The 226561-nt window shown below is 46.5% G+C and overlaps 4 protein-coding genes, 1 long non-coding RNA gene and 1 pseudogene across 8 annotated transcripts; 2 read left to right on the top strand and 4 right to left on the bottom strand.

Annotated features, from left to right (window-relative positions):
* Window positions 1–15884: 15884 nt before the first annotated feature.
* On the bottom strand, window positions 15885–57837 carry LOC148474923 (uncharacterized). Its single transcript, XM_088457979.1, has 7 exons — window positions 57816–57837; window positions 56099–56193; window positions 40285–40476; window positions 39818–39896; window positions 39488–39585; window positions 30785–31133; window positions 15885–17505 (listed from the first exon to the last, which is right to left on the bottom strand). Exons 1-7 carry the CDS (start codon window positions 57835–57837, stop codon window positions 16175–16177), a joined length of 2166 nt encoding a protein of 721 aa, XP_088314105.1. The 3' UTR covers window positions 15885–16174.
* Window positions 57838–61175: 3338 nt separating this feature from the next.
* LOC148474922 (uncharacterized) lies at window positions 61176–88178 on the bottom strand. 2 transcript variants are annotated; one of them, XM_088457994.1, is made up of 6 exons: window positions 88131–88178; window positions 83771–83962; window positions 82842–82965; window positions 82625–82722; window positions 73242–73872; window positions 61176–65927 (listed from the first exon to the last, which is right to left on the bottom strand). In XM_088457994.1, exons 3-6 carry the CDS (start codon window positions 82924–82926, stop codon window positions 64282–64284), a joined length of 2460 nt encoding a protein of 819 aa, XP_088314120.1. In that variant the 5' UTR covers window positions 82927–82965; window positions 83771–83962; window positions 88131–88178; the 3' UTR covers window positions 61176–64281. The 2 variants fall into 2 exon arrangements, with proteins under 2 accessions (XP_088314120.1, XP_088314121.1); XM_088457995.1 differs by lacking the exon at window positions 88131–88178 and having other exon boundaries at window positions 61176–65924.
* An 8252-nt stretch (window positions 88179–96430) lies between these two features.
* On the top strand, window positions 96431–166961 carry LOC148474919 (uncharacterized; annotated as a pseudogene). Its single transcript, XR_015872816.1, has 7 exons — window positions 96431–96514; window positions 101665–101855; window positions 101979–102057; window positions 102177–102274; window positions 113592–113703; window positions 118438–119939; window positions 165790–166961. The product of XR_015872816.1 is annotated as an uncharacterized LOC148474919 (transcript).
* On the bottom strand, window positions 132064–151754 carry LOC148474921 (uncharacterized). Of its 2 annotated transcripts, none has more exons than XM_088457990.1 (4): window positions 151653–151754; window positions 142476–142624; window positions 140532–140608; window positions 132064–137321 (listed from the first exon to the last, which is right to left on the bottom strand). In XM_088457990.1, exons 3-4 carry the CDS (start codon window positions 140560–140562, stop codon window positions 134812–134814), a joined length of 2541 nt encoding a protein of 846 aa, XP_088314116.1. In that variant the 5' UTR covers window positions 140563–140608; window positions 142476–142624; window positions 151653–151754; the 3' UTR covers window positions 132064–134811. The 2 variants fall into 2 exon arrangements, with proteins under 2 accessions (XP_088314116.1, XP_088314117.1); XM_088457991.1 differs by having other exon boundaries at window positions 140532–140594.
* On the top strand, window positions 152388–165427 carry LOC148474920 (uncharacterized). Its single transcript, XR_015872817.1, has 3 exons — window positions 152388–152529; window positions 155311–155372; window positions 165079–165427. It is a non-coding gene; the product is annotated as an uncharacterized LOC148474920 (long non-coding RNA).
* A 16032-nt stretch (window positions 166962–182993) lies between the features above and the next one.
* On the bottom strand, window positions 182994–208624 carry LOC148474918 (uncharacterized). Its single transcript, XM_088457989.1, is given in 5 exon segments — window positions 182994–183129; window positions 183131–185658; window positions 201600–201701; window positions 206463–206609; window positions 208553–208624. Coding segments are annotated over 3 exon segments (2601 nt in total). The 5' UTR covers window positions 201631–201701; window positions 206463–206609; window positions 208553–208624; the 3' UTR covers window positions 182994–183087.
* Window positions 208625–226561: the final 17937 nt, after the last annotated feature.

Raw genomic sequence — 226561 nt, 5'->3', positions numbered from 1 at the left:
GTGTTTACGCGCGGGAGTCCCGATTTAATGTCGCGGGGAAAAAGCTATTTAATTGAATTGCTATTCCCCGTGCCGCGGGACTTTTGTCCGTCAATTAGTCGTGGGTGAACTCCGCGGCTGATTGAATATGCCCCATAGATGGCGATTTCCCCACCTTTTCCCTGAGAGTGCTGCTCCTGTACAAGGTTCGAGGGCGCCACATTTATAAGAGGTACAATGTGGAACTTGCACTACATTTATCTCAATGCATAAAATGAATGCTAGAACCACACACATGTTGTAGAAAGAAATATTTACTCACAGTTCCACAATACAATGAGGTGAGACTGTGAGGGGAGAACATTTATCACAAAAAACATGTACAAATAAATACTGTTCCAATGAGAAGTAAAACTTTATTGAGTCATTGTGCTCTAGAGTGAATTACTAGCACCCCTAGGCCAAAGTCTCTCACAGCACAGTCGAACCTAGTGCCCACTTACTGGGTCCAGCAGTGCTGGGGTCCTGGTCGGCATAAGACAGTGTCCCTGGTGTCCGCTGCTAGTGTTCTGGTCTTATCCTGTCCTCCCCCGTCGGCTGCAAATGCAGGTGGTCACAGCTCCCCTTAGGAGTGCGCGCACCAACCTGCATGAAGATTTAAAAGGACAGAGGTGCCAAACTTGACTTCACATTTGGTGCAAAGAACATTTGGCAGAGTATAGGCTCCCAAACCATACTCCAGCATTTCCAGTGATTGTTGCTTCCCATTCCTGACCTTGGCTTTGTAACTTGATTCTGTCTTCTCCCTGGTACTGCGCTTGTATTCCAGTTTTGATCTTGGCTATCTGTGACCTGTTTTCGTCAGCTTTATAGTACTATCTTGTCCATTTGGTTCTGACCCACAGGGCCAATGCTACCATTAGGCGGCTGCCTAGGGGCGCCAGCATCAGAGGGCGCAGCTGAGTTAACAAATGAAGGATGTCTCTTTCAGTCCTGGCCAGGACTACTGATGACCAAGGCTAATGCAGGTGTGTGTAGGTAGAGGGGGGCGTGTGTGTGTGTGTGTGTGTGTGTGTGTGTGTGTGTGTGTGTGTGTGTGTGTGTGTTAATGAGTGCAGACAGACTTAGTATGTGGGAGTGGTGGTGGTGGTTTTATTGAGTGCTGACAGGGTTATTGTATGTGTGTGTGTTTAATGAGTGCTGACAGGGTGAGTTGTATATGTGTGTACGTAGGGGGGATAATGTTTCCTGATATTTATTGGGGCATGGATGTGCCATTAATATATGCCAGGGCATGGATGTGTGGCATAATGCAGAGGTTCTCAAACTCTGTCCTCGGGACCCCACACAGGTCACGTTTTGCAGGTCACCCAGCAGGAGCACATGTGTATTCATTACTCACTGACACATATTAAAAGATCCACAGGTGAAGCTAATTATTTCACTTGTGATTCTGTGAGGAGACCTGGAAAATATGCACTGTTTGGGGTCCTGAGGACCGAGTTTGAGAACCTGTGGCATAATGTATTGGGGCACTGCTGTATGGCAAAAATAATTTGGGGCACATGTGTGGCATATATATTAAGGGCATTGTGTAGCATATTTCATGGCTATGTGGCATATAATACATTTGGTGCACAGCTTTGTGGCATATGTATTGGCACCAATCTATGGCATATTATTTATTAGAGCAGGGGTGGGCAATAAGTGCCCCCCGGCTGTTGTAGACCTACACATCTCAGCATGCCTTGCCACACTTTTGCTATTTGGCCATGCTAAAACTGTTGCAAGGCATGCTGGGATTTGTAGTTCAGCAACAGGTGGAGGGCCACTAATTGCCCACTCCTGTATTAGTGTGGCATAATTATGAATTGGGGATACAGCTGTGTGGCATATAATGAATGTGTGGCACAGATGTATGACATTATGAATTGGGAGCAGTGTTATGAGGCACAGTATGATTTTGTGGCTCAGCTGTGTGGCATATTAGTTGGGCATATATTATGAATTTGGGACACTGCTGTGTGGCATATTATAAAGTGGTGACACTAATGTGTGACATAGTCTGAATTGGAGGGAGTATGGGTGGTGGATGAAATGTTGCCTAGGGTTCCCAGACACCTTGCACCTGCCCTGCTGACCCAGCTTGTTGACTTTGTGATACGCCTGTATTGTATTCCACTTGACCCAAAGAACACCAGCCCCTGTACAAGGGACCTGTGTGTTAGATGCAGCTAAGTCCAAACCTCCTTGTGGGGGGCCTTGGTGAATACTGCCACGCAACCTATAGATATATGATGTATGCACGCAGGTTATAGATATAATGATAAGATACAGGCAGCTTTGCAATTGCAATTCTTGCAGATATGGTAATGCAGCAGGAGACATTATTTATCTGAGCGGTGTTGTCCAACGTAGCATTGGATAATCTGCATAATATCAGCCGGCTAAGGTGACCTATGGGGTCCTGCAGATGGCCACTGCAGTTTAGAGGAGGAGGCCAGGAAATCTCTGTCAGCTGACAGAGATCCTGGCTTCTTCGCTCCCCCGGAATGGTGATACAGGCATACACTGACCACAAGAACCTTACTTATCTTAAGACTGCTCACTGACTAAACTAACTGTCAATCCAGATGGTCATTGTTCTTTGACTGCTTCAATTTGGTGATCACTTACCGGTCAGGTAGCAAAAACATCAAAGCTGACGCTTTGTCCCGGGCATTCAGTTCCGCCGAGGAGGGCGAAGTTCAAGAGGACAAGCCCATCCGGAATCCGGCCTGCGTTGTAGCAGCAACTACCAAGGTCAATGTTCCCCCAGGAAAGACACTCATAGAGCCTGAACTCTGTGCAAAACTTCTACAATGGGCACATGGTTTGCATTTTACCAGTCATGCGAGTGTGAAAAGAACCCTGGAGCTAATCCTTAAGGCCTATTGGTGGCCAATGGTCCGTCAAGATGTTAAGGATTTCAAGGCAGTCTGTTCTGCCTGTGATCAACATAAGGCTCCAACCTCACTCACCTTTAGGTCCTCTGCATCCGTTAGCAATGACTGATCAGCCTTAGACCCATATTCATGGAAGCTAATGTATTCACACGGTAAACACATTTGCACATTGTCCATGGTGGAACGAGATAAGATTCTTGGATCCAAAGACGTTAATAAGGCCACACAAGCAAATATCAGTTAAAAATACATTTATTACAAAGTAAAAGTAAATTATGAACACGTAACTTGCTTGTCAAATCATCTACTCAGAATATAAATGGTTTCATTCCCAACACCTTATAGCTGGATCTCGTACATCGAGCAATAGGTCGATTGTATACTGACAAATGACATCTTATATAGGCTGCTCTCTAAGAGAAAAACTCCTACATAAGCATTTTAACAAGTATAAAGGTCATGTTTGGAAATATACATAAATATTAAGACAGTATGGGGCACTGTTGCTCAATTGGCAATCTCAACAACGACTTATGGTGTGTACTCAGATAAGCTGAAGGTAAGACACTGTTGACTCAGGATAAAGTATGTCTGGTCACATAACTAAACAGTGACCTTAGGCCCTCATTCAGAGCCGTACGCTCTGAGCAGAGCGCACGCTCTGAATGAGGGCCGCCCTCCATGAAAATGGAGCGTCCTCCTAGACACTCGTATAGCTGTGGGTCACCACCCACAGGCTATACGAGCGTGCAGTTTGATGGCCGCGATGGTCTTGACCATCGCGACCATCGAAACTGCGAGCCGGAGCCTGCGGTTGAGGTTTTCAACCGCAAGCTCCGGAGTGATTTTGGCTCTATCAGAGCCAAAATCACTCCCACTGACATCACTAGTGATGTCAGTGGGCCGGCTTCTGACGGGAGGCGTTCCCGTGGGAACGCCCCCGTCAGGGAGGCACGCCCCCGGCACGCCCACCAAAGGGGGCGTGCTGTCAATCAACATCGACAGCACGCCCCCTTTGATCAGACACAACGAGCGAAGGACTTTCCTTCGCTCGTCGCGTCTGGCGCATGCGCACGATGGAGCTCCCTCCGTCGTGCGCATGCTCAGTGCAGAACATCGACCCACTTGCGAGCGGACAGCCGCTCGCGAGTGGGTCTGAATCAGGGCCTTTGTCCTTTTCTTAGGTTGTTTCTGTAAAAGACACATTATGCAATGTCTGACCATTATTTAATGCCTGGTACATTTATAAAATCATTGCACACAATATGGCTTTCAGCAACCATTTTTGCACTCACATTACACACATACACAATTCTTATTTTTTTCTTAACTAAATGTTTAGTTACTAGCACCGAGGTCATTAATTCATTTCACTATATGTTGTTGACAATTCATAATACAGACATGATCCTAATGTCAACATGAATATCGACACTGATGAAATGCCATTAAAAAGTGGGTCCCAGTGTGTTCTGGTCCAGTAGTGTTGGCTGAGTTCCTGGGGAGACATCTAAATCAGTGGTTTCCAGAGGTTAGTACCCTAACCCTTATACCTAATCCTCCCCTCTCAGTTTGAACCTAACCCTTATGTTGAGACTTTGCATAATGTTTCCAATAATATGGACCATTTCACATGTCAGCAATGTTCACATTATGGTGTTGACATAATAAATGTCAATATTTTGAATGTTGACATTGGCCCAGGTGCTGTGCTTTATAAAAAAGGGACTGCTGCGATGCCATTGGTTGGTGCTGCTCAAATATGGGTCCTGGTGTTTCTGGGACCAAAAGACCTAATACTACCCACTGACACCTCACAACCCACCAAATAAATCATTAAGCTTATTGCTGTTGTTTACATATACGAGCAGTGTTCTCCCCAGAAAATGTTTCCAGCCGGGTGGGGCCCTTTGCAATAATAAAATGTTTTAAACTTGAAATAACATTTTATATATTAAGGGGTCAAGTTACTAAGCAGTGTTAGGAGACAGAGTGAAAAGTGATAAGGTGCCAGCCAATCAGCTCCCAACTGCCATCTCACAGGTTGTGTTTGAAATATGACAGTTGGGAGCTGATTGGCTGGTACCTTATCACAGACATCACTTTTCACTCTGGGCCTACTTCAGAGCCGGACGCAATCAGCCGTTCGCCCGCAGTAGGTACGACCGTCCAAATGTCAAACCAAGCACTCGCACGTGTGGTCGCTCGTAGCGAGTCTTCTGCCCCATATTTCCACAACCCCTCCTCTAGCTAACGAGCGTCCGAAATAGCGAGCGCACTACTCGTTTTTGGATGAAGTGTTCGCTCGCACAAGTACGACCGGAAGTAGGCCTGTCATTTGTCGATTGCCTTGTGTCTCCTTCGTCAAACATCCGTGAATCGATTGGTGTCAAACATTGCCTTAATTTACTTAATTGTTGGTTGAAAGTTTTCAATCTTGTTTCTTTTTTGAATGTCAATAAACTTTATTGTTTGTTTTGTGCTCATTTTGGTCCATAGAATCCGTCCGCTTTTAATGGCAAACTTGTTTTTTTTCAATCCAAAGGCTGTTTGTTTGATTTTTTAGTAGCTTTTATTTTGGTTTATAATTTAGAAATTGTTTTATTTCCGGCTTGTTGCTAACGCATCCAAATGCAGCAAGCCAATCATAAGTCACAATATATTTTTAGGGGTTGTTCACATGACTCACACATTAACCAATAGAATTCTTCATGTTATTTATGAAAGTACATTAGCCAATCAAAATTTAGGGGTCCCTGTAATAAAACTGGTTTGTGTAAAAAAAAAAAAACATTGCCATCATGAGAACCAGTGCTTTTACACAGCGTGAGCTGCTGGTGCTCACTGAAGTGCTGGATCGCCGAATTACTGATATGCCACCCCCCGTCACCAACCAACGCAAGCGCCGGGCATACGCGGAGGTGCGGCGCAGGCTGCGGACCATCTGCCAATTAGAGCGCCAGTGGTCGGATTTACGCCGCCGGGCCCCACACCTGCTTGCGCATCTTCGGATGAGGATCCGTCGGCGTAAGTGGATATTTGAATGTTTATATATCTATGACAATCTGTTGTTACTTTTTGTCTTTGCTAATGTAAATTTGCATTAATGCATGTGCATGTGTGCAGTATACGTTTTTTTCGGGCTAAATGAGACCTTGTTAATGTTGTTGTTTTTTAATTAATATTTTCTTTTGGGTTAATGTTTTACATTTTAAATGTCTTTTGGTATACGTATTTGCTAGTATTACAAACTATACATCATTTAGGTCAGGAGCGGATCCATGGACGGAGACGGAGGCCTGCCCGACCCCTCTCCCCAAATTCCACCATCTCCTCCCCTGCCCACTCCTCCCAAATTTTTCCACCCTCCCGACCTAGACATCCCTATTTCCCCTCCCTCTCCTGCTCCTCAAATCCAAATAACCCCTCCCTCCCCTGTCCTACCCATCCACATTCCCACACCCTCCCCTGATGCACCCACTCCTGAGTCCAACCCCTCCCCTTTATCCACCCCGGACATTTTCCCACCTTCTTCGCCCATCCACTGGGCCCACTTCTTCGGAGGAAGAGGATCTGGCCCTGAACCTGCAGGTATTTTGTCTTTCATGTTTGCAATTATTGTATTAAAATGTGCCCTATATGCATACACTGTGGTATCCCTACTTACAATCTAAGGGCAGTCCATTGTTTTGTTTTATTTTGGGTTTAATTTTAATTTTTTTTTTGGGTGCTAATATTTGAAAAATTTTGGCCAAAATCTAAACTTTATTTTTTTTTAAATCGGTTATTTTATTTTTTTTTTAAAGTTTTTTTGGAGTTTGTTTTCCTAAATTTGGGCCAAATTTATTCATGTTTCATAACAAAATAAACTTTACAATAACCACATATGCCAGAGCCAAATACAAGTTTCATTGTGCTTTTGTACATTTCTACACTAAAATCAATATACAAATTGTGTAAGGATTATTTAAGATCCCAAAGTGATTGTTGAAACCACTATTCTCATGTTCATGTTTTGTTATTTTTTTTTTGTGCCAATTGGTAATTTAGGCAAATTCATGTTACCACTATATTTTAGCACAAAAATTACCATGGTATGTAAACTTTTTTTAACTGTAAATCATACTGTTTTTCTTTTGTTTTATTTTAAAAATTCACATTTAATTAAAACACATATTTGTCTTTAAACAGACCCAAGGAGGCGGGATCAGGTTATTTTGGTTCATATAATGGCGATGAGGGGCCATTTGGTCCAGCTGCTGGTCTCAATGGACCATTTAATTGTTTTTTTGTGCAATTAATTTTTTGTTATTTTATTTTGTTAGTAAAAGCTGTTTATTTAAACAAATCTCATTTATTGTCTCAAACATTAGCTCACAAGATCAATCAATGTGTTTTATTATTTTTTTTAAACATTTGGGTTTATGGAATTTGCATATGAAAATGCAAACAATATGGCAGACTTAATTTTTTGAGTAAGTATTCTTTAAAAATTTAATTTTAAAAAACAAAGAGTGGTTTCCAAGACTTTAAAGACATATTTTGACATTCAACTAATTGGGACAATTGTCACTAGCTCTATAATGTTTTGCTAAAATACCCTTATGTAATTATTTAATTTATTCAAAATTATCCATGCAACTCCCAAAATAGGAAAATAAAGACGAAAAAAGGTAGGGCAAACTAAGCAAACATGTTGTTATTTTGTTTAAAAAAAAAAAAATACAACAAAAACACTTGGAAATTAAGTTAAAAGGTACTGTCCATTTGCTGGTTTTTCATGTAAAAAAAAAAAATGAATAAAAATAAAATTTGTTTATTACACATTCTCACAATACAAAAAAAATACACACAAATATTTGAATAAAAAAATCAAGAACTGGTTGAAGATGGTGCAACATGTTGTCCCAAATCTGGTAAGAAACACATTTGTCCAGGTGTAAAGGTCATTTGCGAGTCATTAATGTCACAGGCATTCATTTTCAGGATGTAAGAAGGTTGTTAGGATTTTGCAAAAAAAAAAAAAAAAAAAAAGGTTAAAATCCAAAACAGGATAGTAAACACATAATTTTCAGTAGTCACAATGTCAACAAATGTAAAAAAAGGAAATTCAAATACCTGAAAAATCGTGTAACTACTTCATCACGTATGGCCCCCCCTGACACTCTCCTCCGACCAACCTCGGGGGGCCATCCTCAGGCAAGGCATCCTCTGGCTGCATTGGGACACCACTCCTTATGGTGATGTTGTGAAATATCCCACACAGGACCACAATTTTGGAAACCATGGCCGGCAAATACATGAGGTCGCCACCAGAGCGGTGGAGGCATTGAAATCGGCCTTTTAAAAGGCCAATACAATGCTCCACCACCTGCCTGGTGGCAGTAAGTGCGGAATTATATTGCTTTGTGGCCCTGGTGTAGAAACCAAATAAGGAGTGAGCAGCCAGGGCGTGCAAGGGTAACCACTGTCTCCTGTGAAAATAAAAAAACACATTCAGTACCATTTCTAATTCAACAGTGTTTGCTGTAAAAATTAGGGGTACCACTTACCCAGAAGCCACGCATCACCAGCTTGTAGGTTGTTTAATTTGTGCCAAAGCCCTGATTGCCAGATGACAAATGAATCATGTGCACTTCCTAGAAATTTGGCATTCAGGGACAGGATCTGGAGGGAGGCATCACATACCACCATTACATTAATTGAATGGAAATGTTTGTGGTTCCTAAATATTGCCTCCAGCGCTGCTGGAGGCTGAAGTGGTATGTGAGTGCCGTCCACAACCCCTATGATGTGTGGGAAGCCTGCAATTTCGAAAAATTTCTGCTTCACCACATTAAGGGACCCCATATCCAATGGCATATTAATAAAATGATGGAGGTGCTTAAAGAGTGCATCCATTACCGCCCTCAGGATCCTTGAAAAGGAGGATTAGAAATTGCCAGCAACGATCCCAACTGTGGTCTGGAAGGATCCTGAGGTGCAAAAATAACACCGACATTAACTGCGTAAGTGGTGGTATTGCTGTTGGATTGTTAATTTGCCAAGATCACTCTCTATTAATGAAAGAGTGTCTAGGATGATTTGGGGTGGTAGGCGATAACGCCGTAAAACCACATCATCAGGCATTCCAAAAAGGGTAACACATGTTCTAAATATCTGGGGCCTTGCACGCCTACAATGCCTACGCCTAGAAGGATGTTCAGGTTGGTCGGGATTCGTGGACCATCCCCACTATAATTCGCCCAACATCAATCTGAAATGTTAGACAATGTAGTTATTTAAACAACATTTAAAAGTGTGAAAATATACTTATATTTTTGACACATTAAGAAGAATCTTACAGGGTCAGGCAGTGACATCTTGAATTAAACCTACAAATTAGATTTACCATAAAAATAATGTTAAAATTAACACAAAATAAAGACAGGCTAAGGCAAAAATATAAAGAATGCATGCACTACACAGATGATGTTGTTATTCTAGGATTTTCATCGAAAATGTAAATGTACGCTAACGCCACAGACAGGAGATGTGCAAAATATACGCAATAGAGGTTACAAAATAACGCTAAATGGTATGCTAACGCCACAGACAGGAGATGTGCAAAATATACGCAATAGAGGTTACAAAATAATGCTAAATGGTATGCTAACGCCACAGACAGGAGATGTGCAAAATATACGCAATACATTTCGCATTTTTGATTGCCAAATAATCAATTGGCCCCCCCAAAAAAAAGTATAGTGTGACCCCTTAAAAAAACATTATAAATTTTGAAAATAAACAGGGTCTAATGTATGTCAACAAACACTTACCGCACAAATACGATCCCCAAAATATAAACGCAGTCCACAAGACGAAAGGAGAGAAAAAAAAAAACTAAAATATAAAAAAAAATATATATTAACATTAAAAAAAAAACAAACAAAAAAAAAAAAAACAAAGTTTAAATCGACCCAAAAAGCGACCCACCAAACTTACCTCAACACAAAAAAAAAAGGCTTAGGAAAAAAACGCAAAAATGCTAACAAAAAAAAATAAAAAATTGACAACTCGCACCAAATCCAAACAACTACTTCACAAACCACTACTCCACACCTATCACAACCTCCAACCACTTCAATCAACCCACCCCAAAACAAGGCCACAAAAAAGCCTTAAATAAACCGAACTTTCCCGCTCAAAACAATGACGCACAATAGATGCGCCGGTATAATGCACACGCATCTATAAAAACGTCACGAGAGCACACAATGGGTCTGCTGAATTCAAGGCTTGAATCATGTCCACTGAACAGCAGCAAAGCCTAAATCCTGGACCACAAAGTAAGTAGCTCCAAAATGAAAGTTAGCACCCAAAAAAAAAAAAAATTATTTCTTTATTTTTTGTAAGGTGTTGAGACTGACAATGAGGAGGCTGCGGGGCCTAGTACCCAGGCCAGGGCCAAAAGAAAAAGGCAGCCACAATTCACAAGAAAGGAGATGGAGGCTTTGGTGCAAAAGTGCATTGACAACCTGGCACAGGTGCCACGAAATATGGGTGCAAGCCAGAGATGGAAACTGTGGGAGAAAATAGCCAGTGCTGTCAATGGGGTTGGTGACTTTGTCCGTTCAACCAAAGAGGTCAAACGCCGGTACGTAAATGCTCTCATCTGATTCCCAAAATGTGGATGAACATTTAAAATCTGAAATTACTTTTTTTTACCAACAGATGGAGTGACTTCAAATATCGGCTAAAACAAAAGTTAGCTGATAGGGCTAGGCATGCAGGGGGGACAGGTGGCGGGCCAACCCCTGTGTCACTGGAGCTGACCGATTTGGAGGAGCTGGCACAGGAGGTGTTTGGCGTGTCCAACATGGACACAGACATGCCAGACTTTGCGGCTCCACATGTTCCCGCAGGTAATTGAGATACAACTGTTTAAATTTGTTTTTTGTGAAAACTAAAAAATGTACTAATATTTGTATGATCTATCTTTTTCACACAGGCACAGAAGAGGACGAGTGTGCTCCAGAACTGAGGTTTGGCCGCAGTAGATCTGCTGGCTCCGCAGGGGAGAAAGCAGTATTTCCGTCTGGGGACCCTGTGGCGGACAGTCCAGGACCTTCCCCCTCGCAGGCAGTGGCCCTTCTCTCAGATCTCAATGAGAAAATGGATAAAAACACAGAGATTCTGATGAGGATGGACGCCAATCTGCTACGGGTGGCGGACACCCTGGAGGAAAACGCTGCCGCCAATGTCAGAATAGCTAATGCCCTGGAGCAGGTCGTCCGCCTGCGCATGTTGGAGCCGGCCTCCCTTCCTGCCGGAACATCAGGGCCCTCCACCTCTGGCGCAACATCGGCCATCTCTCCAAATGTGCCTAGCCCTATGCCTAGGCCAGAGGAAACACCAGCTACCTCTGGCCAGGCAAGGCGTACGACCAGACGGACAAAGTCATGCTCCCTCCAACATGAAGCCAAGCGGGGGAGAAGGCGTTGACAGCACTGGCAAATTTCCCCAAATTCCATCTCTGTTTGCCCCATATTTTTGCACCTCAAAACCTCACTCTCCTTTCTTGTGAATTGTTTTTTTACATTACTTTATATTTTTGAAGCCAAAAAAAATAAAAATTGGACAGAAAAAAAAACAAATTGAATACAAAATGTGATCATTTATTTTTTTTTTAAAAAAAGAAACAAAAAATTGTCATTCATTTTCAAATGGCTAAAAGGGACTGTAACAAACATACTTAAATACATAGCAAAGGTCATATACTTTAAAAAATGTTTAAGTAAAAAAACAGAAGGTAACAGGTAAGTAAACAATAAGACAAGCAAAGCAATTAGTAGCTGATTGTATTTCTGTATTGTAACCAAAATGTTTAAAAAAAAAAAAAAAAGTGTGTTGGGCTTTTTAAAAATCAAAAAAATCCGACAACAACATGCGTACGGAATATAGCAAAAACATCAAGCATTTTTACCTTTATTTAAACATTTATTTTGTGATTACTGTGATTTCAAAAAACAAACAAATAGGAACACAACATGCGTTCCAAATTTAGCTAATAAATCATGGCCATTGCAAATCACCTCGCAAGTGATCCAATTATTAGGTGATTGGTGTTGTGCCTTGTAAAGGAGAATAGCAAAACATCGATTCGCTAAGGGAGCTACTAAGAGACCATCGTCTTTGCGAGATCCAATACCCTACCACAAGCTGAACGAGCAGTCATAATGGAAACTGGATCACACAGTGACGTATCCAAAAAACTGTCCAAATTGGACGTTCGCATAATACATGTACGCCCACAAAACGGCTTGACACGCCTGCGCTTTCTCATCTCCACCTCCGTTACCACCCATAAACTGAACATTCTGTCAATCAAATTACATAGGTCACTTCCTGTTCGCTGTGTATGCGAGCGAACGAAAAATGACCGTAATCCGGCCGCACATGAGCAATGAGAACCGGACGCACGCGTGGTTTAATACAATCGAATGCGTACGAGCGAACGGCTGATTGCGTCCGGCTCTGAATCAGGCCCACTGTCTCCTAACACTGCTTAGTGAATAGACCCCTATTTCTCCTCTTCCTGTTAGGGGACCAGTCGTCTGATTATGAAAAAGCTGCAAAGTCGGTAGGATCTGGTCCTTTTTATACAGCTCCCAGATACTGTCCCCACTTGCAGGCTTCCAAAGTACCAGGTGGTGCACCCGCAAAAAACAGCCTGGGGAGAACACTGACAAGGTCCGTCAAAAAAGTTTGGTGAATGGTCTGATATATCTGTGCGTAATGCTTGCAACAAGGTTGTTAATGCGCGCTGACATGCATGGACATGTCTGGACCTGTCCCAGTCTGGAGTTTGCCCATGGCCGCCACCGCACTGCCATTGCATTCATTTCAACAGAGTGTCCCGAGCAGTGTGCGTCGAACAGCAATGGAGCAACGACACATTAAGTTCTGCTTCAAATTGGGTAAATCGGCGACGCACAAAATGTTGGTGAAAGTGTACGGGCAGGATGTGGTGAGTAGAAAATGTGTACAATTGTGTATGATGTGTGTACAGTTTCTACTCACAGCATCCTGCCCGTACACTTTCACCAACATTTTGTGCGTCATCCGTCGCCAATTTATCCAATTTGAAGCAGAACTTAATGTTGTGTTGTTGCTTCATTGCTGTACAAGGTGATTCCATCCCCTATTATTGGGATGAGACCCTATGTGAAATTTCTAAGGAATTTATCTATGCATTACCACGTGTGAGATAACCATTATCTTTCTTGTGTAATACTACCTGAATGTTTGATTATATACTGCAATACTAAGGTAAAATAGGTGATTCATCTCTCCTTATGCTCATGCACCCACCAAAATGCACACATTACATTATACACTGCACTATAGCTACACGTGTCATTGTGCAATAGTCCTCCAGTCTCTGTGCTTGGGTGCTGTGTACTGTTGCACTTTATGCTCTGACTTGTCTCTGTATCCTGCTTTACCCTTATGCTTTGTAACACTTTATGCTGTTACCCATATTTTCTAATTTGCTGCTCAGTCCTGCTGCTCTCCTTCGCTTGCAGTGTTCATCAAAGCTTCAGCCTACATTAGCGGAACTCTGGCCGTAGGGCAATGCTGGGGACGAGCAGAGGCTATCCCACTGTTTTATTTTTGCTGTGTGCCCACTTGGGAGAACTTCATGTAGTGTAGTTCCAGGCTAGGACAGTTTTCATTTAGCCTACATCTACACAAGGCCCCAATGTGTGTATGTGTGAGGAATGTGCTTGGATGGGCAGTGACAATGGCTAATGTCTTTCTATGTTGGAAAATGTTACTCACCAATGTCTGGAAATTGGATGGGGTAATGGGGGGTTACAATTTGCTGGTCACTGTGGCTGGGTCTGTGCAGTGTGTTTGTGCTATATGTTATCTGTACAAGAGTTCCTGCCCTCAGCTGTTCCGACTCGATTTTGTGTCATCCTTAGCACTGAGGTTAGTGATTTCTATCCTGAGACCTGTTATTGTCTGTTCCCTGGAACTGTATCTGTTTGGCAAGTAATGACCCACTTGGCTGACTATGCTTCTGCACACCTTTTGAGCGCCTCTAGTTTACCAGCTGCGTGCTTGTGAACCCAGAGGGCAGAGACCTGCATTATGGGTGCGGGGGTCCCTGGTTGCACTGGCACGTTAAGACTCTGTACCTCTGTTCTGAGTATCAGCCAAATCCCATAGAATGGGTCAGCATCTTTATGAACTGTGAACAAACCGTGTGCTATGGATTGTTATTTATGGTATGCGGTCAGCAAGTCGGCAATGATTTTACAGTCATTATGTCGACACCAGAATGACAAATTTTACCATACTGACACTGTCAAAATGTCTACATATGACATGTCTAGTCATAAAACAAGGCTTAGGTGCCGACATTAACAGGTCTACTTGACGGCAGTGTCCTGAGTGGTACAACAGTATCACAATCAAATCAGCATCCAACACAGTCACCATTCCATATAGCCTTTATATGAATAACCTCCAGTCATAGACGTGAATGTGCTTCCGTCCTGCTAGGGCTAGTAGTGTTCGCTATTTCAGCAGTAACCATATTCCCCAATCAAAAGCAAAACAATAGCCGGTCAGATAATCTAGATCCCATCATCGACAGTCTCAATCCCATGCAGTAATTTAGGTCTCTAATGGAAAGGGCTGTTTCATATTACATAATTATAATACCGCATGTCAGTGGCTATTAGCCTCCAATGTATCATTTATGAATTGCCCTTTCGCTACTGAGATACTTTGAATAGGATACATGATTTCCACCAAGGCCCTATCAATGTGGAGTCTGTATGTTCTCTCTAAAGGGTTTCCTTCCACAAAGTTCAAAACAGACGTGTAGAAATATGGCACCTGGAGTGTGTTATGGAATTTAGGGCTCGATTCAGACCTGCTCACTAGATGAGTACACTCACACCCAGCGTATGCAAATTTTGGCAGGCAATCACACGGCAAGGAATAAGCACACCCACTATATCTTGGTGTGTGATCGTTCAGTGTATGCAGATGCCCACTTGCGCATGTCATCTCCAAGAAGTGTATGCAACCATCGAATGCGATCGCAGTGCTTGAGGCTGACCATACCCTATTATTATTATTGTTTATTTATATGGCGCCACAAGTGTTCCGCAGCGCCTTACAAAGTACATAAACAAATAGGTTGATTTACAGTGACTTACAGTACAATACAGGACATGGACAATATACATTGCTACATTCGCGACCATAACACCCAGATTAGCAACAATGCAGAGCAACCAAGTGTTAGGTGCCCTGGTAGAGAGTAAGAAGTAGAGCAAGGAGAAGCACAAGAGGGTAGAGGGCCCTGCTCATAGGAGCTACCGCAAGCACTGCGAACACTTCAGTGTAAAAATCAGCCAGGTGACGTGTACTATGATGCTGCTTATAATTTATGCACGCCTCTGGAACAGCGTTGAGACGCTCAGGCACGCCTGCGTTCGCATCTCCACCCCCCCGTTTATAGTGGCCGGCCCCCGTCACCACCCACAAACGGCTTCTCCTGTCACTCTGCTGGGCTGTCTATGCGAATGCGAGCGCTTCCCAATTTTTTGCTGCGGTTTGCGCATGCGCACAGGGTATGCATGCGCACAATGTGAACATCGGCCAGCTACGAGTGAACGCATCCTAGCAAGCAGGTCTGAATCAGGACCTTTGACTGTAAACTCAATGGGGTATGGACTGATGATTATTACTTAGAAAGCGCACCCAAGATGACAGCATCACCTATTTAAAGTGTTCTGAATCCTATTTGGAGAAACGTGCTAGCCAGTGGTTCTCAACTCCAGTCCCCAAGTATCATCAACAGGTCATGTTTTGTGGACTTTTTTTTAATCATACCCACCTGCTTCCACAGACAGATATCTACAAAACATGACCTGTTGTGAAAACTTGAGGGTTGACACTAAGAAAGACAGTGCTATATACACAAATATTATTATTACATTTTACTTATTTATAGAATATTACTGCAACTGTTCCACATCTACTAATGCAATGACATTTAGAGAATTTTCTGATGCCTTATAAATATCAGGTTTTTCACCTTTGTGACAGCTCTGATGTCTAACAAGAGCTGAATTTTGTGTAAAACATTTCCCACACTTAGAACATTGAAATGTTTTCTCCCCTGTGTGACTTCGCTGATGTGTAACAAGATTTGATTTTCGTGCATAATATTTCCCACATACAGGTCATGGAAATCGTTGCTCACCGGTGTGAAGTCTCTGATGTTCAACAAAAATTGATTTAACTTTAAAACATTGCCCACACTCTGAGCATACAAATGATTTTTCACCTATGTGACTTCTCTGATGTATAACAAGACATGATTTTTGTGAATAACATTTCCCACACTCAGAGCATGAAAATAGTTTCTCCCCTGTGTGACTTCCCTCATGTTTGACAAGATACGATTTTAGTATAAAACGTTTTCCACACTCACAACATGCAAATGGTTTCTCACCTGTGTGACTTATCTGATGTGTAACAAGACTTGATTTTCGTGCAAAACATTTCCCACACTCCGGACATGGAAATGGTTTCTCCCCTGTGTGAATTCTTTGATGTGCAACAAGAACTGATTTATGTGCAAAACATTTCCCACACTCAGAACATGGAAATGGTTTCTCACCTGTGTGAGTTCTCTCATGTGTAACAAGATCTGATTTGTGTGTAAAACATTTCCCACACTCAGGACATGGAAATTGTTTCTCCCCTGTGTGAATTCTTTGATGTGCAACAAGAACTGATTTATGTGCAAAACATTTCCCACACTCAGAACACTGAAATGGTTTCTCCCCTGTGTGACTTCTCTGATGTCTGACAATACTTGCTTTTCGTGCAAAACATTTCCCACACTCAGGACATGGAAATGGTTTCTCTCCTTTGTGACTTCTCTGATGTCTGAGAAGACTTGATTTTCGTGCAAAACAATTCCCACACTCAGAGCATGGAAATGGTTTCTCACCTGTGTGAGTTCTCTGATGTCTGAGAAGACTTGATTTTCGTACAAAACATTTCCCACACAAAGGACATGAAAATGTTTTCTCCCTTCTGTGACTACTCCAATGTGTAACAAGATCTGATTTCTCTGAAAAACAGTTCCCACACTGAGAGCATGTCAATGATCTCTCACCTGTGTGACTTCTCTGATGTATAACAAGATCTGATTTCCGTGTAAACCATTTCCTACACTTAGAACATGAAAATGGCTTCACACCTGTGTGAATTCTCTGATGTGTCACAAGAAGCGATTTATATGTAAAACATTTCCCACACTTAGAACAGGGAAATAATTTATCAGGTGTATGAGCTGCACTACGTGTAACAAAAGCCGAGGTGTCAGGAGAACAGTCCTGATGATTATAAGAATCAGATGATATATCTGCACTGTGAGACACTGGATGTATATTTAGAGTATCGGGGTTGATTCCTGGAGATTCCTGTGTGATATCTTCTATTTTAATATCTGCAGACAAGATGAGATCTCCCTCCAAGGAATTCCTGCTTGTGCGTCCATCTGCTGGAAAAAAAGAAACTATTATTATTCACAGTACTTTACATAGCGCAGACATACTTCATAGCACTTTACTGAGAATATTAGACCATTAACATCAGTCCATGCCATAGTGGAGCTTACAATGTATATTTATTACCACTATGACACGCACACATTAGTGTTAATATGTGCTATAAGCCAATTAAACTACCAGTATGATTTTTGGAGGATTGGTGGAAACACATACAAACCCCACACAGATATTCAGGAATTAAACTCATGACTTTAGAGCTGTGGGACAGCAATGCTAACCACCACACCACTGTGTTATTACTAAGATGTTTATTTTGCACTTGCAAACTATGACCATATTATTACATTTACAAATGTACCAACAACAAATAAGACTCTATGGGCCTGATTCAGACCCACTCGCGAGCGGCTGTCCGCTCGCAAGTGGGTCGATGTTCTGGACTGAGCATGCGCATGACGGAGGGAGATTGACAGCACGCCCCCTTTGGTAGGCGTGCCGGGGGCGTGCCTCCCTGACGGGGGCGTTCCCACGGGAACGCCTCCCGTCAGAAGCCGGCCCACTGACATCACTAGTGATGTCAGTGGGAGTGATTTTGGCTCTGATAGAGCCAAATTCACTCCGGAGCTTGCGGTTGAAAACCTCAACCGCAGGCTCCGGCTCGCAAATTCGATGGTCGCGATGGTCTCGACCATCGCGGCCATCAAACTGCACGCTCGTATAGCCTGTGGGTGGTGACCCACAGCTATACGAGTGTCCAGAAGGACGCTCCATTTTCATGGAGGCCGGCCCTCATTCAGAGCGTGCGCTCTGCTCAGAGCGTACGGCTCTGAATGAGGGCCTATGAACAGATAAAATATTGCCATAAAATGCCCCAAGCACATTATCAGCACATGTCATAGACCCAGCCCCAGGGACAGGCAGATGAAACATCAGCATTGGATATCTCCCCCCAAATGCAGACCTTGTTTTTGAAATCGTACGATTTTCGCAAAAAAAAAAAAACGTTGAAAACAGCAAACAGGCTTAGATGGGGTAAAAAAAAAAATATGCTAAATCCTTATTTTGGGCTAAAATGTGGGGATTTCTTTCAGAACCCTTTGGCCCCCCCCCCCCCCCCCACATAATCCCCCAAAAAATTTGAATGATGCGTGCTTTGGTGAAAAACGACTGCGCAAATTTTGGGTGAAAAAAAAATTGTTAAATGGTTTTATTGGGCCTGGTTATTCGGTGGCCGTTATGGATGCGTCTCACAAGTGCTTTAAACATCGCATGTGGTCGCAGCAGGCGGTTTTTTAATGGTTTTTAAAAATGCGTTTTTACAATACAAAAATATACTTGCACTCATTTTAACGTACTCCCAATTTATGTGGAACAGTAATATACTGGAAAAAATGCTATCAGTTTCAACTAGTTTTTTTTTTAAATATGCGCGGTTGTTTTTCGCCAAAGTACGCAACTTACAAATTTTGGGGGGTAATTTATCATTAGAGGGGGTCTCCAAAGGGTTCTGAAAGAAATTCCCACATTTTTAGCCAAAAATAGGGATTTTGTTTTTTTTCCTGGTCTGGGATGGAGAAAACGTTTTTCCAGTTTTTTTTCTCCATCTTCGCCTGTTTGCTGTTTTCGCCATTTTTTTGGGCGAAAATCGGTAGATTTTACTGATGGCGAAAAAAATTTCAGTTTTCACCGCTAATTGAATACGGCCTTTTGCGTGGTAACGTTCTCTAGACATCATCACAGAGCAGGAAGCCTCATTAGCCAGTGATGTTGGTGAACCTCAATATCCATCTAGACCCCCCTCACACATAAACAGGGCGAATGGGTTAATTACCAACAACTGCGTCCACACTACACAAAGTTCTCCAGGTGGATATATATGTAGCAAAAGCAGCCTCTATATGGTCCTCTGGTCATCCTCAGGGAGAGTAGCCCCACCAGAGTCATGTTACTAAATTAGGGTAATAAGTCACTGTATATAACCGCTGAGAGGGAAGGAGAGCGATAGGACAGAGCAACACAGAATGATGGCGGCACAGAGCGGGGGAGGCAGTAGGACAGGGTAGGGGAATGGTGCAGGGACAAGAGCGGGGGAAGCAGCAGGACAGGGTTGGGGAATGGCGCAGGGAGCAAAGCAGGGGAGGCAGCAGGACAGGGTAGGGGAATGGTGCAGGGAACAGAGTGGGGGAGGCAGCAGGACAGGGTAGGGGAATGACGCAGGGAGCAAAGCAGGGGAGGCAGCAGGACAGGGTAGGGGAATGGTGCAGGGCACAGAGTGGGAGAGGCAGCAGGACAGGGTAAGGGAATGGTGCAGGGAACAGAGTGGGGGAGGCAGCAAGACAGGGTAGGGGAATGGCGCAGGGAGCAAAGCAGGGGAGGCAGCAGGACAGGGTAGGGGAATGGTGCAGGGCACAGAGTGGGAGAGGCAGCAGGACACGGTAGGGGAATGGTACAGGGCACAGAGTGGGAGAGGCAGCAGGACAGGGTAGGGGAATGGTACAGGGCACGGAGAGGGGGAGTCAGCAGGACAGCATAGGAGAATGGTGCAGTGCACAGAGCGGGGAAGCAGCAGGACAGGGTAGAGGAATGGTGCAGGGCACAGAGCAGGGAAGGCAGCAGGACAGCATAGGGGAATGGTGCAGTGCACAGAGCAGGGGAAGCAGCAGGACAGGGTAGGGGAATGGTGCAGTGCACAGAGCAGGGGAGGCAGCAGGACAGGGTGGGGCAATGGTGCAGTGCACAGAGCAGGGGAGGCAGCAGGACAGGATAGGGGAATGGCGCAGGGCACAGAGCGGGGGAAGCAGCAGGACAGGGTAGGGGAATGGTGCAGGGCAGAGTGGGGGAGGCAGCAGGACAGGGTAGGGGAATGGTGCAAGGCACAGAGCAGGGGAAGCAGCAGGGTAGGGGAATGGCGCAGGTAACAGAGCGGGGGAGGCAGCTGGACAGGGTAGGGGAATGGCGCAGGGCACAGAGCGGGGGAGGCAGCAGGACAGGGTAGGGGAATGGTGCAGGGCACAGAGCAGGGGAGACAGCAGGACAGGGTAGGGGAATGGCACAGGGCACAGAGCGGGGGATGCAGTAGGACAGGGCAGGGGAATGGCGCAGGGCACAGATTGGTAACAGCAGAAAGAGGAAGACACCAGAAGGGCAGAGCAGGATACAGAGACAGGTCAGCAGATATAACGCAACCATATAGAGCATCCAAGCCACAGAGAGCCAATGTGCAAAGACAGCTGTGTGGTTATAGCCCTGTGTGTGGCGAAGTGCAGTTTGTGTAACGTGTTCATTGTGATGGGTAGTATATAGGTATACAGTATATCAAAAATCTGTCACATAAAATTACTCAAGAAAGACAGTGGATATTGTCACATGTGGTAGTGCAATGGCATTTTAGCACATTTACCAGTGACTTCATTATAAAACTGATGTACACTGACATACGATATTCCAGAGTCTGGAGAGGAGACTGTTCGGATAACTTGGCCACTAGCATGCAAAGATATGTGAGGAGGAGAGCAGGAGTATAATAGGGACTGATGGCTCCTGATATATGAGATACACCAGAGAGTGTGGGGAGGAGACTGGTCAGATCTCTGGGCTGTAACACACAGTGACATGATGTGAGGGGGAGAGCAGGAGTATAATAGGGGCTGATGGCTCCTGATGTATGAGATACACCAGAGAGTGTGGGTAGGAGACTGGTCAGATCTCTGGGCTGGTAACACACAGTGATATGATGCGAGGGGGAGAGCAGGAGTATAATAGGGGCTGATGGCTCCTGATGTAAGAGATACACCAGAGAGTGTGGGGAGGAGACTGGTCAGATCTCTGGGCTGTAACACACAGTGACATGATGTGAGGGGGAGAGCAGGAGTATAATAGGGGCTGATGGCTCCTGATGTATGAGATACACCAGAGAGTGTGGGTAGGAGACTGGTCAGATCTCTGGGCTGGTAACACACATTGATATGATGCGAGGGAGAGAGCAGGAGTATAATAGGGGCTGATGGCTCCTGATGTAAGAGATACACCAGAGAGTGTGGGGAGGAGACTGGTCAGATCTCTGGGCTGGTAACACACAGTGACATGATGTGAGGGAGAGAGCAGGAGTATAATAGGGGCTGATGGCTCCTGATGTATGAGATACACCAGAGAGTGTGGGGAGCAGACTGGTCAGATCTCTGGGCTGGTAACACACAGTGACATGATGTGAGGGGCAGAGCAGGAGTATAATAGGGACTGATGGCTCCTGATGTATGAGATACACCAGAGAGTGCGAGCAGGAGACTTGTCAGATCTCTGGGCTGGTAACACACAGTGACATGATGTAAGAGGGAGAGAGCAGGAGTATAATAGGGGCTGATGGCTCCTGATGTATGAGATACACCAGAGAGTGTGGGGAGGAGACTGGTCAGATCTCTGGGCTGGTAACACACAGTGACATGATGTGAGGGGCAGAGCAGGAGTATAATAGGGGCTGATGGCTCCTGATGTATGAGATACACCAGAGAGTGTAGGGAGGAGACTGGTCAGATCTCTGGGCTGGTAACACACAGTGACATGATGTGAGGGGGAGAGCAGGAGTATAATAGGGGCTGATGGCTCCTGATGTATGAGATACACCAGAGAGTGTGGGGAGGAGACTGGTCAGATCTCTGGGCTGGTAACACACAGTGACATGATGTGAGGGGGAGAGCAGGAGTCTAATAGCGGCTGATGGCTCCTGATGTATGAGATACACCAGAGAGTGTGGGGAGGAGACTGGTCAGATCTCTGGGCTGGTAACACACAGTGACATGATGTAAGAGGGAGAGCTGGATTATAATAGGGGCTGATGGCTCCTGATGTATGAGATACACCAGAGAGTGCAAGCAGGAGACTTGTCAGATCTCTGGGCTGGTAACACACAGTGACATGATGTAAGAGGGAGAGAGCAGGAGTATAATAGGGACAGATGGCTCCTGATTAATGAGATATACCAGAGAGTGCGAGCAGGAGACTTGTCAGATCTCTGGGCTGGTAACACACAGTGACATGATGTGAGGGGGAGAGCAGGAGTCTAATAGCGGCTGATGGCTCCTGATGTATGAGATACACCAGAGAGTGTGGGGAGGAGACTGGTCAGATCTCTGGGCTGGTAACACAGTGACATGATGTGCGGGGGAGAGCAGGAGTATAATAGGGGCTGAAGGCTCCTGATGTATGAGATACACCAGAGAGTGTGAGGAGGAGACTGGTCAGATCTCTGGGCTGGTAACACAGTGACATGATGTGAGGAGGAGAGCAGGAGTATAATAGGGGCTGATGGCTCCTGATGTATGAGATACACCAGAGAGTGTGGGGAGGAGACTGGTCAGATCTCTGGGCTGGGAACACACAGTGACATGATGTGAGGGAGACAGCAGGAGTATAATAGGGGCTGATGGCTCCTGTGTATGAGATACACCAGAGAGTGTGGGGAGGAGACTGGTCAGATCTCTGGGCTGGTGACACATAGTGACATGATGTGAGGAGGAGAGCAGGAGTATAATAGGGGCTGATGTTTCCTGATGTATGAGATACACCAGAGAGTGTGGGGAGGAGACTGGTCAGATCTCTGGGCTGGTAACATAGTGACATTATGTGAGGGCGAGAGCAGGAGTATAATAGGGCCTGATGGCTCCTGATGTATGAGAAACACCAGAGAGTGCAATCAGGAGACTTGTCAGATCTCTGGGCTGGTAACACACAGTGACATGATGTGAGGGGAGGAGGAGTATAATAGGGACTTATGGCTCCTGATGTATGAGATACACCAGAGAGTGCGAGCAGGAGACTTGTCAGATCTCTGGGCTGGTAACACACAGTGACATGATGTGAGGAGGAGAGCAGGAGTCTAATAGCGGCTGATGGCTCCTGATGTATGAGATACACCAGAGAGAGTGGGGAGGAGACTGGTCAGATCTCTGGGCTGGTACCACACAGTCACATGATGGGAGGGGGAGAGCAGGAGTATAATAGGGGCTGATGGCTCCTGATGTATGAGATACACCAGAGAGTGTGGGGAGGAGACTGGTCAGATCTCTGGGCTGGTACCACACAGTGACATGATGTGAGGGGGAGAGCAGGAGTATAATAGTGGCTGATGGTTCCTGATGTATGAGATACACCAGAGAGTGTGGGGAGGAGACTGGTCAGATCTCTGGGCTGGTAACACAGTGACATGATGTGAGGGGGAGAGCAGGAGTATAATAGGGGCTGATGGCTCCTGATGTATGAGATATACCAGAGAGTGTGGGGATGAAACTAGTCAGATCTCTGGGCTGGTAACACACAGTGACATGATGTGAGGGGGAGAGCAGGAGTATAATAGGGGCTGATGGCTCCTGATGTATGAGATACACCAGAGAGTGTGGGGAGGAGACCGGTCAGATCTCTGGGCTGGTAACACACAGTAACATGATGTGAGGGGGAGAGCAGGAGTATAATAGGGGCTGATGGCTCCTGATGTATGAGATACAACAGAAAGTTTGGATAGGAGACTGGTCAGACCACTGGCTGGTAACACACAGTGACATGATGTGAGGGGGGAGAGCAGGAGTATAATAGGGCCTGATGGCTCCTGAAGTATGAGAAACACCAGAGAGTGCAAGCAGGAGACTTGTCAGATCTCTGGGCTGGTAACACACAGTGACATGATGTGAGGGGAGGAGGAGTATAATAGGGACTTATGGCTCCTGATGTATGAGATACACCAGAGAGTGCGAGCAGGAGACTTGTCAGATCTCTGGGCTGGTAACACACAGTGACATGATTTGAGGAGGAGAGCAGGAGTCTAATAGCGGCTGATGGCTCCTGATGTATGAGATACACCAGAGAGTGTGGGGAGGAGACTGGTCAGATCTCTGGGCTGGTAACACACAGTGACATGATGTGAGGGGGAGAGCAGGATTATAATAGGAGCTGATGGCTCCTGATGTATGAGATACACCAGAGAGTGTGGGGAGGAGACTGGTCAGATCTCTGGGCTGGTAACACAGTGACATGATGTGAGGGGGAGAGCAGGAGTATAATAGAGGCTGATGGCTCCTGATGTATGAGATACACCAGAGAGTGTGGGGAGGAGACAGGTCAGATCTCTGGGTTGGTAACACACAATGATATGATGTGAGGGGGAGAGCAGTAGTATAATAGGGACTGATGGCTCCTGATGTATGAGATACACCAGAGAGTGTGGGGAGGAGACTGGTCAGATCTCTGGGCTGGTAACACACAGTGACATGATGTGAGGGGGACAGCAGGAGTATAATAGGGGCTGATGGCTCCTGATATATGAGATACACCAGAGAGTGAGGGGAGGAGACTGGTCAGATCTCTGGGCTGGTAACACAGTGACATGATGTGCGGGGGAGAGCAGGAGTATAATAGGGGCTGATGGCTCCTGATGTATGAGATACACCAGAGAGTGTGAGGAGGAGACTGGTCAGATCTCTGGGCTGGTAACACAGTGACATGATGTGAGGAGGAGAGCAGGAGTATAATAGGGGCTGATGGCTCCTGATGTATGAGATACACCAGAGAGTGTGGGGAGGAGACTGGTCAGATCTCTGGGCTGGGAACACACAGTGACATGATGTGAGGGGGACAGCAGGAGTATAATAGGGGCTGATGGCTCCTGTGTATGAGATACACCAGAGAGTGTGGGGAGGAGACTGGTCAGATCTCTGGGCTGGTGACACAAAGTGACATGATGTGAGGAGGAGAGCAGGAGTACAATAGGGGCTGATGTTTCCTGATGTATGAGATACACCAGAGAGTGTGGGGAGGAGACTGGTCAGATTTCTGGGCTGGTAACACACAGTGACATGATGTGAGGGCGAGAGCAGGAGTATAATAGGGCCTGATGGCTCCTGATGTATGAGAAACACCAGAGAGTGCAATCAGGAGACTTGTCAGATCTCTGGGCTGGTAACACACAGTGACATGATGTGAGGGGAGGAGGAGTATAATAGGGACTTATGGCTCCTGATGTATGAGATACACCAGAGAGTGTGGGGAGGAGACTGGTCAGATTTCTGGGCTGGTAACACAGTGACATGATGTGAGGGCGAGAGCAGGAGTATAATAGGGCCTGATGGCTCCTGATGTATGAGATGCACCAGAGAGTGCGAGCAGGAGACTGGTCAGATCTCTGGGCTGGTAACACACAGTGACATGATGTGAGGAGGAGAGCAGGAGTCTAATAGCGGCTGATGGCTCCTGATGTATGAGATACACCAGAGAGTGTGGGGAGGAGACTGGTCAGATCTCTGGGCTGGTACCACACAGTCACATGATGGGAGGGGGAGAGCAGGAGTATAATAGGGGCTGATGGCTCCTGATGTATGAGATACACCAGAGAGTGTGGGGAGGAGACTGGTCAGATCTCTGGGCTGGTACCACACAGTGACATGATGTGAGGGGGAGAGCAGGAGTATAATAGTGGCTGATGGTTCCTGATGTATGAGATACACCAGAGAGTGTGGGGAGGAGACTGGTCAGATCTCTGGGCTGGTAACACAGTGACATGATGTGAGGGGGAGAGCAGGAGTATAATAGGGGCTGATGGCTCCTGATGTATGAGATATACCAGAGAGTGTGGGGATGAAACTGGTCAGATCTCTGGGCTGGTAACACACAGTGACATGATGTGAGGGGGAGAGCAGGAGTATAATAGGGGCTGATGGCTCCTGATGTATGAGATATACCAGAGAGTGTGGGGATGAAACTGGTCAGATCTCTGGGCTGGTAACACACAGTGACATGATGTGAGGGGGAGAGCAGGAGTATAATAGGGGCTGATGGCTCCTGATGTATGAGATATACCAGAGAGTGTGGGGATGAAACTGGTCAGATCTCTGGGCTGGTAACACACAGTAACATGATGTGAGGAGGAGAGCAGGAGTATAATAGGGGCTGATGGCTCCTGATGTATGAGAAACACCAGAGATTGTGGGGAGGAGACTGGTCAGATCTCAGGGCTGTTAGCACAATGATATGATGGGAGTGGGAGAGCAGGAATTTAATGGGGGCTGAGTAGATTTTTGTATTGACTTAATTACTATTATTGTTTACTTATAAGCCAATAATAGGGCTTATTATGTAGTCAGTTACACATCTATCTAGATACTCTAACACACACACACAGGCAGGGTTCAAATCCCGACAGCGGAAGGCCGACAAGGCTGAAAATCCCAATCGTCCCCAGGTAAGTACTAACTAACCTATTTTACCCCCTAACCCTCCTTTAGGGGTGCCTAACCATAACCTCCCCCCCAAGTGCCTAAACCTAACCCCCCCTTCCCTGCTGCCTAAACCTAAGTCCCCCGGGGGGGGTGCCTAACCCTAACCCCCCCTTCCCCTGGGATAAACCAAAAACCTAACCTCCCAGGGGGGTGCCTAACAATAATTCCCCCCCGGGAACCCTAAACATAACCCCCCCCCACGGCTATCTGCCCTCGGCGCCCTGCGTCCCTTCGATCAGGATGTGGGCGTCGGTCTCCCGCCGTATGTCTAATGACAGACGTCGGGATTTCGACGCCTGTCTTTAGACCCTAGCCGGGATTAGATAGTCGGGAAGCCGGCGGTCGGGATTACGCCCGTCGGCTTCCCAACTGCCACCCCACAGGCACACTGTGTAAGAAGTCAATCAACATACCAGTATATTTTTGGACAGGGGAAGGAAATCCATGGAAAAACTGGGAGAACAAACAAATTCCACATGTATAAGACACCAGTTAAAATCAAACCGGAGTTTCCATCACAACTCCTAATACTTACCCGTTGATTTGCTTCTGTCACCCGGCCACCGCTCCTTATGCTCCGATCCCTCTGCCGCCGGCTGCTTGCACCGGTCTCCACTCCCCACTGCCTTGCTCCGGTGTGCTGAAGACAGCGGCAGCCATTTTGGGACCGTTCCTTACCTGAAGCAGCGACGCCGATGGTCTTGCGGACATGTTGATCCTGCCACTGCTGATGATTACTCTGCGGGTCTCTTCCTGTTGTTGGTGCCTGTGATCTCCTGCTACTCCCTAAGGTATCCTATCCCTGGTTCCTGTCTCCAGTAAACAGATTGGAGAGTTGGCGGCCATTTTATGCATAAGGTGGTGGGATTCAGCTCCCCATAACAACAGGTCCTGCCACTGGCTGCAGTATATGGCGATTGCAGCCATTGCTAGCCTCCACCATTTTGTCTGTACCTGTGGATACTCGTGGCTGATTGCCTTACAGATGGCCATATCCCTGCAGCTGATCCTTCAAGCTATTGCTACCTCCACACAGAGGCTTCTCACTAAACTTGGAGAAGTGATGGCTGTGTCCCCAAGTGATGAGGTTACCTTCTGCATGTATTTTAAGAGATAACAATTTTGGGGCTTATCCTCACCTAGAGAAGTGTCTACTCCCATGTTGAATAACCTTTTAACCTTAGGCGTTCGGAGTCCACTGTGTATGTTCTACATTTTTAGTGGAGGGATCGAGGCTCCAGGCTTTGCCATTCAAGTTTTTCATATTTTTCTCTGTGTGCCCTTGGGAGGATGGTTGTCTTCAGGATACATTATTAAAGCATTCCAAGTACTTTTCTATATGTCTTTGGGCGAATGGGGATGGAACTATGGACCTGATTCAGACCCGGTCGCTAGTTGCGGACGCTCGTTCCTAGCATATTCAAATTCGGGTCAGTAACGGCATGGCAGGCGATCGCTCACCAAGGCATAAGCACGCCCACTATGTCTTGGCGAGCAATCACTTTGTGTAAGTAGACACCCATTAGCGTGTCTTGACAAGCCCACTAGCGCACGTCATCTCCTGGAAGTGTCTAAAAATATTGGTACATCGAGGACCATCGGAAGCACTCGCAGCGCATGTGGTTGACTACCCTACCGCAAGCACTGCAAGCTCTTCAGTGTAAAAAACAACCAAGTGACGTGTACAATGATGCATCTTTGCTAATTATGTACACCCACAAAACTCAGTTTGGACACACAGACACGCCTCTGTTCACACATCCACTCCCCCATTCACAAGCACCTTCACCTGTTACCACCCTCAAACGGCACATTCTGTAGTGTCCAGTCTGTTTACTACGAGCGCACGATTCCCCATCGCCGAGACTGGCTTGCGCACGCGCACTGCGAATTAAACGCATGCGCAGATGGGCGACTATCAATCAGTGCGAGCGGCTGCAGCTTAGTAAGCTTGATGACCCTAATTTTGCTTTTATGTTTCAATATTTTCTATGTTTCATTGTTTACAATATCCTAGTATATACATTAGTATGTTGCCAAGCTTTATGTATGTGAAGAATGTTTTATCCTTATAGTATGTCTGTGGAAAATGTTTTATGCTTATAATGTGGGACAGCTTGGTTTAGTCTGGCCTAGCTAAGGTCAACAATATATTGCCCCTGTCAGTTATGTGTTTTACTATCCTTTGTCTGTGTGGGTGGGGGGAGGGTGTTTATAGAGTAGGATACTGTAGGTTGGTAAGGGGAAACTGGGATCCAAGTATGCCTGGGTTGGGGTTAGGCCATACAGGGTTAGGGGTTATAGGGCGGTTTGTTTTGGAGGGTTTTGTTTTGATTTTTGGCAGATTATTAGGGGTAAATTTACTAAAATGGGAGTTCTATTAAGAAGTGATGTTGTCCATAGCAACCAATCAGATTCCAGGTATTATCTTCTAGACGGTGCTAGATAAATGAGAAGTAGAATCTGATTGGTTGCTATGGGCAACTTCACTTCTTAAATTGAACTCCCATCTTAGTAAATTTACCCCTGAAGGTGCATACACACACAACTATTTAGTAAATGAAAGATTTTAGTAAACGATTTTCGTTCATTTTTTCAAGGGAAAAATTAACGAAAATCGTTTACTAAAATCGTTCATTTACTAAATGTAATGAACGATTTTTTTTCAACTACAAACGATTTTTACATATTCCCTTACTGAAAATCGTTGAGTTGGTCAGTCTGACTGAACTACAAACGTGAACGAGCATGAACGATAATCGTTCATCGTTTGAACTCAGAAAGTAAACGATTTTTTTCAACGATTGAACGATAAACGATATCGTTAACGATAATCGTTCAAAAAAATCGTTGTGTGTGTATGCACCTTTAGAATTTGTTAATTTTATTTAGTACTATTTTGCAATTATTCTATATCAGGCTTAAGTTTCTAGGTACTCTTGTACTTTTATATGCCTGTAGTACTGGTCATTTATATTTTACATTTGGTATACAAGCTCATATGGTGCCTGTGGGCTCTTATTGTTATTGATATACTGTGAAGTGTTCTCTATATCCTGCTATATTAGTTATTTGTCTTTACCTATATTTATCGCCTGATTAGATTTATCTTTGCATATTGTATGTTTTACTATGTCTGCCTTTATTATTTATTGTTGGGTGTTTATTTTAAGTTCAATATTGAGAATTATGTAATTTAAGATAAAATCGAATATTATTCTGTGTCAATGACTATGGGCCTGATTCAGACCCACTCGCGAGCGGCTGTCCGCTCGCAAGTGGGTCGATGTTATGGACTGAGCATGCGCACGACGGAGGGAGCTCCGTCGTGCGCATGCGCCAGACGCGACGAGCGAAGGAAAGTCCTTCGCTCGTTGTGTCCGATCAAAGGGGGCGTGCTGTCAATGTTGATTGACAGCACGCCCCCTTTGGTGGGCGTGCCAGGGGCGTGCCTCCCTGACGGGGGCGTTCCCACGGGAACGCCTCCCGTCAAAAGCCGGCCCACTGACATCACTAGTGATGTCAGTGGGAGTGATTTTGGCTCTGATAGAGCCAAAATCACTCCGGAGCTTGCGGTTGAAAACCTCAACCGCAGGCTCCGGCTCGCAAATTCGATGGTCGCGATGGTCTCGACCATCGCGACCATCACAATGCACGCTCGTATAGCCTGTGGGTGGTGACCCACAGCTATACGAGCGTCTAGGAGGACGCTCCATGAAAATGGAGCCCGGCCCTCATTCAGAGCGTGCGCTCTGCTCAGAGCGTACGGCTCTGAATGAGGGCCTATGTCATTTGTCCTGTACCTGAACAACATTATGCTTAATCTGTTTCGTGCTTTTGATCTCTACGGATTCTGTATCAAGCATAATTTGTAATGGAGTCAATATATGTGTAATTGTTTTAGGTTATTAGAAAAACAATAAAAAAAATCAATAAAAAAAAAAATCAAACCGAACATGGTGCACAGAGAGAATATGTGACTCTGCTGTAATTAGTGTTTATTACTCACCTGTGCTGATATATGTAAGGATTTCCTCCTCTTTACACTGCTGGTCACCCCTCACATACGTTTCTTCTTCTTTCTCGTTATCTTCTGCCTTCATATCAGTTACATACGTCTCTTCTTCTTCCTCTATATCTTCTGCCTTCATATCAGTCACATACGTCTCTTCTTCTCCTACTATATCTTCTACCTTCATATCAGTCACATATGTCTCTTTTTCTTCCTCTGTATCTTCTGCCTTACAATCAGTCACATACATCTCTTCTTCTCCTTCTGTATCTTCTACTTTCATATCAGTCACATACATCTCTTCTTCTCTCTCTATATCTTTTGCCTTATCAGTCAAATCTTCACTCTAAATAACCAACAAAATAAGATAAATGTAATCATTTCTGTTCTAGTAATTGAGATTAACCAGAAGAATATTAGAGGCACACTAGTCATATAATGAAAGATAATTTGCGTTACAAAGCCTTCTAACTCAGGCGGTCATTCAGACCCGCTCGCGAGCGCAGGACGCTCGCAAGCGGGTCGATGTTCCCCCACTGCGCATGCGCACGACGGAGGGAGCTCCATCGTGTGCATGCGCGAGACCCGGCGAGCGACGAGCTCTCCATCGCTCTGGGTCTTGCACCAAAGGGGGCGTGCTGTCGATGTTGATTGACAGCACGCCCCCTTTGTTGGACGGGCCAGGGGCGTGCCTGCCAGATGGAGGTGTTACCATGGGAACGCCTACCGCCTGAAGCAGGCCCCACTGACATCACTAGTGATGTCAGTGGGAGTGATTTTGGCTCTGATAGAGCCAAAATCACTCCAGGGCTTGCGGCAGCGAGACCCTACCGCAGGGTCTCCGTCGCAAGCCAGATGGTCGCGATGGTCAAGACCATCACGACCATCATCATGGACGCTCGCATATGCTGTGGTTGGTCACCCACAGCTATGCGAGCGGCCAGGAGGCCGCTCCATTTTCATGGAGGGCACTGATTCAGAGCGAGCGCTCTGGTCAGAGCGTTCGGCTCTGAATCAGGCCCTCAGTGCTTGAGGGGATACTGGTAACAATGAGGAATAGTCTAAATAAATAAAGCTGTGATATATTTAGGCGCTATACTCCATTTTGGAAAAGTACAGCCATACATTAATATACTTCACATGTAAGTTTTAAATCTGAGATAAGGTGAAGCAGACGTTCTTCTGATATGTTCAAATGTCCCAGATCCTTTCTCCTCCACGTAGTATATATATGAAAGACAAGAAGTTACAAAAAAAAAAAAAAAGTGTAGTAGGTCTCTAATAGCCAACAAATATAGCATAGAGTGCCTAAATATATCACAACTTTATTTATTTAGATTACTTTGTTTAAATCCTGGATTCTTTGGGCAGGATCAGTTGGACTGCTGATAGATATTCGTTGCATGCGCCAGTCGTGTACTTTTCTTTTACATTTGACTATGAGGTATAGTGTGTGGTGACAGGAGCACGGTCACTTTATATTAACCAGACACGACTATACTCCTGCTGGTGTTTCTGCACCATAATCTCTACCCCATAGTGTCCAGTGTCCCCAAACTGGATGTTAGAGAAAACAGCAGATTATGTACCTGTACATTACTTTTGATGTACTCCATGGCAGACCTTACAATGGGTTAAGTTCCTATTAACTTACCTAGAGACAGGTTAATAAAAAGACATCCAATAGGATGGTATATAATGTGGCTCATCCTCTTCCCCTGTCAGGATGTGTTACCTATTGTCCACGTAAACTATATTAAATGGGCAGTATGAGAAGCTGGTAAGAAAGTATGCAGGCTGAGAGGAAGAGTGTCTCCAGCATTGCGAAAGTTTGTCATTGCTTGTGCGAGTTGTCAGCAAGTCTTAATGCCCTTGGATCCACACCCTCATACACTAAAACTGGGGCAGACCTAGCAATTGCTGCTAGGTGATAGCTAGTGCTAACCAAGCTATTCCTGCACACAATGCTAGGTGATACAGTATAACTTCCCAAGCTATCTCTGAAAAATATACACTATGAACCAAGATGGGTGGGAACATTGGGCCGCCATGGAGTGCTCAGAACAAAAGGAATTATCCGATACATAATTTACGGTTTTCGCCTTCAGTCCTCCTTGGCAGCCCTTACTATGGGATGTACACAGGCAATACAATAGCGAGGGCCACAAAGAAACATTTAAAATAACATATGTTGCATAATAATACATTTATTACATGGCTGTGAGGAGAATGTGTCACACACTGAGAACCAGCAGAGGATAATATATCGAAGTGGTAATGACTAGTGAGGTCATCCAGCTGCCTCTGCTAAGTTCTGTCACTGAGGGCTGAGCTTCCTTTGCCCAAAAAGTTACCACCTGTATAGGGCCCTTTAATACCCCTGGTACTGTATGTCCTAATTTCTCATATCCTTGTAGGATTACTTCTGTGAAATGTTTGGAGGGGCCACAAACTTTCTGAGGGAATCACCAATATTCTGCATTCCTAATACACAGTATTCGCTCACACTGAGGGCCTGATTCAGAGCAGGACACTATTTGCGGACGCTCGTTCAGAAAAAGGGGCTGGCTATTTAAATTGAGCGCTCGCTCTTTGCGGTCTGTTGACGCCTCTATGTCTGAGCGAACGTCCGAAACATGCGCTCGCTATTTTGTAAAGATGCCCCTTGGCCGCTCGCATCATACGTCATCTCCGCTATTTATTAGATTAATCGAGTACATCGAAAGGCGTATGAACTGCTCGCTATTCTTGTGGTAGCATTTTCCTACCGCAATCATGCGAGCAGTTCAGGGTAAAAGACAACCAACTAACGTGGTCGATGACGCTGCTTTGTTAATTATGCACACCCTTAAAACGCCCGTTTTGACCGTTTGGCACGCCTGCGTTCGGATCTCCACTCCCCGTTTTCAAGCACCTTCCCCTGTTACCACCCACAAACGCCTCATCCTGTCACTCAAATTAGCAGGCATTCGCTATTTTGCGAGCACACGATTTCCGACCGCACTGACTGGTTGGCGCATGCGCATTACAACCCATACGCATGCGCAGATGTGCGAACCTCGCTCGGAGCGAACGAGCGGCCGCTTATGAGCGGCTCTGAATCAGGCCCTGAGTCCACTTTGCTCCCCACTGGTTGTGGGTAAGACGGTAGAATACTCTCCTGGGTAATGTGATATATAGACAGCACCTCGGGACAGAAGCTGGGATGGCGATTAGAGACACTTTATAATTGTAAGTATTTAAAAAAGGTTCATTTTTTCCCATAGTGCCTGTAACTCTCCAGTTAGTTCCGCTAAGTGTTGTTGTGTGAGACACCTTTCCTCGGACACACTTACTTTGTACTGTATGGTATGTGTGCTACCAGGCATTGTATTTGCTGTGATGGAACAAGCTGACGTTTTGTCCTGTTCACAATCCAGCCATGTTTCTGCAATAAGGTCATCACTTGTATTTTCTTGGTGTCTGTCACACGTTCTGATTCTCCCACAACCAGGATGATTTATAAATGTGGCCACATCTAGGCCCCCAGGTCTCTTAGCTCTGCCCCAGCATTTCTGTAAAGGTTCATAGTGAAGTCACCAGGCCAAAAGGAAGGCCGGTGAACTGGTAATGGTGTCCCTGATCCTGCACATGAGACACTTCCTGTGCTAAACTACAACATAAGAGGAAGCGTCCTGCAGGTCTATGGACGTGAGAAAGTCCACTTGGCCAATAGTGGAGAGGATCAAATTCACTCTTCTCATGCTAAATAGTCTGACACGGACCTAGCTGTTTAGTCTCCTCAGGTTGAGATGGTGCAAAAGGATCCTGAGGACTTTTAGACATGGAAAAGTCTGGAATTAAAGCCTTTGCTCTTCTGTCCTGAAGGAACACAGGACAACTGTGGCTGTTTGTAGTAAAGCTGGTAGCGGTTCTGTAGTTCGTCTAGTACCATTACTTCTGAAGGATTCTTAGTTTGCATGAAAACAGAATTCTAGATACTGAGGAAACTATCTAGTCTCCATACTTAATGACTCCAGAACCCAATGGTCTTTTATACAATGTTTCCATACCATATGTGTGTATAGTGCAAAGTTCTACAGGTGTTAAACAAGATTGGTCCTGACAATAGTCATTGCGGGTTCCAATGCTTTGGCCAATTAGTCTTAATCTTGAAGGCCCAAACTGGCTGTCTAGAGGTAGAAGGAACATCCTGGCTGTGGTATTGCCGTCCATTTGTATAACTTCTGAAGTTTTTGAATTGTAAACATGAGATTTTCCATCACTACCCAGTAATTTGGTTTGTCTCTGAATAAGAGTTTCTTTCACAAGGCAGATTAGCCAGAACGGTGTCTAATTAGGTAACAGCTGCAAAAGGACGGAACCAGGCGGTTCATCTGGCCAACAATGTTGATGCCGTGGACCTTGCTGATGAAAAGGAATTGCACACTCAGCAAGTATTGCCTGTTTACCCTGTCATCAATGTCCATATGGAGTGCATCTCCCCACAGTCTTTCACACCTAGCCCTGAGACCATGGCGATACTTTATTTCAATGTGGTTTTTGGAGAAAATAGGACGTTTCTTGAAAGCACTCACCAGTGGAATAGTAGATGTAGCAGACATGGTCGAACTTCTTACTTCCAGTCACTTTAGGAACCCAGCTCCACTTCCATAGATCTTCATCATCACTGGATACATTCATGTAAGTCTTATAGCATTATACTGGTGTTCTCCACGTGATCCCATTCCCCAAGGACTAAATTCTCCACCTCCTGATGTTCCCGGAAACCTCTGTTCTTGTGGCTGCAATCCTCAGAGATCTTCCTGCTAATGTGGATGTTATTAGTGCCGTCCTTATGTTACTCAGCAAAGACTGCTCATTATCTAAGCTAAATATCGTGTTTCCTCACTGTCATCAGATCCGGCTGCAGATGAATCTTCTACTAATCAGAGGAATCCCTATCTGAGTCCAGGCTTTTAGGAGATCTTGAGGAAGATGTATGAAAGCAACCAATGAGTATCAGCCTTTCCTTTTATAGAATGTACGAGCTTGTAAGCTGATTAGTTGCTATAGGCAACTTTTGTACTTCACTCTTTAGGAGGTGTGATACCAGGGCTGTGGAGCCAGGAGGCAAACTTTTGACTATAACTCATCTAGTAGTAAAATCAAGTACTTGGAGTCTAAGGATTGGCTTACTGACTCCACAGACCTATGTTACAGCCAGAAACTATGAGAGGGGTAAGCCTATGTAAGCCTCTTTCTCTTTCATCCACTAGGGGACACTGGAGGTTGCTTATGCTGTGGGTACAGAGGCATGGATAACTGGAGCTGGCACTTTAAATAATATTAGGTACCCATCGCCACCTCTCTACAGGTGGGGTCCGGGTACCTGGCGCCCTGTTCTTAGTAGAACAGGAAGAAGTGCGCAGTGCTTATTACAAAAGCACTGACAGCTCCTTATAGCCACAGCACAACTCTAACAAGAAGAAGAGTGTGCTGCAGCTGTGAAGATCATCAGTGAGGTTGTTTCTTACCTGTTCCGCCGCACAGCGCTGCTGCGCTGCTTCAGGCGGGGGGCAGTCAAGAGAAGCAGCCGGAGAAGCTGTTCTCACTCCCTGGTCGGCGCTAAAGGCTGCAGGGGACGGCGGGGGCGCGCATAGCGAGGCTGACTATGCATGAGCTCCTCCGTTAGACGGGGCAGCCATTTTGGAGACTGGATAAGGACGGGGGGCGGAGCCTACACAGCGCGAACAGGCACAGATCTATTACAAGGAGCGTGCCTGCCATATTTTGTCTTAATGCCTGCATTCTCTCCCTCCTGAAGGCAGAGTGCAGCTGCAAGGTTACAGATGGTGTAAGTGCAGGGAGTCTAATCTGTTGGAAGGTAGTGCTCTCGCGAGCGGGTCTGAATCAGGCCCTCAGGTCCTTCCAGAGCAGAATTACGTCTACTAGCAGAACACATCTGTGAGTCTGCAGTTTACCTGGGAGAAGCTTCTAAAAATTGCATATCCAAGCGTGCGAAGGGATTCACCATTCATTGGTGACTTACTTTTTAACCCGGAATTGGACGAATGGATATCTCAGGCCACGGGGGGGGTAAGTCTTTTTTTTCTTCCCGTCTACTGCTCCGGCTCCCAGAAGATCTTACACTGAGCCTTCGTTTCATTCCTTTCGGGGTAGAGCCTGAGGTGATTCCATGCTAGCAAGAACCGACAGAGGTAGACCACACACTGTTGTCCGTTGACAGGAGCCTAAACCAGCTGAAAAACAGGTGGCATGACTGTCTTCCGTCCCACCTGGGGTCCCCTGTGGTGGGAGCCCGCTTGCAGAAATTTCAACAAGTTTGGAACCAGACCTCTTCAGAACCATGGAGACTAATTTCCCTAGGGTACCGAATAGACTTCGAAGTCCCCCCTCCACCTCGGTCCTTCACTACAAGTCTGCCTATACCTGCAGACAAGGCCAGGGTTCTACAGGAGGTTATCCAGTCTCTAATAGTATCCGGAGCGTCAACGAGGTATGGGGTTTTACTCAACCCTGTTTGTAGTGCCCAAACTGGATGGTTCGGTCCTTAAACCTATATCTGAAGAAGTATAGTTTCAAAATGGAATCATTGCAGTCTGTCATTGCGAGCTTGGAATCAGGAGAGTTCCTATTATCTCTGGATATCAAGGATGCCTATCTCCAGTTTCCAATTTGAAAACCGCATCAAGCCTTCCTGCGGTTTGCTATACTGCAGGATCACTACCAATTTCGAGCGTGGCCGGTCGGGTTATCCTCGGCTAACTACATATTCACCAAACTCATGTCAGTCATGTCTGCTCTTCTTCGGTCATTGGGAGTGAACATAGGGCCTGATTCAGACCCGGTCGCAAACGCTGTGCGCTCGCAACCGGCTCGATGGTGGGCCAGTGCGCATGCGCACGACGGAGCCGGCTCCATTGTGCGCATGCGCGAGACCCGGATAGCGACGGGCAATCCGTCGCTCCGGGTCTCGCAACAAAGGGGGCGTGCTGTCGATGTTGAGTGACAGCACGCCCCCTTTGGTGGGCGGGCCGGGGGAGTGGCTGCCCAAACGTAGAGGCGTTCCCATGTGAACGCCTCCGTCTGGGGCCGGCCCCACTGACATCAAGGTTGATCTTAAGTACTTGGCTTGGAAGACGGTCAACCTTCTGGCTCTAGCTTTGGCTCGTAGAGTCTCGGTATTGGGTGCTCTATCCTATAAGCCACCTTACCTTGTGTTTCATGTTGATGGGAAGGAACTCTGGATGGTATCCGCCTTCCTTCCCTAGGTTGTGTGGGCTTTCCATATCAACCAGCCTATTGTGGTTCTGTCATTGGTGGCGGACTCGGTGATTCTTCTACCGTGGCTGTGGGTAGAGCTCGCCGCATTTATGTTGCCAGGATAGCTTCCATCCGTAAGTCGGAGTCGCTTTTTGTCCTCTATGATGCTATTCAGAGAGGTTGGCCAGCATCTAGGCAGATGATGGCATGTTGGATTAGGCTGACTATTCATTAGGCTTATGTTAGTGCTGCCGTCGGCCTCCTTCATCCATTTCAGCTCATTCCACAGGTTCTGCGGGTGCGTCATTGGTGGTCGGTAGGGGTGCCTCCTCGTCACAATTGTGCCGGGCGGCCACTTGGTCTTCTGTTCACGCGTTTGTAAAATTTTCCAGATTTTACATGTTTGCTGCTTCAGCATCACATTTTGGGCCGCCTTGTTCTGCAGGTGCCTCAGAGCGCTCCCGCCCGTGGCGAAAACTTTGGGACGTCCCCAGCGTAAGCACCTCCAGTGTCCCCTACTGGATGAAAGAGAAAATGGGATTTTAGTACCTACCGGTAAATCCTTTTCTCTGATTCCACAGGGGACACTGGGCGCCCACCTCAGCGCTCTTAGCCTGCCTGTTCGGTTTGTTCCGTATGTTGTATGTTTTGATTATTGTGTGTGTTCTTCTCTCCCTTTTCTCCGTTTGTTCTCCAACTCCTCTCGGTCTTCATTTTCTAAACTGAGGGCAGATGGGGCATAGAGGGGGAGGAGCTTCACACTTCTGAATTATTTTAAGTGCTAGCTCCAGTTATCCATGCCTCTATACCCCCAGCGTAAGCAACCTCCAGTGTCCCCTGTGGAATCAGAGAAAAGGATTTACCGGTAGGTACCAAAATCCCATTGTTACAGCCGGGAACAATGAGAGAGGTAAGCCTCTGTTACAGCCGGGAACGAAGAGAGAGGTAAGCCTATGTTACAGCTGGGAACGAAGAGAGAGGTAAGCCTATGTTACAGACAGAAACGATGAGAGAGGTAAGCCTATGTTACAGCCGGAAAGGATGAGAGAGGTAAGCCTATCATACAGCCAGGAACTATGAGAGAGGTAAGCGTCTGTTACAGCCAGGAACTATGAGAGAAGTAAGCCTCCATTACTGTCAGAAACTATGTGAGAGGTAAGCCTCTGTTATAGCCGGGAACAATGAGAGAGGTAATCTTCTGTTACAGCCAGGAACGATGAGAGAGGTAAGCTTCTGTTACAGCAGGGAACGATGAGAGAGGTAAGCCTCTGTTACAGAAACCACACACACTACTAACTGACCTAGACAGGAAAAGATACAGGTGATGTGGAGAAGCCTCATTATAGGGAAACCTTTGTGGGGGCTGCCATAGAGAACGGAAATAGTAAGTCACTTCTTAAATTGCTATTTGGTGATACCCTAAATCCCATCTACCTGATACTCCTGTGGGGTCCTGTGTTTCTCCTCTGTACAGTCCTGGAAATAAAGAGGACGGGGACATCTCTCTGGGGTATTTCCGTTACTGGGTCCATCTGTATGAGACACACAGTGACTGAGTACAGTGTATATATGTGATTATCAGGTGATGTGTGAATAGTAACAGAAGTAGCCCATGGCGTGCTAAAGCAGGAATGACTTCGTAGGAATAGAAGGAGGATTCAATTATATGTTCTTAAATTAAAGTCACTGTAACAGGTGATGTGTGTATATAAGAGGCCCCCATACCTGCTCTCCCCTGTACAATAAATGACAGTCTCCTCTTACCCAGTGATGCGAGGGGCTGGTGATTCTCCATCATCACGTCCTTGTACAGACCCCTGTGTTCCTCTATATACTCCCCCTCCTGCATGGAGACATAGACAGTGACATCCTGACACCTTATAGGAACCTGACACACACAATGATACAGTCATCACCCAGACACATCCCCTGGTGTTACTGTATAATGTCCCATTCCCAGCAGTCACCTCTCCAGTCATCACCCAGACACATCCCCTGGTGTTACTGTATAATGTCCCATTCCCAGCAGTCACCTCTCCAGTCATCACCCAGACACATCCCCTGGTGTTACTGTATAATGTCCCATTCCCAGCAGTCACCTCTCCAGTCATCACCCAGACACATCCCCTGGTGTTACTGTATAATGTCCCATTCCCAGTAGTCACCTCTCCAGTCATCACCCAGACACATCCCCTGGTGTTACTGTATAATGTCCCATTCCCAGCAGTCACCTCTCCAGTCAGCAGCTGAATGATCTTGTTGGTGAGTTCCAGGATCTTCTGGTCATTGTGTCTCTCATGTATCAGTGAGTGAGGTGGAGGCACCGGGATGGGGCTCTGGGTCCTGCTACGTCCGCCTGACACATGGGGACGGCTGCTGGGTGTCTCACACTCACCGGATGTCTTCTTCACTAGTATGTAATCCTGTGTATTGGGGGAAGACATCAATGAGAAGGTGAATTAAACTCTACCTAAATATAGCTGTGTATTCAGATACTGCTATAAGATTCAGGCGCAATCAAATAATTAAATAATTAATCTCTTAGAGAATGACACAGCTCCTACTGAGTACCTCTCAAATACTCTAGAACGAAATAATTTAATGAAATATCTTTAAAAAGAGCGCAATCTATTAATTTAGTAGACAATTAGACTTTAATTTAATTCTCAGATTAACAAAATACATATAAAATCACATATCAATAGATATAGAATCTCACACATCATAATAAAATTCAAGTGATCCCAAAGCTCTCAGGAGCAAGTGTATAACTGGCCAGCACCAAAACATTTATTTCGTGACTTAAATGCTTTGTGATTCCGGATGTGTTAATGGGAATCGGTATTACATGTCGGCTGTCGGGATGCCTCCTGTAAGAATACCGACAGCGGCAACCCGATGGATGGTATCCTGACGGGGGACTGGTAAGTATACTTACCCTACCCCCTAACCCTCCCTTCTGGTAGCCTAGCCCTCCCCACCCCGTACCCTAACCCTCCCCGTGAATTCCTGAACCTAGGTCCCCCTCCTTCGTGCCTAAACCTAACCCTCCCCCTTAGTGCCTAAACCTAACCACCCCTTGTGGTGCCTCACAGTAACCCTCCCCCCTAGGGGTGCCTAGCCCTAACCTCCCCCCCAAAAGCTAATGCTAACCGCCCTAACTCTCCCCCCCCAAAAGCTAATGCTAACCCCGCTAAGTGCCCTAACCCTAACCCTCCCACCCAAAACCTAATGCTAAACCCGCTAAGTGCCCTAACCCTAACCTTCCTCCCCGCGGCTAAGAGGACGGGCGCCCCGTAATTACCTTGTTCGGGCATCCGCCGCCTGCTTTCCGGAATCAGGATTAAGACAGGAGTCTGCATTTAGACCAGCGGCGGAAGCAGCTGACTACATCCCGTGTTAACGTACCTATGCTGGTTACTGAAGAAAAGATCTGTAAACTAACGAATATCACGGATTCTGCGGCTACTACGAAGGAACACAAATTAGGCAGTGTGCTACCAAAAAGGTACTTACAGAAACCCCAGCAATTGGAATCACAAAGCATTTAAGGCACTAATACAACGTTTTTGGTGCTATATTTGTGGCCTGTTATTGACTTGATCTTGACGTGATTAACTCCACCATTAAAAACATATATATATTTTAATTACCATACGCCAGAGATTCTATTTCTATTGATATGTACTTTCATTCTTAAAATATCAATTGCCTACTAAGCGGATACATTACACTGTTTTTAGATATGTTTTGTATCTTTTTTATAATTGTTTATTCAGGTGTTCTTTTTGCATGTCCCTGCCTTATATATATATATATATATATGTGATGTCACAGTGACACTCCCAGATCCCCTCACCTCCCCAGTCATGTCCCTGTATTATTACTATAGATAGAAGTGATGTCACTGTGACACTCCCAGATCCCCTCACCTCCCCAGTCATGTCCCTGTATTATTACTATAGATATAAGTGATGTCACTGTGACACTCCCAGACCCTCTCACCTCCCCAGTCATGTCCCTGTATTATTACTATAGATATAAGTGATGTCACTGTGACACTCCCAGATCCCCCCACCTCCCCCAGTCATGTCCCTGTATTATTACTATAGATATAAGTGATGTCACTGTGACACTCCCAGATCCCCTCACCTCCCCAGTCATGTCCCTGTATTATTACTATAGATATAAATGATATAACAGTGACACTCCCAGATCCCCTCACCTCCCCAGTCATGTCCCTGTATTATTACTATAGATAGAAGTGATGTCACTGTGACACTCCCAGATCCCCTCACCTCCCCAGTCATGTCCCTGTATTATTACTATAGATATAAGTGATGTCACTGTGACACTCCCAGACCCTCTCACCTCCCCAGTCATGTCCCTGTATTATTACTATAGATATAAGTGATGTCACTGTGACACTCCCAGATCCCCCCACCTCCCCCAGTCATGTCCCTGTATTATTACTATAGATATAAGTGATGTCACTGTGACACTCCCAGATCCCCTCACCTCCCCAGTCATGTCCCTGTATTATTACTATAGATATAAATGATATAACAGTGACACTCCCAGATCCCCTCACCTCCCCAGTCATGTCCCTGTATTATTACTATAGATATGTGATGTCACTGTGACACTCCCAGATCCCCTCACCTCCCCAGTCATGTCCCTGTATTATTACTATAGATATAAGTGATGTCACTGTGACACTCCCAGATCCTCTCACCTCCCCAGTCATGTCCCTGTATTATTACTATAGCTATAAGTGATGTCACTGTGACACTCCCAGATCCCCTCACCTCCCCAGTCATGTCCCTGTATTATTACTATAGATATAAGTGATGTCACTGTGACACTCCCAGATCCTCTCACCTCCCCAGTCATGTCCCTGTATTATTACTATAGCTATAAGTGATGTCACTGTGACACTCCCAGATCCCCTCACCTCCCCAGTCATGTCCCTGTATTATTACTATAGATATAAGTGATGTCACTGTGACACTCCCAGATCCCCTCACCTCCCAGTCATGTCCCTGTATTATTACTATAGATATGTGATGTCACTGTGACACTCCCAGATCCCCTCACCTCCCCAGTCATGTCCCTGTATTATTACTATAGATATAAGTGATGTCACTGTGACACTCCCAGATCCTCTCACCTCCCCAGTCATGTCCCTGTATTATTACTATAGATATAAGTGATGTCACTGTGACACTCCCAGATCCACTCACCTCCCCAGTCATGTCCCTGTATTATTACTATAGATATAAGTGATGTCACTGTGACACTCCCAGATCCCCTCACCTCCCCAGTCATGTCCCTGTATTATTACTATAGATATAAGTGATGTCACTGTGACACTCCCAGATCCCCTCACCTCCCAGTCATGTCCCTGTATTATTACTATAGATATGTGATGTCACTGTGACACTCCCAGATCCCCTCACCTCCCCAGTCATGTCCCTGTATTATTACTATAGATATAAGTGATGTCACTGTGACACTCCCAGATCCCCTCACCTCCCCAGTCATGTCCCTGTATTATTACTATAGATATAAGTGATGTCACTGTGACACTCCCAGATCCCCTCACCTCCCAGTCATGTCCCTGTATTATTACTATAGATATGTGATGTCACTGTGACACTCCCAGATCCCCTCACCTCCCCAGTCATGTCCCTGTATTATTACTATAGATATAAGTGATGTCACTGTGACACTCCCAGATCCCCTCACCTCCCCAGTCATGTCTCTGTATTATTACTATAGATATAAGTGATGTCACTGTGACACTCCCAGATCCCCTCATCTCCCCAGTCATGTCCCTGTATTATTACTATAGATATAAGTGATGTCACTGTGACACTCCCATATCGCCTCACCTCCCCAGTCATGTCTCTGTATTATTACTATAGATATAAGTGATGTCACTGTGACACTCCCAGATCCCCTCATCTCCCCAGTCATGTCCCTGTATTATTACTATAGATATAAGTGATGTCACTGTGACACTCCCAGATCCCCTCACCTCCCCAGTCATGTCCCTGTATACATCCTCATGTCACACCTTATACATCCTCATGTCCAGCACATATACCCCCCATACCCAAAGTCACTGCCCAGCATTACACCTCATACATATAGTCCTGGGTACACCGTATACAGCCTCATGCCCAGCACATATACCCCCATACCCACAGTCACTGCCCAGCATTACACCTCATACATACAGTCCTGGGCACATCTTATATATCCTCATGTCCAGCACATAGACCCCCATACCCACAGTCACTGCCCAGCATTACACCTCATACATACAATCCTGGGCACACCTTATACAGCCTCATGCCCGGCACATATACCCCCCCATACCCGCAGTCACTGCCCAGCATTACACCTCATACATACAGTCCTGGGCACACCTTATACAGCCTCATGCCCAGCACATATACCCCCCATACACACAGTCACTGCCCAGCATTACACCTCATACATACAGTTCTGGGCACACCATATACAGCCTCATGCCCAGCACATATACCCCCCATACCCGCAGTCACTGCCCAGCATTACACCTCATACATACAGTCCTGGGCACATCTTATATATCCTCATGTCCAGCACATAGACCCCCATACCCACAGTCACTGCCCAGCATTACACCTCATACATACAATCCTGGGCACACCTTATACAGCCTCATGCCCGGCACATATACCCCCCCATACCCACAGTCACTGCCCAGCATTACACCTCATACATACAATCCTGGGCACACCTTATACAGCCTCATGCCCAGCACATATACCCCCCCATACCCACAGTCACTGCCCAGCATTACACCTCATACATACAGTTCTGGGCACACCATATACAGCCTCATGCCTGGCACATATACCCCCCATACTCACAGTCACTGCCCAGCATTACACCTCATACATACAGTCCTGGGCACATCTTATATATCCTCATGCCCAGCACATATACCCCCCCATACACACAGTCACTGCCCAGCATTACACCTCATACATACAGTTCTGGGCACACCATATACAGCCTCATGCCCAGCTCATATACCCCCATACCCACAGTCACTGCCCAGCATTACACCTCATACATACAATCCTGGGCACACCTTATACAGCCTCATGCCCAGCACATATACCCCCCCATACCCACAGTCACTGCCCAGCATTACACCTCATACATACAGTTCTGGGCACACCATATACAGCCTCATGCCTGGCACATAGACCCCCATACCCACAGTCACTGCCCAGCATTACACCTCATACATACAATCCTGGGCACACCTTATACAGCCTCATGCCCGGCACATATACCCCCCATACCCACAGTCACTGCCCAGCATTACACCCCATACATACAGTTCTGGGCACACCATATACAGCCTCATGCCTGGCACATATACCCCCCATACTCACAGTCACTGCCCAGCATTACACCTCATACATACAGTCCTGGGCACATCTTATATATCCTCATGCCCAGCACATATACCCCCCCATACACACAGTCACTGCCCAGCATTACACCTCATACATACAGTTCTGGGCACACCATATACAGCCTCATGCCCAGCTCATATACCCCCCATACCCGCAGTCACTGCCCAGCATTACACCTCATACATACAGTCCTGGGCACATCTTATATATCCTCATGTCCAGCACATAGACCCCCATACCCACAGTCACTGCCCAGCATTACACCTCATACATACAATCCTGGGCACACCTTATACAGCCTCATGCCCGGCACATATACCCCCCCATAGCCACAGTCACTGCCTAGCATTACACCTCATACATACAGTCCTGGGCACACCTTATACAGCCTCATGCCCAGCACATATACCTCCCCATACCCACACTCACTGCCCAGCATTACACCTCATACATACAGTTCTGGGCACACCATATACAGCCTCATGCCCAGCACATATACCCCCCATACCCGCAGTCACTGCCCAGCATTACACCTCATACATACAGTCCTGGGCACATCTTATATATCCTCATGTCCAGCACATAGACCCCCATACCCACAGTCACTGCCCAGCATTACACCTCATACATACAATCCTGGGCACACCTTATACAGCCTCATGCCCGGCACATATACCCCCCCATACCCACAGTCACTGCCCAGCATTACACCTCATACATACAATCCTGGGCACACCTTATACAGCCTCATGCCCAGCACATATACCCCCCCATACCCACAGTCACTGCCCAGCATTACACCTCATACATACAGTTCTGGGCACACCATATACAGCCTCATGCCTGGCACATATACCCCCCATACTCACAGTCACTGCCCAGCATTACACCTCATACATACAGTCCTGGGCACATCTTATATATCCTCATGCCCAGCACATATACCCCCCCATACACACAGTCACTGCCCAGCATTACACCTCATACATACAGTTCTGGGCACACCATATACAGCCTCATGCCCAGCTCATATACCCCCATACCCACAGTCACTGCCCAGCATTACACCTCATACATACAATCCTGGGCACACCTTATACAGCCTCATGCCCAGCACATATACCCCCCCATACCCACAGTCACTGCCCAGCATTACACCTCATACATACAGTTCTGGGCACACCATATACAGCCTCATGCCTGGCACATAGACCCCCATACCCACAGTCACTGCCCAGCATTACACCTCATACATACAATCCTGGGCACACCTTATACAGCCTCATGCCCAGCACATATACCCCCCCATACCCACAGTCACTGCCCAGCATTACACCTCATACATACAGTTCTGGGCACACCATATACAGCCTCATGCCTGGCACATATACCCCCCATACTCACAGTCACTGCCCAGCATTACACCTCATACATACAGTCCTGGGCACATCTTATATATCCTCATGCCCAGCACATATACCCCCCCATACACACAGTCACTGCCCAGCATTACACCTCATACATACAGTTCTGGGCACACCATATACAGCCTCATGCCCAGCTCATATACCCCCATACCCACAGTCACTGCCCAGCATTACACCTCATACATACAATCCTGGGCACACCTTATACAGCCTCATGCCCAGCACATATACCCCCCCATACCCACAGTCACTGCCCAGCATTACACCTCATACATACAGTTCTGGGCACACCATATACAGCCTCATGCCTGGCACATAGACCCCCATACCCACAGTCACTGCCCAGCATTACACCTCATACATACAATCCTGGGCACACCTTATACAGCCTCATGCCCGGCACATATACCCCCCATACCCACAGTCACTGCCCAGCATTACACCCCATACATACAGTTCTGGGCACACCATATACAGCCTCATGCCTGGCACATATACCCCCCATACTCACAGTCACTGCCCAGCATTACACCTCATACATACAGTCCTGGGCACATCTTATATATCCTCATGCCCAGCACATATACCCCCCCATACACACAGTCACTGCCCAGCATTACACCTCATACATACAGTTCTGGGCACACCATATACAGCCTCATGCCCAGCTCATATACCCCCATACCCACAGTCACTGCCCAGCATTACACCTCATACATACAATCCTGGGAACACCTTATACAGCCTCATGCCCAGCACATATACCCCCCCATACCCACAGTCACTGCCCAGCATTACACCTCATACATACAGTTCTGGGCACACCATATACAGCCTCATGCCTGGCACATAGACCCCCATACCCACAGTCACTGGCCAGCATTACACCTCATACATACAATCCTGGGCACACCTTATACAGCCTCATGCCCGGCACATATACCCCCCATACCCACAGTCACTGCCCAGCATTACACCTCATACATACAGTTCTGGGCACACCATATACAGCCTCATGCCTGGCACATATACCCCCCATACTCACAGTCACTGCCCAGCATTACACCTCATACATACAGTCCTGGGCACATCTTATATATCCTCATGCCCAGCACATATACCCCCCCATACACACAGTCACTGCCCAGCATTACACCTCATACATACAGTTCTGGGCACACCATATACAGCCTCATGCCCAGCTCATATACCCCCATACCCACAGTCACTGCCCAGCATTACACCTCATACATACAATCCTGGGCACACCTTATACAGCCTCATGCCCAGCACATATACCCCCCCATACCCACAGTCACTGCCCAGCATTACACCTCATACATACAGTTCTGGGCACACCATATACAGCCTCATGCCTGGCACATAGACCCCCATACCCACAGTCACTGCCCAGCATTACACCTCATACATACAATCCTGGGCACACCTTATACAGCCTCATGCCCGGCACATATACCCCCCATACCCACAGTCACTGCCCAGCATTACACCCCATACATACAGTTCTGGGCACACCATATACAGCCTCATGCCTGGCACATATACCCCCCATACTCACAGTCACTGCCCAGCATTACACCTCATACATACAGTCCTGGGCACATCTTATATATCCTCATGCCCAGCACATATACCCCCCCATACACACAGTCACTGCCCAGCATTACACCTCATACATACAGTTCTGGGCACACCATATACAGCCTCATGCCCAGCTCATATACCCCCATACCCACAGTCACTGCCCAGCATTACACCTCATACATACAATCCTGGGCACACCTTATACAGCCTCATGCCCAGCACATATACCCCCCCATACCCACAGTCACTGCCCAGCATTACACCTCATACATACAGTTCTGGGCACACCATATACAGCCTCATGCCTGGCACATAGACCCCATACCCACAGTCACTGCCCAGCATTACACCTCATACATACAATCCTGGGCACACCTTATACAGCCTCATGCCCGGCACATATACCCCCCATACCCACAGTCACTGCCCAGCATTACACCTCATACATACAGTTCTGGGCACACCATATACAGCCTCATGCCTGGCACATATACCCCCCATACTCACAGTCACTGCCCAGCATTACACCTCATACATACAATCCTGGGCACACCTTATACAGCCTCATGCCCAGCACATATACCCCCCCATACCCACAGTCACTGCCCAGCATTACACCTCATACATACAGTTCTGGGCACACCATATACAGCCTCATGCCTGGCACATATACCCCCCATACTCACAGTCACTGCCCAGCATTACACCTCATACATACAGTCCTGGGCACATCTTATATATCCTCATGCCCAGCACATATACCCCCCCATACACACAGTCACTGCCCAGCATTACACCTCATACATACAGTTCTGGGCACACCATATACAGCCTCATGCCCAGCTCATATACCCCCATACCCACAGTCACTGCCCAGCATTACACCTCATACATACAATCCTGGGCACACCTTATACAGCCTCATGCCCAGCACATATACCCCCCCATACCCACAGTCACTGCCCAGCATTACACCTCATACATACAGTTCTGGGCACACCATATACAGCCTCATGCCTGGCACATAGACCCCCATACCCACAGTCACTGCCCAGCATTACACCTCATACATACAATCCTGGGCACACCTTATACAGCCTCATGCCCGGCACATATACCCCCCATACCCACAGTCACTGCCCAGCATTACACCCCATACATACAGTTCTGGGCACACCATATACAGCCTCATGCCTGGCACATATACCCCCCATACTCACAGTCACTGCCCAGCATTACACCTCATACATACAGTCCTGGGCACATCTTATATATCCTCATGCCCAGCACATATACCCCCCCATACACACAGTCACTGCCCAGCATTACACCTCATACATACAGTTCTGGGCACACCATATACAGCCTCATGCCCAGCTCATATACCCCCATACCCACACACTGCCCAGCATTACACCTCATACATACAATCCTGGGCACACCTTATACAGCCTCATGCCCAGCACATATACCCCCCCATACCCACAGTCACTGCCCAGCATTACACCTCATACATACAGTTCTGGGCACACCATATACAGCCTCATGCCTGGCACATAGACCCCCATACCCACAGTCACTGCCCAGCATTACACCTCATACATACAATCCTGGGCACACCTTATACAGCCTCATGCCCGGCACATATACCCCCCATACCCACAGTCACTGCCCAGCATTACACCTCATACATACAGTTCTGGGCACACCATATACAGCCTCATGCCTGGCACATATACCCCCCATACTCACAGTCACTGCCCAGCATTACACCTCATACATACAGTCCTGGGCACATCTTATATATCCTCATGCCCAGCACATATACCCCCCCATACACACAGTCACTGCCCAGCATTACACCTCATACATACAGTTCTGGGCACACCATATACAGCCTCATGCCCAGCTCATATACCCCCATACCCACAGTCACTGCCCAGCATTACACCTCATACATACAATCCTGGGCACACCTTATACAGCCTCATGCCCAGCACATATACCCCCCCATACCCACAGTCACTGCCCAGCATTACACCTCATACATACAGTTCTGGGCACACCATATACAGCCTCATGCCTGGCACATAGACCCCCATACCCACAGTCACTGCCCAGCATTACACCTCATACATACAATCCTGGGCACACCTTATACAGCCTCATGCCCGGCACATATACCCCCCATACCCACAGTCACTGCCCAGCATTACACCCCATACATACAGTTCTGGGCACACCATATACAGCCTCATGCCTGGCACATATACCCCCCATACTCACAGTCACTGCCCAGCATTACACCTCATACATACAGTCCTGGGCACATCTTATATATCCTCATGCCCAGCACATATACCCCCCCATACACACAGTCACTGCCCAGCATTACACCTCATACATACAGTTCTGGGCACACCATATACAGCCTCATGCCCAGCTCATATACCCCCATACCCACAGTCACTGCCCAGCATTACACCTCATACATACAATCCTGGGCACACCTTATACAGCCTCATGCCCAGCACATATACCCCCCCATACCCACAGTCACTGCCCAGCATTACACCTCATACATACAGTTCTGGGCACACCATATACAGCCTCATGCCTGGCACATAGACCCCCATACCCACAGTCACTGCCCAGCATTACACCTCATACATACAATCCTGGGCACACCTTATACAGCCTCATGCCCGGCACATATACCCCCCATACCCACAGTCACTGCCCAGCATTACACCTCATACATACAGTTCTGGGCACACCATATACAGCCTCATGCCTGGCACATATACCCCCCATACTCACAGTCACTGCCCAGCATTACACCTCATACATACAATCCTGGGCACACCTTATACAGCCTCATGCCCAGCACATATACCCCCCCATACCCACAGTCACTGCCCAGCATTACACCTCATACATACAGTTCTGGGCACACCATATACAGCCTCATGCCTGGCACATATACCCCCCATACTCACAGTCACTGCCCAGCATTACACCTCATACATACAGTCCTGGGCACATCTTATATATCCTCATGCCCAGCACATATACCCCCCCATACACACAGTCACTGCCCAGCATTACACCTCATACATACAGTTCTGGGCACACCATATACAGCCTCATGCCCAGCTCATATACCCCCATACCCACAGTCACTGCCCAGCATTACACCTCATACATACAATCCTGGGCACACCTTATACAGCCTCATGCCCAGCACATATACCCCCCCATACCCACAGTCACTGCCCAGCATTACACCTCATACATACAGTTCTGGGCACACCATATACAGCCTCATGCCTGGCACATAGACCCCCATACCCACAGTCACTGCCCAGCATTACACCTCATACATACAATCCTGGGCACACCTTATACAGCCTCATGCCCGGCACATATACCCCCCATACCCACAGTCACTGCCCAGCATTACACCCCATACATACAGTTCTGGGCACACCATATACAGCCTCATGCCTGGCACATATACCCCCCATACTCACAGTCACTGCCCAGCATTACACCTCATACATACAGTCCTGGGCACATCTTATATATCCTCATGCCCAGCACATATACCCCCCCATACACACAGTCACTGCCCAGCATTACACCTCATACATACAGTTCTGGGCACACCATATACAGCCTCATGCCCAGCTCATATACCCCCATACCCACACACTGCCCAGCATTACACCTCATACATACAATCCTGGGCACACCTTATACAGCCTCATGCCCAGCACATATACCCCCCCATACCCACAGTCACTGCCCAGCATTACACCTCATACATACAGTTCTGGGCACACCATATACAGCCTCATGCCTGGCACATAGACCCCCATACCCACAGTCACTGCCCAGCATTACACCTCATACATACAATCCTGGGCACACCTTATACAGCCTCATGCCCGGCACATATACCCCCCATACCCACAGTCACTGCCCAGCATTACACCTCATACATACAGTTCTGGGCACACCATATACAGCCTCATGCCCGGCACATATACCCCCCATACTCACAGTCACTGCCCAGCATTACACCTCATACATACAGTCCTGGGCACATCTTATATATCCTCATGCCCAGCACATATACCCCCCCATACACACAGTCACTGCCCAGCATTACACCTCATACATACAGTTCTGGGCACACCATATACAGCCTCATGCCCAGCTCATATACCCCCATACCCACAGTCACTGCCCAGCATTACACCTCATACATACAATCCTGGGCACACCTTATACAGCCTCATGCCCAGCACATATACCCCCCCATACCCACAGTCACTGCCCAGCATTACACCTCATACATACAGTTCTGGGCACACCATATACAGCCTCATGCCTGGCACATATACCCCCCCATACCCACAGTCACTGCCCAGCATTACACCTCATACATACAGTCCTGGGCACATCTTATATATCCTCATGCCCAGCACATATACCCCCCCATACACACAGTCACTGCCCAGCATTACACCTCATACATACAGTCCTGGGCACATCTTATATATCCTCATGCCCAGCACATATACCCCCCATACCCACAGTCACTGCCCAGCATTACACCTCATACATACAGTTCTGGGCACACCATATACAGCCTCATGCCCGGCACATATACCCCCCATACTCACAGTCACTGCCCAGCATTACACCTCATACATACAATCCTGGGCACACCTTATACAGCCTCATGCCCAGCACATATACCCCCCCATACCCACAGTCACTGCCCAGCATTACACCTCATACATACAGTTCTGGGCACACCATATACAGCCTCATGCCTGGCACATAGACCCCCATACCCACAGTCACTGCCCAGCATTACACCTCATACATACAATCCTGGGCACACCTTATACAGCCTCATGCCCGGCACATATACCCCCCATACCCACAGTCACTGCCCAGCATTACACCTCATACATACAGTTCTGGGCACACCATATACAGCCTCATGCCTGGCACATATACCCCCCATACTCACAGTCACTGCCCAGCATTACACCTCATACATACAATCCTGGGCACACCTTATACAGCCTCATGCCCAGCACATATACCCCCCCATACCCACAGTCACTGCCCAGCATTACACCTCATACATACAGTTCTGGGCACACCATATACAGCCTCATGCCTGGCACATATACCCCCCATACTCACAGTCACTGCCCAGCATTACACCTCATACATACAGTCCTGGGCACATCTTATATATCCTCATGCCCAGCACATATACCCCCCCATACACACAGTCACTGCCCAGCATTACACCTCATACATACAGTTCTGGGCACACCATATACAGCCTCATGCCCAGCTCATATACCCCCATACCCACAGTCACTGCCCAGCATTACACCTCATACATACAATCCTGGGCACACCTTATACAGCCTCATGCCCAGCACATATACCCCCCCATACCCACAGTCACTGCCCAGCATTACACCTCATACATACAGTTCTGGGCACACCATATACAGCCTCATGCCTGGCACATAGACCCCCATACCCACAGTCACTGCCCAGCATTACACCTCATACATACAATCCTGGGCACACCTTATACAGCCTCATGCCCGGCACATATACCCCCCATACCCACAGTCACTGCCCAGCATTACACCCCATACATACAGTTCTGGGCACACCATATACAGCCTCATGCCTGGCACATATACCCCCCATACTCACAGTCACTGCCCAGCATTACACCTCATACATACAGTCCTGGGCACATCTTATATATCCTCATGCCCAGCACATATACCCCCCCATACACACAGTCACTGCCCAGCATTACACCTCATACATACAGTTCTGGGCACACCATATACAGCCTCATGCCCAGCTCATATACCCCCATACCCACACACTGCCCAGCATTACACCTCATACATACAATCCTGGGCACACCTTATACAGCCTCATGCCCAGCACATATACCCCCCCATACCCACAGTCACTGCCCAGCATTACACCTCATACATACAGTTCTGGGCACACCATATACAGCCTCATGCCTGGCACATAGACCCCCATACCCACAGTCACTGCCCAGCATTACACCTCATACATACAATCCTGGGCACACCTTATACAGCCTCATGCCCGGCACATATACCCCCCATACCCACAGTCACTGCCCAGCATTACACCTCATACATACAGTTCTGGGCACACCATATACAGCCTCATGCCCGGCACATATACCCCCCATACTCACAGTCACTGCCCAGCATTACACCTCATACATACAGTCCTGGGCACATCTTATATATCCTCATGCCCAGCACATATACCCCCCCATACACACAGTCACTGCCCAGCATTACACCTCATACATACAGTTCTGGGCACACCATATACAGCCTCATGCCCAGCTCATATACCCCCATACCCACAGTCACTGCCCAGCATTACACCTCATACATACAATCCTGGGCACACCTTATACAGCCTCATGCCCAGCACATATACCCCCCCATACCCACAGTCACTGCCCAGCATTACACCTCATACATACAGTTCTGGGCACACCATATACAGCCTCATGCCTGGCACATATACCCCCCCATACCCACAGTCACTGCCCAGCATTACACCTCATACATACAGTCCTGGGCACATCTTATATATCCTCATGCCCAGCACATATACCCCCCCATACACACAGTCACTGCCCAGCATTACACCTCATACATACAGTCCTGGGCACATCTTATATATCCTCATGCCCAGCACATATACCCCCCATACCCACAGTCACTGCCCAGCATTACACCTCATACATACAGTTCTGGGCACACCATATACAGCCTCATGCCCGGCACATATACCCCCCATACTCACAGTCACTGCCCAGCATTACACCTCATACATACAGTCCTGGGCACATCTTATATATCCTCATGCCCAGCACATATACCCCCCATACCCACAGTCACTGCCCAGCATTACACCTCATACATACAGTTCTGGGCACACCATATACAGCCTCATGCCCAGCTCATATACCCCCATACCCACAGTCACTGCCCAGCATTACACCTCATACATACAGTCCTGGGCACACCTTATACAGCCTCATGCCCGGCACATATACCCCCCCATACCCACAGTCACTGCCCAGCATTACACCTCATACATACAGTCCTGGGCACACCTTATACAGCCTCATGCCCAGCACATATACCCCCATACCCACAGTCACTGCCCAGCATTACACCTCATACATACAGTCCTGGGCACACCTTATACAGCCTCATGTCCAGCACATATACCCCCCATACCCACAGTCACTGCCCAGCATTACACCTCATACATACAGTCCTGGGCACACCTTATACAGCCTCATGTCCAGCACATATACCCCCCATACCCACAGTCACTGCCCAGCATTACACCTCATACATAATAATAATACTATTAGTGACAGCAGTAATAATAAAGTACAGGCCTGGTACCTGTAACACAGCTCCTGCTCCTCCTCCTCCTCCTCCTCCTCCTGATCTGCCGCAGACAGATCTCCCCTGTGTATAATAATAGTAAATACCATTACCTGCTGCCAGACAAAGCAAAGGGTAGTGGATCATAGATCCCGTTCAATAGATGTAGCCTGACGTCACACAATGTATATAGCCGGGGAGTCTGGAATAGATGTCCTGAGCGCAGGGTACAGACCACAAAAAAATGTCCGCGGGTCCCGTTTTCACCACATAGCGCTACTGGACCAGTGTACAGGAAAATGGCTTCCGTCACCCCTACAGACATGTCTGATAGTAAATATTTACCTTGTTAAAGTTATTTTACTCAAATATAGGGCGCCTGCAATTTCCTTGTCTTCGGTCATGTAGCCACTGGGAGAGCGTCGGCCATTTTGTTGTGGTCCTTTGGTTGTATGCATACTGATATGTGATTGATAGTTGATACCCCCCTGACAGATGAGGGGGAGGGGAGGTGGCTGGGGGGAGGTCAGGGTGTTTCTGGGGGGTGTCTGGGGAGGGGGACAGGACAGGTGTGTGCTGGTGCTGTACAGTTACTGTCTGTATGAGGCAGTATTTAGAAACAACAAACTTTCATTTCTACACCCGTATTGTTCTGCAATATAAATGGGTTATATACAACTCGGTGTAGTATCTAAGTGGTAACTCATTTACTATCATTAGTCTACCATTTTGTACGCGGAGTTACTCTACTTATTAATCAAGAAGTATAGTGTGTCAGTTCATAGATGTTACAATGGTGATACTTTATAGATACATTGTTTGCTTGGCTTTAGGAAATACTGGTTGATGTTTTAAATATTTCTTTTAAAGTGTATATGAAATACACATTTTATTGCTAATAAACAACATTTTGCGACTTCCGGTTGCGGCGCGGACATGGCTGGACGCTAAAGTCAGGAGCTCCATTACTGACCGCCTCATACCTCATTTCACGGCCGCTCCCTGGCCTCTATTTCCTAATGGGCAACCCTTGAAGACCCCACTGTCTTTCCCCTCACTTTATGAAGCGGTACCCCATCGCCGGCCGCCGCAGTTTAGAGGAAGAGGCCAGGAAATCTCCATCAGCCGATGTATATCCTGGCTTGTTCCCTCCCCTGCAAATGGTGGTGACACCTTTCCGTTTTGGGAAACGGAGGGCATCGCCACCCCCTCCCCGCCCACAACTGCAGCAGACTGTCAATCACTGACAGTCTGTGAGCGAGTTAGCCAGACCTTTCTGCACACTCGCAGAATGGGCCTTGCGCCTGCTCAGATTCCCTAACATCGTGAATTTGCGTTCTGCCGTGCACTAGCAAGCACGGCTGAATCGGGCCCGTAGTGAGTCATCATAAGCATGAATTGGCTCTTCTGTAAGTTATAGAAGTGTTCCTTCGAGCAAAAAGAGCTGGCGTTCCTGGGTTACATTATTTCAGGCTCTAGTCACCAAATACACCCTGAGAAGCTTTCCACCATAGTCAACTGGCTCTGTCCAGTGGGGTTAAAAGGCAATACATTTCCTGGGCTTCTGTAACTTTTACCGGCAGTTCCTCAAGAACAATTTGTCTTTTACAGCACCCATCACCGCCCCCACCAAGGGCCAAGACACCCGGGTTTGGCCTCCTGAGGCAGAGGAAGCGTTTGATCGCTTAAAGCAGTGCTTCATCTCTGCTCCCATCCTAGCCCGATTGTGACCTACCTTTCTTTCTGGAGGTGGACATCTCCAAGGTCGGAGCAATGCTTTCACAGAAGGATGAGGAGGGGAAGTGATACTCTTGTGATTTTTTTTCCCACAAGTTGCTCCAGAGAAAAACTATGCTATCAGGGTTACAGGCATACACCAACCACAAGAACCTTACTTATCTTAAGACCACTCACTGTCTAAACTATTGTCAATCCAGATGGTCACTGTTCTTTGACTGCTTCAACCTGGTGATCAGTTACCGGTCATGTAGCAAAAACATCAAAGCTGATGCATTGTCCTGGGAATTCAGTTCCACTGAGGACAAAGTTCAAGAGGACAAGCCCATCCTGAATCCGGTCTGCTTTGTAGCAGTAACTACCAAGGTCAAAATTCCCCCAGGAAAGACACTCATAGCGCCTGTACTCCGTACAAATTTGTTACAATGGACACATGATTTGCGTTTCACCAGTCATGCAAGTGTGAAAAGAACCCTGGAGCTAATCCCTAGGGCATATTGGTGGGCAACGGTCTGTCAAGATGTTAAGGGCCTCGTGGCAGCCTGTTCTGTTTGTGCTCAACATAAGGCTATGCCTCACTCGCCTTTAGGTCCCCTGCATCCATTACCAATGCCTGATCATCCTTAGACCCATATATCACGGAAGCGATTGTACTCACATGGTATACACATTTGCACATTCACAATTCTTGTTTGTTCAGTTACTAGCGCCGAGGTCATTAATTGATTGATATAGATTCCTTTTTGTCACGTTTTTAAAAATTTCACTATACAGTATGTTGGTAATTCATAATACAGACATGATCTTAATGTCAGTATGAATATCGACACTGATGAAATGCTGTTAAACAGAGGGTCCCAGTGGTGCGGCATGGACTTACATTTGGTCCAGCTCCACGGGGCAGCGGTGTCTTCTGGTCCAGCAGTGTCAGCTGATGAGTTCCTGGGGAGTCATCTAAATCAGTGGTTCCGGAGGTTAGTACCCTAACCCCTATACCTAAACCTCCTCTCGCAGTCTGAACCTAGCCCTTATGTTGGGACTTTGCATAATGCTTCCAATAATGTGGACCATTTCACATGTCAGCAATGTCGATATTACGGTGTTGACATGTCAATTATTTTGAACGTCGACATGGTGACACTGGCCCAGGTGCTGTGTTTTAAGTAAAGAGACTGCAGCAATACCACTATTGGTTTGTGATGCTCAACTATGGGTCTTGGTGATTCTGGGACCAAAAGACCTAACACCACCCGCTGACACCTTACCACCCACCAAATAAATCATTAAGCTTATTGATGCTGTTTATATTATATATATATACACACACACACACACACACAGATATATATATATATATATATATATATATTCCAAGGGTGAACCGGCACTCAAAAAATAATAGAGATATGTGCCAGGGTGCCTTCTGTAAGTGTCCAATATTCATGCAAAGAATCAGCGGCACTCCTGGACTGGTATCATAAGCAAAAAAGGGTTTAATACCTGCCAAACTGCCAGTTTGGCATGTATTAAACCCTTTTTTGCTTATGATACCAGTCCAGGAGTGCCGCTGATTCTTTGCATGTATATATATATATATATATATATATATATATAGATGTGTGTAATATATTTGTACTTTACATATAAGTGTGACCTGAGCTTGGTTGTGAATATATCCTTTATTTAGATACAAATGACAGTAATGAATAGATATCAAACTTGTAGGATGATCAATGTAATTATAGCATTCCAATTGTACTACATAGATTTATATTGGTGCAACAAAACGATCATCGTTGTCAAATATCACATAATCCCATGAAGTTTTGCAATAGCTCAGAATACAGAATAGCCATTAAGGTAACATATAGTGATTTATTATACACAACAGTAAAGACATATATATATATATGATGTCTAATAGTACAATGCACCAATTAAGAATTGTTTGTCGCTGTTCAAGCCTTATGATAATCTTGTATTCATAAGCATAAGGGACTCATGTGAATTACTACATATCTTCTATATAAAGCACTGCATACTAAGATTTGTGTATATTATCATAAGTAATATACACAAGATTGTAGCTAGATTGTAAGCTCCTAGGAGCAGGGTCCTCCTCCCTACTGTCTTCCAGCCCTCTTCTCAAGCACTTCAGTGACAGCCTTCACCTTCCCAGGTGTATTGTGTATGGACAATTGTGTTGCTAATTGATACTTGTGTCCTGTTTATATTTTTGTTACTGTATTGTAATGTAAGTTTCTGTGCACCCTGTACTGTATGTATGGCGCTGCGGACCACTTGTGGTGCCCTATAAATAAAATGTAAATATAATAAGTAAACAATGATAATAGCCAGTATAATAGTCTTATTCTAAACCTTCCTCAGCCCCCATTAGATTCCTGGGGTCTCACGGACATGTCACTGTGTGTTACCAGCCCAGAGATCTGACCAGTCTCCTCCCCACATTCTCTGGTGTATCTCATACATCAGGAGCCATCAGCCCCTATTATACTCCTGCTCTCCCCCCTCACATCATGTCACTGTGTTACCAGCCCAGAGATCTGACCAGTCTCCTCCCCACACTCTCTGGTGTATCTCATACATCAGGAGCCATCAGCCCCTATTATACTCCTGCTCTCCCCCCTCACATCATGTCACTGTGTTACCAGCCCAGAGATCTGACCAGTCTCCTCCCCACACTCTCTGGTGTATCTCATACATCAGGAGCCATCAGCCCCTATTATACTCCTGCTCTCCCTCTCACATCATGTCACTGTGTGTTACCAGCCCAGAGATCTGACCAGTCTCCTCCCCACACTCTCTGGTGTATCTCATACATCAGGATCCATCACCCCCTATTATACTCCTGTACTCCCCCTCACATCATGTCACTGTGTGTTACCAGCCCAGAGATCTGACCAGTCTCCTCCCCACATTCTCTGGTGTATCTCATACATCAGGAGCCATCAGCCCCTATTATACTCCTGCTCTCCCCCCTCACATCATGTCACTGTGTTACCAGCCCAGAGATCTGACCAGTCTCCTCCCCACACTCTCTGGTGTATCTCATACATCAGGAGCCATCAGCCCCTATTATACTCCTGCTCTCCCTCTCACATCATGAAACTGTGTGTTACCAGCCCAGAGATCTGACCAGTCTCCTCCCCGCACTCTCTGGTGTATCTCATACATCAGGAGCCATCAGCCCCTATTATACTCCTGCTCTCCCCCCTCACATCATGTCACTGTGTGTTACCAGCCCAGAGATCTGACCAGTCTCCTCCCCACACTCTCTGGTGTATGTCATACATCAGGAGCCATCAGCCCCTATTATACTCCTGCTCTCCCCCCTCACATCATGTCACTGTGTGTTACCAGCCCAGAGATCTGACCAGTCTCCTCCCCACACTCTCTGGTGTATCTCATACATCAGGAGTCATTGGCCCCTATTAGACTCCTGCTCTCCCCCTCACATATATTTGCATGCTAGTGGCCAAGTTATCTGAACAGTCTTCTCCCCACACCCTGGTGATTCTTTTATATCAGTACAAGGTGATGCTATCAACTATTATTGGGAGGAGACCCTATGTGAAATGTCTAAGGAATTTACATATGCATTACCACCGGTGTCATTACCCTTATCTTCCTTGTGTAATATTACCTGAATGTTTGATTATATACTGCAATACTAAAGTAAAATTGGTGATTACTTTGACCCTAAGCTCACACACCCACCAAAATGTACACATTACCTTACACACTGCACTATAGTCACACGTGTCATTGTGCAATAGTCCCTAGTCTATGTGCTTGGGTGCTGTGTACTGTTGCACTTTATGCTGACTTGTCTCTGTATCCTGCTTTACCCTTATGCTTTATAACACTTTATGCTGTTTCCCATATTTTCTAATTTTTGTTCCATCCTGCTGCTCTCCTTCCCTCACAGTGCTCGTCAAAAGCTTCAGCCTACATTAGCAGGACTCTGGGCGAGCAGAGGCTATCCCACTGGTTTATTTTTTGCTCTGTGCCCACTTGGGAGAACTTCATGTAGTGTAGCTCCAGGCTAGGACACAGTTCTCATTTAGCCCACGTCCAAACTGCTTCCAAGGCCCCAATGTGTGTATGTTTGAGGACTGTGCTAAGAAGGGCATCGCGGATGGGCAGTGTCAATGGCTAAGGTCTGTGTTGGAGAATGTTACTCACCAAAGTCTGGGCATTGGGTGCTGTAATGGGGGCGTATAGCCTGCTGCTCACTGTGGCTGGGTCTGTGCAGTGTGTTTGTGCTATATGTTATCTGTACAAGAGTTCCTGACCTCAGCTGTTCCGACTCGATTTTGTGTCATCCTTAGCACTGAGGTTAGTGATTTCTATCCTGAGACCTGTTATTGCCTGTTCTCTGAAACTGTATCTGTCTGGCAAGTAATGACCCACTTGGCTGACTATGCTTCTGCACGCCTTTGAGCGCCTATAGTTTACCAGCTGCGTGCTTGTGAAACCAGAGGGCAGCGACCTGCATTTTGGGTGCAGCCCAAGCTTACTTGCGGGGGTCCCTGGTGAACACCACTGTCACGCTAGACTCTGCACCTCAGTATCAGCCAAATCCCATAACATGGGCAGCATCCACATTATTCCTCCATGAATGGGCCAGCATCTTTATGAACTGCGAACACACCGTATGCTATGGATCGTTATCTACGGTATGCGGTCAGCATGTCGGCAATGACTGAATAGACAGTCACTAAGTCAACACCAGAATTACTAATTTTACCATATTGACACTGTTAAAATGTCGACATATCACATGTCTACATAGTCATAAAACAGTACAATGTTAGGCTTAAGTGCCGACATTAACAGGTCTACTTGATGGAAGTGTCAACAGGTTCCAAGACTCCATTGTACATGTCAATATGCACTGTATTTACATGCTGTAGTCTAAATTATGATTGACGTTATAAACGTATACAAATCATACCAAACCCGTTTACAGTCCAATAATGCAAATTATTTTTCCATACAGATATGTATGTACCTAACCACATGGCCAATCTAAATGATCCCACTAATATGGATATACAGTATATGCAGAGGAGGAATTACTGCCAGGGGAAGAGGTATGTAAGTTATAATGTTGCTTATACAGGATCCTGGGTGGTACAATAGTATCACTATCCAATCAGCGCCCGACAGTGTCTCCCTTCATTCCCTATAGCCTTTATATGAATAACCTCCAGTCATAGACGTGGATGTGCTTCCACACTCTTAGGGCTAGTAGTGTGCGCTATTTCAACGGTTACAAATTTCCCAATCAAAACAATGGCCGGTCAGATAATCTAGATCCCATCATAGACAGAGTCTCAATCCCATGCAGTAATTTAGGTCTCTAACAGAAAAAGAGCCATTTCATATTATATAATTATAATACCACGTCATACGCTATTAGCCTCCAATGTATCATTTATGAATTGTCATTCCGCTACTGAGATACTTTGAATAGGATACATGATTTCTACCGAAGCCCTATCAATGTGGAGTCTATATGCTCTTTCTAGAGGGTTTCCTTCCACAAAGTTCAAAACAAACGTGTAGAAATATGGAACCTGGAGTGTGTTATGGGATTTAGGGCTCGATTCAGACCTGCTCGCTAGATGCGTATGCTTGCACCCAGCGTATGCAAATTTTGGCAGGCAGGCAATCGCACGGCAAGGAAAATGTCTTGGCTTGCTCAGTGTATGCAGACACCCACTTGAGCACGTCATCTCCAGGAAGTGTATGCAACCATCGGTACATCGGGTGCCATCGGATGCGATCGCAGCGCTTGATGCTGACCATACCCTACCGCAAGCACTTCAGTGTAAAAATAAGCCAGGTGACATGTACTATGATGCTGCTTATAATTTATGCACGCCTCTGGAACGGCGTTGAGACGCTAAGGCACGCCTGCGTTCGCATCTCCACTCCCCCCGTTTATAGTGGCCGGCCCCCGTCACCACCCACAAACGGCTTCTCCTGTCACTCACTCTGCTGGGCTGTCTATGCGCAGCGAGCAAACTCTTCCTGATCTCTCACTGCGGTTTGCACATGCGCACAATGCGAACATCGGCCAGCTATGAGCGAACACATCCTAGCAAGCAGGTCTGAATCAGGACCTTTGACTGTAAACTCAATGGGGTATGGACTGATGATTATTACTTAGAAAGCGCACCCAAGATGACAGCATCACCTATATAAAGTGTTCTGAATCCTATTTGGAGAAACGTGCTAGCCAGTGGTTCTCAACTCCAGTATCCAAGTATCATCAACAGGTCATGTTTTGTGGATTTTTTTCAATCATACCCACCTGCTTCCACAGACAGATACCTACAAAACATGACCTGTTGTGAAAACTTGAGGGTTGACACTGAGAAAGACTGTGCTATATACACAAATATTATTATAAAATTTTACTTATATAAAGAATATCACTGCAATTGTTCCACATCTACTAATGCAATGACATTTAGAGAATTTTCTGATGCCTTATAAATATCAGGTTTTTCACCTGTGTGACTTGTGTGATGTCTAACAAGAACGGATTTTCGTGCAAAACATTTTCCACACTCAGGACATGGAAATGGTTTCTCACCTGTGTGACTTGTGTGATGTCTAACAAGAACGGATTTTCGTGCAAAACATTTTCCACACTCAGGACATGGAAATGGTTTCTCACCTGTGTGACTTGTGTGATGTCTAACAAGAGCTGAATTTCGTGTAAAACATTTCCCACACTTGGAACATTGAAATGTTTTCTCCCCTGTGTGACTTCGCTGATGTGTAACAAGATTTGATTTTCGTGCATAATATTTTCCGCACTCAGGACATGGAAATCGTTGCTCACCGGTGTGAAGTCTCTGATGTTCAACAAAAATTGATTTAACTTTAAAACATTGCCCACACTCAGAGCATACGAATGATTTTTCACCTATGTGACTTCTCTGATGTATAACAAGACATGATTTTTGTGTATAACATTTCCCACACTCAGAGCATGAAAATGGTTTCTCCCCTGTGTGACTTCTCTCATGTTTGACAAGATATGATTTTAGTATAAAACGTTTCCCACACTCACAACATGCAAATGGTTTCTCACCTGTATGACTTCTCTGATGTGTAATAAGACTTGATTTTCGTGCAAAACGTTTCCCACACTCAGGACATGGAAATGGTTTCTCCCCTGTGTGAATTCTTTGATGTGCAACAAGAACTGATTTATGTGCAAAACATTTCCCACACTCAGAACATGGATACGGCGTCTCACCAGTGTGACTTCTCTGATGTATAACAAGACCTGATTTGTGTGTAAAACATTTCCCACACTCAGAACATGGAAATGGTTTCTCCCCTGTGTGACTTCTCTGATGTCTGACAATACTTGCTTTTCGTGCAAAACATTTCCCACACTCAGGACATGGAAATGGTTTCTCACCTTTGTGACTTCTCTGATGTCTGAGAAGACTTGATTTTCGTGCAAAACATTTCCCACACTCAGGACATGGAAATGGTTTCTCTCCTGTGTGAGTTCTCTGATGTGTAACAAGAACAGATTTTCGTACAAAACACTTTCCACACACAGGACAAGAAAATGTTTTCTCCCTTCTGTGACTACTCCAATGTGTAACAAGATCTGATTTCTCTAAAAAACATTTCCCACACTGAGAGCATGTAAATGATCTCTCACCTATGTGACTTCTCTGATGTATAACAAGATCTGATTTCCGTGTAAAACATTTCCTACACTTAGAACAAGAAAATGGCCTCACACCTGTATGACTTCTCTGATGTGTAACAAGAACTGATTTATATGTAAAACATTTCCCACACTTAGAACAGGGAAATATTTTATCAGGTGTATGAGCTGCACTATGTGTAACAAAAGCCGAGGTGTCAGGAGAATAGTCCTCATGATTATAAGAATCAGATGATATATCTGCACTGTGAGACACTGGATGTATATTTAGAGTATCAGGGTTGATTCCTGGAGATTCCTGTGTGATGTTATCTTCTGTTTTAATATCTGCAGACAAGATGAGATCTCCAACCAAGGAATTACTGCTTGTGCGTCCATCTGCTGGAAAAATATATTATTATTCACAGTTCTTTACATAACGCAGACATACTTCATAGCACTTTACTGAGAATATTAGACCATTAACATCAGTCCATGCCATAGTGGAGCTTACAATGTATATTTATTACCACTATGACACGCACACATTAGTGTTAATATGTGTTAGAAGCCAATTAAACTACCAGTATGATTTTTGGAGGGTTGGTGGAAACGCATACAAACTCCACACAGATATTCAGGATTTGAACTCATGACTGTAGAGCTGTGAGACAGCAATGCTAACCACTACACCACTGTGTTATTACTATGAATAAAGATGTTTATTTTGCACTTGCAAACTGTGACTACATTATTACATTTACAAATATACCAACAACAAATAAGACTCTCTATGAACAGATAAAATATTGGCATAAAATGGCACAAGCACATTATCAGCACATGTCATAGACCCAGCCCCAGGGATAGGCAGATGGCACATCAGCATTGGATATCTCCCCCCAAATGCAGACCTTGAGCAGTATTTGAAATCGTCCGATTTTCACCCCAAAAAAAACAGAGAAAACAGCAAACAGGTTTTTCTAACAGGAAAAATTTTCTCCATCCCAGACCAGAAAAAAAAAAAGCTAAATCCCTATTTTTGGCTAAAATTTCGGGATTTCTTTCAGAACCTTTAGGACCCCCCCCCCCCACAAATGATAAATGAGGCCAAGAAAATGTCGTAAGGTACGTGCTTTGACAAAAAATTACTGCGCAAATTTTGGGCGAAAAAAAAAAAAATAGTTTAATGGTTTTAACGTATTAGGTCTGATTATTCGGTGGGCAGTATGGATGCGTCAAGTGTTTTAAATATCGCACGTGGTGGCAGCAGGTGTTTTTTTTTATGGTTTTTAAATATTGCATTTTTACAACACAAAAATATACTCGCATTCATTTTAACATACTCCCAATTTATGTGGAACAATAATATACTGGAAAAAATTGCTATCAGTTTCAACGATTTTTTTTTTAAACTTGCGCTGTTGTTTTTCACCAAAGTACGCAACTTACCATTAGAGGGGGTCTCCAAAGGGTTCTGAAAGAAATTCCCACATTTTTAGGAAAAAAATAGGGATTTTGCTTTTTTTTTTTTTTCCTGGTCTGGGATGAAGAGAACTTTTCTCCAGTTTTTTTTTCTCCATTTTCACCTGTTTGCTGTTTTTTTTTGGCGAAAATCGGAAGATTTTGCTGATGGCGAAAAAAACTGCAGTTTCACCGCTAATTGAATACGGCCCTTTGCTGGGTAACGTTCCCTAGCCATCATCACAGAGCAGGAACCCTCATTAGCCAGTGATGTTGGTGAACCACAATATCCATCTAGACGCCCTCACACATAAACATGGCAAATGGGTTAATTACCAACAACTGCGTCCACATTACACAAAGTTCTCCAGGTGGATATATATGTAGCAAAAGCAGCTTCTATATGGTCCTCTGGTCATCCTCAGGGAGAGTAGTCCCACCAGAGTCATGCTACTAACAGGGTAATAAGTCACTGTATATAACCGCTGAGAGGGAAGGAGAGCGATAGGACAGAGCAACACAGAATGATGGCGGCACAGAGTGGGGGAGGCAGCAGGACAGGGTAGGAGAATGGTGCAGGGCACAGAGCGGGGGAGGCAGCAGGACAGGGTGGGGGAATGGCACAGGGCACAGAGCGGGGGAGGCAGCAGGACAGGGTAGGGGAATGGTGCAGGGCATAGCGGAGAAGGCAGCAGGACAGGGTAGGGGAATGGCACAGAGCGGGGGAGGCAGCAGGACAGGGTAGGGGTATGGTGCCGGGCACAGAGTGGGGGAGGCAGCAGGACAGGGTAGGGGAATGGCGCAGGGCACAGAGCGGGGGAGGCAGCAGGACAGGGTGGGGGAATGGCACAGGGCACAGGGCGGGGGAGGCAGCAGGACAGGGTAGGGGAATGGTGCAGGGCATAGCGGAGAAGGCAGCAGGACAGGGTAGGGGAATGGCACAGAGCGGGGGAGGCAGCAGGACAGGGTAGGGGTATGGTGCCGGGCACAGAGTGGGGGAGGCAGCAGGACAGGGTAGGGGAATGGTACAGGGCACAGAGCGGGGGAGGCAGCAGGACAGGGTAGGGGAATGGTGCAGGGCATAGCCGAGAAGGCAGCAGGACAGGGTAGGGGAATGGCACAGAGCGGGGGAGGCAGCAGGACAGGGTAGGGGTATGGTGCCGGGCACAGAGTGGGGGAGGCAGCAGGACAGGGTAGGGGAATGGTGCAGGGCACAGAGCGGGGGAGGCAGCAGGACAGGGTGGGGGAATGGCACAGGCACAGAGCGGGGGAGGCAGCAGGACAAGGTAGGGGAATGGTGCAGGGCATAGCGGAGAAGGCAGCAGGACAGGGTAGGGGAATGGCACAGAGCGGGGGAGGCAGCAGGACAGGGTAGGGGAATGGTGCAGGGCACAGAGTAAGGGAGGCAGCAGGACAGGGTAGGGGAATGGTGCAGGGCACAGAGCGGGGGAGGCAGCAGGACAGGGTGGGGGAATGGTACAGGGCACAGAGTGGGGGAGGCAGTAGGACAGGGTAGGGGAATGGTGCAGGGCATAGTGGAGAAGGCAGCAGGACAGGGTAGGGGAATGGCACAGAGCGGGGGAGGCAGCAGGACAGGGTAGGGGAATGGTGCAGGGCACAGAGTAAGGGAGGCAGCAGGACAGGGTAGGGGAATGGTACAGGGGACAGAGCGGGGGGAGGCAGCAGGACAGGGTAGGGGAATGGCACAGGGCACAGACTGGTAACAGCAGAAAGAGGAAGACACCAGAAGGGCAGAGCAGGATACAGAGACAGGTCAGCAGATATAATGCAACAGTATAGAGCATCCAAGAGACTGAAAGGAGCCAATGTGCAAAGACAGCTGTGTGGTTATAGCCCTGTGTGTGACAAAGTGCAGTTTGTGTAACGTGTTCATTGTGATGGGTAGTATATAGGTATACAGTATATCAAAAAATCTGTCACATAAAATGACTCAAGAAAGACAGTGGATATTGTCACATGTGGTAGTGCAATGGCATTTTAGCACATTTACCAGTGACTTCATTATTAAAGTGATGTACACTGACATACAATATTCCAGAGAGTGTGGGGAGGAGACTGGTCAGATCTCTGGGCTGGTAACACACAGTGACATGATGTGAGGAGGAGAGCAGGAGTATAATAGGGGCTGATGGCTCCTGATGTATGAGATACACCAGAGAGTGTGGGGAGGAGACTGGTCAGATCTCTGGGCTGGTAACACACAGTGCCATGATGGGAGGGGGAGAGCAGGAGTATAATAGGGGCTGAGTAGATTTTTGTATTGACTTAATTACTATTATTGTTTACTTATAAGCCAATAATAGGGCTTATTATGTAGTCGTCATTTACACATTTATCTAAACACTGTAACACCCACAGGCACACTGTGTAAGAAGTCAATCAACATCCCAGTATATTTTTGGACAGGGGAAGGAAATCCATGGAAAAACTGGGAGAACATACAAATTCCACATGTATAAGACACCAGTTAAAATCAAACCGGAGTTTCCATCACAACTCCTAATACTTACCCGTTGATTTGCTTCTGTCACCCGGCCACCGCTCCTTATGCTCCGATCCCTCTGCCGCCGGCTGCTTGCACCGGTCTCCACTCCCCGCTGCCTTGTTCCGGCATGCTGAAGACAGCGGCAGCCATTTTGGGACCGTTCCTTACCTGAAGCAGCGACGCCGATGGTCTTGCTGACACATTGATGCTGCCGCTGCTGATCATTGCTCTGCGGGTCTCTTCCTGTTGTTGGTGCCTGTGATCTCCTGCTACTCCCTAAGGGATCCTATCCCTGGTTCCTGTCTCACCTAAACAAATTGGAGAGTTGGCGGCCATTTTATTTTAAGTGCATATGGTGGTGGGATTCAGCTCCCCACAACAACGGGACCTGTCATTGGCTGCAGTATATGGCTGTTACTGGTGAACACTGGTGGTGTGCTAGCCACCATTTTGTCTTTATCTGCGGATACTCATGGCTGATTGCCTTACAGATGGCCATTTCCCTGCAGCTGATCCTTCAAGCTATTGCTGCCTCCACACAGAGGCTTCTCACTAAACTTGGAGAAGTGATGACTGTGTCCCCCAAGTGATGAGGTTACCTCTTGCATGTCTTATAAGAGAGAACAACTTTGGGGCTTATCCTCACGTAGGGAAGGCCCGTATTCAATTTGAAGCGAAAAGTCCGAATCAGCGATACATTTTCGCCGATGACGTCAGTTTCGCCTGTTTTGACGTATTCAATTTGGAAGACTTTTCGCCTAGGCGGAAACTCAATGCAATGTAATAAGCGGAAAAGTTTCGCCTATGAATAGCCGGCGGAAAAAAGTGCAGAATTGGGGTTTTGGAGTGCAACGTTTTGGGAACCCCCGTGCAGCCTTCAGACAGTCCCCCAAAGGTAAACTGCATCAAGAATGTTTTAAAAAACACTTAAGAACACCCCAAAAAATTAGTTTGAATTTGGGGGTGTAAACAAAATAAAATATGTTGGGGTACAAAGTTAAACACTAGCGAACTTGACTCTGGGGGGGTCCCCAAATATGCCCCAGGTGTTTTTTTGATTGCAGGTGTTTGCGGCAGGTGTATTTTTCACAATTTTTTCAACTTTACTTTAGCAACTTTTAAATATGCTGACCCCCATTTTCAAATACCCCAAATTTATTTTGAACAAAAAAACCTCCTAAATACTATTCTGCACCACTTATTAAAAAACGCTATTTAGCAGCTATTGAGGCCGTTAAAAAACACCAAATACCTTCAGCAAGCCAAATCGGGGGGTACCATAGCTAACCCCCATGTCAGAGCATCATTTGGGGGGTGTCAGGCTGATTTCCCCAAATCTGACAGAACTTTCCGCCTGTTCAAGTTTCGCCGGGTCCGGTTTTTGCCTACTTTCAAATTGAATAACGGCGATACGCTGGCACACGCTCTATACTTTTCCGCCTGCAAAACAGGTGAAGTAGGCGAAAAGTCCGGGGAGGCAAAAAAGTATCGCGGGTCTGCTCTAATAGAATACGGCTCTATGTTGGATATTGTTTCAAACCCAAGGCGTTCGGAGTCCACTGTGTATTTTCCAAAGAGTTGTTCTACATTTTTAGTGGAGGGATGGAGGCTCCAGGCTTTGCCATTCAAGTTTTTCATATTTTTCTCTGCGTGCCCTTGGGAGGATGGATGTCTTCAGGATACATCATTAAAGCATTCCAAGTACTTATGTATTTGGGCGAATGAGGATGGAACTTTACTTTACTTTCACTGCCTTTACTTTCACTGCCTGCTGAGGCCTGATCGGATTAATAATTTGATGCCGCTCATTGTGCTTTCATGTTTCAATATTTTCTATGTTTCGTTGTTTACAATATCCTAGTATATACATGTTATGTTCTGGGTTGTTTGTGGACCCGGGGTGGTACCAGGAGCAATCACAGAAGCGGGTTTGAATAAAAAACTAGGTTTTTTAATATGTGCTTGAGTAGACATAAACTATGGCAGTAAATAAAAGTCCAGGAATATATAAATGTGCACTAAAGTTCTTTGGTGGGAGCAATGGGTTAATGTCCAGGCAGAAACAATTAGAGCTGTCCAGGTGTGCAGGTAGTGAGACTGAAAATGATCAAGCAGGTATACAGGTAGTGATGCAGGAAATAGAAAGCCAGGTATGCAGGTAGTGAACTAAGGCAAATGAGCAGGATGTCAGCAGGCTCAGGCACTCAGGTATGGGCAAGGGTGGTGGAGGAAGCGGGGTAGTCCAGCGGAAGCTAGGAGCTGACAGGCAGACTTGCAGACAGCGAATTCACAGGAACAGGATAAGCACAGAGAACTCCCTCTCAGCTAGGCTGAGATACACGTTGCACTGGCAATGCAAGGGAGCTCTGAACTCCCTTAAATCCCCAGTGCTCAGCCGTGACTGGTCAGAGAGGAGCATGTGACACAACAGGATAGGGCAACTAGGTCACCTGAGCGGAGACAAGATGGCGGCGCCCATGCCAGAACGGAACGGAAGCACCCCCAGGCCTAACCAGACCAGAGTGACAGTATGCCCCCACAGAACCACGCACAGCTAATGCTCTTCGCCAGGCACCACTGCCACCGCCAGACGCCCCTCGCCATAGCGTCCTCACAGGTATTACCCGTCGACTACCATGCCGAGACACCCTGGTCGTGACAATACATTAGTATGTTGCCAAGCTTTAGGTCTTTGAAGAATGTTTTATCCTTATAGTATGTCTGTGGAAAATGTTTTATCCTTAGAATGCGGTAGAGCTGGGTTTAGTCTGGCCTAGCTAAGGTCAACAATATATTGCCCCTGTCAGTTATGTGTTTTACTATCCTTTGTCTGTTTGGGTTGTGGGAAGGGGGTTTATAGGTTAGGATACTGTAGGTTGGTAAGGGGAAACTGGGATCCAAGTATGCCTGGGTTGGGGTTAGGCCATACAGGGTGGGGGGTTATAGAGTCGTTTGTTTTGGAGGGTTTTGCTTTGATTTTTGGCAGATTATTAGGGGTAAATTTACTAAATGGGCGTTCTATTAAGAAGTGATGTTGTCAATAGCAACCAATCAGATTCCAGGTATTATCTTCTAGAAGTTGCTAGATAGATGAGTAGAATCTGATTGGTTGCTATGGTCAACATCACTTCTTAAATAGAACGCCCATCTTAGTAAATTTACCCCTTAGAATTTGTTAATTTTATTTAGTACTATTAATAGTACTAGCAATTATTCTATATCAGGTTTAAGATGCGAGTTACTTTTGTACTTTTATATGCCTATAGTACTGGTCATTTATATTTTACATTTGGTATTCAAGCTCATATGGCGCCTGTGGGCTCTTATTGTTATTGATATACTGTGAAGTGTTCTCTATATCCTGCTATATTGGTTATTTGTCTTTACCTATATTTATCTTTGAATATCGTATGTTTTACTGTCTGCCTTTATTATTTGTTGTTGGGTGTTTATTTTAAGTTCTCTATTGGGAATGTCATTTAAGATAATCGAATATTATTCTGTGAGTCAATGACTATGTAATTTGTCCTGTACCTGAACAACATTATGCTTAATCTGTTTCGTGCTTTTGATCTCTACTGATTCTGTATCAAGCATACTTTGTAATGTAGTCAATATATGTGTATTTGTTTTATGTTATTATAAAAACAATAAAACTTATTGAATTAAAAAAAAAAAAAAATCAATCCGAACATGGTGTACAGAGAGAATATGTGACCCTGCTGTAATAAGTGTTTAGTACTCACCTGTGCTGATATCTGTAGGGATTTCCTCCTTCTTACACTGCTGATTACCCCTCACATACGTCTCTTCTTCTCCCTCTGTATCTTCTGCCTTCATATCAGTCACATATGTCTCTTGTTCTCCCTCTACATCTTCTGCCTTCATATCAGTCACATACGTCTCTTCTTCTTCCTCTATATCTTCTGCCTTTATATCAGTCACATACGTCTCTTCTTCTTCCTCTATATCTTCTGCCTTCATATCAGTCACATACGTCTCTTCTTCTTCCTCTATATCTTCTGCCTTTATATCAGTCACATACGTCTCTTCTTCTTCCTCTATATCTTCTGCCTTCATATCAGTCACATACGTCTCTTCTTCTCCCTCTATATCTTCTGCCTTCATATCAGTCACACACGTCTCTTGTTCTCCCTCTATATCTTCTGCCTTCATATCAGTCACATACGTCTCTTCTTCCTCTTTATTTTCTACCTTCATATCAGTCAAAAACATCTCTACTTCTCCCTCTGTATCTTCTGCCTTCATATCAGTCACATACGTCTCTTCCTCTATATCTTTTGCCTTTATATAAGTCACATATGTCTCTTTTTCTCCCTCTATATCTTCTGCCTTATTATCAGTCAAATCTTCACTCTAAATAACCAACAAAATAAGATAAGTTTAATCATTTCTGTTCTAGTAAGTGAGATTGACCAGAAGAATATTAGTGTATTAGAGGCACACAAGTCATATAATGAAAAATAATTTGCGTTACAAAAGCCTTCTAACTCAGTGCTTGAGGGGACACTGGATACTGAGGAATAGTCTATATAAATATAACTTTGAAATATTTTGGCTCTTTACTCTATAGATTTTTGAAAAGTACAGCAATACATTAATATACTTCACATGTAAATTTTAAATCTGAGATAAGGTGAAGCAGACGTTTCTTCTGATATGTTCAAATGTCCCAGATCCTTTCTCCTCCACATAGTTTTTAACATTATACATAAATAAAAATAAAAACATTTTTCCAGCGTTTTTTGTACCTCACTGAGAAGAAGTACTGTTTGGACTATAAAGTGGACTTGGAGTTATTGATTTTATTTATTTGATTAAAGTTTTTTCTTGTTTATTAAAATAATAAATTAATTACTTGTTCGTGTCACTTGGAAGTGGATGATTTTTCCTCATGTTTGACCAATAAGAAACCATTATAGGAAAGGATCGTCCTGCCTTTATGTGAATGGGGTACGTCCTGAAGGACTATTTATAAAGAAACCATTATATGCTTATGTAAAGCTGCTCATAAGTCAGTAGGGTACGTTCTACCTGTATCTACCTTGGTGGATTGCATATTCTGCACGTTCGGGTATTATAAAGAAACCTTTACTTGCATGGAGTTGCACTTCTATGAAGTGAGTGTGGTACGTGAGGTTCTACATACTTACACCTGAGGAGACAGTTTCACCATCTATGCTATATTTGTTGGCTATTGGAGACCTACTACACATTGTTGGTTTTTTTTATAACTTCTTGTCTTTCATATATATACTACGTGGATGAGAAAGGATCTGGGACATTTGAACATATCAGAAGAACGTCTGCTTCACCTTATCTCAGATTTAAAACTTACATGTGAAGTATATTAATGTATGGCTGTACTTTTCCAAAATGGAGTATAGCGCCTAAATATATCACAACTTTATTTATATAGATTACTTTGTTTAAATCCTGGATTCTTTGGGCAGGATCAGTTGGACTGCTGATAGATACTCATTACATATGCCAGTAGTGTACTTTTCTTTTACATTTGACTATGAGGTATAGTGTGTGGTGACAGGAGCACGGTCACTTTATATTAACCAGACACGACTATACTCCTGCTGGTGTTTCTGCACCATAATCTCTACCCCATAGTGTCCAGTGTCCCCAAACTGGATATTAGAGAAAACAGCAGATTATGTACCTGTACATTACTTTTGATGTACTCCATGGCAGACCTTACAATGGGTTAAGTTCCTACTAACTTACCTAGAGACAGGTTAATAAAAAGACATCCAATAGGATGGTATATAATGTGGCTCATCCTCTTTTCGTGTCAGGATGCGTTACCTATTGTCCACGTAAACTATATTAAATGGGCAGTATGAGAAGCTGGTAAGAAAGTATGCAGGCTGAGAGGAAGAGTGACTATAGTAGTGCGAGCCTCCAGCATTGCGGAGGTTCGTCATTGCATGTGCGAGTTGTCAGCAAGTCTTAATGCCCTTGGATCCACACCCTCACACACTAAAACTGGGGCAGACCTAGCAATTGCTGCTAGGTGATAGCTAGTTTTAACCAAGCTATTCCTGCACACAATGCTAGGTGATACAGTATAACTTCCGAAGCTATCTCTAAAAAATATACATTTTGAACCAAGATGGGTGGGAACATTGGGCCACCATGGAGTGGTCAGAAGAAAAGGAATTATCCAATACATAATTTACGGTTTTCGCCTTCAGTCCTCCTTGGCAGCCCTTACTATGGGATGTACACAGGCAATACAATAGCGAGGGCCAACAATAAACATTTAAAATAACATATGCTGCATAATAATACATTTATTTACATGGCTGTGTGTAGAACGTGTCGCAGAAAAGAAGCAGCAGAGGAGAATATATCCCAGTGGTAATGACTAGTGAGGTCATCCAGTTGCCTCTGCTAAGTTCTGTCACTGATGGCTGAGCTTCCTTTGCCCAAGAAGTTACCACCTGTATAGGGGCCTTTAAATACCCCTGGTACTGTATTTCCTCATTTCTTTTATCCTTGTAGGATTACTTCCGTGAAATGTTTGGAAAGTGCACAAACTCTCTGAGGGGATCACCAATAAATATTCTGCATTCCTAATACACAGTAATCACTCACACTGAGGGCCTGATTCAGACCCGGTCGCAAGCGATGAGCGCTCGCAACTGGGTCGATGGTGGCATGCGCGAGACCCGGCTAGCGATGGGTACTCCGTCGCTCCGGGTCTCACACCAAAGGGGGCGAGCTGTCGATGTTGAGTGACAGCTCGCCCCGTTTGGTGGGGGGCGGGCCGTGGGAGTGGCTGCCCAAACGGAGGCGTTCCCATGGGAACGCCTACCGTTTGGGGGCGGCCCCACTGACATCACAAGTGATGTCAGTGGAGATCTTCCGGCTCTGTTAGAGCCGAAAGCTCTCTTGGGCTTGCGATGGGTAAAACCCTACCACATGGTCACGTCGCAAGTCCGATGGTCGCGATAGTCTTGACCATCGTGACCATCATCCTGGCCGCTCGCAATGGCTGTGGGTGGTCACCCATAGCTATGCGAGCGACCAAGAGGCCGCTCCAAAAAAAAAAAAAAAAAAGCCCGGCCCTGATTCAGAGCAAGCGCTCTGTCAGAGCGAGCGGCTCTGAATCAGGCCCTGAGTCCAGTGATGATGTCTCCTCACTTTGCTCTCCACTGGCTGTGGTAAGACGGTACAATACTCTCCTGGTTAATGTGATATATAGAAACTGGGATGGTGATTAGAGACACTTTATAATTGTAAGTATTTAGAAAAGGTTCCTTTATTCCCATAGTGCCTGTAACTCTCCAGTTAGTTCCGCTAAGTGCTGTTGTGATTGAGACACCTTTCCTCGCACAGAGATACTGTGTATTGTATGGATTTTGTGCTCCTAGACATTGTATTTGCTGTGATCGAACAAGCTGACTTTCTGTCCTGACCACAATCCGGCCATGTTTCTGCAATAAGGTCATCACCTGTATTTTCTTGGTGTCTGTCACATGTTCTGATTCTCCTACAACCAGGATGATGTATAGATGTGGCCACATCTAGGCCCCCAGATCTCTTCGCTATGCACCAGCATTTCTGTAAAGGTTCATAGAGAAGTTGCCAGGCCAAAAGGAAGACCGGTGAGCTGGTAATGTTGTCCCTGATCCAGCACCTGAGACACTTCCTGTGCTACACTACAACATAAGAGGAAGCGTCCTGTAGGTCTATGGGTGTAAGGAAATCCTCCTGGCTGATAGCAGAGAGGATCAAATTCACTGTTCCCATGCAAAATGGTCTGACACTGACATAGCTGTTTAGTCTCCTCAGGTTGAGGATGGTGCAAAAGGATCCTGAGGTCTTTTAGATATGGAAAAGTCTGGAATTAAAGCCTTTGCTCTTCTGTCCTGAAGGAACCCAGGACATCTATGGCTGTTTGTAGTAAAGCTGGTAGCGGTTCTGTAGTTCGTCTAGTACCGTTACTTCTTAGTTTACATGAAAACATGGAATTCTAGATACTGAGGAAACTATCTAGTCTCTATACTTATTGATGTCCAGGACCCAATTGTCTTTTATACAATGTTTCCATACCATATGTGTGTATAGTACGAAGTTCTACAGGTGTTAAACAAGATTGGTCCTGACAATAGTCATTGCGGGTTCCAACGCTTTGGCCTATTAGTCTTAATCTTGAAGGCCCAAACAGGCTGTCTAGAGGTAGGAGGAACATTCTGGCTGTGGTATTGCCTTCCAGTTGTATAACTTCTAAGTTTTTGAATTGTAAATATGAAGAGGGAGGCTGGAAAAGCCGGTATTTTCTTTCCATTAGATTTTCCATCACTATCCAGTAATCCAGTTTGTCTCTGAATAAGAGTTTTCTTTCACAAGCAGATTAGCCAAAACGGTGTCTAATTAGGCTGCAATACGGCAGAACAAGGCGGTTCATCCGGCCACCAATGTTGATGCCGTGGACACTGCTGATGAACAGGAATTGCACACTCAGCGGGTATTGCCTGTTTACCTTGCCATCAATGTCCATATGGAGTGTATCTCCCCACAGTCTTACACATCTAGGCCCTAAGGGCATAGCGATACTTGATTTCAATGTGGTTTTGGAGAAACTAGGACGTTTCTTGAAAGCACTCACCAGTGGAATAGTAGATCTAGCAGACATGGTCGAACTTCTTACTTCCAGTCACTTTAGGAACCCAGCTCCACTTCAATAGATCTTCATCACTGAATACATACATGTAAGTCTCATAGGATTATACTGGTGTACTCCACGTGCTCAATTGCCCAAGGACTAAGGACCTCATTCAGAGGCGGTCGCAAGAAGCAATCGCTCTCTCTGAATGAGGACGGGCGCTTCCTTTTTTTTTGTGCGGCCTCCTGGTCGCAAGCTAAGCTATGGGTTACCACCCACAGCTTAGCTAGCGACCAGGGTGATGGTCGCGATGGTCAAGACCTTCGCGACCATCGGGGCTTGCGACCAGACCCTAAGGTTGGGTCTGGGCACTCGCAAGCCCCAGGGAGCTTCCTGCTCTGATCGAGCAGGAAGCTACCCACTGACATCACTGATGATGTCAGTGCGGCCGCCCACAAAACGGTAGGCGTTCCTTAAGGAACGCCTGTTTTGTAAACCACCCCCCGCTCCGCCTACAAAACGGGGCGAGCTGTCAATCAACATCGACAGCCGCCCCTTTTGTAGCGAGCTCCGGAGCGAGAGATTTTCTCTCTCGCTCCGGGGCTTGCGCACGCGCAGGCCTACCCATCGGGTCGGTACGGAGCACATAGGTGCTTGCGACTGGGTCTGAATGACCCCCTAAATCTTCTACCTCAGGATGTTCCCGGAAACCTCTGTTCTTGTGGCTGCAATCCTCAGAGATCTTCCTGCTAATGTGGGTGTTATTAGTGCCGTCATTCCCATAGATTTATGTTACTCGGCACAGATTCCTCATTATACAAGCTAAATATCATGTTTCCTCACTGTCATCAAATCCGGCTGCAGATGAATCTTCTACTAATCAGAGGAATCCCTATCTGAGTCCAGGCTTTTAGGAGATCTTGAGGGAGATGTATTAAAGCAACCAATGAGTATCAGCCTATCCTTTTATAGAATGTACGAGCTTGTAAGCTGATTAGTTGCTATGGGCAACTTCTGTACTTCACTCTTTAGGAGCTGTGATACCAGGGCTGTGGAGCCGGGAGGCAAACTTTTGACTCCAACTCATCTATTAGTAAAATCAAGAACTTGGGAGTCTAAGGATTGGCTTACTGACTCCACAGACCTGTTTGATACATCTCCCCCCTTGTTCTTTTTGCCTCCCTGTTATTCTCTAAATTGCTCTGGAGGCTGGTTTCATCCCTTATTCTGGGATCTGTGATTGCTGCACAGTACTCCTTCATTGTGTGCAGGAAACCTTATTATGTGGTCACTTGTTAGTCGTTTTCTCCCCCAAAGACTCTGCACGGGCACTGAAGAGAGGAGTAGATGTATTATAATAGCACGGATCGTCTTCCTCATTACCAAGCCTAGTGCAGATGCCCTGTGTCTCACCTCCCGGCCTCCGCTGGGCATGTGCGAGATCCCGCCTGCATTTTCCGCAGCAGGGACAGATATTGATAACTGCAGCTGCCGGATTGTTCATAAATTGCCCAGCACATCGGCGCTGCTATCTTGTAGATAGCAGCGCCCCTGTCATTTACCGCCTAACCCCTCAATAATACATGGAGAAAAAGCGTCATCAACGCACATAACGTACGCTGATAAGACTTCTTCGCCATATCGACAGTTAATACATCTCCCCCGGAATCACTATGTTTCAGGATGCAGCATATGATTTAGTGGCTTAGTTTGGGCAAGTGACTTCCAAGTGTGTGGGATCAGGCTCCAGCTGCAACCAGCTTCAGGAAATGGATTGAAGGGTACATGGAGCATGTGCATCCTCAGAGCATCGATCTTATACATTAGGTGCTTTATGTTACATCACTCACTGACAGTTCTGCTCCCAAGGACAGCAGAGTGGTGCATTTGGGTTAGACTGTCTGTACTGAGCTTGTAGAACTAACATAATACATTGCCAGAAACAATGAGAGGGGTAAGCCTCTGTTGCAGCCAGAAATGATGAGAGAGGAAAGCCTATATTATAGCCGGGAACAATGAGAGAGGTAAGCCTCTGTTAAAGCCAGGAACTGAGAGGTAAGAATCTGTTACAGCCAGGAACTATGAGAGAGGTAAGCCTCTGTTACAGCCAGGAACGATGAGAGAGGTACGCCTCTGTTACAGCCGGGAACCATGAGAGAGGTAAGCCTCTGTTACAGCCAGGAACCATGAGAGAGGTAAGCCTCTGTTACAGCCAGGAACTATGAGAGAGGCAAGTCTCTGTTACAGCAAGCCTCTATTACAGCCTGGAACCATGAGAGAGGTAAGTCTCTGTTACAGCCAGGAACCATGAGAGAGGTAAGTCTCTGTTACAGCCAGGAACCATGAGAGAGGTAAGTCTCTGTTACAGCCAGGAACCATGAGAGAGGTAAGTCTCTGTTACAGCCAGGAACCATGAGAGAGGTAAGTCTCTGTTACAGCCAGGAACCATGAGAGAGGTAAGTCTCTGTTACAGCCAGGAACCATGAGAGTGGTAAGTCTCTGTTACAGCCAGGAACTATGAGAGAGGTAAGTCTCTGTTACAGCCAGGAACCATGAGAGAGGTAAGCCTCTGTTACAGCCGGGAACAATGAGAGAGGTAAGCTTCAGTTACAGCCAGGAACAATGAGAGAGGTAAGCCTCTGTTGCAGCCAGAAATGATGAGAGAGGAAAGCCTATATTATAGCCGGGAACAATGAGAGAGGTAAGCCTCTGTTACAGCAAGCCTCTATTACAGCCTGGAACCATGAGAGAGGTAAGCCTCTGTTACAGCCAGGAACCATGAGAGAGGTAAGTCTCTGTTAAAGCCAGGAACTGAGAGGTAAGAATCTGTTACAGCCAGGAACTGAGAAGTAAGCCTCTGTTACAGCCAGGAACTATGAGAGAGGTACGCCTCTGTTACAGCCGGGAACCATGAGAGAGGTACGCCTCTGTTACAGCCGGGAACCATGAGAGAGGTAAGCCTCTGTTACAGCCGGGAACCATGAGAGAGGTAAGCCTCTGTTACAGCCAGGAACGATGAGAGAGGTACGCCTGTTACAGCCGGGAACCATGAGAGAGGTAAGCCTCTGTTACAGCCAGGAACCATGAGAGAGGTAAGCCTCTGTTACAGCCAGGAACTATGAGAGAGGCAAGTCTCTGTTACAGCCAGGAACCATGAGAGAGGTAAGTCTCTGTTACAGCCAGGAACCATGAGAGTGGTAAGCCTCTATTACAGCCTGGAACCATGAGAGAGGTAAGCCTCTGTTACAGCCAGGAACCATGAGAGAGGTAAGTCTCTGTTAAAGCCAGGAACTGAGAGGTAAGAATCTGTTACAGCCAGGAACTGAGAAGTAAGCCTCTGTTACAGCCAGGAACTATGAGAGAGGTACGCCTCTGTTACAGCCGGGAACCATGAGAGAGGTACGCCTCTGTTACAGCCGGGAACCATGAGAGAGGTAAGCCTCTGTTACAGCCAGGAACGATGAGAGAGGTACGCCTGTTACAGCCGGGAACCATGAGAGAGGTAAGCCTCTGTTACAGCCAGGAACCATGAGAGAGGTAAGCCTCTGTTACAGCCAGGAACTATGAGAGAGGCAAGTCTCTGTTACAGCCAGGAACCATGAGAGAGGTAAGTCTCTGTTACAGCCAGGAACCATGAGAGTGGTAAGTCTCTGTTACAGCCAGGAACCATGAGAGTGGTAAGTCTCTGTTACAGCCAGGAACTATGAGAGAGGTAAGTCTCTGTTACAGCCAGGAACTGAGAGGTAAGAATCTGTTACAGCCAGGAACTGAGAAGCCTCTGTTACAGCCAGGAACGATGAGAGAGGTACGCCTCTGTTACAGCCGGGAACCATGAGAGAGGTAAGCCTCTGTTACAGCCAGGAACCATGAGAGAGGCAAGTCTCTGTTACAGCAAGCCTCTATTACAGCCTGGAACCATGAGAGAGGTAAGCCTCTGTTACAGCCAGGAAACATGAGAGAGGTAAGTCTCTGTTACAGCCAGGAACCATGAGAGTGGTAAGTCTCTGTTACAGCCAGGAACTATGAGAGAGGTAAGTCTCTGTTACAGCCAGGAACCATGAGAGAGGTAAGCCTCTGTTACAGCCAGGAACCATGAGAGAGGTAAGCCTCTGTTACAGCCTGGAACCATGAGAGAGGTAAGCCTATGTTACAACCGGAAATGAGAGCAGTAAGCCTCTTTTATAGTCGGGAACCTTGAGAGAGGTAAGCCTCTGTTACAGCCAGGAACTATGAGAGCGGTAAGCCACTGTTACAGCCAGAAACAATGAGAGAGGTAAGCCTCTGTTACAGCCAGAAACAATGAGAGAGGTAAGCCTCTGTTACAGAAACCACACACTACTAACTGACCTAGACAGGAAAAGATACAGGTGACGTGGAGAAGCCTCATTATAGACAACCCTTTGTGGGGGCTGCCATAGACTAGAGAATGGAAATAGTAAGTCACTTCTTAAATTGCTATTTGGTGATACCCTAAATACCACCTACCTGATGCACCTGTGGGATCCTGTGATTTTCCTCTTTACAGTTCTGGGAATAAAGAGGATGTGGACATCTCTCTGGGGTATTTCTGTTACTGGGTCCATCTGTAGGAGACACACAGTGACTGAGTACATTGTATATAAGTGATTATCTGGTGATGTGTGTATATAGGGGGTACCCATACCTGCTCTCCCCTGTACAATAAATGACAGTCTCCTCTTACCCAGTGATGTGAGGGGCCGGTGATTCTCCATCATCACGTCCTTGTACAGACCCCTGTGTCCTTCTATATACTCCCACTCCTCCATGGAGAAATAGACAATGATGTCCTCACACCTTATAGGAACCTGACACACACAATGATACAGTCATCACCCAGACACATCCCCTGGTGCTACTGTATAATGTCCCATTCCCAGCAGTCACCTCTCCAGTCATCACCCAGACACATCCCCTGGTGTTACTGTATAATGTCCCATTCCCAGCAGTCACCTCTCCAGTCATCACTAAAACACATCCCCTGGCGTTACTGTACAATGTCCCATTCCCAGCAGTCACCTCTCCAGTCATCACCCAGACACATCCCCTGGTGTTACTGTATAAAGTCCCATTCCCAGCAGTCACCTCTCCAGTCATCGCCCCGACACATCCCCTGGTGTTACTGTATAATGTCCCATTCCCAGCAGTCACCTCTCCAGTCATCACCCAGACACATCCCCTGGTGTTACTGTATAATGTCCCACTCCCAGCAGTCACCTCTCCAGTCATCACCCAGACACATCCCCTGGTGTTACTGTATAATGTCCCACTCCCAGCAGTCACCTCTCCAGTCATCACCCAGACACATCCCCTGGTGTTACTGTATAATGTCCCCTTCCCAGCAGTCACCTCTCCAGTCGTCACCCAGACACATCCCCTGGTGTTACTGTATAATGTCCCCTTCCCAGCAGTCACCTCTCCAGTCATCACCCAGACACATCCCCTGGTGTTACTGTATAATGTCCCCTTCCCAGCAGTCACCTCTCCAGTCATCACCCAGACACATCCCCTGGTGTTACTGTATAATGTCCCCTTCCCAGCAGTCACCTCTCCAGTCATCACCCAGACACATCCCCTGGTGTTACTGTATAATGTCCCATTCCCAGCAGTCACCTCTCCAGTCAACAGCTTAAAGATCTTGTTGGTGAGTTCCAGGATCTTCTGGTCATTGTGTCTCTCATGTATCAGTGAGTGAGGTGGAGGCACCGTGATGGGGCTCTGGGTCCTGCTCAGTCTTCCTGACACACAGGGACGGCTGCTGGGTGTCTCACACTCACCGGTTGTCTTCTTCACTACTGTGTAATCCTGAGTATTGGGGGAGACATCAATGAGAAGGTTAAACTCTACCTAAATATAGCTGTTTATTCAGGTATTGCTATAAGATTCAGACGCAATCAAATAACTAAATTATAAATCAGTTAGAGAATGACACAGCTCCTAATGAGTACCTCTCAAATACTCTAGAACTAAATAAATTAAATATCTTTAAAAAGAGCGCAATATATCAATTTAGTAGACAATTAATACTTTAATTCTCAGATTAACACAATACATATAAAATCACATATCAATAGATATAGATTCTCACACATCATAATAAAAATCAAGTTATCCCAAAGCTCTCAGGAGCAAGTGTATATATAACTGGCCAATGGTATAGCACCAAAACCTTTATTTAGTGACTTAAATGCTTTGTGATTCCGGATGTGTTAACGGGAATCGGTATGATATGCCGGCTATCGGGATGCCTCCAGTCAGAATACTGACAGCGGCATCCCAATGGTTGGTATCCCGACAGGGGTCGGGTAAGTATATTTACCCTCCCTCCCCCTAACCCTCCCTTCTGGTAGCATAATCCTCCCCACCCCATACCTTAACCCTCCCCACCACATACCCTAACCCTCCCTGTGAGTTCTTAAACCTAGGTCCCCCTCCTTCGTGCCTAAACCTAACCCTCCCCCTTAGTGCCTAAACCTAACCCCCCCAGTGGTGCCTGACCCTAACCACCCCCCCAAAACCTAAACGCTAACCCCGCTAAGTGCCCTAACCCTCTCCCCCTCCCAGCTAAGAGGACGGGCACACCAGACTTACCTCGTTCGGGCATCTGTCCGTCTGCTTTCCGGCCTCGGGATTAAGATAGGCGTCGAAATGCATTTCAACTCTATATTAACTCTCTTGTCGGGATATCAGCTTCGCCATTTAGACCGGCGGCCGCAGCTGACTACATCCCGTGTTAACGTACTGATGCTGGTTATTGTAGAAAAGATCTGTAAACTAAAGAATATCACGGATCCTGTGCCTACTATGAAGGAACACAAATTAGGCAGTGTGCTACCAATTGAATCACCAGCAATTGGAATCACAAAGCATTTAAGACACTAAGGGGTAAATTTACTAAAGTGAGAATTTTTAGAAGTGAGTTTTAAAAGTGATGTTGCCCATAGCAACCAATCATATTCTACTTAACATTTAACTAGCACCTTCTAGAAGATAATAGCTAGAATCTGATTGGTTACTATGGGCAACATCACTTTTAAAACTCACTTCTAAAAACTCTCACTTTAGTAAATTTACCCCTAAATATACAATGTTTTTGGTGCTATACTTGTGGCCAGTTATTGACTTGATCCTGACGTGATTAACTCCACCATTAAACACATATATATATTTGAATTACCATACTCTAGAGATTCTATTTCTATTGCTATGTAATTTTATATATACTTTTATTTTTTAAGAATTAAAGTATTAATTGCCTACTAAGTTGATACAAACATCTCTAACAAGAGTGTAATGTATCTTTTATAATTGTTTATTCAGGTGTTCATTTTGCATGTCCCTGCCTTATTATTATAGATATGTGATGTCACTGTGACACTCCCAGATCCCCTCATCTCCCCAGTCATGTCCCTGTATTATTACTATAGATATAAGTGATGTCACTGTGACACTCCCAGATCCCCTCACCTCCCCAGTCATGTCCCTGTATTATTACTATAGATATAAGTGATGTCACTGTGACACTCCCAGATCCCCTCACCTCCCCAGTCATGTCCCTGTATTATTACTATAGATATAAGTGATGTCACTGTGACTCTCGCAGATCCCCTCACCTCCCCAGTCATGTCCCTGTATTATTACTATAGATATAAATGATGTCACTGTGACACTCCCAGATCCCCTCACCTCCCCAGTCATGTCCCTGTATTATTACTATAGATATAAGTGATGTCACTGTGACACTCCCAGATCCCCTCATCTCCCCAGTCATGTCCCTGTATTATTACTATAGATATAAGTGATGTCACTGTGACACTCCCAGATCCCCTCACCTCCCCAGTCATGTCCCTGTATTATTACTATAGATATAAGTGATGTCACTGTGACACTCCCAGATCCCCTCACCTCCCCAGTCATGTCCCCGTATTATTACTATAGATATAAGTGATGTCACTGAGACACTCCCAGATCCCCATCACCTCCCCAGTCATGTCCCTGTATTATTACTATAGATATAAGTGATGTCACTGAGACACTCCCAGATCCCCATCACCTCCCCAGTCATGTCCCTTTATTATTACTATAGATATAAGTGATGTCACTGTGACACTCCCAGATCCCCTCACCTCCCCAGTCATGTCCCTGTATTATTACTATAGATATAAGTGATGTCACTGTGACACTCCCAGATCCCCTCTCCTCCCCAGTCATGTCCCTGTATTATTACTATAGATATAAGTGATGTCACTGTGACACTCCCAGATCCCCTCACCTCCCCAGTCATGTCCCCGTATTATTACTATAGATATAAGTGATGTCACTGAGACACTCCCAGATCCCCATCACCTCCCCAGTCATGTCCCTGTATTATTACTATAGATATAAGTGATGTCACTGAGACACTCCCAGATCCCCATCACCTCCCCAGTCATGTCCCTTTATTATTACTATAGATATAAGTGATGTCACTGTGACACTCCCAGATCCCCTCACCTCCCCAGTCATGTCCCTGTATTATTACTATAGATATAAGTGATGTCACTGTGACACTCCCAGATCCCCTCTCCTCCCCAGTCATGTCCCTGTATTACTACTATAGATATAAGTGATGTCACTGTGACACTCCCAGATCCCCTCACCTCCCCAGTCAACAGGTAAATGATTTCCAGGGTGAGGGTTAAAAACCTCTCACTTGTGTGACTTTGGTCCCTGTCAATCCACAGTTAGTGTATAGAATGTATCTCATTCAAAGCTGACTTTCACTTTAACTCAACTGTCTATGAATAGAGTAAATATTACAGATTACACATGTAATGTAGTCAGATATCAAACATTTAGCGACCAATAAGTCTTCCTCTTCTACCTGAGGCACAGTACTGCGCACACCATATACATCCTAAAAACCAACATATATAGTCACAGCCCAGCATTACACCTCATACATACAGTCTTGGGCACACCTTATACATCCTCATACCAAGCAGATATACCCCCCATACCCACAGTCACTGCCCAGCATTACACCTCATACATACAGTCCTTGGCACACCTTATACATCCTCATGCCCAGCACATATACCCCCAATACCCAAAGTCACTGCCCAGCATTACACCTCATACATACAGTCCTGGGCACACCTTATACATCCTCATGCCCAGCACATATACCCCCAATACCCACAGTGACTGCCCAGCATTACACCTCATACATACAATCCTGGGCACACATTATACAGCCTCATGTCCAGCACATATACCCCCCATACCCACAGTCACTGCCCAGCATTACACCTCATACATACAGTCCTGGGCACACCTTATACAGCCTCATGCCTGGCACATATACCCCCCCATACCCACAGTCACTGCCCAGCATTACACCTCATACATACAGTCCTGGGCACACCTTATACAGCCTCATGCCCAGCACATATACCCCCATACCCACAGTCACTGCCCAGCATTACACCTCATACATACAGTCCTGGGCACACCTTATACAGCCTCATGCCCAGCACATATACCCCCATACCCACAGTCACTGCCCAGCATTACACCTCATACATACAGTCCTGGGCACACCTTATACAGCCTCATGTCCAGCACATATACCCCCCATACCCACAGTCACTGCCCAGCATTACACCTCATACATACAGTCCTGGGCACACCATATACAGCCTCATGCCTGGCACATATACCCCCCATACTCACAGTCACTGCCCAGCATTACACCTCATACATACAGTCCTGGGCACACCTTATACAGCCTCATGTCCAGCACATATACCCCCCATACCCACAGTCACTGCCCAGCATTACACCTCATACATACAGTCCTGGGCACACCTTATACAGCCTCATGTCCAGCACATATACCCCCCATACCCACAGTCACTGCCCAGCATTACACCTCATACATAATAATAACACTATTAGTGACAGCAGTAATAATAAAGTACAGGCCTGGTACCTGTAACACAGCTCCTCCTCCTCCTCCTCCTGATCTGCCGCAGACAGATCTACCCTGTGTATAATAATAGTAAATACCATTACCTGCTGCCAGACAAAGCAAAGGGTAGTGGATCATAGATCCCGTTCAATAGATGTAGCCTGGCGTCACACAATGTATATAGCCGGGGAGTCTGGAATAGATGTCCTGAGCGCAGGGTACAGACCACAAAAAAATGTCCGCTGGTCCCATTTTAACTACATAGCGCTACTGGACCAGTGTACAGGAAAATGGCTTCCGTCACCCCTACAGACATGTGTGATAGTAAATGTTTACCATTTTAAAATTATTTTACTCAAACATAAGGCGCCTGCCATTTCCTTGTCTTCGGTAACGTAGCCACTGGAAAAGCATCGGCCATTTTGTTGTGGTCCTTAGGTTGTATGCATACAGATATGTGATTGATAGTTGATACTCCCTGACAACATGAGGGGGAGGGGAGGGGAGGTGGCTGAGGGGAGGTCAGGGTGTTACTGGGGGGCTGTCTGTGGAGGGGGACTGGTGCTGTACAGTTAGTGGGGGAAGGGGAGGCCAGAGTGTTACTGGGGAGTCTCTGGGGACAGGTGTGTGCTGGTGCTGTACAGTTAGTGGGGGGAGGGGAGGTCAGGGTGTTACTGGGGGGTGTCTGGGGAGGGGGACAGGTGTGTGCTGGTGCTGTACAGTTAGTGGGGGGAGGGGAGGTCAGGGTGTTACTGGGGGGTGTCTGGGGAGGGGGACAGGTGTGTGCTGGTGCTGTACAGTTAGTGGGGGGAGGGGAGGTCAGGGTGTTACTGGGGGGTGTCTGGGGAGGGGGACAGGTGTGTGCTGGTGCTGTACAGTTAGTGGGGGAGGGGAGGTCAGGGTATTACTTGGGGGGTGTCTGGGGAGGGGGACAGGTGTGTGCTGGTGCTGTACAGTTAGTGGGGGGAGGGGAGGTCAGGGTATTACTGGGGAGGGGGACAGGTGTGTGCTGGTGCTGTACAGTTAGTGGGGGGAGAGGAGGTCAGGGTGTTACTGGGGGGTCTCTGGGGAGGGGGACAGGTGTGTGCTGGTGCTGTACAGTTAGTGGGGGGAGGGGAGGTCAGGGTGTTACTGGGGGGTCTCTGGGGAGGGGAACAGGTGTGTGCTGGTGCTGTACAGTTACTGTCTGTATGAGGCGGTGACTGTGGGTTTGGGCCACTGACATCACTCTGAGCTCTGGTAATAATAGAGAGGGGAGGAATTGCAAGGAGAGAGGCAGAGGAGGCTATATACTAAGGGGCGTCTCCTGACACCGTCCACTTCCCGGCGCCTTGACGACCGAAGCTCAAAAGGACAATGCAAAACCCCTCATACAGAGCCGTAACTAGCTATGGGCAACCAGGGCTACCCCATAGGGCTCAGCGCACTGTGGGAGGCAACGCTGACCATCCACGCTCCCTGTAGCTCCCTGTATCTGTTAGGCATGGTGCCTATGGTCGCTTGTGGCCCCACCCCCCTGACATGACATCATGAGAGGGGCGTGACCGGCACTCAAATTTACGGCGCTGTAGCCAACACCTCATCATCACGGGGTGTATTCATGTACATGGCGGCAGTTATAACATCATCACACAGTATGTGCTAAATACAGTGTAAATTAATTAAAGTGCTATTTGTTTTTCCTATGGAGAGGATAGGAGGATCTAAGTGCTATGAGTTTGCCCAGCACAGCAGTCCCCTCGGGATCAGTATGCGTTCGGCGGTTCTAATCCCGACAGTGGAAGACCAGCAGTGAAGATCCCGACATTTTAGTATTTTAACTAATTACTAACCTAAACCCCCCCCTAACCCTCCCTTAGGGGTGCCTAACCCTAATCTCACCCTTCCCCGCAGCCTAACCCTAAGTCTCCTGGGGGGGGTGCCTAACCCTAAGTCCTCCCGGGAGCCCCTAACCTAACACTCCCCCCACCCCCCCTGCTGTCGCGCTCGCCGCCCGGCTTACCTTCGATCAGTATGCCGGGCTCCCGGCGAAGGTAAAATGACAGGCGTCGGGATTTCGACGCCTGTCATTAGACCCCTGCCGGGATTAGACTGTCGGAATGTCGACAGTCGGCATTTGGACCATCGGCATCCCTACTGCCACCCGTCCCACAATGTTGCCATGGTCTGATCACAGGAGTACGTCCATTAATGGAATGTCGGTAATGTATTCTACCGGTTCCATCTGCCAGCCAAGTGGCCAATCAGGGGTGACTCTTTTTCGCAGCTTGGGAGACATATCCAGCAGCCAGAATAACAGGTGTGGGTGGTGCGTGGCCTGGTGTATATTGAGTTTTACGGTTGTCCGCCATTTCCTTGTGACGAGCAGGATCCTTCTCTCTTCCAAACCTCCCTGGGAGCCTTAACAGCAGATGGGAGCACCTGGTCGTCTGCAACAATTTCCCCTGAACACGGAAGAGAGCGGGGAATCCACAAGCTGAGGATAAAGGGCTGTAATGGGGACGTGAGGGATATCTATCACTGTGCAGTTCCCACCATCAAATATAATGCTTCATTCACATCATGTGTAAGACAGAACTGTACATGAGTCAGTACATCAAGGAGGGGAAGGGGGTAATTGCACCAGGACATGCCTTGGGGTACACGCAGTGGCGGATTATGATGAGATCTGATGGCACTATTGCCTGGGGTCCATGGTTCCTTCCATGTGCCTATCTATGACTACACCTAAACTGTGTCACAACCTGAAATTGTTATTGTACAAAGTCTGTGCTTGCAGAATGGGAGCGGGGCCAAGAAGCTGCCATATTGGAACCTGAAGGTTCTCCCTGCAGCTTAGCACATGGGATCACAGAACAGCTGATATAACCTCTCTTTGTGAGAGAATAAAGGGTTTTAGTTATCTATGCTTATTATTATTATGCAGGGAGAGCAGCCTGTGGTGTCCTGTTATTATTATTATTATGCAGGGAGAGCAGCCTGTGGTGTCCTGTTATTATTATTATGCAGGGGGAGCAGCCTGTGGTGTCCTGTTATTAATATACAGGGGGAGAAACCTGTGGTGTCCTGTTATTATTATTATACAGGGGGAGCAGTCTGTGGTGTCCTGTTATTATTATTATACAGGGGGAGCAGCCTGTGGTGTCCTGTTATTATTATTGTACATAGGGGAGCAGCCTGTGTTGTCCTGTTATTATTATTATACAGGGGGAGCAGCCTGTGGTGTCCTGTTATTATTATTATACAGGGGAAGTAGCCTGTGGTGTCCTTTTATTATTATTATACAGGGGAGCAGCATGTGGTGTCCTGTTATTATTATTATACAGGGGAGCAGCATGTGGTGTCCTGTTATTATTATTATACAGCAGGAGCAGCCTGTGGTGTCCTGTTATTATTATTATACAGGGGAGCAGCATGTGGTGTCCTGTTATTATTAGTATACAGGAGGAGCAGCCTGTGGTGTCCTTTTATTATTATTATACAGGGGAGCAGCATGTGGTGTCCTGTTATTATTATTATACAGCAGGAGCAGCCTGTGGTGTCCTGTTATTATTATTATACAGGGGGAACAGCCTGTGGTGTCCTGTTATTATTATTTTACAGGGGGAGTAGCCTGTGGTGTCATTTTATTATTATACAGGGGAGCAGCATGTGGTGTCCTGTTATTATTATTATACAGGGGGAGCAGCCTGTGGCGTCCTATTATTATTATTATACAGGGGGAGCAGCCTGTGGTGTCCTGTTATTAATATACAGGGGGAGAAACCTGTGGGGTGTCCTGTTATTATTATTATACAGGGGGAGCAGCCTGTGGTGTCCTGTTATTAATATACAGGGGGAGAAACATGTGGTGTCCTGTTATTATTATTATACAGGAGGAGCAGCCTGTTATTATTATACAGGGGGAACAGCCTGTGGTGTCCTGTTATTATTATTATACAGGGGAAGTAGCCTGTGGTGTCCTTTTATTATTATTATACAGGGGAGCAGCATGTGGTGTCCTGTTATTATTATTATACAGCAGGAGCAGCCTGTGGTGTCCTGTTATTATTATTATACAGGGGGAACAGCCTGTGGTGTCCTGTTATTATTATTTTACAGGGGGAGTAGCCTGTGGTGTCCTTTTATTATTATACAGGGGAGCAGCATGTGGTGTCCTGTTATTATTATTATACAGGGGGAGCAGCCTGTGGCGTCCTATTATTATTATTATACAGGGGGAGCAGCCTGTGGTGTCCTGTTATTAATATACAGGGGGAGAAACCTGTGGTGTCCTGTTATTATTATACAGGGGGAGCAGCCTGTGGTGTCCTGTTATTAATATACAGGGGGAGAAACCTGTGGTGTCCTGTTATTATTATTATACAGGGGGAGCAGTCTGTGGTGTCATGTTATTATTATTATACAGGGGGAGCAGCCTGTGGTGTCCTGTTATTATTATTGTACATAGGGGAGCAGCCTGTGTTGTCCTGTTATTATTATTATACAGGAGGAGCAGCCTGTGGTGTCCTGTTATTATAATTTTACAGGGGGAGTAGCCTGTGGTGTCCTTTTGTTATTATTATACAGGGGAGCAGCATGTGGTGTCCTGTTATTATTATTTTACAGGGGGAGTAGCCTGTGGTGTCCTTTTATTATTATACAGGGGAGCAGCATGTGGTGTCCTGTTATTATTATTATACAGCAGGAGCAGCCTGTGGTGTCCTGTTATTATTATTATACAGGGGGAACAGCCTGTGGTGTCCTGTTATTATTATTTTACAGGGGGAGTAGCTTGTGGTGTCCTTTTATTATTATTATTATTATACAGGGGAGCAGCATGTGGTGTCCTGTTATTATTATTATACAGGGGGAGCAGCCTGTGGCGTCCTATTATTATTATTATACAGGGGGAGCAGCCTGTGGTGTCCTGTTATTATTATTATTATGCAGGGAGAGCAGCCTGTGGTGTCCTGTTATTATTATTATGCAGGGGGAGCAGCCTGTGGTGTCCTGTTATTAATATACAGGGGGAGAAACCTGTGGTGTCCTGTTATTATTATTATACAGGGGGAGCAGTCTGTGGTGTCCTGTTATTATTATTATACAGGGGGAGCAGCCTGTGGTGTCCTGTTATTATTATTGTACATAGGGGAGCAGCCTGTGTTGTCCTGTTATTATTATTACACAGGGGGAGCAGCCTGTGGTGTCCTGTTATTATTATTATACAGGGGAAGTAGCCTGTGGTGTCCTTTTATTATTATTATACAGGGGAGCAGCATGTGGTGTCCTGTTATTATTATTATACAGGGGGAACAGCCTGTGGTGTCCTGTTATTATTATTTTACAGAGGGAGTAGCTTGTGGTGTCCTTTTATTATTATTATACAGGGGAGCAGCATGTGGTGTCCTGTTATTATTATTATACAGGGGGAGCAGCCTGTGGCGTCCTATTATTATTATTATACAGGGGGAGCAGCCTGTGGTGTCCTGTTATTATTATTACCCAGGGGAGCAGCCTGTGGTGTCCTGTTATTATTATTATACAGGGGGAGCAGCCTGTGGCATCCTGTTATTATTATACAGGGGGGCACCGGTGGTGTCCTGTTATTATTATTATACAGGGGGAGCAGCCTGTGGTGTCCTGTTATTATTATTATACAGGGGGAGCAGCCTGTGGCATCCTGTTATTATTATACAGGGGGAGCAGCCTGTGGTGTCCTGTTATTATTATATCTATAGTAACAATACAGAGTCATGACCGGGGAGGTGAGGGGATCAGGGTAGTATACACATGGGTGGGTTAGTCTTAGGGTAAGGTTGGGGTAGTGTACACATGGATGGGTTGAGCTTAGAGTAAGGTTGGCATAGGGTACACACGGGTGGGTTAGGGTAAGGCTGGGGTAATGTACACACGGGTGGGTCAGGTTTAAGGTAAGGCTGGGGTAATGTACACACGGATGGGTCAGGCTTAAGGTAAGGTCGGGGTAGTGTACACACGTGTGGGTTTGAGTTAGGTTAGTGTATACACAGGTGGGTTAGGGTAAGGTTGGATTAGTGTACACGGGTGGGTAAGGCTGGGGTAATGTACACACAGGTGGGTCAGGTTTAGGGTAAGGTCTGGGTAGTGTACACACGTGTGGGTTAGGGTAAGATTGGGGTAGTGTACACACGTGTGGGTAAGGTCAGGGTAGTGTACACACAGGTGGGCTAGGTTTAGGGATGGGGCAGTGTGCACACAGGTGGCTTAGGCTAAGGTTGGGGTAGTGTACACATGGGTAGGTTATGGTAAGGTTGGGGTAGTGTACACATGGGTGGGATAGGCTTAAGGTAAGGTTGGGGTAGTGTACACATGGGTGGGATAGGCTTAAGGTAAGGTTGGGGTAGTGTACACAGGTGGGTCAGGCTTAGGATAAGGTTGGGGACTGTACATACGGGTGAGTTATCGTAAGGTTGCCAGGTGTGTCAGGCTTATGGTACGGTTGGGGACTGTACAGACGTGTGGGTTAGGTTAAGGTTGGAGTATTGGTCACACAGGTGGGTTAGGGTAAGGTTGGGTACTATAGACAGGTAAGGTAAGGTTGGGGTAGTGTACACACGGGTGGGTCAGGCTTAGGATGAGGTCAGGGTAGTGTACACACGGGTGGGTCAGGCTTAGGATAAGGTCGGGGTAGTGTACATTGGTGGGTTAGGCTTAGGGTACGGTTGGGTACTGTACACTGGTGGGTTAGGGTAATGTTGGGATAGTGTACACACGGATGGCTTAGGGTAAGTTTGGGGTAGTGTACACACTGGTGGGTTAGGCTTAGCGTAATGTTGGGTTAGTGTACACACTGGTGGGTTAGAGTAAAGATGGGATAGTGTACACAAGGTGGGCTAGGTTTAGGATAACGATGGGGTAGCATACTCATGGGTAGGTTAGTCTTAAGGTAAGGTAGGGATATAATGCTCACTTGTTGGTTAGGGTAGTATACACAATGTTGGGTTATTCTTGGGGTAAGGTTGGGTTAGTGTATACACAGGTGAGTTAGGCTTAGAATAAGGTTGGGGTAATGTACACACGGATGGGTTTGGCTTAGGGTAAGGCTGGGGTAATGTACACACGGATTGGTCAGGCTTAGGGTAAGGTCGGGGTAGTGTACACACATGTGGGTTAGAGTTAGGGTAAGGTCAGGTTAGTGTATACATGGTTGGGTTAGGGTAAAGGTGGGGTAGTGTACACAAGGGTGGGTTGGGTAAGGGTGAGGTAGTGTACACAGTGGGTTAGGCTTAGAGTAAGGTTGGGGTAATGTTGGGTTAGTGTTCACACGGGTGTGTTAGTGCAAGGTCAGTGTAATGTTTAGGCTTATTGTAAGTTTGGGGTAGTGCACACGGGTAGGACAGGCTTAGGGTAAAGTTGGGTTAGTGTACACACAGGTGGGTTAGGGTAAGGTTGGGGCAGTGTACACACTGGTGGGTTATACTCAGGGTAAGGATGGGTAGTGTACACAAGGTGGGTTAGGTTGGGGTAATGTACACATGGGCAGGTTAGGTTTGGGGTAGTGTACACTCGGGTGGATTAGTCTAAGGGTAAGGTAGGGGGTATACCATGGGTAGTTAGTCTTAGGGTAAGGCTGGGGTAGTGTACAAACAGGTGGATTAGGCTTACAATAAGGTTGGAGTAATACATACATACGGGTGGATTAGGGTAAGGCTAGGGTAATGAAAGCACGGGTGGCTCAAGCTTAGGGTAAGGTCAGTACTGTATACATGAGTGTGTTAGATTTAAAGTAAGGTCGGGTTAGTGTACACACGGGTGGGTAAAGGTAAGGACGGGATAGTGTACACACGGGTTGGTTAGGGTAAGGTCGGGATAGTGTACACACGGGTGGGTTAGGGTACGGTCTAGGTACTGTACACATGGGTGGGTTAGGGTAAGGTTTGGGTAGTATTACAGCAGACTGTGCTGTGGATGCTTAGCAGACAGATGAGGTTTGGGTGTATTGCCCTAACCGGGCTGGTCATGCGGTTAGGATGCAGGAATCTGGGTCTCAGTAACTTGTCACAATGTAAAATATTAGTAAGTAAAACTGAAAATAAAGCAGAAATTTCCATGAAAGCAGAAGGTGATGTGACAGCTGCAATATGCACAGTGTTAACATGGCAGCTGCGCCCCCTGTGCTGGAACCTGTGGTCTGTCATTATATCTACCTACATGTCTATTGGGGTAGGTACGTCTTATCTCTCACCAAGAGCATGTTACACACCCGACTTCCGGCCTGTGCGTTCCACCTGAATTCCGGCCTGTGCGTTCCAACTGATTTCTGCCCTGTGCGTTTCACCCGTCTTTTGCTCTGTGCGTTTCAAAGACCGGAACAAGATTTTTCTCGATATCAACATCCGGGTCAACGCTGAGTAGAGAAGAGAAATCCCTGTGTCTGGAAGACGGTAATGAGCTGTTTATTATTATTATTATTATACAGTAGGAGCAGACTGTGGTGTCCTATTATTATACATAGGGAGCAGCCTCTGGTGTCCAGTTATCATTATTATACAGGGGAAGCAGCCTGTGGTGTCCTGTTGTTAATAGTATACAGGGGAAGCAGCCTGTGGTGTCCTGTTGTTATTATTATGCAGGGGGAGCAGCCTGTGGTGTCCTGTTATTATTATTATGCAGGGGGAGCAGTGTCCTGTTATTATTATGCAGGGGGAGCAGCCTGTGGTGTTCTGTTATTAGTATTATTATACAAGGTGAGCAGCCTGTGGTGTCCTGTTATTATTATACAGGGGGAGCAGCCTGTGGTGTCCTGTTATTATTATACAGGGGGAGCAGCCTGTGGTGTCCTGTTACTATTATTGTACAGGGGGAGCACTCTGTGGTTTCCTGTTGTTATTATTATTATTATACAGGGGGAGCAGCATGTGGTGTCCTGTTATTATTATTGTACATAGGGGAGCAGCCTGTGGTGTCCTGTTATTATTATTATACAGGGGGAGCAGCCTGTGATGTTTTGTTATTATTATTATACAGGGGGAGCAGCCTGTGGTGTCTTGTTGTTATTATTATTATACAGGGGGAGAAGCCTGTGGTGTCCTGTTATTATTATTATACAGGGGGAGCAGCCTGTGGTGTTCTGTTATTATTATTATTATTATTATACAGGGGGAGCAGCATGTGGTGTCCTGTTAATATTATTATTATGCAGGGAGAGCAGCCTGTGGTGTCCTGTTATTATTATTATTATTATTATTATTATTATTATTTTACAGGGGGAGCAGCCTGTGGCGTCCTGTTATTATTATTATACAGGGGGAGCAGCCTGTGGTGTCTTGTTATTATTATTATACAGGGGGAGAAGCCTGTGGTGTCCTGTTATTATTATACAAGGGGAGCAGCCTGTGGTGTCCTTTTATTATTATTATTATTATTATTATTATTATTATTATTATTATACAGGGGGAGCAGCCTGTGGCATCTTGTTATTATTATTATTATTATACAGGGGGAGCAGCATGTGGTGTCCTGTTAATATTATAATTATACAGGGGGAGTGGCCTGTAGTGTCCTGTTATTCTTATTATTATACAGGGGAGCAGACTGTGGTGTCCTGTTATTATTATACAGGGGGAGCAGCCTGTGGCGTCCTGTTATTATTATTATACAGGGGGAGCAGCCTGTGGTGTCCTGTTATTATTATTATTATACAGGGGGAGCAGCCTTTGTTGTCCTGTTATTATTATACAGGGGGAGAAGCCTGTGGTGTCCTGTTGTTATTATTATTATTATTATTATACAGGGGGAGCAGTCTGTGGTGTCCTTTTATTATTATTATACAGGGGGAGCAGTCTGTGGTGTCCTGTTATTATTTTACAGGGGGAGCAGCCTGTGGTGTCTTGTTATTATTATTATTTTACAGGGGGAGCAGCCTGTGGCATCTTGTTATTATTATTATTATTATTATACAGGGGGAGCAGCATGTGGTGTCCTGTTATTATTATTATTATTATTATTATTATACAGGGGGAGCAGCATGTGGTGTCCTATTATTATTATTATTATTATTATTATACAGGGAGAGAAGCCTGTGGTGTCCTGTTGTTGTTATTATTATTATACAGGGGAGCAGCCTGTGGTGTCCTGTTATTATTATACAGGGGGAGCAGCCTGTGGTGTTCTGTTATTAGTATTATTATACAAGGTGAGCAGCCTGTGGTGTCCTGTTATTATTATACAGGGGGAGCAGCCTGTGGTGTCCTGTTACTATTATTGTACAGGGGGAGCACTCTGTGGTTTCCTGTTGTTATTATTATTATTATACAGGGGGAGCAGCCTGTGGTGTCCTGTTATTATTATTGTACATAGGGGAGCAGCCTGTGGTGTCCTGTTATTATTATTATACAGGGGGAGCAGCCTGTGATGTTTTGTTATTATTATTATACAGGGGGAGCAGCCTGTGGTGTCTTGTTGTTATTATTATTATACAGGGGGAGAAGCCTGTGGTGTCCTGTTATTATTATTATACAGGGGGAGCAGCCTGTGGTGTCCTGTTATTATTATTATTATTATTATACAGGGGGAGCAGCATGTGGTGTCCTGTTAATATTATTATTATGCAGGGAGAGCAGCCTGTGGTGTCCTGTTATTATTATTATTATTATTATTATTATTATTATTATTATTTTACAGGGGGAGCAGCCTGTGGCGTCCTGTTATTATTATTATACAGGGGGAGCAGCCTGTGGTGTCTTGTTATTATTATTATACAGGGGGAGAAGCCTGTGGTGTCCTGTTATTATTATACAAGGGGAGCAGCCTGTGGTGTCCTTTTATTATTATTATTATTATTATTATTATTATTATTATTATTATTATACAGGGGGAGCAGCCTGTGGCATCTTGTTATTATTATTATTATTATACAGGGGGAGCAGCATGTGGTGTCCTGTTAATATTATAATTATACAGGGGGGGTGGCCTGTAGTGTCCTGTTATTCTTATTATTATACAGGGGAGCAGACTGTGGTGTCCTGTTATTATTATACAGGGGGAGCAGCCTGTGGCGTCCTGTTATTATTATTATACAGGGGGAGCAGCCTGTGGTGTCCTGTTATTATTATTATTATACAGGGGGAGCAGCCTTTGTTGTCCTGTTATTATTATACAGGGGGAGAAGCCTGTGGTGTCCTGTTGTTATTATTATTATTATTATTATACAGGGGGAGCAGTCTGTGGTGTCCTTTTATTATTATTATACAGGGGGAGCAGTCTGTGGTGTCCTGTTATTATTTTACAGGGGGAGCAGCCTGTGGTGTCTTGTTATTATTATTATTTTACAGGGGGAGCAGCCTGTGGCATCTTGTTATTATTATTATTATTATTATTATTATTATACAGGGGGAGCAGCATGTGGTGTCCTGTTATTATTATTATTATTATTATTATTATTATTATACAGGGGGAGCAGCATGTGGTGTCCTGTTAATATTATTATTATACGGGGGGAGAAGCCTGTGGTGTCCTGTTATTAATATTATGCAGGGAGAGCAGCCTGTGGTGTCCTGTTATTATTATTATTATTATTATTATTATACAGGGGGAGCAGTCTGTGGTGTCCTTTTATTATTATTATTATACAGGGGGAGCAGCCTGTGGTGTCCTGTTATTATTATACAGGGGGAGCAGCCTGTGGCATCTTGTTATTATTATTATTATTATTATTATTATTATTATACAGGGGGAGCAGCATGTGGTGTCCTGTTAATATTATTATTATACAGGGGGAGTGGCCTGTAGTGTCCTGTTATTCTTATTATTATACAGGGGAGCAGCCTGTGGTGTCCTGTTATTATTATTATTATACAGGGGGAGCAGCCTGTGGCGTCCTGTTATTATTATTATACAGGGGGAGCAGCCTGTGGTGTCCTGTTATTATTATTATTATACAGGGGGAGCAGCCTTTGTTGTCCTGTTATTATTATTATACAGGGGGAGAAGCCTGTGGTGTCCTGTTATTATTATTATTATTATTATTATTATTATTATTATTATTATACAGGGGGAGCAGTCTGTGGTGTCCTTTTATTATTATTATACAGGGGGAGCAGCCTGTGGTGTCCTGTTATTATTATTATACAGGGGGAGCAGCCTGTGGTGTCTTGTTATTATTATTATTTTACAGGGGGAGCAGCCTGTGGCATCTTGTTATTATTATTATTATTATACAGGGGGAGCAGCATGTGGTGTCCTGTTAATATTATTATTATACAGGGGGAGTGGCCTGTAGTTTCCTGTTATTCTTATTATTATACAGGGGAGCAGCCTGTGGTGTCCTGTTATTATTATTATTATACAGGGGGAGCAGCCTGTGGTGTCCTGTTATTATTATTATTATTATACAGGGGGAGCAGCCTGTGGTTTCCTGTTATTATTATTATACAGGGGGAGCAGCTTGTGGTGTCCTGTTATTATTATATATATAGTAATAATACAGGGACATGACTGGGGAGGTGAGGGGATCTGGGAGTGTCACAGTGACATCACTTATATCTATAGTAATAATACAGGGACATGACTGGGGAGGTGAGGGGATCTGGGAGAGTCACAGTGACATCACTTATATCTATAGTAATAATACAGGGTCATGACTGGGGAGGTGAGGGAATCTGGGAGTGTCACAGTGACATCACTTATATCTATAGTAATAATACAGGGACATGACTGGGGAGGTGAGGGGATCTGGGAGTGTCACAGTGACATCACTTATATCTATAGTAATAATACAGGGACATGACTGGGGAGGTGAGGGGATCTGGGAGTGTCACAGTGACATCACTTATATCTATAGTAATAATACAGGGACATGACTGGGGAGGTGAGGGGATCTGGGAGAGTCACAGTGACATCACTTATATCTATAGTAATAATACAGGGACATGACTGGGGAGGTGAGGGGATCTGGGAGAGTCACAGTGACATCACTTATATCTATAGTAATAATACAGGGACATGACTGGGGAGGTGAGGGGATCTGGGAACATCACAGTGACATCACTTATATCTATAGTAATAATACAGGGACATGACTGGGGAGGTGAGGTGATCTGGGAGTGTCACAGTGACATCACTTATATCTATAGTAATAATAATAATACAGGGACATGACTGGGGAGGTGAGGGAATCTGGGAACGTCACAGTGACATCACTTATATCTATAGTAATAATACAGGGACATGACTGGGGAGGTGAGGGGATCTGGGAGAGTCACAGTGACATCACTTATAGCTATAGTAATAATACAGAGACATGACTGGGGAGGTGAGGGGATCTGGGAGTGTCACAGTGACATCACTTATATCTATAGTAATAATAATAATACAGGGACATGACTGGGGAGGTGAGGGAATCTGGGAACGTCACAGTTACATCACTTATATCTATAGTAATAATACAGAGACATGACTGGGGAGGTGAGGTGATCTGGGAGTGTCACAGTGACATCACTTATATCTATAGTAATAATAATAATACAGGGACATGACTGGGGAGGTGAGGTGATCTGGGAGTGTATGCAATGATAGTGTTTTCCTTAAATCACAGGATTGCACAGTAGTAAAGAAGACATCCATTGAGTGTAAGACATCTTATAGCCTCCCCGTGTGTCAGGAGGACTGAGCAGGACCCAGACCCCCATCACGGTGCCTCCACCTCACTCACTGATACATGAAAGACACAATGACCAGAAGATCCTGGAACTCACCAACAAGATCATTCAGCTGCTGACTGGAGAGGTGACTGCTGGGAATGGGACATTATACAGTAACACCAGGGGATGTGTCTGGGTGATGACTGTATCTTGTGTGTGTCAGGTTCCTATAAGGTGTCAGGATGTCACTGTCTATGTCTCCATGCAGGAGGGGGAGTATATAGAGGAACACAGGGGTCTGTACAAGGACGTGATGATGGAGAATCACCGGCCCCTCACATCACTGGGTAAGAGAAGACTGTCATTTATTGTACAGGGGAGAGCAGGTATGGGGGCCCCCTATATACACACATCACCTGATAATCACATATATACAATGTACTCAGTCACTGTGTGTCTCCTACAGATGGACCCAGTAACAGAAATACCCCAGAGAGATGTCCCCGTCCTCTTTATTCCCAGGACTGTACAGAGGAGAAACACAGGACCCCACAGGAGCATCAGGTAAATTAGTAACAAATTAGTAACAGAACATTGGAAACGCACCGTAACAAAAACAGGGACCCCCAGGTCCTCAGAGCCCTCTCTTGGCTCTTCCTGCTCTGAGCAATGTTAGTATTGCTGCTCACTGTAATCTAGCTGTCTATAGGCAATCTGTTTTCTATCACTGGAAAGTTTTACGCATGTTATTTTTGTTTGCAAGATTTGTAGTATCCACAATCGCAGTCTCATAGCTAGTAGTAATAGATGTTGTATAGTTACTATGATCAGTGCTGCTGTTATTTAATTTTCAACCTCAGTTGAGCAGAGACAGGAAAAGAAAACCCCCTTTGGGAAGGTGCACAGTGTGAGTCCTCCCTCCCTCGGGGTCCCTTTCCTGTCTGTCAGATGAGTCAGGCTTTGTGTGCATGTGAGTGTAGTGGTCTTGTGATGTAGGGTGGCTTACCCGCTCCCCGTGAGTGCCCATCATCCCTGCGATGCACCTTCCAGAGTACAATTGGGCACACGGGTGGCCCTTTGTTGGCGCCGTTTGTGGTTCCAGATTCGCCCATCTATTTTCTGTCTAAGGTGTGCACATAATGTGTCCATTATGAAGGGGCCGCTGTGTGTGGACTGTATCCTTCAGCCTAAAGCTCAGAAAAGCTCCGTCACCCCAACCGATTAACCAGTGACTCCTCATTTCAGAATGTTTTTGTCTCTAAATAGGACTTATATAATATACAGGCCATGAGGAGACGCAGGTGACAGATTACAGATGATATACATGATGTACAGCCTGGTCCCTGGGTTCTATGGTTAACCTTTACTGGTCATCTAGCACAGAGTCATATAAGCAGCTGTATCGCTATTTTAGTACTAAAGATAGTTAGCCGCGGCCAAGGGCCTCACAATGGCCCTTTTGTAGCACAATTTCCATAGAATACTGTAGGTATCATGATTTCAATTTATACAGAGGTTTGGATCCTCACCAAGATCACTATCACTGGGTTTTACGACACTGACCGGATGACCTCGCCCCGAAAGGTGATTACCGTTAGTAAGCGCCTGTTACTGACTGCACTCAATACGCCGTGGGTGCTTCGCTGCCACCACCAAGCTCCTACTACTGGCATTTGGAACCGCTTACTTCCACCCAGACTCCTACACCGGCACCTGGAACCACTTCTCCCAGGGTCCTACACCGGCACCTGGAACCACTTCTCCCAGGCTCTTACACCGGCACCTGGAACCACTTCTCCCAGGCTCCTACACCGGCACCAGAAACTACTTCTCCCAGGCTCCTACGCCGCCACCTGGAACCGCCTACTTCTGGGTATGTGTGGGCAAGTTGCTGCAACACTTCTGGTTGGTTGTCGAGTAATTCCCACTGGTCCCTCACCATGGACCAGTCTCTGCAGGGTAGCTGGCAGAGGGATCCGGAGTGGTCATACTTGTGCCTGAGCCCACCTGGGCAGATAATCGCCACCCAGGTGCCAGCATGTCTGGAGGAGGAGGGTGGTTCCCTCCAAAACTTACTTCCAGGATCCTGCTAGGACAACTTCTCTTGCCACATCTGGGCTCCCGAGAAAGACAGATATGATCCCCAGCCAGCAGTCTCCTAGTCACTGAGTGTGAGCTCCGAGAAAATAATTAGCTGGCTGCATTGGCCAGCTCTGTGTGCACTTTCAGGTATGAGGCTGCAAAGGAAGGCATTCTATTTACCTATGAGGGCGGCTGGGCGACCCAGCAGCGCACAGAGATCTTCGGATCCCCATGACCCTCCAGGGAAAGGGAAGTGTAAATTTTACCTATAAATGCTACACATTTTACATGTCACTTTAACTATAAATTCAGTTACACATGTTAAATGCATATACACACTGCTTTAGGCTCAGGCTAGTGCCCAGCACTAGGCTTTACATACCCAGACACTCTGTAGTGCCCTCCAGCAAACATAATACTTTTTTTCTTTTTTACATTTAGTTTTTCGCATTATACAGTGTGTCCAGCACTGGGCTTTGCTACATAGCCCTGCAATGCTGAGGTGCAGGGAGCTAAGCTCTTAGTTACCAGTGTGGGGCTCTCACCTATACAGCCCCAGCCCCTGGACTCCTTCCTGTCCCCTCTTAGCACTGCGGTGTACGGAGAGCTGGCTCTCCCTATGAACCAGCGTGCAACCAATCAGATCTGTAGTGCTGGGAGCTAAACTCCCGATCCCCAGTGTCGGCACACTGCCCTGTAACCTGGGACTACATGCCGGCTGCAGTGACTCTTTGTATACAGTTCCCCGGTGCAGCGCAACCATGCTGCGCTGCGTAACATTAAAAATACATTTATTAAACACACTGCGCCCGGCGCTGGTTAAACATTAAAAATGAGCGTCCTGTCTATGTCGCTACCACCGTTCCACTTCTAGCAGCAGGCGCGTGGCACCTCAGTGTTCTTGAAACCCACAGTCAGCTGTCTGCCAACATCATAGGCCCACCTGTTTCAGATCAAGCACACCTATTTAAGGAGCACGCTATGCAGTTTTCAGTGCCAGATTATTAGGTACCAACAGGAGTCCTAGCTCCAAAGTTTTCGCAGCAACCTACATTTCCAGTGGCTTTAGTTTCCTTATTTTCCAGACCCAGTTTGTTTGATTTCCATCTCGGTCCTTGACTCCGCACTTTGGGCCTGATTCAGACCCACTCGCGAGCGCACAGTGCTCGCAAGCAGGTCGATGTTCCCCCACTGCGCATACGCGAGCCCCAGCTAGCGACGGCAGCTCCGTAACTCCGGGGCTCACTACAAGACGGGGCGGCTGTCAATGTTGATTGACAGCTCGCCCTGTTTTGTAGGCGGGGAGGGGGGGTGGCTGCACAAACGCAGGCGTTCCCTTAAGAACGCCTGCCGTTTGTGGGCGGCCCTACTGACATCACTCGTAGTGGTAGTAGTGTTTTCCTCAATCCTCCCAAGTAGGCGATCCCAAAGCTTTGCATGTCTTCTTGAACCAATGTTAGAGTTATTACTTCTGTTTTCTTTCAACAAATTTATTATACTGTGTCACAAACTTGATATTAATTTCAGGTAGTGGCTTCATGAAAAGAACAGTCCCGTCATTCCACCTTTAGGCAGGCATCTCGTTTTCAAATGCCAGAATTTCTTTTTGAGGAACCCAAGCAGCTTGGATTCCCCTGATTATCCCTAAAAGAGGTTCAAGAACAGTCTATATTGATACTGTGCTGCACCGGATCAACCGAGTGGAGCTTTCCCAAAAAGGTCGGGAAACTCCAAATCCTAGCTGACAGCACAGAGGCCATATTAGGTTACTCTGTCTGCACTCCCTCTACCATCTCAGCCAGAACTGCTCCACACTCCTGGAGGATCAGCCAGTTGTCTCGTTATTTCACGGCACCCAAGGACTTCACCACCACTTATGTTGTTACTAAACTTTGCTGTACCGACCCAGGACCTAATTCAATCAATTTCTCTAACAGTTATTGAAAAATGTTATATCCCTCGATGTCTTGCACGTGGCAGGCAAAGGTAGGCAATTATTTCAGTCAATATCAAGTCAATCCTGGAGAATGGCCACAAAGAGTTTTTCTAACTACTAGAACAGATGATCATACTTCCTCAAATAGACCTGATGGCAACATCATCAAGCACCGAGATAGCTTGGTTCTGTTCTCATCAAGGGAATAGATGTGTTCTTGATGCCATGGGACTTTCTGCTGGACTATTTGCTCTTTCCTTTTCCTCGTACCCAATCGAGAGAAGCAGTAGAGGTCATGGCAGTATTTCCATTATGGCTGCATCACAGAGACTTGAGGAACGTTGCTGGAACAGGGATGTAGTCAAAACATCTGCAACCAAAACATAGGTAGTCATCAAAATGTCAACATGGACATAAAGTTGACAGGGTCATATCTTCGCCGGCCAAAAGGTCGATATTATAAAGAAAGGTAGACCGTCAATAGGTTGGCATGGTGGAAAGGTCGACATGGTTAAAATGTCGACATTCATATAATAGGTCATAATGTCGACAGATATATATCATTATGGTGGCAGGTCCATAAATCAATAGTCAAGCATCGATCTTTGAGATTGTGAGAAGAGACGGTCGATGATCGTTTTTGAACGCTTATCAGAATACGTTTTGTGGGCCTTAATCAGCGTACACTGCTGAATGCAGAATGTTCGAGAATGCGCATGTGCAGTACGGGTCTTATGTGTTTGCACATTGGCCCTGATTCAGACCCGCTCGCAAGCGGGTCGATGGTGGGCTCTGCGCACGCGCAACGGCCGCACTGCGCGTGCGCAAGCCCCGGAGCAAGAGAGAAATTCTCTCGCTCCGTGGCTCACTACAAAAGGGGCGGCTGTCGATGTTGATCGACAGCTCGCCCCATTTTGTAGGCGTGGTGGGGGGTGTGGCTTCACAAACGGAGGCGTTCCCAAGCGAACGACTCCCGTTTGTGGGCGGCCCCACTGACATCACCAGTGATGTCAGTGGGAGAGCTTCCGGCTCTAATAGAGCCAGAAGCTCTCTGGGGCTTGCGGCCACGAGACCCTACCACAAGGGTCTCGTCGCAAGCCCCAATGGTCAAGATGGTCTTGACCATCACGACCATCATCCTAGCCGCTCGCCAGCCATGCGAGCGGCCAGGAGACCGCACAAAAAAAAAAATAAGCCCTGATTCAGAGCGAGCGCTCTTTCAGAGCGTCCATCTCTGAATCAGGCCCACAGAGCGGCAGCATATTGTCAGTGATTGACAGTCTGTTGCCGTTTGTGGGTGGGATGGGGCGGCAACGGCCCTGGTTTCCCAAAATGGAGGCGTGTCGCCGCCGTTGGGGGGGATAGAAGAGGCCAGGATCTCCGTCGGCTAAAGGAGATATCTTGGCCTCTTTCTCTGATTTGCGGCAGCCGGCTTGCGTGACCCCATGGGTCATTTAGCCGGCCAATGTTCTTGCAGATTATGCGATGCTGCAGTGTACAACGCATCTCGGATAAGTAATGCATGCAGGAGGCGTGATGCCTCCTGCTGCATTACCATAATTGCAAGGACGGAATTGCAAAGCTGGTTGCGTGCAGAATTGCAAATCCGTCATAAGCTTAATCAGGCTATGTTTTTTAGCTCCATTTTGTAAAATTGATTATCAATACATGACATCGTTGGAGACCGATCAGCGATAGAAAAACTCTACTGATTCTAAGCCCTAATGGTTGATATTAACCATGATCTAGTAGCATCAGGCCTAAGTGCTATCGATGATCGGTACCAACAACCATCTACTGCTGTTCCATTCAAAAATATACACACACTCACACTCCTATACACCAGTTTGAAACTAACATAAATCGAAGGTAAATGATCGTTAGTATTGATCATCGATGGCACCTACAGTAGGCCTGTTTCTATCTAATGATCGTTGATATCAATCATTTTTTCAGTAAATGATTGATTTCCAACTATGAATAAGTTTAAGTCTGTCATGTATCGATAATCAGTGGTTGACTATCGATGTATTGGCCTGCCACTATGATGATATATATTATGACCTTATAATATGATATATTATGACCATTATGACCTGCCTATATTGGATGTCAACATTTTAATCTATCTAACTTTTGTAATGTCTTGACTGTTGACCATTTGTCCATGTTGATGGACCAGCTCACCCCCCCTGGTTTTCAATTACTATTGTGATATCTGATTGCACCAATTCCCCATTCCACCTCTCTGACCATCACCTTCTCTCTTTCAACTTATCCCTCTTACCTTCTCCATCTCTACCGCCTAAGGCCACTATCACCAAGCTTAACATTGAGGCTTTAGACAGTTTGCTTGACTCGCTTCTCTCCCCTATCCTCTCTCTCTCCTGCCCCGAACAAGCTGCTTCCTTATACAATGCCTCCCTTACTTCTGCTCTTGACTCTGTTGCTCCGGCAATAACTACTCACCCTCACAGATCCACACCTCAACCCTGGCATTCTAATTGCACCAGACACCTGCAAAACTGTTCACGTACCACCGAGCAACAGTGGAGGAAGTCTCGCTTTAAGGCAGACTTCCTCCATTTCAACTTAATCCTTGCATCCTACAGTGCTGCCATTTCCCTCTCTAAACAATCAAATTTAAAGAGCCTCGTCTCCTCCCAGTCCTCAAACCCCCAACTTCTCTTCACCACTTTGAACTCCCTCCTCTGCCCACCCCCTCCTCGCCTCCCCACCTAACTCTCTGCCCTTGACTTTGCCACCTACTTCACATCTAAAATTGACTCCATGTGTCAGGATATCACATCCCGCCAGACCCTCAACACTCAGCCCCCTCCTTTCCTTGACCACCCCTCCCTATTTAGTTTACCAACTCTGATATCTTTCTCCCCTGTATCTGGAGAGGATTTCATGACCCTCATTCGGTTCTGATCCCCTTCCACCTCCCCCTTGACCCTATCCCTTACAGCTTCCTCCACCACCTCTCTACTTCTGCCTGTTCCCATCTTGCGCACCTCCTCAATCTCTCCCTCTCATCAGGTACGGTCCCTTCTGCATTCAAGCATGCCCTTGTCTCCCCCATTCTTTAAAAAACCTACCCTTGATCCTAATACTTTTTCCAACTACCGATCCATCTCTCTCCTCCCTTTTGCTCCAAACTCCTTGAGTGAATTGTTTACAACCGCCTCAGCACATTTCTTTCCTTCCACTCCCTGCTTGACCCATTTCAGTCTGGCTTCCGTTTTCTCCACTCCACTGAAACTGCCCTCACCAAAGTCAGCAACGACCTCCTTGTTGCCAAATCCAAGGGCCACTACTCTCTGCTCATTCTCCTTGACATCTCTGTTGCTTTTGACACTGTGGACCACCCTCTCCTCCTGCATATCCTTCACTCTCTTGGTCTACGTGATACTGCCCTCTCCTGACTGTCCTCCTACCTCTCTTATATAAATCTTCTTTAGGTGAACTCATCAGCACTTTTGGCTTCCAATATCATCCCTATGTTGATGATGCTCAGATCTACCTTTCCTCCCCTGACCTCTCCCCTTCTTTCCTCACCCGTATCTCCAACTGTCTCTCTGCTATCTCCTCCTGGATGTCCCAGCGACTTCTTAACTTAACATAGCCAAGTCTGAGCTGATCATCTTCCCACCCTCCCGCATTACCTCACTTCCCACAATTCCATTATCTATTGATGGCCTTGGAGTTATCCTTGACTCTACCCTCTCCTTAAAACCACACATTCAGTACCTCTCGCAATCCTGCCGTTTTCATCTCAAAAATATTTCCGGGAACAGACCCTATCTTACCCTGCATGCTACTAAGACCCTCATATACTCACTGGTCACCTTTAGATTGGACTACTGTAACCTCCTCCTATCTGGCCTCCCTGATGCCCACATCTTGCCACTCCAATCTGTCCTCAGTGCAAACGTTCTACATCTGCTTCCCCTCTTCTACAAGCTCTACAGTACACTGGCTCATCTTCCCCTTCATAACCCAATTCAAGGTTCTTACACTCACCAATCCATTTACCTCAGATCTCATCTACCTTCACACTCCTGCCTGACCACTTCGCTCAACAAATGCACGCGGCCTCTCCTGCCAACTAATTACTTCCACTTCTGCATCCAAGATTTTGCCCGTGCTGCTCCCTACCTCTGGAACTCTATCCCTCTCCCTGTTAGACTCTCCACCTGTCTACAAAACTCAAGACCCACTACTTCATTAATGCCTTCCAGCCCTCATCCTAACTTGCTGCTACATGTTCCTTCCTCCCAGTCTACCCCATCTGTGTCACCCCTGTCTGTCTGCCTCTCCCCTATAGAATGTAAACTCCCACGAGCAGGGTCCTCTTCCCTCATGTGATTCTCCTTCCCTCACTCATACTATCATCTACTCCTTACTTCCCACAAGTGCACCTAACTTGGTTGCTTACATCCTGCTGCTTGTTGAGTGTTTTGATCGCTAATGCAGCAATGTTTTTAAACCATGTCCTTGTCCTGCATTGTTTTGTACTGTTAATACCTGTTTTATTGTGTGCTCATTTGTTTATGAAGTAAAAAAGAAGAAAAAACTATAAGCCAGGAGCTGGAATATATAGGTAGGTCCACCAAAATGATCTTAAAAAAGGATCTGAAGCACTTATATAAATTATTTGCAGCTCTCTTAAAAAATGGGGTGCTGGTCCCCACTAAAAAGCACAATACAAAAAGAAAGAGAGCGCTGGGTTCAAAAATATAAAATGTATTCAATGATTACCAAAAAAGTATATAACCTAAATATAGTGTCACATATAACATAAAATAACATATATTGTCAATACCCAAATCAGGTGTGAGAGAGCTGTGGGGCTAATCATCATGTATGAGTAATATTAGCTTTTAAGAAACTCATTCAAAACAAGCCATCACATAAAAGCAATCCAAAAGCCAGTTAGTAGCAATAGTCAACAGGTTAGTAATTGCAGTATAAATCTTGTGATTGATCTCTATTCAAGAGGATATTTATACCTCTTTTCCACCAAAAACCGAAGTCCGACCTGGGTTTTTGGACATGGGGCCTGATTCAGAGCCGGACGTAATTAGCGCTCGCTCGTCCTGAAAATAGGGGTGGCTATTCAAATGAACCGTTCGCTGTTTGCGGTCTGTTCACGCCTCTATGTCTGAACGAGCGAACAAAACTTGCGGTCGTTTTTTGGGAAACTACGGCCCCCTGGCCGCTAGCATCCTACGTCATGTCCGCTATTTATTAGATTAATCGAGTCCATCGAACAGGGTATGAGCTGCTCGCTATTCTTGTGGTTGGTTTTTGCTACCACAATTTTGCGAGCAGTTCTGGCTAAAAAAAAACCCAGTGACGTGGTCAATGACGCTGCTGTTTTAAATATGCACACCCATAAAACGCCCGTTTTGACCTTTAAGCACGCCTGCGATCGGATCTCCACACCCCGTTTTCAAGCACCTTCCCCTGTTACCACCCACATACGCCTCATCCTGTCACTGAAATTAGCAGGCATTCGCTATTTTGCGAGCACATGAATTTCGGCCGCACGGACTGGTTCGCGCATGCGTATAACGATCCGTACGCATGCGCAGTTGGGCAAACATCGCTCGGAGCGAACGAGCTGCCGCTTACGAGTGGCTCTGAATCAGGCCCATGGTTCCAACCCAGGTCAGACACAATTTACAATGCACCTTCAATCTGGGTTACTCCCAGGTCAGCCCTGTTCACACTAAACCCAGGTCTGCCCTGCTAAACCTGTGAGGTAATAAAAAGTGGGAGGTGACTGCTCCACAACCACCAATCAGCTAATTTGAGGCATGACCCAGGTCGGATAAGCCGGGTCGCGCCGTTTACAATGCACCATTCCTGGGTCCAACCCTGGTAGCTACCTGGGTTGGATTGCTGGGTCACTTGACCCAGGTTATTTTTCAGGGACCATTTTACACTGAGCTGCGACCCGGGTAGACCCAGCAATAACCCGGGTTTTTGCCCTGGTGTAAAAGGGGTATTATAGGTAAAACATGCAATAACAACCCACAATGTATGCCAGCAGGTTTGGGTTAGTGTAGCAGCAAGTAATGGTCCTCAGACCCGTCTCTATCCAGGAAGCTATTTAATAAATATGCCAGTGTGCCACAATCTTCGTGGTAAAGCAGTCAACATACTGTAATCCCTGCATTCCTAGTCATGCTGCAAAAAACATGCTGGGTTTACTTTAAACACATCCCCACATCTCAGGTCAGCGGTGGCCAGCCGTGACAAGGAGAGAAATGTCCGTGGGTGGGATCAGGTACCCGGCGTCCGGACCTGTCAGGTGTCGGTGATGGATGGTAGAGGTGAGCGGTATTCTCACCCTCCGCACAGCGACTGCACCTCACGGCAATGTGTGGTCCCACAAGTGGAGAGATCGGACTGGAACGTCTCCAACGCTGAACAAGCCATTGCAGCCGTAAATGCAGCTTCCTGGACAGAGACGGGTCTGAGGACCATTACTTGCTGCTACGCTAACCCAAACCTGCTGGCTGCTGCTATTAAAGACTACTGCTTGCTGCTAATCGTTAACCCTATATGTGTTGGTTGCGGCTATTGAAATCTAATGACTGCTTACATTGTGGGTTGCTACTGCATGTTTTACCTATTAATAACCTCTTGAATAGAGATCAATCACAGGATTTATACTGCAATTACTAACCTGCTGACTATTGCTACTAATTCATTTGTTCATGTACTTTGCAAGGAGCTGCGGAACCCTTGAGCACCATATAAAAAAACGATAATAAGAATAATATCTAGTATTTATTCTAGCACCCTGCACCTGTCACAACCCATGCAGTACCTATTTCCTGCCTGGGGTGTCAATCTCTGTTTTGGTGCTTCTAGCCCAGGTTGGTCTGGATATCAGCACTTTGTTGCATCGCTGAGGGTGCTAGAAGCACCAGAGTAGAGAGCGACGCCCCAGGCAGGAAAGAGGAACCGCACTGGTTGTGACAGGTGCAGGGTGCTAGAATGAACCTTAAATATCTCAAATTGTCTACATATTGATTGTCTAACTTTTAACTTTGTCTTAAGTTATATCCCTGTCAATATTTCTGCATATTGAATGTCGATATTTTGATCGTCGATGTTTTTGATGATGTTGATGTTTTGACTATCAGTGTTATGTAACCAAGATTTGGAACAGCCATGGCCTCAAGCACCATGGTCAGATCTTCTGCACCAGGGACCGATTCTTCATCCAAACCCAGGTGTCCAGTCATTGAGGGCTTAGAGTTTGAGTGGTCACTGCTGAGACAAAATGATCGAGAGACCTCTTACAGCCTGGACACAAAACTCTTCCTTGAGTTACGTTAGGGTTTGGAAGACATTAATTATGTGGTTCAGAACTAACGTAGTGGTTCCTGTTTCTCCTACGATTCCACAAGGGGTTTGCCAAATGTTAACATTTCGGATTTCAAAAATGTTCAACATGTTATCATTCTGTAGATAAATGTTGACATTGTGAGTTCATCCCCTGTTTATTATATTTAGTCCACCCTTCTTTCATGTATGGCATGAGCACATCTCATACTGTACATTATGGGCTAACATGGGGTTATAAAGGAAATTAGATAGTTTCCAGTAATTTCATTTCCTTGAAATACACCATGGTAGCCCAATAGTCCGACTCATGTTGTCTGTTTTTTAGGACAGCTTGAGAAGACTCTCAGAGACACCAAGGGAAGGCAAAGTTCCTCTATGTACCTTCTGTAGGGGTTTCTTTGGCATGTCTCTACTCAGCTGACCAAGCAGTTAACTTCTACATTATAGCTACCAGAGAGTATTTCACGGAAATGTACTTTTCTCTTTAATATTTAGGATGAAAACATCAGCGATTTTCAAATTGTTGTATTAGAAGAGATAAAAAAGGAGGAGGATGAGCTCCTTGGGATTATTAAAGAGGAGGAAATCCCTACAGGTATCAGCACAGGTGAGTAATCAGCTCTAAATACCGAACAGAGAGCCTGATTCAGCAAGGAACGCAAGTGAGAGAACGCACGCATTCGGACGATGTCTTCGCACCGCGCATGTGTATGCCTCTTACTGCGCATGCGCAAACTAGCCAGTGCAACTGGGTAAGGGTACGCAGACTACACGCAGTGTGTACGCAGACCCTTCCGATATTGAGTGACAGGAAGTGCCGCTTGTGGGTGGGGACCGGGGGGTGGTCGGGCGAATGCAGGCGTGCCTGTGCGTTGGGACGCCGTTATAGAGGCGTACATAGTTAAGGCAGTGTGGTGGCATACGCAGCCAGACGATGCACGTAGGAAGTGGCCAGAATCCTGCTCCAGGTCAGGTCATCTATTTGCGTCTGGGTCCGATGGTTCTCAATGTTACCGATGTTTGCGCTATCCGGCGTACTGATTGGGCACTGAGTATCTCTCACATGTGTCCCTTGCTGAATCAGGCCCAGAGTGACATATTTTGCTTACTCAGTTACTACAGCAATCTAATTTTTTCTTCACTGCCATAGGGGACACGGGACAACACTGGGGGTATAGGGCTGTGCAGAAGGAATGGGCACAAAACAGTTAACTTGACATCAGGGCAGCCCAGCCTCCTTCTCCTCTATACCCAGCCCCAGGCAGGCCAGTTTACATTTGGTGCCAGCAGGAGCCAGGCACACTTATAACAGAGGGCTGCTTATGCAGCCTCAAATCTTTATTTGATATTATTTATTTGAATTCAATTTTTTTTGAATGAGCAGTACTGAGCCGCTCCACCAACCCCCAGTACCGAGCACAGAGGATCCCAGCCACAGCCGGATGCCACGGGGGAGGAGGTAAGGCAGCTTGCAGGGAGCCGCATTGGTGCGGCTTCACCCGCCGGTGGTCTCCAGCGCCGGCAGGTAATGCTGCACCAATGCGGTTACCTGCAAGCCGGGTCGCCCACACCCCTGCCAAACCACCAGGGCACATAGTAATGGGACGGGGTGGGGGGGGAACTACTGTAGTGCTGGCCATTTGCCCTGGGGGCTCCATGTCAGAAGAGGGGTGGTGGGCTTTCCCCGTTAGCTCTTCCCCTGGTGTGTTCCCTCATGGAGGCTTCCCATCAGTAGGTTGCTCCTTTTCCTCTCCCTCCCACAGAGACGCTGAGCGGCCATTTTCACTGTAACGGCCGGCTGCAGCTAGTCTCTGGAGAGCTGGGCTCCTGTCTCCCTGTATACCTCACTCTCAGGTCAGGTTATACAGGTAAGCTCCTTCCGGTCGACTGGGGCTTGGCCTGTTGAGATCTCATTGCCCATTATATCTATATTGCATTGAATGTACTGTGTGCTTGTCCTCATTGAAAGGTATTTACTTTTTTCCTGCTACCTGTCAGTTTTTCTGTCCTGTTTAACACTATACAGTCTCTCTGTGTATTGGCCAATTAACCCTTGTGTTAACAGGGTGTGAGGTTCACTGTGCCTCCCTTTTATTACGCCTCACTTATTATTACTTTGTGCGACTTTACAGTCATTGCACCTTCCCCTTATTGCACACATCTGTTGCCACAGCTTTGTGGTGTGGATTGCCTTGTATTCTACCATGTTTTCCAAAGGCAAAGCACCTAAGTAGGTGGCAGCTCCTGTGTTACGAACACGTAGTTCTTGTTCTGTTGGTCTTTTCCCACAGTATCCAGTCCAGGACGGTCTCTGTATCCGGTGCTGCTCAGATGCATAGCAAGAGGCCCTATCCACAGCCTCCAACAAAGAGCCGACCAGGGCTGCCTCGCTGTCACAGGTAATGTCACAGCTAGTTGACTGTTTGACAACCCACGCTCCTCCCCTCCCTCTGATGGAGGCCCACCCTGCCGTAATTCTGTAGTATAATCTGCAGCCACCCACCTACCACCATGGATGAGGTTTTTCTCTCATCACTTCAGGGTTTGGCGCAGGTGTCCGCCTCCTTCAAGCAGGTGCTGGATAAGGACTGAGCTTCCAAACGCGGGCCATCGACAGTTGGACAGATGCCCTAGAAGGGGGACTCTCCTATGGTACACTCAGGAACCAGTTATTGTCCCTAGTGGTGCATATTAAGGAGGCTGCCTTCTATCTGGATGAGGTGGCTCTTGACACTAGTATCAGCTACCTCCGTCGCAGCTATGAGAGCCCTCTGGCTTCAATTCTTGCAAGCCATCTCAAATGAGGCTCTAGTGGCTCTTCCTTATTCTGGGGACATTCTTTTTGGTCCAGAATTGAACTAGATTATTGCCATGGTGGCGGCATCCAAGACAGCGTTTCTACCTTCTGTGGTGGTCCCTAGGTCACGAGCATCTAATTTTCGCTCCTTTCGTCCACAAGGAAAGGCCAAGGGCCAGTCGTTCTCCAGGTCCCAGGGTTCTTCCTCCAAGGGCTCCAAACCCCGAAGCAAACAACCCTGGGCTGCCTGACGTTTCTCCACCAAGCCTTACAACAAGCCTGCAGCCTGACGGGGGGCCTCCAACTGCGGGACCCCAGTGTGGGAGGCCGGTTTCTGCTTTTCCCTGAGACCTGGCTGGCGAACACATCTGACACCTATGTACAGAAGGTGGTTTCTCAGGGCTATGCTCCAACCTTCCGAAGGCATCTTCCGGCCCAGTTCTTTTCCACAGGCCTTCCAGCAGATCCAGAAAAAGCAAGAGAACTGCTGCTGTCCATTCACTCCCTTCTGGCCTTTAAGGTGATTATTCCAGTACCCTGGACTCAGAGAGGCACGGGCTTCTATTCGTTTTTCTCCTTGGTTCAGAAGCTGAATGGGTCTTTTTAGCCAATACGCAAGTCTCTCAACCGCTTCGTGCGGGTCCCCAGGTTTCGTATGGAATCTCTGAGTTCTATCATTCTGGCGCTTTAATCAGGGGGATTTCATGGACATTCAGGATGCTTACTTATTTGTTCCTATCTAGATCAGTCACCAGCGAGATGGATTGCGTTGTTGCCTGAGATTAGAACTTTCTTTCAGGGAGTCCTCCACGTGCAGCCCCCCTTTGTTCCTCCGGTGGCTCCATGGGACTTGTCTTTAGTGCTCAAGGCTCTTCAGTCTTCTCCCTTCGAGCCTTTAGAGTCAGTGGACATTCACTGGCTCACATGGAAAACTTAATTGCATCAGAGTGTCAGACTTTAGTGCACTGTTATCTCGCTCTCCGAGCCATTCTTCGGACACAGGCTGCCTTCTGAAGGTAGTTTCTCGGTTCCACATCAGCCAGGAGATTGTGGTTCTGGCTTTTCAGTCACCTGATTCTTCACCAGAGAAGGCCTCTTTGGATGTGGTAAGTCTGATTCCCTTTTTGTGCTCTATGGCTTTTACAAACAGGGCTAGCCAGCTACAAAGCAGACCATGGCCCTGCTGGCTCCATTTGACTATCCGTCACATATTCGCTCAGTTAACCAGGCTGGTAGGTACTTCTTGGGCAGCTCACTGAGGATCCTCATGGGAGCAGCTTTGCAGGGATGCTACATGATATTCTGTCCACACGTTTATCTGTTTATTAGTTTCTTTTGACACCTTTGCCTCCATGGACGTGCCATTTGGGCAGAGGGTTCTCATTGCAGCTCAGGAGCATCCTCTCCCTTAGGGGAATTGCTTTGGGACATCCCAGAGTTGTCCCTGTGTCCCCTATGGCAGTGAAGTGTGTGTGGCAGTCTTCTTTCTCCTTTCTTGCTCCTGCTCACTTAAATGGCCTGTCTGGGGCTGGGTATGGGGTATAGGGGAGAAGACTGGGCAGCCCTGATATAAAAGAAGTTAACTGGTGCCCAGTCCTTTTGCACAGCCCTAAACACCCAGCGTTGTCTCTGTGTCCCCTATAGAGGTTGAAGAAAAGAATTTAACCAGGTAAGAACATAAATCTGTATAGACAAAGGTGTATTTATCAATATAGACCATCTCTTATCATACACCCTCATCTGCCAGTACAGACTGATGAATATCTGTCTGTATAGACAATCTCTTATTCTACACCCTCCTCTTTCAGTACAAACTAATGAGGGAAATGTATCTGCTCAGTGGGTGAGTCAGGAGCCATCAGCCCCTATTATACTCCTGCTCTCCTCGTCACATCATGTCACTGTGTGTTACCAGCCCAGAGATCTGACCAGTCTCCTCCCCACACTCTCTGGTGTATCTCATACATCAGGAGCCATCAGCCCCTATTATACTCCTGCTCTCCCCCTCACATCATGTCACTGTGTGTTACCAGCCCAGAGATCTGACCAGTCTCCTCCCCACACTCTCTGGTGTATCTCATACATCAGGAGCCATCAGTCCCTATTATACTACTGCTCTCCCCCTCACATCATATCATTGTGTGTTACCAGCCCAGAGATCTGACTAGTCTCCTCCCCACACTCTCTGGTGTATCTCATACATCAGGAGCCATCAGCCCCTATTATACTCCTGCTCTCCTCCTCACATAATGTCACTATGTGCTTTCACGGGTTGAGCCATTAAAGTAGCCCAATCGCACTCAATAGCCACGATCTCAGGCAGGGTTTTTTTACTAGTGTTTACTCTGATTTCTGCTTGCGATTTTAGGAGATGCGAGCAGAAATCTGCAAAGGCGCTTCTACTGTATTTGCAGGTTAAACCGACGCCAGAGCACAAGAGGCTTCGATGGAGCCATGGACGCTAAGCTAGTTCCCCCCATTGTATGAACTTTTACTCAATGCAAATAGAAACTCTCTATTTCTAAAGATGTATTTTATTTTCAGCAGATGGATGCAAAAGCTGGAATACCTTGGAGGGACATCTCCTTCTGTCTTCAGATATTAAAATAGAAGATAATAACATCGTACAAGATTCTCCAAGAGAAAACCCCACTACACTAACTATACGTCCAGTGTTTTACAGTGAAGATACGTCACCTGATCCCTCTAATTATAATGCATGTTCTGCTGATAATTTAGATGTTGCTACACATAGAACAAGCCCTACAAATGCTACTATATATTCCTGCTCTGAATGTGGTAAATGTTTCTTATATCGCTCGATCTTTGTTAGACATCAGAGAACTCACACAGGTAGGAGACCATTTCAATGTCATGAGTGTAGAAAATATTTCGCACAGAAGTCACATCTTGCTGTGCATCTTAGAGTTCACACAGGCGAGAAACCGTTCTCTTGTTCTGAGTGTGGGAAATGTTTTGCACATAAATCAAAGCTGATTGCACATCAGAGTAGTCACACAGGTGAGAAACCATTTCCGTGCTCTGACTGTGGGAAATGTTTTGCGCATAAATCATATCTTGTTATACATCAGAGAAGTCACACAGGTGAGAAGCCATTTTCATGTACTCAATGCGGGAAAAGTTTTGCACATAAATCAGTTCTAGTTGCACATCAAAGAAGTCACACAGGTGAGAAACCATTTCCATGTTCTGAGTGTGAGAAATGTTTTGCACATAAATCGGATCTTGTTACACACCAGAGAAGTCACACAGGTGAGAAACCATTTCTATGTTCTGAGTGTGGAAAAAGTTTTATACGGAAAGCAGATCTTGCCAGACATCTGAAAAGTCACACAGGTGAGAAACCGTTTTCATGCTCTGACTGTAGGAAATGTTTTACACAGAAATCAGCTCTTATCATACATCAGAGAACACACACAGGTGAGAAGCCATTTCCATGTTCTGAGTGTGGGAAAGGTTTTGCAGAGACATCAGCTCTTGTCAGACATCAGAGATGTCACACAGGTGAGAGGCCTTTTCCATGTTCTGAGTGCAGGAAATGTTTTACAGAGAAAAAAGATCTTGTTAAACATCAGAGAACTCACACAGGTGAGAAGCCATTTCCATGCTCTGAGTGTGGGAAATGTTTTGCAGAGACATCGGCTCTTGTCAGACATCAGAGAACTCATACAGGTGAGAAGCCATTTCCATGTTCTGTGTGTGGGAAATGCTTTACAGAGACAGCAGCTCTTGTCAAACATCTGAGAACTCACACAGGTGAGAAGCCTTTTTCATGTACTCAATGTGGGAAATGTTTTGCACATAAATCGATTCTTGTTGCACATCAGAGAAGTCACACAGGTGAGAAACCATTTTCATGCTCTGAGTGTGGGAAATGTTTTACAGAGACATCAGGTCTTGTTACACATCAGAGAACTCACACAGGTGAGAAACCATTTCCATGTTCTGAGTGTGGGAAATGTTTTACACAAAAATCAGCTCTGCTCAGACATCAGAAAGTTCACACAAGAAAATAAAATATTACAGTAATATAATTGCAGCAATAATCTAAATATATGTTGATATTAATGTAAAATGATAAAAAAAAGTTGCAAACATATATTTGCAGATTGTATTGACATCACTGATTTATGAAGGGCCTTTTAAAGCTTCAGTTGCACAGTATATTAATATGTTATAATTTAATTACCATCCACAGACATAGGTGGATTGTATTTCATCAACATAAGACTGGAACGTACAGTATTTTCCTTCTGTTAAACATTGGCTATAAGTCTTCACAGTATTGAGATCACATTGTTATATAGGGTCCTAAATAATATATAATACAGATAATGGGCTGTAGATACACCCATGAGCTGAAACATTATGACCACTCCAATATCAAGGGAATGACATTGACTGTCTCATTGTATATCAAGGTGACAGATATATTTGATGGTAAGCTGACGTTGGATGCTCACAGAAGTTAGGATCGGGTGTAAAAACAAGTGACTTTGGTAAGGGACAAATCTTTATGGCCAGATGCCTGGTCAGAGCATTTTCCAATGTGGAAAGGCTTGTGGGGAACTCAAGGTCAGCAGTGGTGAGTACCTATCGACAGTGATCCAAGCAGGGGAAATCCACCAACTGCCGATGTTGTTGGTCAGCAAAGATTTATTGATGCACCAGTTTACGAAAGGCCATCCTGCCTGGTACGAACCAAAAGGGCTACAGTGGCCCAAATAACAGAAAATTATGATGATGGGAGTAATGGGGCATAACACCCAGTTCATGGAATGCTGCTTCGTATGGGGCTGCGTAGCCACTGATCCGTCAGTGTCCATGCTAACCCTGGTCCAACATTGAAAGCACCTAGAATAGGGCAAGCAAAAATATTAAATAGACCTTGGGTCAATGGAAGAATGTCATCTGGTCCAATGAATCCCACTTTCTGTTGCATCATGTGGATGGCCAAGTATGTGTGTGCCATTTACCTAGGAATAGATGGGACCAGGATGCATTGTCAAATGAAAACAAGTCGATGTAGGGAGTGCAATGCTTTGGGCAAGGTTCTGCTGGGAAATTTTCGGTACTTGGGTTTTTTTTGTCGCAGAGGTATTGGTATAATATAGCAGATTAAGATGCACATTTTAAGAAAAAGTTGTGGTGCAGCCATATCGCATAGTCTATGTTACGTCAAATGGGACTATTTGGTGCGATTACAGGATAGGTGTATGTGGACACTTCTGTAAGATGATACGGCCAAGGAATGAAAATTAATCAGACTACATTTCTATACATTGTGAGGCTTTTTTCACATCTGTGCTGAGCCTATTTTGGCACCTCCCGGGCCGGCCATTGTCCTCTGTCTGATATCAGCCGGATCTCTGCGTACGCCTGCCTCAGAATCACCCGCATTTCCATCTACAAGCACACGGCACACTAAACCTATTCGCCAATACCCACTGAGTCGCAAGGAGAGATGGGCACGACCCTGTCACCCCCCATTGCACAAAGTTGCCTATGGGGGCTCCGACCCAGGCTCAGGTGATAAAGTTGCGAGATCCCTCTGTAGTGGAGACTTGTGTGCATCACTGTGCCCTTAATTTACCAGGCACATGGCCTCATCAGCCTAATTACACAATCCCTGACCACAGCTGCTTCAAATCCTGAAATGAGATCATGGACTTTGCATCATTCAATTTTGTTTTTTTTAGGGCAACCTCTTTTAAGGTGTTGCCAGAGCACTCAGGGGTAAGAACCCAGAAGCCAGGGGTAACTCGAGATTTGCAGAGAGGCAATTAGATGTACTGTAACCTCCCTGTACCCCTTTTAGGGGCTAGTAGGTGAGCTAATGCATGTCTGTGCTGTTCTAGAGTAAAAACTTCATACAAACACATAATAAAGTGGATTAATTACACCCTGCATTAGGGTTTATTGAAACGGATAAATCTAGTCCCGTAAATGTACATATATCATACTAACAGAAAATATATATACATATAAGTGGTATTTGCTGTCCCCTTTGTATTACTGGAGACACTGGCGTGCAACAGTCCAGAGTCTCCCTGCTTTCTGTGGGCTAACGCTCTATACCTGGAGGTGCTGCAATCAGAGAGACCACACTCCATACTGGGAGTGTGTATCCCCAATCGTGACTTATCCCCCGACACTTGTGCAGTCCCAAATCACTGCCCCCTGAAATGTCCTTGCTGCATTTGCTGCCAAACTATGTTACTATTGGCCTGCCATTGGTTAGTTCATTGGGATATGAGCTGGAATGGGTAGGCAATGAAGGTATTATAGGGGCATAAGGGAATAGATTGGCAGACATTGTAAAATTGTGGTAGGGCACTGACGGGACTAAATATGGCAATGTAATTATCTTGCTCTGTTGTGTGATGGGGTCACAAGTTGGCTTGACCTTTATTGACATGAATCAGGCACCACTTTTGTCATGGGTTCCGTCACCTCTATTCCCCAATAGATACATAGACTGATACATAGGCCACACTTCTATCACACCTAATACACACTAGGCCTGATTCAGAGTTGTATGTTCATCTGATGAGGGGTCTGTGTCTGCGCAGGATCCATTCTGAACACTGCAGAATGGATCCAGTGATTACACTTGCAGACCCCCCAAGCTGCAGTATGATTGACATGCTGTGGCATTTTGGGAGGGCGTGACTAGCCACTGTTCCCGGAAATGGCAATTTTCCCCATTTTCTGGGAGGGACGAGGCCAGGGTCTGAATCAGACAGATTCCTGCCCTCTGAAGTGACCAGCACCTGTGATGGTTGCTTTGCATCATGTCACTGTGTTACCAGCCCAGAGATCTGACCAGTCTCCTCCCCACACTCTGGTGTATCTCATACATCAGGAATCCCTATTATACTCCTGCTTTCCCCTTCACATCATGTCACTGTATGTTTCCAGCCCATAGATCTGACCAGTCTCCTCTCCACACTCTGCTGTATCTCATACATCAGGAGCCATCAGCCCCTATTATACTCCTGCTCTCCCCCTCACATCATGTCACTGTGTGTTACCAGCCCAGAGATCTGACCAGTCTCCTCACACTCTCTGGTGTATCTCATACATCAGGAGCCATCAGCCCCTATTATACACCTGCTCTCCCCCTCACATCATGTCACTGTGTGTTACCAGCCCATAGATCTGACCAGTCTCCTCTCCACACTCTGCTGTGTCTCATACATCAGGAGCCATCAGCCCCTATTATACTCCTGCTCTCCCCCTCACATCATGGGCTGTGTTACCAGCCCAGAGATCTGACCAGTCTCCTCACACTCTCTGGTGTATCTCATACATCAGGAGCCATCAGCCCCTATTATACACCTGCTCTCCCCCTCACATCATGTCAGTGTGTGTTACCAGCCCAGAGATCTGACCAGTCTCCTCCCCACACTCTCTGGTGTATCTCATACATCAGGAGCCATCAGCCTCTATTATACTCCTGCTCTCCCCCTCACATCATGTCACTGTGTGTTACCAGCCCAGAGATCTGACCAGTCTCCTCCCCACACTCTCTGGTGTATCTCATACATCAGTAGCCATCAGCCACTAATATACTCCTGCTCTCCCCCCTCACATCATGTCACTGTGTGTTACCAGCCCAGAGATCTGACCAGTCTCCTCCCCACACTCTCTGGTGTATCTCATACATCAGTAGCCATCAGCCACTATTATACTCCTGCTCTCCCCCTCACATCATGTCACTGTGTGTTACCAGCCCAGAGATCTGACCAGTCTCCTCCCCACACTCTCTAGTGTATCTCATACATCAGGAGCCATCAGCCCTTATTATACTCCTGCTCTCCCCCTCACATCATGTCACTGTGTGTTACCAGCCCAGAGATCTGACCAGTCTCCTCACACTCTTTGGTTTATCTCATACATCAGGAGCCATCAGCCCCTATTATACTCCTGCTCTCCTCCTCACATCATGTCACTGTGTGTTACCAGCCCAGATATCTTACCAGTCTCCTCCCCACACTCTCTGGTGTATCTCATACATCAGGATCCATTAGCCCCTATTATACTCCTGCTCTCCCCCTCACATCATGTCACTGTGTGTTACCAGCCCAGATATCTTACCAGTCTCCTCCCCACACTCTCTGGTGTATCTCATACATCAGGATCCATCAGCCCCTATTATACTCCTGCTCTCCCCCTCACATCATGTCACTGTGTTACCAGCCCAGAGATCTGACCAGTCTCCTCCCCACACTCTCTGGTCTATCTCATACATCAGGAGCCATCATTCCTTATTAGACTCCTGCTCTCCCCCTCACATCATATCACTGTGTTACCAATTGTACTGGCGATAGTAATAATTGGTACAGACTGACATATATTATGTATAATGATCCTTATAATATTCTATTCATTATTATCTGATTCTCATGTCCAATGGGCAAATGCTATGTCTGTTATTACTATGCATGGAGATCATGATGTCTCCATTCTTAATTATGTGTATGTGTTATACCTTTTTCATAGACCCATAATAGCGATCTTTCTGAAGTCCCTATTCATAAGCAGTGTAAAGTCCTTTTACCATTCGCCCATTGATAAAAATGCTTTTGATTTACTTTGATGTATTCACAGAGCAGGTTACAGTGGAGAGATCTCAGATTCCTCCAGCAGTCTCCCTAATTAGAGCAAATATAGTTTCCCCATACACTCGCATAGTGGAACAATCGGCTGCAATTCCGGGAACTGTAAGCTCCGCCTACCCTTTATCTTCTCCGGATCCTAATGCCATGTATGCGTGGCGCAATGTGGTTCCTTTGGTGGAAAGTAGTGATGTATACAATCTTTTTGTTTTTCTCTATAATATGTATACAATCTCCCTGCCATTGCCCAATACACAGCCCATTGTATAGTTCACACTGTGCAGAACTCCCATATCTCATACGCTTCTCATTCCCTGGTACTCATCAGGCTCCCAGGTGTGTTGTGATCAGAGCCGGGTGCTATGGCCCCAAAAAGGAAGTAGCTGTTCTGGGGATGTCCCTCACCCAGGGGTCAGTGGCCTAACACCAACATAGAGGAGGTGCTGTTACAGTACTGTGGTCTAACGCTGTATAACCTGTACATATGGTGTGCTGCAATGTAAGGGCAGGCTGGGCAGGGAACCGGGCAAAGCATAATATTAGATGGTCCTAATGAGAAGTGACCACTAAGAAGAAATATACTGTAGGTCTCGTCTCAATGTAAAAAGACTATTGTATTGTATCTTAAATACTTGTAATAAACCTAGTACTGTATTTAGGGGGTGGGTGAGCTTTGACTTGTAAAATGTAGATAGTGAAAAAAATAAAATAATCTGTACCACTGAAATGATTTAGACAAAGTGTTGTGTGTGTGGGAGGGGGGACGGGGCTAGAGAGGGGGTCAAATTAGTACTTATAGTGACAATCTCAATAAAAAATCAGAGGTTATGAATACATTTTATATGTGTAACTTGATTCTAGTTGCAGTGCCTCCCAATAATGTGTGGTCATGTGTTTATACTGATGAAGGTAAGTGGGGGTCTGACTTCAGCGTAAGTTATGAAGGTCTCTGTGATTGAGTTGTAGGGGTAAGAAGTGTGGGTGTCATCTATTTAAATGGGGAGAAGATGGGGGCTCGTAGATCACCCTAAAGCGATGGTCTTTATTATAATTCTAATTTTAAGAGGTTCTTTTTTAACTTCTAATCCATGCTGGGGTTGTGATTTTTGTAATTCCCTATAATCATCCAAGTGTGGGGTTTATAACTTCCTATTGAATAGGATCAATTCTCTGAAGTTAGACTGGTTGGCATAGGATTTCTGAATATTAAATGTTATAATATATGTTTAATTATATTTAGTATTTAGTAGTATTTTATATTTTATCTCTGTTCCCCATATATGTGCTCCCCTTCGACACCCACACACCGCTGCATTCTTATTTTCCATTGGTTAAAGCCGCGCTCAACAGCTCAGTTGTTTCCTTCTTTACCTCAGTAACTGAAGCAAAATGGGTTCCCTTGAGTACAGATGTGACTTTAGGGAAAAGAAAGAGGTCCCACAGTGCTAGGTCTGGCGAGTATGAATGGTGTTCTAGCTCAGCAATCTGTTTCTCGGCCAAAAACTGTGTCGCAGAGAGCTGGTGTCCTGTCCTGATGGAGGATGAAACCATTTTTCCACAACTTTGGCCTCTTCTGATTCTTTCCTGTAAAGGTGCTAGAACATTTTTGTACTAGTAGTTGAAAAACTGTGAATGAATCTAATTAATAAACAGCCAATGTGTTAAAAAGAACAACAACATACTGTTTGTGTTTTATTGGAACAATGGACTGTGGGCTTCATTCAGAGCCGCTCGTTCGTTCCGAGCGATGGTCGCACATCTGCGCATGCGTACGGGTTGTAATACGCATGCGCGAACCAGTCAGTGCGGCCGAAAATCGTGTGCTCGCAAAATAGCGAATGCCTGCTAATATGAGTGACAGAAAGAGGCGTATGTGGGTGGTAACAGGGGAAGGTGCTTGAAAACGGGGAGTGGAGATCAGAACGCAGGGGTGCCTAAAGGTCAAAACGGGCGTTTTATGGGTGTGCATAATAAATAAAGCAGCGTCATCGCCCACGTCAGTTGGGTGTCTTTTAGCCAGAACTGCTCGCATGATTGCAGTAGGAAAAACCAACCACAAGTATAGCGAGCAGTTCATACGCTGTTCGATGTACTCGATTAATCTAATAGCGGACATGACATATGATGCGAGCGGCCAGGGGGCGTATTTTTCAAAATAACGACCGCATGTTTTGTTCGCTCATACAGACATAGAGGCGTCAACAGACCGCAAAGAGCGAACGGTTAATTTAAATAGCCAGCCCCTTTTTCTGAACGAGCGAGCGCAAATAGCCTCCAGCTCTGAATCAGACCCTGTATACGTGTGTCAAAGTGTCAGACACTTGAAACAATGTTACAATAAATAATCACAATACACAACATGAGGAACGATCTAAAAATAAATTTTCACAAACAATTATACAATATGAATAAAAATATATGAAAACATTCAACGTGCGACGGCATCAACTTGGAAATTCAGACAATATTAGTACGGTCTTGAATATTGTTAGTGTCCAGTCAGGATGCAAAATGAAGTCTCCTGATAGATGATGGCCCATCAGGGCGCTAGGACTGGGAGCTGCAGTATCTCTTTGCTGCATTTAGGCACATGTTTTTTTTTAACACATTGGCTGTTTACTAATTAGGTTTACCAGCGCAGTTTTTCTCTACTAGTGTCTGTTGTTGTGGGGATAGCAATACCCCTATTTGAACTGTAGCAGTACTCCTAATCACAGGTGTGGCTCTGGTGCTTTAGAAATTTCTGTTTTTATTGTTGTGAGAACATTTTGGTAGTTATGTTGATTCACGGTTGCAATTCTGGTACCCAGCCTTCCAAATAAACACCCTTGATATCAAAGAAAACGTGGCTTTAAATTTGGATTTCATTCTTGGTGATGATTGTGTTTTCCAGTGCATGGACTGGCATTGTGTCTCAGGATCGATCCAAGATCCATGTTTCATTACAGGTAATAATTTTATTTAAAAAAATACGAATTTGCATGAGTTTGTTCTAAAATGTCTGTACAAATTTGCTTTCTGCTCGGCAGTGAGAAGCCTTGGAACCATCTTAGCACAAACTTTTGTCATGTTAAGATCTTGATGCAGAACTTAACAGTTTCTTTGCCGGTGTTTACCATTTCTGCTTTCATTCGGATGCTGAGTCGACGGTCAATTTTTCCAATTTTTTTCCTCATTTTCATGGTTTTGATGTGCAAGGTCTTCCAGCATCTTCGACATCCTTATGACCATCACTAAATCTTTTGTGCCACTCAAACACACGTGCACATACAATCTGCCCGTAAGTGTTGGTTAGCATATGGAAAGATTTGGTTGGCATTTTGTTCACTTTAACTAAATGTTTTAAGTTAACACGTTGCTCTACTTTTGAACTAAGCAGTTTTATAATGCACGGGAAACACAACTTCTTTGAATGATGTGTGACAGCAAATTATCTGTGCAAGAGGAGTGAAACTTTGAAAACTGTTTTGGGATAGTCCAAGGCACAGTCTCGTTATGTAATAGCCACACCTCGTAGTCTTTGGAATAATATCTTTCATATAAGAAGGTTCCAAAGAGTTAGCTGTCAACATATAAGCATACCGTAGTTGTATTATCAGATCATTTTGTATGACTTATAGTAACACAGAATAACGGTGTCTGTAATGTAGCCCTGCTGGGGATAAGCTATGCGCTAGGAAGATCATTCTAATTTCCCTTATCACCAATTCACCATCTCCATGTAGGTTCTAACCTCTTATACTAGTGTAGGCATGGACATAACTAGAATGGGTACAGTACACATGGGAACACCCTGCCCCCATACACTGTACTTACCTTTCTGCCAAAACCATAGATCACTGGGAAAATGGTGCAGGTGCCATTTTTCTGGAGATGTGGACTCTGGCACAGTGCCGGTCTACTCAGCGCCTGTGTAAGCAAGAGAGAGGGCATCCGCACAGAGACTGCACATGGGCCTCCTCTCAACTATTTGCCTGGCATGGTTGCATCAGATGCGACCACACCAGACTGGGCTTTCCCTGACTTGGTCGCATCTGATGCGACCAGTCAGAAATGCCCACTAGGCATCTGTGGGAAACTAATCTTCCTGCAGCTGCCTATATTAGAGGGACCTTCCCGTCCCTCTGCACCCTCAGCTTCCCCTCCAGTGTCCCGATCACTGTTGGCCACAGTGATCGGGCACATGGTGTCACCCCTTTTCCCGATGCGGCTGTAGGCCATGATTGTAATAAAACAGCAGCCATGGGCTCCTGGTAGCCGCAGCTGTTGTGTCCTGTCCCAATCACTGTTGCCAGCAGTGATCGGGTACCCAGCATCACCTCCCACCCAGCTGCTGGGTATATATATATATATATATATATATATATACACACACACAAACACAGGTTTTTTTTTTTAACCACTTGGCTGGCATGGACGCATCAGATGCGACCATACCAGGCTGGGTTTTCCATGACATGGTCGCATCTGTTGCGACCAGTCAGAAACGCCCTGTGGCCACTCACTGCATAAAATTAGTAGTTCCTATGGTAGGGATGGCCATCAATGTTTTCAAAACATCTATGGTGGCCACCCGATGTTAAATAGTTTTGCCATTGATGGCAGAGAGCCAATGGTTCTCCAACATCGATGGTCAAGTGGGAGCCAAAGGTTTTTTCCTTGATGGGGCATAGCTTAGTCCTGGCCCTGGCAGCCGCTAGGCCCCACTCCTAGTAATTATTGGTCCGCAACCCACCGTGTCCTAGACAGTGGTGGCCATTGATGGGTGCAAACCATTGATGGTTCACCATAAAAGGTTTGTGTGCCATCGATGGACACATCAATTGTATCCATCAATGGATACTGCTCCGATGGCCATCCCTAGTAGTCACTCTTTCCGCTAGTCAGTCCCGATCATCATTACTATCGATTTTTCTGATACATCTGAAAAAAAAAAAACTATTCTATTCGGAACTCAACCATCTATTGTTTAAACTTTGATGGTTTTCTAGGGATGGTTCAAAACCATCAGTCATTGATGGTACAGCCATCGATGGTCAACACTACAGTATATCATAAATATTGCTATTTTTAATAGTATACTGTTTCAAACATAAATAAAAAATATTTTTAATAAAATCGTGTGGGATAACTTTAGATTGATGTTCTTGACCTAATTCAATCCTAAAAAAAAATCAATTTATGAGCATTTTTTGGAAAAAATATTAGCCATTTAAGTGGTTAAACCATCACTGAGTACAAGTGCTGTATAAAGGTGAAACTGGGGTGGGAAGGGGCAAACTAGCATAGACTGATTACAGGAGGAACTCAACATTGGTTTTTTCCCCCCGATTTTTCCTGTACCCGAACAGGCTCAGAGGTCCAGGGCTGGTAATGCATTTGGGGGGGGGATCCCACACCATTTTGTTTTTGATTTTTTTTTTTATACTTTATTACACATATAACACATAGAAGCCTTCACAGATCACATTGATCTGTGCAGCGCTTCTGCACAACACACTGCTCGCTCACAGGCAGGCATCTATTCATTTCAGCCAAATACGACTGAGCTCACACATGATCAAACACGAGTCCATAGACCATTGGAAAACATGATTCAGTCAAACACGATGTATGAGTTTGAGAAAAAGACACAAGTCAAGTGTGTTTATTCTCAGCCAAACAAGATTAGTAAATTTACCCCTAGGACTAGAATGGGCTCTTTGATTGCCTTTTTAAACATTTTTGGGCTTCTACTTGTAAGCTCTCTGACTTATTTTTACAATTAGGATATCTTGCTGTACTTTAAAGTCAGATTATGTCTTTTTCTACTATGCCACTGTTTTTTTTTCTCCATAAGATGAATATTATTGTTACAGTATTTCTAGATTTCCAGGTAACACCACAATATAGGAACCAGCTAGAAAGCTAATATAAGCTGCCTTCTTTCTTCATTTTATTTTTACCTTTTAATCAAAGACAACGTGGATGGCAAATACATATTTTTAATTGTTGCACACAGCCACAATCTATGTGTGTATATATATATATATATTTATACAGTACTGTGCAAAAGACAACTAACCCAAACGTACAGCCAATGTCATTAATAACTATCTTCAGCATAAAGAAGAACAAGAAGTCCTGGAAGTGATGATATGGCCCCTACAGAGCCCTGATCTCAGCATCAAGTCTGTCTGGGATTACATGAAGAGACAGAAGGGTTTGAGTAAGCCTACATCCACAGATCTGTGGTTAGTTCTCCAAGATGTTTGGAACAACCTCCCTGCCAAGTTCCTTCAAAAACTGTGCAAGTGTACCTAGAAGAATTGATGCTGGTTTGATGGCAAAGGGTGGTCACACCATATAATGATTTTAGATTTATATTCTGTTCATTCACTTTGCATTTTAATTGATAAAAAATAATCTATTAACACTTCTATTTTTGAAAGCTTTTGCACATTGCAGCATTTTTATCCACACCTGCCTAAAATGTTGCACAGCAGTGTTCTCCCCATGCTGTTTTCTGTGGGCGCATCGCCAGGCAGAAACAGCCTACCGCCCGGCGCTTTTGCCCACTGTGGAACACTGGCCTCTGAAGTGACCAAAGGCTAAAGAAACCTCCGATCGCTTCAGAGGCCAGCGTTCCCAGTGATGCACTGCGCGGGTGACGTCACCCACAATGTGAGGAGCCTGCCCCGCGCGTCTGCTGGATCAAGTTAGATCCAGTCAGCGCGAGGCAGCGGCAGCAAGTAAAGGTAAGTGCTGGGCTGGGGCCAGGACCAGTCTGGGGGCACTGCATTAAGGGACACTATTAAACCTGGAGGCAATGCATAAGGGACACTATTAAACCTGGGGGCACTGCATTAGGGGCCAGTCTGGGGGCACTGCATTAGGGGCCAGCCTGGGGGCACTGCATAAGGGACACTATTAAACCTGGGGGCACTGCATAAGGGACACTATTAAACCTGGGGGCACTATTTAAGCCTGGGGGCACTACATAAGGGACCAGTCTGGGGGCACTACTTCAGCCAGGGGGCAATGCATGAGGGCAAAGTTAAACTACAGGGGGCAATGCATAAAGGGGAAAACTACAGGGGGCACTGTATAATGGGCACTTTTGACTGAGAGCCAGTGGGGAGCAGCCTGAGACCTGTCGGGCTGGATTGGTAAGGGAGATACCTCTATTCCCGGCGCGTGCATAATTGCGAAGGCCTCCACCCAGCTACTTTTGGATGCCACCCGGCTGGAAAATATTTCTGGGGAGAACACTGCACAGTATTGTGCGTGTATATATATATATATATATATATATATAACAAGTTAAGAGTTTTACAGGTGCCTAATAGCGTGTATATTTCTTATAACACCCAGTATACAGTGCAAAGAATGATGAGTAGCTCCACAACTTATTTATGTATCTTCGGTCATATGACCACCATAAGAATCAGGGTATAGGAAATGAAACACAATTAGGAACAAAATAGTCCCAAATGAAGTGGTCCTTCACTGTGGAGGCTTTTTGTATAAAAAGATTTATTCAGCAGTGAAAAACAAATAAGTAGCACATGTACAAAATATAAACAGAATACTGCTTATCTGTCCATGGGGGAGGTCCCGGTACAGTATCAGACCCAACGCATTTCATCTGCTCAGGAAGACTTCATCATGGAAGAAAAGGAAAATCCGTACATCAAAAAAAAAAAAATCAATGTGCATATCAATAACACATCGCCAAGGTCCAGGAATGATGATGTTCGTCCATGCAAGATGACGTTTTGCCTCTTTCTGAGTTCCGTTTTTTTGGAGGGAAAAATCCGAACTCCACGTGCAAACTCGAACCTATCCGAGCCTGCACATCCCTAATATAATTATATATAAACCTTGGATTGGGCATGTGTGAGAATTAACAGCTACTTCTTTTCCATTTCAGAGTTGGGAACACTGGAGAAAATGAGGCACAGGCTACATACAGTATATAATGTATCCACCTAATTGCTGTTATTTGTCTCACCACTAAACCAGATCAGGGAAAAAAGCAGCATCGACTTACAGATCAATTTATTATTTGTATGTATCATTATATGGCAGAGAAAGCTTCTGTCTGTAGGATGCATCTCTATACTAAGGAACGCGCCCTCTACCTGTGGGTATTCTCATACATCCAGATTACTTTCTGCCCATGGGACATTCCCCACTAGGAACATGAATGTTCTTAAACTTAATATGTCTATGAATGAGTTGATCGTCTTTCCATCCTCCCGCATAACCTCACTGCCCACTATTTCTTTATGAATTGATGGCACAACTATCTCCTCTAGCTCCAAAATGCGCTGTCCTGTACTCCTGTCTCCTTCAAACCACACATTCAGCACCTCTCATAGTCCTGTCGTTTCTATCTGAAAAATATTTCCAAGATCAGACCCTTTCTCACCCAGGATGCTACTAAAACCCTCATACACTCACTGGTCATCTCCAGATTGTACTACTGTAACCTTCTCCTATCTGGCCTCCACTCCCATCTCACGTCTGTCCTCAATGCTGCTGCTTGGCTCATTTTCCTCTCCAAACGCTCTACATCTGCCTCCCCTCTCCTACAAGCTCTCCACTGACTTCCCTTTCAGAACCCAATTCAAGGTTCTCACACTTACAAAGCCCTCACCCATTCCTCTCCCATTTACATCTCTGACCTCATCTTTCTTCACTCTCCTAGCCGCTTTCTTCGTTCAAAAAATTCACCACCTCTTATGCAACTGATTACTTCCTCCCACCTCCCAAGAATTTGCCCGTGCTGCTCCCCACCTTTGGAACTCTCTCCCTCTCCCCATCAGACTCTCCACCTCTCTACAATCCTTCAAACGGGCTCTCAAGACCTACTACTTCAACAAAGCCTTCTAGCTCTCCTCACCTGCTGCTACATGCTCCTTCCTCCCTGTCTACCCCATCTGTCACGCCTATTTGTCTGCCCCTCCCCTTTAGAATGTAAGCTCTTTCGAGCAGGGCACTGTACCGTCTTGTGCTTTTCTTTACTTTATTTTCATCTACTCCTTACTCCCCAGTAGGGCACCTAACTCTTGGTTGCTTATGCTGTTGCTACTTGGGTGTTATGGTCACTAATGTAGCAATGTTTAATATCCATGTCCTTGTCCTGCACTGTATTGTATTGTAAGTCACTGGTCACTTGTTTATGTACTTTGTAAGGCGCTGTGGACCACTTGTGGCGCCATATAAACAATAATAATATAGTTTATCTATGATATATGAGATGAGCTATAAGTCAAACCTTTCTCAGTCTGCAGAAGAATAGAATATGGTTTATCATCTGAGTATGTAATACAATAGCAGATAGTGCATATAATGTGTTACTAATTACACAAATAAGAAAATACACATAATGGAGCCACACTGGTAACTGTACCGGGCTCTCACATGTTGTTTTACTGACAGTTGGACACAGCAAGAAACCGTTGTAACAATGCACATTGCACACTTTATTCACACAATAAACAAGACCTAAAATCCTCTGGGCTTCCACTGGTCAAATATTTCCTCACTACATCAAAAAGGCGCTACTCTGCCCAGCTGGACCCCTATAGGAACTAATACATAATATCTGTCAAATATGATAGTAGTTCTATTATTAAGGTTTTCAGTATCCCACTTTCTAAAATTCCAGGGCGATGACTGCAGTTTAGATCAGCACTGTGTGAATTCTTCAACGCTTTGTATTAGGTTGAGAATAGATTTTCCATGTACACAGTAAGAATATTGGTTTCTTTCCTGTATAGTTTTTCCAATACTCTTCTGATATAATGTAAAACCATTTTCCACTTTCAAATCAATATCAGTATTCCTCCTGTATGACTTGTTTTATGTTACTTTCACATTTGATTTAGATCTGAAGCTTTTAGGAGACAGAACATGTTTTCTGTTCCATACGGTTCTTCTGATGCATTTTCAGACTTGAGATACAGACAAAATACTTCCCACACTCAGAGCAAGGAAATGGTTTATCACCTGTGTGACTTCTCTGATGTGTAACAAGATATGGGACCAAATGTAATAAGGTGAGAGTTTAGCAGTAAACTTTTTAAACTCGCCCAAAGTAATAGAGTCCGAGAACATGCAAACTTGCCAATTTTTAGACTCAAAAAACTTTCACAATTTAAACTCTCATCCAGATGTTTTACCATTGTAAAGATAAAACTCGACCAATGTGAGTTTAGTCTCTCACATTTTTTAAACTCTCAACCTATTACATTTGGCCCATGATTTTTGTGTAAAACATTTCCCACACTCAGCATGGAAATAGTTTCTCACCTGTGTGAATTCTATGGTGTTTAACAAAATAAGATTGGTCAGCAAAACATTTCCCACACTCAGAGCATGCAAATGGTTTCTCACCTGTGTGACTTCTCATGTGTGTAACAAGAGATGATTTGTACGTAAAACATTTGCCACACTCAGAGCATGGAAATGGTTTTTCACCTGTGTGAGTTCTCTGATGTTTAACAAGATCTGATTTCTGTGAAAAGCATTTCCCACACTCAGAGCATGGAAATGGCTTCTCACCTGTGTGAGTTCTCTGATGTGTAACAAGATGTGATTTATGTGTAAAACATTTACCACACTGAGAACATGAAAATAATTTTTCTCCTCTGTGATTTTTTTGATGTGCAACAAGTTGTGCTTTCTTGAAAAAAGATTTCCCACACTCAGAGCAAGAATGTGGTTTCTCTCCGGTGTGAATTGTCTGATGGTTTTCGAGACTTGAGCAACGTTTAAAACATTTCCCACATTCAGAGCAAGAATATGTTCTTCCTTCCGTGTGACTTCTCAGATGTTTATTAAGATGTGAATTCCATCTAAAACATTTCCCACACTTGGAGCAGGAATATGGATTCTCTTCCGTGTGACTTATTTGATGTGTAACAAGACCTGATTTATGTGTAAAACATTTCCCACACTCAGAACATTGAAATGGTTTCTCCCCTATGTGACTTATCTGATGTCCAACAAGACCTGATTTTTGTTTAAAACATTTCTCACAGTCAGAACATTGAAATGGTTTCTCACCTGTGTGACTTTTCTGATGTTCAACAAGACCAGATTTCTGTGTAAAACATTTCCCGCACTCAGAACATGGAAATGGTTTCTCACCTGTGTGACTTCGCTGATGTCTAATGAATTTCGATTTGTGTGTAAAACCTTTCCCACACTTGAAGCAGCAATATGGATTGTTTCTCTTGTGACTCATCTGATGTGTAACAAGATGTGAATTCTTGAGAAAAGATTTCCCACATTCAGAGCAATAATATGTTTTTCCTCCTGTGTGACTTCTCTGATGTCCTTCCAAACTTGACTTTTTGGTGTAACATTTCCCACACTCAGAGCAAGAATATGGTTTCTCTCCTGTGTGACTTCTCAGATGTTTAACAAGATGTGAATGCCATCTAAAACATTTCCCACACTCGGAGCAGGAAAATGGGTTCTCTTCTGTGTGACTTATCTGATGTGTAACAAGACCTGATTTGTGTGCAAAACATTTCCCACAAACAGAACATGGAAATGGTTTCTCCCCTGTGTGACTTTTCTGATGTGCAACAAGACCTGATTTCTGTGTAAAACATTTTCCACACTCAAGACATGGAAATGGTTTCTCACCTGTGTGACTTTTCTGATGTGCAACAAGACCAGATTTCTGTGTAAAACATTTCCCGCACTCAGAACACGGAAATGGTTTCTCACCTGTGTGACTTCTCTCATGTCTAATAAGTTTTGATTTGTGTTTAAAAACATTCCCACACTTGGAGCAGGAATATGGTTTCTGTCCTGTGTCACCTCTCTGATGCTTAATAAGCAATGTTTTACTAGTAAGGCATTTTTCACATTCAGGAGAACAAGATTTGTCTCTGTTGTTATTTATATTTGTTTTCCTCTGGTGTCCAATTTGACTGAACTGGTTACTAAAACATAATTTACCACTGTAAGAAGATCCCAGCTCCTCCTCAGCATGAGTAGATGTATACGGTGTATGATCTGAGGGTATATGTATGCCAGTGTGTGTGAGTCCTTCTTCATCACATGAGATAGGTTCCTCCTTAGTATGAGTAGATGTACACTGTGCATGATATGTTGGTGTATACACATCAGGGTCTATTGATTCCTCCTTAATATGAGTAGATGTATACAGTGTATGATATGTGGGTGTATATATGTCAGTGTCTGTGACGATTCCTCCATCACATAAGGCTGATTCCGCCTTAATATGAGTAGATGTATACAGTGTATGATATGTGGGTATATAAATGTCAGTGTCGGTTAGGTTTCCTTCATCACATGAGGCTGATTCCTCTTTAATTTGAGATGTATATTGTGTATGATCTGTGGAAGTATAAATGTCAGTGTCTTTGAGGTCTCCTCCATCACATGAGAGTGATTCCTCCTTAGTATGAGTAGATATATGCAGTGTATGATATGTGGGTGTATACATGTCAGTGTCTGTGAGGTTTCCATCATCACATGAGGCCAATTCCTCTTTAATATGAGTAGATGTATACTGTGTATAATCTGTGGATGTATACATGTCAGTGTCTGTGAGGTCTCCTCCATCACATGAGACTGATTCCTCCTTAATATGAGTAGATTTATACTGTACATGACCTACGGGTGTATAAATGTCAGTGGGTGTGAGGGTTCCTCCATCACACAAAATCGATTCCTCCTTAATGTCAGTATGTAGAAGACTTTCTTTTTCACAAGGGATAGATTCCTCCTTGATATGACCAGATGGATCTTCATGTAATTCTGTTGGGAAAAATGTATGTTGGTCATAAAATTAATTTTTTTTGTTTTCACCGTAAAATTGGTTTCTTGCAATCCATCTGGGAACACTACTTATTCTGGTTATAGAGGCTGGGCACTTGGAACAGGCAATTAACTAGTTACCTTACTAAACTGATACCCCCTCTACTATATTCCCCTCCCACCTCCAACAGGACCTTTTTTTTTTAATGCCAAAGCTCTAATAAAGAAAACATGAAAGGCTAACTGTGTGATGGAGGAACACTCACACCCAGCCGCCACTGCACACGCAACGTTATTATCAGCACGAGACGGAGCACTCTGAGACAGGTCCGAAGACCTGTGTACACAAGAGCGGACTCTGGTGTCCATTCCGGTTGGATGTGGTGAGGTTCCCTTGCGGACGATAAATCTGTATTTATATACACAGAATTGTACTTTTCAAAGCTGACTATCGATGGTTCAGGTCTGGGACTCTATGGATTTCTTGTTATAGCACATTAAATCCCAGGGGGCTGCTGCTAATATTCATGCTGCTATTACTAGATTATTAATGTGGGTGTGATTTTGTATTTTTATTGTTATATTATTGTTACCATTATTCATAATACATATATAAACATTACATGATATTATACCATATCCCTCTTATACTCTCATATTTTTCAGATATATAATATCAATTAGCGCAAAACTCATCTCTGTTACAGGAGTGATGCAGCCAAATCCTGTTTCCTTATCAACGCTAACTAGGGGGAGCCCAGGAAAAATCCAAGGTCTTCTCTAAACAGGCTGCGGAGCCGCCGAATGTCTGATACCTCTGCAGCTAATGGTGGTGATGAAACACTGAGTCGATGTGCAGCTGAATCACAAAGAAGGAGCAGAATAGCAAAGGAAATGCGAGGAAAGAGTGTGGGAGGTCACACGATGCTGTAGGGTACCAACACAAAATACCATCAATACAAAACTTACTCCCACTCTATTACCCTGGAGGAGGGGGACAAGGAGTATATCCCAAATATATTTTTCTCTTTTTTAAAAAATTTATATGGTTTTCAAATAAAACCAAGATAAACCACACATGTGATGCAGTTTGCATTGTAATCATATAATTATAAACATAGTGATGGCTATATACACAGACAGGACATCATGTATAATATGGCATCCATATCTGAGGTGTATATTAGATGTGCACATGTAATAATGTACTTATACACATAGCGATGGCTATAAACACACACAGGACATCATGTATAATAAGGCACCCATATCTTATGTGCACATGTAATAATGTAATTATACACACACTGATGGCTATATACAAAGACAGGACATCAAGTATAATATGGCACCCATACCTGATGTGTATATTAGATGTATACATGTAAGAATGTAATTATACACACAGTGATGGCGGTATCCGGTCATTAGGTCTACAGTAAAAAGGTAGACAATGTTTAGGTAGACAATACAAGTTAGACAGGCAATAGGTCGACAGGGTCTGAAGGTCGACACAATAAAGGTCGACTAGTAAGAAGGTTGACAAAGACATGTCGATAGGGTCATTAGGTTGACATATGGTGTTTTTAAAAAAAATTTTTTAGGGTTAGGCACTTCACGGAGGGTTACGGTTAGGCACCAGGAGGGAGGGTTAGGCACTGACTGGAGGGTTAGGATTAGGCACTAGAAGGGACGGATAGGGTCAGGCACCAGGAGGGAGGGTTAGGCACTAGAAGGGACGGTTAGGGTCAGGCACCAGGAGGGAGGGTTAGCGTTAGGCACCAAGGGGAGGGTTAAGGTAAGGGTGAAGATTAGGGCTAAAAAAATAAATAAAAATGTGTCGACCATTTGTATGTTGATCATTTGTGGGTCGACCTAATGAACCAGTCGACCTTCTTAACAGTCGACATTTACTGTGTCGATTTATTGCTTGTCTAACTTGTATTGTCCTCCTTTTTACTGTAGACCTAATGATCCACACCCAGTGATGGCTACAGTGTTCTCCCCAGGCTGTTTTCTGTGGGCGCATCGCCGCTGACCCCCGCCGACCCCCGCTGTGGAACACTAGCCTCTGAAGTGACCGGAGGCTAAAGAAGCCTCCGATCACTTCAGAGGCCAGCGCTCCCAGTGATGCACTGCGCGGGTGACGTCACCCACAATGTGAGGAGCCATTTTATAATGGAGCCAGCCTGGGGGCACTGCACAAAGGGGCCAGCCTGGGGGCATTTTATAATGGAGCCAGCCTGGGGGCACTGCACAAAGGGGCCAGCCTGGGGGCATTTTATAATGGAGCCAGCCTGGGGGCATTTTATAATGGAGCCAGCCTGGGGGCACTGCACAAAGGGGCCAGCCTGGGGGCACTGCACAAAGGGGCCAGCCTGGAGGCACTGCATAAAGGGGCCAGCCTGGGGGCACTGCATAAAGGGGCCAGCCTGGGGGCACTATTTAAGCCTGGGGGCACTACATAAGGGACCAGTCTGCAGGCACTACTTCAACCAGGGGGCACTGCATAAGGGCAAAGCTAAACTACAGGGAGCAATGCATAAAGGGGAAAACTACAGGGGGCACTGTATAAAGGGCACAAATACAGGGGGCACTGCATAATGGGCACTTTTGACTGAGAGCCAGTGGGGGAGCAGCCTGAGAAATGTCGGTCTGGATTGGTCTGGGAGATACCCCTTTTCCCGGCGCGCGCATAATTGCGAAGGCCCCCACCCGGCTACTTTTGGATGCCACCTGGCTGGAAAAAAATTCTGGGGAGAACACTGGGCGATATACACAGACAGGATATCATGTATAATATGGCACCAATATGTGATGTGTATATTAGATGTGTACATGCAATAATGTAATTATACACACAGTGATGGTGATATACAAAGACAGGAAATCATGTATAATAAGGCACCTATATCTGATGTGTATATTAGATGTGCACATGTAATAATGTAATTATACACAAAGTGATGGCTATATACACACACAGGACATCATGTATCATATGGCACCAATATGTGATGTGTATATTTGATGTGTACATGCAATAATGTAATTATACACACAGTGATGGTGATATACAAAGACAGGAAATCATGTATAATAAGGCACCTATATCTGATGTGTATATTAGATGTGCACATGTAAATATGTAATTATACACACAGTGATGGCGGTGTACACAGACAGGACTGTGATTAAACCTCCTCTTACCCAGAAATGTGAGGACTCTTTCATTCTCCATCGTGACGTTTTTCCACAGACCCTTATGTCCACCTAAATTAGTGTTTCTAGATCAGGAAATTGTAGATTTATTGCAATACACTTTTACACACAAGTTTAGAAAAATTCAACTTTAAATGGAACTGTAAATCAAATCTTAATGACTATTTGCTGATGGTAATTACTAATAATATCCTTGATGCAGGGCTCTGTCAGAAACAGCCGCACTACCATGTTGGCCTGGAAGTGCTGGCCAGCTGGAGGCAACAAAGACTCTTATGGGATAACAGAGGGTTGGGACAGAGACTTCATTTAGTCATCCTATATAGATGCCTGGCAAATGCCCTTTGTCCGCCCCCCCCCCGGCCAAGGCAGCTAGACGTCCGGGAGCTACTCACCCCAGGTTACCTGCTGCAGCCTGAGCACTTGGGGGAGTGTCAGTGGCCGCCCTCCTAGATGCTGGTACCCAATCCTGCAGGGGATCCTTATCTAACACCAGCCCCACAGCACCATGGAAACTGCACCAGCTGTATGATATGGAGCCACTGTGTGTGTATCAGGCTGACTGGAGGTTATGGCTCCTGATGCACTGACCAGTATGGAGCCTCTGCTGACTGTGCTGCCTTGTCTACAAGCCAAAAGACATCGCGCCTAGTCCTATAGGAGTACATGCGTGGCTCGGTGGCTGGTGCAGCGCTCCAGGGATTATCGCCCCTTTAGGTTGGACTGGTCATTAGTGAGTGATGACTGAGCTGCGCTACCTAAATGTGCTCCCGTAATACTAATAATGTCCTTGGTGTGTGGGGTCTGTGCGGCTATTTGGGTGGTCTCTGTAACATTAGCGCAGCTATAGTGATTGGTGTTACATTGCAGGCAGTCCTTATATACCAGTATTCCCTATGTATGTGCTCACATACACTGACACCCACTAGATACATTAATAGTAAGCATTTATACAAAAGGCAATACAAATAGTAACCTTTGTGCTGACAACTGAGACGGAGAGAACTCTATTAGGCACGTATAGCTGCCTGAGCACATTAGTCCTAGTAACACCACCAGTCTGACTCGGAGTCCCAGGTAACAGCGAGAGCAGCAGTCGGTATTGGCCGTCGCCCGATTGCCAGTTGATGCAAATGCCGCTACATACTCCTTCCCTTTGTACATATGTGCGGCCGAATGTCCAAGGTCTGAGACACCCACTTTTAGCGCCAGTGCACGCTCTTATACGCCACCATTGGTCGCAACATCAGGAAATTGCACCAGCACTATGGCAGACCATCTGACCATCGCCACCTATGTTTGCGGGTGTGCTTCTGGGAAGGCAGCTACTTGCACTGACACGCCTGCAATACTCTCATAATACGCTCGCTGAACGACCATTTTTCGTGCACTACTAGCCCCTCCCAGTCACCGCCCAGGAACGCCCATCACTTTTCCGCCACCTTTCTGATACCATCTGTCCCGATGTCAGCAGCTCCTTTCAGGGTAATGCATGCGCTATAGATTTGCGCAGATGCAAATAATCACTCAATTACATGCACATCGGTATTTCACCCAGCTCTGAATCAGGATCATTACCGCTTACACATGCCCTCAAACACTTTAATAATGTTTTAGTCCATAAAAACAAAGTAGGTAAATGTAATAGCCTACGGCCTGCAGACATCTAAGAGATCTTTAAAGACATAACGAATCTGGTTTTGCCTTTTAAATGATCGCCACTTTAAAACAGCGGCCAGAATCGGCGATGCCTGCAAGTCTCAGGCTATTCCATTTACTGCTGTATGTCAGATTGTGCAAATGCTGCAGATACTTAGATATGTTTCAGAACAAGGGGCTCCTTACGGGAGCATGTGAGCCTGGTGCTATTACAGTTTGTGGATTCTCAATAAACAGCTCTGACACTGGCAATGTATACTTACAGGTGCTTACCTTAATATGGAATGTCTTTCCAAGTTGCCTAGTTGTTTTCTGTGTTTCCAGTACAGTATGTTGTTACCCAAATGCACTGGTGAGACGCAACTGTGAGCTGGTGCAGACACTTTCGGAATCTGCTGTCACTGTGCAGATCCCTCTCTCCCCTATATAATAATAATACCACATATCAGTGTGTGCAGGGAGCTGTGTTATTCCCCCTCATATATCACTGTACAGTCCTCTCCCCCCTATATAATAATAATACCACATATCAGTGTGTGCAGGGAGCTGTGTTATTCCCCCTCATATATAACTGTACGGTCCCCTCTCCCCTATATAATAATAATACCACATATCAGGGTGTGTTGGGAGATATGTTATTCCCCCTCATATATCACTGTAAGGTCTCCTCTCCCCTATATAATAATAATACCACATATCAGTGTGTGCTGGGAGCTGTGTTATTCCCCCTCATATATCACTGTAAGGTCTCCTCTCCCCTATATAATAATAATACCACAAAGTGTGTGCTGGGAGCTGTGTTATTCCCCCTCATATTTCACTGTACAGTCCCCTCTCCCTATATAATAATACCATATATCAGTGTTTGCTGAAGCTGTGTTATCCCCCCTCATTTATCACTGTACAGTCTCCTCTCCCTATATAATAATAATAATACCACATATCAGTGTATGATGGGAGCTGTGTTAGTTCCCCTCATATATCACTGTACAGTCCCCTCTCCCCTATATAATAATAATACCACATATCAGTGTGTGCTGGGAGCTGTGTTATTCCCCCCTCATATATCACTGTAAGGTCTCCTCTCCCCTATATAATAATAATACCACATAGCAGAATGTGCTGGGAGCTGTGTTATATCCCCTCATATATCATTGTACACTCCCGTCTCCCTATATAATAATAATACCACATAGTGTGTGCTGGGGGGAAGCAGTCGGGAAGCTGGCAAACGCAATGCCGACCACCGGCTTCCTGACTGCTTAATCCCGGCAAAGGTTAAATGACAGGCATCGAAATCCCGATGCCTGTCATTTTACCTACGTCGGGCGCCGCCGCGGACCGCCGCGCGGGGGGGGGAGGGTTAGGTTTAGGGCTCCCGGGGGGGACTTAGGGTTAGGCACCCCTCTGGAGGTTAGGGTTAGGCTAGGGGAAGGGAGGTTTAGGGACCCCCGGGGGGAGGTTAGGGTTAGGCACCCCCCCAGGGGACTTAGGTTTAGGCGGTGAGGAAGGGGGGGGTTAGGTTTAGGCACTTAGAGGGGGGATTAGGGTTAGGCAGAGGGGGGGGGTTAGGGTTAGGCACCCTAAAGGAGGGTTAGGGGGGGAATTAGGTTAGTTAGTACTTACCTTAGGGACGATCAGGATTTCCTCCTGTGTCGGGCAGCAGCTTTCGGGATCTAAATGGCCGGTGGTAAATCATACCGATTCCGTGCTGGGAGCCATGTTATTCCCCCTCATATATCACTGTACAGTCCCCTCCCCCTATATAATAATAATACCACAAAGTGTGTGCTGGGAGCTGTGTTATTCCCCCTCATATTTCACTGTACAGTCCCCTCTCCCTATATAATAATACCATATATCAGTGTTTGCTGAAGCTGTGTTATCCCCCCTCATTTATCACTGTACAGTCTCCTCTCCCTATATAATACCACATATCAGTGTGTGCTGGGAGCTATGTTAGTTCCCCTCATATATCACTGTACACTCCCCTCTCCCCTATATAATAATAATACCACATATCAGTGTGTGCTGGGAGCTGTGTTATTCCCCCTCATATATCACTGTACAGTCTCCTCTCCCCTATATAATAATAATACCACATATCAGTGTGTGCTGGGAGCTGTGTTATTCCCCCTCGTATTTCACTGTACAGTCCCCTCTCCCTATATAATAATACCACATATCAGTGTGTGCTGGGAGCTGTGTTATTCCCCCTCATATATCACTGTACAGTCTCCTCTCCCTATATAATACCACATATCAGTGTGTGCTGGGAGCTATGTTAGTTCCCCTCATATATCACTGTACGGTCCCCTCCCCCCTATATAATAATAACACCACATATCAGTGTGTGCTGGGAGCTGTGTTATTCCTCCTCATATATCACTGTACGGTCCCCTCCCCCTATATAATAACAGGATATGTGGTAAGAACTTACCTTTGTTATCTCCGTTTCTACGAAGTCCTTAGGGTCCACAGGGATACCTTGGGGTATAGGTCTTGGCTACACATCCATGGGCACCACAGAGTTAAAGATGTCCTCCCAGGATGCACTGGGCCCCCTCCTATACCCCGCCCCCAGGCCAAGGCACCTCAGTTTTAGTATCAAGCCATAGGCCGGGAGTGAGGAAAAAGGAAGAAGAAAGTCTGGAACACACAAGATTCACATTCTCTTAGAAAAGGGAGACAGAAAACTGGTGACCAGAACAACACCCTACGGAAGCACAGGGCGTCAGGGCGGGTGCCCTGTGGACCCTAAGGACTTCGTAGAAACGGAGATAACAAAGGTAAGTTCTTACCATATCTCCTGTTTTCTACCTCAGGGTCCTTAGGGATCCACAGGGATACCTTGGGGATGTCCCAAAGCAGTATCCTTCAAGGGAGGGGACGCTCCTGTGCCGAGAGGAGAATCCGCCGCCCGAAGGAAGCATCCTGAGAAGCAAATGTGTCAAAGGCGTAATGCTTGACGAAAGTATGGACAGAGGACCACGTGGCCGCCTTACAAAGCTGAAGAGCTGAGGCGCCACGTCGAGCTGCCCACGAAGGTCCCACAGATCTTGTAGAATGAGCTTTCACAGAGGGTGGCACTGGGAGTCCCTCCTGAGTGTATGACTCAGAGATCGCCATGCAGATCCAGCGTGCCAAAGTCTGTTTATTGGCAGGCCAACCCCTCTTATGAAACCCATATAGGACGAACAAAGAGTCCGATTTTCTCAAAGAACTGGTACGGTCCACGTAAATCCGCAGAGCCCGTACCACATCCAAAGAAGCCCCACCAGCTGAGAGATCAGATGAATTAAAGGCTGGGACCACAATTTCCTCGTTAATGTGGAAACTAGACACTACTTTAGGAAGGAATTCGGGACGGGTACGAAGTACCACCCTGTCCGAATGAAAAATTAGAAATGGGGGACGACACGAAAGAGCCCCCAAATCCGACACCCTTCTGGCTGAAGCAATAGCCAGAAGGAACACTGTTTTTGCCATAAGCCATTTCAGATCCACAGAACCCAGAGGTTCAAATGGAGGATCCTGTAGCGCCTTCAGGACCACAGCCAGATCCCATGGAGCTACCGGATGGACATAGGGAGGCTGGATGCGAAGGACACCCTGCATAAAGGTACGGATATCAGGCCGCGTGGCAATCCTTCGTTGAAACAAAACCGACAGGGCAGAAACATGCACCTTCAGTGAAGCAAGGCGTAGACCTAAATCCAAGCCTGCCTGAAGGAAAGCCAACACTCTCAATATTCTAAACTCGCGAGGATCGTATGCTTTAGGGCGACACCACTCAAAATAGGTATGCCACACCCTGTGGTAAATTCTAGCTGAAGCCGGCTTACGAGCATGTAACATGGTATTGACCACCGCTCTAGAGAAACCCTTGGACCTCAAGAGGGAAGCCTCAAGAGCCACGCCGTCAAAGATAGCCGACTCAGGTCCGGGTAGAGACAAGGACCCTGAGACAATAGGTCCGGCCTCTGAGGTAACAGCCAAGGAGTGTCGATGGATAGACACTGGAGATCCGAGTACCAACTCCTTCTGGGCCACGCAGGGGCCACCAGCAGGATCTTGCCTCCTTCCTGCCTGAACTTTCGAATTACTCGAGGCAGCAGGGAGAATGGAGGAAACAGGTACGCGAATTGGAAGTTCCACCGTGCCGACAGAGCGTCCACCAGGAGAGCTCCCGTGTCTCTTGTTCGGGATCCGTACGCCCACAGCTTGCGGTTGTGTCTGGAGGCCATGAGGTCTATTTCGGGAAGACCCCACTTGTCCACCAGGAGTTGGAACACCTCCTGGTGAAGAGACCATTCCCCCGGGTGTACATCGTGACGGCTGAGGAAGTCCGCCTCCCAGTTCAGCACACCCGGAATGAAGACGGCCGAAATGGCCGGCAGATTGCCTTCCGCCCAAGTCAGAATGCGGGACACCTCCTTTAGAGCCGCTTGGCTTCGAGTTCCTCCCTGACGATTTAGGTAAGCCACCGTGGTGGCATTGTCTGACTGAACCTGCACAGGTTTCCCTAGCAGGAACGGTCTTGCATGTTGCAGCGCCCTGAACACTGCTCGAATTTCCAATATATTGATTGGCAGGTTCGATTCCTCCGTCGTCCACCGGCCCTGGAAGACATGTGGGCCTGTTACAGCGCCCCAGCCCTGAAGGCAAGCATCCGTTGTTAGAAGGACCCAATCCGAAAACCAAAACCTGCTGAGATGAGAGATTTTTAGCCACCACGTCAAAGACAGGCGCACTTCCGGAGTGAGCCTGATCATCTGCGTCTTTATTCGACGGGGATTTCTGTCCCATCTGGACAGGATCAACATTTGTAGAGTCCTGGAGTGGAACTGGGCATACTCCACCATGTCGAACATTGACACCATGGATCCCAGTAACTTCATCGCCGAGAGAAGAGACACTCGGCGACTGCTTAGAACATTGCGCATCTTGGACTGCAACAGGGCTATCTTTTCCTCTGTCAAAAAGATCCTCTGTTGCTGAGAGTCCAACAATGCCCCGAGATGGACCATTCTCTGAGAAGGAATTAGAGAGGACTTCTTCCAATTCACTATCCAGCCGTGAGCCTGCAATACCGATATTGTCAGTTGTAGATGGCTGCAAAGGACTTGTGGCGACCCTGCCAACAACAGAACGTCGTCCAAGTAAGGTAACAGGCGAACTCCCTGCAACCGCAGGTGTGCCGCCATGACCGCCATTACTTTTGTGAACACCCGAGGAGCCGTGGAAAGCCCAAACGGTAGGGCCTGAAACTGGTAATGGAGGCCCAACACTGTAAATCTGAGGTAACGCTGATGAACCCTGGCAATGGGGATATGCAGGTAAGCACCCTGAATATCCAGGGACACCATAAAATCCCCAGGCTGCATAGCTAAAACAATAGAACGCAGAGTCTCCATCCGGAACCGAGGGACCCTTAAAAACTTGTTCAGGGACTTGAGGTTTATAGGTCGGTATGATCCATTTGGTTTTTGAACCAGAAAAAGGTTGGAGTAATATCCGGTCCCTCTCAGGGATAACGGAACAGGTTCTATTACTCCCATTTGAAGCAGAGAACGCACCGAATCTTGGATTGCTGGAGCCTTCGTTGGATCTGAAGGACCTGCTGTTATAAAGAACTGATGAGGAGGTCTTCTGCGGAAGGAGAGGGTATATCCTTGAGATACTACCTCCCGTACCCAAGTGTCTGTGGTGGTTTTGAACCAACACTGGGCGTATTGCAGAAGTCGGCCTCCCACCCTGGGATCCCCCAAGGGGAGGCCCAACCCGTCAGGCTGAGGGTTTGTCGTCCAGGCTTGGCAGCTGGACGTCTGGTAAGCCAAGCTTGCTTCTTGGTCTTAGTAGTCTTTTTGGGACCTGAAGGTCTCGGAAAGGACAGAACCCTAGGTTTTCCCGGAGGGCGATAGGGCCGAAAGGACGGATTTTTAGACCCAGACGGAGTCTGGGCTGAGGGTAGACACGCAGATTTGGCAGCCGCCAATGTGTCTACTATTTTGTCCAAGGCTGGTCCAAACAGGACCTGCCCATTGTAGGGTAAGCATTCCAAGCCTTTCTTGGATTCAGCGTCCGCCCTCCACGAACGTAACCACAAGGAGCGTCGAGCGGCCACAGCCGCCGCAGAAATCCTAGAAGTAAGCAGGCTCAAATCCAAAGCTGCCTCGTTAATGTACGTAGCGGAATCCCGAAAGTTACCCACTAACATAACCTGTTCGCTGGTACCCTCAGAAGCGAATGATGTCTCCAAAGCGTCCGCCCACCTTTCCATAGCCTGGGCCACCCAGCAGACAGCCATAGCTGGTCTAGATGCTCCTCCAGCAAGGGAATAGATGGACTTAAGACACACCTCCACCTTACGGTCTGTAGTATCCGTCAGAGAAGACATAGACAGCATAGGTAAAGTTGCGCTCTTTACTAAGCGCGTAACATGAGAATCCACCTGAGGAGGAGACTCCCATTTAGTGAAGTAATCTTCCGCAAAGGGATAAGTACGTGCCAGACGCTTGTGAGGTTGAAATCTTTTTCCTGGAGATTTCCAGGCCTCCTCCATGTGATCAACTAGCTGACCAGATAGAGGGAAAACTGCTGCAGCTCCTTTAACCTCTTTAAAATAAGCATGAGTAGGCGCTGCAGGTAAGTTGTCATCAGTAATTACCATGGCCGCACGGACTGCCCGTATGAGGCCTGGAATGTAAATGCTAGACTTGGCCTCTGTTTGAGGAGTGTCAGTGTCCAAAAAATCTACAATTTCGCCCTCATCAGACGACCCGTCATCCTCCTCATCCTGAGCGGACGGATATGACAATAGCGGTCTTTTAGCAGGTCTGGATTGATCCTGCTGAGTGCTCCGCACCCCAGAATCAGACAAACCTGGGTCAGCCTGATTAAGGACCTGTTGCGGGGGGCACTGCATTACTATCGGTCCCGGAACTCCGAGAACAGGAGGCGGGACTACCGCCTGCTGTGCAAACCCCAATTGTGGAAATGTAGGAGGGGCTACAAGCCTATTTACAAGAACAGTCAGGGCTTGTGCAAAACAAGCCCAAGGTGGTTCCTGAGAGGTGCTGGGTACAGCAGAGATACTGGGGATGGCCAAACATGCAGCACATAACCCATCCTGGAGTACCGCCCCCTCCCCCACACCTGCTTTACATCTGGAGCAGGAAATTAGGAGAGGTGCTCCTCTAACAGAGTCCTCACTGGACATAGTAGTATGTGACACACCTCTCACAGAAATAATCTCAAACTGTGAGGTAAATTCCTACCCTGACAGTACTGGCACTGAGAGGGCTGGTCAGGAGGAAGAAATAGGGATAGCTAAAATGGCTGACAGGAGAAAGATCAGGCACACAGCGCTAGCATAAGTCACATACAATGCAGAAACCCTGCACTAAGTGCACTATCACTTATACAGACCTACAGCCTGGCAGTGATAGCGCTACATACGCTGACCTTTACTGGAGGAGAGGTATGTAAGGGGCACCCCAGGCTCCGCACCCTGTCACCACAGCATCGCATAAAATGGCCGACGGAGGATGAAGGGGCGGGCTTGGGGAGGATCACTGCCTCAGCCCGCCAAAGCCTTGATGTAAGGCGCCGACAGCAGTGATGGGGAGGAGCCTCCTGTGCGCTACAGGGAAGGCATCCTGCCCTGGCAGGCCATTAACCCCCCGGGATGCTGGAGCGTGTTCCGCAACGCTTCAGCCCCGTATCCCTGGTGGTCTAGTGGAGAGCGCAGGCATCCGCATGGCTCCACTATACTGCCGTCCCCAGGGAGCCCCCAGCCCTGTGGACGCCGGACTGTGATTCAGCAGGCGCCTACCGCAGACGCCCGCTGCCTACCTTTGCTGACCCCCGTACATCCGGCCACAGTCCCAGGCCCCCGGAGGTTCCGCTAGCAGGAACCCCCAAGAGCCCGCCGAGCTCCCCGACTCACTACCGGTGGTCGGCGCCGGCGGGGGTGTCGGAGCGGTAGCATGGACGTCCGCTGGACAGTCCTATGCTACCGCTCTTAGATGATCTTCAGGGGCTGTTATACACAGCCCCCCTCTGCGATGACCGGCTCCAGGCCGGGCACCTACTGAAACTGAGGTGCCTTGGCCTGGGGGCGGGGTATAGGAGGGGGCCCAGTGCATCCTGGGAGGACATCTTTAACTCTGTGGTGCCCATGGCTGTGAAGCCAAGACCTATACCCCAAGGTATCCCTGTGGATCCCTAAGGACCCTGAGGTAGAAAATAATAATACCACATATCAGTGTGTGCTGGGAGCTGTGTTATTCCCCCTCATATATCACTGTACAGTCCCCTCCCCTATATAATAATAATACCACATATCAGTGTGTGCTGGGAGATGTGTTATTCCCCCTCGTATTTCACTGTACAGTCCCCTCTCCCTATATAATAATACCACATATCAGTGTGTGCTGGGAGCTGTGTTATTCCCCCTCATATATCACTGTATGGTCTCCTCTCCCTATATAATACCACATATCAGTGTGTGCTGGGAGCTATGTTAGTTCCCCTCATATATCACTGTACGGTCCCCTCCCCCCTATATAATAATAATACCACATATCAGTGTGTGCTGGGAGCTGTGTTATTCCCCCTCATATATCACTGTACAGTCCCCTCTCCCCTATATAATAATAATACCACATATCAGTGTGTGCTGGGAGCTGTGTTATTCCCCCTCATATATCACTGTAAGGTCTCCTCTCCCCTATATAATAATAATACCACATATCAGTGTGTGCTGGGAGCTGTGTTATTCCTCCTCATATATCACTGTACGGTCCCCTCTCCCCTATATATTAATAATACCACATATCAGTGTGTGCTGGGAGCTGTGTTATTCCCCGTCATATATCACTGTACAGTCCCCTCTCCTCTATATAACAATAATACCACATATCAGTGTGTGCTGGGAGCTGTGTTATTCCTCCTCATATATAACTGTACAGTCCCCTCTCCCCTATATAATAATAATACCACATATCAGTGTGTGCTGGGAGCTGTGTTATTCCTCCTCATATATCACTGTACAGTCCCCTCCCCCTATATAATAATAATAATACCACATATCAGTGTGTGCTGGGAGCTGTGTTATTCCCCGTCATATATCACTGTACAGTCCCCTCCCCTATATAATAACAATAATACCACATATCAGTGTGTGCTGGGAGCTGTGTTATTCCTCCTCATATATAACTGTACAGTCCCCTCTCCCCTATATAATAATAATACCACATATCAGTGTGTGCTGGGAGCTGTGTTATTCCTCCTCATATATCACTGTACAGTCCCCTCCCCCTATATAATAATAATAATACCACATATCAGTGTGTGCTGGGAGCTGTGTTATTCCCCCTCATATATCACTGTACAGTCCCCTCTCCCATATATAATAACCCCATTATACATAGGAGAACAAATTACCGCAAGGAGGCTCAGTTCTGTTTTCTGTAAGTATCTCAAAATGGTCGCCGCTTCAAAGGTGTCCCATACAATAAAAACTGATGAGATGATGGTTGTAGATTTGAGACAATAACAAAATGGCCGAAACATATGTTTCTCTGAAGTGCTGTAATAAATTGTGCAGTCTGATTGGCTATCCGGGGCGTCACTCACTGAGGAATGACGCCCCGGCCACTGAGGAGGCTGTCCCCATAGTAACTCCGGCTGTCACTGTTCCCGTTACCGCTGCTGCATATGGCAGACGTATAACCCGCCATCATACAGCCTCACACACAGCCGGGCTCAGGGGCAGCTTCTCAGGTACAGGACGCAGCAGCAGACGGTACCGGGAACAGTGACAGCCGGAGTCACTATGGGGACAGATCCTCCTCCTCCTCCTCCTCAGCGTCTCTCTGTAGCCATGGTTACTGTCTCTGCGCATATTATCCTACTGACACGCCCATGCCCCAGCTGTCTCCTCCCACTAATACGCACATCAGCCAATCCTATGTCCAGGCTGAATGACGTCTCCTCCCACCCACTGACTCTTTTACATTAGCTTCAGCTAAGGTCTCATGACTGACATTGTAATGAGTGACACCCCTAGTAACCAATCAGACTGCACAATGCATATTTCAACACTAGAGAAACATTTTTGGCGGCCATCTTGTTATAGTCTCAGATCTACGACTATCATCTTTTTATTTGGATGTGACACTTTTGAAGCAGCGACTATTTTGAAGATACGGTAGTGGATAGATCCCCTTCAGTATTTGATCCCTAACGTCATTAGTTACAGTCCAACGTCATTCCCTACTACCTTTGAGATACTTACAGTACAGAACTGAACATCCCGGAGGTAACATGTTTACCTATGTAATATGTGGTTATTATATAGAGGAGAGGGGATGGGACCGTACACAGTGATATATGAGGGGGAATAACACAGCTCCCAGCACACACTGATATGTGGTATTATTATTATATAGGGGGGAGGGGACTGTACAGTGATATATGAGGGGGAATAACACAGCTCCCAGCACACACTGATATGTGGTATTATTATTATATAGGGGAGAGGGGACTGTACAGTGATATATGAGGGGGAATAACACAGCTCCCAGCACACACTGATATGTGGTATTATTATTATATAGGGGAGAGGGGACTGTACAGTGATATATGAGGGGGAATAACACAGCTCCCAGCACACACTGATATGTGGTATTATTATTATATAGGGGAGAGAGGACTGTACAGTGATATATGAGGGGGAATAACACAGCTCCCAGCACACACTGATATGTGGTATTATTATTATATAGGGGAGAGGGGAGTGTACAGTGATATATGAGGGGGAATAACACAGCTCCCAGCACACACTGATATGTGGTATTATTATTATATAGGGGAGAGGGGACTGTACAGTGATATATGAGGGGGAATAACACAGCTCCCAGCACACACTGATATGTGGTATTATTATTATATAGGGGAGAGGGGACCGTACAGTGATATATGAGGGGGAATAACACAGCTCCCAGCACACACTGATATGTGGTATTATTATTATATAGGGGAGAGGGGACTGTACAGTGATATATGAGGGGGAATAACACAGCTCCCAGCACACACTGATATGTGGTATTATTATATAGGGGGGAGGGGACCGTACAGTGATATATGAGGGGGAATAACACAGCTCCCAGCACACACTGATATGTGGTATTATTATTATATAGGGGAGAGGGGACTGTACAGTGATATATGAGGGGGAATAACACAGCTCCCAGCACACACATATGTTGAACATTTATTATATAGGAGAGAGGGGCCTGTACAGTGACAGGAGGTTACGGAGGTGGTTGGGTTGTTGGGTAACAGCATACTGTAGTGGTAAAACAGGAGATCTAGGCACCTTGGTGAGAAGTTCTATATTGAGTTAAGCACCTGTAAGTATACATTGCCAGTGTCTGAGCTGCTTATTGTGAATCCACAAACTGTAATAGTACCAGGCTAAGGAGCCTCTTGTTCTTAAACATATTTACGTATCTGCAGCATTTGAACAATCAAATCTAATAGCCTGCAACTTGCCGGCATCAGCAAGTCCGGCCAATGTTTTAAAGTGGCAATCATTTATTAAGCAAAACCAGGTTTTTTATGTCTTTAAAAGAATGCAGATTTAAACATCTGCCAAACTCGCCAGGATCTCTCCGTTGCCTGTAGACCGCAGGCTATAATATTTACCCCACAGTGTTAATTATTATACCACAATGTTTTTAGGGACTGACACACCATTAAAGTGACTGAGGGGATCTGTAAGCGGTAAGGGGCCTGATTTAAAGCAGCGACTAATATAGCTGAGTGATTATTAGCAACTACTGTACATGTGTTGCCCTAAGTGCTGTTGGAGACAGGATAAACGGTATCAGAAATGTGGTAGGAAAGTGATGCGAGGTGACTATGAAGTTGTTAGTAGTGCGCGCAAAAATTGTCCATTCTACGGGCGTATTATGGGAGTGTCAGGGGCGTGTAAGGACGCACAGCCACAGGCATAGGAGGCCATGGTCATACAGAGATCCCGCACCTGCCATAGGCTTGGTGTAATTTCTGATGGTGTAACCGATGGTGGCGTATAACGATGCACCAATCAGTACTAGAGCACGCACGGGCGCTGAAAGTGGGCGTCTCAGTCCTTGCACAATTGACCGCACAAATGTATACAATGGAAGTAGTAGTGTTCATTCCAACACCATGCACCTATCACAACCCATGCAGTTCCTCTCTCCAGCCTGGGGTGTCGCTCTCGGCTCTGGTGCTTCAAGCACACTCAGCTGATGCAACAAACTGCTGAGATACAGACCAGAGTGTGCTAGAAGCACCAGAGCAGAGATCAACACTCCAGGCAGGAAAGAGAAACTGCACGGGTTGTGCAGACGGGTGACCGCCAATGCACGCTGCTGTGCTCGCTGTTATGTCGGCTCAGAATCATGTTATTTGGGATCTTTATAGATTTCCCTCATGCGCAGTTGTCAGCGATTATCAGTTATCAGCACAAATATAAAGTCAGCAGAGGCTTAGAGATTCCGTACTGGTCCGTGCATCAGGAGCCATAACCCCCAGTCAGCCTGATACACACACAGTGACTGCTGTGCTCCATGTCATACAGCTGGTGCAGTTCCCATGGTGCTGTGGGGCTGGTGTTAGATTAGGATCCCCTGCAGGATTGGGTACCAGCATCTAGGAGAGCGGCCACTGACACTCCCCCAAGTGCTCAGGCTGCAGCAGGTAACCTGCGGTGAGTAGCTCCCGGACGTCTAGCTGCCTTGGCCGGGGGGGTTGGACAAAGGGCATTTGCCAGGCATCTATGTAGGATGACTAAATGAAGTCTCTGTTCCAACCCTCTGTTATCCCATAAGAGTCTTTGTTGCCTCCAGCTGGCCAGCACTTCCAGGCCAACATGGTAGTGCGGCTGTTTCTGACAGAGCCCTGCATCAAGGATATTATTAGTACTAACCATCAGCAAATAGTCATTAAGATTTGATTTACAGTTCCATTTAAAGTTGAATTTTTCTAAACCTGTGTGTAAAAGTGTATTGCAATAAATATACAATTTCCTGATCTAAAAACACTAATTTAGGTGGACATAAGGGTCTTTAGGAAACGTCACGATGGAGAATGACAGAGTCCTCACATTTCTGGGTAAGAGGAGGTTTAATCACAGTCCTGTCTGTGCATACCGCCATCACTGTGTGTATAATTACATTATTACATGTGCCCATCTAATATACACATCAGATATAGGTGCCATATTATACATGATGTCCTGTCTGTGTATATAGCCATCACTGTGTGTATAATTACATTATTACATGTGCCCATCTAATATACACATCAGATATAGGTGCCATATTATACATGATGTCCTGTCTGTGTATATAGCCATCACTGTGTGTATAATTACATTTTCTACTTCAGGGTCCATAGGGTATCCACAGGATACCTTGGGGTATAGGTGTGACGTCAGTCGCAGGGCACCAAAGAGTTAAGCTTTCAGCCTCCCAGGATGCACTAGGTCCCCCTCCTATACCCCGCCCCCGGGCCAAGGCACCTCAGTTTTAGTTTGGTGCCCGGCCGGAGTCGGGTGCACCTGTTGGAGTGGGGGCTAGAAGAGCCCCTGAAGCTTTTTCTTCATGCAGCTGTGGCTGCACATCTGGATGAACAGCATGGACAGTCAGTCCTGACGTCCATGCTGTCTTCCCTACACCCCGCCGGTACCAGAACGCCGGTACTGATCCGGGGATGCTGGTGGGCGTCTGGGGTCACAGCTAGCGGTGACCCCAGATGCTCCGGACCATGGCCGGATTCAAGGGGGACAGAGGTAAGCAGCGGGGTCCCGCGGTGGGTCCCCGCTGATCACATGGTCCTAAGTCCCCAGGCAGGGGGCTCCCTGGGGACTGGCTGCAGCGTGGAGCCAGGCGACCAACCTGCGCTTCCACTACCCCCTGGGACAGCGGACCGCAGCAGAGCGGTAGCGCTGCGGCGTCCCAGAGGTTAAATGCATGCCAGGGGAGCGCGCCTTCCCTGTCTCACAGCCGGCGCCTCCCCCGCTGCACACAGCCCTCTCTGCATGCTGCCGACTGGTCCTGTGGCAGCGCTCCTCCCCCAGGCCAGCCTCCTCTCTGCTCCTCGGCGGCCATCTTCTCCAGAACGCATGGTGAACGCTGCTGGAAGCGCTGGACGGAAGCATCGTGGTCTGGGTCCCCCTGCATACCTCTCCTCCGCTGTGGCTCAGGTCTGTGTATGCAGCGCTGTGTCCTACCAGGCCCTGTGTCTGTGTAGTTGAGTAATCAGCGCTGTTAGTGCAGGAATTGTTATTTCTCTGCATTGTATGTGACTGTGCTAGCGCTGCCTGTAACTTTTCTTCTCTAAACTGTCAGCTTTATTACTGTCCCTGTTCTGCTAAAGCCCTTGCGGTGCGGTGCTGCAGGGTGGTCTCTCGCCTATTTAATACTTAATTGGTGAGAGAGGTCACATACGTGGTGCCATCATGTCTGAAAGTGATTTTCCCCTCCGGCTACAGTGTACCACGTGCAAAGTACCGTTAGCGGAGGGGGAGGGTAGCGCGGAGGGCCTTTGCCGGCAGTGTTTGTCCATGGCGCGGCCTATTACGGTTACAGCACCGGTACAGGAGCCGCCCTGGGCTTGTTTCGCTCAGGCGTTAACAGCTTTAGTGGGCCAGTTAGCTCCGCAGCCCGCGTTTACTCCGATGGGTTTGTCCCAGCAGTCTGTGGTGTCGTCACCCATGCAGGGGTTCCCATGACAATTGGTGGTACCCCACAGTCTCCCTATTTCCCCGCTCCCGGGTTCTCAGGAGCCAGCGTGGGTTAACTCCCTGACGAGTTCTGTACAGCACTTGTCGGATGTGTTGCAAGGGGAGTCTGTGATGCGGCCTCATAAAAGGCCGGTGGCGTCTCTGTCCGCTCCTTATGAGGATGACGAAGGGACGTCTGATGATGGGGAGATTCTGGATCCTTACGATCAGGAACCTCTCCATACTAAGGACGCTGATGCTAAGTCCAAAGTATATATTCCTGGACTTATTCGGGCGGTCCGCACAGCCTTGGTGATTGAGGACGAAGTTCCCCCAGCGGCTAAATCTAAGTATGCCTTTTTCAAAGATGTGAAGGGCGATGCCACAGTCTTTCCTCTTTCGGGTCAGTTGGTGGACCATTTAGAGGAGGCGTGGAAACAACCTGGCAAAAGATACCAGCCGCAGAGACGCCTGGCGGTGGCTTATCCGTTCGCGGATAATTATTTTGCTAAGTGGGAATCCCCTCCACAGGTGGATTCTCACGTGACCCGTCTTGTCCGTAGTGCCACATTGCCGATGCCATCCATGTCCTCCCTTAAGGATGCTACGGACCGCAAGGTAGAAATCTGCCTGAAGTCCGCTTATTCCCTTGCAGGGGGGGCAGCACGGCCGGCTATGGCCATTTGCTGGGTTGCCAGAGCGATGGAGCGCTGGGCGGATTCATTAGAGGCTTCTTTTGAATCCGACTGTCCGGCCGAACAGGTGGAGTTGATTGGCAATCTCCGTGATTCGGCCACCTACATCAACGAGGCGGCTCTAGACATTAGTACTCTGGTGTCTAGAATTTCTTCAGCAGCGGTAGCTGCTCGTCGCACCTTGTGGCTGCGATCCTGGAAGGCGGACGCAGATTCCAAGAAAGGTCTGGAAGCGTTGCCGTTTACCGGAGAAGTTCTCTTCGGTCCGGATCTGGCTAAGATTGTGGCCACGCTGGCGGCAGCCAAATCTGCTTGTCTCCCGTCGGCCGCTGCTCCTTCTGGTTCGGGACCATCGTCATTTCGGTCATCTAGGGCCCAGGGCAGGCCCAAACCACAGTCGTTTCCTCGACAGGCTGGCCCTAAGAAATCGGTCAAGCCCCGGAAGCAGGCATGGAGTACCAGACGTCCGGCCCCCAAGCCAGATGACAAGCCTGCGGCCTGATGGTCCGGGCCTCCCTTTGGGGGATCCCAGGGTGGGAGGCCGCCTGCTACAGTTCGCCCAGTGTTGGTCGACCACTACGACAGACACTTGGGTTCTGGAGGTGGTTTCCCACGGATACGCCCTCTCCTTCCGGCACAGACCCCCGGCTCGCTTCTTCACCACGGGTCTCCCATCAGACCGGAACAAGGCTACGGAGCTGCGGAAGGTATTGCACACTATGCTCCAGGCTGGAGTTATAGTGCCTGTTCCATTCTCCCAGAGGGGCCAGGGTTTCTATTCAAATCTATTTTTGGTACAGAAACCCAATGGGTCATATCGTCCGATTCTCAACCTCAAAGCACTCAACAAGTCTTTGCGGGTCCCGAAGTTTCGGATGGAGACCCTACGGTCCATCATTCTGGCGCTGGAACCTGAGGACTACTTGGTGTCATTGGACATACAGGACGCTTACCTGCATGTCCCTATTCTTTTGTGCCATCAACAGTTCCTCAGGTTTGCAATCCGCAGCGACCACTTCCAGTTTCGGGCGTTACCTTTTGGCCTGGCAACAGCACCACGTGTTTTCACCAAGGTGATGGCAGTCATGGCGGCTTCTCTGCGGCTGCAGGGAGTCCGCATGTTACCGTATTTGGACGACCTGTTATTGGTGGCAGGATCTCCAGAGCTCCTGTTACGCCACTTGGACCTGACCATTGCACTGCTGCAACGGCACGGCTGGCTAATCAACTGGCAGAAGTCCACTCTAATCCCGTCTCGGAGGATTCTGCATCTTGGAGCCTTATTGGACTCGGGACAGCAAAGGATCTTCGTGACGGAGGACAAGATCTCTGCTTTACAGTCAAGGGTGCGCAGTTGCCTGCACAGCCGCCGGGTGTCCTTACACTCGGCGATGAGGTTACTGGGCTCCATGGTGTCGGTGTTCGACATGGTGGAATACGCCCAGTTTCACTCCAGACCTCTGCAGCACCTGATCCTGTCCAAGTGGAACGGGCTGACTCAGTCTCTGAAGTCCCAGACGATTGTGCTCACCCAGGAGGTTCGCCTGTCCCTTGCGTGGTGGTTACAGACGACCCACCTCAACAAGGGACGTCCGTTCTGGGTTCCAATTTGGGTCCTGTTGACAACGGACGCCAGTCTTCGGGGCTGGGGAGCAGTTTCGGGTCCACACTTGTTCCAGGGCAGGTGGACGCCGACAGAAGCGGAGCTTCCAATAAATATCTTGGAACTCCGTGCGGTCTTCAATGCTCTCCAGCAGGCACAGCGGTTTCTCCAGGGTCGCCCGGTGCAGGTCCAGTCGGACAACGCTACCACCGTGGCCTACATAAACAGGCAAGGAGGAACTCGCAGTCGGGCGGCTCTCGTAGAGGTCTCTCGGATCCTGGTTTGGGCGGAGCGCAATCTTCCGGCCATATCAGCGGTCTTCATCCTGGGAGTGCTAAATTGGGAGGCGGACTTTCTAAGTCGCCAGGACGTTCATCCGGGGGAATGGTCCCTGCACCCGGACGTTTTTCAACTACTGGTGGACAGGTGGGGTCTTCCAGAAATCGACCTCATGGCGTCCCGGCACAACAACAAGTTGCCGGTGCACGGGTCTCGCACAAGAGACGAAGGGGCGTCTCTGGTGGATGCTCTGTCCGTCCGGTGGACGTTCCGGTTCGCATACCTGTTCCCTCCGGTCTCCCTTCTTCCACGGGTAATCCGGAAATTCAAACAGGAAGGAGGGACGCTCCTGTTGATAGCTCCCGCGTGGCCCAGACGGCACTGGTTCTCAGACCTTCAGGGTCTGTCCGTGGACAGTCCTCTGCGGTTGCCGCTACGACCGGACCTTCTGTCTCAGGGTCCTTGCCTTCACCCGGACCTGACTCGGCTGTCTTTGACGGCGTGGCTGTTGAGACGGCCACGCTGAGGTCCCGGGGGTTTTCCAGCTCTGTGGTGCGTACCATGTTACGAGCTCGGAAACCGTCTTCCGCGAGGATATACCATCGCGTGTGGCATACGTTCTTCCAGTGGTGTCGACCGAGAGGTTATGCACCGCGGGAGTTTCGTCTGTCTCGGATTCTCGCCTTCCTGCAAGCGGGACTAGATCATGGGCTTCGCCTTGCTTCTTTGAAGGTACAGGTTTCGGCCCTATCTGTCTGGTTTCACCGTAGGATTGCTACAATCCCGGATGTGCGCACCTTTATGCAGGGTGTTCTCCGCATTCAGCCGCCCTTTGTTCCACCTGTGGCGCCTTGGGATTTGGCTGTGGTCCTGAGGGCTCTCCAAGGACCGCCGTTTGAACCTCTGGGCTCAGTGGATCTTAAATGGCTAACAGCTAAGACTGTTTTCCTTCTGGCCATTGCTTCGGCCAGACGTGTTTCTGAGTTAGGGGCTCTTTCTTGTAGACCCCCTTTCTTGGTTTTTTATGGGAACAGGGCAGTACTCCGCACTCGGCCCGAGTTTCTTCCCAAGGTTGTTTCCCAGTTTCATGTTAACGAGGAAATAGTTGTTCCGGCCTTTAACTCACCGGGTCTTTCCGTGGGTGAGGCCTCTTTGGATGTTGTGCGGGCCTTAAGGACTTATGTTGACCGCACTTCTTCGTTTAGGAAGTCGGACGCTTTGTTTGTCCTCTATGGCTTCCGTAAAAAGGGTTGGCCTGCTTCAAAGCAAACTTTGGCAGCCTGGATCCGTATGGCTATTTCTGAAGCTTATCTTCATGAAGGCCTACCGGTCCTTCCTTCTCGGAAGGCTCATTCCACTAGGTCTGTGGGTCCTTCGTGGGCAGCTCGACGTGGTGCCTCGGCAGTTCAGATCTGCAAGGCTGCTACGTGGTCTTCTGTCCATACCTTCGTGAGGTACTACAGGTTTGACACCTTCGCCTCTCAGGATGCTTCCTTCGGGCGGCGGATTCTCCTTTCTGCACAGGAGCGTCCCCACCCTTAAAGGATACTGCTTTGGGACATCCCCAAGGTATCCTGTGGATACCCTATGGACCCTGAAGTAGAAAATATGAGATATGGTAAGAACTTACCCTTGTTATCTCTATTTCTACGAAGTCCATAGGGTTCCACAGGACTCCCGCCCTGTCGCACCTGTGCTGCAGATGGGCTTTGCTCTGGTCACCGGTTTTCCGTCTCCCTCTGGTGAGAATGTGATTCTTGTATGTGTCCAGATCTTTGTTCTCTCTCTTCTTTCTCCTCCTCCGGCCTATGGCTTGGTAACTAACTGAGGTGCCTTGGCCCGGGGGCGGGGTATAGGAGGGGGACCTAGTGCATCCTGGGAGGCTGAAAGCTTAACTCTTTGGTGCCCTGCGACTGACGTCACACCTATACCCCAAGGTATCCTGTGGAACCCTATGGACTTCGTAGAAATAGAGATAACAAGGGTAAGTTCTTACCATATCTCATATTATTACATGTGCACATCTAATATACACATCAGATATAGGTGCCATATTATACATGATGTCCTGTCTGTTTATAAAGCCATCACTATGTGTATAATTACATTATTACATGTGCACATCTAATATACACATCACATATAGGTGTCATATTATACATGATGTCCTGTGTGTGTATATAGCCATCACTATGTGTATAATTACATTATTTCAATGCAAACTGCATCACATTTGTGGTTTATCTCAAAACCATTAACATCTTTTGGATATACTGCCCCCTTCTCCAGAGTAATAGAGTGGGAGCAAGCTTTGTATTGATAGTATTTTGTATTGGTACCCTCAGCATCGGGCGATCTCCCACACTATGTCCTGGCAGTCCCTCTGCTACCTCACTCCTTCTTTGTGATTCAGCTGCCCATCGGCTCAGTGTTTCATCACCACCACTAACTGCAGAGGTATCGGACACTCGGCGGCTCCGCAGCCTGTTTAGAGAAGACCCTGGAATCCCCCATCATTTGCAGCGATGAAGAAACAGCTTTTGGCTGCTTTCCTCCTGTTACATAGAAGCGCACATGGTTTCTGTATAAGAGCAAAGACCACGGAAGGGGGGTGGGGGTGTTGCTGAAGTGTTTATAGAGGAGTGGAAGGCCATAGAGTGCTGCTGGGGACAGTGCTTGGTATTCGGATTTTGTTTTTTTTTGTCTTTATATCATAGATATGGAGAGGCAGGAGGTATTATACTATTTATACTATTATGTAACAGGATTAGTAGTGAGAATAAAATAATATTTCTCTTATATCCTATCTGTGGGACATGGTCTACTCTGGGTATAGAGGCTGGGCACTTGGAGCAGGCACTTCTACTAGTTAACGTAATAAACTGATGCTTCCTCTGCTGAATGCACCTCCAGCAGGACCTCGGTTTTAGATTAAGTGCCTTTGAGAGTAGGGACGTTATGGCTGATGTGCGGCATTACTAACTGTTATGACTGTCGCTTTGCTTCATTTTCTTATTTTAGGACATTTTAGGGGAGTCCTGTCTTCGTCCAGGCATGAAGTTTCAGGTGCCTTGCAGATTCAGATCTCTTTACAGATGTGTCCTCATACACTATGGCTTCAGTTACGCCATACAGCCCCTCTCCGAGCGCTAAGTAGCAGGCGACTCGGCCGCTCCGAGTGTCTTTATAGTTGAACATACTGTATGCATCTTACTCTCATAAGTAAAACAATCGGGAGTGACAAAACTACTTTGCTGGCTATCACCAATCAATTTGATGTGCAACATTTGCACATCTGTGTACAGCCGAGTCGGAATCTGTATACAAAGTGCTTGCATCTTTTTCTCACACCAAGAACACCCAGAGTGATGAAACTTAGGCGTGCCATGCCCCCTCTTCCCATGAGGTCACGTGTCCTTTGTAACAGCTCAAATGTTGGGAGTAATGAACCTATCCATGTTTGTTTCTGGGGGCTGGGCCCACTTTCTCATATAGAATGTGATACTTCAGTTGATCTAGAGTCTAGAGGTTTTCTTGCTACCCTTCTTTCAAAAGACCTTTATCAAGTCCAGACTGCCACATAATCTAATGCTGGTGGGTTTCTCTTTGGAGGCTGACAGTTGGGTTGTATCTTTACCAATAGCCACCTTGATTTTGACACAGAAGAAGGTCTTTTTTGGGTCTACTGTGTGACCCCAAGAGCCAAAAGGCATTGCTTTCAAGAGTCCAGAATTCTGGTTCTGTAGTCTCAGGTGAAGTCTTTGTGGAGATGAGAATGTTGTCTATTCTCTTCTAGAAACTGTTGCTGGGGAGAGTAAGCAGGTTAGTTAGGATTCAATCAACCTGGGCCATGGCTTAGTGCAAATGCTAGAATGGTACATGAAGTTGAAGAGCCATTTGCTTCATGTTGAAGGTCGAGAAGTTTATCCTGGCAATCTCAGTAGTCCACGGGGTAGAAAATTGTGAGGCCGACTTCCTGAGTCAACAATGAGTTCATCTTGGGAATGGGCTCCAGGTACCACCAGACTGGCCCAGGAGAATGTGATATGTGGTTCTTCTAGCGATGTAGATCTTTCTGGGTGTTTTCCTCAGGAAGAAACCTTCAAGGGAAATGCCATTTGTTCACACCAATTTCAGTCACTTGGTTTTGATGGCATGACACTGGAAGCTAAGATCCTTAAGGCCAAGGGTCTTTCTAGTTTGGTTATCCAGGCTATGCTTAAGGTTCATAAGATGACCATGACTAAGATCTATCTTGGGGTGTGCAAATATAATTATCTGGTGTGTACACAGGGGAGTCTATGCTACAAAGGTGAGTCTTCTGTGTCTCCTTTTATTTTTGCATGTTGGCTTTGAACAGGGACTTCACCTGTCATCCATCCAGGGTTAGATCTGTGCCCTTTCAATTCTATTTCAGCTGAAGCTGGCCTCCATCTCGGAGATTCAGACCTTTATTCATGGGGTTGATCATATACAACCACCTTATATTATTTCTGCGCCTCCTTCGGACTTTAATTTAGTTTTGAAGGCTCTCCAGAAGGGCCCATTTGAGCCACAGTGGAGATACATTTACCTCAAATGTTTTGTTCCTACTTAAATTAGCCTGATGTAATTTCCTCTGTAATTTCCCTTACTGATTTCTCATCATTACAAGGTGGTCCTCCAAACTCGTCAACCATATCAGTCTAAATTGTGTCAAGTTTCCATTTACATCAGGGAAATAGTCCTGTCTGCTTTTCAACAGGAAACTGTATTCTATTTAAGGGAATCCCTCCATCTCCAGGTGTTGGTTTGAGATTTGATTTACATTGATTATGCTTTGAACAATTATAGAACAGATGGTTGTCTTGTTCTCTACTATTCTCATAAATAATGTTGACCAGTTGTGTCAATGTCAGATATGTCCATTGAGAGGCCGGTAGCGGCGAACATCTATGCTCACTCTACTCGTGCTTTATGGGTGGCGTAGCATGGGGCCATTATCAAAACAGCTGTGCAAGGCGTCAGCCTGGTCCTCTGGGCTCACATTGATGAAATTTTACCAGTTCAACCCCTTTTCATCAAGTGTAGCCAGATTTGGGTGTTGAGTGTTGCGTAAGCCATTGCTAGCATTCTCCCCTCCTTCATAGACTTGCTTTGTGAAATCCCAAAGTAAGCAGTGTCCCCCAGATATGATGTAAGAGAAATCAGGATTATTTTTGTACTTCCCATAAAATCTGTCCTCTCCCTTTATAGCTTGATAAGTTGTGTTCCCCTTGTTCCTGTCATTTTCAGTTTGCATTTGATGTTTTATCCATTAGAGCTTTGTTAATAAGAAAAAGGTCATTTTGGAGGTGGTAGGGGAATATAGTGGAGGGAGCATAAATTTAGTAAGTTAACTAGTTAGGTGCCTGTCCGAGGTGATCAGTCTGTATACCCAGAGTAAGCAGTGTTCTCCAGATGGATTGTAAGAAACCAATTTTAAGGTGAGTACATAAAAATCCTGATTTTATAACCAACATGTATTTTTCTCAACAGAATTACATGAAGATTCATCTGCTCATATCAAGGAAGAATCTATCCCTTCTGAAAAGGAAAATCTTCCACATCCTGACATTAAGGAGGAAACAGTCTCATGTGATGGAAGAGACCTCACGCCCACTGACATTTGTAAACTCAGATCACATACAGTCTACATCTACTCATACTAAGGAGGAATCAGTCTCATGTGATGGAGGAGACCTCATACACACTGACATGTATACACCCACATATCATACACAGTATACATCTACTCATACTAAGGAGGAATGAGTCTCATGTGATGGAGGAACCCTCACATACACTGACATTTGTACACCCACAGATCATACACAGTATACATCTACTCATACTAAGGAGGAATCAGTCTCATGTGATGGCGGAGACCTCACAGACACTAATAAACATATACCCACAGAACGTACACCATATACATCTCATACTGAGGAGGAACTTGGATCTTCTTTCAGTGGTGAATTATGTTTTGGTAACCGATTCAGTCATGTTGGACACCAGGGGAAAAGCATTCTAAACAGAAACAAATCTTGGTCCTGTCCTGAATCTGGAAAATGTCTCAGTAGTAAAACATCACTTAATAAGCACCAGAGAAGTCACACAAGACAGAAACCATATTCCTGCTCTGAATGTGGGAAACATTTTCTCAAGAAATCACATCTTTGTACACATCAGATTAATCACACGGAAGAGAATGCACATCCCTGCTCAGAGTGTGGGAAATGTTTTAGATGGAATCCAAGTCTAGTTAAACATCTGAGAAGTCACACAGGAGAGAGACCATATTGGTGCTCTGAGTGTGGGCAGTGCTTTAGAAACAATGAACATCTTGTTACACATCAGAGACATCACACAGGAGAGAAACCATTTCCATGCTCTGAGTGTGGAAAATCATTTTACACTGTCGCAAATCTTAAAAAACATCAGAAAATCCATATAGGAGAAAAATCATTTTCTTGCTCTGAATGTGGGAAATGTTTTGCACAGACCTCAGATCTTGTTACACATCAGAGAAGTCACACTGGTGAGAAACCATTTACATGTTCTGTGTGGGAAATGCTTTACACACAAATCAGGTCTAGTTACACATCAGAGATGTCACACAGGTGAGAAACCATATACCTGCTTCGAGTGTGGGATATGTTTTAGATGGTATTCAAGTCTTGTCAAACATCAGAAAAGTCACACAGGAAAGAGACAATTTTCCATATTCTGAGTGTGGGCAATGTTTTACCGGTCACGCATGTCTGAAAAAATCATTAGAGGGTCCATACTGAATAAAAACCATGATTTGACCCAAACTGGTCAGCCCAGGCCTGGAATTCCTCAAAGTCAGGACCCCCTACAAAATGGGTTGACCTGTCCAGAGGAACTATTCCCTGCAACCATGGTTGGTGGGTGCAGGGTTAATAGTGTAAAATTTAAAAATAATATTGTTCTTTACAGGTGAACCACAGGTCCCAGCACGCCTCCCCCAGAATGCAGACAATTGTTGATATTAAGGGCCTGCTGGCACCTGTAGTCCACTTGTAAAGAAAATATTAAATCGATAGACCATGGACACCGTATGTTATAATCCTTTTTAAAAATCATACCAACCCCTTAGATCAGGTCCTCTTGGGTCAGTGTAGTAGTCCACTGGTATTGGTAAAACAAAGAAAGCCCTTGCTCATACAGACAGTACTGTACATTTGGTACAGTACTTCATGAATGGCAGGTCACCCTCATAAGAATGGGGAATTGCTGATTGGCTGAGAGCAGCACTGCTCTGTAAGGTGCTTCTCCCAAACTCGCCTGCCACAGGCAGGTCTATTGTTTGGGTGTATTTGCCGTCAGGGTTTGCTCAGTTTACAAACCTACCTTTAGTAAATCTGCAGATTCCATTGTTGTCTGTGTTAAAAAATCGAAGTTTGGTTTGATGTTGTAAAGTCCGTCAGTTTTTTTTTTTTTTTTTATTCCCGTCTGTTTGGACTTTATTAAATCTGTAATTTTGGTCGGTTAGCAAAATCGATGGCAAATAGACTAAAAAACCCAAACCGACCTTTAGTAAATTTACCCCTAAGTAAAATGTGAAAGTGACATAGAACAAGTCGTACAAGAGAAAAAGTATAATATTGATCTGAATGTGGTGAATGGTTTTACATTATCTCAGAAGAGTATTGGAAAATCTATACAGGAGAGAAACTAAGAGACTGACTGTGAACATGGAAACTCTGGGGGTCATTCAGACCCGCTCGCGAGGGAAGTTTGCTCGCAAGCGGGTCGATGTTTGGCGAATGCGCACGATGGAGGGAGCTCCGTCGTACGCATGCGTGAGACCCGGAGAGCGACGAGAAATACGTCGCTCGGGGTCTCGCACCTAAGGGAACGTGCTGTCGATGGTGAGTGACAGCACGCCCCCTTTGGTGGGCGTGCTGGGGGCGTGGCTGCCAGACGGAGGCATTCCCATGATAGAGCCAAAATCACTCCTGGGCTTGCGGAAGCGAGACCCTACTGCAGGGTCTCGTTGCAAGCCCGATGGTCTTTGACCATCGCGACCATCATCATGGACGCTCGCATAAGCTGTGGGTGGTAACCCACAGCTATGCGAGCGTCCATGAGGCCGCTCCATTTTCAGGTAGGAGGGCCCTGATTCAGAGCGAGCGCTCTGGTCAGAGCGTTCAGCTCTGAATCAGGCCCACTATGCTCAACCTAATACACACAGACATCGTTCTGAAAAAGAATCGGAGAATTCACACAGCGCTGATCTTAACTGCAGCTATCACCCAGGATTTTTACAAACTAGTAACCGGAAAACTTCAATAATAGAACTACTAACACCACTGACATATTATGTAGAAGTTCCTATAGAGGCCCAGCTGGGCAGAGTAGCTCCTTTGTGATGTAGTGCGGAAGCTCAAAGTTTTAGGTCTTGTTTATAGTGTAAATAAATGGCGCAATGAGCATTGTTACAACAGCTCCGGGCCGTATCCAACTGACAGCGAAACAATATGAGAACCCGGTACACGGGTGTATCTAGGGATCCAAGCGCCCCTGGCAATGTAATGGACTGATGCCCCCCTACCCCGCCTATGCACTGCCCCCAGTAGTAATCTCCCCCTATGCTGCATTACCCCCAGTAGTAGTCCCCCCTAAACAGGGCCCCCGTAGTAGTCCCCCCTATGCAGCATTGCCCCCAGTAGTAGTCCCCCCCTATACAGTGGCCCCAGTAGTAGTCCCCCCAATGCTGCATTGCCCCCAGTAGTAGTCCCCCAATGCTGCATTGCCCCCAGTAGTCTCCCCTTTACAGTGCCCCCAGTAGTAGACCCCCCTATACAGTGCCCCAGTAGTAGTCCCCCCTATGCTGCATTGACCCCAGTGGTAGTCTCCCCTATACAGTGCCCCCAGTAGTAATCCCCACTATACAGTGCCCCCAGTAGTGGCCACCCCCCCTAAATTGCCCCCAGTAGTGGCCACCCCTGTATAGTGCCCCCAGTTGTGGGCACCCCCCCTAAATTGCCCCCAGTAGTGGCCACCTCTATACAGTGCCCCCAGTAGTGGCCACCCCCCCTAAATTGCCCCCAGTAGTGGCCACCCCTGTACAGTGCCCCAGTTGTGGACACCCCCTAAATTGCCCCCAGTAGTGGCCACCTCTATACAGTGCCCCCAGTAGTGGCCACCCCCCCTAAATTGACCCCAGTAGTGGCCACCCCTGTACAGTGCCCCCAGTTGTGGGCACCCCCCATAAAGTGCCCCCAGTAGCGGCCACCCACTATTTCATTGCCCCCCCTGCAGTGCCAGGCTTACACACACACCTACACAGAAAAAAAACAACTTACCTGATCCCCGATTCTGACGCGATCGCTGCTGTCTGCTCTGAGTCCCGGCCCGCTCTACTCCTGCATGGGAGAGATGTCATGATGTCTCTCCCATCACATGCTGCGGGGGGAGCCGGAAGACGGAGCTCATTAGTGAGCTCCAGTCGGCTCCCTCCCCGGACGATGCAGCAGCAAATGAGAGTCTGTCTGACTCTCATTGGCTGGCTGCTATTACTGTTTGTAAACTGTAGAACAGACCGCTCTCACTGCGGTCTGTCCTACACTTGTGAGGCCAGGGGACTTGTCCACCCCTTGGCTGCTGGTGGCACTGCTGGACGGCGCCCCCCCTTTGGTCGGCGCCCTTGGCAAGTGCCATCCTGGCCAATGGGTAGATACGCCCCTGCCGGTACAATTCCCGGTGTGGCTCCATTATGTCTATTTTCATCTGCATGTAAATAATCTGTATCTGCTTTTGTAATTGTTACATACTTAGGGGATATATTCTTCTGCAAAATGTGGGAAAGGTTTGTCTTATAGCTCATCTCGTTATATATCAGAGATAAACCATATTCATGTTTTCCTAGTGAGGACTGTCCTGTGGGCAGAACGTAATCTATGAATGTATGAGAATACCCACAGGTAGAGGGCGCGTGTCCTTAGTATAGAGCTGCATCATACAGACAGAAGCTTTCTCTGCCATATAATGATACATACAAATAATTATACATTGAATAAGAACGACCTGTAAGTTGAAGCTGATTTTTCATGACTTTGTTTTTATAATTTTAATTATATTCCCATAAAGCTCCTATAATTCTCATATCTTCATAACCATTATTTTTGTTAAAATATTTAAATAATTACCAAGGAATATTAAATCTTGCATTACACACATATGTCCTTTCAATCGGATGACATCAGCAACACATCCCTGAAGAAGTTCATTGAACAAAACGCGTTGGGTGGCTATGTGCAGCATTCCGGACATCACTTGGAGAAAGGACCCATGGATGTGGTGCTTCTGTGTGCAGTCTGCAAAATGGGTAACTGACTTTTCTGGACCTTGATGTTATTGAAATGCTCATTGATTTTTTTTAATGATCCTTTTCTATACATTGTTACTGTAACTATAAAATGTACAATATTGCATTATGATACTCTGGTATTTGTAGGTGTTGGGATTTGGTTGCAGTTGCTTTAAGATACTAGCAATCTCATTCAAGGATGGTCCATGGATGGTTGAAGTGAAAGATATCAGCTAAGCCTGGTCTTCTGAAATTATACATATACAGTCAGGTGCATAAATATTGGGACATTGACAGAATTTTCATATTTTGGCCTCTATTCACCACCACAATGGCTTTGAAATGAAACAAACAAGATGTGCTTTAACTGCAGACTTTCAGATTTAATTTGAGGGTAATTACATCCAAATCAGGTGAATGGTGTAGGAATTACAATGGTTTCTATATGTGCCTCCCACTTTTTAAGGGGCCAAAAGTAATGGGACTATCAACTCAAAAGCTATTTCATGGACAGGTGTGGGCTATTCCCTCATTATTTCATTATCAAGCAGGTAAAAGGTCTGGAGTTGATTCTAGGTGTGAAATTTGCATTTGGAATCAGTTGCTGTCGACTCAATATGAGATCCAAAGAGCTGTCACTATCAGTGAAGCAAGCCATCATTAGGCTGAAAAATCAAAACAAACCCATCAGAGAGATAGCAAAAATATTAGGTGTGGCCAAATCAACTGTTTGGAACATTCTTAAAAAGAAAGAATGCACCGGAGAGCTCAGCAACACCAAAAGACCCGGAAGACCACGGAAAACAACTGTGGTGGATGACAGAAGAATTATTTCCCTGGTGAAGAAAAACCCCTTCACAACAGTTGGCCAAATCAAGAACACTCTCCAGGAGGTAGGTGTATATGTGTCAAAGTCAACAATCAAGAGAAGACTTCACAAGAGTGAATATAGAGGGTCCACCACAAGATGTAAACCATTGGTGAGCCTCAAAAACAGGAAGACCAGATTAAAGTTTGCCAAACAACATCTAAAAAAGCCATTACAGTTCTGGAACAACATCCTATGGACAGATGAGATAAAGATCAACTTGTACCAGAGTGATGGGAAGAGAAGAGTATGGAGAAGGAAAGTAACTGCTCATAATCCAAAACATACCACCTCATCAGTGAAGCATGGTGGTGGTAGTGTCATGGCGTGGGCATGTATGGCTGCCAATGGAACTGGTTCCCTTGTATTTATTGATGATGTGACTGCTGACAAAAGCAGCAGAATTAATTCAGAAGTGTTTCTGGCAATATTATATGCTCATATTCAGTCAAATGCTTCAGAACTCATTGGACGGTGCTTCACAGTGCAGATGGACAGTGACCCAAAGCATACTTCAAAAGCAACCAAAGAGTTTTTTAAGGCTAAAAAGTTGAATGCTATGCAATGGCCAAGTCAATCCCCTGACCTGAATCCGATTGAGCATGCATTTCACTTGATGAAGACAAAACTGAAGGGAAAATGCCCCAAGAACAAGCAGGAACTGAAGACATTTGCAGTAGAGGCATGGCAGAGCATCACCAGGGATGAAACCCAGCGTCTGGTGATGTCTATGCGTTCCAGACTTCAGGCTGTAATTGCCTGCAAAGGATTTGCAACAAAGTATTAAAAAGTGAAAGTTAGATTTAGGATTGTTTAGTTTGTCCCATTACTTTTGGCCCCTTAAAAAGTGGGAGGCACATATAGAAACCGTTGTAATTCCTACACCGTTCACCTGATTTGGATGTAATTACCCTCAAATTAAATCTGAAAGTCTGCAGTTAAAGCACATCCTGTTTGTTTCATTTCAAACCCATTGTGGTGGTGAATAGAGGCCAAAATATGAAAATTCTGTCAATGTCCCAATATTTATGCACCTGACTGTAAAATAGTATTTATACAGTTCTCATTAAGAGCTCTTACTACATTATGGAGTCTATATACTAAGCCTTGGATGGAGATAAAATACCAGCCAATGAACTGCTAACTGCTGTGTCACAGGCTGTTTCAAAAATGTCAGGAGCTGGTTGGTTGGTACTTTGTCTGCGTCCACTTTATCTCCATCCAAGGCTTAGTAAATAGACCCCTATGTGTGTAACCCCTCTGCCGATAAAAAAGGCTTATTGACTCACTGCCATATACGGCGTAGATTCACCAACCCTCCACCATGGGTTGCTAACCATCGATGGCCATCTCTAGTCAAGATAACTTTAAGGGGATGTGATACTGTTCTAAATATTTCACTGACAACACTATACAGTGGTAATTACACAACGGTGTGGATTGGCTTTTTGTTGTGTTGAATCGCTGTCTTAGGTTTGTTGACATGCGAATTGTCAACAGGATTAACTTGGATTCCCTGGAACGAGCACAGTCTCTCGCACACTATTTGGACAACTCAGTTTAGGAACAATTCAGTAAAATGGCTGGGATTGAAGTCCGACATCTTAAAGCAATGGAAGTCTGAGGATACGGATTTATGCGTGCATTATTCTCACCTATAGCCCTTGCACGACACTCCAATTCCTTCATGAATCCTTTGGATTGCACAGGCAAACACAATAGCAAAAGGTACAACATTACTGCCAGATTGTATTGTAATCTACTGGGCAGCAGGGCAGGACTGGCATATACTTGTGTGAATGAAACTAGGAGGGTAAATGATACTCCTCATTCAGTACCACCCAAAACACAGGAGAATAGAGCAATAGTAGGTTAAAACAAATATACTATTGTACCTTTTATTGGCATCTATACTAACCTAGAAGACGTGAGTGCTATGGGTATGAGATGATTTGGTCTGTAGCACACTAGGGACATGTGTGTCTGCTGTGGTACTGGTGACAGTCAATGGTAGCAGGTATTAGAAGATGGTGTGGGAGGCTACAGATTAGCACACTAGCTGGAAGCACTGTTAATACTGCAGGTAGCAGACCGCACACTGGTCTACAGGATGAGCGCTGAGTACAACACATGATGAATCCATGCTGCAGAATGGAGAGCAATGAGCACAGGCTGATACAACAGCACAAATAGGAGAACTCTGGATAGCACCGGAAAGGAGCAGATAGAGGAAGCTCAGGAACAGGGAACCGCTTCTGACACAGGTAACCAGGAGCACCTAGAGGACTAGTTGTACTAGCAATGAGCAGGTGGCAGAGAGGGATTTAAATAGGGAGGTCTAAACAAAGGATTGGGCATTGAAGTCATGCTGCAGTCTCAGCTGACTGCAGGTAAGATAGCGGCGCCCATGCCACATTGGACTACAGGAACGGGGAAATCCTGAGATGACTGGTCAGCGGACACATGTGAGTTAGTAAATGGGCAGCTCCAGGTGTGGTAAGAGGATCTAAGTACCCGATTTGTGACCGATGCCTTTATTTTACTGAACACGTAAGTCATGTGAAACTGTAATAACTTCAACTATATAGAGAATGGTCAGTAGCATTAGTCACACTATGAGAGCAGCTTTGGGACTTCCTATAAGTGTCACAAGATAGTATGCCTACAGTAGCTGAGTACTCACACTGGACCACAAGACTTTGAAAACCATACCACAATTATCAATGTACCTCTAGTCACGCAGCACTTTCATATGTTATATGTAACATCAGCTTTAGGGCGATGATTCACTGAAATCTTATATAACGAGGGACTAATACCCATATTGCACATAGTAAAACAGGCTCAGAGTCACCAATACAATGTCCATCGTACAGTCCTGCCCACAGCAGCTGTGATGCACGGACTGGTCACCCAGGCAGAGAGCGGCATCACCTGAGCACAGCCTGGCTGAACGGTATGCTATCAGGGTCACTACCCTCAGAAGAGCCGGGCATTTGGGTCGGGACAAAGTTGAACATCTTATATTACGCTGGTGTGAATATAGAATGGACTAAACACAGCTCAGTAACTCACTTCAGCAAGTAGTGACCCAAACCGTCCTTTACTGAACCTAAAAAACTTGAAAAAACTTGCAAGCATAGACACCTAGATGTGTAACAAATATACAAAAATATGTAAATGAAAAATAGATATGTGTGAAAAAACAATCAGCAATAAGAACAACCAATGTAGAGATGTATACTTATTTACTGAAACAATATATGATATATAATATACAATCCTCGCAGTGGTAAAAAGCAGTTCAACTATTACAAATATTGTGTTTGGCACAGGATCCTGGCGGTCAGAATACCAACAGCGGCATCCCGACAGAATACCGATGCCCAAAGGTAAGTTGCCTAGCCCACCTTTCTGCAGCCCAATCCTCCCCCCCATGCAGCCTAACCCTCCACCCATGCAGCCTAACCCTCTCCCCACCTGCAGCCCACTAACCCTCCCCCCATGCAGCCTAACCCTCCCCACCATGCAGCCTAACCCTCCCCCCATGCAGCATAACCCTCCCCCAATGCAGCCTAACCCTCCCCAACATGCAGCCTAACCCTCTCCCATGCAGCCCACTAACCCCCATGCAGCCTAACCCTCTCCCCCTGCAGCCTAACCCTCCCCCATGCAGCCTAACCCTCTCCCCCATGCAGCCTAACCCTCTCCCCACCTGCAGCCCACTAACCCTCCCCCCATGCAGCCTAACCCTCCCCACCATGCAGCCTAACCCTCCCCACCATGCAGCCTAACCCTCTCCCCACCTGCAGCCCACTAACCCTCCCCCATGCAGCCTAACCCTCCCCACCATGCAGCCTAACCCTCCCCACCATGCAGCCTAACCCTCCCCCCATGCAGCCTAACCCTCCCCCCATGCAGCATAACCCTCCCCCAATGCAGCCTAACCCTCCCCAACATGCAGCCTAACCCTCTCCCATGCAGCCCACTAACCCCCATGCAGCCTAACCCTCTCCCCCTGCAGCCTAACCCTCCACCCATGCAGCCTAACCCTCTCCCCACCTGCAGCCTACTAACTCCCCCAATGCAGCCTAACCACCCATGCAGCCCACTAACCCTCCCCCTGCAGCCCACTAGCCCTCCCCCATGTAGCCTAACCCTCCCCCATGCAGCCTAACCCTCCCCCCATGCAGCCTAACCCTCCCCCATGCAGCCTAACCCTCTCCCCATGCAGCCCACTAACCCTCCCCCATGCAGCCTAACCTTCTCCCCACCTGCAGCCCACTAACCCTCCCTCCATGCAGCCTAACCCTCTCCCCATGCAGCCTAACCCTCCCCCATGCAGCCTAACCCTCTCCCCATGCAGCCTAACCCTCTCCCCATGCAGCCCACTAACCCTTCCCCATGCAGCCTAACCCTCTCCCCATGCAGTCCACTAACCCTCCCCCTGCAGCCTAACCCTCTCCCCCATGCAGCTTAACCCTCCCCCATGCAGCCTAACCCTCTCCCCATGCAGCCCACTAACCCTCCCCATGCAGCCTAACCCTCTCCCCACCTGCAGCCCACTAACCCTTCCCCCATGCAGCCCACTAACCCTCTCCCCACCTGCAGCCTACTAACCCCCTCAATGCAGCCTAACCCTCCCCACCTGCAGCCTACTAACCCCCCCAATGCAGCCTAACCCTCCCCACCTGCAGCCTAACCCTCTCCCCATGCAGCCTAACCCTCCCAACCATGCAGCCTAACCCTGTCCCCATGCAGCCTAACCCTCTCCCCATGCAGCCCACTAACCCTCCCCCTGCAGCCTAACCCTCCCCCATTCAGCCTAACCCTCCCCCATGCAGCTTAACCCTCACCATGCAGCCCACTAACCCTCCCCCTGCAGCCTAACCCTCTCCCCCATGCAGCCTAACCCTCCCCCATGCAGCCTAACCCTCTCCCCACCTGCAGCCCACTAACCCTCCCCCTGCAGCCTAACCCTAAACCTCCCCCAAATACTTACCATTGAGATGCCGGCAGTCAGGATCCTGGTTCCGGGATTCCAACTGCTGTCGCGATACTGGTGCCGGGATTCTGAGCGCCATCATCCCGACTGCCGGAATGTCAACTACATCCCCACATGTAACATTAAATAACACAATTCTAAAAAAATATATTCTAAAGCAGTCGAGGGTGTAAAAGAAAACGTATTGCTGCCAATTAGTGAGTCGTAAGGTCTCCTAAGCGACGGCATATGGCAGGGTACTGGCATCGGCAAGTGTATACACACTTGCCGATGTCAGCACCGATGGCCAGTGGCCATGCTGCATTCGGCAGCATGGCCCTCGCTGATGATGTCGCCCGTTAGACCTGCATGCAATGCCAGTGATATTGAGGGTACACACTAGATGGTGTGCCCGATATCTTGTCCAATCCGGCTGGGATGGACGAGATATTGTCTAGTGTGCACCCGGCATTTAAGTCACCCATAGCCCAGATGTAGTGCAGCTTCTCCTGGGACACAATTCCCTTTGGAATATATTTACTGTGGACAGAAATTGTCCCCTCTGCCTTGGTCCTTTGCCCACTTCTCAATATTCTCATCTAATTGTCGCAAAGCCACAACGCCACTCTGCCCGACACGTTTATATATGGGCATTTTCTGCATACCATCTTTCGCCTGCCTCCAGTATATAACACATCACTCACCAACGCCATGCTCACCTGCTGCAGCTCTGCTACCAACCTCTCCAGCTCGTTACCACCATCAGCTCACAACTAACAGTGCAGCTGTTACAGCTTTTTGGTGGCAACTTTGCTTTTCACACTAATAACGGACCTACCCACCCATAGGTGGCACCAGTCACTGGCTCAGCCCTTGCTGCAAGCACACGGGACATGAGTGCAATGCACCCATTTATTGGTTCCAAGTACCAGCATGAACATTGCTGTCATTGTAACACTATAGAGCTACAAAAAAACACTTAAACATGTAACCGCTGTGGCCGCTATGCATTAAACATGGTAGCTAACTACCAACCACAGATCTTTGTGGAATGTACAGATGTGTCCTCAGACATCTATCCTTTTTGCACCATATGGAGCGAGATACCTGGTGTGATTCCTGTACTGGATACTTTTTACTCAGTTTTACTACTTTTTCCTAATATTTCAAATACAAGGCTTGATTCAGGTTAGTACGTAAACTTGATGGTGGAGAAATTGCACATGCACAGGACACCTCAGAAGGTAAGTCCTGTAAGTTGTCAGGTGGGGCCTCCATGGCATGAACTTTTTAGTCCAGCACATCCCACAGATGCTCGATCAGATTGGGATCTGGGGAGTTTGAAGGCCAAGTCAACATTTTGAACTCTTGTCATGCTCCTGAAAACCATTCCTGAGCAATGTTTGCAGTGTGGCCCGGTCGCATTATCTTGCTGAAAGAGGCCACTGCCATTAGGGAATATCATTGCCATGAAAGGGTGTACATGGTCTCTGCAACAATGTCTAGGTAGGTGGTACATGTCATAGTAACCACATAAATGCCAGGACCCAAGGTTTCCCAGCAGAACATTGCCCAGAACATCACACTGCCTCTGCCTTCTTGGCTTAGTGCATCCTGGTGCCATCTCTTCCCCAGGTAAATGACGCACATGCTCCCAGTCATCCACATAATGCAAAATAAAACGTGGTTCATCAGACCAGGCCACTGTCTTCCGTTGCTCCATGGTCCAGTTCTCATGCTCACGTGCTCATTATAGGTGCATTCTGGTGGACAGGGGTCAGCTTAGTCACTGACTGGTCTGTGGCTATGCAAGCTGCGATGCTGTGTGTTCCGACACCTTTCTATCATAGCCAGCATTCACTTATTTAGCAATTTGTGCTACTGCAGCTCTTCTGTGGGATTCGGAGCAGATGGGCTGGCCTTCCCTCTCCATATGCATAAATAAGCCTTGGGCACACATGACCCTGTCACCACTTCCCCCAGTTATCTAGCCTGATCCTTACGCCATCCCATTTTTACTGCTTCCAACACATCAACTTCAAGAGCTGAGTGTTCACTTGCAGCCTAACATATCCCACTCATTCGCAGGTGCCATCATAATGAAATAATCAATGTTATTCATCTATTAGTGGTTTTAAGGTTATGGCTGATGGGTGTATATAAAGTACCCAGCGTTGCCTGGATTTAAATCTTCAAGTTATTACGTTTTATTGTGCGATTCTTTCATAAATACTAAAACTTCCATGGTGGACAGTAATTTGCCGTCGGCCCAAGTAAGCGCGGAGAGGTTGTTCTCCATCTTAGACTAATTAGATCAGATTTGGGGGCGATGTGACGGAGGCGATTCTTTTTCCGAGGACAATCCCTTCATAGATTTATTTTATCTTGGCAAGTCTGATTCATTTTAGATAGGACTCACACACATGAGTATATTGTCGTGGGCTGCTAGGATTCCCTTGTTTATAAAAGAGTAAAAGGTAATTTATAAATGACCGTGAATTGGGGGTGAGCTGCGAAATAGTTACGGTACCTGAAAATATTTTTTAGCACATATTTGTTTGATAGATCCATGTAGTCAATTGTTTTTTTCAAAAATTTTCTTCATCCAAAAATTTTCAGTAAGGGATCTGTAGACCTTGTACCAGAAACGGGTAGAGAAACAGAACAGCGCACAACAAAATGAAACACGTCATATAGAGACACTGGGCCTAATTCAGACCCGCTCACGAGCGCTCGCAAGCGGGTCGATGTTAGCCCAGTGCGCATGCGCACGACGTAGGCGGCTCCGTCGTGCGCATGCGCAAGACCCGGATAGCGACGGCCAAGCCGTCGCTATGGGTCTCGCTACAAAGGGGGCGTGCTGTCGATGGTGAGTGACAGCACGCCCCCTTTGGTGGGCATGCCGGGGACTTTGCTGCCAGACGGAGGCATTCCCATGGGAACGCCTACCGTCTGGGCCCGGACCCACTGACATCACAAGTGATGTCAGTGGGAGTGCTCTCGGCTCTGATAGAGCCGAAAGCACTCCAGGGCTTGCGGCAACGAGACCCTACCACAAGGGTCTCGTCGCAAGCCCGATGGTCTTTACCATCGCGACCATCTTTTTGGCCGCTCACTATAGCTGTGGGTGGTCACCCACAGCTATGCGAGCAGCCAGGAGGCCGCTCTAAAATTAGGAAGGACGGCCCTGATTCAGAGCGAGCGCTCTGTCACAGCGTCCGGCTCTGAATCAGGGCCACTGTTCAAGAACAAATATGGGAGTTTGAAATCTTTCAGACGGTATATACCAAAATTGTGTATACAGATGTTATATAAAGGAAAGCATGAAAAATACGTCAGTAATGAAGGAAAAGGGGGAAGGACATAGAGGGGCTGATTCTGAATCAGGCGCAATGTGGCTTTGTGTGATGCAACAGAGGCCAGATTTACTACCGTATGCTAATGCAACCATGTGGGGCTAATGCGAAGGTCCGTGTGGCTACAAGCGGAAAGCCCCTCTGCCCACTGTCCTATGGGGGTATTACTGTCACATAGTATAGCTCCCCACATAGTATGGTTTCCTACATAGTATAGCTACCCCCACATCACAGGGGGCAATACTATGTAGGAAGCCATACTATGTGGGGGCTATACTGTGGGGGAAGCTATACTTAGTATAATCCCCCTACATAGTATAGTTTCCTCACAGTATGGCTTCCTATAGTATAGCTCCCCACATAGTATGGCTTCCTACATAGTATAGCTCCCCACTTAGTATAGCTCCTCACATAGTACAGCTTCCCCCACAGTATAGCCCCCTACATAGTATAGCTTCCCCCACAGTATAGCCCCCACATAGTATGGCTTCCTACATAGTATAGCCCCCTACATTTTATAGCTCCCCTCATAGTATAACTCCCTACATAATATAGCTCCTCACATAGAATATCACCTACATAGTACAGCCATGGCCAAAAGTTTTGAGAATGACACAAGTATTGGTTTTCACAAAGTTTGCTGCTTCAGTGTTTTAGACCTTTTTGTCAGATGTTACTATGGTATACTGAAGTAAAATTACAAGCATTCATAAGTGTCAAAGGCTTTTATTGACAATGACATTAAGTTTATGGAAAGAGTGAATATTTGCAGTGTTGACCTTTCTTTTTCAAGACCTCTGCAATTCGCCCTGGCATGCTGTCAATCAACTTCTGGGCCACATACTGACTGATGGCCGCCCATTCTTGCCTAATCATTGCTTGGAGTTTGTCAGAATTTGTGGGTTTTTGTTTGTCCACCCGCCTCTTGAGGATTGACCGCAAGTTCTCAATGGGATTAAGGTCTGGGAAGTTTTTTGGCCATGGACCCAAAATTTTTTTGTTTTGGGTCCATGTTCATTTGTTCATTGAAAATATTGAAATTCAGTAAAAAATAGGGATTTTACTTGTTTTTTTTTCACCTGGTCTGAGATGGTGAAAACTTTTCGCCTGTTTTTTGGGGAAAATCGGCCGTGGAGAATGCATCATTGCAGTAGCTTTTCCCATTTAGCGGTAGATATAGGTGCCTTTGTCGCCCATGCAGAAGGGCTTGAATTTTGTACATTTAGAGATCGACTTATATTTTTTAGTGGGACGAATTTGGTTTCAGGCACACTTAATACAGAAGAGCACATTTATTGGGACAATACACATGAAACAGAAACTTATATGATCCCAACCAAATAAAGTCCCGATGTCCCCTCACTCACGATTTCACACATAAAGGTTTGCATAGTAAAAACTGTTTTTATTATATTACCACGTTTGTCCAGGACAGATCAGTAATGTACTATAATAATGTAATTTACAAATACACAATTTTTGAAACTGTTGGGGTTATTCCTTTGCTATAAACATCTGGTTATTTATTCTTAGCTTACCAGTTCTACTTTATTAATCTGTGACATCCCTGTGGCTCCTCCCAGATACATGCACATGTGCTCTCTCTAAATAGGTGAGAGAGGCAATGCCTAGTTACAGTTCTGTATCATAGACACACGTTTTACACTACAGCTCATTCATTTCAATACACCCCCAGATTCGTCGATTTCTCTGTAAAGGATGAACTTGATACGTGTGTTTTGCACAGAAATGAGGCCAGCTGCTGTGAGGTATGCGAACAGCCAAATAACGTTTGATTCCTAACAATAAACAAATTACACTGGCAAGGTCACAAGATGCTCCTAGTGGTATCAGATACAATCCCAATGCTATTTTGAAGCCAAATCGTCAACACATACAGTGGTAGAATTCTGGTGTTCGCCTTGAATTGTGAAACTGTGAACACTTGTGAAAATGTGTAAGTGGTCTCCTAAATCTCTCCCAGGAAGGAGTTATCAATCGAAAAACAGTAGAACAAATTTATCAGAGTGTGCTCCAAATGGGACAGATTCCAAACAACTCATCAGATCAGTGCTGTTCTCATGGAAACGAGGAAAAAAAGAATATCAATCGCAACCGTAAAAACGCCATCTTCTAGCCGGTGGCTTGAAAGAATGTGTTGCAGCCCGAAAACCATTGCTTTAGGCCCATAAGTATAAAGAAAAGGCTATTGTGGGCAACAAAAAAATAAAAACAGGAGCTGGACCACTAGTGAGTGGAAGATTCTTTTTACAGACAAATTGAAGTTTGAGGTGTTTGGGACCAAGATTTAATTTGCCGTGCAACAGGCAGGCGCATGCTTCCTGCTTGCTTTCAGCCCAGTCAGGCATGGAGGAGCTTCTATTATGGTCTGGGGATATTTCGGAGATGGTGCGGCTGGTGACTTCATAAAAATCTAAGGGATCATGGATGCTACCACATGCTGGTGTGCCATCCCTTTCAGCACCCGCCTTATTGGTCATGGTTTCACATTACAGCAAGATAACAACCCAAAACATACCTCCAGTCTTTGTTCAGTCAAAACAACGACAATAGGTGCTGTAGAACATGGTTTGGCCACCCCGATTGCAATCTAATTGAACTCCTATGGGATCATCTGGACAGGTGTGTTCAAGATGTTGAAGTAACGAGGCAAAATCACCTTTGGGAGCTGCTACAAGACAAGTGGCCTGCAATCGGAACTGAAACTTTAGACAAGTTGACCGAAAGAATGCCCCAGGTATGCACTGCTGATCGCCTCTAAGGGTAGATACGTTGATGACAGCAAAATGTAAGGAATTCAAAACTATATATATATATTTTGAACACAAAGTAGCTTGTTTTGTTCATGACTTTTAAAAAAAAAATTTACAATTTTGTTGGTGTATTGAAATGAATGAGCTGTAGTGTATGTTTGTACCCTCCCAGCACCTTAGCATCCTCTTGTATTTTAATTTGTACCCTAAGGGTTGGCAAAATCGTTATTTCTCCTTAGACTGCAGGTACAGGGTACCTTTCGTGCCGCTCATACTACCTGAATCTCATCTTTACTTGTATGTATCATTATAAGTTTTTGATTGTGAAATGCATCCATATACTAAGAAACACACTCTCTACCTGTAGGTTTTCTCATACATCCATAGGTTACGTTCTGCCCACAAGACAGTCCTCACTAGGAACATGAATATGGTTTATCTCCGATATATAACAAGTGATGAGCTATAAGACAAACCTTTCCCACATTTTCCAGAAGAATATAATACGGTTTATCCAATGAGTATGTAAGTAATTATTACGAACGCAGATACAGATTATTCACACTATATAATTTATTACTATTTACATGAAGATGAAAATACACATAATGGAGCCACACCGGTAACTGTACCGTGCTCTCACATGTTTCGCTGACAGTTGGAAACGGAACGGAACCGTTGTACCAATGCACATTGCGCCATTTATTTACACTATAAACAAGATCTAAAACTTTCTGGGCTTCCACTGGGCCAATATTTCCTCTCTATACCACAAAGGGGTTACTCTGCCCACTTGGGCCCCTATAAGAACTACTAAATAATATGTTAATGGTGTTAGTAGCTCTATTAATAAGGTTTTCCGGTTTCCAATCTCTAAGAATCCAGGGCAACGGCTGCAGATATCAGCGCAGCGTGAATTTTCCGATGCTTTTTCAGACCGATGTTTGTGTGTATTAGGTTGTGAATAGATTGTCCATGTTCACAGTAAGAATTTCAGTTTTTCTCCTGTATGTTTTCCAGTACTCTTCTGATAATGTAAAACCATTCACCACATTCATATCAATATTATAGTTGTTCTCCTGTATGACTTGTTTTCTGTACTTTCACAATTGATGTAAGACCGAAGCCTTGCCTACTTTTGAAGCCAGAACATGGTTTCTGTTTTGTAGGGATCTCCTGATGTCTTTTCAGACTTGAGCGAAGGGTAAAACATTTCCCACACTCAGAGCAGGAAAATGGTTTCTCTCCTGTGTGGATCTTCTGATGTTGTTTCAGATTTGAGCTACGGCTAAAACATTTTGCACACTTTGAGCATGGAAACGGCTTCTCTGCTGTGTGAGTTCTTTGATGTGCATCAAGATCTACTTTGTGTTTAAAACATTTCCCGCACTCAGAGCAGGAGTATGGTTTTTCTCCTGTGTGGAACCTCTCATGTCTTTTCAGACTTGAGGCTACATAAAAACATCTTCCACACTCAGAACATGGAAATGGTTTAGCTCCTGTGTGACTTTTCTGATGTGTGACAAGATGTGATTTGTGTGTAAAACATTTCCCACATTCAGAGCAGGAGTATGGTTTCTCTCCCGTGTGAGTTCTCCGATGTAAAAGAAGAAGATATCTACTTCTAAAATATTTCCCACACTCAGAGCATGGAAATGGTTCCTCACCTGTGTGACTTCTCTCATGTGTAACAAGATTTGTTTTGTGTTTAAAATATTTTCCACACTCAGAACATGAAAATTGTTTCTCCCCTGTGTGACTTCTCTGATGTCTAATAAGATGTGATTTCTTGGTAAAACTTTTCCCACACTCAGAGCATAGAAAGAGTTTCTCACCTGTGTGCCTTCTTTGATGTGTAACAAGATTTGATTTGTGTTTAAAACATTTCCCACACTCAGAGCATGTAAATTGTTTCTCATCCGTGTGACTTTTCTGATGCCTAACAAGATCTAAATTCCATGCAAAAGATTTACCACACTCAGAACATAGAAATGGTTTCTCTCCTGTGTGACTTCTCTGATGTGAAACAAGTTGCGCTTTTTTGGGAAAAGATTTCCCACACTCAGAGCAAGAATGCGGTTTCTCTCCAGTGTGAATTATTTGATGTTGTTTCAGACTTGAGCTACGGTTAAAACATTTCCCACACTCAGAGCAGGAATATGGTTTCTCTCCTGTGTGACTTCTCAGATGTTGTCTCAGAGATGTGTGATAGACAAAACTTTTCTCACATTCAGAGCAAGAATACGGTCTTCTTCCTGTGTGACTTCTCTGATGTCCTTCCAAACTTGACTTTGTGGCAAAACATTTCCCACAATCAGAGCAAGAGTATGGTTTCTCTCCCGTATGACTTCTCAGATGTTTAACGAGATTTGGATTCCATCTAAAACATTTTCCACACTCGGAGCAGGAATATGGTTTCTCTTCCGTGTGACTCCTATGATGTGCAACAAGAGATGATTTCTGTGTAAAACATTTCCCGCACTCAGAACATGGAAATGGCTTCTCACCTGTGTGACTTCTCTGATGCCTAATGAGATTTGATTTGTGTGCAAAACCTTTCCCACACTCAGAGCATGGAAATGGTTTATCACCTGTGTGAGTTCTCTGATGTTTAACAAGATGTGATTTGTACGTAAAACATTTCCCACACCCGGAGCAGGAATATGCTTTCTGTCCTGTGTGACTTCTCTGGTGCTCATTAAGCAATGTTTTACTAGCAAGACATTTTCCACATTCAGGACAGGACCAAGATTTCTCTCTATTGTTATTTGTATTTTTTTCTCTCTGGTGTCCAACATGACTGAATTGGTTATTAAAACATAATTTACCACTTAAAGAAGATCCTAGTTCCTCCTTAATAGGAGTAGCTGTATACTGTGTATGATCTGTGGGTGTATAAATGTCCTTGTGTGTGAGGTCTCCTCCATCATATGAGACTGCTTCCTCCTTAATAGGAGTAGCTGTATACGGTGTATGATCTGTGGGTGTATAAATGTCCTTGTGTGTGAGGGTTCCTCCATCACATGAGACTGATTCCTCCTTAATATGAGTAGATGTATACTGTGTATGATATGTGGGTGTATAAATGTCCGTGTGTGTGAGGTCTCCTCCATCACATGACACAGATTCCTCCTTAATAGGAGTAGCTGTATACTGTGTATCTGTGTGTGTATAAGTGTCAGTGTGTGTGAGGGTTCCTCCATCACATGAGATGGATTCCTCCTTAATAGGAGTAGCTATATACTGTGTGTGATATGTGGGTGTATAAATGTCCTTGTGTGTGAGGGTTCCTCCATCACATGAGACTGATTCCTCCTTAATATGAGTAGATGTATACTGTGTATGATATGTGGGTGTATAAATGTCCGTGTGTGTGAGGGTTCCTCCATCACATGAGACTGATTCCTCCTTAATAGAAGTAGCTGTATACTGTGTATGATCTGTGGGTGTATAAATGTCAGTGTGTGTGAAGGTTCCTCCATCACATGAGACTGATTCCTCCTTAATATGAGTAGATGTATACTGTGTATGATCTTTGGGCGTATAAGTGTCAGTGCGTGTGAGGGTTTCTCTATCACATAAGACTAATTCCTCCTTAATATAAGTAGATGTACACGGTGTATGATATGTGGGTGTATAAGTGTCAATGTGTGTGAGGTCTCCTTTCAATTCCTCCTTAATGTCAGAATGTAGAAAATTGTCTTTATCACAAGGGATAGATTCCTCCTTGATATGAACAGATGGATCTTCATGTAATTCTGTTGGGAAAAATGTATGTTAGTTAGAAAATAAGGATTTTCTTTTTTAACTCACCGTAAAATGTTTCTTACAACCCATTTGGGGAACACTGCTTACTCTAGGTATAGAGGCGGGGCACTTGGAACAGGCACTTAACTAGTTAACATACTAGATTGATGCTCCCTCCACTATATTCCCCTACCACCTCCAAAAGGACCTTATTGTTTTACCACCAAAGTTCTAATGAAGAAAACATCAAATGCAAACTGAAAGGAACATGAACAAACGGAACACAAAATATCAGAACATAGGGGAGGAAACGGTACAAAAAAGTCCCGATTTCTTTTACATCCTATCTTGGGGACAATCCTTACTCTGGAATTTCCCAAAGCAAGCCTACGAAGGAGGTGAGTGCATTGGCACTATCTTACACAACACTAGATTCCCAAAACTGGCATCACTTGTTGAACCTGTACATTTTATAAATGTGTGCACAGTACCAGGATGACGCCTTGCACAGCAATTTGCAATGGCCTCATGCCACACTGCCGAGTCTGGTGCAAATAATATGGGCCAGTCTGGTGTTATCTACACAACATGGGCCCTATCTGGAAATCCCCAATAAGATCTCAAGATCCCAATGCTAAGCCCATTCCCCCAGATGAATTGGGTGCTGACTGAGGGGAAGTCAGCCATCCAGTTGTCCACTCCATGGAGGAATACAACGGAGATTGCCGGGATAAACTCCAGCAACATGAAGCAAGTGGCCACCTTCCTGGTCCTGCAACTTCACGTACCATTCTAGCAACTGAATTAAGCCATGGCACTGTTTGATTGAATCCTATGAATCCTAATTAGCCTGTTTACTCTCCCCAGGAACAGTCTGTAGAGGAGAATAGACAAAGACTTCACCTGAGACTAGAGAACCAAAACTCTGGACTCTTAAAAGAAACGTCTTATGGCTCTTGGTGTCACATAGTAGACCCCAAAAATGTGTCAAAATCAAGGCGGCTCTTTGGAAATAAATGACCCAGCTGTCATCCTCCAAGATGAAAACCACCAGGATCAGGTGATGTTGCAGCCTGGACTTGATAAGAGTCTCTTGAAAGGTGGGTAGCAAGAAAACCTCTAAACTCATTGTTCCAAGACCAACTGTAATTCCCACATCCTGAAGCAGGAAAAGACAGGCCCATCCCTCCAGAGGCAAAACTGGACGGGCTACAAGACAATTATGCATAATGCTTGTCCACTGACTTGGGACTTGGATGCTGGCCAGGAAAGGATTGGCATCCATGGTAGTAGCCTCAACTTTGTTTCATTATGGCCTCTAGAGGGCGGAGTACTTGCATCCTCTACAAAAGGGCAGAAAACTTGTCCAAAATGTAGCTTTAGAGCGGATACTGGAAGGTAAAACCTTTTACATCTCATATCCTGAAAAATATGAGGTTCTAGCTGAAGCCCAAAAAGGGACCTTCAACTGCATCCAGGTTCCTTTTTATATACTAAATCAGCCTCCCATGTTAGGAACCAAAGAACTCTCCTAGCGTAAATGGACAAGGTGACAACCTGGAGAGGAGCGAGCTTGTATCCAGAAGAGTATCCCCAATATATGCAAATGCTTCCTTAATCTGGTATACCAAAGACTGAAAATCAGATTGAAGATCCTATAACTGAATGCCATTGGCCAATTGGTCAACCCAAGACTCAGTGGCTTTTTTGACCCAAGCCCCCACCAGCACTGATCTGCGAGAAGCCTCCATTACCACAAAGATTGCCCTGAGAATGGAATCATTGCAGCATTGGTGGTGGAAAAGGCAATAGATTTGGTCAGTCTTGTTATGGGAGCATCCACTCTAGAAAAAAGACTTCCCAAGATCCTTTTCAGCAAAGAGCTACAAATGTGTCCTCATACACCTAGCACCTATACGCCATGGTGTGAGACGCCTTACGCGTCTCGAACCGCCTTGAGAGATGTCTTGAACAGTATTTTTCTTCTTCTAAATTTTGGGTCTTATTTGTATCGCAGATGCAGCGAAACACAACTCAAAGTGTAGTGGAGGTGCTGGGCTGCGACTTTAACTGCTCAGGAATTCACTTTAAAACACGTACAAACCCGCAGATGAAGCACAACTGAATTTTGTATATAGATTCAGACTCATTCACACACAGATGTACAAATGTTGAACATTTGTTTTTTTGCTTCCACTTTTATTTATGCAAATAGGACGCACATTTTGAACAAAAAAAGATGCTCTGCGCGGCCGAGTCGCCCAGGCCATGCCACGTCGAGAGAGGGGCTGTTTGGCGTAACTGAAGCCACAGTGTATGAGGACACATCTGTAAGTAGATCTGAATCTGGAAGGCACCTAAAGTTTTATGCCAGGACTCCCCCCCAAAACATCCAAAAATAAGAAAATGGAGGAAAGCAACATTCTGCCTTTTCTTGCACCCTAAATAATAATATAATAGTAATGCCGCACAGCAGCCATAACTCCCTACTCTCATAGGCACCTAGTCTAAAAATGAGGTCCTGTTGGAGGTGGGAGGTTTATACAGCGGTGGGAGCATCAGTTTATTATGTTAATTAGTGAAGTGCCTGCTCCTAGTGCCTAGCCTCTATACCCAGAGTAAGCAGGGCTCCTCAGATAGGCTGTAAGAGAAATGTTATCTTATCCTCACAACTAACATAACAGTATAATACCTCATTGTTTATCAACCTGGTCCCCCGCAGCATTCTGTGACCCCCCACACCTCTATAAACACTTCAGAACCCCCCCATCCCCCCTCCTCATGTTCTCCGGTCTTATACAGAAACCATGTTCGCTTCTATGTAACAGAAGCAATGCAGCCACTACCTGCTTCATCATCATCGCTAACTATGGGGGAGCCCAGCGAAATTCTTCTCTAAACAGGTTGGAGAGCCACCAAATGTCTCATACCTCTGCAGTTAGTGGAGGTGATGAAACACTGAGCCGATGTGCAGTTGAATTACAGAGAAGGTGCGGGGAAGCAGACGAACTGCCAGGACAGAGGGCCTGATTCAGAGGCGGTCGTAGGATGCAAGCGGTCGCTCAGAAACAGGGCGGCCGCTTGCATCCTGAACGGCCGCCTCCATGTCGGTCGTTAGGCTGTGGGTTAACACCCACAGCTCTAACGACCGCTAAGGGAGATGGTCGCGATGGTCTTACGACGAGACCCTAGGGTAGGGTCTCGTCAATCTTAAGCCCCAGGGAGCTTCCTACTCTGTTTGAGCAGGAAGCTCCCCACTGACATCATCCCCAAACAGCAAGCCCCCTGCCCTCCCAGCAAATGGAGCGAGCTGTCAATCAACATCGACAGCTCGTTCCATCTGCTTCGAGCACGCTAACGACGGATCATCCGTCGTTAGCGGGGACTCGCGCATGCGCATGACGGAGCAGTCTCCGTCGTGCGCATGCCCTGTGGACCAACTCTGAATAAGGTCCAGAGTGTGGGAGGTTGTCCAATGCTGAGGGTACCAATACAAAATACAATCAATACAAAGCTTGCTACCGCTATATTACTCTGGAGGATGGGGCAGTATATCTAAGAAAAACAAGTTTTTTCTTTTTTTTTTTTTCTTTCAAATGATTTTGAAATAAAACCAAATTAAATCACAAATGTGATGCAGTTTGATGGCTATATACAGTACATAGACAGGACATCATGTATAATATGACACCCATATATGATGTGTATATCAGATGTGCACATGTTATAATGTAATTATACACAATGATGGCGATATACATAGACAGGACATCATGTATAATGTGACACCCATATATGATGTTTATATTAGCTGTGCACATGTAATAATGTAATTATACACATAGTGAAGGCTATATACACAGACAGGACATCATGTATAATAGGGCACCCATATCTGATGTTTACATTAGCTTTGCACATGTAATAATTAGAGTTATGGTATAACATACCTCAGTTAACTATTTTTCTTCGAGGTCCATAGGGTCCACAGGATCTACTTTGGGGTGTGTAGTGGAAACAATCCATTGCACCAAACAGCTTACAAGCTTTGAAGCTCCCAGCATGCACTGGTCCTCTTCCCTATATACCCCACCCTCAGCCACAGGCAATCAGTTTGTAAACAAGCCTAACGGCAAGAGACGGAAAGTGGAGAAGGAAGTACATCGCACACAAGAAACACCAAACATATGAAGAGGGAATTAGTGATACGAAAAAACAAAAGAACAGATCCCTACTTAGGCCAGGTGCGTCAGGATGGCTGTCCTGTAGACCCTATGGACCTCGAAGAAAGAGAGTTAACTGAGGTACGTTATACCATAACACTCATTTTCTGCTTCGGGGTCCATAAGGTCCACAGGATCTACCTTGGGGACGTCCTAAAGCAGTTCCCTTAAGGGTGGGGACGTTCCTGACCATAGAGAAGAATCCGCCGCCCAAAGGAAGCATCCAGTGAGGCAAAAGTATCAAATACATAGAATTTGATTAAAGTATTAACGGAAGACCAAGTGGCTGCCTTGCACAGCTGTTCAGCCGAAGCGCCATGTCTAACCGCCTACGATGGTCCCACAGACCGAGTAGAATGTGCGGTCACCTTGTTTGGGACAGGGAGACCAGCCTGTGTATAGACCTGAGAAATAGTCGTACGCAGCCAGCGAGTCAAAGTCTGCTTGTTTGCTGGCCAACCTCGTTTGTGAGACCCATATAACACAAAGAGCAAATCTGATTTCCTGATGGAGTTGGTACAATCCACGTAAATACGAAGAGCTCAAACCACATCCAGGGAAGCTTCACCTGTAGACAGGTTTGAAATGGGAAATTTGGAAGGTAACCCACCTTAGTACGGAGGACAGCTCTATTTTGATGAAAAATCAAATATGGAGAGCGACATGACAGAGCTGCCCAGTCAGAAACTCTACAAGCCGAGGCGATAGTGAGGTGCCTTCGCTGTCAACCATCTTAAATCCATCGTATCCAAAGGTTCAAAGGGAGCCGTCTGCAATGCCCCGAGAACCAAAGTCAAATCCCACGGTGCCACTGGAGGGACAAAACGGAGGTTGCAGCTGGAAAACCCCCTGCAGGAATGTTCTAACATCCAGCAGAGGGGCAATTCTGTATTGGAACAATTCTGACAATGCAGAAACCTGAACTCTCAAGGTAGCCAGGCGAAGACCTAAGTCTAACCCCGCCTGAAGAAAAGCAAGAATTCTTGCGACCTTGAAAATCTTAGGGTCATATTTTCTGTGAGAACACCAAAGAAAAAATGAATGCCAAATTATGTGATAGATGCGGAAGGAAGCAGGCTTCCTTGCCCTCAGCATCGTCTGAATCACAGAGGCCGAAAAACCTTTGGCCTTCAAGATGGCAGACTCAATAGCCATGACGTCAAAGCCAGCCGAGGTAAATCCCGATATAGGCAGTGACGCTGCACTAGCAGATCCGAACGTAGAGGCAGTGAAAGTGCACTGTCTATGGATATACATTTCAGGTTGGTGAACCAATGCCTCCGGGGCCAGGCAGGGGCTATTAGTATTATCCTGCCGCCTTCCTGCTTGAACTTTCTGATGACTCTTGGAAGGAGGGAGATTGGAGGAAACAGGTATGCCAACCTGAAGTCCCACCTCACCGCCAGAGCGTCCACGAAGGCGGCTGAGGGGTCCCTTGTTCTGGACCTGTACCTGGGGACTTTGTGATTGTGACGTGACGCCATGAGGTCTACGTCCAGTAATCCCCACCAGGAGTTGAAAGACATCCGGATGAAGAGCCCATTCTCCAGCGTGTATGTCCTGGCGACTTAGGAAGTCTGCTTCCCAGTTGAGAACATCTGGGATGAGTATTGCCGAGATTGCCGGAAGATGGGGCAGAATTTCCGTCACTTCTTTCATGGCTGCCAGACTTCGTGTACCTCCCTGATGGTTGATATAGGCCACTGCTGTCACGCTGTCGGACCAAACTTGGACAGGCCTGCCTTGTAGGTCCTGTGCCAGTATGAGCGCTCTGTGCACTGCACGAAGCTCCAAGATATTTATTGGTAGGCGACTTTCCTGAACCGTCCATCTTCCCTGAAAGGTGTGATGGCCTGTCACTGATCCCCATCCTCGCAGGCTTGCATCCGTGGTGAGGAGTACTCAATCAGGGACCTATAACGGCCGACTCTTGTTTAAATGAGTCGTCTCCAGCCACCAAGTGAAGGAGAGCCGAACCTCTGGCGAGATGCGGATCATCTGAGACTTTATCAGAGGATACTGACTATACCAATGAGCCAGAATCCAATTCTGCAAGGACCTGGAGTGGAACTGGGTATAAGCCACCATGTCGAATGTGGATACCATGGAGTCCAGCACCTGTATCGCCAAGTGTACTGACACTCTTTGCTTGCAGAGAAGACTGCGAACACGAGACTGTAGTGCCACAATCTTGTCTTCTGGTAGAAGAATCTTCTATCCCAGAGAATCCAGCAGCGCCCCCAATTGCACCATCTGCTGGGTTGGAGAAAGAGAAGACTTTTTCCAATTGATTATCCAGCCGTTCCAGACATTGAGATTGTGCGAATATCAGGAGGTCGTCCAAATATGGCAGTATCCTGACTCCTTGTCGTCTGAGATGAACAGTCATGACTGCCATTATCTTGGTAAATATTAGAGGGGCTGTGGCCAGACCAAAGGGTAGTGCTTGAAATTGATAAAGTTGCTGATCTACCGCCAATCTCAGAAATCTTTGGTGGGATCGAACAATCGGAACATGCAGATATGCATCCTGTATATCCAGGGAGACCATGAAATCTCCAGGTTCCATCGACCAGCATAATTGACTGTAGGGTTTCCATACGGAATTTTGGCACGTGGATGACTTCAGATTCAGGATAGGGCAATGCGACCCATTTGGTTTTTGAAGCAAAAATAAATTTGAATAATAATAATAACCCCTTCCCTATTGCGTCGCAGGAATGGGGACTATGACACCCCAATAGACTATGGGTAGGCCGAAGCCCTGACCGAGTCTGAAGGAAGGTTGTACCCAAAAACCTCTGAGGGGTATACCTCAGGAACGTGATGGCATAACCACGAGAGACCAGCTCTCGAACCCAGGCATCCATAGTTGTCGGATACCAGGCCTGGAAGAACTGTAAAAGTCGGCCTCCAACCCTGAGACCCCCCCAGGGGGAGGCCCGCCCCATCAGACAGTAGACTTACTATCTGGCTTGGAGGCAGGACGTTTGTTTGACCAAAATTTCTTGAACTGTGTCCTGCAGGCATGACTCTGTCTAGAGGAGGACTGACCTTTTGCCCTACTCTGTGGGCGAAAGGACCGAGCTGCAGACTGCCTAAATTTAGGGGTAGTCGTAGATGGCAATTCAACTTCGGTATTGCAAGAGAAGTCATTATGTCATCCAGCTCTGGCCAAACAGTACCTAGAACGCAAAAGGCAAAGATTCAAGAGCCTTCTTGGATCCTGCATCCGCCTTCCAGGTTTTTAGCCAAAGGGACCTTCGAGCTGCAACCGAAGTTGCCGAGACCCTAGAAGCCAAAATATCTGCGTCAATTACCTCTTCCCCCATATACACAGCTGATTCTCGCATGTGATAGAGAAAAGACTGCTGTTCTCTGGTAGCCTCAGGCATAGTACCTTCCAGAGATGTTGTCCATTCCTCCATAGATTTCGCTACCCAGGCTACAGCCATAGCTGGTCTGGTAATAGCTCCAGATAATGAAGACATTGATTTCAAATAATTGTGAAGTTTTTTATCTGTAACCTCTTTTAAAGAGGATGCTGCAGGAATTGGTAACGTAGCGCTCCTAATCACCCTTGTGACATGATCATCTATCGTTGGGGGGGATGTAGTTTGGAAGCCAACGGTCTAAATCCCGACCGCTGGCTTCCAGACGTTCTAATCCCGGCATGGTACTAATGACAGGCATCTAAATCTAGGTTTAGGTCTCTTGGGGGAAACCTAGGGTTAGGCACCCCCCCCCCGGGAGGTTAGGGTTAGGCTAGGGGAAGGGGGGGTTAAGGTTAGCAACCCCCGGGGGGAGGTTAGGGTTAGGCGGCGGGGAAAGGGGGATTAGGTTTAGGCACTCAGAGGGGGGATTAGGGTTAGGCACCCCTAATGGAGGGTTAGGGGGGGGGGAATTAGGTTAGCGATACTTACCTTATGGACGATCAGAATTTTCACCCTTGCCGGGCTGCCGCTGTCGGGATTTGAACATGCATCCGGCGGAAATACCTACTACACCCGTAGGGGGAACTTCCCATTTGTTAAACTCACCATGTGCAAATGGGTATCGAGTGGTTATATTCCTTGTAGCATGGAAATGCTTACCAGGAGTACTCCATGCCTCAGACATAAAATTCGTCAGTTGCTCAGACTGAGGAAAATAACCCTTGTCAGCGGAACCTCCTCTTCCTCTATACTGAGGACAGATCTAACCGCTCCCACCAGAGAGTGGACATCCACAAAGGACTGATGGTCTTCTTCTACTAAGTAAGACCCAGAACTCTGAAGAGGAGTCCGGGTCGTCATGAGGCAACTGGTGGGAACCTCTCTTATGCCCCTGTTTTACCGCCACTTGTCTATCTGGCTGCTGAAGAGCTATAGATGGCAGCATACTCTGACTAGAGTGAGCAGCAGAATTAACCCAACAGGAATTCATGGGGGGCATATACATATATAGAAAAATGCAACTGCTGTGAACACCCCATAGCATGAGGATCGAACAGGTAGCTGTTTACAACAGTTACTACACAATCCATCCCTGGTAACATCAACAACAGAAAGGCCTACCCCTGGGTAAGCCCCTGAGGAAGACATACGAGGCCATCCAGCCAACATTTAGTTATAGGCCGGCCATCCTTTCCTGTGAAAACTAGAAATCTCAGACCACCAATAAGGAGTCCGATTTCCGTAAGGAGCTTGAACGGATCACATAAATCCAAAGAGGCCGGACCACAGTCAATGAGGCCACACCAGCCGAGAGGACTGGGGGCTGAATGGCTGTACCATAAGTTCCAGAATAATATGGAACCTAAAAACCACATTAAGAAGAAACACAGGGCGAGAGCAACTCACACCCTGACATGATGCCCTCCAGAAGAAGGAGCCACATGAGAACGCTCCCAAGTCAGACACTCTCCTGGTTAATATAAACACCCTGAGAGAAAGAGAGAGCCTAAGCAATAGACCATGTAATGGCTATCACAACCAGCGGTTCCATCGACTGTCCCCGGAGGGAACGAAGAACCACTACTAACTCCCAAGGAGTCCCTAGGGAGGACAAATGGAGGCAGAGGCCAGAAAACACCCAAAGGATGAACTGGATACCAGAGTGGAGCAATTCCACATCTTAACCATACCGACAGTGTAGAGATCCGCACTGTCAGGAAGGCCAGGCCGAGGGTGAAACCCAAGCCAGCCGGCAGGAATGCCAGAATATCTGGAAATCCTGGACACCGGAGGATCATATCGACAGGTACGATACCGTAAGAATTACGTATGCCACAGTCTGTGGCAGATCCCAGCAAAGTCTGGCCTGTCTGCTCTAAACATCTCAATGAAAACAGAGCCAGGGAAGCCCTAGGACCACAGCAGGGGCGCAGTCATTAGCAAACGATCCAAGTCCAGGGAAAAACAAGGACCCTGAGACAACAGGTCCAGATAGTGAAGCAGTAGGAACGGAGCATCGATGAGAAGACTCCGAAAATCCTAGTACCAGTGACGTCTGGGATGAACTGGAGCCCCCAGAAGGAAAGCCCCTCCGTCTCGAATTAAACTTCCGAAGACCTCGAGGAAGAAGGGAGACCGGAGGACACAGGTACACAAAGTGGAAGGACCACTTCACTGACAGAGTCACTGAAGGTAGTTTCAGTACTCCTAGAGCTGGACTGTAACACCGGTAGTGTGTGATAGAGTCAGAAGGCCATGAGGACCAATCACCTCAGGGAGGCCCCCTCTGCTCACCAGGAGTTGAAACCTCTCTTGGAGAAGAGACTAGTCCCCGGGATGCCCGTCGTGACGGCTGAGGAAGCCCGCTTCCCAATGGAGAGCTCCCGGAATGAACACTGCAGAGTTGGCCAGGAGAAGACCCTTGGACTATGTGAGAATGTATGACATTCCTGTCATTGCCACCGAACTACCAGTGTTGCCTAGATGGAAGCCACTGTTGACACTGTTGGACTGAACCTATGCAGGTTTACCATGACATAAGGGTTAGGCCAGAGTGAAGGCCCAAGACAGCCGAAAGTTCCAACAAGTGGCAGGGCGGAAGCGACAGACGTCCAGCTACCCCGAAATGAATGCGGACCAGACACTGTCTGCAGCAAAGAGTACCCTGGACGAGATGGCCATAGCCACCCAGACAGAGACCGACTCGCCTCCGGAGAGAGCATCATCATCCGAACAGCGATCCGATGGAAAAAAACTCGATAAGAGTCAATTATGGCAAGGCCTGGAATGGAACTGATCACATTCCCCCCTCCCAAAAGGTAGACACTCTGGGAGACCGCGCATCACCAAGAGTAATGACATATGTCGAACGCGTAGACATCCGCACACTCCTAGTTGAAGAGCGGAGAGCTTGTCTTATGCCAGAAAAATTCCCAGATTCCTGAGAATCCAGCAGTGCTCCCAGATGAAGAATACTCTGTGAGGGATGCAGGGAGGACTTTTCTCCGGTGACTAATTATCTGTGCCGAGAAAAAGCCACGGTTATCCTGACCCGGCGGTAAAGGACCTCGGTGATCCTGCTAAAAGCAGGATGACGTCCAGAGAAAGGAGCATTCGGATACACTGAACATGTGAACCGTCAGAAAATCCGTAAAGCTGGTAAACCCCGGTGGAGTTAAGGATAGTCCCAAAAGGCAGAGCCCGAAACTTGCAAGTTTTGCTGTGGCACAGCAAACCTGAACCCCTGCTGATGAGAGGGCTCTGTATGTACCCGTAGGTACGTATCCTGAATACTCAGAAATACCATAAAGTCCCCAGGCTCCAAACGTCGGATGATGGAGCAAGGAGGATTCCCCCTGAGTCCAGGCACCCTTGGAATCTGATTCAGGGATTTGAGACAGAGTATAGGCAAATGAAGGACCCGTCAGTCACTGCCCCAGAAAGAAAAAAGAACAACCAGTCCCTCGCTGAGATAGTGAGGCTGGCCGAAATAGCTCTGCTTACCGCAAAGGCTGTATAGCTTTCTGGGTTTGTAAGGCCCTGATCGGAAGAAGGGCCCGTGTAACAACGCCTGTGAGGAGGCCGCCTGAGCAATGAGAGGCCGTTGAGAATCAGTATCTCACTCTGGAATCCCCCAGATGTAGACCTGCCCAGTCAGGCTGAAGGCTTATCCTCCGGCGTAGAAGCAGGGCCGTCCAGAAGTCCTGGACAGCTCGGTACTAGATATGGTGGCCCCCGTGGAGGTCAACAGCCTAGGAAAAAACAGGCCTTTAGGCTGACCCTGAGGACAAAAAGACTTAACAGAGTTAGTCCGAATGTAGTGGGAGTAGCTAAAGACGGCATCTCTCCATTTAGTGATACTGCCAATGATGCAACAATCTTGTAAAGGCCGGACCAAACAAGATCTTCCCCATGGTAGGAGACTGCACCTCTGCTTTCCCATAACGCAGCCATAGGGTATTGCGGCGGATACAGACGCAGCCGAAACCCTGAAAGTTAGAAGACCGGCATCCAATGTAGGTAATCCCACATATGACAATTGCATATTTTATGTGAGCGGCAAAAGACATTTGAATCCCAGACGTGTTGAAGGGGAAAAACGTTACAAATGCATCAGCCCAGCATGCAACAGTATTAACCAACCATGCGATGGCCATGGTAGGATGGGCAACAGACCCTGAAAATGAGTACATTGATTTCAGGTAAAGTTACCACCTACGGATCCGTAAAATCTGTCCAGGCCGGGATGGGAGGCATATTAATGCCTGTAACCCGACGATTAACATACAAATCCACCCCAGAAGGAGATTTCTATTACTTGTGAGGACCCTCAGGGAATGGGAAACAGGAGGCCTTTGTGACCCCTCGTATCTGGCGACAGCCAGACTCCCGCTGGGCAGGAACGAGGAATGTATGATACAGGTGCAGGATCGACATTCTATATATCCAGAATTAACCCGGCTACCAGCCCCAAAGCAGGAATAATGATACTTGAAATCGGCTCCTCCCATGTGAGGGGGAAAGAGCCGAATACACCCTCCAGTTCACGGCAGAGCCACTGGGAAGTAACCACAGGGCGTATATCACGCCATTTAGTATTTCGTAGAAAACGACATCCACCAGGGTGGCCGTTGTGGTAATCCCTGCAAGGGGAATGACAGACCGATGCGGTACCGGAGGTAATTCATGTACTGTGAAAAACCCCGGCAGGGAGCGATAGTCTGTGACACAGGGGTAAAGTGCAAGTAATTGCGAGATACCCCGAGTTGAAAAGGGCAGTATGGTGAAGTAACCACAAGCGAGTTACGACAATGGGGCCTGCCCGGCGATCCTCAAAGGAGAGGATCCTGAGAAATAAACCGCCCAAAGGGGTCGTGCAAGGGGCCCGGCACCAGATGGCGCCGCATACAAAACCTTTCTGAGTCAAATCCTCCGCACTAATACCTGCAGCACATGGCTTGCAGTATAGCAATAATGGGTGCAGTATCGTGCGCAATCTCCTGGTCAGATATATTTGACTATCTTGACGGAAATATTAAGCAGCGCCATACCGTCCTGACTGACGCGAAGATTAGCTGCAGGGACCCAATATCAGCGTATGCAACACACAGTTCCATCTAAAATATGGCAACGTGCAGCACGCAACAGTATGTGACAAACCTCACAAATATTAACAAGTATATATATGTGAGGTCTCAGAACCACCCTAGGTACACCTGTATTAGGGCAGATAAAGAAAAGGGATAGATATACACTGACAGGTGAGAAAAGCAGACAGTCAGCACTAGCATAAGTCACATACAATGCAGAAAAACATATATACATACATTTGCATGACATATAATATACTGCACAATGTCGCTACATTCAACTGCCCAGATTCAGTGTCTGGGAAGGCTATAGCGCTGTGTACACTCACCCACAATGGCCAGGTACGCAGGGGGACTGGGCTCACTGACATCCTAAGAGTTCTGCAGCACCACCGAGAGATAATGGCCGCTGGAGACCTCAGAAGAAGCGTGGCCCGCGGAGGAAGCAGCTCAGCGACGCCAGACTGCGTGTTGAAAGGCGCGCTGAGCTGAGGGGAGGAGCCGCTAGACAGGGAAGGCTTCCTCCCCTGGCTAGCAATTAACTCCCCGGGATGCCGGCTCCCGCTGCTGCTATAATCCCTGGTGGGCTTGTGGACACGCGGGGTATGCCTCCATGGAGGGGGAGCCCGCCGCCACCGCTAGCGCCTCCGGTCTGTCTCCAGAGACCGGAGGCATAAGGCTGCATATTCACACGTGGATCACCGCAAGCGGTGACCACGCGACTTACCTGTCCCCGTCGATCCGGCAGCAGCCTAGGGATTCCTCCAGAGTCCGGCTAGTACAGACTCTGGGGTCCCGCTGCGATCCCCTGATCTGTACTGGCGTCGCAGCGCCGGCGGGGTGTAGGAGCGGCAGCTTAGACGTCCATTGGACAGTCTGCCGCTGCCGCTCTGAAGAGTAGTAAAAAATAAAAAAAAATAAAACTCTTTTTTAAAATAAATTTTAAGCTTAGGGGCTGCTAATCAGCTCCCCACTGCACTAACGGTGACCCGACTCCGGCCGGGCACCAACTTAAACTGATGTGCCTCTGGCTGGGGGGCGGGGTTATAGGGAGAGTGGAAACAAGTGCATCCTGGGAGCTAAAAGCTTTAACTGCGTGGTGCCCGGATTTGGTTCCCAACCTATACCCCAAGGTCAACCCTGTGGACCCCCTATGGACCCTGAAGTAGAAATAGCAAAACAGACGCTGAAATCCGTTCCGGAAGCTGCGTCTGGGTTGGGGGAGGAGCGGCCGGGGGACCACCTATCTCCCCTAAGCTGTGATTTTGACCGCACAAGTACGCTGCCCTCATAGTAGTAGATGCTCACTAGTGCACTCTAGTGCGTCTACTACCCATCCCCGGCGACAGACGATATGGTGCCGTCCACCTTAGTGAGGACACGTCACACGAGGCCTTCACCCGCACCCGATGCGTCTCCTACACTGGATGCCAGGACTGTCATGCACGATTCCCCGTGAGTAATCGCTTACCTGTCATCTCCATGCCTGACTGCAGTCCGGGCCTCAGCAACAGCCGCTAGCTAAGCCACGCTGAGGCCTGCGAAAATCTCAGGGCATATAGCGGTACTGGTGTGTCGGCGTCGGCAGTAGGAGGCGCAGTACCTGCGTCATTAACGGCGCCTGGTACTGCTAAACTTAGTAGTTCAAAAACTAAGGTAAATCATAAAAGAAAAAAGCCTGGGACTGCTTAGACAATCCTGCTGTATAACAGGTGCGTCTGGATACTTGCCGTGCACCAAACAGAAAAACTGAATGCCTGTGGCTGAGGGCGGGGTATATAGGGAGGAGGACCAGTGCATGCTGGGAGCTTCAAAGCGGTTTGGTGAAATGGATCGTTACCACCACATACCCCAAGGTAGATCCTGTGGACCCTGAAGAAAATGTACATATACACATAATGATGGCTATATACACAGACAGGACATCATGTATAATAGGGCACATATACATGATGTGTATATTAGCTGTGCACATGTAATAATGTAATTATACACATAGTGATAGCTATATACACAGACAGGACATAATGTATAATATGGCACCTATATCTGATGTGTATATTAGATGTGCACATGCAATAATGTCAGGTTTTTTTCCCGCACCTCCAGAGCAAGTGTGATTTTTTTCTAAAGTCGTTAATTTTTAGGAAAAATCAGCAGGACTTGCTCTGGCACCTCGGCGGCACCCCCTAAGTAATTGGAGGTTTCCAATTAGCTTAATTAGTCCTTAATTACTTACCTTCTGCAGCGCTGTCTTCTGCATCCAGCGTCGGAAGCCGGGTCTTCTGCAGCAGGGTGAGTATGTCAGTGTGTGTGTGTGTGTGTGTTTGTAAGTGTGTATGAGTGTTTGTGTGTGTGTGTAACCCCCCGCTGTATGTGTACCCCCACCCCAAGTTCAGTGTGCCCCCCGGAATGGGCGCTAGGAGAACAACAACTCCCAGCAGCCCTTGCCCCTCCCACCAGCCCCTGGAGACTCCCAGCAGCCCCCTCTCCAGTGAGAAGATAGTAGGGAGGCCACCGGGAGCCGCGAAGACCCCCCGGGCAGGTAAGTGCAGAATTTTTTTTTTATGCGGCGCAGGGTTTTCAGAGCTTAAAAACCCAACGACCACTTTTTTTAAATTGGATACATACCGCGGGTATCTGGAGCGCGCATACCCGCGGTAATCCAAAATTGGGCACAAGGTTTTTTCCTAGCGCCCAATTGAATATGCCCCGTAGTGATGGTTATATACACAGACAGGAATAAGAAAATCCAGGTGCACACTCTAAACACTAAGAATACCGATAAGTCAAATGATTATGATAAACTCTTTCATTAACATGCAGAATAAATTAGGTTCTTAGCATGTTGGTCATCAGGTGGATTCCTAACGTCCCGAATACGAGCACCTTATATACATTTATCTAGGACTTACCATGATAGTGGCCATTCTAGTATGTTGGCAGCAATGCATGAACCTGTGCTTAATATACTCATCTAATGGCAGATGGGAGGGAGGGGATGCTAGTACCAGGCAGAAGGGGTCTCTACCTGCAAGTATACATTATATAGACACATACAGAGGAAAAAGGGGGGTTGCTAGAGTGTGCACCTGCATTTTTTCCTGCGTGGCACTACAAGTCTCAGCATGGTGACACCTCTTACTATTTAAACTTAGGGTGTTCAGTCAAACCATCCCTCCCCCCTTTTCCTTAGGACTCTTACCCAGTGGCGGGAGGACCCGGTCGTTCTCCATTATCGCGTTCTGTCAAAGACTTTTGTGTCCGTCTAAATTAAAGTTTCTAAGCCCTTCTGTTGTTCGGCACCCTGAAAAATATGTTCAGATTTTTAGATTAGGAAATTGTGCAGTTATTGTAATATACTGTTACATACGTAATTAATAAAAATCAACTTAACATGTAAACGTATTCATTAGTCCTTACGGCCCTGAGTACACATTATGTACTGTTGTACTAATGTTCATTCTAGCACCCTGCACTTGTCACAGCCCCTGCAGTTCCTCTTTCCTGCCTTGGGGGGTGTCACTCTCTGATCTGGTGCTTCTAGCACACACTGGCATGTATCTCAGCAGATTGTTACATCAGTTGAGTGTGCTAGAAGCTCCAGAGCAGAGAGGGACACCCCAGGCAGGAAAGAGGAACAGCACGGGTTGCGACAGATGCAGGGTGCTAGAATGAACACTAGTTGTATCATTGTGTATTTTTACACATGTTGTTTTACCTGTTACTAGATATAGGAGTGTCAGTGGCTGCCCTCCTAGATGCTGGAACCCAATCCTGCAGGGGATTCTAATGTAACACCAGCCCCACAGCACCATGGGAACTGCACCAGCTGTATGATATGGAGCCACTGTGTGTGTATCAGGCTGACTGGGGGTTATGGCTCCTGATGCACGGACCAGTACGGAGCCTCTGCTGACTGTGCTGCCTTGTCTACAAGCCCAAAGACATCGCGCCTAGTCCTATAGGAGTACATGCGTGGCTCGGTGGCTGGTGCAGCGCTCCAGGGATTATAGCCCCTTTAGGTTGGACTGGTCATTAGTGAGGGATGACTGAGCTGCGCTACATAAATGTGCTCCTGTAATACTAATAATGTCCTTGGAGTGTGGGGTCTGTGCGGCTATTTGGGTGATTTCCTAATACACTCAGTCCTGTAAGATAGCGCTACATGTAACATTATAGCATATACGGTGATAGGTGCCTCATTGCAGACAGCCCTTATATAGCTGTATTACCCCTCATATACTGACACCCAATACACACTGATACCGATTAGTGCGTCCTTATACTCCACCATTGGTCGCACCAGTACTATGACAGGTGCAGTGGCTCCGTCTAACCGCGGCCTCCTCTGCGCATCTGGGAACGCAGCCGCTTGACTTGATGCCTGTGACACTCCCATAATACGCCCGCTGAACGGACCATCTTTGCGTGCACTAACATCCACCGTCAGGTCGCCGCCGATCACGTTTCCACTACACTTTGATACAATCTCTCCCAAACACAACAGTGCCTTTGTGCATATACTCAGGGTAACGCATGCCCCCCAGGAGATTTCAGAAATTTTCAAATTATCACTCAATTACGTTAATATCAGTATAACATGTGACTCAGATTCAAGCCCCTTACCTCATACACATGTCGTCAATCACTTTAACCACTTAACTGACGTGGTCGCATGGGATGCAACAGCAGCCAGCTGTACTTCAGCTGACACGGCCGCATCCCATGTGACCGCGCCGGACCGCTGCGTCCCCTGCCTTTTAAACAGGAGATCCGTTCTGCACTGACTCCCCGGATCCCCAGGTAGAGCTGCAGCGGTACGCAACTGCCAACATCAATGTTGGGAGTCATACCCCAGAATGCCTTGCGAACGGCATTCTGGAGCAACGCGTCTGAGCACTATTTGGTTGATCTCTGCAAGTGCAGAGATCAGCTGCAGCAGGGGGGCTGATCATCAGTCTCCCCTAACAAACGCCCCGCTGCACTCTGCATGTGTGGAGGGGAAGGGGTAATACACAATGGTATGAGTGTAATACCCCCAGGGGGGGATCTAGTATCCAGGGGGGTGTAGTTTGAATTACTACTAAGGGGTGGGGTACTGTTAATAGAATCTATGACCACTAGGAGGAGGTTTATTGCCAATGGAAGGCGGGAGGTAAGATTACAATTGGGGCCTATGTACACGAGGGGGTGCAAGGCATAATATATATATATATATATATATATATATATATATATAAGTGCGAGAGAATAAGGCGCTAAAAATACAAGTGAACTAACTTAACCTTTGATTTAAGATTCTTGTGCAAAGAAGCAAACAAAGCATAAAATATGCAGAAAAAACACTCCTCAAATCATGAGTGGCAGCTCTCTACAATAAAACGTGTATAGGTTAAACACATATGCATAAAATTCAGTAAATAAAGATAAGTGTAAAAACAATTATAAAGTGCCAAATAAAGTGCATGAGAATATAAGATGATCCATAGACTTATCTTAAAAAAGTAATGATCTTCTGTCACCTGACCATCAAGTAAGTTCAATATATATGTAAAAGAATGGCATAAAAAAATCACACATAGTGTGTGCCATATAGATGCATCTAGTGGAGTAAATGATATTGGTATAATATATATATATATATATATATATATATATATATATATATATACATATATACACAGTCCGGTGCATAAATATTGAGACATTGACAGAATTTTCAGATTTTGGCCTCTATTCACCACCACAATGGTTTTGAAATGAAACAAACAAGATGTGCTTTACCTGCAGACTTCCAGATTTAATTTGAGGGTAATTACATCCAAATCAGGTGAACGTTGTAGGAATGACAACGGTTTCCACTACTACTGACAAATAAGCAGAAATCCCATAAGAGAAGCTATTGCAGTTTTACCCCAGAAGTATATATATTATCCCCATACACGTTGCAATTTTTTTACACAATTTCGATGTTTTCGATCAATTGGAATGACCAATCGTATAAAAAGTGCCGTGTGTGGGCATGATAACGTTGCCGATGCGTGCCTCTGCCGTTGTATATCGTCATCGCAAGTCAACTGAACCTGCAGGAAGATATCGACCTATCTTTCACGATTTGAATGACATCGTTCCGCATGTGTGCACACAGAACAGTGTCATGCATGATACAGATGCATGTAGCATGGACCAAGGTTTTAGTGGCCCAGTGCTGGTTGTGCAAAGTACAGGGGACAAATGACGTAGGGGTCCCCTGTATTTAAGCACAACCAGCACCAGGCTAGTCAGAACCAGCCCTGGTTGCCAAAATACGTGGGACAAACAACGTAGGGTTCCTCCTTATTTTTGTGCAAGCAGCACTGGGCTCTGATCTGGTTCTGGAAATACATTGATTCCCTATGTTAATACATCTTTTTCTGTGGTACAGACTGATTTCCCCATTTCTTTCAGTGCTTTTCGCCTGTTCCGCATTCGCCTATTTCCGTTTTCGCCTGTTTTGCAATTGAATTAGGCGAAAAGCGGGGACGAGCACGGAATAAATTCGCCTCTGAAACAGGCGAATGAAGCAAACAGTCGGACAGACGAAAACTTCGCCTCTAATTGAATATGGCTCTTTGTCTCATCTGTCCATAGGATGTTGTTCCAGAACTATAATGGCTTTTTTAGATGTTGTTTGGCAAACTCTAATCTGGTCTTCCTGTTTTTGTGGCTCACCAATGGTTTACATCTTGTGGTGAACCCTCTATATTCACTTTTGTGAAGTCTTCTCTTGATTGTTGACTTTGACACATATACATCTACCTCCTGGAGAGTGTTCTTGATTTGGCCAACTGTTGTGAAGGGGTTTTTCTTCACCAGGGAAATAATTCTTCTGTCATCCACCACAGTTGTTTTCCGTGGTCTTCTGGGTCTTTTGGTGTTGCTGAGCTCTCCAGTGCGTTCTTTCTTTTTAAGAATGTTCCAAACAGTTGATTTGGCCACACCTAATGTTTTTGCTATCTCTCTGATGGGGTTGTTTTGATTTTTCAGCCTAATGATGGCTTGCTTCACTGATAGTGACAGCTCTTTGGATCTCATATTGAGAGTCGACAGCAACTGATTCCAAATGCAAATGTCACACCTAGAATCAACTCCAGACCTTTTTGCCTGCTTAATTGATAATGAAATAACGAGGGAATAGCCCACACCTGTCCATGAAATAGCTTTTGAGTTGATAGTCCCATTACTTTTGGCCCCTTAAAAAGTTTGAGGCACATATAGAAACCGTTGTAATTCCTACACCGTTCACCTGATTTGGATGTAATTACCCTCAAATTAAATCTGAAAGTCTGCAGTTAAAGCACATCTTGTTTGTTTCATTTCAAAGCCATTGTGGTGGTGAATAGAGGCCAAAATCTGAAAATTCTGTCAATGTCCCAATATTTATGCACCTGACTGTATATATATATATATATATATATATATATATATATATATATATATATTTGTAAATATATTTAGGAACACTTACCCGTGATGAAGGCTCTGCTATGAGATGAAACGCACTGGATCCTCATATTCTCATGCACTTTATAATTGTTTTTACACTAGTAGGTGCTCTTTTATCTTTATTTACTGAATATATATATATTTTTTTTCAATAAAATAAATATAGTTTAAAAAATAAAAACTTTATTAGAAAAAAAATAAAATGACCATTTCTGACCGGTTTTGGGGGAAAAAATCATCAGTTAAATAGTTAAAAATGTTTTGAGTCCATAAAACATTGTGCTTTAGGAAATTAACACTGTGGGGTAAATCTCGCCGATGCCTCCAAGTCGCGAGTCTGGCCAATGTTTATAGACATATATTTAAAAGACACAATATGGCTTTGGCCAGACTCGCCGATGCCTGCAAGTCAATGGGTATTATATTGACCCCTGTAAGTCATGTGCCAATGCTGCAGATACTTAGATATGTTTTAGAACAAGGGGCTTCTTATGGGAGCATGGGAGCCTGGTGCTATTACAGTTTGTGGATTCTTAAAAGGCAGCTCAGGCACTGGCAATGTATACTTACAAGTGCTTACCTCAATATAGAACTTCAGTCCAAGTTGCCTAGTTGTTTTCTGTGTTACCAGTATATCATGCTGTTACCCAAATGCACTGGTGAGACGAAACTGTGAGCTGTTGAAGCCACCTCCGTAATCTCCCGTCACTCTGCAGATCCCTCTCCCCTATATAATAATAATACCACATATCAGTGTGTCCTGGATGCTGTGCTATTCCCCCTCATATATAACTGTACGGTCCTCTCTCTCCCTATATAATAATACCACATATCAGTGTGTGCTGGGAGCTGTGTTATTCCCCCTCATATATCACTGTACAGTCCCCTCTCCCCTATATAATAATAATACCACATATCAGTGTGTGCTGGGAGCTGTTATTTCCCCTCATATATCACTGTACAGTCCCCTCTCCCCTATATAATAATAATACCACATATCAGTGTGTACTGGGAGCTGTGTTATTCCCCCTCATATCACTGTACAGTCCCCTCCCCCTATATAATAATACCACATATCAGTGTGTGCTGGGAGCTGTGTTATTCCCCCTCATATATCACTGTACAGTCCCCTCTCCCCTATATAAATAATAATACCACATATCAGTGTGTGCTGGGAGCTGTGTTATTCCCCCTCATATATCACTGTATGGTCCCCTCTCCCCTATATAATAATAATACCACATATCAGTGTGTGCTGGGAGCTGTGTTATTCCCCCTCATATATCACTGTACAGTCCCCTCTCCCCTATATAATAATAATACCACATATCAGTGTGTGCTGGGAGCTGTGTTATTCCTCCTCATATATCACTGTACAGTCCCCTCTCCCCCATATAATAATAATACCACATATCAGTGTGTGCTGGGAGCTGTGTTATTCCCCCTCATATATCACTGTACAGTCCCCTCTCCCCTATATAAATAATAATACCACATATCAGTGTGTGCTGGGAGCTGTGTTATTCCCCCTCATATATCACTGTACAGTCCCCTCTCCCCTATATAAATAATACCACATATCAGTGTGTGCTGGGAGCTGTGTTATTCCCCCTCATATATCACTGTACAGTCCCCTCTCCCCTATATAATAATAATACCACATATCAGTGTGTGCTGGGAGCTGTTATTTCCCCTCATATATCACTGTACAGTCCCCTCTCCCCTATATAATAATAATACCACATATCAGTGTGTACTGGGAGCTGTGTTATTCCCCCTCATATCACTGTACAGTCCCCTCCCCCTATATAATAATACCACATATCAGTGTGTGCTGGGAGCTGTGTTATTCCCCCTCATATATCACTGTACAGTCCCCTCTCCCCTATATAAATAATAATACCACATATCAGTGTGTGCTGGGAGCTGTGTTATTCCCCCTCATATATCACTGTATGGTCCCCTCTCCCCTATATAATAATAATACCACATATCAGTGTGTGCTGGGAGCTGTGTTATTCCCCCTCATATATCACTGTACAGTCCCCTCTCCCCTATATAAATAATACCACATATCAGTGTGTGCTGGGAGCTGTGTTATTCCCCCTCATATATCACTGTACAGTCCCCTCTCCCCTATATAATAATAATACCACATATCAGTGTGTGCTGGGAGCTGTGTTATTCCCCCTCATATATCACTGTACAGTCCCCTCTCCCCTATATAATAATAATACCACATATCAGTGTGTGCTGGGAGCTGTGTTATTCCCCCTCATATATCACTGTACAGTCCCCTCTCCCCTATATAATAATAATACCACATATCAGTGTGTGCTGGGAGCTGTGTTATTCCCCCTCATATATCACTGTACAGTCCCCTCTCCCCTATATAAATAATACCACATATCAGTGTGTGCTGGGAGCTGTGTTATTCCCCCTCATATATCACTGTACAGTCCCCTCTCCCCTATATAATAATAATACCACATATCAATGTGTGCTGGGAGCTGTGTTATTCCCCTCATATATCACTGTACAGTCCCCTCTCCCCTATATAAATAATAACACCACATATCAGTGTGTGCTGGGAGCTGTGTTATTCCCCTCATATATCACTGTACGGTCCCCTCTCCCCTATATAATACCACATTACATAAAATAAGTTACCTGAAGTTAGACGTAAAGCTCCAAGTACCTCAAAATGGCGACGCATTATGTAGCTCCACCCCTTCAAAAGTGTCACAGCCAATAAAAAGAGGAATGTGATTCTTGCCGCTAAGAGTATCACAAAATGGCCGCCCTCCTCTTTCACTCTAGTGTTCACAATCTTTGTGCAGTCTGATTGGCTGCTAGGGACGTCATTTACGACCATACCGGGCATGAGGCGTTAGTTGCCGCTCTAGCGACAGTGGGTGGGAGGAGCCGTCATTCAGCCTGGACATAGGATTGGCTGATGTGCGGATAAGTGGGAGGAGGCAGCTGGGGGATGGGCGTGTCAGTAGGATAATATGCGCAGAGACAGTAACCATGGCTACAGAGAGACGCTGAGGAGGAGGAGGAGGATCTGTCCCCATAGTGACTCCGGCTGTCACTGTTCCCGGTACCGTTTGCTGCTGCGTCCTGTACCTGAGAAGCTGCCACTGAGCCCGGCTGTGTGTGGCTGTATGATGGCGGGCTATACGTCTGCCACACATCATCCCAATGCTGTCTGCACTGTATCATGCTTATACATAGATAGATGTTATATATATATATATATATATTTATACATATAGATATATATATATATAGATATAGATATATATATATATATACAGTAAACAAGTATTGAATATATAGAATAGTTAGCTATACAGAGAAATTATATATATATATATATATATATATATATATATATATATATATATATATATATATATATATATATATATAATGCTACCAACAGTATACAGGGACAACACACAGAATTGCCAAGAATCACAAAATTTAAATCTATTGCCAATTCATTGCCTACCAGTTATTTGTATAGTGCATCCATATTCTATAGTGTATTACAGAGAGTATTTGGCCATTTGCATCAGTCCCTGTCCCAGTGGAGCTTACAGTCTATATTCCCTACACACACATACACACTAGGGGGTTAATTGACTAATGGTCGGTTTCGATCCTAAACCAAAACTGACGCACATAAACGGCGTTTGGCTTTATAAAAAGCGGCTATCATCTCATACGTCGGGGTTCAGCCTGCGTTGGAAACCCGACATCGATGTCGGTAGTTTTTTGCAGCTCTAAAGTCTGTCGGCTTTGATCTTTAAGTTCAAAATAGTCGGCAATTAAGATTAAACAAAAAGCAGGGGAAACTCGCCCAAAGAATAGACCTGCCAGTGGCAAGAGAGCTTTGGAGAAGCACTGCACAGATCAGTATGACCTGTGCAGGCTTCACTAGGTGTAAAAGCATCAAAAGAGTTAAAATTATATTTAAAAAAAATGTATGTGTGGGTTACCCAATCCAATCATTAAATACCTCTGCCTCTCTGAGGCTTGTCTGGTACTAGCAGGAAAAAAAAAAGGATGTAGGGTCCCCCCTATTTTTCATTAACCAGCACCAGGTTAATCCAGCTGGGAGACTGACGCTATAGCAGAAAGACACACAGCGTGGGGTCCCCCACCATAACAGCAACCAGCCCCAAACTAGTCAGCCCAGGGCTGGAATCCGTACCTCCCAACATTTGCAATTTTAGATGGAGCACTTCTGAACGCTTGAGATGCGTGCGCCCAAAAAGGGGGTGTAGCCAGAGGCATCACCGTGTCTGGTGACACCCAATGCGCACCTCACAACCCCCTCACACGCGTGGCAAAGAAGGGGAGTGGCTGAACATAAGGGGCGTGGTCTATCTGTAAATCCCGATTGCATCACTCCAGGGGAGATCCTAGGATGCACCCGGAGACTAGTGCCTGCACTGTTGGCTCCTCTGTAACAAGAGCCGAGTGCTGCAGGAGAAAGACACACTGCAGCACCCGGGTCCTGTATCCCCCAGCTACCCCCCCCCCCCCCACGGGACACTGCAGTCCCTGAATAGTAGGACTTTTGGGGGGTATGGGAAAATCAGGACCCAAGAAATAAAATGGGGTCCCTCTTGCTGAGGAACTACCAGCCCTTGGTTATCCCTGGTGACTGTGGGTTTAATGTGTTCTTACCGACCTTTAAGGGTACCTCCTCCAGGAAGAGGCAGCCAGGTTGGCCTTGCAGGAGATGGTGCTTGGCGGGGATGGGTGGGTCAGAGGATGGCGTGGCTCAGAGGAGGTGGCCGGGTCTAGGGCGTGATAACGTAACGGCATCATCATGGCCCCGCCCCCATTATGCAATGCAGAGATCACTACTATTGTGGAGACACGATGCGATTCAAAGTAAATTGTGTCATCAGCCCTCTGCTGACACTTCACTGGGGAAGCGGGCGGCCAGGTGTCCCCAGCACCCGGGAGACTTGTCCACTTTTTCTGGTGGCCGTGAGGGCCAGCTGAAATTCGGAAGCCTCCTGGCCGTGTCGGGAGGGTAGGAAATTAAGGGTTAATGGTTAAATAATAGATAATATTGTTTGTTACAGGGGGACTCCCAAGTCCCAGCAAGGCATGCCTGCACTTGTGGAACAACAAGAGCCAGCATGCCCGGACAGTAAGGGCCCTCTGAAACTTGTAATCCACCTGTAAAGAAAGTATTAAAATAACGACAAGATTCTCACACTGACTTTTGTAATATTTTATTAAAACCCCCTTTATTGTCAATCACTCTGTGCTTACATCCTCAATGCAACCAATTGCGGTAATCAGTCTTGGTGCATGCGCAGTGTGACTCATGTGCAATGCAACAATAATCACTCAAGTGTGCAAACATCGCCATTGTGAACACTTTGCATCCACCTCTAAATCCAATCCAATCCAAATGTCTGTTACAGTAAAACATCTTCCCCCAAACTCACACCTTTACCTTCCCTTCAGGTGTTCCTGAAACTTCTACAGGACTTCTGTAAGTGTGAATGCACCAGTAGCTGTATTACATAAACCAGCATTTCAGGTTATTACTAGAGGTCCTTAAAAACCAGCCAGCCTTCCCCCTGACCTACGAGCTGTTGATTCGCTGACAAGTTTCTGTCACTCTCACATTATCCACCACCTGCCAGGGTCGCTGGAGCCAATCAAATCCGCCACTTGCCAGGGCTGCTGGAGCCAATCAAATAAGCTGGCCCTCCTGCTGCTCCCGCCCCCCAAACCTGACCCCAGCACCTCTGTCATTAAAGTGAAACAATGACCACTACTACTGAGAAATAAGCAGAAATCCCATAAGAGAAGCTATTGCAGTTCTACCCCAGAAGTATATATATTATCCCCATACACGGTGCAATTTTTTGACACAATTTCGATGTTTTCGATCAATTGGAATGACCAATCGTATAAAAAGTGCCGTGTGTGGGCATGATAACGTTGCCGATGCGTGCCTCTGCCGTTGTATATCGTCATCGCAAGTCAACTGAACCTGCAGGAAGATATCGACCTATCTTTCACGATTTGAATGACATCGTTCCACATGTGTGCACACGGAACAGTGTCATGCACGATACAGATGCATGTAGCACGGACCAAGGAGGCTTTTAGTGGCCCAGTGCTGGTTGTGCAAAGTACAGGGGACAAATGACGTAGGGGTCCCCTGTATTTAAGCACAACCAGCACCAGGCTAGTCAGAACCAGCCCTGGTTGCCAAAATACGTGGGACAAACAACGTAGGGTTCCCCCTTATTTTTGTGCAAGCAGCACTGGGCTCTGATCTGGTTCTGGAAATACAGAGCCAGCATCTGACTTTTTCTAGCGGGAGGCTAATGCCACAGCCGAAGCATTACTCCTGACCGCTAGTTACCAATTTGTACGGTGTCTGTGTCCTGTGTTTATTTTAATATTGCTTTGCTGTGGAACTACAGGTACCAGCAGGCCCGTAATGCCCCACATGCTGATACTTGTGGTTCTCCAAGTACCAGCATGCGGCGGAGGTTTGCTGGGACCTGCAGTTCCACAGCAAAAGACAATATTTTCAACACTTTCAAATGCACTACACTACATAACCCGGCACCCACCTCCCAGGGATACCGAGGATAGCCCGGGCTATCAGCCTGGGACTGCGGTGCCCTGGAGAGGTGGACCCCTTTATTGGGGATTCCCAGCCTGGGTTGATTAGCGGACAGGGTTAATGTTTCGGCTGGGGGACCCGGTGAAAGGGCTCCCCTGACTGTGGCATTAGCCACCCGCTAGAAAAAGTCTGGTGCTGTTCTGGATAATACATGGGGACCCTACTCATTTTCCCCCCTGTATTTCTAGAACCAGGACCGGATCAGAGCCCAGTGTTGGTTGTGCACAATACAGGGGACTCTTACGTCGTTTGTCCCCCGTATTTTGGCAACCAGGACTGGTTCTGACTAGCCCGGTGCTGGTTGTGCTTAAATACAAGGGACCCCTATATTCTTTGTCCCCTGTATTTTGCACAACCAGCACTGGCTCACTAAAAGCCTGGGGCTGGTAACTTTTTTTTTTTTGTGAGGGGCGGGCGTGCCGTCTTTTTCCTATTTTTTTTTACACAGGAATCTTTTTTAACCACAGCAGCACAGATGGGTCTCACTGATCCTGTCCGTGCTTCTGTGTCAATGACACAGATGCATGTAGCACGGATCTCCATGGTCCATGCATGCATCTGTGTCATTGAAATATACAGCAGCACAGACGGGTCTCAGTGATCCCGTCCGTGCTTCTATGTCAATGACTCAGATGCAGGTAGCACAGATCTCCCTGGTCCGTGCTATGCATCTGTGTCATTGACATACAGATGCATGTAGCACAGATCTCCCAGATCCGTGCTATGCATCTGTCATATCGCACACAATCTATCGTGAACGATAGATTGGGGGAACATCGTGCTTTTGCTGCATTGCTCCCTTCAGCTTCTGGGGAGAGTTCTAGGGAGATTGCAAATGACATCGGATCGTTTGCAAATCGTCCCATGTATGGGGGCCTTTAGTGCTTCTAGATGCTGGTAGATAAACATAGGAGCCGCCCCACCTGCCTCCTCCCAGATGGGAAGAGAGAGCAATGGAGTCAAGGAAGGAGGAGTGGGAGACATAAAGAGGGAGAGAGAGACAGGCGGGGGAATAGTAGGGACTTGTTGCATCTCTACTGAATGCTCTGTGTATATTTTTAATATTAAATGTCTGATTAAAAACTTAAAGTACTCATCCACTCTTTACACCCATAACTTATCTACCCATTGATGCCCACTATAATCAATGCCACTATATGCTCTTACAACTGTGTACAGTGAAGCGGAATACTTATTTGGATACCTGGCAGCTACGTTCCTCCTATGCTTTCCCGCCCCTCCCCCATCCCCACTGCCCACAAACTTAACCATGAAAAGCGCTTTTTAAACCCACAAAAAACGTCACCGTATGTACCAATAACAACTTTGTATTAGGTAGATGTACTACTAATCTTTAATTGTGTAAACCAAATATGTATCTACTTATTGAAAGATTCCTAGTTACCAATAATATCCACAGATAGAGAACTGATTGCCTATGCCGGGTCACCTCAGCCTGCCCCACTCCACCCCATACTGTCCCCTCACCACTATACTTACTCCCTGTTCCTGGAGCATCGGTCCTCATCTCCGAGTGGTCTATCCTGTTGCTGAGGTGGAAGCAGTCGGGGTGGTAGCATGCCTGAGCTCCCGCTGTGCATATCGGAGATGGAACAGACCACCAACAATAATTATATAAAGCTGATCAGTGCTAAAAATGATGTAATTATATTCACAAGTAATGACATTTGACCTGAACTATGACCCCTTCCACGTGTCAGTGATGTCACTTCCAGTCTCCAAACACTACTGCTTTTTCCCACCATTTCTCATCACATACCACCACATGATGACAACACAGACACTACTGATGATAATCAAGATAGTCAAACAGGATATAAACCTAAAAAATACCCATGCAGCACTCTCTTAAGAAGAGCCTTCTGTGTGACTCTCAAAAACATCAAAACACTAAAAAAAAAAAAAAAAAATCAACCAGATAGATGTTGTGCTCCCCAGAAGGCTTCACTGTCAGCTAGTTACATTGGGAATTACCAAAGTCTTGGAGCTTCTACCTTGAGGTTTCCGGTGTCCACTTCAGGAGACAGGGCGCATGGCAATAGCCGTATGGCACTAACAGCAATAAAAGATCTGTGCCGTGTGCCCAGTGTCCAGTTCCTGAGATAGGGCACATCATGGCAATAGCCGCATGGCACTAATAGCAATAAAAGATATGTGCCCGGTGTCCAGTTCCTGAGATAGGGCAGATGGCAATAGCCGTATGGCACTAATAGCAATAAAAGATCTGTGCCGTGTGCCCGGTGTCCAGTTCCTGAGATAGGGCAGATGGCAATAGTCGTATGGCACTAATAGCAATAAAAGATCTGTGCCGTGTGCCCGGTGTCCAGTTCCTGAGATAGGGCAGATGGCAATAGCCGTATGGCACTAATAGCAATAAAAGATCTGTGCTGTGTGCCCGGTGTCCACTTCCTAAGATAGAGCACATGGCAATAGCCGTATGGCACTAATAGCAATAAAAGATGTGTTGGGTGCCCAGTTACCACTTCCTGAGATAGGGCACATGGCAATAAAAGATGTGTCGGGTGCCCAGTCACCACTTCCTGAGATAGGGCACATGGCAATAGCCGTATGGCACTAATAGCAATAAAAGATCTGTCGGGTGCCCAGTGACCACTTCCTGAGATAGGGCACATGGTAATAGCCGTATGGCACTAATAGCAATAAAAGATGTGTCGGGTGCTCAGTGACCACTTCCTGTGATAGGGCACATGGTAATAGCCGTATGGCACTAATAGCAATAAAAGATGTGTTGGGTGCCCAGTTACCACTTCCTGAGATAGGGCACATGGTAATAGCCGTATGGCACTAATAGCAATAAAAGATGTGTCGGGTGCCCAGTGACCACTTCCTGAGATAGGGCACATGGCAATAAAAGATGTGTCGGGTGCCCAGTCACCACTTCCTGAGATAGGGCACATGGCAATAGCCGTATGGCACTAATAGCAATAAAGACCCATGACGGGTGCTCAGTGTCCAGTTCCTAATGGTGTTTCTAAACATAGAGCGGTTTTCTTTCCGGTCCCTGAAGCCTCCTGGAGAGCACAACATCTATCTAAAATGGCCTTATATTACCATTGTACACCTGTAACTTTGTTATCCCTAATTATTATACATGTCGGACAGGAAGAAAATTGGAGTCAAAAGTTTGGCGCATTGACTTCACAGCCCTGGTGCAAACCACAGTACACGATACAAGAGCTATTGTAAAACATAAGCCAGCAATGTACCGTAACTTACATTGAAAGAGCGGAAACTATAGGGAGTATATTTATTAAAGGTCGATTTTAAATCGATCAACATTGATGTTTTGTTTCTGGGGCTAAATCACTAATTTACTAACAGACAATTTTTCATTTATATTTTTAAGTGTTAATAAAATGAGAGTTATGGTAAGACTTACCTTTGTTAACTCTCTTTCTTCGAAGTCCATAAGGTCCACAGGGAGACCTTGGGATGTAGGTTGGACCTGGAGGACCGGACACCAACAGCAAAGCTTTTCAATCCCAGGATGCTCTGGTCCTTCCCCCTATACCCCGCCCACAGCTTGAGGGCACTTCAGTTTCGTTGGTGTCCAGCAAGGAGCTGCCTTATGCAGCCCAAGCTTTATTTATTTTTTATTTGCTTTTTATTTCTACCTGAAGGGTGAGCAGCACCAGACTGTCCTCTGGACGTCTGTGCTGCCACCCTATCACCCCTCCATGGTGCCATGACTCCAAGCCTGTGCTAGGTACTCTCGGCGGCAGGGGCGTAGGGAGGGCCGCTTCGGTGGAGTGCAAGCTACAGGCCCCGAAAAGATTAGAGGGTGCGCCACAGCCCAACTCCGGCACCTACCGCCTAGCCGCCCGCAGCTGTCTAATCAGCCCATGCCGTGTTAGCCTGCTTCCTCGCTCCCCGCTCCCGACCCGAGTCGTGCATGTGACGTATGACGCCGGATGGGCGGGGACTGCACAGGAGAGGAGACTGTAAAGAGGAGCTGCCTGGGACTCACCGACCCACCATGGAGGGCGCCATCCAGCAGGGGTAAGTTATCCACAAGGTGGACACTGAACTGTACACTGCCGGGCTGACACTGGGGATGGGGAACAGGGGAAGTGCGGTGGCATACACTACAGTGAGCGCAGGCGGCACGCTACTTCTTGGAGGAGGGTTAGTGTAAGTGTGTGTGGGTGGATTTGTAGCTACACTGGCAATAGCATGCGTCAGGGGGTGGGACAGTAGCTGGCTGCCAGACATTAATGGTGCCGTGTCTGAGATGCAAGCTTACCCGAGCGGTGCAGATGAGGAGGGGCAGGGCACCTGTACAAATGCAAATCTGTGACCGGCCAGCTGCTGCCCTACTGGAGCAGGTAAGCAGAGGAAGCTGCATTCAACAGGCAGTAGGAAATATAGTAAGGGGGGAGGGGATACAGATAGAGGCACATCGAGGAATAGGGGTTATAGATAGAGGCACAAAGAGGAATAGAGGGTACAGATAGAGGCAGAAGCGTGCAAATATAAAGACACAGGGGCCTCTTCATTAATCAATCGATGGCCCTGTAACCATGCGGAAACGCTAGTTTCATCATCAGGGGTCCCAAATGGACCCCCTGATATTCAGCAAACTCAGAAAATGGAAAGTTTTTGGAGTTTGCTGCCGAGAACAAGTGCCATCTTCAGATGGCGCTTGCTCTCAGATCCCCGCTCCTTCCTCTGGGAAGGAGTTCCGGGGATGTGAAGAGGGATCCCTCTGCCGCCTCCTCACTACCTCCCCGGTGGCTGGGCGCATACGTAGCCGGGATGACCGGGAAGAGGTAAGTAACGCAGCTACAGAAGTAGATGTGATACTAACCGAGGGGACAGCTGCTTTTCAGAGCAGCTGTCCCCGCACAGGAGCAATGATGAATTGCTCCGATGTCACGTTTCCCCCGCTGCGAGTTGGATACTTAAGTATCCCTTGCAGCGAGATCAATCCTTCATCATCGGAGGCCATACGGCCTCTGATGATGAATAGGCCCTACAGAGAGGAATAGAGGGTACAGACAGGCTGAAGATGGTACAGTTAGAGGCACAGAAAGAATAGGAGGTACAGACAGAGGCAGAAGGGGGTACAAATAGAGACACAGAGGGGCAGAAGGGAGCACAGATAGAGGCACAGAGAAGAATAGAAGGTACAGATAGAGGAACAGAGAGGCAGAAGGGGGCACAGAGACAAAGAGTCAGTACATATAGAGGCACAGAGAGGCAGGAGGCGGAACAGGTAGAAGCACGGACAGACACAAGGGAGAACAGATAGTAGGAAATGTGCGGTTGGTTTAGATAAGACAATACATTAATTCATTTTGTACAAAGGTCACTTGATTCATTAAAAAAACAAAAATGGTGTAGAGGCATGTGGGTCTGGACTCAGAGGGTGGGCTGGACGTCTACTGAATGTACCAACAGGCCAAAACCAATAGGGTTAATGTCAGTAAAAATGACAAAGGCTGGGCTATACCGGCAATGCAGGGGCGGATGAAATGGGGAGGTTCCCTGAATCTTTAAGCTTCCTAGGACTCCATGAAATGATAATCCAGCTCTTGTGTGTGTGTGTGTGACAATGAGACAGACTAGGTGGCTGAGAGGCCTGTGGGTAACTACTGGACGCAGGGCTTTCTGGCACCGCTCATCTCAGTATACAGGAACACCCTGGGGCAGGGTAGCAACTGACGACAGTCATTTTGCCCTCCGCCCTGGACAGAAACAACTGAGTGAAGTCGGGCCACGAGTAACACCCAGCCAGGGGCGTAGAGAGCCACGCCGGGCCCCCTTGAAAAAAAAACAGAATTTTGCAGCGCCACGAAGCGTCGCTGCGCGCCGGGGAGGGGGCCTGTGAGCCCCTCAGCCCGGTGCAGAGCCAGTGGGGGGCGCGATCAGTGTGATCGCTCCCCCCTTCAGGCATAGGAGATTGCTGTGGCTGCTACTTAGCAGCCGCAAGCAATCTCCCGCTGCAGTCCAGCACACCCTGTGTGCTGGGCTGCTACAGAGGGAGGGAGGGAGGAAGTGAGGGGGGGGCGGCGCCAGACCCGGGCCCCCGCCGGGCCCCTCTGGAAGCCCGGGCAAACTGTACCCACTCCCCCCCCTCTCGGCGCCCCTGCACCCAGCAGTGTGCCCTGGGTGGGGAGCGGTGGGGTAAAGAAAGTCACAGTGAGTAGAGGGACTCAGGACAGGGGTGACATGAGAGTGGCATAGGGTGCGTTTATCAAAAGACTATCTCTGTAGATCATTTAGGATTTTATTACATTTTACATTTCTCACATGTTGACCCTGGGCACCATGGCTCCATGCTACCCCTCTGCTCGGCGGTACTCTCAGGCTTACACGCAGACGAGCCTCCCTGTGCCGACTACAGTCTCTGCTCATTCTACCCACTCTGTGGATCCCTCGTGGTCAGCCCGGCGTGGCGCCTCAGCTGAACAGCTATGCAAGGCAGCTACCTGGTCTTCTGTCCACACCTGTCTTAGGTTTTATGCCTTTGATACATTTGCCTCTCAGGATGCTTCCTTCGGGCGTAGGGTCTCCTGTCAGTGCAGGAACGTTCCCATCATTGACCAACTGCTTTGAGACATCCCCAATGTCTCCCTGTGGAGCCCTATGGACCCTGAAGAAGAAAATGAGAGTTATGGTAAGACTTACCTTTGTTAACTCTCATTCTTCGAAGTCCATAGGGTCCACAGGGCACCCACCCTGACGCACCTGGCTTCTATGGGTTTCTTCTCTTGGTCACTTGTTTCCTTCTCTGAGTGAGAGTGTGATTCCTCAGTGTACCAGTCTTCCTTCTCTCCTATCCTGCTCCTGCCTTGGGCTTGTAAACAAAACTGAAGTGCCCTCAGGCTGTGGGCAGGGTAAAAGGAGAAGGAACGGAGCATCCTGGGATTGAAAAGCTTTGCTGTTGGTGTCCGGTCCTCCAGGTCCAACCTACACCCCAATGTCTCCCTGTGGACCCTATGGACTTCGAAGAAAGAGAGCTAACAAAGGTAAGTCTTACCATAACTCTCAGTTTATTAACACTTAAAAAAATAAATGAAAAATTGTCTGTTAGTAAATTAGTGATTTAGCCCCAGAAACAAAACTTCGATGTTGATCGATTTGAAATAGATTAAAATCGACCTTTAATAAATATACTCCCTATAGTTTCCGCTCTTTCAATGAAAGTTACGGTACATTGCTGGCTTATGTTTTACAATAGCTCATGTATTGTGTACTGTGGTTTGCACCAGGGCTGTGAAGTCAATGCGCCAAACTTTTGACTCCAATTTGTTTCCTGTCCGACATGTATAATAATTAAGCTGCATACACACAACAATTTTGTTACCAACGATTTTATGAACGATTTTATGAAAGATTTTCTGTCAGATTTTTTAAAGTGTAATGAGCGATTTTTATGAACTACAAACGATTTTTGCATAGTCCCTTAATGAAAATCGTTGAGTTGACAAGTCTGACTGAACTACAAACTACAAACGTGAACGCGCATGAACGATGATCGTTCATCGTTTGACTCAGAAAGTGAACGATTTTTTCCAAACGATAATCGTTAAACGATATTGTTTAACGATAATCGTTCAAAAAATCGTTGTGGGTGTATGCAGCTTTAGTAATGACAAAGTTACTGGTGTACAATGGTAGTATAAGGCCATTTTAGATAGATGTTGTACTCTCCAAGAGGCTTCAGGGACCGGAAAAAAAAACGCTTTATGTTTAGAAACACCGTTAGGAACGGGACACTGGGTACCTGTCATGGATCTTTATTGCTATTAGGGCCGTGCAGCTGGAGACATCTAACACTGTGCACTGGAGAAGGGGATCGTTATAACTGACAGTATAGGATAAGAGAGATTAGCGCTACAAGCAGGGGCTGGCTGGCAAGTTTTAGCCTGGGGGCAAGTCCACAGCATTGGTCTATAAGCAACGGCTCATCCTTACATAGAGATTGACAGATCTCTTGCGCATACCGACCGGCACAATTGAACAATGAGTGTCCTAATCAATGACTCACATAGGGATGTAAGTTTCAATACATACACTAAAATAAATAAAACATTATAAGAGGAAAATAAAAAGGTGGATATTTCTCAGAAAAAGACAATATAGGGCCCCATTTTACAATGAAACATAGGCCCTGATTCAGAGCCGCTCGCAAAAAGCGAGCGCTCACTCTGAATCAGGGCGGCCGCTTTTTTTTTTTGATTCGGCCTCCTGGCCGCTTGCAAAGCTGTGGGTGACCACCCACAGCTTTAGCGAGCGGCCAGGTGATGGTCGCGATGGTCTAGGCCATCAGACTTGCGATGAAACCCTTGTGGTAGGGTCTCGTTCCCGCAAGCCCCAGTGAGCTTCCTGCTCTAATAGAGCAGGAAGCTCACTACTGACATCACTCATGATGTCAGTGGGGCCGCCCACAAACGGCAGGCGTTCCTTTAGGAATGCTTCCGTTTGTCCAGCCACCCTCCCTCCCCGCCTACAAAACGGGGCGAGCTGTCGATCAACATCGCCAGCCGCCCCTTTTGTAGTGAGCCCCGGAGCGAGTGAATTTCTCACTCGCTCCGGGGCTTGCGCACGCACATTGCGCACATCGCGCGTGCGCATTGCCCCACCATCGACCCGCTTACGAGTGGGTCTGAATCAGGCCCATAATCCCTGTAGCACTTACTAAAGGGGTTTTGTTCTCTTCTCAGTATGTAAGAAACAGTGGTAAGCTTAGCTTATGGCTGCCTATCACTGTACCGCTTGCACCATCTGTACATGGTAATAGCGATGCGGTCCCCATAGCAGACATTGAGGACCCAGCATCAGCCTCTACAGCTTCAGCCAAGCCTTGCAGGCTCTGCTGTGCCCCTGGCAGGTGTGTGTGTGTGTCAGGGGAGGGTTCTGTCTGCTGTTCAAGTGTGTATATGTGACTGAGGGGGTCATTCAGACCCGGTCGTTAGCGCCCATGCGCTCGGACCGGGTCGATGGCCCCCCACAGAGCATGCACACGACGGCGCCGTCGCCGTTGTGCGCATGCGTGAGACCCGCTACGACCGACAGCGTCGGTCGTAGCGGGTCTCGATCCAAAGGGGGCGAGCTGTCCCGTTTGGAAGGCGGGCCGGGGGGGGTGGCAGCCCAAACGGGGGCGTTCCCATGGGAACGCCTACCGTTTGGGGGCGGCCCCACTGACATCACTAGTGATGTCAGTGGAGAGCTTCCGGCTCAGACAGAGCCGAAAGCTCTCTGGGGCTTACGACAAGGGAGACCCTACCTTAGGGTCTCGTCGTAAGCCCCGATGGTCGCGATGGTCAAGACCATCGCGACCATCACCTTAGGCGGTCGTAAGGCTGTGGGTGTTAACCCACAACCTTACCACCGCAAAGGAGGACGTCTTGAAAATTCAAGACGTCCTCCCCTCATTCAGACCGACCGCACGCTCTGTGCGACCGGCTCTGAATGAGGTCCTGAGTGTGTGTGGGGGAGAGGAGTGTGTCTGCAGTCCAAGCGTGGGTGGGGGAATTCCTGCAGTCCATGTGTGAGGGGTGGGGGCTGTAGGGTAGCAGTCTGTAGCCCATGTGTGTGTGGGGTAGCTGTCTGCAGTCCAATTGTGTGTGTGTGGACCTGCCAGGCAGATTGCAGGTCCATGTAAATACCCACATTAGGCAGTACTCACTGCAAAGGAGAAACACAAGCAGTAAGGTGATCTATATATCACATATGCAGAACCCCCATCCCCTTCCCCCTCCTCACAAAACTTGCATTTGTCTCTTGTGTGTCATGAGAGGACTCACTCCAGCACATGCCGTCGGTCAGTGCCTTGCTGCGGCCAGGTGTTGGTTCAGCTTTGGGCCCTGCCCTCCCATGGAGCTCTGAGTTAATGGGGATCACCCTGGGTCAAGGGCAGATTGGGATGGAAAACCAGCCTGGGATATTTCTGGAAGCAGCCCTAATGGGGGCAGATCTGTTGAGGGGATGAGGACCGTGGAGGAGGGCAGGATACTCCCTCTTAGGGCCTGGAGGGGCTTTTGCAAGCCAATGGGGAAAGCAGGGTTGGCAACATAAATCTTGGTGAATGATACACTCTTTTTTTGGTCCCCCAACCCTCTGCACTAGGTACAGGCCAGTCAGTTTGAAAGTCTTTTCTTACCTATATGGTGGTTTCTCTGCGTAGGAGATCTTCTGATGAATTAGAGCCTCACTGGGCAGCATCTTCAGCCACCATTCACTATTCATGTAGGAGATCACATTGTCTGTAAGATGCCTGTTTACGTAGAAATATAACCAATGTCATCATCATAACCAGATAATGTATAGTAACAGAAGTTTTTGAACAGGGCAAAATGTGAATTTCCCTTATCAAACAATTCTGTCTCTCTAGACCCCCGTGTTCCTCCAGATCCCCCTACGTCTACAATCCAATGCCCCCCTGTGGTACTCCAGGCCCCCTGTGGTTCTCCAGGCTCCCTGTGTCTCTTCATTCCTAGGCCTCCATGTCTCTCTTCAGGACCCCCTGCATCCCTCCATCCCCAGGACCACCTGTGCCTCTCCATCCCCAGGACCCCCTCCGCCTCTCCATCCCCAGGACCCCCTGCACCTCTCTAGGCCCCCGTGTCTCTCCATCCCCAGTGTGTCTCAGCCTCACTTCCCCAGACCCAGTGTGCATCTCTCAGCCCCACTCCCCCAGACCCGGTGTGCGTCTCTCAGCCCCACTCCCCCAGGCCCAGTGTGCATCTCTCAGCCCCACTCCCCCAGACCCAGTGTGCGTCTCTCAGCCACATTCCCCAGCACCAGTGTCTCAGCCTCATTCTACAGCCCATCACCCCAGCCCTGTGTAGTCATCTAAAACCTCCCCCCAGCCCTGTGTGCTCTGCTCCAACCTCCCCCCACAGCCCTATGTACTCAGCTCCAACCTCCCCCCATCCCTTTGTGCTCAGCTCCAACCTCCCCCCCAGCCTTGTGCGCTCATCTCCAACCTCCCCCCCAGCCCTGTGTGTTCAGCTTCAACCTCCCCCCCCAGCCCTGTGTGCTCAGCTCTAACCTCCCTGGACCCCACTCCTCCCTGCAGCCACCGTCAATACTTACCTGCTGCTCGCTCCTCTGTTTGGCTGACTGCGGCAGGTCCGGCATCACCGTGCAGGCTACCTATAGTTGCAGCTCGGCCACGGAGATTGTCCTGGAGGCTCGGTCGAGCCGCAAAGGGGCTGGACGAGGCGGAGCTGTCAGTGGAGACTGACAGGTTCCACAAAGGCTCATGTGAGCCAGAGAGGTATTTTTTCTACTTTTAGGTTAAGCTTCTGCGCATGCGCACTGCACAGAAGCTGTAGATTAGAGCTACCCGATTGCATGGGAGAGTGGAGGGCGGTCGCTGGCCACTGTAGGGACTGGCCCAGCAGGAACCGGCCCGGAAGGCAGTTGGCACCCTGCCCCCCGGCCCAGCCCGCCACTGACCACAAGTCACATACAAATCAGAAAGGAAAATCACATTTCTGCAATGGGCACTATCATCAACTACACAGACCACAGTGGCTGGTAGGATATAGCGCTGTATAACCTGGCCCTTTGGAGAGGTATACAGGGAGACTGGACCCAGCGATTCCCGGAGACTGCTAGTCTAAAATGGCTGCTGCGCCTCTCTGAGGAGGCGGAGGGTGAGGGAGGAGTAGCCCAGGGAACACCAGGACTGCAGTGGAATGGCGCCCTGAGCTGGGGGAGGAGATGCAGGGAGAGTGCCTTATCCCCTGGCTGACGTTAACCACCCGGTCCCCTGGCCTTCATATATTTGCCTCTGCGCCAGTTTGTTATTGCCCTGGTGGTCTAAAGGAGTAGTGGTCTGCCTCCCTTGTGTCCACATCAGTGCCTCCGGTCTGTCTCCGAAGACCGGTGGCAAGACTGCACTATTACGTGGGTCCCCAAGAACGGGGTCCCACCTTACCTGTCCCCTGGATTCCGGGCTGCAGTCTGGGGGTCCGGGGAGCCTGCTAGCTAGTCCTCCTCGGACCCTGTCGAGAGTACTTAGCACAGGCATGGAGCCACGGTGCCGTGGAGGGGTGATGGGGTGGCAGCACAGATATCCAGAGGACAGTCTGGTGCTGCTCACCCTTCTCGTAGAAATAAGAATCAAATAAAACAAAAAAATGAAAGCTTGGGCTGCATAAGGCAGCCGTCTGTTATAATGGTGGTTCATCTCTTTGCCGGACACCAACGAAACTGAAGTGCCCTTAGGCTGTGGGCGGGGTATAGGGGGATGGACCGGAGCATCCTGGGATTGAAAAGCTTTGCTGTTGGTGTCCGATCCTCCAGGTCCCACCTACACCGTAATGTCTCCCTGTGGAGCCCTATGGACCCTGAAGAAGAAATTTGATTTAGCACCAGGTCGATTTGAAATAATTTAAAATCGACCGTTAAATATCCCCTTAGGACTGTAGAAATGTTGTAATGTTTAAAGGCCAGTACACACTAGACGATGTATAGTGTGTACGACATTGTCAGCGACGGGACCCGGCAGGGGTGCCGGCATCGGCAAGTGCATACACACTTGCCGCTGCCGGCAGCGACGCATTCAGTGCCGACAGAGGATGTAGCTGATGACGCGTGGGAGCGCACATCGTCAACGACAGCGGCTACACACTAGACGATGTGCCCGACATGTCGCTCCGATCCGACGGATCGGACGACATATTTTCTAGTGTGTACCCTAAAAATTCATTGGGATTAAAGTTGAAGGAGACGCTTAGCTCTGTCTCCTTCTCTTAAGATTAGTGGCACATGATCTATGATCTTATAACGCAATGTGGCTAAATTGTGTCTAAAATTACATAAATGCCGTGCCACAGATTGTTCAGTAGATCCTGAGGCCAACGCAGTGCGTATAGCTGAGCCGTGTTGGGCCATTTGGAATTTAAAGGTACATTCAGTTTTTCCGATATAGTACAGTCCGCAAGGGCAAATGATGGCGTAAATCACGAAACTTGAATTACATGATAGTGGCCAGCAAATCTTAAAGCGTTTGCCTGAATGGGGATGTAAAATGTATTCCCCTGTCACTAGATATGAAGATGTGGTGCAGCCTAGGCAACGGAAACAGACATTTTTACGGCTAAGAAAATGTGTTGCTCTTATTTTGGAAAAACCCGTGACGTCAGTCTTTACAACTATGGGCCTGATTCAGAGGTGCTCGCTGTTTGTGTGCACTCGCTCTAAATCAGGGTTTTTTTGTTTTTTTTCCGACCTCCAGGCCGCTCACACAGCTGTGGGTGACCACCCACAGCTTGTGCGAGCGGCCTGGCGATGGTCGCGATTATCATGACCATCGGGCTTGCGGCGAGACCCTGCGGGAGGGTCTCGGTTCCCGCAAGCCCGAGTGGACTTCCTTCTCTAATAGAGCAGGAAGTCCACTACTGACATCACGTGTGATGTCAGTAGGGCCGCCCACAAACGCCAGGTGTTCCTAAGGGAACGCCTGCATTTGTGCAGCCACCCCCCCTCCCTGCGTACAAAATGGGGCGAGCTGTCAATCAACATCAACAGCCACCCCGTCTTGTAGTGAGCCCCGGAGCAACGGAGCTGCCGTGGTTCGCTGGGGCTCTCACATGCGTACGCCGGAGGCGGCGCATGCGCAGGGGCCAAACATCAACCCGCTTGCGAGCGCTATGCGCTCGCGACCGGGTCTAAATCAGGCCCAATGTCCTTAATGTTTTTACTCCTGGTATAACATGGCATGAGATGTGAAATAGACATGCATTTCAGTTCTGGAACTGTCTTAACAATGGACCAAAGTTTTTTAGTTTCTTTGCGGGTATGGGTACTATTGATGTTAAACTTATTGACCCATGTGAAATTGTTCTTGCCACTTTTGTTGGTAGGTACTGGCTTAAGTAAGGTCAATCTATTTTATAGTATGGCCTTATTTCTAGCTTTAACTAAGACATCCTTAGGGTAGCCACGTGCCTTACATTTTTCAAACATGGCATCAAGCTGTATTTCTGCTGTCTCAATGG

This window comes from Taudactylus pleione, unplaced genomic scaffold (genome assembly GCF_031769625.1).
Source record: "Taudactylus pleione unplaced genomic scaffold, aTauple2 ptg000800l, whole genome shotgun sequence".
NCBI lineage: Eukaryota > Metazoa > Chordata > Amphibia > Anura > Myobatrachidae > Taudactylus > Taudactylus pleione.
This window is presented reverse-complemented; position numbering and strand designations above follow the sequence as displayed.

Coding starts and splice junctions, on each gene's coding strand:
- LOC148474923 (XM_088457979.1), bottom strand. CDS start 57,837: ATGTCCACCTCCAGAAAGAAAG. Junction 39,897..40,284: donor TTCAGCTGCTGACTGGAGAG/GTGACTGCTGGG, acceptor GTCTCCATGCAG/GAGGGGGAGTATATAGAGGA. Junction 39,586..39,817: donor CCAGCCCCTCGCATCACTGG/GTAAGAGGAGAC, acceptor TGTCTCATACAG/ATGGACCCAGTAACGGAAAT.
- LOC148474922 (XM_088457994.1), bottom strand. CDS start 82,926: ATGGAGGAGTGGGAGTATATAGAAGGACACAGGGGTCTGTACAAGGAC. Junction 73,873..82,624: donor GGATCCCACAGGTGCATCAG/GTAGGTGGTATT, acceptor TTGGTTATTTAG/AGTGAAGATTTGACTGATAA. Junction 65,928..73,241: donor CCCTACAGATATCAGCACAG/GTGAGTACTAAA, acceptor ATATTTTTCCAG/CAGATGGACGCACAAGCAGT.
- LOC148474921 (XM_088457990.1), bottom strand. CDS start 140,562: ATGGAGAATGAAAGAGTCCTCACATTTCTGG. Junction 137,322..140,531: donor AAGAGTCCTCACATTTCTGG/GTAAGAGGAGGT, acceptor TTTTCCCAACAG/AATTACATGAAGATCCATCT.